This window comes from Mesoplodon mirus, assembly GCF_964341445.2.
Source record: "Mesoplodon mirus genome assembly, chromosome: 3".
Taxonomy (NCBI): Eukaryota; Metazoa; Chordata; class Mammalia; order Artiodactyla; family Ziphiidae; genus Mesoplodon; species Mesoplodon mirus.
In genome coordinates, this window is record NC_138978.1 from 118,749,412 (window position 1) to 118,998,296 (window position 248,885).

Consider the following 248,885-nt stretch of genomic DNA (forward strand, 5'->3'; position numbering starts at 1 on the left):
GCCTGGGGTAAGACCACAAGTGTATATCGCTAGACTCTCCACGTGGATGAAACTCCTTGGGATCCTCCTTTCTGATCTGGTTGGGATGCAAAATAACATATTCACCAGATTAATGGCTACATACTACCAACCAGAGGCTGTATTAAACTGCTCTATAAAGTTACCATTTGGGACACAACAATTGCAATTGGAGTTACTATTTGAATAATTTTACCATAGACCACTGCCATCTGCCATGATCTATCTGGTTTTTGTAGGAGCCAAACTGGTGGTATGAAAGGGGCCACCTCTCTTATGTCCTTTACATCTTTGAGGGTGGCACTAATCTCTTCCATTTACCCTAGGATATGGTATTGTTTTTATTTATTATCTTGGTGTGAGGTAGTCTTCAGCCCTCTAATTGGCCTTCATCACTTACTCCACAGGTCAAGAAACCAATATGAGTGTTCCGCAACTTCAAAGAATGTCCATTCCAATTATATGTTGGGGTATCAAGGAAGTGACCACCTGGTGGATCCTTGGTCTCAGTGAATATCCTGTGAACCAGACCTGAGCCCAGGACTCCATTTATTATCTGGACCCCATATGCTCCTACTCTAACAAGGGGTTGTGGTACAGCTTTGGGTTGTCAGCTGTCAATGTTAGTTCAGATCCTTTGTCCAAAAATCCTCAAAATGTCTGAGTATTCTCCCTTTTTTAATTTTTTTTATTTTTTTATTTTTTTTTTTGCGGTACGCGGGCCTCTCACCATTGTGGCCTCTCCCGTTGCGGAGCACAGGCTCCGGACGCGCAGGCTCAGCGGCCATGGCTCACGGGCCCAGCCGCTCCGCGGCACATGGGATCCTCCCAGACCGGGGCACGAACCCGTATCCCCTGCATCGGCAGGCGGACTCTCAACCACTGCGCCACCAGGGAGGCCCTTCTCCCTTTTTTCAATAATGGTCATCAATGTAAATGACTTCTTTAGGCATTTTTACTTTTCTTAGCGTGAGCTATCATTTTTCCCAAGCCTCCTAGAAGTGTATTCACCCCACATCCCAGGGATCTTGCCAGGATTTAAATCCTAAATCCCAGGAGAGTGTTCCCTTATCAATAACTTCTTCCACATCTAACTTTATGTTCCACTTCCTTTAATCCGGCACTCTCGGCATCCTGTTCTATGTATAACGCTACCAAACTCCCCTCGGTCTTTGAACCCCTGCATCAACCATTCATTGATGTGGATCCTATAGGAGGACACGTGACCTTGGCTGAAGCAGTTTCCTGCCACAGAAGTCACTGCCATGAGGGGAGCAGCTGAGTGCTATCAGCATCTGTTATTCCCAGCAGCTGGGGAGTGGGTGCATTAGCCCTGAAAAGGGGACCTGGGTGGAGCACTATAATATCCGCTAAAGCCAGTAAAGTAGTATTATTTCACAGAGATGTGCCCAGGACTGTGCTAGAGCCCCCAGGGTTATATAGCCCAGCTCTCAAGAACCTCAAAAACTATATCAGTATTTTAAAAATCTATACATTGTCTGTTTCCACCTACTAGAGCATCAGCTCTAGGAGGGCAGGAGCAATGTTTTGTTTACCACTGTTTCCCCAGGGTCTAGAGCTTGATTCATAGTTGAATGAATCTTAATTAGGGGCTTGAGATATGAAGAAGTAGGAAGTGGCTGTCTTAAGTAGAATAAGAGTGGCAAGCATCCAGAGAAGGGGAGGTGGAGCTCAGCGTGGGCATGAAGCCCTCATCTGGAGCCATGGCAAGAGACACAAAGACAGAGCATTCTCTGGTCAAGGTGAGGCTGCATCAAAGTACAAGATTCCTTATGTGGGTTTTATTCCTGCAGCCTGTGGTCTTCAGCCCAGTCTCTCTGGAGGCATATTGAATTTCCCAAGCATCCAAATGGTTTGGGGAAAGACTTCACATTCCACATGAGAGGCATTGTGGAATATCAGAGGGAGAGTCAGAAGACCTGCATTTTAATTCAAACTTAGCTATTAACTAGCTGTGTGGCCTGGGGAATTCTAAGGCTCTCTCAGTATCCTCATCCGCAGAGCAGGAGCGATAGTACAATACTACTTTCCACAGCTGTCTTGAGGACCAAGAGAACTAATGTACATGAAGCAGCCTACTCCTCCCAGTTTGTCAGCATAAGGGGAGGCTCCTCCTGGGAGAACTGGGGATGAGAGGCAGAGGAGACAGAGGCTGGGCAAACTCCAGGCTCTAGTTGTGCACAGAGTCTGCCCATAGACCTTCTCCCTCCCTAGCTTCCACTCATGCACAGACATTAGCTGCTGTTCAGTAACTGAGATCATCGGTTTTAAAGTCTCTTCCTTATCTTTGCCCCTGACAGGCAGAAGCTGTGTAGCAGCAGTGCACCTATGCAGACAGAGGGAGTGGTAACCAGAGATAAGGCGTCCCCACCATGACCTACACTCAGTCCCTGGCCCAAGTCAAGGACCGGCTTCAGATCCAGAGCCTCCTGGCCTGGCAGTGCCTGGCCAGAGTTTCTGGGTGTGTTTGTGCTCACAGTAGGGAGAGTAATTGGGGGAATGAAAGAGGGGAGGTGGGCAAAAGTTTCTGGCTCCTCCTAGCATCCTTATCTCTTCCTCCTGGTGTCCCGCTTCAACTCTCCATCATTTCTCTTTTTCCTCACTCTTGTCCCTTTTATTCCTCTCCTACTCCCTCATTTTTATGCCTGGCCCTTTCCATCTCTTATCCTCCTCCCCTTTCTTTACTCTTCCTCTGCTTCTCCCATTTTTTCCCCTTCCCTCTTTCTGATTTTTCTTGCTGATCTCTCAAGTCCATTCATCTCTCTTGGCCACTCCCCTCACCTTCCCAGTCTCTCTCTCCTGTTGGTCCACGAGGCCCCTTATTCTTGCTTCCCTCTTCCTCATCTTCCTTCTCTCTACCAGCTCCTCATACAGGGGACTTTGGCCCAGGCTGTCACCAGTGGAGGAACCAAAGGCAACTTCTTCACCATGTTTCTGGCTAGCTCTCTGGGTGTTAGGCTAGCCATCTACATCAGTGGTAATGTCTCAGGTGAGGAGGGTGAGGTCTGGTCATCAGACAAGGTAGGATGTGTACTTGACTGTGGTAATGGTGAAAAGGCAGATCCTTTGGTGACTCATAGACATTATCTCCTTGAGCTTGACCAGTGCCCTGGACTGAGATATGCTTTTGGCCCAGTCCAGTCCCTTCCCTTTCTGTATCTTGCCATCCCACTTCTTCACATTAATCCTCCACTCACATAGATGGAGATCTATGGCAAAGCATCAAGGTTAAGTGCTCCCCTCTTCTGTCCCCCACCTAAGCCCTTGGGGGTTCATCTTTGCTCAGGACCTCACCTGCTCGTCCCCCAGGCACACATTGCATCAAGTGCTGTAGTGGAAAGAGCAGACAGACCCAGGTTCAAACTTGGCTTCACTGTGTGACCTTGACAATTTGCTTAAACTCCTTGAGCCTCAACTTCCTAATCTATATGATGGGAAGAGTAACATTTGTCTTAAGAGTTGTGGGGAGGAGTAGCAGTGTTACCTGGTAACAGTGCCTGGCAGTGACACAATGGATATTGGTTTTCTTTTCTTGATCCTTGAAGGGGCCCACCTGAATCTAGCCTTCTCCCTGGTCATATGCCTCCTGGGATGCCTCCCCTGGGCCAAGTTTCCCATACTCCTTGGTGCAGTTGCTCTCTGCTTTCTGTGCCTCTGGAGCATAGGTGTATGCTCTCTATCATGGTAACAGAGAGAACATGGTTGGGGACACCTGTGTATGGGCAAGGGTGCCTTAGAGCAGTTTTGAATGAGCAAAGTTAGAAATCCTGGCTGTCCCCCTACCCTGCAGATGCCCTACAGAACTATACAGGTGGGAACCTGACAGTGACTGGTCCCAAGGAGACAGCCTCCATCTTTGTCACCTACCCTGGCCCCTATCTGTCCCTGAGCAATGGCTTCCTGGATCACGTAAGCATGAGGGGGTGATTTGGGAGAGCCACAACCTTTGCCCTTGTCCCCCGGGACCTTGGCCTATTGTTCAGGCTCTGGGTGGGATGTGGGTTTGCATTCGTGTTTGCACCTCACCTTCCCCAGCTGCCTGTGTTGGACAAAGTCAGATGATATGGGGTGGCAGCCTGGAGTGCTTGGGTGAGATAGGGAAGATGGAGCACCTGAAAGCTGATGGGAGCCCCTCTGCCTCTTTCCACTCCAATGTTCTGGGCACCTGGATGCTGATTGTGGAGATCTTAGCCATCCTGGACACACGGAACAAGGGAGTGCCTGCGGGTGTGGAGCCTGTGGTAGTAGGGTTGCTGATCCTGGCCATCAGGCTATCCATGGGTGCCAGCTGTGGGTTCCCAATCAACCCTGCCTGGGACCTCGACCCACGGCTTTTCACCTACGTGGCTGGCTGGGGCCCTGAAGTCTTCAGGTGAGAGACGGCCTCCCCTGGTGCTGTCCTTCCACTCATCCCTCTGCTAAAGCCTCTAACCCTTGGTCCCCAGATCTTCCTTTTAAATAGTTCTCTTGGCCTCTTAGGACAGTGAACCTCCTCTAAGCCCAAGTTCTCCCTTCCTCTTTTGTCCCCTGCCTCCCCCCCACCACTCTTTTCATTGAAACAATGACATTTAGAGGTTGTGTTCTTGGGCACATCACATTACCTGTTTGGACATTAGTAATCTCATCAACAAAACACAGATATTCAGATAATTCCCTAAGGCAAGAGGCTGGACCAAGCTCTCCTGGGGTCTCCTCTTTAAGTGCTATGCTCTGGTGCCAAGACACCTTCTTTCTGGTGTCTATCACCCCAGGAACTGCTTTAGGGAGTTCTCTTACTACTACCGCCAGTCCTTCAGAGGGAAGGCTAAGGGACTCACCCTGATATCGCCCTTCTGATCTTCTCTTGTAGCGCTGGCAATGGCTGGTGGTAGGCCCTCTAGGGAGGGCCACACTTAGCACAGCCACACACCAGCAGCTGGTGGCTCTGCACCATCCTGAGCACTCAGAGCCAGCTCAGGATCTAGAGTGTGCCCAACCTGAAGCCTCAGACTCGGAAAGTCCTGCCGCAACTCAGGTGCAGGAGAGTAAGCTGTGATTCTGACATGACAGTCCTCACCTCCCTCATGGACACTGAAGAGGGCCAGAGACCCATGCCTGGTGACAAGATGTTTTTTCTCTTTATTAATACACCAGGCCCTGGGCAGCTTCTCCGTTTACTCATCTAGGCATCGCTTCCTCCTAAACTGGGGAGGATGCCTGGACAGGGAGAATTGAGGAGGATCAGGTAAGGGACCTAGGTTTTTCATCCCCTCCTGCCCCAGGCAGGTTTTCGGACCCTGGACTTCCAGGAACGCAGTTCCCCAAAGTATCCGCCAGAGGGTGCGCACCCTGGAACCCGGATTGGGAAGGCTGCGGGAATCCGCAGGATCGTGGGGCTGACCATCCAGTGCGGGGCATAACCCAGGGAACTTCCTCCAAAGCTTGGTCCCCACTGCCTGACTCCTTGCTCTCGTAACCTCAGCGCCGCCCGCCTTTCCGCTCACTGGGGCGCCTCGCCGAGATTCAACACCCCGCAGATAGTAATTAGGGGTACAGGGAGCCGCCTCCACCAAGGGGGCGTGGTGGGGAAAAAAGGGAGGGCCGCCGGAGGAACACCGGCATGCAAGCGCCTAGAGACTGGGAGAGCAAGCGGGAGAAACTGAGGAACGACCCAATACCTAGACATTCCGGGCTGTGTCATTGAAGGAGAGGGTGAACAGTGAGATGAGCCAGGGCGAGGAGAGAAGGCGAAGGAACAGAGGGAATGAGTGTAGGGGTAAAGAAAGGTGGCGCGGCGGAAAATTCTCGTCGTTCACCGCTTCCCTAAGTCTCTCACACATTAGCAGATAAAGAGCGTTCTTCTGTTTCCTTTTTTTCAAAAAAAAAAAAAATCTCAGCGCTATCTCGCCTCCGGACTTTTTTTTTTTTTTTGACCGGGGATGGATCGGAGAGTGGGTGGGGCGGGGATCGTGGCCTCACACTGCGGAGGAGCATCAGAGGGGTTAAGACCCTCCCCCTGCCCCGCACAAAGATGGCGGCTCCCGCCTTCCCTCTCCCTCATCCCTCCCCAAAACCCCCTCCCGCCCCCCGCCCTCTCCCGCCACCTCCGTCACTTCCGCCCCGCCGTGGCCGAAACTGACACAAAGTAGCGGGCCGAGGCACTGGGGGGAGAGGGGGCTGCAGCTGGGGGGGCGGGAGCCCGCGGGGAGCTGAGCCGAGCGCCCCCCGCCCCAGCCCCCGGCATGGGCAGGACGTGGCCGCCGGGGCGGGCGCCGAGCGCTGAGCGCTGAGGTGAGGTTTGGCAAGGCGGGGGCAGCAGCCCAGGAGCGCGGGGCCGGGAGGGCAGGGGGAGATGCTGCTGCGGACGCGGACTCGGGACTGGAGGGGCCGGGGCGGGGGGTGTGGGCAGGGGAGGACAGGGGACAGGGAGTCGGAGCTGCGGTGAGACGGAGGAGGGGGAGTGGATGATTGGAGAGAAGATGGTGTTGGGTGCCTGAGGGTGAGGGAGATTCGGGAGGCCGTCCTCAGGACGGGAGGGTGGGGTGCTGAAGGGGCGAGTGGAGACCAGCAAAGGGGCGCGGGAGTGTGGAGGAGAAGCTTATGGAGCAGCGGAGAGGGGAGAACCGGCCAGAGTCGTGGGGGTGAGGGGAGTACCCGGGGTCCGAGGGTTTGGGTGCCTGGAGAAGGGAGTTTGGGGGTGGTAGGCGTTGTCTCTGTAGGGTGGAGGTCTCTGTGCGTGAGGAAGACCAAGGGTGCAAGGCGAGGTGCTAGCTCTGGGAGTCCAGAGCTGGGAGAGAGTCCTGGGTTCTGTCATTGGCCATGGAAAGTGGCCAGGCGTTGGTGGCAAGTGAGCTGGGGGTCTTGGATTCCATTCTCTTCTGTTTCCCTGACCTGCCCATAAATATCCCTGCCAGCTTCCTCTAAAAGAAGGGGTCAGGCTTCCTGGGTTTGGGCTGGAGGGGAGCAGGGGCCAGGCCTAGAGGAGGAGCCGTTTTCCTCCATTTGGAGCATTGCCTTCTTCCCAGAGCTGGCTATTTTTATCCCAAATGTGGCTGCAGAGGGGGCTGGGGCAGGGTGACGGGGCAGAGCCACGTAGCTAATGGGCCTGGGCTCAGAAAACCCAGGTTGTGTGAGACTGGGAAGGAGAAGTGAGAGAGGGTCCCTGTTCCCAGGTCTCCCTCCTCCCTTTCCTTCCCTATTATGGCACCCCAGAGGGGATGAAGTCTGGGGCCAGCCAGCTTTCAGTCTCCCCAGGGTCTTAGAGGTAAAACAACTTTCCTGGTAGGTGGCCAGACTCCTGACTCCTGAGAGCCTGTGCGGCTCCTTCATTAACTCTTTCTTTCATAGGAGTCAAACCCTGATCTTCAGGCTGATAGTGTTTCTTGATTGCCTCCCTCCCTGAGGGCGGGGCTGGCTATGGAACTTGTGATGCCCACCCTTGCATCCTCTCTTTTAACCTCTCTCTCCATGCCCCACCCTCCTATGACTCATACTCTAGACTGGGTGGAGACCCTGGCTGGGGGCCCTGTAGGAAGGCTTGGCATCTCGAAAACGTGGATGAGGTTTTTCTTCCTGAGCCAGGCACCCTTGGTTGCCAGGGTTGGGGAGGGTCAGAGAGGAAAAGGACTTCTGGCTCTAGGTATCGCCTGATTGGCATTCAGGAAGGGAGTCCGGCTTAGTGAACGAAGAATTGGTGTGGGTGACAGGGCCTTGGCCAGAGTGTGTAATTATAGAGGCTGGGCAGACAGACAATTAGTATCTCTTAGGGCTGACAGGCTGGCAGGGTGTTCCCAGGAGGCTGGAGACAGGGGAACCAAGGGGGAGGAAGGCTTTCCACCCAGACAAAGAAAGAGGAGGTGGACAAGAGGACCCAGGACCTGGCTGGCAGCTTCCTTTGAGCTAAGCTGGGATGAGGCTCTGTGACCCTGTCTTATAGGCCAGGGCTTTTACCTTTTTAGGTGAAAGGAAGGACATGGGGAGATAGAAAGAAGCAGAGGTCCATCTGACTGATGCTCCCTGAGCTTTCACCCAGTGCCAGACTGACTGGACTAGGCTTGGGGTGTGAGAGAGAGAGAGATAGGGATGACTCCCCAGCAGGGTTGAAAAGACCCCTTTGCTGGCCCAGAAGGGCGGTTGACCCAGACTGAGAGGAAGTGGTTTGGGGACTGTGTGCAGGAAGTGAAGGCCAAGCCTCTAAAGTGAGCTCCCCTGGAGGAGGTGATAATGGAAGCCCCAGTAATGGGGGGGGGGATGGGAAGATTATAAGCTTTTTGAGAAGGGTGGGGCCTGCCCACCCTGTTTCCTGATGCTCTGCCAGGTGTTTCCTGGCTCATGTTCCCTCAACCCCACCCTTTAGTGGAAATTCTGCTTTCCAGTAAACACAGGCACCCACTCACTGCCACCAGGAGGGCACATGGGGCATCCCTTGTCCCTGGGATGGGTACCTTGAGAGCTGTGCCCCTCCTGTCAATATCTGGCCTCTTCTCTTTGCCCCCTTCCTTTCCCAGCAGGTCTTGGTTTTTGTAAACGGTCAGTCCCCTCATGTTATCCAAGGCAGAGGCATTGGGGGAGGTGGTGGGGAAGTTCCCTCTTCCTTCTCAGGGATCTATCAAGGCAGTAAGAGCAGAGTGTTGCTGTGGAGTTAGTGGGGAAGGCTGGGGGAGGGGCAAGGCCAGAACTGGGGAAGAAAACCCTCAGGAGGAGTCTGAAAAGGGGAATGAAGGTTACCCTCAGTTTCCTGACCTCATGCATATGTCACCTTCCTGCAGGGTCTCCCATGGGATTGCTGGGACCTTGCTGGGTGAGATGGCACTGTGTGCAAAAAAGCGCCCCCCAGGTAAGACAGGCAGGAGGCGGGGTCGGGGAGAATCCCTGGGACCATCAAAAGTGGGTGTTATTATGGCTCAGGGAGCAAAGGAAGAGGGACGACAGGTAATGAGCCTGAAGGAGGGTAGATTGCAGCCCCTATCCATCCTGGGGGGAGTCTTAGGAAACCGAATTCTTCGCCTTGATTCCCTAAGCTGGGTTCTTCCCCAGGAGGGTGCTGAGTACCTGCCCCTCACCCCCAAACACATAGACTCTTAGGGCACCTGGAGCTCCTATTCTGTGGTCTGGGGAGCCCGGGGTGCTGTGTTCCCACCATCTCTTCTCCGTCCTCGCACTTCGTTTCCTCCCCTCATTTTCCCATCCAAGGCCAGGTCCTCCTTGTTTTCCCGAGGGCGGGGGTGGGGGTGGGAGGCGGTGGGATGAAAGCGGTTGCCCCGGACAACGCTGGCAGTCCCCTCACCCGCATTGGCCGGGCCGAGGGAGGCGGGACTCCGTGCTGGCTTTCGCCTACGCGGCGCGCTGGCAGGCGGCTACCCCTGCAGTCGGGGGAGCGGGCGGGGGCGGAGCCCAGGGAGTGCGAGTCGTGTCCGGGGCCACTCAGAGCGCGCTGGCGTCCGCGGAGGACATCGGGGGCGGCGGCGGCGCAGCAGAGCGCGCGGCGTCGCCGGGTGCGGGCGGCCGGGAGGATGGCCGGGGCTGCAGGTGGGGCGCGCGCCACACGGCCGGGGCTCCACTCTGAGCTGCCGCAGCTCCGGTGCCTCCCTGGGGGGCCGCCCCATCGGAGCCGCTGAGGCCGAGGACAGACCGACAGACAGCCCGCCCTTCCCCCGCTCAAACTGGGATCATGACGGTCCCCAAGGAGATGCCCGAGAAGTGGGCCCGGGCCGGGGCTCCCCCCTCCTGGAGCCGAAAGAAGCCCTCTTGGGGGACAGGTAACAGGAGGCAGCGACTGGCAGCTCTCCCGAGCCCGTAATTTACCCCCTCCCTCCCTCACATTCGCTTGTCCCCGGCCTCCCCCAGCCTTCCCAAGTCCTCTGCAGACCCAGAGATCCTGACTCCGAAGGGTTTGGTCCCTATCTCTCCTTTTGCATGGTCTTTGGTGACTGCACAGGCGACTCAGCCTGAGGGGTCCCCTCTGGGGAAGTTTTGGGAGTAAAGTGACCACGCAGGGAAGGAGCACTCTGGGTAGGCAGAGGATGCCGCGGTCTGAGGTTTTTGTTACTGCAGTGTGCTCTGCAGGGGGCTTGGGAGGGGGTGAGGGAAGGTGTCTGGAATGCTGCCTTTGGCTCCAGGACAGGTTTTCATTATGTTTACTGCCTAACCAGGGTACCCCCTTTTTCAGCCTATGGTCCTGACCACGGGAGATGGGCTGGAGAACCCTTCCTAGGACAGCCCCATATTCTGGGACCTGAACTTGGTGCCTGCAATCCCAGATCTGTGGGTATTCAGAATAGGTGTAGTTCATTTGTCACTCAGTGACAAATGTGTTGTTTAGGGGAAATATGTGCAGATGGCACAAGAAAGGTTACGGTTAGAGAGCAACTGCTTCAACTACATCCCATTCCTCCCTCTTTCATCTCTGTCTTAGTCTGCATGACCCATATCCCTGAGCAGCCCCCGCCCCCGCGACTTGAAGATGAGCTTTGAAATAAGATGATGTCATTGTGGGCCAGTCAGAAGCCGCTGCTGATGACATGTGACAAGCAGAGGCTTCTGTAGGGGGGACTGCACGTGGGGCTGGGATGCTGCCGCAGAGCAGTTCCAGGGCACAGTGACCCTCTGTCTTGCCACCCACCCCACCCACTAGGTTAGGAGGAGGGCAGTGGCTGGATCTGCAGGGGTTTCCAGGAAAAGGAAGCTTAGTATCTTCAGCTGCTGTTCCTCTGGAGATACCCAAGGCCGTTAATTCCTACAGCATTAATTAAGGGGATGGGGGAGAGAAACTGAGTGTCCCCAGTGGAAGACCTTGATGGTTGTTGGTGAGGAAAGGAGAAGGCATCTTGTCCTGAGAATGTAATACCTGCAGAGCCCAGTGGTCAGGCTGGTGGTGAGAGGTGGACTAGAGGGAAGAATTTAGTGGCACCTCAGGTGTGGTGCTAACTCCTTAAAAACTGTGTGCTGTGGAAGGAACCAAGGGCCCTCAGTGGAAAACCCATAGAGTGGGGTGGGCCTGACAAGGTGTTGGGCCAGGCCTCAGTTTGCTCCTGACTGCAGCATCATTCTGTTGCAGAAGAAGAAAGGAGGGCGCGGGCCAATGACCGAGAATACAATGAGAGATTCCAGTATGCGGTAAGTGGCTCTAGACCACCTGTGCTCTCCTCCTGAGTCAGAAAGGGGAAAGGTGCATCCCATCTGTCCTAGGCTGGGACAGAGGGCTGACTGCTGGGAGAGTGCTTGAGGGAGGGGAAGGCAGCCTCCTCGCCACTCTCCACCTGCTGTGTGCTGAATTTTTCATGGCCTTCATCTGTCAGTGAAGCAGGATACATTGACCCCGTGAGACTCTCTTCCCTCCTCCTCTTTCGCCCTCCCACACCTCTGGTCACTGGCTTTTGGGGACAGAGGTTTGGAAAGTGTAGACGGAGGAGGCAGCGTCAGTCTCATTCTGGGTTGGGGTTGGAGGCTGCCTCATTATCTTCTCTCCCACTGCCACAGAGTAACTGCATCAAGACCTCCAAGTACAATATTCTCACCTTCCTGCCTGTCAACCTCTTTGAGCAGTTCCAGGAAGTTGCCAATACCTACTTCCTGTTCCTTCTCATTCTGCAGGTAAGTGACCTGCGGTAAACCCTTTGCAACTCACAAAGCGAAATAAAGTCAAGGAAGAGAAAGGTCTAGGGGAAACAAGGACGGGGCCTCGGAGGCATGCCTTCTCTTTCCTTTTTTCAGTTGATCCCACAGATCTCCTCCCTCTCCTGGTTCACCACCATTGTGCCTTTGGTTCTTGTCCTCACAATCACAGCTGTTAAAGACGCCACTGATGACTATGTGAGTTGTCTTCATTCTTATACCTTTTTCCCACCCCCCACCCCACAACTCACCTTCCTCCACCCAGCACAATTCCTCGGTGACCTTGCCATCCCTTACCTGGTCCAGCTAGATCCATGATATCTTGGCCGAGAGTAGGGAGGGGGAGTCAGGGAGAGAGTAGACCTGTGAACAGGTGTAGACAAGGTGGTACCCAGCATGCTCTGCATTCCACTGACCATTTAAGTCCCTTGGAGCAGGAAAAGGTGTCTTACCTTTCTTTCCTCTCTTTAGTTCCGCCACAAGAGTGATAACCAGGTGAATAACCGTCAGTCTCAGGTGCTGATCAATGGAATGTGAGTGCCTGTTGGAGACTGAGGGCCTTGGGGAAGAAAGCGGTCCCCTGGGAACTTCTCTAGCTACTGACAGCCTCTTCTCTATCTTCTCATTGCCTCAGCCTCCAGCAAGAGCAGTGGATGAATGTCTGTGTTGGTGATATTATCAAGCTAGAAAATAACCAGTTTGTGGCGGTAAGGGACAAGGTGCCCCTCTAGGTCTACAGGGCTCTCCCTTTACTTTGGCAGAAAGGGATGAGTCTTTCCTGATTGACTGTTGCCTCTTAAACACACATGGGAGGAAACTTTCTTGAGTGGGAAGCTTCTGTGTCATATTAATATGCCTCCTTTCTAGCCATTCATGTGCTTGGGACTAAGCAAACCAAGAGTGCTTAGTGGAAGGAGGGATCATCAAAGAGTCCATTGGGGGTGGAGGATTGGGTCTTTGTCTTTCTCACTAGGTTTTCTTTCTAGGCGGATCTCCTCCTCCTTTCCAGCAGTGAGCCCCATGGGCTGTGTTACATAGAGACAGCAGAACTCGATGGGTAAGTCGCATGCTCAGTGTCATACAGCTCCTTCTGCCTCCTTTGGGGTAACAAGCTTGTTTTTGAAAGCGGTTCCCAGCCAGGTCTGGGCTCTGTACCTTTTGGAAAATTGATGGGTAAGAAAGCCTTTGGGTGTGTAAAAGAATTACCTACCTAGTAATGCCTGGTGGGGGGGTCCTCCATGGTCAGGTGCCCCCAGGTAGGATCTAGAGGAAGGGAAGGGAACCAGGCCTCAGGGACACTGTCCTTCCAGAGAGACCAACATGAAAGTACGGCAGGCGATTCCAGTCACCTCGGAATTGGGAGACATCAGTAAGCTTGCCAAGTTTGATGGTGAGTAATTTTGGAGAAGCAGCTTTCAGGTAGAGGAGGTGGGTGGGTTTGGGGGTTTAAATTGTGCTTTCTCTTTTTGGCTTCTTGTTCCTGTGATTATGCACCGCCCTGGACTTTTTTGGGTTTTTGGGGGGCAGGGGTGTCAGGAATGCCAGGTGGCTATCATTTACTTGTGAATTGATGGTCATTTCAAGAGATCTTCATGGCTGGTAGCTCCCTCCTTGCTGTACATGCTTATTCTTATTTCTTATTCGTCTCAGAATAATGATATATGCTCCTTCTAACAAGACAAACTATGTAGCATGTATAAGAAAAAGCCCTCCTTCCCTCCAATTCTAGTCTCCTTAGGTAGTCACGTTAACTGGCAGTTTAGTGTGTATTCATCCACATTTTTCTCTGTTTATACAGACACGTGAGCATAAATCAATGGGATCATACTGTACTAAAATCTCTGCAACCGCCTTTCTGTACTTACTAAATTCATCATAAGTATCTTATCACATCCCTATGTAAAGAAACTTATATCATTCTTTTTCATAACCATATAATGTTTCATAGAATTGATGTATTGTAATTTATTCAGCTCTCCCCTGACTATTCAGTTATTTCCAGTCTTTTGCTCTTCAAATAATGCTTCAATAAAATTGTTGTGAGCTATGCTATCATTTCTTTTTTTTTTAAATTTGGCTGTGTTGGGTCTTCGTTGCTGCACGCAGGCTTTCTCTAGTTGCAGTGAGGGGGAGCTACTCTTCGTTGTGGTGCACTAGCTTCTCATTGGGGTGGCTTCTCTTGTTGTGGAGCACAGGCGCATGGGCTTCAGTAGTTGTGGCACGTGGGCTCAGTAGTTGTGGCACGCAGGCTCAGTAGTTGTGGCGCATGGGCTTAGTTGCCCCACGGCATGTGGGATCTTCCCGGACCAGGGCTCGAACCCGTGTCCCCTGCATTGGCAGGCGTATTCTTAACCACTGCACCACCAGGGAAGCCCTATGCTATCATTTCTGTAGAATGAGTCCCCAGAGTGGGATTGCTGGGTCTGAAGATATGTATACTTTTAATAGGAGTTCATGCTGCTTCATTCCTTTCCCAGAAAGCTGCATCAGTTCACACTCTCACCAGCAGTGTGTGATGGGCTCACATCCTAACACCATCTCCCTGCAGCTTCTTTTTCTGTGTTGCTGCCTCGTGGTTAAGCTACAGACTGCACCTTGAACGGGGGCACTCTTGTCTTCTGTTCAGGTGAAGTGATCTGCGAACCTCCCAACAATAAGCTGGACAAATTCAGCGGAACCCTCTACTGGAAGGAGAACAAGTTCCCCCTGAGCAACCAGAACATGCTGCTGCGGGGCTGCGTGCTGCGAAACACCGAGTGGTGCTTCGGGCTGGTCATCTTTGCAGGTGAGCCTCCTAGGGCCCAAAGAAAGAAGGGTGAGAGTTGCTGCCTTCACCCTCCTGCAGGAATGTGGGAGGAGGCTGAGTGGGTCCTGGATCCAAGCTTCTCATCCAGCCAGTGTCTCTCTTCCACCCTGATGTCCTGTAGTCTGGGGACCGGGGCAGAAGCCCAGAGGCAGATTTGTTATTTGGCTTTCCCAGCCCTTTGCATTCCTTTCTAGGTCCTGACACTAAGCTGATGCAGAATAGCGGCAGGACAAAATTCAAGAGAACAAGTATTGATCGCCTAATGAATACACTGGTGCTCTGGGTAAGGCTTCCCACATATGGTTCCTGCTCCTGCCCTTCTGGTTCTGCCTGGGCGGGTCCCTTTACTTCCACCTCTCCTCTCTGGTCAGTAGTCAGCCTTCAGGTTTTAGCTTTAAAGCCACTGGCAGGTCAACCACTCAAAGACTGTTTATTTCAGGCTCTTTTTGGACTTGGAAGATGTTATTTAAAAAACCTTCGGAACGTGCATGAATCAACAACTTAAAGAAAGTTAAAACAAATCTTCCCTTCTCTGGATTCCAGTTGTGACTTAGTGTAGCATGTAACCTTCTGTTTGCTTTGCCAGGGACAAGGAGGCCTTCATGGGGATGGAGAGCGAATTAAAAGAAAAATTTCCATTTGGAGGATGGATAGCAGGGTCTTTTCCCCTGACTTCCAAGAGCAAAGGATCCCAAAGGAAAAGTTTCTGTTTTAGTTTTTGGCAATTCCTGAATCCTTCTCTTGTTTGGCTAGAAATTTGAGCTCCTTGTTGGGCTCTCCTCCCCTTCTTGTGCTCCCACTGCCTGCTGCCTGCCCCCCACACGCCAGCTTGCAAAAGCTGGGGTCAGCCTCTGGTGAGACAGTTTCCTCCCTGACCTTGAAGGGTTTGCAGAAACCCCAGTCTGAGAGGCTATCAGGCCAAGGCTTGCATCGCCCCCTGGTTGTCCTTGGGCATCAGGATGGTTCCTGCTTTGTTTCAAAGCATCCAGAGCGGAGGCAGCTTGGAAGATAGATGTCTGAAATCACGCAGTGGTCTCAATTTTTTTCTTTTAAACCACCAAAACTTTCTTATGATCCTTCTTCAAGGACTCCAAGCTTTATAAGTTTTTTGACTATTAAGAAGTCTACATTTCTGAAGACATAATTTGTGTCTTGGTTAAAAAACTTTTTTTGGCAATCTGTATAAGATAATGAACATTACAGAAACTTGGCATTTAAAAAAAATTATTTATTTATTTATTTATGGCTGTGCTGGGTCTTAGCTGTGGCATGTGGGACCTTTAGTTGCAACATGAGAACTCTTAGTTGTGGCATGTGGGATCTAGTTCCCCGACCAGGGATTGAACCCAGGCCCCCTGCGATGGGAGCGTGGAGTCTTAGCCACTGGACCACCACGGAAGTCCCGGCATTTTTGTTGGCTTGTAGAGACTTAGCTCCAGTAAATGGGTGATTTCTAATAAGCTTCTTTGCTATGTTGAAAGTAGCTCACCCCCACTCTTACCATCTTTGAGGTCTCCCAAATGTTCTAGGATGTCAGAGTGGGAGCTACACAACCATTTCAGCCCTCCCAGCATACAGCTGAGAAAACGTGAGAGAAAGTCCACGTGATGGTCAGTGACAGACTAGAATCTGTCACCAGTTCTGGGCGCTTCCCACTAGAGCATGCCACCATTTTAAAGATGCCTGAGGGGCTTCCCTGGTGGCGCAGTGTTTGAGCATCTGCCTGCCAATACAGGGGACACGGGTTAGAGCCCTGGTCCAGGAAGATCTCACATGCCACGGAGCAACTAACCCCGTGAGCCACAGCTACTGAGCCTGCGTGCTGCAACTACTGAAGCCCACATGCCTAGAGCCCATCCTCCGCAACGAGAAGCCACCGCAATGAGAAGCCTGTGCACCGCAATGAAGAGTAGCTCCCGCTCGCCACAAATAGAGAAAGCCCATGCGCAGCAACGAAGACCCAACGTGGCCAAAAATAAATATAAATAAATTTATATAAAAAAAAAAAGATGCCTGAGCTTTCGAGGGCTCAGGGTACTAGTGGTGACCTTCAGGGAGGCACTTGGTTTTGAGGGCTTCCTAAGTGGCAGCTTAGCCTCTGCTTCTCATTCCTCTGCAGATTTTTGGATTTCTGGTCTGCATGGGGGTGATCCTAGCCATTGGCAATGCCATCTGGGAGCACGAGGTCGGGACACGCTTCCAGGTCTACCTGCCCTGGGATGAGGCGGTGGACAGTGCCTTCTTCTCTGGCTTCCTCTCCTTCTGGTCCTACATCATCATCCTCAACACCGTCGTGCCCATATCGCTCTATGTCAGGTATGCGCTCTCTCTGCTCTGGGATCTCTCCAGGGAGCTCAGGTGGTCCCTTGGCAAACTTCTCTCTTCTGTGAAGATGAAATTCTCGAGAGGGAACTTGGGGTCCTCTCCTTCCTGTGCTGTGAGCATTTTATATTACCTGTATATCTTTCTGTACAAAGCAAACTTCACCACAGTTTCCTGGCACTTTGGATTGTATTAGAACAAAAACCATATTGATTTATTGAGCACATATTTATCGCATGCCGACTTTGTGCACAGAAGCATGCTAGGTGCTGTGGCACATACAAAGATGTATTAGGAATGGATTTCCTTCCCTCCAGGAGCTTCAGTCTAGTAGAGGGAGATAAATCTGAACATGTTATAAAACAAAATGGGAGCTAGTGCTGTAACACCTTCAGTGTGACCCTTATGTGTAAAGCAAGGGGACACAGTTGATGTGTAATACAGCCTCTGCCTTCAAAGCAGCAGAGTGGTAGGAGAGGAGAGATGCAAACAGTGTAAGACACCGAGCTACCATGCATCCCACTGAGATACCACAGAGGCACAAAGTGCCATGAGGGTTGGAAGAGCATTACTCCCCGCATAGTTAATCAGGGAGGACATCTTTGAAGAGGTTGCTGGTGAACTGAGCTTTGAATGGTGGCAGGGATGGGTGAAGGTGGAGCCTGGAGGAGAGGGCTGGAAACAAAGGCACAGAGATAGGGACCTTGGAATGGTTGGTCCTGGGACAGTTTGGCAGGATCATGGACTGTGAGTGGGGGGCTGTGAGACAGAGAGCTGGAAACGTAAGCTTGTTCCCTATTGTGGAGGGTCCTGAATCTTTGCCAATGGACTTTTACTTAGTAAACCATTAAAAGATTCTTTAAAAAAATCTAAAGAATGCTTTAGGAAGTGTTGGCTGGTAGTGGCGTACAGCATGAATAGGAGTAAGAGGACATCTAGGATGTTTGCAGGAAAGAGAATGTTAACGGGGAGAATGAACAGGAAGGGCGGGGGATTCAGGAGGAAGAAAGAATGGCAAGAAGAGAGGAGATCTCTGTGTATTTAGTGCCTTGCCCTTGAGATAAGAGAACCTGTGACTTTTAAATTTATCAAGTTGTATACTTTATTATTACTATTATTATCTTGGCTGCGTGGCTTGTGAGATCCTAGTTCCCTGACCAGGGATCAAACCCAGGCCCTCGGCAGTGAAAGCGCAGAGTCCTAACCACTGGACCGCCGGGGAACTCCCAACCTGTAACATTTTTGAGGAAATGCTTTACAGAGATGCTCAGATCTCTTCCCCTATGTTGTTTTTTGTTCACATAGATTCCCCAAATAGTCCTCAGATCTCTCCACTAGCCACTGAGTCCTAGTGCTGTTGACAGTGAGTAGGAGATAAGGAGTTTCTGTGCTGAGGGTGGACAGTGGGGCTTTTACCTGAGCATTAGGAGGAGACTCAGAAGGCTTGTGGTTTAGTCCTGCCTACTCAGTAGCCACATGACCTCAGGCAAATCCACAGTCCCTTAGGGCCTTGGTTTTCTCATGTAAAATGGGAAGAATAATACCAGTTTCATTCTTTTCATAGGGACATTTTGATATAAGATACAAGATTGGAAAATACATTTTAAAAATTAAATTACTGGGCTTCCCTGGTGGCGCAGTGGTTGAGAGTCCGCCTGCTGATGCAGGGGACACAGGTTCGTGCCCCGGTCTGGGAAGATCCCACATGCCGCGGAGCGGCTGGGCCCGTGAGCCGTGGCCGCTGAGCCTGCGCATCCGGAGCCTGTGCTCCGCAACAGGAGAGGCCACAACAATGAGAGGCCCGCGTACCGCAAAAAAAAAAAAAAAATTAAATTACTGTACGAATAATGGGTGGTAGCGTGTTCATCATTATCATCACAACTCTGATATTTCATTACTATTTAAAGGTTTTCTTGTTTCCAATCTGATTTTTTTTTTCCATCTTTGGACTTTGCTGTCTTTGTTTTGTATCCAAGTTCACTCGAAGCCTATGGTAGCTGCCTGAGAAAGTTTCTAAGTCTCATCAGGTTACAGTATGTGTTTGCGGGGAGGGTGGAGAGGGGACGCTTGATCAGCAGAGTGGGGCAAAGGCCATTAAGGCATTTCCAGCCAGCTCATTTTTTGTGTGGTAACTGGATCCTGACAGCAGCCTCAGTCAGGTTGGAAGCAGGGTTCCAGATTGCTTGGCTGTGCTGGACCTAAACATGGGGCCCTTTCTGAGATGCTGACAGCCCAGATCCCAAGGGTAATGCCTAGTAAAGAGGATGATGTGAACAGATCTTGGGATGCTGAGAGCCCTGTGCCGTTGTAAATTGGCATTATTCCTCAGACTCTTGAGGTCCTGCTTCCTTCTGGAGTCAGCATCTCAGTCTGCCCCGCCTTCTTCCCAAACACCCCAGGTCAGGTTGTGCAGCCCAGAGCCAGGCGGAAGGAGCGAGCTCACCTGTGTTCGGGCAGCAAGGCATGGGCTCCAGGGCCTCCTCGGTTTCCTCTCCCTGCAGGGACGTCTGTGTGCCTGTGGCACGCGCAGCACCCTCATTATTTCTTTTTCTCTTTTTTTTTTTCTCTTCCTTCCCTCTTGCACTTTCTCTTGTTTTCTCTGCATGGTTTCTGTATTATTAGTCCTGAGGTAAGAATTGGTCGAGTGCCTTGTCCACAGCCCCCTCTCCTCTGCCTGTGCCGTCTGTCCCGCCTGCCCAGGCCCTTGCACCTTTTTTGTCCGGAGAGCATCGGAGGGTCGGGGTCGGGGACCCCCACCTTTAGGCTCTCCTTGCCCTCCCCCACCCAGATGTCCTTGCCCAGGTATCTGCTCCGTTCTTGTTTCTCCCCAGGCAGAGGGCCTACAGCAAAGGCCCGTGGGGGTGGGGTCCCCCTCACCTTCCTGCCCCCAGCCTCACCTCCTGTACCCTGTGCAGCGTGGAGGTCATCCGCCTGGGCCACAGCTACTTCATCAACTGGGACAAGAAGATGTTCTGCATGAAGAAGCGGACGCCCGCGGAGGCCCGCACCACCACCCTGAACGAGGAGCTGGGCCAGGTGGAGTACATCTTCTCCGACAAGACAGGCACCCTCACCCAGAACATCATGGTCTTCAACAAGTGCTCCATCAACGGCCGCAGCTACGGTATGGCTGCGCCTCCAGGGACCGAGGGCTTGCGTCTCGCCTGAAGGATTGTGCTACTGGGGCTCCCACAATTGTCTTGATGTTTGGGTTTTACTTCTTTCCTACCTGGGTCTGTGGGACTTGAGAGGGTCTGCTCTGCGCCCCGGGTCAGGAGGTAGACACTGACAGTGCTTCCCCTCTCCTCTGCTGGTGCTCTCACCCCAATCCCAGCTCCAGGCAGTAGGGGAGCTCCTTGGCTGTTCGAAGTGAAGCCCAAGACACTGGCCCTTGGGCACCCTGGCCAGGTTGGACCTTGTCAGCCCTGCTGGAGTCTAGACTCTCCCTGTGTTGCTGTCCAGGGCCCTTGTGAGTCTCTGGAATGTGACCATGGCCTTTCCAGTGTGGCCCCGCTGCAGTGGCCTTGTGGCTGAGCTGCTGGGATGGCTTGGGCAGGGTGTGTGGGGTCTTTTATGCAGAGTGAGCCCCTCCTCTAACTGCTTTCTATACTAACCCAGGCCCCACGGCCAGTGTGTGAGGCTTTGTCTGTTGTGCAGGCCTAAAGAGCGAAAGGCACCCGAAGGGGCCTGGGAGCCCTGGGGACATGGGTGTGGAATTAGAGCTGCCCTGGGGGGAGAGCTGGAGCGTGGACGGGGATGGGGAGCAGTGGGTGTCATGGCTTTCAGTCCTGGGGTTCTGAGGATCCAGGGTGCCTGCGCCTCCTGTCTTTTGAGTCAGCCATGTGAATCTGGGTGACATTTACTCAGCGACTAGGGTTGCGGGTTCCAGATGCCTGTGGGGGTCCTGTGCTGGAGGCTTCTCCCCCTGCTCTGCGAGGTCTTGAGCTCTGACGGTGCTCCTCCTTCTGTCCTGGCTGTGTGTAGGTGACGTGTTCGATGTCCTGGGCCACAAAGCTGAATTGGGAGAGGTAAGGTCCAGACCCCATGGTGATTGTCTGTGCCAGTTAAACACAGGGTGCCTGGGCAGGGTTGGTGTGGTTAGGAGTGATGTGTTGTCTGGTCAGGAAATGGAAGCTGCTTGGAGGAAATGGTGTTCTAAGGAAGAGCTGGTAGCAGAAGTGGGAATCTTGAGGTCCACAGTGGACAGGATCTTGGTGGGGCAGCCTCGTGACCCACCCTTTCCTGATCACCCTCTTACCTGCTCCAGAGGCCTGAACCCGTCAACTTCTCCTTCAATCCTCTGGCTGACAAGAAGTTCTTATTTTGGGACCCTACCCTCTTGGAGGCTGTCAAGATGGGGGACCCACACACGCATGAGTTCTTCCGCCTCCTTTCCCTGTGTCACACCGTCATGTCAGAAGAAAAGAACGAAGGTGAGGGACTTTGCTGGAGGTCTAGTGGTTAAGCCTCCACGCTTCTAATGCAGGGGGCACGGGTTTGAGCCCTGGTCAGGGAACTAAGATCCCATGTGCCGCATAGCACGGCCTTAAAAAAAAAAAAAAGAAAAATGAAGGTGAGCCGAGGAGCTGGCTTGTGTTCTCCCCCACCTGACTTGTGCCTTTGGGCTCAGGCTGTGGTCTGCAGTGTGGCTGCCTGGGGCTTCCTGGGCGGGACACTTGGCTGAGAATGTGGCCACTGACACCACCTGTGTTCTTCCTCCCCATCCAGGGGAGCTGTACTACAAAGCCCAGTCGCCAGACGAGGGGGCTCTGGTCACTGCAGCCAGGAACTTTGGTTTCGTATTCCGCTCTCGTACACCCAAGACCATCACTGTCCACGAGATGGGCACAGCCATCACCTACCAGCTGCTGGCCATCCTGGACTTCAACAACATCCGCAAACGGATGTCAGTCATAGGTGAGGCCGGGACGGGGGCGCTGGGGGCATTCAGGGGCAGCATGCAGACCCAGGATGGGTGAGGTGTACTGGGTGACCCTTGATGTTTTAAGGTTGGGGGGCTTCACCTGCCTGAATTTTTCTGGGACGTTCTCCCCCCACCCCACCCGTAGTGCGGAATCCAGAGGGGAAGATCCGACTGTACTGCAAAGGGGCTGACACCATCTTGCTGGACAGACTCCACCACTCCACCCAAGAGCTCCTCAACACCACCACTGACCACCTGAATGTAGGCGCGAGGAAGGGGGCCCTGTGGTTCTACTCCTGGGGTGGTGGGAGGGGCTGTGGGCTGACTCTCTTGACTCCTTCTCCAGGAGTACGCGGGCGAAGGGCTGAGGACCCTGGTCCTGGCCTACAAGGATCTGGATGAAGAGTACTACGAGGAATGGGCCGAGAGACGGCTCCAGGCCAGCCTGGCCCAGGACAGCCGGGAGGACCGGCTGGCCAGCATCTACGAGGAGGTTGAGAGCGACATGATGGTATGGGATGCAGAACGGGTCAAGGGTGGGCAAGGAGGGGTCGTGCCTGGACTCTTGTCCCAGGGACCCTTGTGGTATTTTCAGCTGCTGGGCGCCACGGCCATCGAGGATAAGCTTCAGCAAGGGGTTCCAGAGACCATCGCCCTCCTGACGCTGGCCAACATCAAGATCTGGGTACTGACAGGGGACAAGCAAGGTGAGAACCAGCAGGGCCGAGGAGATTGCATCTGGACACAGCCCCGTGGGGTCCTTGCATGAGCCTAGGACGTCGGGCTGGCAAGTGCACTGACCTTGTCGGGGGCCTGTCCAGATCTCCTGCAATCTCTCTTGGTAGAGACGGCCGTGAACATTGGCTATTCCTGCAAGATGCTGACGGACGACATGACGGAGGTGTTCATCGTCACTGGCCACACGGTCCTGGAAGTGCGGGAGGAGCTCAGGTAAACAGGCCCGAGGCAGGTAGATGCTCTGCAGTGTACCTGGGGGTCAGGCAGAGGTTCCCCGATTGGGCTTGAATCCCTGCTCTATTCCTGGCAGACCATGGTCTCGTTTCCTCCTCCACAGGAAAGCCCGGGAGAAGATGATGGACTCGTCCCGCTCTGTAGGCAACGGCTTCACCTACCAGGAGAAGCTTTCTTCTTCCAAGCTCACTTCTGTCCTGGAAGCCGTGGCTGGGGAGTATGCCCTGGTCATCAACGGGCACAGCCTGGTTAGTGTCGCCATCCTTCGCTTGGGCAGTATCTTTTCAGAGAGCGACTCTTAGATCTTACCTTGTTCCCATTTCCCTGGACTTCAGGGGGGCTGCGGTCTTACAGGGACTTGGGAGGAGCTGACCCCCAGGTCTCTCCTGGAGAAGACTGGGGCTCTCTCAGCACTCTGTGTTCCAGGCCCATGCGTTAGAGGCAGACATGGAGCTGGAGTTTCTGGAGACAGCCTGTGCCTGCAAAGCTGTCATATGCTGCCGGGTGACCCCCTTGCAGAAGGCACAAGTGGTGGAACTGGTTAAGAAGTACAAGAAGGCTGTGACCCTTGCCATCGGGGATGGAGCCAACGACGTCAGCATGATCAAAAGTGAGTGGACTGCGTAGGTGTGGCGGCTGGGCGCTGGGGAAGGGAGAGGGGCCCAGGGAGGAATGATGGAGGAGGGGGCCAAGATGTGATGTGAGTCTGAAGGGTGTGGCTGTCTTCATCCTCTTGTCATCTCTTGTCTCTGCAGCGGCTCACATTGGTGTGGGCATCAGTGGGCAGGAAGGGATACAGGCTGTCCTGGCCTCCGATTACTCCTTCTCCCAGTTCAAGTTCCTGCAACGCCTCCTGCTGGTGCATGGGCGCTGGTCCTACCTGCGCATGTGCAAGTTCCTCTGCTATTTCTTTTACAAGAACTTCGCTTTCACCATGGTCCACTTCTGGTTTGGCTTCTTCTGCGGCTTCTCAGCCCAGGTAGTGAGCTCCCCCGTGCCCTGACTTGCCAATCCTTAAGCTCCTTAAGGACAGAGATTGTGTCTGTCCTGTTCATTGCTTGGTCCCCTTAGGGCCTAGCTGTTGTCTGATGCATGCATTTAAAAAAATGCTTGTTGAAGAAGTGGAGAGGGAGTTCGAGAAAATTCCTTAGGCCTCCACATATGCCACGTCGGCTGTCTTCCTCCGCCTGATTTGTAGTGAAGAAAGACTGCGTGTTCACTCCTCTCTCACTCCCTGTTCTCCTTCCAGACCGTCTATGACCAGTATTTCATCACCCTTTATAACATCGTGTACACCTCCCTCCCAGTCCTGGCTATGGGGGTCTTCGATCAGGTATGGGGGAGTTGGATGACCAGGCGGGCTGGGGAGAAAGACGTTGCTGCAAGGGAGCCACCTGGTAGTGGTAGGCTTGTGCCCACTGCCTGTGGTCCCTGGGAAAGCAGTTCTGTGAACTGGGCAGGGTGTGGCTGGTTCTCCCTCTCAGCCACACCTGACCTGTAACTCCCCTGGGTTGCTGAACAAAAGATCGATTGGGGGCAGCTGGCTTGAGGTCAGATATAGCTGTTGAAGAATCTAGGAAAAAAGAGGCAGGGGGACAGAGTCTGCCCTTGGCCTTCCTGAGTTAAAGTGGCAGCTTCTGAGGCGTCCTGTGCCACTGGCCCTCTGCACACAGGATGTCCCGGAGCAGCGGAGCATGGAGTACCCTAAGCTGTACGAGCCAGGTCAGCTGAACCTCCTCTTCAACAAGCGGGAATTTTTCATCTGCATCGCCCAGGGCATCTACACATCTGTGCTCATGTTCTTCATCCCCTATGGGGTGTTTGCTGAGGCCACCCGCGATGATGGCACCCAGCTGGCTGACTACCAGTCCTTTGCGGTCACTGTGGCCACTTCACTGGTCATCGTAGTCAGTGTGCAGGTAGGAGGCAGCCCGGGAACTGGCCTCCCCTCTGGAAGGGGTGGGGCTCCTGTCCTTGGGGTGCCCTGGGCACTGCAGTTCTGTTCCTGGGAGGGGGGACTGGGTTTTGGGGAGGGGTGCTCCTTCTGCCTGTAACAACTGCTTTTTGCAGATTGGGCTGGATACCGGCTACTGGACGGCCATCAACCACTTCTTCATCTGGGGCAGCCTGGCGGTTTACTTTGCTATCCTCTTTGCCATGCACAGCAATGGGCTCTTCGACATGTTTCCAAACCAGTTTCGGTTTGTGGGTGAGTGCCTGTGGCTTCCTCTTGAATCAGTGAGGAATCACAGTTGTTCTGGGACTAACGGGGTAGGTAGGCATTTATTCAACACTCTTTTATGTGCCAGGTATTCTGCAAGGTGCTGTTGGGATCTAGTTGTATCTGACCCAGGCCCTGCCCTCAGAGGGTCTCCATATCCATGAAAATGAAGAACAGCCCTGCCAGGCTACAAGGGAGGCGAAGGGGTGGCAGGCTTCATGGTCAGCAGAATGACTGTTTGTGGGGTGGTCAGGGATAGTCCCCCAGAAGAGGCTGCTAAGGGTGTAGTCAGGACTGGGGAGCCAGATTCCAAGCTGGAGGGCTGGAAGTGTGAAAAGGCTGTTTATTTCTAGGAAATAGAGAGTGCTCCAGCTAGGGTGGGACAAGAATACCCTTTGAGAAGCAGTGGAAGAGAGGCTAGAAAGGCAGGCCATTTGAGGAATCAGAATGCCAGGCTGTCAGGTGTGCATCTGACTTGCCAGGAGCCTCTCTCTTTTTTTTTTTTTTTTTTTTTTGAGGAGAGAGTGGGGAATGGCATCAAAGAATTACCTTAGAAAGATGAACGTGGCAGTGACAGCCAGTGAGGAAGCTGCTGTAGTGATCAAGTGCAAGGGTGTTCAGAACTGCCGCAGGGTGGCTCTGGTGGGTGGCCAAGAGGGACTGGTTGGGAGGCATGAGGTGAAAGACTCATTTGCGGGTCTTGGCATTTGCTTTAAATCTGTTCATTCATTAATCCAGTGGACATTCAGTCACCTGCTATCCTGGATGCCAGGGATGCAACCGTTAACAAAACAGGCAAAATCCTCGCCCTCCTGAATCTCATATTTCAATGAGAGAGACAAATTATTTACAAGTTAACAGTTATAATGTCTGAAATTAATAAGTCCTGTAAAAAACATCAAGCAAGGTAGGAAGGTACAAGGGTCATCAGCAAAGCCCTTTTGAGGAAGAGTCATTGGCACAGAGAAATCTGAATAAAGGGAAGGAGTGAGCCATGTGCCTCTCTGGACAGGAACAGCCCAGGAAGAGGAAACAGTGATATGGAAGCCTTAGGTGAGGGCTTGTGGGGAGGTCGTCAGCAGCAGAGGAGCTGGGGGAGTGAAGGAAATGAGGTTGGAAGGTAGGACTGGGGCAGGAGGGCAGAGATGAGAATCAGTCCAGATCATTTAAGCCTTTATAGGTCAAAGTAAGAACTTTGAATTTTAATCTAAATGTGATAGGAAGCCATCATCAGAGGGTTTTGAGCAGGGAAATGTCATAAACTGATTTATGTTTTTACAGGATCACTCTTACTGTTTTGTGGATAATAAAAGGTAGAGGGCAAAGGTAGAAACAGGGAGACCAGCTAGGAGGCTATAGCAGTAACCCAGGTGACAATGATGGTGGCTTGGAGTCGAGTGAAAAGTGGTGGAATCCCATAGATATTTTGGAAATGGAGCCAGCAGATTGGATGGGGGCCTGAGATGTTGGGGGTGGGAACCAGGTTGACTCCGGGGCTTTTACTTGGAGCAGCTTAGTGGGTGGTGGCATCTCCTGGGCTGGGGAAGACGTGGAGCAGATTGGGGTGGAGGAAACAGTAGTTCACTTTCAGCCGTGTGCAACCGAGATGCCTCTTAGATGTTCAACAGAGATGTCAGGTTAAGGCAATTAAAGAAGTAGGTCTGGGGACTTCCCTGGCAGTCCAGTGGTTAATATTTGGTGCTTGCATTGTAGGGGGTGTGGGTTCGATCCCTGGTCGGGGAACTAAGATCCTGCATGTCGTGCAGCCAAAAAAAAAAAAAAAAAAAAAGACAAAACAAAACAGGTCTGAAGTTGTTTTCAGTTTGGAGCTAGAGTCCAAGTTGGAGATAAGTATTTGGAGAGCAGAGAGAAAGAGAAGCCAGGGAGGACTTAGGTTTTGAGACTGGGGAAGTGGGGCTGCCAGAAAAAGAAATGGGGAGCTCAGTGGGGTGGTGCTGCCCTTGCACCTGCTTTGTGACTCCCAAGGCCCCTGACTCCTTTGTTCCCAGGTAATGCCCAGAACACCCTGGCCCAGCCCACCGTGTGGCTGACCATCGTGCTCACCACAGTCGTCTGCATCATGCCTGTGGTCGCCTTTCGGTTCCTCAGGCTGAACCTGAAGCCGGATCTCTCAGACACGGTGAGAGGCCAGCCTGTCTGCTTTGGGGGACGGAGCCCATGTGTCTGAAAGCCCTCGGGCTTAAATACACTTGTGGCTGCAGTTTCTGTTAAGTGCGTGGATGGTGGTCCTCTGCCCTTCCCGGGGACAGACAGCCTGTGCAGTCTTGGAGGCTCCCGTGCCTGCCCCATCCCAGGCGCTCTGGGGCCCTTCCCTGAGGCGGTGTCTGACGCTGCCACGCTGACGGAGGCTCCTTCCCTCATGCCTCCCCGCCAGGTCCGCTACACCCAGCTGGTGAGGAAGAAGCAGAAGGCCCAGCACCGCTGCATGAGGCGGGTGGGTCGCACGGGTTCCCGGCGCTCCGGCTACGCCTTCTCCCACCAGGAGGGCTTTGGGGAGCTCATCATGTCTGGCAAAAACATGCGGCTCAGCTCCCTGGCGCTCTCCGGCTTCACCACCCGCTCCAGCTCCAGCTGGATTGAGAGCCTGCGCAGGAAGAAGAGTGACAGCGCCAGCAGCCCCAGTGGAGGGGCTGACAAGCCCCTCAAAGGGTGACGGCTGGGACGGGGACGCCCCTTGCCGGTGATCAGCGCACGCAGGGCAGGCCGGCCACCAAGAGGACAGCATCTCGGAACTGCAGGTCCTCATTCCTTGCCCAGGTCCTCATCCCATCTCCCCTGGTAGACTCTGTCCTGCTGGTCCCACTAGGAGTGGCTGGGGCATCCCCAGCCCAGGGCCCTCCTAGCAGCTGGGAGGGTGGAGGGGGCCGGCCCCAAGGGCAGAGCAGGGGCTGACCAGCCCCAGTGGGGGATCAGATGTGGAACCAAAAACAGAAGAAAAAACTGTGAGAGATTGTGTCTGCCCCTGCCCTGCCTGGGAGCCCACAGGGAGACTGTAATCTCTGTATTTTTTTACTCCCACTCCCCAGAGGGGCCCCAGAGCCCCTGTTCCTGAATTACACAAGAATGTATTATGCCGGGAAGCCAGAGACCTGCTGGGGCCCTGGGCCCCTCACAGTGTGTGTGTCTCTCCTTGATGTGTGTTTGTGTCCAGTTTGGTTTTGTCTTTTTTATTTGGCAAGTGGAGGAGGCCTTTATATGACTTTTATGTTGTGATTGGTGTCTTAACTCTCCTGGGGAAGAGGCGGCCGGCTAGATGTGGAGCGGTTTGGGAGGGGCTGGTGCCCACGAGGGACAGAGAGGCTGACCAGGGAGGGAGGTGCCTGTCAGCCACAGGGTGCGGGGAGAGTATACAGGGGTCTGCTCCTGTCTCCTTCCTCACCCTGAGAGTGAAGTGCTACCCCTCCCCAACACACGCAACTCCTGGATTCTGTAAGTCCTGCTGGTATTGGGCTGGAGCCTAGGAAAGTGGCCCCGTCCTTCTCAGTGACCTAAAGCTGGGTGTGAATTGTAGTCCTAAGAACATTTTCTTTAATTTTAAATTTAGACCCAAGTTCACTGGCAGAGTCTGTTCTGACTTTCCTTCTCCCTTCTTGTTGGTGTTTTCCTGCGCCTGAGGCGGCCCCAAAGGGGAAGCTGAGCACCATGAGATGAGGCTAAAGGGAAGCCGACCTCTACTTCTCCCTCTGGTAAAAGAGGTCCCACCCCCTCCAGGCCCAGCACGCGGCAGGAGTTGGTGGGGTCCCTGTACTGAGTGGTGGGGAAAAGCAGAGGAGGTGGCTGCCCCGTGCCTGGCTTGGTCTGGACAGCAGAGCTTCGGCTTGCCTGTCCTTCCTCTCCATCATCTACACCTAGGAAGCTCTTCCCCAAAATACGTGTCTCCCAAGTTAGTTGCTACCAAATCAGTCTTGGGAAGAATTTTTTCCTTGTCTTTGGTAGTGGAGAGGGTTACTCAGGAATGGTGTGGAGCTGGGAGTGGGCTATGTGGAAGTCCCAAGGGAACTGGAGGTGGGCTGCATTGAGGCAGGGTGGGGTGGGCAGGGGATGGGGGTGGGGAAAGCTTGACAGGGAAATTCTTTAGGCCACACGGTTTACAAACCTAACATCATGTCTGTTTGTGTGTCTCTCAAGGTGAGAGTCTGATTTTTATACCAAAGAGGAAATGATTTTTTTTTCATATTTGGTTTGTCTATATTATATAAATATAAATATATATATATAAATATATATATATATACAGTTATATATATATTATTTTTTTGGTTCTCTCTCATTTTTTAGGGAGGGAGGAAAGTACCAAGTTGCAATGAGCTGTAATTAAGGAACATTCTGTATAATTTATGACACATTTCTATACTTGCAAAAATTATATCATTTTATGGATATAAGAGAAAAATGCCTTTTTATAAAATTCCAGTTTCTGAGAAGTGTGTAATTTGTCTCTTTTCTGATGTTTAACCAAGACTGGTGGTAAAAGTAAAGACAGATAGAAACTGTTTCTTAAATGGAACTGAGTGGGTAGATGTGGGCCGAAGTGGAGAAAACAGAATCTGACTGGTGGGGTAAAGCACCTCCTCTGTTTGCACACCTTCTGGGATGTGAGTTTCAGCTGGAAGTTGGGGCAGTGGGCGGGACTGAGGTGGATCACAGGGACTTTGTGTTCTGCTGATGGCTGGGTGCTTAGGACCTTGATTGTTTGCTTTTCCAAACACAAGCCAAACTCTCATTCCTAACACATACCCGATACGTGGGTATGTGTAGGGGAAAGGACTGGGTACATTTTTTTTTTTTTTTTTGCCGAACGCGGGCCTCTCACTGTTGTGGCCTCTCCCGTTGCGGAGCACAGGCTCCGGACCCGCAGGCTCAGTGGCCATGGCTCACGGGCCCAGCCGCTCCACGGCATGTGGGATCCTCCCGGACCGGGGCACGAACCCGTGTCCCCTGCATCGACAGGCGGACTCTCAACCACTGCTCCACCAGGAAAGCCCCCAGGTAAATATTTTGATTTTTTTTTTTTTTTTTTAACCACCACCCCATGACTTTTCCATTAGCACAGGCCTCATAGCCTCCCATCTTCCTGGCTTTTCACAGAAGTAAATATTAAAATATTAAGGAGCCTAAGTAGGGACTTCCCTGGTGGTCCACTGGTTGAGGTTCCACACTTCCAACTCAGGGATCCGTGGTCAGGGAACTAAGATCCTGAATGCCGTGCAGCTAAAAAAAAAAAAAAAAAAAAAAAGGTAGCCCAAGACTGCAGGAAGTGAAGGTTAGCAGATAAGGTGTGCTTCTGTCTTTCAGGGAGGAAGACCGGTGAGGAAGCCAGGCGAGCTCGTGTCCTAGGAGAGCTCAGGGCTAGTGCTGGACTCTGATGCCCGTCAACTCCCCCACCCCACCCTTTCGTCTTTTGACCTAGCCAGTCCTTTCTGTCATGGTGGCAGTCCTTCCTCTTCCTCCCTTTCTTCCTTCTCAAAAATAGAGATTTCTGGGAATTCCCTGGTGGTCCAGTGGTTAGGACTCCTCGGTCCCACTGCAGGGGGCCTGGGTTCAGTCCCTGGTCAGGGAACTAAGATCCTTCATGCCTCGCAGCATGGCCAAAATAAATAAGTAAATAAAAATAAATAAATAAAATACAAATATCAGTGGTGCTTAAGCTTGGAGGAAAGACATGGAGATACGATCAGTTTTCCTCTTGAGGAATAGTCCAGGGCAGGGATAGCCCACAGACCCCTGGGACACAAACTGGTACCTGCGTCCACACAGGAAGAACCTGTTCAGGTGCAAATCAGCCTTTTACCAGGCTCCTTCTGGGACCCTGAGCCTCAGGCAGCAAGTGGCATCTGGCCTCAATCCCCTCACCCCCAGGACAGAGAAACAGGCCTTAATCCCTTGAGGCTGGTTAGGCTCCCAACTTTCCTGTTCCTGCCACTTTTCACCCCGACCAAAGGGCTGCTGCCCCTCACCCTGTGACAGATCCTCAGGGTCCCCACTCCCCACCCCACCACTGCTGACCTACAAGAGAGGTTTCAGAGGACAGATGAAGTGCTATTCAAGCATGGAGAGAATGTTATCCCCCGCTTCTCAAATGAGCAGCTGAGGTCTCCCCATCACCCAGGATCCCATTATACATATCTGAGGGGCAGGGCCTGAGTTATTTTTACTCTCATTGCCTCTTCCAGATATCTTTTCTTCCATCTCTAGATAAGCATGAGTTGGAGTCTCCTGCCGCTCAGATAACCCATTTGTTCTTGATTTCCTACTTCCTTCCCTGCACTCACTGAGGACTTGGGCACCTGGCTTACTGTCTTCTGGTCCCTTCTCCTACCATTACCCTAGTGCCTTCTTGGAATGTGTGTCTGAGAAATCTGTGTGATGCCCTCACTTTGTTCTCCTTTGGCCTCCTCATTTCTGAGGGCATTCACCTCCTCTCCACAAAACAGCGCACTCCCATGGGCGCCCCACTGCCATTGGGAGTGTCACCTCTGAAAGGTCACAATCCAGCATTTGTCTGTATCCTTCAGCTCCTCTGCCTTTCACCTATACTCCCAGTACATACTACAAACTCCTCCTCTTCTGGTCGTGCAGCTCCTTTGTGTGGGCTCTTACTTGCTTCGCATCCCAGCCCATAGCCTGTGGTCTGGTATTAACCACTCTGCCCAGCAACAGTCCGATGCTGGGTCAACATGCCGTGTCCCATGGTGAGCTGTCCATGTGAAAGGAGGAAGCCACGTGACCACGTTGAGTAGAGAAGCTGGGAATTCACAGACTCCTGCCTCAGCAGGCCTGTCACACAGTGAGGCAATGCTGTGCATCTCTGCTCACTTTCATTCTGCTTCCCCTCAATGACAATTCCTAACTTTCTTCTCTTTCCTCAACTCCTTCCCACCATCTCCCACCCTACCCTGTGCAGATGGTTCTACCTCCTACTTCACAGAGGGAAATAACTTCTTCAGCTTTCCCCATCACCTACAAGTTTCACTCTGCAGAGGCAGGGCACGCAGCCCCCATCCTCTCACCTTCCATGATCCCCCATCCATTGTCCTCTTTATCTTACCTTCCCCTTCCTCGCTCATGGTTCTTCCCTTTACCAAATAAGGATGCTCAGCTTTTCCCGCACTTCCCCCCTCCTCAGCCCTGTAAACTACTTAGTGATCCGTGTCCATGTCCTCGTCCTCTTCCTGCACTCCCTACCATCCGGCTCCTCCTTGACCCACCCCTCAAATGCTCTCACCAAAATCGCCTTTGATTTCATGTGGCCAAGTCCCAGGTTTGATCTTACTTTCAATCTCTTAGTATTTGACTTTGTTGACTTATTTCCTTGAAACTCTGTCATCCATTGGCTTAAAAACAAAACAAGCAAACAAACAAAACCCCTCTTGGTTTCACTTCTGCCTCTCTGGCTGCTCCTTCTCAGTCTCCTTTCCTGGAGCTCCTTCCTCTGCTCTTCCCCACCCCCACCATGGCACCATTTTGGCTCCGAGCTCTTCTGGTCAGTGCAAGGTCCTTGAACGGCCCCATCCAAACCCATGGTTTACATAAGATTTGGGAGCGTCACCATGGTTCACCTCCAGATTGGACTTCTCCCTGCTCATCCCCAAGCTCTAGGGCCTGTATGCAACCACCCACTGGACTTTTCTCCTTGGATGCTCCACCAGCACCTCACACTCAACATGCCTCCAAATGGACATTATTCCCCCCAGCACCTGCTCCTCCTCCGGCATCCTCTGTTTCAGGGAATGACACGCTATCTTCCCAGTTACCAAAGCCAGACTCACAAGTCCTGGAGAAAACCCCATACATCTGCTCTGGTGCCACCATGTTCCATGTTGGATATTTCATCTTCCTTGATGTTTAGCATGAAATGAATTAAACTGCAATGTCCTGAGCCACTATTTCCCAGTGATTGTGACCAACCAAATTTCTGGCCCTAAGGGGGAGACATATAGGTTGAGATTCAAAACAAAGACATTTTTTCTGCCAGAAAAGCTGGATAACACTACATTCCTTGGTGCTGCAGGAGATAATGGGGAGAGACCAGAGGACTCAGGTCAGATAGGCAGGCGGCTGCAGCATCGCACCATTGCCACCCCCTCGAGCACAAAGGAGGGAGTCACTGATAAAGACCCAGGACTATGGACTGTGGTCTCTACTCAGGAGGGATCGGTTATTAGGAGATTCCCTGCACCAGCAGCTGGAGCTCTAGGGCTGAAGGGAGGAGCTGAATTCTCCCTCTTATCTCATTTCTCAGAACAAAGTTGGGAAGACTGCACCCAACTTTTTACATTGTATGGGGGAGAGTTTGGGTTTGGAGGGCTACCTCCTAAGGTCAGGGATGGGGGAGGCGATGGTTGCTCTGACTGTGTCCAGTGGAAGACACGGTGTCTGTTCCAGGCTTCAGTGCAGATGCTCCTCTGGGGCTTCATCCTCCTATCTCGAAGAACTGTGTCCTGATCCCAGTTGGAGACGCTGACCTCCTCTCTGACTCTCCCAAGACTTCTGGAAGCTTTCCAGTTCTCAGTGAGTTGCTGGGAGCTGTGCTGCAGAGGCAGCAGCTGAGCCAGCCAGGGAGGGTGTAGCCTTCATCTTGCTGAGTTGCAACAGGGAAGTCTTTCCCAAACATTTCCTAGGGCCTAGAATCCATCTAAAAAAAAAAAAAAAAAGTTATGGGGTGTTTTCCCTTAAGAAACCAGTGTTTCTGGACAAGAGCATGAGATTCCCCCTTGGCTAGGACAGCTTGAGGCTTGAGGTCTGTCTGGGCTGGAGTTTCCACAGAAATTTTCCATCTGCCCATGACTGCAGGATCCGGAGGCCCCAGCCACCCTGGGAAAGGTCAGTTCTCTGTCCCGCAGGGCCCAGCGGGGACTAGTGTGGGTCCAAGTACCAGGAAGAGGCGGAGGGGGTGCCCAGGTTTACTCAGGGCCTGCAGGAGGTGAGGAGGGGTTACGGGTGGAAGGAAAAGACCATGTCCTGCCCCACTCCCTCCGCAAGCCACTCTCTTGGCCCTGCTCGCCTCGTGGAGCCAGCCCAGTTGCCTCTCTTCCCTGATCACCCTTGGATGCAGCGCTTCTGCGGGAAACGCCTGGGTGGAGGGCTGCTGTGACAGGGCTCCAGGTTAGGAACCTGTTCCTAGCACAGGGAGAGATGCTGGAGGCATCTCACAGAGCGTGCCTCTGTTCCTCATAGCGGCCCTGGGCTCCCCTACCAGCACAACGGGAGGAAGGCCAGCGGTTGCCCCTGCAGGGAAAGTGGCTTCTCCAACGCCTGGTGACTTGCGGGGCCAGAGCGGAAAACGCGAGAGCTTGGATCTTGGGGTTGGGTCTTTACCGGAGAGGAAGGGACGACTCCTAGAAACTCAGCAAGTCTGATCTGTGGGAGTGTTAATCCAAATTTTAGAAACAGACTGACTGAAATAAACAGGTGTTTATTTGGGGCTTGTTAGGACTGCAGCCTGGGAGACACAAATTCAAGAAGCACTTGGGACTTCCCTGGTGGCGCAGTGGTTGAGAGTCCGCCTGCCGATGCAGGGGACATGGGTTCGTGCCCCGGTCCGGGAAGATCCCACATGCCGTGGAGCGGCTGGGCCCGTGAGCCATGGCCGCTGAGCCTGCGCATCCGGAGCCTGTGCTCTGCAACGGGAGAGGCCACAACAGTGAGAGGCCCGCGTACCGCAAAAAAAAAAAAAAAAAAAAAAAGAAGAAGCACTTGAATTGTGTTCTGCTGGACTACAAAGTGGGAGAGGTTTGTAAAGGCAGAAACTGCAAGGTTACAGTTAGTTACATGAGTTATCAAGAATTATAATCGAAGCTGGCAAGGACTAAGGGTGCTGGTTAAGGGCTTCCCTGGTGGCGCAGTGGTTGAGAATCTGCCTGCTGATGCAGGGGACATGGGTTTGTGCCCCAGTCCGGGAAGATCCCACATGGCACAGAGCGGCTGGGCCCATGAGCCATGGCCGCTGAGCCTGAGCATCCGGAGCCTACGCTCTGCAACGGGAGAGGCCACAGCAGTGAGAGGCCCGCGTACAGCAAAAAAAAAAAAAAAAAAAAAAAAGGGTGCTGGTTAAGTGAGGATTCGTTGGGGTCCAAGTGGTTGCATAGTTACAAGGGGAGACCATATGGTTGCAGGTGGCAGGTGTTGCTCTGAATATGTTGGTGGTGTCCCTCAGTCTGGTAGAATTCAAAGAAAGCGCAAGTTCTCAGTGGTGCAGAGTCGTGTCTGACACCAGATCCTCAATGGCCTCCTGACTCCATTTTTAAATGCCTGAACTGTGATTACTCTTGTTGACAAAAAAATGTTGCCTGCCATTTCAGTAATCAATGAATGTTGCCCACCATCAAGCCATGGGCCACTGCAGCCAGCCCCAGCGGTACACCCTGAAGGGAATTCAGGATGGAAAAAAAACAGGATGCTGGCCCTAGAGAGTTAAGATACATATCAAAGGAATAATTTCAGTGATCCCAGACTCTTGCACCTTTCCATACACAGAAAAGCACTAAAATCATTAACTTGAGACGTCTCTTTTTTTGTGATTAGCAGTAATCTTTTGACGTTTGACTACTGTTTTTTGTTTTGTTTTGTTTGTTTGTTTTGTGGTATGCAGGCCTCTCACTGTTGTGGCCTCTCCCAATGCGGAGCACAGGCTCCGGACATGCAGGCCCAGCGGCCATGGCTCACGGGCCCAGCCGCTCCGCGGCATGTGGGATCCTCCCGGACCGGGGCACGAACCCGTGTCCCCTGCATCGGCAGGCGGACTCTCAACCACTGCGCCACCAGGGAAGCCCCCACATAACTTTTTATATGTACTGGGAAACCGAAAAATTTTGTGTGACTTGCTTTATTGTGATGTTCACTGTATTGCAGTCTGTACTGAACCCACAATACCTCCGAGGTCTGCCTGTACTTATTAAATCACAATATCCCATTTCCCTCTCCCTCTATCCCCTGGCAACCACCATTCTACTCTCTGTTTCTATGAATTTCACTACTTTAGATACCTCATGTAAATGCAATTTTACAATATTTTTTTATGAAAAAAATTTTCATATTTTTTATGACTGACACTTCATTTAGCATAATGTCTTCAAGGTTCATTTGCATTGTGGCTTGTATCAGTATTTCCCTGTTTAAAGGCCAAATAATATTCCACTGTATGTCTATGCCACATTTTGTTTCTCTAGTTATCCATTGATGGACATTTGGGTTGTTTCCACCTCTTGTCTATTATAAGTAGTGCTACAATGAACATGGGTGTGCAAATATCTCTTCAATGTCCTGCTTTCAGTTCTTTTGGGTATATACCCAGAGGTGGGATTGATTTTCTTGAGAAACCTTCATATTGTTTCCCAGAGTGGCTGCACCATTTTACTTTCTCACCTACAGTGCACAAGGGTTCCAATTCTCCATATCCTCAACAAAACTTATTTTGTGAGGTTTGGGTTTTGTTTGTTTGTTTTTGGTAGCAGCCATCCAATGGGTGTGCAAATTTTCTTTATATACTTCAACTAAAATATCGTGTAACAGATTGGAGACAGAAGCTGACATGAGAATCAAGCTGTCTTTTTTTTTTTTTTTTTTTGTGGTATGCGGGCCTCTCACTGCTGTGGCCTCTCCCGTTGTGGAGCACAGGCTCCAGACGCGCAGGCTCAGCGGCCATGGCTCACGGGCCCAGCTGCTCCGCGGCACGTGGGATCTTCCCGGACCGGGGCACGAACCCATGTTCCCTGCATCGGCAGGCGGACTCTCAACCACTGCGCCACCAGGGAAGCCCTCAAGCTGTCTTTTATAAGACAGAATTAAAATAAAAGTAAAAAATGTAAAACAATGCCACTCTTATTTCTGTTTCTTTTTTTGAACAAACAAACAACAACAAAAAAAAACCTAAATAAAATATATGTTATTTGTAATGGTCTAATTTATTATTTCAGAATGAATTAAAGTATACATAGTTTTAAATTCCCAATTTTAATTTCTAATATGGTAAATATTGTTACATATTATCCACATAAAGAAAAGCTCTTTGAGGTCCTCAATTACTTTGTAAATTGTGGTAAAATAGATTAGCATAAAACTTGCTGTTGTAACCACTTAAAAACGTACAATTCAGTGGTGTTAAGTATGTTCATAATGTTGTTCAACCATTACCACTATTTAGTTCCAGAACCTATTCATCACCCCAAATGGAAACCTTGTGCCATTAAGCAGTCGCTCTTATTTCCCCACCCGCCACAGCCCTTGACAGCCACTAATCTGCTCTCTATTTTCGATGAACTTGCATATTCTGGGTATTTCATATAAATGGAAACATATAACATATAGCCTTTTGCGTCTCTGACTTCTTTCACGCAGCATTACGTTTTCAATTTTCATCCGTGTTGTAACATGTATTATTACTTGATTCCTTTTTTTGGCCAAATAATATGTCATTGTGTGAATATACCACATTTTGTTTATCCATTCATCTGTTGATAAACATTTGGGCTGTTTCCACCTTTTGGCTATTGTGAATAGGGCTGCTGTGAACCTTTGTGTGCAAGTTTTTTGTTTGAACACAAAGAATGGTGTTTTCCATTCTTTTGTGCATATACTAAGAGTGAAACTGCTGGTCATACTGGCAATTCAATGTTTAACTTATCAAGGAACTGCCAAACTATTTTCCATGGTGTCTGCACCATTTTACATTCAGCAGTGTATGAGTGTACAAGTTTCTCCACATTTTTTCCAATACTTATTTTCCCCTTTAAAATTCTTTCTTATTAGGGCCATTCATTTTGAGGGTATATATCATTGTGGTTTTGTTTTGTTTTGCTTTTTTAAATATTTATTTATTTGGCTGCATCGAGTCATATTTGCGGCACGCAGGATCTTCGTTGCGGCATGCAGGATCTTTGTTGCAGCATGCGGAATCTTTCCTTGCAGCTCATGGGCTTCTCTAGTTGTGTTGCGCAGGCTCATTAGTTACAGCGTGCAGGCTTAATTGCCTCACAGCATGTGGGATCTTAGTTCCCCAACCAGGGATTGAACCCGCATCCCCTGCATTGAAAGACAGATTCCTAACCACTGGACCACGAGGGAAGTCCCTCATTGTGATTTTGATTTGCATTTTCCTACTGACTAATGACGTTGAGCATCTTTTCATGTGCTTCTTGGCCATTTGTATAGCTCTTCTGGGGAACTATCTATTCAAGTCTTTGCCTTTTTTTTTTTTTTTTTTGCTTTGTTTTGTTTTTCGTTTTTGAGTTTTAAGAGTTCTTTATGTATTCTGGACCCTTATCACATATATGATTTACAAATATTTTCTCCCATTCTGTGGATTATTTTTTCACTCTCTTGATAGTATCCTTTGAAACATAAAAGCTTTTTTAAAATTATGTATTTTATTTTATTTTATTTTTTTAACATAAAAGCTTTTAATTCAGTTTTTTTTGTTAATTAATTTATTTTTGGCTGCATTGGGTCTTTGTTGCTGTGTGCAGGCTTTCTCTAGTTGTGGTGAGTGGGGGCTACTCTTCATTGTGGTGCGCGGGCTTCTCATTGCAGTGGCTTCTCTTGTTGTGGAGCACGGGCTCTAGGCATGTTGCCTTCAGTAGTTGTGGCTCACGGGCTCAGTATGTGTGGCTTGTGGGCTCTAGAGAGCAGGCTGTGTAGTTGTGGCACACGGGCTTAGTTGCTCTGCGGCATATGGGATCTCCTGGACCAGAGCTCGAACCCATGTCTCCTGCATTGGCAGGCAGATTCTTAACCACTGCGCCACCAGGGAAGCCCAAAACTTTTAATTTTGATGAAGTCCAGCTTATCTATTTTTTCTTTTGTTGCTTGAAGTTTTGGTAACATAATTTACAAACCAACACCAAATCCAAGGTCATGAATATTTACCCCTATGCTTTCTCCTAAGAGTTTAAAAAATTTTTTTTAATAGTTTTACCTCTTAAATTTAGGTCTGTGATCCATTTTGAGTTATCTTTGCTATGCAGTGTGAGATAAGAGTCCAACTTCATTCTTTTACGTGTGGATGTCCAGTTGTGTTCTTAATAATTTTTGAGAGTATAAAGGGATCTTTCAACCAAAAATTTAAAAAATTTCTGGTCTAAAGTATCCAACAAAAATAGTAAAAGAATGTATAACTAAGAATTGAACAGAAGGGAAAATTAATTCATCCAAAGAAGTCAGAGTGACAGGAAAATAAAAATAGAAAAGATGAAATAAATATAAAACAAATGATAAGATGGTAAGATTTAAATCCAAATATATTAGTAATTCAATTACTGTAAAGAACAAAATTCCCTAATTAAAAGACAAAGACTGTTGAATTGCATAAAAAAAAAAAAACTCAACTGTATGCTGCTTACAGGAGACACACGTTAATTATAAGGATACAGAAAGGTTAAAAGTAAAAAGAAGGGGCTTCCCTGGTGGTGCAGTGGTTGAGAGTCCGCCTGCCGATGCAGGGGACATGGGTTCGTGGCCCGGTCTGGGAGGATCCCACATGCCATGGAGCAGCTGGGCCTGTGAGCCATGGCCGCTGAGCCTGTGCGTCTGGAGCCTGTGCTCTGCAACGGGAGAGGCCACAACAGTGAGAGGCCCACGTACCACAAAAAAAAAAAAAAAAAAAAAGTAAAAGGAAGGAAGAGGTATATAATGCAAATGGTATCTAAAAGATAGCTGGCAGGCTACAGGTCTATCAAGCAAAGTAGATTTTAATATAAGAGGTATTACTAGAAATAAAGAGGAAAGTTTCAAAAGGATAAAAAGACCAGAAAGATATGATAATTCTAAATTATATGTACTTAATAACATAGCTTAAAAATATACAAAGCAAAAAAGGACAGAACTAAAAGGAGAAAAAGACATATCCACAATCATAGCAGGAGATTTTAACACATTTCTCTCAGTAATTGATAGAATAAGGAGATTAAAAACATAAATAAAGATATAAAAATGTGAAAAATACAATTAAGAAACTTGATTGAATGTGACATATACACTACTGCCACCCATGATTGCAAAATTTACATTGTTTTCAAGAGCACATGGAACACTGAACAAAATTTTTCCTGTTTTTGGCTGCGTTGGGTCTTTGTTGCTGCTTGCGGGCTTTCTCTAGTTGCGGCGAGTAGGGGCTACTCTTCGTTGCAGTCCGCGGGCTTCTCACTGCGGTGGGTTCTCTTGTTATGGAGCACAGGCTCTAGGCACTCAGGCTTCAGTAGTTGCAGCACGCAGTTTCAGTAGTTGTGGCTTGCAGGCTGTAATTGTGGTGCACGAGCTTTGTTGCTCCATGGCACGTGGGATCTTCCCAGACCAGGGATCGAACCGTGTCCCCTGCGTTGGCAGGCAGATTCTATTTTTTTAAATTAATTAATTTATTTTTGGCTGCGTTGGGTCTTCGTTGTTGCACTCGGGCTTTTTCTAGTTGCGGCGAGCAGGGGCTACTCTTCATTGTGGTGCGCGGGCTTCTCATTGTGGTGGCTTCTCTTGTTGCAGAGCACGGGCTCTAGGCGCACGGGCTTCAGTAGTTGCGGCACGCGGGCTTAGTTGCTTCACGGCATGTGGGATCTTCCTGGACCAGGACTCGAACTCGAGTCTCTTGCATTGGCAGGAGGATTCTTAACTACTGCACCACCAGAGAAGCCCGGCAAGCAGATTCTTAACCACTGTGCTACCAGGGAAGTTTCAACACTGAACAAAACAGACCATGTATCAGATCATAAAATAAGTCTCAACATATTTTAAAGGATTAACATGATACAGAAAAGTTCTCTTACCACAATGGACTTAATGTAGATAGTAACACTGTAGTAAAAAGATAAGTAGAAATCTACAAATGGCTGGAAATTAGGTAATACACTTCTTAGTAACCCATGAACAAAAAGAAGAAGTCACAACAATGAGAAAGTAGTTTGAACTGAATGACATTAAAACTATAACATACCAAAACTTAGGGAATGCAGCTATACCCAGTCTCAGAGAGAAAGTTATATCTTTAAGTGCATATATTAGAAAAGAGGAAAGGCTGAAAATCAATGATATAATAATCAATTTTCAAGATCAGGAAAAAAACCCCAGCACATTAAACCCAAAGAGAGTAGGAGGAAGGAAATAAATTTAAGAACAGAAATTAATGAAATAGAAAACAAACATATAATAGTATGAATCAACAAAGCAAGAGCTGTTTTTTTGAAAGAACTAATACAATTGATGACCTCCCTGGCAAGACTGATAAACTTTTTTTTAAAAAGGCACAAATTGGGACTTCCCTGGTGGCACAGTGAATAAGACTCTGTACTCCCAATGCAGGGGGCCTGGGGTCAGGGAACTACATCCCACATGCATGTATGTTGCAAGAAAGAGTTTGCATGCCACAACTAAGGAGCCGGCGAGCCGCAACTAAGGAGCCCACCTGCTGCAACTAAGACCCAGTGCAACAAAATTTTAAAAAATAAATTAATTAAAAAAAAAATAAAAGGCACACATTACCAATATCAATAATGAAAAGAGAGATATCACAATAAACATTAAAGAGGTAATAAGGGGGTAATTCCCTCTAGGTCCAGTGGTTAGGACTCTGTGCTTTCACTGCCGAGGGCCTGGGTTTGATCCCTGGTAGGGGAACTAGGATCCCACAAGCTGTGAGGCCAAAAAAAAAAAAAAAAAGATAATAAGAGGATACTGTGAACAATTCTACATAAATAAACATGAAATTTCCAATGAAATAGTCAAATTCCATGAAGAATACTTTTCAAAACAGAAACAAGTAGAAAATCTGAGTCTGAAGATTCTGTATGTGTTAAAGAATTTGTATCTAAAAATTAAAGATCTTTCAACAAAGAGAACTCCAGGTCCAGGTGGCTTCACTGGTGAATTCCAATAAACACCAAAGCAAAAAGTAAAAACATTCTTCTGATTCATTTTGTGAGATCACCATAACCTTGATAACAAAAACTGATAAGAACATTAATAAAAATATGTAGGCTAATCTTTCTTATGAATATAAATGCAAAAAATCCTAAATAATACATAGCAAATTGATTCTAACTATATATAAAAAACTTATTACATCACAAAAAATTTGGACTTATTCTAGGAAAGCAAGACTGGTGTAAGAGTTGAAAATTTATCAATGTAATTTCATATTAACAGAGTAAGTGAGAAAAACACATGGCTATCTCAATAGATACAGAAAAAGTGCCTGATAAAATTCTATACAATTCATAATAAAACCTCTTAGAAAACTAGACATAGAAGGAAACTTCCTTACTCTGATGAAGAGTATAGTAAAACCTACATCTTACGTCATGACTTGATAGTGAAATATTGAAAGCTTTCCTCCCGAGACTGAGAATGAGACAAAGTTATCCACTATCATCACTTCCAGTCAATATTGTTCTGAAGGCTCTAGTCAATGTAATAGGCAAGAAAAAGAAATAAAAATGGCAAGTATTGGAAAGAAAGAAAGAAAGAAAGAAAGAAAGAAAGAAAGAAAGAAAGAAAGAAAGAAAGAAAAGAAAGAAAGAAAGGAAGAAATCATTGCTGCAGATAACATGATTGTGTACATAGAAAACCCAAAAGATTCTATAGATAAATTATTACCATTAATAAATGAATTAGGAAGATTATGGATGCAAGGTCAAATAAAAATTGATTGCATTTCTATATACATCAACAATAACATGTTCTTTTAAATAAATAGTGCTGGAACAATTGAATGTATATGGAAAAAGTAAATATTGACCCTTACACCCATACACAAAAAAATTAATTCAAAATGAATCATAGGCCAAAGTATAAAAGGTAAGACAATAAAGCTTCTAGAAGAAAACAAAGAAGGCTATTTTTATGACCTTGAAGTAGAGAGAAAGTTAAGACATAAAACATACTAACTTAATACTTAAATACTAAAATATTAAGTAAAGCTAAATGTACGCCTACTCTGTGACTAGAAAATTCACTCCTAGGTGAGAGAAATATGGGCATATGTTATCAAAAGACACGTACAAGAATGTCCAGAGCAACATTATTCACAATAGCCAAAAAGTCAAAAGAGTCTAAGTGTCTAACAACAGAATGGATAAACAAATTGTACATTCATACAATGAGATACTACATGGCAATAGAAAGGATGAACTAGGGCTACACACAACAACACGGCTTAATCTCAGAGACATTATGTTGAGTAAAATAAGCCAGACACAAAGGATAACATTATATATGACTTCATTTATGCCCAAATCAAGAAGAAGCAGAACCAGCAATAGTCATTCTCACAATAGTGGTTACTCGTATGGTGCTGGGGTTGGGGAAGAACCTTCAGGGATGCTAGGAATATTCTATATCTTGGTCTGGGTGAAGTTTTCATGAATGTATACATATGCAAAAATTCATTGAACTATGCGCTTAAGGTCTACACTTAGTGTACCTCATGGCTATGTATAATATGTTTCAATTTGAAAAGTATTTTAAAAAAGAAAAATACCATTTATAATAAGCTTCCAAAACAAATATCTAGAAATAACCCTAATCAGTGAACCATCCATGTGATCACATCTGAAACCTCCCTAGTGCTCTGCTGCTCCAGACACTACCCCCACTTCCCCAAAGGTAACCTCTATCCTCACCCCCAGCACCATAGATCAGTTTTGCCAGTTTTTACACTTTATATAAATTGAATCAGGCAGCCTGATATTTTGTGTCTTTTACATTCATGAGATTCATCCATCACGTGCTGTACAAAAACAGTCAGTGGGCCTGATGTGGCCCAAAGGCTAGGGTTTGCTGACCCTGAGCTGGAGTATCAGAAAAGTCTAAATAGCCATGAATGGGCTTCACCTCAGCTGTCCTGCCATCCTTTGGGCGATGGTGGTGCCAGGGGACAATGCTCCAAGGATTGCTCTGGCGCTACCTTTTCCCAGGTCTCACATCTGCATTCAACATGATCCAGAGCAGGAGGGAGGAAGTGTCTCCTTTGCTATCCATCATGTCTGTCCTCAAACTGAACCCGGGGAGTGCTGTGCAGTGTGTGTGTGTGTGTGTGTGTGTGTGTGTGTGTGTGTGTAATGTGGGGTGTTCTAAGTGTGAGGCCCAGGGCAGGAGCCCCACTTACTGATGTCAAGTCAATGTTCTTGAATGCAAGAGCACTGTTTATTGAGGCTGTAGCCCAGACAGCAAGGAGAAAGAGGCCAGAGATGAGGCAAGACATAAAAGCAGAGGTGGCTTCTGGAGAACCCTTTCCTTGGCTGAGGCATTTCAGTCTGATACTGGGAATAAGCCATAGCCCATGAGGGGTGTAAAGTGGAGGAGAGCCTGCCCCACTCCAACTCAACTGGAGTGAGGCTTTTTGGGTCCTTCTCACACTGCCCTTTCCTATGGTTCAAAGATAACAATAGGACTAACTTCCAGTGTATTCATTTCTCATGTTATTCATTGAATTTAGAGTTCCTCCCCTCTAATCCCCTCCTCTCCATCACCTTGGGAAGGGTGGAGATCCAGGAAAGGGATGGGGTGTGGTGCCTGGAGGCTGAAGTGTACATCTTGATTGTTTAACTTGGGGACCCTGAGGGCAGAGGGCTGGAGGGTGGGGAGGGGAAAGGAAGGCACTGGAAAGTCCCGTGAGCCTGGCAGGTCACAGATCACAAAGCCCATCTAGAGGAGAGAGCCTGATTCTAAAAGCAAGGAGGAAACGATAGGCAGTTCCTCACTAGTTTGTAGCAGCAGAGCTGCAGGCATTTCTGTACATGGGTAGGTGTAGACCTCTTCTTCCAGATGGAGCAGTCGTCTCCCCGTGCTCAGAATCTACACTGCTGCTTTCTCCTCCTGCAGATCCCACAGCCTGTTCTGTTTTTAGCCACATTTTTGTGTGCAGCTCCAAACTCTGACAGCTTTATTTAAAACACCCTTATTTTACCCGCCCCCCCCCCCCCATTTGGTTTGTATTTTGGCTGGGTATAGAATTCTAGGTTGGAGATACTTTCCTATCACAATTTTGAAAGCACTGCTCCATTGCCTTCTTTCTTCTAGTGTTGCTATGGAGACCAAGCCATTCTGATTCCTGTTCCTATCAGTCTGGATTCAATCAGGAGACAGGAACACACAGTGATTTACACAGGGAAGTTTACTATAAAAAAGTATTAGGGCTTCCCTGGTGGCGCAGTGGTTGAGAGTCCACCTGCCGATGCAGGGGACATGGGTTCGTGCCCCGGTCTGGGAAGATCCCACATGCCGCGGAGCGGCTGGGCCCGTGAGCCATGGCCGCTGAGCCTGCGCGTCTGGAGCCTGTGCTCCGCAACGGGAGAGGCCACAGCAGTGAGAGGCCCACGTACCGCAAAAAAAAAAAAAAAAAAAAAAAAGTATTAAAGTGGGAATTCCCTGGTGATCCAGTGGTTAGGACTTGGTGTTTTCACTGCTGAGGGCACGGGTTCAATCCCTGATCTCACAAGCCATGCAGTGTGGCCAAAAAAAAAAAAAAAAAGTGTTAAAGTATGATAAAAGAATGATTATAAGATGTAAGAGAACTCTATGGTATCTGAGGGCTGAGGGAGATATCCAAGGAAGAATACATTTGGAAGGGATCTCTCCCTGAGGCAGGGGTTCAGACCTAACTGGAGAAAGTATAGTTGCAGCCCAGTGGATAGCAGAGAAGGGTGTTGGTTTGCTTGGCAGGCAGGAAGCAACCCTTCAGGGCATAGGTGAGCCACAGCTGGTAGTCCGGCATACAAAGAGGGTGGGAGCACTGGTGCAGTAGGCCTGCAGTGCACAGAGTCCATATGTGAAAGGTCACAGCATCGGGAGGACAGTGGGGCATGTGGCTGGGGCAGAGCAACCCAGGGTGTCCTTCCCTCCCACCTCTGACCAATGGTGCAGCTGCTGGACCCAGCAGGAAAAGCCCCTTCCTCTTGCAATGTCCCTCCAGCACCTTCTACCTAGAAAGCTTAATAGCGAGCAACAGCTTGCTCGCTGTGAGAGATGCTTAAAAGAATCCCCCACAACGCAGCCAAAAATAAATAAATAAATCGATTGATTAACTGGTAAAAAAAGAATCCCATCCATCATCACGGAGAAGGTATTAAAAGGCAGGTCTGGAGCTGAGAAACAGTACATTGGTTACTGGCACATTGATTCTTTGTGGTGATTATTTTTCCTCTCTTGCTGAAAGTTTGTAAAAGTCTTTCTTTGTCTTCAGTGTTTCCTTGGTGTGGGTCTAGTTTCATTCCTTGTTTTAGACACTCAGCTGGCTCTTTCAGTCCAAGAACTCATGTCTTTTAGTTCTGAGAAATCTTGAATTATTCAAATTATTTTTTCCTCTCTATTTTCTCTTTTCTCTCTTATTATTCAAATAGTGTACTTCTTGGACTGTTTTTCTCATTTTCTTATCTCTTCCTTTTATACTCTATTGCTTTGGGTTTTTTTGGCTATAGTTTCTGGAACATTTCTTTAACTTTATCTTTCAACTCTTCTACTGAGGTTTTTTTTTTTTTTTTTTTTTTTTGCGGTATGCGGGCCTCTCACTGTTGGGGCCTCTCCCATTGCAGAGCACAGGCTCTGGACGCCCAGGCTCAGCGGCCATGGCTCATGGGCCCAGCCGCTCCGTGGCATGTGGGATCTTCCCGGACCGGGGCATGAACCCGCGTCCCCTGCATCGGCAGGCGGACTCTCAAACCACTGCGCCACCAGGGAAGCCCCTTCTACTGAGTTTTTAATTTCTGCTGTCATGTTTTTAATTTTCAAAGAGCTCTTTTTTGATCCTTGAACAGTTTTTCCTCTTTTTAAATAGCATTTCATTTTTGTTTCATGGACATAATGTCTTTCAGTGTCTCTCTGCGAATATCAGTGATACTTTTTAAAAAGTCTTCTTCCTGCACAGACTCTGTTTCAACAAGTTGCTTTTCATTCTGTTTTTTTGTTTGTTGGTATCTTCTATGCTGAAGGTTTTTACTCAGGTGTCTGTTAATCCTAGACAGTCTGATTATTTCTGAGAAGCAAACTGTATCAGTCAGGTCCCAGCAGTAAACATAGTTTCACTCAAACTAGGATAATTTCAGGAGGGTTTATTTGCAAAATGGCTGTTTACAAAGGCAGAGTGGAGGAGCTGCATCTGTGGTGGAGAGACACATGGAGGCCAAGGTGACATCAGAGAGGAACAGAAGGGCAAACGGCCCAACCTCGCCTTCCTCCCTCCCTCCTGTTTACTTCCTGGCTTCCACGTTGGTCAAACCAACCAGAAGTTGGAGGGTGCGGGAGCCTGCTCATCTTCCATACCTGGGAGCATCCCCCAACAGAGGGCAGGGCGGGGGAGCAGATGGGAAATATCTGACACAGGAAACGAAATGCTGACCGGAAGCTCTGTAGGGGGGTATCTGAGTGGGACTGTTTGCTGAGAAAATTCCCAAATGTCTGAATCTTTAGGTCTTTCCTCTCAGGCTCCTCAGATTTCCCGGAGAAGAATCTAGTAGTCGCCTTCCAGGGGGGAACACTGGTCTGGCCCCCCGTATTCTGGTTGCTGAAAGAAGCAGAGGGCTGTGGGCCTCGGCATGTAGCATTCAGCATACACACAGCCAATCCTCTTCTTCTAGAAACCTCGCCTATGCTCTCAAATGTGCCTGGTGTCCCCCAGTTCAGAGGTCCTGTTTTGCCCTGTTTAGAGAATAAACCTGCAGATTTCTGTGGGAGTGAAAGGGAGACAGTTACCCCATAATAGAAGGTAGAAGAGGGAGATCGAGAGAGCTGCCTCTTAGATAGCTTTCAACCACCCCTCACTATTCACACACACACACACACACACACTCAGTTTCAGAGGCCTTTGGAACTGTCAGCTCATGAGTCTTTTGAGGATTTAGTGGAATAAATTGTCTTTCCCTGCTGGCAGTTTAGGATTTGGCTTTCTCAAGTTGGCTAAGTCAGTTACCACTGACACACGGGTGACTTTCTGGTTCCTGGCCTCTGTCTGGAAGTCTCAAGTCTTCTTTGGCTGAAACACAGTATATCTGGGGAGGGCTTATGGGAAGGGGGAAGAAAAGGCATCCTGGGGCCAGAGTGTGAAGTGTTTTGAGGCGATTGTACTTTTCTCTAGAGGCTGTGGGTTTGGGGATGGAGCTAACAACTTGGGTCTAGCTATGTGGGCCCTTTGGTTAGTTTATCTGGGTCCCAATTTTCTATTGGCTGACTCAGTAGGGTGTGTGGAAGGAAGCAATGAACTATAAAGTGCTATACCGTGATACATTATTTTTCAAATGCAGACAGAATTTTCCTGTCTTTATGTCTTCGCTAATACCGTTGCTTTTGCTTGGAATTTTCTCTGTCTTCTCCCTCACCTCTCCATCTCTATTTACAGACATGGTACATTTAAGTCCAGCTCAGTGTCAACTCCACTATGAAATTGATGTCCTCAAACTGAATAGGAACTCCCAAACTCCCAAACCTTTAATGATGGCCACTTTTTTCTCACCTCCATTCCTGTCTGTATTAGCCAGAGAAATGGAACCATTAGGATATATATCCTGTATAAGTGTCTGTATATGGATGGATGCATATATCCTGTGTGCGTGTGTGTTATCTCTCTGTATATCCTATATAAATCTCTTTTAATAAAGAGATTTATTATACAGGATTGGCTCATGTGATTTGAAGGCTAGCAAGTCTCAAGATCTGCAGGGTGAGCTGACAAGCTGGAGCCCCAGGAGAGCTGATGGTGTAGTAGTTCTGTCCAAATCTCACTTCCGCCTTTTGCTCTTCCAGACCTCCCAACACCTTTGTAACTAATTCCTTATATTTCATTCCATCAATTGAAAAACATGTGGAGGGAATTCCCTGGCGGTCCAGGGGTTAAGACTTCGCCTTCCAATACAGGGGGTGTGGTTTCAATCCTTGGTTGGGGACCTAAGATCCCACATGCCTCACGGCCAAAAAACCAAAACATAAACAGAAGCAATATTGTAACAAATTCAATAAAGACTTTTAAAATGGTCCACATCAAAAAATCTAAAAAAAAAATTGTGGAGTGGCTTTTGCTTTCTTGACCATACTCTGATTTATAAAAAGCCGACTTATGGATATTATGATATCCTTCCTGGAAGTATAGTAATTTTGAATTGTTCTTTCTCCTTTCCACATGTTTTATTATTTTTACTTTTTTGATATAAATTTATTTTATTTATTTATTTTTGGCTGTGATGGGTCTTCATTGCTGCATGTGGGCTTTCTCTAGTTGTGGTGAACGGGGGCTACTCTTCTTCGCGGTGCGCGGGCTTCTCATTGCGGTGGCTTTTGTTGCGGAGCATGGGCTCTAGGCACGCGGGCTTCAGTAGTTGCAGCAAGCGGGCTCAATAGTTGTGGCTCTCGGGGTCTAGAGCACAGGCTTAGTAGTTGTGGCACATGGACTTAGCTGCTCCGTGGCATGTCTGATCTTCCCATACCAGGGCTTGAACCCATGTCCCCTGCATTGGCAGGCGGGTTCTTAACCACTGTGCCACCAAGGAAACCCCTACATATTTTATTATTGAGGTTAAATGTACATAACATAAAATTTACCATTTTCACTATTTTTAAGTTCACAATTCAGTGACGTTAAGTATATTCACAGTGTTGTGTAAACATTACCACTATCTATTTCTACAAGTTTTTCATCATCCCAAACAGAAACCCTTTACCTTTGAAACAATAACTCGGGACTTCCCTGGTGGTCCAGTGGTTAAGAATCCGCTTTCCAATGCAGGAGACGGGGGTTCCATCCCTGGTCGGGGAACTAAGATCCCACATGCCCGGGGCAACTAAGCCCGTGCGTGCGCTCTGGAACCTGTGCACCACAACTAGAGAGAATCCCATGCGCCACAACGAAAGGTCCCTCACCACAACGAAGATCCCATATGCTACAACTAAGACCCGATGCAGCCAAATAAATAAATAAATATTAAAAAAAGAAAAAAGAACTGAAAGCAGGAACTAGAACATATATATATACACCAGATATATAATATACACCCATGTTCATTGATGTGTGATTCACAAAAGCTAAAAGGTAGAAACAACCCGTGTCTATCAGCTGATGAATGGACAAACAAAATGCTACAGCATAGATGAACCTTGACAACATTATGCTAAGTGAAAAAAGTCTTACAGGAAAAGATAAATATTATGATTCTACTTATGTGAAGTACCTAAAATATGCAAATTCATAGAGATAGAAAGTAGAATAGCGGTTACCAGGGTCTAGGGGGAGGGAGGAATGAAGAGTTATTGGTTTTTTTTTTATAAAATATTCATTTATTTATTGGATGTGTCGGATCTTAGTTGCAACACGCAGGATCTTTTGTTGTGGTGCGTGGGGTCATTAGTTGCGGTACACCCTTAGTTGCCCCAGGGCATGGGCGGATCTTAGTTGCCTGACCAGGGATCGAACCAGCGTCCCCTGAGTTGCAAGACCAATTCTTAACCACTGGACCACCAAGGAAGCCCCATCCCTTCTTTCAGTTCTTTTGGGTATATAATAGGGGAGTGGAATTGCTAGATCAGTTGGTAGTTCTATGTTTATTTTTTGAGGAACTGACAAGCTTTTCCACAGAGGCTGCATCATTTTATATTCCCACCAGCAATGCTCAACAATTCTAATTTCTCCACATCCTCACCCGCACTTGTTATTTTCTATTTTTTGATAATAGTCACTTTAATGGATGTGAAGTGGTATCTCATAGTGGGTTTTTTCTTTTTTAAATAAATTTATTTTAAAATTTATGGCTGCATTGGGTCTTCATTGCTGCATGCTGGCTTTCTCTAGTTGTGGCGAGCAGGGGCCACTTTTCCTTGAGGTGCACGGGCTTCTCATTGTGGTGGCTTCTCTTGTTGCAGAGCATGGGCTCTAGGCACACAGGCTTCAGTAGTTGTGGCACTCAGGCTCAGTAGTTGTGGCACACAGGCTCAGTAGTTGTGGTGCACAGGCTTAGTTGCTCCGCAGCATGTGGGATCTTCCCAGACCTCGAACCCGTGTCCCCTGTATTGGCAGGTGGATTCTCAACCACTGCGCCGCCAGGGAAGTCCCTCTCATAGCAGTTTTGATTTGGATTCCCCTTATGACCAATGATGTTGAACGTCTTTTCATGTGCTTGTTGGCCATTTGCATACCTTTTTTGGAGAATGTATATATAAGCCCTTTGCCCTTTTTTTTTTTTTTTTTTTTTGGCGGTACGCGGGACTCTCACTGTTGCGGCCTCTCCCATTGCGGAGCACAGGCTCCGGACGCGCAGGCTCAGCGGCCATGGCTCATGGGCCTAGCCGCTCCGCGGCATGTGGGATCTTCCCGGACCAGGGCACAAACCCGTGTCCCCTGCATCGGCAGGCGGACTCTCAACCACTGCAACACCAGGGGAGCCCCCCTTTGCCCAGTTTTGAATTGGATTATTTCATTTTGTTGTTGAGTTGTAGGAGTTTCTTTACATATTCTGAATATTAATCCCTTATCAAATACATGATTTGCAAATATTTTCTCCCATTCTGTGAGTTATCTTTTCATTCTTTTAATAGTGCCCTTTGATGCACAAAAGTTTGTAATTTTGATGAAGTCCAATTTATCTATTTTTTTGTTTTGTTGCCTTTTTTTTTTTTTTTTTGGCTGTGTTGGGTCTTTGTTGCTGCGCACGTGCTTTCTCTAGTAGCAGTGAGCGGGGGCTACTCTTGGTTGTGGTGTGCGGGCTTCTCATTGTGGTGGCTTCTCTTGTTGCAGAGCATGGGCTCTAGGCACGTGGGCTTCAGTAGTTGTGGCACATGGGCTCAGTAGTTGTGGTGCCGGGCTTAGTTGCTCTGTGGCATGTGGGATCTTCCTGGACCAGGGCTCGAACCCATGTCCCCTGCGTTGGCAGGTGGATTCTTAACCACTGCACCACCAGGGAAGTCCCTTGTTGGCTTATTTTTTAAATGTCCTATCCAAATACAATATCCTGAAGACTTTTCTGTATTTTGTTTGTTTGTTTTTTGGCTGCACTGTGCAGCATGCGGGATCTTAGTTCCCCAACCAGGGATCAAACCCGTGCCTCCTGCATTGGGAGCGTGGAGTCTTGAACGCTGGACTGCCAGGGAGTCTTTTCTGTATGTTTTCTTCATTTTGAGTTAATTTTTGTATATGGTGTTAGGTAAGAACCCGACTTCTTTTTTTTTTTTTTTTTTTTGGCCGCACCCGGAGGCTTGTGGGATCTTAGTTCCCCAACCAGGGATTGAACCCAGGCTAAGGCACTGAAAGCACTGAGTCCTAACCACTTGACTGCCAGGGAATTCCCCCTACTTTTTTCTTTTGCAGGTGGATATCAAATATTCCCAGCACCATTTTTTGAAAAGACTGTCCTTTCCCTGTTGAATGGTCTTGGCACCTTTGTCAGAAAATCAGTTGGCCATATCAATTACAGATTCCTCAATAGCACTGAAAAAAAAATCAATTAACCATATGTATAAAGATTTATCTGGGAGCTCTCTAGTCTATCTCATTGATCTGTATGTCTGTCCTTATGCCAGTACCACACTGTTTTGTTTTTTTTAATGAATTTATTTATTTATTTATTTATGGCCGCGCAAGTTCCTCACTGCTATGCGAGATCGTGGCGAGCGGGGGCTAGTCTTCGTTGCGGCGCGCAGGCTTCTCTTGTTGTGGAACACGGGCTCTAGGCGCGCTGGCTTCAGTAGTTGTGGCACACGGGCTCAATAGTTGTGGCACTAGGGCTTAGTTGCTCCTCGGTATGTGGGATCTTCCTGGACCAGGGCTTGAGCCCATGTCCCCTGCGTTGGCAGGTGGATTCTTAACCACTGCGCCACCAGGGAAGTCCCACCACACTGTTGTGATCACTGTAGCTTTGTAGTAAGTTCTGAAATAAAAAAGTGTAAGTCTTCCAATATTATTCTATTTTTTTCAAGACTGTTTTGAGTATTCAGGATCCTTTGAGATTTCATATAAATTTTGGAATGGGTTTTTCTATTTCTTCAAAAAGTGACATTGGAATTTTGATAAGAATTGCATCGAAACTGTAGATCGCTTTTGATAGTATCATCATCTTAACAGTGTTAAGTCTTCCAATCCATGAACACAGGATGTCTTTCCATTTATTTAGGTCTCTTTTAATTTCTTTCAGCAATGTTTTGTAGTTTTCAGTGTACAAGTCTTTTGCCTTGTTGGTTAAATTTCTTCCTAAATATTTTACTTTTGTTGATGCTATTGTAAATAAAATTGTTTTTTAAAATTTCCTTTTCTGATTATTCATTGCTAGTGTATAGAAATGCAACTGATTTGTGTCTGTTTAGTTTGTACCTTGCAACTTTGCTGAATTCATTTATTAGCTCTAACAAGTTTGTGTGTGTGTGTGTGTATGTGTGTGTGAGATCTTTAGAATTTTCCTAAAAAATAAGATCATGTAGTCTGTGAGCAGAGATAAGTTTACTTACTCCTTTCCAATTTGGATGTCTTTAATTTCTTTTCCTTGCCTAATTGCTCTGGCTAGCACTTATAGTACTATGTTGAAAAGAAGTGGCAAAAGTGAGCACCCTCATTTTGTTCCTGATCTTAGGGAAAAGCTTTCATTCTTTCACCATTGAGTATGATGTTAGCTGTGGGTTTTTCATATATGGCCTTCATTCCCTCTTCCACTTTGATTAAAACAAAGACTCCTTGAATAAGGTTGTGAACATTCTTTGGTTATTCATGCAATAAATATTTATTAAGTTTCTATTCTGTGCCAGGAAGTTGTTTTATGCACTGAGGATAGAGTGATGACCAGACAGACACAGTGCCTACGAGAAGGCAATAAGGGTTCTAAGCGGGACTTCCCTGGTGGCGCAGTGGTTAAGAATCCGCCTGCCAATGCAGGAGACATGGGTTTGAGCCCTGGTCCGGGAAGATCCCACATGCCACGGAGGAACTAAGCCCGTGCGCCACAACTACTGAGCCTGTACTCTGGAGCCCGCGAGCCACAACTACTGAGCCTGTACTCCACAACTACTGAAGCGCGCGTGCCTAGAGCCCGTGCTCCTCAACAAGAGAAGCCACTGCAATGAGAAGCGCGTGCACTGCATCAAAGAGTAGCCCCCGCTCGCCGCAACTAGAGAAAAGCCCGCGCGCAGCAAAAAAGACCCAATGCAGCCAAAAATAAATATAAAATAATAAATAAATTTAAAAAATAAGGGTTCTAGGCAAAAAAAGAGAGATATGATAGGTGTGGACTAGTGCAGTGAATATAGAGAGATGCAGATGGACTTGAGATCTGTTCTGGATCGCAGTGCTGTAACGAACTGGATGACAGAGAAAAGGAGAAGGAGGAGTTAAGGATGACTCTTAGGTTTCCGACATGGGCAGAGAGTTGGGCAAGTCCCCGAGGTAGAGAGCACAGGAGGGACATCAAGTCGTGAGAGGAAGAGGATGGCTCAGTGTTGGACACATTGAGTTTGAGCAGCACATGAGACCTCAAAGTGGAGATGTCAGGTATGCAGTTGTATGTGCTGATCACAAGTGCAAATGAAATATTTGGGCTGAAGATAAACATTTGCGAGTCAGTGCAAGTGGATGAAATAGACTAGCGAGAGAATGTTTGGGAAGAGAAGGTGGCCTAGGGAGTAATTTCAGCATCAGATTGAAGAGGAAGAGTTTATAAAAGAGACTGAGAGGAGTGGCCAGGAAGGTGGGAGGAAAGTGAGATAGTAAGGAAGCCAAATGAATGAATTAAGAAGGAAGGAATGGTAAAACTGTCCAAGGCTGCTCAAAGGTCACATATAGTAACCCTAGAGTATGTTTCTGTATTTCTTAATCTGGATGGCAGTACATGGATGTCTATTGTATGATTCTTTTTACCTTTATATGTAATTAATATAGTATTATATATAAGAGTAATCAATTATAGGTATAATTAATATGAACAATTATTAATATATTAGGTATTAGCTTAAGATAAGAAGGGCACAATCTGTCCTTCTTATCTTTGAATTTGTTGTAGTGCCAAGCTCCAAGTTTGACACATGGCTGACATCCAAAAAATATTTGTTAGAAACATAATGCTATTTCCTAGCAACATGCTGAGTTAATACTATGTGCCTGGCACTGTGCTAAGCAATTCACCTGTATTATCTCATGTAATCCTCATGTCCACCCTACGATTTTGGTCCTACTCTTGGTCCTATTTTACTGGTAAGGAAATCAAGACTGGGAAAGATTAAATAACAAATACAAAGATGTCAAACTGAGTCTGTCTGACTCAAAACCTTCAAAAATTTATTTCATTTTATTTATTTATTCTTTTAAACAGCCTTATTGAGATATAATACACATGACATATAATTCTCCTACTTAAAGTGTACAATTCAGGATTTCCCTGGTGGTCCAGCGGTTACGACTCCAAGCTCCCAATGCAGGGGGCCCGGGTTCGATCCCTGGTCTGGGAACTAGATCCCACAAGCATTCCACAACTAAGAATCTGCATGCCACAACTAAAAAGATCCCACATGCCGCAGTGAAGATCCCACACACGGCAACTAAGATCCCATGTGCCTCAGTTAAGACCCAGTGCAGCCAAATAAAATAAATCAGTAAATAAATATTTTAAAAAATGAAGTGTACAACTCAATGTTTTTTTAGTATATTCATAGATATGTGCAGCCATCACCACAGTCTATTTTAGAACATATTTATCACCTCAAAAAGAAACACAATAACCTTTAGCTATCACCCCTCTATTTCTTCATCCATCTCCTATGCTCCCAGCCCTAAGCAACCACTAATGTACTTTCTATTTCTATAGATTTCCCTATTCTGGACTTTCATATAAGTGGAATCTTATAATATGTGGATTTTTGTGACTGCCTTCTTTCATTAGCATTGTTTTCAAGGTTCATTCATGCTGTAGTATGTATCACTACTTTATTCCTTTTTATAGCTGAATTATATTCCATTGTACAGAGATACTGAATTTTGTTTATCCATTCATCCACTGATAGACATTTGGGTTCTTTCTGCCTTTTAGCAATTATAAATGATGTCTCTTTAATATTTGTGTACAAGCGTTTGTGTGGACAAATATTTTTATTTGTCTTGGGTATATACTCGGGAGTGGAATTGCTGGTTCTTATGGTAACTCTATGGTTAATCGTTTGAGGAACTTCCAGAATGTTTTCCAAAGTGACTGTATCATTTTACATTCCCACCAGAAGTATATGAGGGACTTTCCTGGCAGTCCAGTGGTTAAGACTCTGTGCTTCCACTGCAGGGGGCATGGTTTCGATCCCTGGTCTGGGGAACTAAGATCCCACATGTCGTGTGGCCAAAAAAAAAAACAAACCCCCAAACCAAAAAACAAACAATGCTGTTCTTCAATTAAAATTGAATCTTAAAAAAAAAATTGTATGAGGTTCTGATTTGCTCACATCCTTGTCAACACTTGTTATTATCTGACTTTTAAATTCTAGCTGACTGAAAAGCTTTTAATCTCTATGCTATATTGCTTGAAATTTAATAAAATTATGTTCAGCATGATCCAGAAAAGTGTATAATATATTTAGCAAAGAGACTCATGAAAACGGTCAGTATAAATAAGGTTTTTTCCTTGGAGGAAAATTTCAGTTAGCAGGAAAAAAAAAAAAGATATAAGTAACACCTTCCTTCTCCCATAAGTAACACCCATCTCCACGGGGTGGGCGAGGTTACCACACATGTAAATTATTATCATTATCAGGCTAACAGTTCCTGAGCACTTCCTGGGTGCCGGGACTGAGCTAAGTACATCGGATAGTTTTCTCAGTTAATCCTCACAATAGCCCTGTGCAGTAGAAACTCTTACTATTCCCATTTTACAGATAAGGAAAAATGAGATTGGAGAAATGGGGTTTAGAAATTATCCAAGATCCTCAGCTGGTCAATGGCAGAGCTGGATTTGAATTCGGGCAATTTGGCTCAGGAATCTGCTTACACATGTATGTCTGCACGTATGTATACAGCTACATATACAGGAATGATTGCTAAAGAGCCAGCTAATGGACATAAATGGAGTAAACGATCAGCAATGGGAAGGGTAATTATTACTCAACCCTTATTCTGTGAAAATCCGGAGTGTAATGCAGCTTCTGCTGGGAAGTGAAAGAACAAACAGCTCACATGTACTCGTGAAATCCAAGTTTAGGCTATCTTCCAGGAAAGGTAAAATGGCAGACAGAGGTAGAAACTGCAGAGGCCCCAGCCCTGAGAAAGAATACTGTTGACGGCAGAAGGAAACTGGTCTGGAATATTAAGTCTGCTGGTAAATTGTTCTCTATTCCAGAACACTGTTTAGCCCATGAAGCCAGAAGGGGTCTAAGAGAGTGTCTAATAACTAAATTCTATTGCAACCTGTTCACTTTATGGGTGATATAATGAACTATAATTAAAAAACATATTCAGATGGACTCTTCTGTCTTGAAAAAAATGTGCTTTGGGAGAATTTACTTTTACATTTTTGAAACAAACACTCATGTAGGACCTACCACATGTGGGGCATTGTTATAAACATTTTACATATGTAATGAACTTAATTCTCATAAAAATCCCATGAGGCTACTTTTATTTCCCCTATTTTACAGATAGAGACATTGAAACATAGCGATGTTAAGTAATTTGTCTAAGGACACACAGCTAATAAGCGGCAGAGCTGGAAATTGAACGCAGGCAATCTGGCTCCAGAGTCTGTGTACATAGAATTATATTGTATATTGCATTTTAAACCACACTCTGAAGGAGTTTCAAGTAAATCCTTTAATAACATGGGTCATCTCCCTTCCCCACCTACTTAATAGTGCATCTATTTTATATATCTGAATTTTCAAGCCCCTAGTTTGTTTAATTTTATAATTGTGATGCTTTTTTTAGAATGTGGTAAAATGTACATGATATAAAATTTGCCATTTTAACCATAATTAAGTCTGCAGTTCAGTGGCATTAAGTACATTCACATTATGTACAACCATCACCACCATCCATCTCCAGAACTCTTTTCATCTTGCAGAACTGAAACTCCATCCCCATTAAACAATAATGCCCATTTCTGTCTCCCCTCAACTCCTGGCAACCACCATTCTACTTTCTGTCTCTGTGAGTTTGACTACTCTCTGTTCTTCGTATAAGTGGAATCATACAGTTTTTGTCCTTTTGTGTCTGGCTTATTTTACTTAGCATAATGTCTTCAAGGTTCATTCATGTTGCAGCATGTGTCAGAACTGCCTCTCTTCTTAAGACTGAATAATATTTCATTGTATAGAGATACCATATTTTGTTTATCCATTCATCCAAAGATGGACACTTGGGTTGCTTCCACCTTTTGCTCTTATGAATGATGCTGCTGTGAACATGGGTATACAAATATCTGTTTGAGTCCCTGTTTTCAATTCTTTTGTATATATACCCAAAAATGACATTGCTAGATCATATTTCATTTTAATTGTGCTGCTTTTTAGCAGTTAAAAAGTTATAGTATCCTATAAACATTACAAAAAGTGGAGATTTTATAAACCCTTTTGGAGAATGGTGCTAAAAATCCCTTCTCAAAGATGTGAGACACACACACACACACACACACACAATGGATACAGTGGAATACTACTCAGCCATAAAAAAGCATGAAATTTTGTCATTTGCTACAACATGGATGGACCTAGATGATATTATGCTTAGTGAAATAAGTCAGACAAATACTGTATATTATCGCTTATAGGTGGAGCCTAAAAAATAAAACAAATGAATATAACAAAACAGAAACAGACTCACAGATATAGAGAACAAACTAGTGGTTACCAGTGGGGACAGGGGAGGGGGGGTAGGGGATTAAGAGGTACAAAATACTATGTATAAAATAAATAAACTACAGGGCTATTATTGTACAGCACAGGGAATACAGCCAATATTTTATAACTTTAAATGGAGTATAATATATAAAAATATTGAATCACTATGTTGTACACCTGCAACTAATGTAATATTGCAAATCAACTATACTTCAGTTAAAAAAAATCCCTTTTCTGAGGGCCAACTCAGCTGGTGATGTGATGAAAAAGGGAATGGAAAATGTATTAAGCTCTGCTGCAGGTGGTGAATGGAGGGAGCCTGGGTGTTTTGTGGAGCTGGGGTTCACCTCCACTGTGAAAGTGGAGAAGTCTTCCCAGGCAGGATGAGGGTGCCGGGCCCTGGCTGGGGCTTGATCTTTGGGGGTGCTGCTGGCCTAAGACACTGAGTTCTGCTGATTAGAGGGGTCCCCATATTATACCTCAGCTGGCCGCATGCTTTCAACCTCCTCCCAGATGAGGAGAAAGGGAGGGGAAAGTTTCAGGGAATAATGAGCACCTTCCAGCAATTATTGATTAGTCAGGGCAGGAGGCCAGGGGAGGGGTCTGCAGGTCAGCCCAATCCCACTCCCCCACCCTGCTGCACTTCTTAGGATCATCATTGCTCCTAAAAGTGAATAGAAAACAAAGGGTATTGTTTTAAACTCTCCCAGGTGAGAATAGCCCTAACACAGCAGCCCAAGCCTGGAGGGCATGGGGGCAGGGAGAGAATTAAAAAAAAAAAGAAGACTCCTTTGAGTCAGTGTATCTGGGATCTTGACCAGCGGTCACTGCCTGTTTCATCTTTGGCAAACCAGTCTCCCTCAGGAGGTCTGAGGGCGGAGGAGCAGATGATGAATAATACGTTTTGGATTCAAAACAATCTGTGTATTTATTCTATGGGGTCTCCAACAGACTTCTGTCTGTGGCAGACTTTAAGAGGCTTAATCTCGGGGCTTCCCTGGTGGCGCAGTGGTTGAGAGTCCACCTGCCGATGCAGGGGACACGGGTTCGTGCCCCGGTCTGGGAAGATCGCACATGCCGTGGAGCGGCTAGGCCCGTGAGCCATGGCCGCTGAGCCTGTGCGTCTGGAGCCTGTGCTCTGCAACGGGAGAGGCCACAACAGTGAGAGGCCCGCATACCGCAAAAAAAAAAAAAAGAAAGAAAAAAAAAAAAAAGAGGCTTAATCTCTTCAGGTCAAAGGTGAGAGAGGACTTGCTGGTTGGGAAGGAGTCTGATAAAAGGAGTACCACAAGGTCCTACTGTACAGCACAGGGAACTATACTCAATATTTTGTAATAACCTATAAGGGGAAAGAATCTGAAAAGAAAGTAGATATTTATATGTATAACTTAATCACTTTGCTGTACACCTGAAACTAACAGAACATTTTAAATCAACTGTACTTCAATTAAAAAAAAAAAAAAATGGCACCAGCTTCTCCCTCTAGGGGAGACCAGGGTAACTGCAGGGACACACACAGTGGAAGGAGAGGGTCTGCGAGGCCCAAGAAGGGGGTGTCCCAAATGCCAGGGACCCCCAGCCTACTCTCCCCTCCCAGCCTACCTATCCCTGAGTGCCTGCTGTGATGGGATCGACAGATGTCCTGAAGTGTCCTTGGTCCTGTGCGCACTGCGCCATCCTTCAGTGAGAGTTCTGGGTCAAGAGCCAGACTTCACTCCAGAGCTGCCAGGTACCAGCTGTGCAGTCTTGATCAAGTCATCTCACTTCTCTGAGCCTCAGTGTACTCTTCTGAAAACTGGGGACACTATCTCCTACTTCTCGGGGTTAAGAAATTCAAAGGAGATCAAGTTGTGAAAGCATTTTGTAAGCAGCACAGTTACCCAAGAGAGGTGCCCTGGTTAAAGTCCTAGCTGTCCCTTCTACTGCAGGATCACTGCAGTGAGTCTGACAATCGAGGTCCCCAGGGTGCTTCAGCCCTGTCTGGTCTTTTTTTTCTTTTTTAAGTAAGTTTATTTATTTATTTAGTTAGTTTTGGCTGTGTTGGGTCCTTGTTGCTGCGCGTGGGCTTTCTCTAGTTGTGGCGAGTAGGGGCTACTCTTCATTGCGATGCGCGGGCTTCTCATTGCGGTGGCTTCTCTTGTTGCCGTGCATGGGCTCTAGGCACGCAGGCTTCAGTAGTTGTGGCTTGCGGGCTCTAGAGCACAGGCTCAGTAGTTGTGGCGCACGGGCTTAGTTGCTTCACAGCATGTGGGATCTTCCCGGGCCAGGGCTCGAACCCGTGTCTCCTGCATTGGCAGGTGGATTCTTAACCACTGCGCCAGGGAAGTCCTTTGTCTGGTCTTTATTTCTGATTTCTGGTGACCAGATAGCCCCATCTGAATCACTCTGCAATTCACCCCAGAGCTCTTGCCAAGTCTATATCCCCTACAGGCCTGAGTCTTCTCCTCTTCCTGGGGGCAAAAAGCCTGGCCTGAGACACTGGTGACCCCCATGGGTGCTGGCATCAAGAACCAGGCCTGGGAGAGGGCAGGTCAGGCTGAACTGAACATGTATGTTTTCTTCTCTTCCTTATCAGTGTTTTTCATAACAAAGCCTGGAATGTTGGCCCATGAATTTTGAACCTTCACTTAGTGCAGAACTCAGGTGGGGCTTGAAGGAGTTCAGAGAGTTTGCTCAGACTGTACCCCAGGGGAGGCCACATCTCCCTGACAAAGGCCCTCCACATTCCAGGCCCTGCTCAGCCGTGTGAATACAAAGATGAGCTTTATGCTGTGGCAGGGAAGATGGGGTGTGAACAAAGTCAGGAGGGGGTTTTGAGGCAGCACAGAGACAGACCACCTAATCCAACCTCGTGGATGATAGGATTCCAGGGAAGCAGTCAAGCTTCCTGCAGACATCATGAGTCTTAAGGGTTAGTAGGGTGTAGGACAAAGGAGGGTGTCAACTGAAAAAAAAAAAGCACAACCTAAAAGTTGAGAGTTCTGTTTAATTTAGCAGACATTCTTAGGACTTCAAGACAGCATCTCAAATAAATCTGAGAGACTGCCCCGAAGAAGCAAGAAGGAAACCAGGATATACAGGAGTTTTTGCAACAAAAGACCAGGTAGTCGGAACATCAAAAGATTACTGTTAATAAAAGAAAACCAGACATCTCAAGTTAAGGAATTTAGTGTTTTTCTATGTATGGGAAGATGCAAGAGTCTGGGCTCACTGAAATCATTCCTTTGATATGCACCTCAGCTACCTGGGGCCAGGATCCTGTGCTTTCTCATCCTGAGTTTCCTCAGGAGGCACCATGGGGGTAGCAGGGTGATGGCTTGATGGCTGCAACATCCTTTGTTTACTAATATGGTAGGGAACACTTTAGTTCTCTAGGGGGATTTCTGGCAGAGGGAATAACTTGAACAAAGGTGTGGAGTTGAGAAGACATAAATCATGTTGTAGAAACAGAATTATATTCAAGCTTGGAGATGCAGAAAATGAGGCTGAGAAGATAAAGATAGGCCAGATATTTTCACATGAACCACAATGCCAGTAACTTGCATATTGTTGCTCTCGTCATACAAATCATGAAATAGAGGCTCTGAGAGGTTAAGTAGTTTGCCCTAGTCACACAGCCAGCAAATGGCAGAGCTGAGATGGGAACTCCATCTGTCTGACTCCAGAACACAGCCTCTGGCTGGTGGTTTGGAGAGGGCAGCCCACTTCGGTGCAGAAGAAGGGTGCGGTCTGAGACACCTGTTCTTGGGCTTGAACATCCTTCTTTCAGACTCTCCTCTCTGAGCAGAGGGCTTTCTGCAGCCTTCTGGTTTCAGTCCCCCTTTGATATTTTTCAGGTCTGTATCTGCCACAACTAGAGGGGAAGGGGGCAACCACAGTGGGAACCACCTTCCAGGTCGCCTGCAACCTCTTTTTAAATATCAGGAGAGAGGGCCAGTGGCCAAAAGATCTACCTTTCAACATGCCTTTCCCCCACCCCCCGTCTGGGGGTGTGGCCAGAGCAAGCCCACCCAAACGAGTCTCCGTCAGGAGGTGGGTCAGGGCATGTGCCTAGTTCTGCCAGGCACCGCTGATGGGTGGTTCCCACAGAGAAAGCCAGATGCACCGGGTCTGAGGGCTGCATTTCAGAAGCTCTGTTTCTTCAGACCAGGTCCTATCCACTGGGGGCTTCCGTCAGGCCACACCCACTCCTGCTGTCCCAGGAACCTGGATCCTGGTTAGGATCAGTCTGAAGCCCAAAGTGGAAACGCACATTCTAATTAGCAGTTGCTGGGCCAGAAACTTTTTAGCTGAGACCTTATTTCAGCACTTTGCGCTCCCTCCAAACTCGGCTCTGAGGCCACCCTGTCAGCTTCAGGCTCCTTGGGGAATCTTGGTGAGCCCTTTCAAGAGCTGGTTGTGGTTGCTTCTGAAAGCCAAGCACCAGTTTCTGTCTGTCTTATCAGGAGGGCGGACATGCACGTTTTGACATCGATTGAGCACCTGTGGTCTGGACCCTGTGTCATGTGTATAGAGCTTCACAACCACGGTATCTTCATAAACATCCCGACCACTACAGACTTTCTTATATCTGACAGATGAGGAAACAGAAACTCAAGGGATTTCAACAGTAGTCACAGACACAGTAGGTGGAGGTCTGGATGGGAACCCAGGTCTTTATCTGCTTCCAAAGTCCAAACCTTCTCCCTGCCCGTGCTGCAAGGAACAGACAGGCACGGAGAGAGAAGGTACCTTTACAGTAGTGAGTCCCCTGATGGCCCAAGCCTCATCCCAGATCCATTAAATCAGAATGTCTGGGGGTGGGACCCAGGCATCGACGGTTTTCAGGGCTCCCAGGTGATTCCAAGGGTCAGAAAGGGCTGCCAAGCACCGCTTTACTGTAACGGTAAAAGGCACATCGCCTCCTCCAGGGCTCTCCAGGTGCTCCTTTCACAGCGTAATCCTGGTCACGAAACCAAAAATCAAAACCGAGCCAGTGGTGTTTAATTCCCCTGCTCTGATAAACAGAAGTAGGGAGGAGGGCCCCCGGCTGAGCTCGCCCCCTCCGGGTTCGGGGATCCTGCCCTCGCGGCTCAGGTGCGGCGCTGCGGCAGGAAGCCACCCCTCCGCTCGGCCGGTGCGCGGGGCTGTTGCGCCATCCGCTTCGGCTTTCGTAACAGCACCCTGGGACGGCCGAGAGACAACTCCAGTGCGAGTTCCTCAAATGTTTTCTTGCGTTGCCAGGACCGTCCGCTGCTCTGAGTCATGTGTAAGTGGGAAGTCGCACTGACACGGAGCCTGGCCAGAGGGAGCCGAGCCGAGAGCGGCGCGGGGCTCGGGGACTCGCCTTGCGTGCAGATCGCGGGCCCCCAGGGGATGGGGGCTGCCCTCGGGGCTTAAGCCCGCCCGCCGCCCCGCCCCGCCCCGGCCGCCGGCTCCCGACCCGCGCGTCCGCCCGCCCGCCTGCCTCTCTGGGACCATGGGGCATTAGCCGAGGAGGAAGCATGCTGGCCGTCCGCTGCGCGCTGCTGACCGCCCTGCTTGCGACGCCCGGGACGGCGCTGGCCCCGGGGGGCTGCCCCGCTCTGGGTAAGGGCTTCGGACGCATCTGGAGGGCTGGAACAGCTGGCGGGTGAGGGAACCGCTGTGGGCGCCGCAGACGCGGGGCGGCGGAGGGAGGCCGGAGCCGTGACGGCTCCCCTTGTCCGGGGCTAGCTTGGGTTCCCGCGGCACGAGGTGAGGAACCGGGCTGACCCAGCTGTCCGGTGGCGGGCGCTCGCTCGCGCGCCCCCTGCTGCGTCCTGCACCTTTGGCCGGGCGCGCTTTCCCCGTGACTGCCCTGCGGCCGGGTAGCTCTCTGCGGTCTGCGTACAGGACTTGGTGTGTTCTCAGAAACCTGATTCTCTTGTCTCCATCCCAGTGCCCCCAGGAGTCCTTACACAACTGCGGCCTGGCTTACTTTAAAAGGAGATGCCCTCGCGGGGTGGAGTTCCTGCCCGGGGCGTCCTTTGTACCAGCGCCCCCTTTGCCCCTCAGCTTTGGGGAAGGCATCCCGCCTGGCTCTCCCCTCAGCCCCCCGGGTTTATGTGTGGATGACAGTGCCTTGACTGTGAAGGGAGTGACATCATGGGCGCTGAGTCACGGACCCTCCCGCTGTCCGCTGCCCGCACTCCCTTAGGCAGACGCCAGCTCTAGCAAGCCGTGTGCCTCAGCCCTGGGAATTTAAGCCAAGTGGGGAAGTTGGCCAGGGATTGGGACGTCTTGAGGCTGGCACGCACTGGACTCCACTTCCAGACGAGAGAAGGAGGGGTGAGGCAGAGGGCACGGGGCACTTGTTGCTCCTGTGGACTGTAATCTGCCTCTGGCCGCCAGTCCTTTCTCTGGGCTCTGGCAGCATGCCAGCTGCGCGTCTAGGCTCTCCTCTAGAGGAGCTGGGCAACTGCTTCTCCAGAGGTTTATTTTAGGGTCTGAGGGCTTCTTTGAGGACACAGCAGAAAACCAAGGGGGCAGCCGGCAGGCTTCTGGGAACAGATGGCTGGGGAGACGGTGGCTCTGGCTTTCACTGCGAGACCGCACTGTGCTCCTACCCTGGGTGGACACCCTCAGCCTGACCCCTCCCTGCTGGAGAGAGCCAGAGGCTGGTGTGCCTGCAGGTCCCTTTGCCTTCTGAACGGTTGTGTTCCTCGTGCTTGGAAGAGGAAAGTAAAGGGGTTCTTTTTCTCAGCACACATTTATAACCCCTGCCAGTAACAGCCATTGTTGATTGAGGCCTCCTAGGCTTTACACACGTTTTCTAATTCTCCACTGGATCTAAATAATACTTTGTTCCAAAGAGGAGGCTGAGGTTCAGAGAGGTTGGGATGGGAAGTTGTCAGGCCTAGTTGGTGGAGGCCCACCCCTCCATGGCCCTGTGCTCGGGGGTGGTAGATCCCCAAGACTCCCAAATGTAGAACTAGCCCAGCAGGCAGAGCTGGGGGTGTTTGGGGGCCAAGATGAGAGTCACCCCTGGCTGGCTGAGTGCTGGGCAGAAGAGGCCAAGGGAAGGGAAAGCCTGGGTTTGCCCACTGTTCTATCAGAGGGAGGCAAGGCAGGGCTGAGGCCTGGGTCGCCCAGGAGGGCGCAAGGCTTCCCTGCCTGCCTGTGTTGCTATTCACACCACACCCCAGGGCACCTGCCCCAGGGAGGTTACTGCTGTAGCTGCTGCTTTCTTTTGCTCCTAAGTGGCTGCAAGGTACTGCGAGGGCAGCCGGTTGCAGCCAGATCTCCATTTTCCTGGTGCTCAGGTGGGACGGGCCAAGTGGTCTCAAGTCGTGGACAGGCTGTGAAAGGCAGAACTGAGAGTTTGGGGAGGAAGTGAAAGCCCTCCCAGTTCAGAAGGAAAATGCAGAGAAGTAGAAAATACCCAGCTCACCTCCCACACCCACAGAGACTCAGCCCACAAACTTGAGAGCAAAAATAAAGACATTGTACAGGAAGCATGGAGCAAATGACTGTGAGATGCCTTGCTTTGGAGAAGTAAGGGGCCGAGAGGGGTAGCAGAGGCTGGAGTTAGTTTAGAGGGGAAATCCGCTGGCTCTCCGGGCTGTGGGCCCACTTTCCTTGGGATCAACTGCTGCCCACACTTCCGAGAGCTGGCAGGGCCACTCAGGTGAATCGCCGTCTAGGGGCCTGGATTAGTTGGGACGTAGGTGTCGGGTGTGGAAGGCCTGGACATCGGTGACTCAGGTTCCTTCCATGTTCTGCAACACAAGACGGTGCGCAAAACAAACACATACACCTTTAAATCTCTCAGAGTGCTGTCTCAGCCTCTGAATTTCCATTTAGGGCAACCTCTTGCAGCCCCCAATGTCTACCTGCATTCCTAGTCTCACCCTAAATCAGTATTTCTCAAAAGGGTAGTTCTGGGTCTGTTTGAATCAGAATTGGTGTGTGTGTGTGCAGGTGTGCCACGTGCACTGGGGGTGGGGGTTGGGTGCTTGACAAAAATGCTGATTCTTGGCCCCCACCCCAGATTTACTGAAGAGAAATATCTGGAAGTGAGGCTCAGGAAATGTCCTTTTCGACAAACACCCCTTGTGATTTGCAAGTTTGAGGATGACTGGCTAAATGGTGTGATTGAGGAACTGAAGGAAGGCCCTCCCCCATCGGGCTTCTAGTTGCCAGAAATCTCTCCCCACTTCGGCTCTGCCTCTTGTTTACTCATTGCAGCAAACATTTATTGAGTCCTGTGAAGCCCTGGGATCAGCCACCCTGAGTCTACCCTAAAAGGAGCTTGAAAATGGTCAAGGTTAAATCCCTAAGAGGGACTGAGAAACCCTTTGACCTGTCCCGCTGGGTACCAGCTACCCAAGGACAAGGTGTCGGAGGAGCGGGGGTGGACCAAGACCCTGAGACAACAGGCACGTGGACCCTCACTGCATATCTCATCTCTGACCCTCCGCGTCTCTCTGCGGACTGGGTTAACAAATCCTTCCCTTACAGGGTGTTTGTAAGGATGACACAAAGCCACCCCGGTGCTCACTGCTGTCATTTCCCCTCTGCTTCTCCTATCCCACCAGGCCTGCATGCCACTGGCCCACCCGTGAGCCAGAGCGTGCCCATCACCAAATCTGGGCTTTTCCAGGTCAGTCTTAAAGGTCTAGAGCTGTTCTCTCGAATATGGTAGCCATTTCCTAAGTATAGCTATTTGAATTTAAATTAATTAAAATGAAATCAAATTTAAAATGTAGTGCCTTAGCTGCACTAGTCACACTTGGCTGCCGTATTCGACAGCGCAGGTATAGAGCATTTCGCGATCATTGCAGAAAGGTCTACTGGACAGCGCTGGTCTCGAGTGCTAAACAGTTTCTTCCAGAGGTTTTCTGTTGCTTCTTCCTTTATCTCTCTCTGGACCTTCTCTCCACCTGAACACAGCTCATCCCACACAGGTAATGGTTAAGGTTTTGGAGCCAGACAGATCTCTGCCTGGCCCTGCCGTGGAGAAATAACGTGAGCTTGAGTGAGGGATTTTACTTCTCAGAGACACACTGTTCTCATCTGGAAAATAGAAATAATTCATATACTACCTTGCAGAGTTGTTACGACGATGAAATGCCCTAAGTAAGGTACTACAGAGTGTATAGTGAGGTCTCTAGCACAGAGCAAATGCTTAAATGCGTGTAGCTAATAACTTACTCATTTGAAAAAAATATTTTGAGCTCCTCCGATGTTCCAAGCACTATTCTAAGAGCTGAGGATACAGCAGTGAGCCGAATAGCCAAAACTCCCTGGCTCACTGGGGCTTCATTTTACTGGGGATGTAAATTATAGTATGATAGTGACTAGTGCTAAGGAGGAAAAATAAAGCAAGGGAGGGAGATAGGAACTGCATACATGTTGAAGAGGATGTAGAATTGATCTTTTCGAGGGGAGGCCAGAGAAGTTCTCACCAAGAAGATGATGCTTGCATGAAGGCCTGAAGAAATATAAAAATATTTAGGGGGCTTCCCTGGTGGCGCAGTGGTTGAGAGTCCGCCTGCCGATGCAGGGGACACGGGTTCGTGCCCTGGTCTGGGAGGATCCCACATGCTGCGGAGCGGCTGGGCCCGTGAGCCATGGCCGCTGAGCCCGCGCGTCCGGAGCCTGTGCTCCGCAACGGGAGAGACCACAACAGTGAGAGGCCCGGGTACCGCAAAAAAAAAAAAAAAAAAAGTAGGGATTCCTTATACTCCCATCTTGCGCAGGAAAATTCCTGCCTCCTCTTTAACAATCTGGTCCTACCTGAGGGCCTGTTGGGCTCTGGAGCAGAGGGCTCTGTGGGGACACACGGGTGCCCTCTGCCCTGGTGAAGCTTGGGTTTATCTCTGGGGAGACCAGGCCTCAGCCATGGGGCCCCTTAGACTCCAGCTGGACAGGGAAATGCTAAATGTCCTGTTGCTAACTGTCATTGAGGTACCAGTCTTTGGAAGAGGATCCTTGAGGGCCGGAGTGGCAAGAGGAAGATGGCAAAAAAGAGGCTTTTAACTCTTAGACTCTGTTTGGTGAAGCCCTGGGGAGTTTCTTTTGGGTCATCTGTGTGCTTTACTCTCTTCTGCACTTGAGATCCAAAAAGGTCCAAAGTCTCTGGCATAGTCAGGGGCTTTTCTGGCACGGTCCTGGGTCTGGCCTGACTTCTAGCTGCACCTCACTCCTACCTGCCCCCGCCAGCTCTGCCCTCTGGCTCTGCTCTTAGGAGTGTGCCCCCTGAGGCCCTGCATCCAGGCAGTCTCCCAGCACCTGTGCTCAGTTTCCCTCCACCTCCCAACTTCCTTCCCCGAAAAGCATCCTCTGGTTTTCTCTCTCTACGTATGTGATGGTTACAACAACCGTTACCATACTGAGTGACGACCGTATATACGGTACTGTCCTGGGCTCTTTGCATCTGTGACCTCATTTACTCTTCACAGCAGCCGTGTGTGAGAGGAGTCTGAGGGCACTGCATCGATGCGGTAGACTGTAGGACAGCAGGTCTTGTTGGGGGGAGATCAGGAGGTCAGTTCAGACACGTTGAAACTGAGCTTTCTATTGGACAAGGCGAGAAGATGCTGACGAGCTGGGTACGGGAGTCCAGAGTTTGGGAATGAGGACTGAGTTGAGGTATGAATTTGGGAGTCGACTGATGGCAGATATTACTTCAAGCCTTGAGAGTGGCTGAGATCACCGAGGGAGAAAGTGTAGATGGAGAAGAGACGAGGCCCCGGGCTGAGCCCTGGGACACTCCAACCTTCTCAGGCTGGAAAAGGAGGAGGAGACTGAGAAGGTGAGACCAATGAAGCAGGAGGAGAACCAGGAGAGTTGTTGTCCAGAAAATCCAGTGAGGACGGTGCGTCAAGACGCAGAAGCAGTCAGTGGTGTCAAACGCTGCTGAGAGGCAAGAGGACAACCTAACCAGTGGACTTAGCTACACGCAGGCCACTGGTGACTTTGACTTGATGTGAGGAGTTTCGGCGAAATGGTGAAGGTCTAAGGCTGACAGGAGTAGTTTGCAGAGAGAGCAGGAGGAGGGAAACTGGAGCCGGCTAGTAGAGGCTACTCTTTGGAGGATTTTATCCGTAAAGGGGAGAAAAGAAATGGAGTGTTCATTGGCTGGAGAAGTGGAGTCATGAAAAGAATTTTTTAAAAAAATGACTGAAATCTCAGCATGTTTGCTTGCTGATGGAAATGATCTAGTAGAGATCAAAAATTGACTGAGAGAGGGCTTCCCTGGTGGCGCAGTGGTTGAGAGTCCGCCTGCCGATGCAGGGGACATGGGTTCGTGCCCCGGTCTGGGAGGATCCCACATGCCGCGGAGCGGCTGGGCCCGTGAACCACGGCCGCCGAGCCTGCGCGTCCGGAGCCTGTGCTCCGCAACGGGAGAGGCCACAACAGTGAGAGGCCCGCGTACCGCAAAAAAAAAAAAAAAAAAAAAAAAAAAAAAAAAATTGACTGAGAGGTGAGAATCGCTGAAGCAGTGTCCTTGAGTAGGTGAAAGGAAACCGAGGCTCAGAGAGATTAAGTAACTTGCTCAAGATCGCACAGCAAGGAAGTGACAGACCTTGTTCTGAACCTTGCTCTTTCCACTCTATCACGTGTGTCACCCACAACTCCCACCCTTCTCAAAGCATGGTGACTTCAAGGATATCGTCTCTGTTCTCAGTGTCCTCAGACTCATCAACTCCATATGCACTGGTGTAGCAAAGACAGCCTCACTTTTGCCCCAGGAAGTGTCCTTCTTCAGTACTTCTCTTAAGAAGAATAGTTAAGGCCACAGTGTATGTTTAAGCCATGGCACTGTAACCCCCTCCTCCCCCATATCCATTCGTATCACTTTGGGTCAGGGGAATGTTTTGCAACCACATGTCACTGTAAATGATCTTTCTCTGTCTCTTAGCAAGGCAGCTGGGACAGCAGAGAGAGAAAACAGCTCAGGGGTCAGACAGTCCAGGCCTGTCTCTTGACTGCCCACTTAAAAAGCCAGCAGACCTTGGGCCAAGTCACTCCAAGCCCAGGCAGAGCAGCACGTCTTGAGGCTGAAACACACAAAAGCAGGTGCTTGATAGCTGCTATTGATCTGAAGACCCCATTTTGATGGGAGGAGAGGGGGAGGCTATAGCATGAAGACTTTCTCATAGAAAAGGGGAAAAGACCCACTAATGCAGTGGGAATAATAATTACAATTGTTCACATGTTTTGAGAGATTAGGTATGTCCTGAAAATAGTGCTAAGTTTTTAACATTAGTTGTTCTTTTTTTAATATATGTTTTTTTTTTTTTTTTTTTTTTTTTTTTTTTTTTTTTTTTTCTTTTTGCGGTATGCGGGCCTCTCACTGCCGTGGCCTCCCCCGTTGCGGAGCACAGGCTCCGGACGCGCAGGCCCAGCGGCCATGGCTCACGGGCCCAGCCGCTCCGCGGCATATGGGATCCTCCCAGACCGGGGCACGAACCCGCATCCCCTGCATCGGCAGGCGGACTCTCAACCACTGCGCCACCAGGGAGGCCCCAATATATGTTTAAATCTTTATTTATTTGGTTGCGCGGGGTCTTAGTTGCGGCACGCGGGATCTTCCTTGCCTCATGCAGGATCTTTAGTTGCAGCATGTGGGATCTAGTTCCCTGACCAGGGATCAAGCCCAGGCCTCCTGCATTGGGAGTGCGGAGTCTTAGCCACTGGACCACAAGGGAAGTCCCTACACAGTCTCCTTTTGATGGATGTTGGCTTTGGGCTTGTTTCCTGTCTTGCCATTACAGACAGTGCTTTGGGGAGTAACTTTGCATATCCATCATGTTGCCTGAGCGCAAGAACATCCACAGGATAAATTTCTTGAAGGTGAACCTGTGGGTCAAAGGCCATGTGCATTTGTACTTTTGAGTGAGAGTGGAAGTTGCACCAATTCATACTCCCCACAGCAATGAGAGAATGCCTGTGTCCCCACACCTCTGATGAAAATGTGTTATTAAACTGCTATTTACACAGAGATGGCATCTGTGTGGAATTAATTTGCATTTATCTTATCTGAGTGTGAATATACAGGTTTTCCCATGTTTAAGAGACATTTGTGTAACCTGTTTCTATGAAGTGCCTGTTCATATTCATTGCTCATTTTTAAAAACTGGGTTGTTGGTTTTTTTCCTCTTAATATATTAAAGAATTTAGTCCTCTATGATATGAGCTGTGAAGATTTTTCTCTAGTTTGTCATTTGTCTTTTGACTTTTTTGGGTGGGGGTTGGTTTTTGTGTATTAAAAAAAATTGTAGTTGGGTTTATCAGTTTCTTTTATGACTTGTACGTTTTGTATCATACTTAATAAGATCTTCCCTATGCCAAGATTGTCTTAAAAGATTCTTTTTGGGAGGGAGTAAAAAAAAGTTTTTTTTTCCGGTGTCTTTAAGAATTTTTTGTATTTAAATGTTTGATCCATTTTGAATTTATCATGGACTGAGGTATGGCTCTAACTTCTCTTCCCCCAGTTATCACCTGATGTCCTTTTTTATAGTTTATTGATTAATCCATCTTTCCACCACTGATTTTAAAACCCACCTTTAAAATCTACCAAATTACTGTATATACTTGGGTTTATACTGCTTGTCGGCAGATTGAGTAGTTAAAAAGCACAAATTCTGAGGCCTAACTGACTGGGTTTGAATCTAGGCTTACCCCTAATTAGCTATGTAACCAGCCTCCTCTTCTGTAAGATAAGCTGTTGGGAAGATCAAGTTAGGTCATCCATGTGCAAGCTTACAATAGCACCTCTATATAGCCAACACTCAAACTAAGCTATTTTTAAATAATTGTAGTAAGATACAAAAGCATAACATTTACCACCTTAGCCATTTTATTTTATTAAAATAAAATTTATTTATTTATTTATTTATTTATGGCTGCATTGGGTCTTCCTTGCTGCGTGCGGGCTTTCTCTAGTTGCGGAGAGTGGGGGGCTACTCTTTGTGGCGGTGTGTGGGCTTCTCACAGTGGTGGCTTCTCTTGTTTTGGAGCACGGGCTCTAGGTGCACAGACTTCAGTAGTTGTAGCACACGGGCTCAGCAGTTGTGGCTCACGAGCTCTGGAGCGCAGGCTCAGTAGTTCTGGCGCATGGGCTTAGTTGCCCCATCGCATGTGAGATCTTCCTGGACAGGGCTCGAACCTGTGTCCCCTGCATTGGCAGGCAGATTCTTAACCACTGCGCCACCAGGGAAGTCAGTCATTTTAGCCATTTTAAAGGGTACAGTTCAATAGTGCAGACAAAGCTATTTTTGGTTACTATTATTTCTGAACTTTCCAGTCTCCTCCATAGTTTTGTCTGTCTACTCACGTGTCAGTACCACACTGTTTTAATAACTATAGCTTTATAATATGCTTTAGAGTTTGGTAGGGCTAATCCTCCTCTCAGTTCTCTGCTTTTTCAGAATTTTCCTGGCTATCCTTGCTTGTTTACTTTTCTGTTTGTACTTTAGAATCAGCTTGCCTACTTCCAAGAAAAAAAAGTCCTGTTGGTGTTTTTATTAGGATCAAGTAAAATTTAGAGATAACTTAGGGAGCACTGACATAGTTATAATGCTGAGTCTCCCTAGCTCAAAACATGGTAGACCTGGCCTGGCTTATTTATGAGGGGAACAGGCTGGGGGCAGGAAAGCTGGAAACCAGGTTTCACAGTTTCACTGAGGGTAGATATGCCTGCTCTTCCATTCTGAGCTGCTTTCTTCATGGTGACATGAAGCTAGACCAGTGTGTGTGTGTGTCTGCTCATGGTACATGGGAGTAAGGAGAAGAATGTAGGCTTGAATTCAGGCAGGAGGACTTGGGGCTTTATAAAATGTGTATGGCAGTGTAACACACATACGGGAGAGTGCGCTCAGCATAAATTTAACAGCCCGATGAATTTTCACAAACTGAGCACAGCCGTGTAACCACCACACTCAGCTACATGACCAGTCCCAGCAGGCTCTCCTGTGTCCCTTCTAGTCACTCCCTACCACACCTCCACTTTGTGACTTCTCAAATCTTTAGCTTTGCTTCCTCATATCTAAAGGGGTGGAGGAGTGGAAGCTGGAGCAGGTGGTGGGGGTGGATATGGTTTGGGATGGGGAAGGGGGAATAGATATCAGGTGTGTGCTGCACCCTGCCCCCCCTTTGCTTCCACAAAAACATGAAAGACCCTGATGTGGGTCAGGCTCCTGGTTAGACTCCAAGGCCAAGTTCAGAGACAGGAAGACAGGACCCTCTGTGCTGTGCTCCTGGGAAGGCAGTGGGCTGTGGGGCAAGCATGACCCAGAGTCCCAAGGCCCAGGGTTCCAGTCCTGGCTACACCACACACTGGCTGTGTGACTTCTGGGCCCTGGTTCTCCTCATCTATAAAAATGGGCAGGTTGGCTGAATCATCTTTAAGGGCCTTTATAGCCCTAGAAGAGCAACTCTTAGATCAGCACCCACTCTGTGGCTGTAGCCCCAACCTAGCCCCTTTCTGGATCCAAGTCCCATCTGTGTCCACCTGTGGCCATGTGCCCTTCTTCCCGGCCTGCTTAGTCTTGCCTTTACTCTTTTTATTTCTCAATTTGCTTCTTGGGGTTTGGTGGGGGTGGGGGAATTGAATTGTTTGCCCTTCTTTGATATCTTTTCCTCTAATTAGTTTATAATCTCTGAGAGGTGACCCAGGCCAGACCTGCTGGGCCCAGGGCCAGCTGATTATCTGTGATGCTGCCAGGAGAGGATTGAATGTTTTTCTTGTGAGGAGTTGGTCACACGCGCTGGTCTCTGAGTCAGCAGCCAGCGTTACCTTTTTATGGTCCAAAGGAGCCTCCCAGACCCTCTGTCCAAGCAGTAAGTATACAGTCCCTGGTGCGGATGGAGGGGAAGGCCGTGCCAAGATAAATACTGACTCCACCAAATACAAGACAAATACGAGCAGGTACAGAAGTACAAACACATTAGACGGAGAGGAGGGCAGGAGTCAGCAACCTGAGGAGCAGGCTGTGGAAGAGGTGGGGCTGGGAGCTGAGTTAGACAAGGTGGCAGGGGCCACAGAGGCCCAGCCCTAAATGGCAGGGGAGGGCGTTCTGGGGATTTTAGGGAAGTGAGTGGATGATCTGGTGAGTGCGTGAGATTGGGAGTCCGACCGGGGAGGGGGGCGCTTTTAAACTATAACTCCTCACAGGAGTGTTGCTGCTGTAGGGTAGAAGGAGAAAGATCAAGGGTACTTGGCCCCTCGTTTCCTGGGAGAGCCCCTGAGGGGCTAGTTGGTGTGGCAGGGCTGCGTGGGAAAAGGCTCGCTCCCCCTTCACACAGACCCCTCAACCCCAGGACTCCCGTCCCTGAGCCTCTGTGATGCGTAGAAAGGCCTGAGGAGAGCAGGGAGGAGGAGGGGAAATTGGGAGAGATGGGGAGACTCAGGGTGGTGGGCAGCCCAGAGAAGCGGGGCTGGGCTGGAACACGGAGATGCGCCTGGACCCCCGGAGAGAGGGGGGCTTTGGCCAGACTCCCCCGGAGCCAATGCAGACTCCCTCCCTCACTAGCTGTGTGAATTCGGGCCAGTTCCTTAACTTCTCTGAACTTCCACGGAAATGGGGACCAGCCTCCCCCCCAGCAGGGTTGTTGTAGGAGCGGAGGGCTCTTAGGTAAAGCGCCTGACACCTACTAAACGCTGTACGTGGTGCTGAGTGTTACATTTCTTAGTTTATTATTACTCGGGAAGTCAGGACATTGGGTTCAGTCCTTAGATAGGGATGCAGGGAGAGAGGGGACAAAGCACACTGGGGACTTGTTCCAGGCCCCATGGGGTCAAATTCTGCATGTGTTTCCCTCTGAACATGAGGTGCCCACATTCTTCTTCTCCTGGAGACTTCTCAGCAGCTCCCTCCTTCCAGATCAGGGTCTTTACCGCTGACAGGGCCCCTGCGGTTCCTCTGTGACCCCTTCTGAGATCCTGCATCTCTGCAACCCCAGACGCTGGAGGCCGTCCTGTGCTGCTAGCTGGCCCAGCTGCCAGCCCGGACGACTGTCCCTGCTCAGAAACCGGGGCGGTGGGATTAGCAGGCGTGAGCTAAACCCGTGTTGCGGTGGCACTGGGCAGCTGCTTCACCGCTTACATAAACGGGTCCAGGAAGCTGAACTTGTTTTTGCTGGCAAGAGCAACAACAAGCTGCAAGAGAGTTGAGAAATATGTGTCTCCGTGTGCGTGTTTTTCTCTGGTTATTGACATTTGCAAGTTTACTTGAAGAAGGAAAAAAGTAGAAAAACAAGAAAGCTGTCTGGATTTCTGGCACCCAGCCTTAGGTCTGGAAGGGGGAAGAGTCTCACTTCCCAGGGCGGTACTGCAAAGTTCCCAGGCTTGAGAGGTGTCGCCCATGGTGGGGGGCCCAGCGGCCCAGGTAGTGGGATTGCGTGAGCGTTGGTCCGGGAGGTGTGGATTTGGTTGCCAGAGGTTACTAGGACCTAAACTCTCTCCCCCTTGAGGAGTGAGAGGCGAGGGAGATTATGGGAATTTCCCTCTCCTGGGGCTCTCTAGGGATAAGGAGACGCGTCTGTCTGAGGGCACTGGGATGCCCCGGGCATCATCCTTCTCCAAAAGTCATTGACTATTAGAATAATAAGTTCATAGATTAATTGTATTTTCAAGCTGGGCTGTTGTCTGAGATAAACAGACACAGACATGCTTCCTGCCCTCTGTGAGCTAGTGATTCAGAGTGATAAGATGCTAGACGACAGGAACAGGGGCAGCAGGGAGCTTCAGATTGTAGTCTGAACGCTCACCTCCTAGAGAAGGTGAGTGGGGCTCGGTCAGGGAATGTGACGTGCCCAAGGCTCATTGCAAGTCAGTGGCAAGACCAGGAATAGAACTCGGGTCTTCTTTTTTTTTTTTTGCGGTACGCAGGCCTCTCACTGTTGTGCCCTCTCCCGTTGCGGAGCACAGGCTCCGGACGCGCAGGCTCAATGGCCATGGCTCACGGGCCCAGCCGCTCCGCGGCATGTGGGATCTTCCCGGACCGGGACATGAACCCGTGTCCCCTGCATCGGCAGGCGGACTCTCAACCACTGCGCCACCAGGGAAGCCCCAGAACTCGGGTCTTCTGATAACACAGGGCTGCTTCCCCTCTGTCAGGCTGCCTGCCACTCTTAGAGATGTGTTTTATGTTAAAGGACAAATCAAGACAAGAGTGTATCATCTTGGTGTCAGTCCAACCCCACCCAGTTAGTTGTCAGTGACTAAACGAGACCAGACCAGATACTGAGTTCATGGACAGTTGAGGAGGAGACTTGGGGGAGGTTTGTTTTCAGGAGGGGATACTTTTCTGCTCTCAGTCCCAAGTGAGGTGCTTTGGTCCCTCTGCACAATCCCTTTTCGTAGGCAGCCGGGATGTAGGGTGCTGCCACCCTGCATCTGACATTGACCTTGGTACGAACGAAGGAGGCTCAACAGTCCTTCGCTGCCTCCTCCTCTCTGCTGCCTCTGGGATGCTTTGTGATGCACTTGGAGGCCAGGAAGGGGTGGGGGGCGGGGGGGGGCAGGCACTGGTGATTGGAGGATTAACAGAAGGAGGAAGCGTTGTTGGCTCCTGTCCTGGACGCTGGGGTTGGAGGTGGGTGGGCACTGAGCCTGCACATACCTCTGCCTGCAGAGTCAGGTTTCTGATCCCCTTGGAGGACAGCAGATACCTGCCCTCCCCGGGCCCTCACTTCTCAATGCCTTTCCATGCTGTTCCCTCTTTATACAATGCCGTTCCCTGTAGCTCCACTTATCAAACTCCTACTCATGTCTCAGGGCTCGACCCAGGTATCTCTTCCGCTGAATCCCTCCCTTTTTGAGTCTTCCACCCCTCCTCTTGGCTCCCTCCATATGTCAAGGACATTTATCACAGGGCGGCCTGTGTTATAGGTAGTTTTAAGTTTTCCATGGGGTTTGGTGGAGAGGAGTGTCAGTGTGTAGTAGGTGTTCACCGCTAACTGTCAGTTCTCTCTCCAGGATTAAGATTTCTGGCCTTGCACTTGATGGTGCACAAAAGAATTCTTGAATCTTAGGGAGGGGACAGGCATGGGCTTGCAATGCTGGCCTCAGATGGCTGAGCAATTAATTGCTCAAGGGCAGATGCTAAACTGCATGCTGTGCTGGATGTCAGAGTGTGCAGGGCCAACCCCTCCCTCCCCACCTGGTCTCCGCACCTCCCAGAGTGGGAGTGTGAGAATGGCCGGGGCACATCTCTGGGGAGCAGGATGCTCTCAGGAGCTCCCTCCTCGCCTGTTCCCCACTGTATCTCTTCCCTTTGGCTCTTCCCCATCAGGGAGGCCTTCAGGAGGGCCCTGGCAGACTCCAGGGAGCAGACAAACAGGGCAGATAGGGAGGGACGGTGACCTTGTGTCCACCAGGGGAGGAGGCCAGCATGGCTGAAGGCTAAGTGTGTAGCGTGCGGCGAAAGTGACAAAACAGAGCTGCAAGGGTTGGAGGGCAGAGCTGCAAGCGTGGGGGTGAACGCTCTTTGACCTGGAAGGTGCCGTCAGAAGCAGCTTGTCCTGAAAAATCCACTCTCACCCCACCCCTTTCCTGGTGTCCACTGCATTCTGCCCCACCTCCTCCCTCCCTAGGCGTGATAACTTGGACAGATCCAGGCTATGTAGCTTCTTTGTCTTAAATATATATATATACATATGTATGTGTGTCTGTGTGTGTTCATTATAAGAGTAATACAAACAACTTGTAGAAAATTGAAAAAAAATACAGAAAGATGAACGGAAGAGAAGGAAATTGCCTCTAGTCCCATCATTTGGAGAGGTGGGTGGAAGTACCAGGAGGGCATTCTGTGAACATCACTCCTTCCTTTTCAAAGAGTTGCTCGGGCGGGGGTTCCCTGGTGGCCTAGTGGTTAGGATGCCCGGCTTTCACTGTCTTGGCCCTGGTTGGGGAACTGAGATCCCGCAAGCCGCAAGGTGCAGCCAAAAAAAAAAAAAGAGATGCCCAGGGCCTCCTACGCAGCCCCACGGGCGTCACAGGGCTGACTCAGAGATTTGGGTCAGGAGGCAGAAGTCTGGGTGGCTGGGTAGGGGCAGCATTGCCCACTCTGACTGTAGCAAGGGTATTTTCTTGTGGTCTTTCCTCTCTGAGTGTTTGATTGTGATCATCCTGCATAGAATGCGTAGTTAACACAGCATTGTTCACAGGTTCTAGAAGAAATGTATTTTGAAGAAGTGCAGGGACAGGCAATACTTGCCAATGGGTGTTTTATAATTAATCATTCCCCATTAAAAAAAATAGTGACTCAGTTTTAAAGATTCAGAAAACTATTACTCAAGTTCTTTGGCAGAGGAAGTGGCCATTATGTTGCTCCTGAAGCTCTGCTTTAGTAGAAGGGAAAAAAAGTCTTTTTATTTGTGATTTCTCTGAGCGGCCCAAATACTCTGGCCATTGTTAGTGAATTCAGGAACAGAACAGCCCCTGCTATTGTTCAAGCTGGTCACTAGCCATGGCAAGAGCTTCCATCTGAACTGGGGGTAAGGGAAGTGACCAGAGAAACATATTTCCTGGAACTGGCAAAGGCAGAAGCAGAAAAGAGAGTCCCTTCTGGCTCCAGGCTTATAGTTTCTTTCCTCAGCATCTCCTGGCTGTGACAAGCTGGCTCTTCTGGTCTCTAGTGTAGGGCTTGCCCACTGCACCACACGAGGGGCACCACGTAGACCGCTGTGTCCTGTGTGACAGGGGCTCCTGGGAGTGTGCACTGTGGAGGCCCTGACCTTGTGGGTACCTCTTAGGCACCCTACATTAAACATTAATTAAGCATCTACTGAGTTCTCTGAGGAGTGCTAGTAGGAGTTCACAGCCTCATAGTCATGACTGGGGAGGGGGACCTATATATAGTTAAGGATGGTGCCATGTGGAAAGTGCCAAGGAAAGGATGAGCCTGCCATGGTCCTTGACCCCTACTTGGACTTTTGGTGCCTTGTGAATTCCAACTTCTGCTCCTCAGCTTATGGAGGGATGTTGTAAGCACTGCACAGCGGGGCCACCCACCAGAAGACTGTCCTACTCTGACAGCGTCTCCATCTTTTTTTTTTTGGCCTCGCCATGCGGCTTGTGGGATCTTAGTTCACCAACCAGGGATCGAACCCGTGCTCCCTGCACTGGAATCTTGGAGTCCTAACTACTGGACCACCAGGGAATTCCCGACGGTGTCTCCATCTTTGTTCCTACAGTGTTGGTAATTTGTGCATGAACTTGACATCCATGTTAGGTTTTGTACTTACAGCTGCTTTATTAGGTGGAAAATGGAAAAGTGAAAGTATCGATGTACTGATTCAAAGTGTTGGTGTGTCTTCTAGACCGAACCTGATTCAGGCACAGATGTAATTCAGTATGTGGACTGGGCATGGCAAGCCATAGCCACTGTCAGGTGCACATAAGACTTAAAAGGTTTGGACTGTGTGTCAATTATGAAGGAAAAGGACATGTGTGACATGCACACACACCAGGACCAGCAATTCTGCTCAGGGAAATTCTTGGGCAAATGCACCAAGAGCCACCTTTGAGAAAGTTAATAGCACACTCTTTGATATAGGAAAACACTGGAAACGACCCAAAACCTCCCTCAGCAGGAGAATGATATCATTGTCCAATGGAATATTACACAGCAGTGAAAATGAATAACTATAGCTACATGAATCATGGAAACAATGAATGACAAAAACATGTCACAGAAGACTATAATCTATTTACATAATTCTCAAATATCACACAAAATTAAGAAAAATTTAGGGATCCATGAGTAGCCAAACCGAACCCATTTACAACAGAAACTAACACAGTATTGTGAAGCAATTATACTCCAATAAAGATCTATTAAAAAAAAAAAGTGAGGGAGCGATAAGTCCAAAAGGTAACACTGTATAAGCAGGGAGGCTGGGGGATGCAGAACACAGAGGGAGCTTCAGAGACAATGATTGTGCTAGTGGTTTGGTTGGTAGGAGTTCGGGGGTGTTTCATGCTTCATAGCTTTCATGTACATTACATATATTAATTTGCATGTGTTCAATATCATATAGTACATTTAAAAATGATACTTGAAATGCTGGAAATATATTACTGAAGATTATATATGAAAGGTGTCCTGTAGTTAGGGCTTTTCATACCTCTTTTAAGCCCTCTGGGCGTGGAGGTACCCTCAGTGGACTTGGTCTCCTAGGGACTGGGATTTTGCTGATGTTCAGGGGCGCCCTGTGTCCTCTGTCCCAGTTCTGCAGCCGTGAATGCGTCTTACATGTCTTGTCCTTGAGGGCAGGGTCTCTCTGCCACCTAACTCTGTCCTCTTCACTGGTGCCTGGCTCTGGGGACCTCCTCAATTTGGCCCATAGTGGGGGAAAGTGAGGCAGAGGGGTCTAAGGAACCTGGCCACACTCGCTTCGCTGCATGGTGAGATTCAGCCATTTTTCTCACCCAAAGTCGAAGCCTCTGATAGCGAAGAGAAAGAAACCTCAGGTGACTGGCTGCTACGCTGCCCTTGCACCTGCCCCTTACCTGCCAACCTCAGGGCAGAGGTTGCCAGGGTGGAGGGCTCTGACTCCAAGTGATAAGGTGAGAAGGAAGATTGAAGGGAGTCTGTGTAGCCAGACAGAAGCTGTCGCTGTCCCTTTGATGCTCATGTCCCTGGTCTCTGGACTGTGGCAGGTGGTTGGTCTGGACAACCAGCCCCGCTGGCTTTGAGTGGTATCCTCCTGGGAGTCACTGAGCCTTATTCTCTCCTCTTCAACAGCTACCTTGGTGGGAGGAGGGACAGTCAGTTAAGCGTGAGATTAAAAAATCCTCCCAAGCAAAAAGGCTTTGCAGGTCGGGGGGACACTAGTGCTGGTCCTCCCAGCCCAGGAGCACAGGTTGGAGGTGAGGTCAGGTGCCCAGGCTGTTGCTGGGCCTTTCGGAAATCTTTGACCAGACTTATTGCTGCTATTTGCTAATAAATGGCTACACATTTGGTTAGAAGGACCAAGTGTGCTTAACATGAAAACCTGCTGTTTTCCCTGGCTTCAGTTTCCTCAGCGGGCTAGACTAATTTAAATCTTAGATTCTGGGCTTCCCTGGTGGCACAGTGGTTAAGAATCTGTCTGCCAGTGCAGGCGACACGGGTTCAAGCCCTGGCCAGGGAAGATCCCACATGCTGCGGGGCAACTAATTGAGCCTGCGCTCTAGAGCCCGCGAGCCACAACTACTGAAGCCCGTACACCTAGAGCTCGTGCCCTGCAACAAGAGAAGCCACCGCAATGAGGAGCCTGCGCAATGCAATGAAGAGTTAGCTCCCGTTTGCCGCAACTAGAGAAAGCCCGGGTGCAGCAACAAAGACCCAATGCAGCCAAAAATAAATAAATAAATTAATTTATTAAAAAAAAATCTTAGATTCTATGAATCTATTTAACCTATACTAAAAAAAAGTTTACTTGTATCTTTAATATCCTTTCCTCGAGTAGCATATTTTTCCGGGATGGGGACTGCATTTGTTCTCTTTTACTTTCCAATTTGGTCCCTAGAATAAACATAGCATTACCCTAAGTGGTTTAATAGATAGGTGTAGGGTTCTGGAGGGAGCACTGAACAGAGTTGGAAGACCTGGTTTGCCTCTCAGCTGTGCAGCTAAGTTATTGGTGATCTTGGGCAAGTCCCCTGATTCCTCTGTGCCTCAGTTATTACCTGTAAAATGGAGACCCTGGGATTCTGAGACTTCCTGTGTACTCATACATCTTGTGAGTCCCACTGGGTACCTGGCATTCATTCCTGTGTGTATACATTCATTTATACATTCATTAAGTGCTCAGTAGGCCACCGCCATGTGCCAGGCAATGATCTAGGCACTGAAATACGACAGAGAACAAAACAGGGTGCCTATTCTTGTGGCACTTGGAGTCCTGAAGTGAAGATGGATACGAAACTGGTAATTATACGGCAGTGTGTGATGGGTGACGTGGTGGGGGAGGTAGAATGGGGGCCTAATGCAGCTGAGGAGATAGGGAGCGCCTCTGAGGAAGGGACATTTAGGCTGAGACCTGCAACAGGAGGAAGTTGTGTGGGGATGGGGTGGGGGGACTGTGTCTCTTCTAAGGCTGAGCAGGGAGAGATGAGGCCTCAGAGGTCAGCAGGGGGCAGGTGGTGGAAAGCCCTGTGGGCCAGGCCTCTAAACTTGGACTTTATGCTGTGGACAGCGGTAGGCCCTTGAAGGGGTTTCTAATCAAAGGAGTGGGGTGACCAGAGAGCCGCTTTGGAAGGCTCCCTGGGCAGCTGGGTGGAGAGGGCCAAGACTGGGGCTGGGAGGCCACAGGGAGGCCATTGCCATAACCCAGGAAGAGGTGATGTGATGGTGGCCTGGGCCAATGGATGGACTTGAGAGATGTTTAGCACTAGAGCCTTTTGTGGCTTCCCGAATCTGATGAAGTCCCTTTGTCAGGTTGCTGTGGGCTTACCCAGTGTCTTCTCCCCCTGCAGAGGTGGCAAGCGATGTGCTGACCAGCCTGCCAGGGGCCAGCGTTACCCTGACCTGCCCAGGTGGGGAAGCGGGGGACAACGCCACCGTTCACTGGGTGCTCAGGAATCAGGTCACAGGTTCACGCCAAGGCAGATGGGCTGGAGTGGGAAGGAGGCTGCTTCTGAGGTCTGTGCTGCTCAGCGACTCTGGAAACTATTCGTGCTACGAGGATGGCCGCCCAGCTGGAAGTGTGCGTTTGCTGGTGGATGGTGAGTTTTGTCCTCAGAGCTCCCAGAGACGGCTCCCAGCACTCTGCGCATTCCAGAGAGAGATTCCCTGCTTGACCCTTTAAATTCCTGTTATTTCCCTGGCCCAAGCATTTCGGGGAAAGGCCCAGTGACGTTTGCCAGCGAGATTGGTAGAGCTTCCAGCTGGGTGGGGGCATCTGGCTGATGGAGACACCGTCCAGCTGGCCTTGCTGTGTGGTTAGGGCTTGGGGGTCGAGGGCAAGGGGCCTGGGTTCGCAGTGTTCCAGGGGGAGGCAGCAGTATTATGGTGACTATTTTATCATCATTTAATTTTATAGTAGGAAACTGGAGAGAGGTTGGGACTTGCCCAAGGCCACACCACCAGGGCTGTGGGACTCCAAAGCCCCGACTTTTGGTGCCAGTCTTGCTCCCCTTTAGGCAAGTTGGCCCCCAGGCACCTCCCCTCACTTGCCCCACCTCCTAGCCTGACATGAGGACTTTGGCATCCTTTGATTTCCCGAGCACGGTTAGATCTGCGCGTGGCTGTTTGGCTGTGGTACAGGCTGGTGCCAGGGTCGGGGGAGGGCGCTGAGTCAAGGGCTCCCCGGGACGGGCGGTGAGGTGTGCTGCCTCCTCAGCCTTTGTGCTCTCCTTCCAGTTCCCCCCGAGGAACCCCAGCTATCCTGCTTCCGGAGGAGCCCCCTCAGCAAAGTGGGGTGTGAGTGGAGTCCTCGGAGTCCCCCGTCCCCGACCACCAAGGCTGTGTTATTGGTGAGGAAGTTGTAAGTATCTTGGGCTGGGCTGTGTGTCTGTCTTCTCCATCCTTCCTGACTGAGGCCCTGGGAGTGGTGGCGGCTCTCTGAGGAGCCCAATGGGACTGGCTGGCCAGTGATTCCAAAATGTTATTGGAAAGTAAGTAAGTACTTTGGACCGAGGAGAAGGGAATGAGGGAGGGAGCTGAGACTTCACAGCCAGTGCTCACCCTGTGCTGGTCACTGTGGTACAATATTTGTCCTACTAACCCACACAATAGCGGGGGTGGGTGGGGGTGGGTGGGTGTTGTTTTTCTTGTTAACAGATGGAGAAACTGTGGACCACAGAGACTGGTTAACTTGTTTAAGGTCATCTAGCTAGTAAGTAGCTCTGCTGGGAATCAAACCCCAGCCTATCTGATTTCATTTGAAATACAAAGGTTTTGGCGTTGCTCTTAAGAAGATGCAGATGTCCTGGGAGGGGAAGGGCAGCTCGTGATCAGTGTCCTGATTGTGAGCTTATCAGGCTTTTCCCATTTTAATGGCAGATGAGAGGAAGTGGTGATAGAGTGGGGAGAGGGAGCTGGGGGCAGTGGGGCAGGAAGTCACCCCTGCCTGGGGGTCCCTGTGGCACAAAGTGAGGGGACCTGGGATGAGTTCAGGCACAGATGGAAGGTGGAAAGTTACATCTCTGCAGTTTTCTCTGTCTCCATCCCAGAGCCAAGGTCCCCGTAGTCCAGATGTTTGTTTACCACTGAGTTTGAGTTGGCAATCATCAGAGTATCAGAAAATCCGAGCAGTGACGGACGTCATCTGGGTGTTTTGGTTTCCACTTGTGTCTGTCTCCAGAGAGTCACCTGGTGGTGATATTTATGTTTTGGTCTCTGCACAGGGACATGTATAGGTGGCCCATCTGCACATGATACAGCTGCTATTAGGACTGATGGTTCACACTCCAAGTAGAGGAAGGTCAGAAATCTCCACAGCCCGAAGCTGAGTTGGGATATAATTGCGTGACACCAGGAAGGCGTTCCTCCATAAATGGGATGTTCTGTACAGTGGCCGGCAGCTGCCCAGCCCGCCCCCGGGAAAGCTTTATTCAATTGACACTTGGACTAGAGTAGTTTGTGTGTTGACAGTAAGAATGAGAGAGGACAGGGCATTTAAGCTCACAGCCTCCTCCTGCCAGCAGCTTCGGGCATGTCCATCCTCCTCCTGGGCTGTCTACCCTGAACTGAGGAAGGGGGAATGGGGAGCCACTGTGAGAGCCTTGGGGCCTCCAGAACTCGCTCAGGCCCATCCTGGGACTGCGGGGGTGAAACAGGCCCCTGGAAAGAGGTTTTGTATGTTCTGCTCTTTTGCTCGTGTGTGAGCCCGCAGTCACACCCTCGCCCCACTGCGCTTGCTCACTTGCTCTCTCCGTAAGTGTTTGGCGAGTTCGGCGTCTGCCGTGGGCTGGGTGCTGTACTAGGCTGAGGGAGAGGCACAAGGCAAACAGGACTGGGCCCCAGCCCTCAAGCCCCACGGGGGTACCCACCTGTAAGCAGACGGCCCCACCTTCTCAGTGTTAGGTGGGATGGGTGCCTGAGTGACGTTGTAGGGAGGGAGGGAGGGAGGCCCTAACTCAGACCGGGAAGGTGGGGGCAGGCTTCCCAGAAGGAAAGTCTGTGCTCGGCCTGCGGTTCAAACTCAAATCAGGGGTTGATGGGTGATTCGTCACTGAGGCGGCAGGCTGAGTGGCTGCCCTGGACTCACATGCCCACACATGTCACAAGTGGGTGAAGTCTCAGGCTTCCAGGCCAGGTGGGACAGTGTCTGACTCACCTCTAATATCTTCATCACCCAGGATTCCTTTCTGGGCTCACGGTCGGAAATACTGCCACCTCTTTGCAAACCCTTCCAGTGCTTCGAGGTTCTGGGATGGCATTCTACTGGCTGTCCTAGTCCTCTGAGGGCAGGTCTTTTCTGTTAGTGCCTTGAGGCCAGGGTGGGGCCTCTTGATTCCTCTCTGCATCCCCTGCAGTGCCAAGAGCCCAGGACCTGGCAGGGAGCCCGAATGCACCACCTCTCTGATGCCACAGTGATTGAGTGCGCCCTCTAGTTCAGCCCCTTAGACTGCCATGCCAGATGCTAAGCTAGATGTTTTAACACTCATTTTTCAATTAATCCTAAGAAACCCCTGTGAGTTGGGTACTGTTAATATTCTCATTTTCGAATGAGAAAACAGAGGCTTGGAGAGGTTGGATAATTTACTCAAAATCCCCAGTGCTACTCAGTGTGAAGTGTAGATTAAAACCCCCCTGGGGACGGGACTTCCCTGGTGGCACAGTGGTTGAGAGTCCTCCTGCCGATGCAGGTGACGCGGGTTCGTGCCCCAGTCTGGGAAGATCCCACATGCCGCGGAGCGGCTGGGCCTGTGAGCCATGGCCGCTGAGCCTGCACGTCTGGAGCCTGTGCTCCGCAACAGGAGAGGCCACAACAGTGAGAGGCCCGCGTACTGCAAAAAAAAAAAAAAAAAAAAAGAATCTGCCTGCCAATGCGGGGGACACGGGTTCGAGCCCTGGCCCGGGAAGATCCCATATGCTGTGGAGCGGCTAGGCCCCTGCACCACAAATGCTGAGCAACCCCCACTCGCCATAACTAGGGGAAGCCCGCACACAGCAACGAGGACCCAATGCAGCCAAAGATAAATAAATAAAAATAAATTTATTTAAAAAAAAAACAAAAAAAACCCCGGGGTCAGACCGCAGAGCCTGAGCTCCTAACCCCTGCCCTTTCTTCTCTCCTGTCCTGAGTAAGTGCAGCAACTGATAGCGAGCCCCGCCCTTGTTTTGTGTCTGCAGTCCGGTGAAAGACTTCCAGGAGCCTTGCCAGTACTCCCCGGAGTTGCAGCAGTTCTCCTGCCAGTTGGCAGTCCCAGAGGGAGACAACTCTTTGTACGTCGTGTCCCTGTGTGTCTCCAACAGTGCCGGGAGCCAATCCAGCAGACCCCAAACATTTGAGGGTTATGGAATCCGTAAGTAAGCTCTTCAGGCTTCATCTCCCCTCCAACTGTTTCCTTTTTTTTGATTTAATGCTCCTCATGGACTTCTTGGAGGGGCCAGTGAGGGGTTTGGTGAGCTGGTGCCTTTTGGGCTTTACTTTTTTCTAATAAATTTATTTATTTATTTATTTATTTATTTATTTATGGCTGTGTTGGCTCTTTGTTGCTGCACATGGGCTTTCTCTAGTTGTGGGGTGAGCAGGGGGTACTCTTCGTTGCGGTGCGCGGGCTTCTCATTGCGGTGGCTTCTCTAGTTGCGGAGCACAGGCTCTAGGCGCGCGGGCTTCAGTAGTTGTGGCACGTGGGCTCAGTAGTCGTGGCTCGCGGGCTCCAGAGCTCAGGCTCAGTAGTTGTGGCACACGGGCTTAGTTGCTCCACGGCATGTGGGATCCTCCTAGACCAGGGCTCGAACCCGTGTCCCCTGCATTGACAGGCGGATTCTTAACCTCTGCGCCACCGGAGAAGCCCTTGGGATACTTGCCAGAGGTCTGATTGTGGCAGGCGAGCGCCCTGTCAGGGTGTGCCTGGGGAAGTGGTCTGGGGCTGGAGGTGGGGTCCTGCCTGCTGGGGACTTGCAGTCTTCATGGGTCTATCCTTGGCACCAAACTTGCTGCCGCATAGGAGCTGTGCTCCCTTTTCCCACAGTGCAGCCTGACCCACCCGTCAATGTCACGGTCACCGCCGTGGACAGAAACCCCCGTTGGCTCAGCGTCACCTGGCAAGACCCCCCTTCCTGGAACTCATATTTCTACAGGTTACAGTTTGAGCTCCGATACCGGGCTGAACGATCAAAGACATTCACAATGTGGATGGTAAATTTTTCTTTTACTTCTGGACACAAAAGAGCCCCTAGATTCAGTGGTAGTAGAAAGGGTACTAGAAAGAAAAAAATGAGTTCTGGGTCCTGGTCAGCCACTCACTACCTGCATGGCCTTGAGTAAGTCTCTGAACCCTTCTGAGCCTTGGCTGCCTCATTTATAAAATGGGAATAATAATGCCAGGCCAATCTCCTCTTTGCAGGGCAGTTTGTGAGATCGAGTGTGAGCTGGGAAGAGAGATGGGCTGCCTGCAAGTCAAGGATGTGGCTTGCAGGATTCTGTGTTACATGGGGGCAGGGGCTGTGACTTACAGTTTCTGCACCGGTTGGCCCAGACGGCAACCCCACCTGGCTCTGAGCCTCCAGGGTGGTGTGAGCCTTTGGAGCATCTCTGCCCAGCTGAGTCATCCACTGGACCTGAGAGAGGGAGCAGCTGAAGGGCTGGGGTTGTCCCAGGACTCCCATGTCCCTGTGGAGCTGCTTAACCTGGTGCCACCCAGGCCCCACCCCAGAGTCACCTGTGCCTCTCGCCCTCAGGTCAAGGAGCTCCAGTATCACTGCATCATCCACGACGCCTGGAGTGGCATGAAGCATGTGGTGCAGCTTCGGGCCCAGGAGGAGTTTGGGCATGGCTTATGGAGTGAGTGGAGCCAGGAGGTCACGGGCGTCCCTTGGACAGGTATGTGATAAATGCGGAAGGGATGTTTCAGCTTTGTTACTTTATTAATTATCTGTTGTTATGTAACAAGTCACCCCCAAACTCATGGTAAAATAGCAACCATTTATCTGCTCAAGACGTTGAAAATCAGTCAGCTGGGCAGCTCTTGTGCTGGTTTTGCCTGAATCATGAATGCAGCTGCATCAGGTTTGCACTGTCCAAGATGGCCTCACTGCCACATCTGACGGTTGACTCTGGCTGGTGGCTGGAGCTCTCGGTTCTCCCTGAGGTCTGTCGTCTGCCAGCAGGCCAGCCCAGACTCAAGGGGGGAAAGTTCCTCCACAACTTGATGGGAGGAGCCACAAAGAATTTGTAGCTATATTTAACCTACCACAGTTAACTAATGCTTTTTACTTGAAAAAAAAAATATGTTAAAGGTAGTAATAATCATCTGTAATTACTGCAATCACTGAAAAGTTCCAAAAAAAAAAAAGAATAATTATCACCAGTATTCATACCACCTAGAGAAAACCAGTGAGAACATTTTACTATACGTCTTTCCTATTCTAAGTATATTTACATGTGTGTATATTTATATATAAACTTTTGTGAGCATTCCCATGTAATTAAATATTTTTGAGAAATGTATTGTTTAGCAACTGTGTGACTAATGTTTTTTTTTTTAACCCATGGGAATTTTTTTAACTTAATTTTTATCAAATTAATACATTCTCATGGCAAAGAAGCAAAGAAGGGCTTATAATAATGTGTCCCTTGCCCCACCCCTTCCCATTTCCAGTCCTGCTTTCTAGAGGAAGCAGCTCACTTTCTGTTTCTAGTTCTGCTGGTGGCCTCCTTCACTCTGAATAACAAACTAATATGGCTTTTTTTTTTCTGAGAAAATAATTTGAGACATCATCTTTTGACTCCTTCCTATGAATAATTAGGATGTAATAGACCTATACCCAGTGCAGGAATCTCCCAGAGAGTGGTTACCCAGCCTCTGCTTGAATGCTTCCAGAGATGGAGAGCTTACTATCCCTTGTAGCAGCCCATCCCATTGTTCCCAGTGTTCTTATTTTAGAATACTTCCAGGCTTGCTTCAGCGTCAGATCTTTTTAGTCCAGCAGCATAGTTGGACCAAATTAGTTGTTCTTAAATACCAGACAATTAAAAAAATAATAAAATACCCATTTATTGAGTGTGTATGGAAAAAAAAGCAAAAGATAGAATGATATAAATTGTCCAGGCCCATCCCTACCCCTGCCACTTTCTTCTACCTCTGGCTTCAGGGAGAATTTTTTTTTTTTTTTTTTTTTTGGCAGCGTTGGGTCTTTGTTGCTGCGTGCAGGCTTTCTCTAGTTGCGGTGAGGGGGGCTACTCTTCATTGTGGTGAGCAGGCTTCTCATTGTGGTGGCTTCTCTTGTTGTGGAGCACGGGCTCTAGGCAAGTGGGCTTCAATAGTTGCAGCGCATGGGCTCAGTAGTTGTGGCTCGCGGGCTCTAGAGAACAGGCTCAGCAGTGGTGGTGCCCGGGCTTAGTTGCTCCGTGGCATATGGGATCTTCCCGGACCAGGGCTCCAACCTGTGTCCCCTGCATTGGCAGGCAGATTCTTTACCGCTGCGCCACCAGGGAAGTCCCTTCAGGGAGACTTTCATATGTAGGCTGGCATTCTTCCCCCAGAATGGATGCTGTAATGTGATGGCCTTTTCTCTACCCTGGCTTTGCAGTGTGTGATCCTTGTCTTTCCTGTCCTGGGAGAGCCAGAGGAGTGGGCTTAGGGCTTAGGGTGTCTTGTTAATTGGATGTAGGCAATGTCAAGTGCAGGCTCAGATCTTTTCTTGTGCTGTCCCCCTCTCCTGTCCATCAAGAGCAGGAGGCAACCTTCTATTGAATCCTCTCCTCAAAAGTTCATTTCCTGCTAAGATGTGGACAGGAAGGGAGGCCTAACTACTATATCTTACTTAGAAAGACCATTTAAATAAATCAGAACATCCTTCAGGCTAGATTGTGTTGCCCTGTCCATGATTGTCTTTGGTTTGTATACACTTTGAGCGAAAACACGCTCATTATCTGAAGGCCAAACATTAACATGGCCTTAGGAGCCTTTGCAAGGGGAGCAAATCATTTATCACATTGTGCAGAGGAAATGTTCTGGATACAGGCCGACACCTGTTTTCTTTTTATCCCAACCACTTAATTTAGATGGTTACAAACAGCTTTAGGAAATCCTGTTTTGTTAGAAAGTTCTTTCTTGTTTTTTTAAAATTTTAAATTGTGGTAAATTATACATAACTTATAATTTACCACTTTAGCCATTTTAAAGCTTATGGTTCGGTGGCATTAAATTCATTCACATTGTTGTGCAATCATCACCACCATCCATCTCCAGAGCTCTTTCCGTCTTGCAAAACTGAAACTCTATACCCATTAAATAGTAACTTCCCATTCACCCCTACCTCCAGCCCCTGGTGACCACCATTTTACTCTCTGTCTCTATGAGTTTGACTACTCTAAGTACTCTAAATACCTCATATAAGTGGAATCATACAGTATTTGTCTTTTTGTGACTGATTTATTTTACTTAGGATAACATCCTCAAGATTCATCCATGTTATAACCTGTGTCAGAATTTCCTCCCCTTTTAAAGCTGAATAATATTCCATTGTACGTATATACCATATTTTGTTTATCTATTCATCCATAGATGGACACTTGGGTTGCTTCCACTTTTTTTGACTATTGTGAATAAAGCTGCTATGAACATGGGTGTATAAATATCTGTTTGGGTCTCTGCTTTCAATTCTTTTGAGTATATACCCAGAAGTGTAGTTGCTACATCATATGGTAATGCTATTTTTAATTTTTTGAAGAACCACCATACTGGTTTCTACAGTGGCTGCACCTTTTTACATTCCTACATTCCTATCAGCAATGTGCAGGGTTCCAATTTCTTCATAGCCTAGCCAATACTTAGTATTTTCTTCCTTCTTTCCTTCCTCCCTCCCTCCCTCTCTCTTTCTTCTTTCTTTCTCTCTCTCTCTTCTTCTTCCTTCCTTCCTTTCTTTCTTTCTTCCTCCTCTTTCTTTTTCTTTCTCTCCCTCCCTCCCTTCCTTCCTCCTTCCCTCTTTCTGTCTGTCTTTCTTTCTTTCTTTCTTTCTTTCCTTCTCTTTCTTTCTTCTCTTTCCTTCCTCCCTCCCTTCCTCCCTCCCTCCTTACCTTCCTTCCTTCCTTCTCTTTCTCTCCCTCCCTCCCTTCCTCTCTTTCTTTCTTTCTTTCAAATAGCCATCCTTATGGGTGTGGTATTGTGGTTTTGATTTGCATTTCCATAATAAATAGTGATGTTGACCATCTTTTCATGTGCTTACTGGCTCTTTGTATATCTTTTTATGAGAACTGTCTATTCAAGTAGAAAGTTCTTTCTCATGTGAATCTAAATCTGACCTCAGTGGGCCTTGGTCTCCAGAGTAACCCCTGATAAGTCTGCTAGTCTGCTCTCTCTGAATTCTTCTGGAATTCCCAGGGGACTCCTATCTGCTTGGGCTTCTGTTCCCAGGCTGTTGTATGGGATGGCTTGTGGATTCCTTACCTGTCTGGTCACCTTCCCTTAAAGCTGGTCTCGTTTGTGGATGTTCTTCTTTAAATTGTTGACGTTCTCCTGACAGTGGAAGATGGCGTAGCAGAGACATGTCTCTGACTTTTCAGCCTCAGGTCCTGTGCTTCTGTGACTTGCTACAGTGACTGTGTAAGCTCAGACAGAACTCTTGGCCTCTGTTCACATAAGCAGCTGAAGAGTTTGAGCTCCCCGTTCTGTACATGTGTGGTTTTTTTTTGTGGGGGGGCGTTTCTTCAAAACCCCAGTGGTGAATGTCCAAGAGAGATACCAGCTTCTCCCCTCTCCACTGAGGGCAGAGCAAGAGGAACTTGGTTGATTCTGATGCAAGAGGGATTTAGGCTGGAAATTAGGGAGCACTTCTGGAAAATGAGAGGGAGGTTAGGTGTGTTTTACTGACGGTAGAGTTATTTGACTGTTTGGGACATGTCAGTGCACTAGATACTGCATCGATGGGCTTTCCAACCCCAAGGACCTGCCTCTAGCCCTCAAAGCTCACACAGATAGGATGCCCCTGCCTAGGTGTGGGGGTTATGACACAGAGGTCAAGGGAACTACATTGCACCTGGGAATCATGTTGTATGACCTTAGTAAAGTTAGTTTACCTCTCAAAGCCTCAGTCTTGTCATCTGTAAAATGGAGATGACATGACCTGTCTTGTCCCCTTTGGGAATTTTTATGAATTTAGTGAGAAAACATTCTTTAGAAATAATAACCTGTACTGCAAATGTAGAAAGATTAGCAATTTGCAGTGCCATGTTGATTGGTTCTTGGTATAAAGAGAATGGGGCTATGGGAATCCTAGAATTGCCCTAGGATACAATCCTGGACCCACTGAATTAGAATGTGGAGGGGAATGTGGAATGGTATTTTCGAAAGCTTTCCCAGTGATTATAGAATGTGCTGTGGGGCTGGGGGAGCATCCCATTGTACTTGATAAGGCTGTGGAGCAGACAATACTTGGGGCAGTTTAGAAAGAGCAGGAAAAGCTTCATGGAGGAGGTGACATTTGAGTTATGTCCTGGAGGATGTGTAGGAGTTTCCCAGGTAGAGAATGGGGCTTATAGGCAGTGGGAACAGCAGGTGCAAAGGCACGGACTGTGAACAAGGGCAGGGCCTTTTGGTGGGGCTGGAGCACAGATGTGTGGGTGGGAGGTCCCAGTGGGGCCGGTGGAGGCAGGCTACTCCTGCGGGAAGGCCTGCGGAGAGTGGGGGTGGAGGGGGGCTGGTAGAGGCCTGGGGGAGGGGATTGAGGAGCCTGGACTTCAGTGAGTGCTGCCCCCTTGAGGCCAAGGCCTGGCCGCACACAGTCTGTGGCCACAGCAAGTTTCCCTGTGTGAACGCGGGGTGCAGAGTCACCCAGTCTGGGGCCCCTGCTCCAGCCAGCAAGGCCAGGTGACTGCTGACAGCACCTGCTGCCGGGACTCATCGAGTCCCTGCATGTCAGGGCTGATGTCACCCTGATGTCAGGGCAGGAAGAAGAGGTTACACATTGACAGGCGGCTGGTCAGCCACTCTTTCCAGAGTGGAGTTCTCCCAGATTTGTCCTTTCCGGTAGCACCGGCAGGACTGGCATCTAGCAAGTCTGTGGACCCTTTGCACAGCGAGCTTGGGGCAAAGTGCTAGGGAAAAGCCCATTAGGCATAAGAGGGTTATTTCTTGCTCCCTTTAACTCCCTCTCACACCCTGCTCACTGACACCTGGAAAATAATTAGAGCCACTTGTGACAGGTAGTGAGTGACGTGGACCCATTCTTTGGAGTCACACTGTTGAGGAGGTGCCAGAGGTTTGCATCCGCAAGGCCTTTGGGGCGCCCAGAGGCCAGGTCTGCGGACTCTCCAGGCAGGTGGGTCTCCCTGGCCCGATCCCTGAAGCCACGTACTGTCACCTCAACCCCTCTGGTCCCATTTTGGGGGCATTCACTGTGTTCCTCTCCTTGGCACCCCCGAGGGAGAAATTGTGCAGGTTAAAGGGCACTTGGGGACATGTTTCTGAAGAGACTGTGCCCCGTTCAACCATCAGTGTGCATCCCCTGCCTCCACTCTCGTGCTGTTTGCCACGGCGTCTCCATGTGCCCCTTCCACGGGGTGGCCTCTCCACGTCCACTCTGTGCATTGTCCTCACTGGGCGTCAGGCGGACTGGGCTCTGGTTGCTGGCCCTACCCCTTCACAGTGCGACATTAGGGAAGTGCCTAACGGAGCCCAGGTGTGCTTAGTTGTCAAATGGGAATAATAGGCCCGCCTCAAAACCCCGAAAACCAAAAAACCCTCCTCACAGGGTTGTGAGGATTACATGAGATGGAGAGCCGTTTGCACCCAGCCCTGCACGTGGTAAGTGTATACCAAATGCCAGCAATTCACATGTGTCTCAGACCACACCTGTCCCTTGAGCTCTGGATTGTTCTCTCCACTCTGCCCAGAGCTGGGCCCACACCCTCCCTCATAAACCTCCCTGTGTTCCTTGTCCAGAGAAGAACACCACCACCCAGCCCACTCCCTGAGCCAGGACATCCCCAGGACATCAGGCTAGACACCCCCCCTTCCTTGGCTCAGGTTCTTGTCCCATCTCGAAAGAATTCTTTTTTATAAATAAATAAATAAATAAATAAATAAATAAATAAGTTTATTTATTTTTGGCTGCTTTGGGTCTTCGTTGCTGTGCGCAGGCTTTCTCTAGTTGTGGCGAGTGGGGGCTACTCTTTGTTGCGGTGCATGAGCTTTTCATTGAGGTGGCTTCTCTTGCTGCAGAGCACACGCCCTAGGCGCGTGGGCTTCAGTAGTTGTGGCATGCAGGCTCAGTAGATGTGGCACATGGACTTAGTTGCTCTGCGGCATGTGGGGTCTTCCCGGACCAGGGCTCGAACCCGTGTCCTTTGCATTGGCAGGCGGATTCTTAACCACTGCGCCACCAGGGAATCCCTCGACAGAATTCTTATAACGACCCCTGAAACTGATCTCTGTCTCTGGTGTGCGAGCACCAGGTGTCCTCCACGCCACTGCTACAGGCATCTGTCTAGATCACAAGCCTGCATGTTGCTCCCACACCCTCCCTGATAGCTCAGAGCTTCCTGGGATTTCTGTAAAATTTCAAAAAGAATTTTGGGGACCAAATAAGGTCACCAACTTTTAATTTTGCAAAGTAAGGACATAAAGTTAAATGGTTAAATAAAAATTTGCTATTGCCATTGACCATCACCATTATTTCATAAAAGAGAGGATGAAACAAGGGCTTAAGCTCAGAAGGAAGACACTTTGGCAACCTTACACCATGCAAATATCCACGCTGCCTTGTCTGTCTTTTTCTCCTTTGGCCTTAGACAAATAGACTTCTCCACAGACCATTCTGGGTGGTGTTGGGGCCCAGCTGGAGATTACTTCTTTCTCCTCAGGAGACTGTCAGCTCCTTGGTGAGGTTTTTTTGTTTTGTTTTGTTTTTGTTTTTTTTTCATGAATGGAGGAGCCGTGATTAACTTTCTGGTTGGTGGTTTACAGGTTGTGAGGGGAGGTGTGAAGCTCAGAGTGGAAGGGGCTGCTCAGCTTGTGGGTCCCTGTGTCCCCGCCCCCAAACCCTCTCTGGGAATGTCTGGCTTTGTGGTTTCTCCCTCTTCCCTTGTTTCCTCATCTCCCTGCCACTCTCTGGCTTCCTTTTTCTTTCCTTTTCCTCTTCTTATTCTCAGTCCACTCCTATTTTCCTCTCTATGTACTCCAACCCTGGAGCCCAGTGGCCCATATCTTAACTGGTCATAATATACAATTTAAAAAGATTGTGTTAGTGGGACTTCCCTGGTGGCACAGTGGTTAAGAATCCGCCTGTCAATGCAGGGGAACACGGGTTCAAGCCCTGGTCCGGGAAGATCCCACATGCCGCGGAGCAACTAAGCCCGTGAGCCACAACTACTGAGCCTGCACTCTAGAGCCCACGAGCTACAACGACTGAAGCCCCCAGTGCCTAGAGCCCGTGCTCTGCAGCAAGAGAAGCCACCGCAACAACAAGCAGCTCCTGCTCTCCGCTACTAGAGAAAGCCCACACACAGCAACGAAGACCCAATGCAGCCAAAAATATAAATAAATAAATAAATTTATTAAAAAATAATAAATAAAATAAAATAAAATGTTATCGCTATACCCAAGGTCATCTAGGTTTAAAAAATTATTGTGTTAGAAAATGTTTTATATTCTCTGCTCTGAATTTTGAGAGTTGGGTCAGTTTTTAAACAGATATTATTGTGTGCCTCGTGAGTGCTAGGTCCTTTCAGCCTGTGATCCCAGGTGATCTGTGCAGGAGGAAGTTATCCCCTTGCTTAGAAGTGAAGAAACAAGGCCTAAAAGAGGTTGAGTGTCTTGACCAAGGTTACACATCTGTATGAAGACCCCTTCCATCTTTTATATTGGATTTCTCTATTCCAAAACCCAAGCAATTAAACCCAAATCCATTCTCAAATTAACAGAAATAAGTCTCTTGTTTTAAAAACTTGTGTGGAAAAAACTCACAGGTGGTCTTTATCAGTCTCACTTATTAGAGTATGGTCATTCATTCACTCACTTTGTTATGAATATAAAAGTACACCTTACAATATGGAAATATTAATACAAGGGACACACTCAGTGTTGATGTTAATGTACTGAATAGTCTTTTTTTTCCAAGTGATTTTTTCCATAATTAAAAATTTCCTAACTACACAGTTTTTCAGCAAGATGCCAGGCCTGTGTTAAGAAGTGAGTTTACAAAGATGAGTAAGATACAGTCCCTGAATTTGAGAAATGTTCAATCTAGAGGTGATTTTTTTTTTAATAAAGGGGAAAAAAGAGTATTCTTGGAGTCAGAAAGTCTTAACACTTATTTCTTACAAAACTTCAGGCAAGCTATTTAACCTCCCTGTGTCTCATTCTCTCCATATGTAAAGTGGGGATAAAAATGGTACCAATCTCAGAGTATTGTTGTGAGGATTAAATGAGTTAATTCATGTAAGGTAGGTAGAATGGTGCCTGGCACATAGTAAGTGCTCAATAAATATTAGGCATTGTTATTGTTGCTGTTTTGTCTAGTTACCACCACCACTATCCTTACCCCTGTAACTTCCTGGCACATGGGGGGCACATGGGGGCACAAGGGGACCAGTGAATGATGGTTCCTTCCCCTCTTTCACCCAACATGCTAGCTGAAGGGAGGCATTGGGAAATATAAAATACTTTAGGAGAAATATGAAATATTCTGTCCAAACAGAAAAAAAAATGTGCTCACAGATGTTGCTAATGCTTTATAACCTTCCTGAGCCTCCATGTCTTTGTAAACCTGAGATAATAGTACCTGCCTCGTATATTGCTGTGAGGCTTCAGCATCACATAGGCTAAGAATCACTTGGAACTGGAGTAGGGCGAGCTTCCACAAAGGTCGGTTCTAGAAATACTAGTAATATTCTATTAGTATGCAGTTAATATTATTAACCTAACTTATTTCCTCCGACCCTGAGCCCCAGTTTTTTCATCTGTAAAATGGAAATGATTATTAGTAATAATGATGCAAAAGTTGCTCCATCTCAGGGGACAAATGATCTGAATCAGGGGTCCCCATCATCATCTAGGGAGCTTTTTTAAAAAAAAATTATTTATTTATTTATTTATTATTATTTTTTGCGGTACGCGGGCCTCTCACTGCTGTGGCCTCTCCCGTTGCGGAGCACAGGCTCTGGACGCGCAGCCTCCGGATGCACAGGCTCAGCGGCCATGGATCACGGGCCCAGCCGCTCCGCGGCATGTGGGATCTTCCCGGACCGGGGCACGAACCTGTGTCCCCTGCATCAGCAGGCGGACTCCCAACCACTGCGCCACCAGGGAAGCCCCAAATTTATTTATTTTTAAATTTTTATTCTTTTTGGCTGTGTTGAGTCTTCGTTGCTGTGTACAGGCTTTCTCAAGTTGTGGTGAATGGGGGCTACTCTTCGTTGTGGTGCGTGGGCTTCTCAATGCAGTGGCTTCTCTTGTTGCGGGGCATGGGCTCTAGGTGTGCGGGCTTCAGTAGTTGCAGCGTGTGGGCTCCGTAGTTGTGGCTTGCGAGCTTAGTTGCTCTGTGACATGTGGGTTCTTCCCAGACCAGGGACCGAACCCATGTCTCCTGCATTGGCAGGTGGATTCTTAACCACTGTGCCACCCGTGAAGTCCCTAGGGAGCTTTTTAAAAAGTCTTGTTATGTAAGACAATCTTACTATGCATTAGAAAAATTTTGTCCATTCTGGTGACATTCCTGGGTTACTTGAGATAAAATTCCTACTTTATCCCTGGCAATCTGAGCCACCAAAGGTTAAACATCCTTTTCTGGACCACATACCATGTTGGGGGGTCAGAGCTGAGGGTTGAAAGTATACTGGTCTCCCTTTCTTCCTGAAACATCTCTCTGGGTTTGGGGAACCTTTTCAAAACCCTGATGTCTGAATCGCATCCTGGAGATCCTGAGACCATAGGTCAAGGATGGGACCTAAAAAGCCACCAATGATGCTGAACATGTCTGGGTTTGGGAACCACTGCACTGAATGACCATCCATGGTCAGCCATATTTCCTATGTAGCGTTGCCCCTGTCTCCTGGTTTTAGCTTTCATTCTAGTATCCCTGCACCCTCCTTTAATCCTTCAATCACCCCCTGCTATGAGTCTAACTGTTCTCTGCTAGGCTGGTCTGGGAGGAACACACAGGAATAAGAGACTGTGTTCCTCCCATTTATCCTAGGTTCATTTGGGGCTAACTTGATGTATGACCTTGGACAAGTTGCTTTCCCTCTCTGGGCCTCTGTTTCCTCTCTGTACAATGGGGAGGGTGAACATGCTCTTGTGTCCCTTCCAGTGCTGCCAGTGTGTGGTTTTTCTCCCCTCCTGGGAAGGCACACTCCCTCTGGAAATTCTGTCCTGAGCAGAAGTAGGGTCACCCTCTCCTCCAACCCCTTGCTAGCCCTTCTACTCCTGGCTCAGGGAGGCTCGACATCTTTGTGTAAACCAGTTCTGTGGTATTTTTAATTTCTTGATGGAAAAATGATGAACTGAAAAAAAAATATTTTAAACTCCAGAGCATTCCACACATTGCCTGTCAGGGTTCAGCGCCTGGTCCCTCGGGCCCACGTTTGCCACTGAGCCTGGCCTTGTGTCAGCACTCTCGCTTTGATACTTGGCCTTCTGCAGCCTTGCGGGTTTCTGCAGAAACATGGTTCCCATGGAGGGAGAGGGGCCTGGGAGGGTGCCCAGTCCACCTCCCTTCTCAAGCAAAGTGTATTAAGCCCACCCAGACAGGTGAGAATCTGTTGTTTATATTTATTTTTCTTTTAAGTATGTATTTATTTGCCTGTGCCGGGTCTTAGTTGCTTCATGCGGGATCTAGTTCCCTGACCAGGGATCGAACCGGGGACTCCTGCATTGGGAGTGTGGAGTCTTAACCGCTGGACCACCAGGGAAGTCCCTAGAATCTGATGTTTAAATAAATATTTTTTATTGCAAAAGTGTGCATAAAGGCAATTAAAATGTTAGTGGTGTTTATATCTAGTTATGTGTATCCTTCCAACTTTTTTTTTCTGTGTGAATATATATTGCAATATATCATATAACATATAATGAAAAATGATATAAATGTGTTTCTTTAGAAGCTCTGGATCAAACTCTGTGGCCTTTTACTTGTCTTGCATTTTTCATAAAACAGCATATTCTTAGCTGTTTTCTAAAATATTTTTAAAGGCTATTACAATATGTGGCTATATCATAATTTATATAGCTAGTCCTCTAGGGTTGGATATTTGTTTGTTTCCAGCATAAAATTCATTGTGATGAATTTTATTCCATCAGATAGGACTTTCAGCATCCATGAATCATTAATAATGACTCTTCTATCCACAGAATCCAAGAGTTCTCCAGCTGAGACTGAGCTGCCCCCCTCCACACAGGTGAGCTCATGTTCTTGTCAAAGGGTCACGGCAGCAGCACCTAGTGTTAAGGGTTGTGGGCTGGCATCAGGCAGAAATTGGTTTAAATCCCAGCTCTGCCACTTACTAGAAACATGGCCATGGGCAACTTGCCTGTCCTTTTCACACCTCTGTAAAGCAGGGTAAGAGCAGTTCTCGTCCCGGGGATGTGGGCCATGGAAAGTGTGGAGCGGTGCCGGCCTAGCTCACTGAGTTGCTTTGTGTCTGGTGCCTGTTGTTTCATCTCTGAACCTCTGGGCACCACTAACAGCTTAGCTTGTGACTCAGATTCAGTTTTTCTGAGCTCTTCCCCTATGGACTCCTGGTGTCATAATTTTCTGGAAAGAGGATTACTTCTGAAGCTGCTCAACAAATCCTTGAGTAATCCAATTTCCCATCCAACTACAACTCTTCTCCTGGTCCTTAATTCCCTAAATGCTAAGCTGGGAGGCTCAGCCACTCCTGGAGCTGGACAGCACAGGGAAGGAGCCTGGGGTCCTGCACCTTGGCTATATTGGATGCAGGACTGTCCAGGCACCAGTGGAAGCAGCTCCAGGGTGAAGCCCACGCCTGTGGGGCTGGAGCATGGAGGGAACTGACACTGAGAACTTGCCACGCCGTGCTAGTCTCTGAGCCTGGCGTTTGCTAACTCATTTCATCCTTAGGATAACCAGGATTTGGGTGTCAGGATGGTTGTGCCTACAAGGGTGGAAAAGTGATGTCCATGTGGGTTAAGAAACTGGCCCAAGGTTACATAGCTAGTAAGTGGTGGATCCAAATTTCTAGCCTGTGCTTTTCCTAGTAAGTGGTGGTATCCACGCCCTGGGACCGAACCCGTAATACAACTGCTGCTTCAGGGTATCTATTGATTCTCCTCTGTGGAAGGTGCTGTGCCCTTAAGCTCCTGGTAGAGAGGCAGATGGGAAGAAATGCCCACCTTGAGTAGGCAAGCTGTTAGATACAAATAATAGTGCAAAAGTTGAGATTGACAGGTCAGACATGGAGAGGTCCATGAGATAGAGAAAGGAATGCCTTGGGTGGATCAGGCAGGGGGTTAAGGAGGAGGTGGCACCTGAGCTGGGTCCTGAATGATGGAGAAATCTGCAGAAACAGGCTTATAGTCAGGAATGTCTCTTTTAGGCACCTACTACTAATGAAGATAATGAAAATATTTTCTCCAAAGATTCTGCAAATGCAACAAGCCTCCCAGGTAAGGACTGGATATTTTTGTATTTCTGTGGCCTACAGGATGCAAAAGAACTTGTCTCTGCAGAAAGTCCTTTTCTTTTTGGAAATATGGGCAGAGGACCAGTCTGCTTAATGAAAAGGATCAATAGCAGAAATATTCTTTTTGTTTACTTTATACCTCCAAGTTTGATATTGTTAGCTATGATATAGTGAAGAAACCATCAGAAGGGTGGGATAAATCAGTAAAATACTTCACAATTGGCCCAGAATACAAGTGAATGTGCTACCAACAAAATTATTGGAGTCTGAAATGGAATACACTTTGAGGAATGGAATAAATCTTTGCTTTGGAAACCCTTGGTTTCAATGGTTCTGATTCCCTATACCTGTGAGACCAGGAAAACTTAGTAACATTCTCATCAAGAAAGATCCCAGCCAAAAAAAGAAAGAAAAAAGAAAGATCCCAGGTCCTGTGTTTTTTTTTACTATATGTATGGGACTCATGGGGTCCAGACTCTGGAGGCTCAGTAGCTGAGTAGATCCATCTGATGGCTCTTGGGCTTTCTGAGGAAGGCCTTGGCCTCTGTACCTTTACCTGGGCAGATTCCTGCTGCACCTGATGCTGGATGCCCATGCTCTGTCATCCCAGTTGCAAAGCCCTACCTAGTGCAGTGCACCTGGGGGGACCTACTAAACACCTGGGGCTAAGCTCTGCCTGCACAGCTGGGGTCTCAGAGGGAATTGAACCCATCCCTGCTCTGCAGGAGTCTACCATCCAGGGGGCAGGCTCTGGTAAAGAGGAAAGTAGTAACTAACAGAGAGCAGAGTGTGAGACTGGCCAAAAGAGAGCCAGAGATAAAGCAAAGTGGGATCTAGAGACTTGAGAGAACATGTCCATTGGGGGAATCAGAGAAAGTTCATGGAGGAGGTGCCATTTGAAATGAGCCTTAAATGATATGGGTGGAATGGCAGGAGGTTGGGGCAGCAGTTCAGGGGCTGGCTGTGGAGGAAGGACCTTGGAGTCTTCTCCAACTACTCTCACTGATGATCTATCTCATTCAGCCCCATGTCTTTAAAGACCGTCTATGGGCTCATGACTCCCAAACTTATAGCCCCATCTCTGACCTTTCCACTAAGATCCAGACTCGTATATCCAACTGCCTAGGTGACATGTCCACCTGGATACCTACTAAAAATCTCAAACTGAATGTGTCTAAAAGAGAATGCTTGATGCCTCCCCTCTTCTTCAGCCCAAATCTGTTCTTGTCCTTCTTCCTCATCTCAGGAACTGACACCACATCTTCTGGGTTGCTGGGGCCAGGGAATTAGACATGCTTCCTCTTCTATCCCTCATCCCATGTCCAGTCCCTCAGCAGGTCCTGCCAGTTGTATCTTGAGGCATGTCCAGGAGCTGACCACTTCTCATCTCCTCCACTGCCAACACCCGGTCCAGCCACTGCTGTCTTTCCTCCTGTAGGACTTTAGGAGCTGCCTGCTGGTCTGCTGGCTTTTAGTCTTAATCCCCAATAGACTCTTTTCCAGCCACCAGCCAGAATGATTCTTTTTTTTTTTAATTTATTTATTTTATTTATTATTTATTTTTGGCTGCGTTGGGTCTTCATTGCTGCGCGTGGGCTTTCTCTAGTTGCGGTGAGTGCGGCCTACTCTTCGTTGTGGTGCGTGGGCTTCAGTAGTTGTGGCTCGCAGGCTTCAGAGCACAGGCTCAGTAGTTGTGGCGCACGGGCTTAGCTGCTCTGCGGCATGTGGGATCTTCCCGGACCAGAGCTCGAACCCATGTCCCCTGCATTGGCAGGTGGATTCTTAACCACTGCGCCACCAGGGGAGTCCCCAGAATGATTCTTAAAACACAAATCCAAGCTCTCCTTGAGTCAACACCATCTTCTCTCCTGGAGTAAAAGCCAAAGACCTAAGAAAGGCCCTAGTCTCCATGGGTTCAGGCCCCCAATCTTAGACCTCGCCTCCTCCTTTCTCCCTCTCACCCACTCTGCCCTCCTCACTCTTCCACACATGCTCTACCTCATGGCCTTCGCGTCTGCTGCTTGCTCTGCCTTGGATGCTCTTCCCCCGACCTCCACTCGGCTAGCCCCTTCATCCAGGCCTCTGCTCAAATGCCCCCTCCTCAGGGAGGCCTTTCCCCACCACCCAATCTGACAGAACCCCCTACTGTCACTCTTCCTTTCCTGTGCTTTGTTTTCCATCATTGCCCTTGTCACTGCTGACATCATATTACATACGTATTTGTCTGTCTCCCTTGATTAGAATGTAAGATCCAGGAAGCCAGGAGCCTTTCTGTCATCCAATTCTCTGTATCCCCAAGGCTTAGAACAAAGCCTGGCACACAATAGACACTCAATAAATATTTGTTGAATTAATGAAGGAACAGATACAAAAGGTGATGAAATATTAGTAAACGAGTCAGCCAAGCATACATGAAATGGCTGTCTCTGCCAAGAGATGTAGGACATACTAGGAGAGACCCGTCCTTGTGGTCAGTGCCCACTACCAGTTGGGGCTCAAGGCAAAGCCTGCATCCACTGGGCACTCGAAGTGATGACTGGTAGGTGACATCTTCATCAGCACTGGGTACTGTATGGGGCGGAAGGGCCTGAATCCCAAGTCCATGAGAATGCAAGTATCTGCATTTCCAGCAGGAGAGAATGATGCTAGACAGATGTACTCTCTGTCTAGTCCAGGGTCTCTCTCTGGCAGCCATGGGAAGGAGCTTTCTGTGGGAGGACGTGGCTGCTTGTGAAGCTAGTTTTTTTTTTTTTTTTTTTTTTTTGGCGGTACGTGGGCCTCTCACTGCTGTGGCCTCTCCCGTTGAGGATCACAGGCTCTGGACGCGCAGGCTCAGCGGCCATGGCTCATGGGCCCAGCTGCTCCGCGGCATGTGGGATCTTCCCAGACTGGGGCATGAACCCGCGTCCCCTGCATCGGCAGGCGGACTCTCAACCACTGCGCCACCAGGGAAACCCGTGAAACTAGTTTGTTCTTTTATTCATTCAATGAAATATTAGTGAGCCTGCTTTGTTCAAGGCACCGCGCGAGCCGTTGGGAGCAGTTGGGAAAAAGACACATGTGGTCCCCGCTTTCAGGGAGCTCAGACTGGAGGGGGTGGAGTAACCAGGAAGGGCACGTAGCCAGCTTGGAGCAGGGTCACTTCTCAAAGGAAATGACATCACCTCATGTGAGACTCAAAGGTCCATGAGGGACTGGACAGCAAAGAGGTGCAGTGAAGGTGGACGAGCGTTCTGGGGCAGAAGAGGACATGTGGGAAGAGCTCTGGGAGGAGAGGGAACATGGCATGAGGAAGATGGAATGAAGTTCATATGGTTGGAGCTTGAGTACCAAGTGGGGAGACAGGCAAGAGGTGACACCCCACTGGGGAAAACTGCACCTGAACACTTGATTTAAAGCATCTGAGTCTCTGTGGCATTGTCCTCGGTGGCGCTGCCGTCAGTGAGGTCCCCCAAGCCTCTGTTTCTGGCACTCCCTCTGTGCCTTGTGGGGCAGGCTGAATGCCACTAGAAAAGCCACTTTGAAAGTGAGTGGGAGTCTGTGGCTGGCCACAGGCGCTCAGACGCTCTGAGCTTGAGGTGTATCTCTTGCCAACTGGTGGAATACTGGGGTCTGTCAGGTTGTGCTGGGGGTGACTCCTGTAGAGGTGGCTTTGGCCAGAAAACTGGCAAGCTCGTCAAGTGGCCTGTTGGTTAACGCAGAGCTGTTTCCTCCTACAGGGGTGAGGTTCTTTTGAGGTTTTGACAGCACCTGCTGAGTGGTTTTTTTCCCTTCTTTCCTTTGCTCCTCTCTTCCTCCTCCTCCTCTTCTTTCTCTTCCTTTTTTTTTTTTTTTTTTCCTAGTGCAAAATTCTACTTCGGTACCACTGCCCACCTTCCTGGTGGCTGGAGGAAGCCTGGCCTTCGGGACGCTCCTCTGTATTGGCATCGTCCTGAGGTGAGATGGGCCCGGGGGGTGGTCCTGTGGTGTTCTCATGTTTCTGATCTAGCTTTGCCAGGGCTAGGATGCTGACAATGGGTTGGAGAGCCATGAATGGATTCAAGGTATATATATATATATATTTCTTTTGCAGTACGTGGGCCTCTCACTTTTGTGGCCTCTCCCGTTGCGGAGCACAGGCTCCGGATGCGCAGGCTCAGCGGCCATGGCTCACGGGCCCAGCCGCTCCACGGCATGTGGGATCCTCCCGGACCGGGGCATGAACCCGTGTCCCCTGCATCAACAGGTGGACTCTCAACCACTGCGCCACCAGGGAAGCCCCAAGGTATATTTTAGAGGTAGAATTGACAAGATTTGATGACAGCTCAGAAGAGAAGAATGGAAGAGAGGGAGGAGTCAAGTCTGACCCTCAAATTTCTGGCTTAAGCAATTGGGCAGATGGTGGGTGTCATCCATGAAGAATGGAAAACACTGGAGGTAGAACAACTGAGTGAAAAGTGACGATTACATGTTGGTGCCACTGGGGCAACCCCAAGTGAACAAGTTTTGGAGGTAATTCAGATCATTGGCAGCAGGCAGATGATAGTTGGGGCCATGGGAGAGGATGGGGCCAACAACGTAACCTGTGGAATACAATTGAAAAATTGTGTAGAGGAGGCGATGCGAAAGGGGCTGAGAAGGAGTGGCCTGACAGGGAGGAGAAGAATCAGGAAAACCTGGCTGTGAACACCAGAGGGAGAAGTGTGTGTTAGACACTGAAGAAACCCCTTAGGCTCTGGGATTGCAGTACGAATATGACCCTCCCTTTCCTTCAAGAGCCACGTACTAAAATCAGTAAAATACCACGAGAGGAGCACCACACCAGGGGTATGTGCACAGGTAACTCTGAAGTGCCTAGCTAGACATTCTTGGGAATATTCCATGTCTCCAAATAAGCAGACCTAGTGGATCACCTTTAAATGCCCTGTCCTAGTGCCTTCGTCTGGTCGTGATGAGGAAACACCACAGGTGAGGGCTCGGTTGGCGCCCTGGTCACTGTAATGCCCATGCCCATTTCATCCGAGTCTCTCTCTCCATTTGGTCGTTGGTTTTGTCATTCGTTCCCAAGCTTGCAGAGAGATCACATAACAGTGCTCCCAATGAATGGGCAATAAAGAAAACTTGCTATGTTCATGATTTTACTGCAGGAACTGGTAATTTTGCATATGCTGAAGCCCTAAAGGAAATCAGGCTGGGCTCTGACTTTGGATGGTGGTTAATTACAATAATATAAGTAGAGGAGAAACTTCACTGTGTTTTTCCTGTCTCTTCCCTTGTGTGTAACTTTCAAGGACTCTACCTCGTGGTTGTGAGAGGTGGTCTTCGAGGGTGCTTGGGAAGGAGGGGTAAGACCTTGGCAGAGAGCTTTTCCACATGTTACAGCTCATTGGATTCTCACAGTGACCCTGAAATAGCTTGCCCACCGAGGTGGTCTGGGTTGGAAGATGAGCAAGATGACAACTCAAGCTGTGTTCGGGTTGTTTTGCTTTGATTTTCCAATGAAGTAGTGAGCAAGCTGTCTAAAGGGTGTGCAGAAGGTAAGGTTCCTTAAGAGTGGAGGTAACTCCTTGGAGGAACCAAGAACTCACTGCCTTTTATACCTTTGGGTCAGAGAGGGGCCATGGCAACTTTCCGAGGTCTTCCTACTGCCTTCTAAGGGATCCCTTGCCTCACCTCAGACACATACTTCTGTGTTCTCTTTCTATTTCTATATCATTAGGGCTTCAAAAGGCCTTTCTTATAACCTACCACAGACCCTATAGAGTAAATATTGTGATTTCTACTTGACAGATGAGGAAATGAAAGCTCAAAGAGGTGGAGTGATTACAGCTAGTAAGGGTAAGGCCAAGATTCAAACCCAAAGCTTGTGCTTTTTGGATAGGGCCTTACGGGTCATTTAGTCAAACTCTTTAATTTTACAAATGAGAAAACAGCCCTGAAAGGTAAGATGACTTGCCCAAGGACACACAACTTATTCATAGCAGAGACAGGCCTAGAACTTGTGTCCTGAGAGTCCCTGCCCACTGCAGCAGCCTGCTGTCAGCTAAGAGGTGGGCCCAGTTGGTCCTATCAGTCCAGTGTTGGCCAGTGGCCCCACTAACAAGCAGCGCCATCTTGGTGTGCTGTTAACCCCTAAGAGAGAAGCGTTAGGCTGGGAATTGGCCACAGCGCTCATCACCGACTTAGCTTGCTAATGTGCTGATGGTGCTTGTACACTGGCTGGTTGCTACACAACCAGAGTCCCCGAAGGCACAGTGCCTTGTGCAGAGAACATATCAGTAATTTATTTCCTAGCCTGGTGAGTTTCCATTTTCTCTCATATAAGGCAAATTTATTTGGAAAGAGGCCAGTTATTTCAAGTAATGAAAAACTCCGCTACTCCCAAAGTCCCCTGTGTCAAGACAAGAGTATAAATGTAGAGATGATGTGGGAGCCTGGGGTGCCAAAATGGTTGGGCCACTGTACAGTTGGGGTGGCCAGATTACAGTGGACAGAATGAGAGGCAGGTGGAGGAAGTAAAGCCCGCCCACCTGTGACACCATCTTTTTATTTTTAGTACATTTATTTTGTGTCTCAAGCAAAGCATAGTATTTTTCTAAATATTTTTCCAGCAACATCAGTGACAATTTTTAAAAATTTAAATGTGCTGTTGAAAAAGGTGTGCCATCTTCTTAAGTGGATGTTATAACTTACAGGGGCCAATTCTCCCCACCCTACTCCCTGAGCCCCACTGCTTCTCTCTCTGTATTTTATGCTATCAGGCACTGAGAAAATTGGATTCTCATAGCAGAGAGTTGCTTCTCTGCACATTTATCGAGAATGGCTAACACTATTAGGTGAGGACTCCCTATATGTACGCCTATGATTTAAATCATTTTGTATTGAATGTATTGTCTCATTTCAATTTTTTTTTTTTTTTTTTTGGCGGCACTGCGGGGCAATGCGGGATCTCAGTTCTGTGCCCCCTGCAGTGGAAGTGCAGAGTCTTAACCACTGGACCACCAGGGAAGTCCCTCATTTCAATATTTTAAAATCACACTTTCCCACTTCTATGGTTAAGGGATATTATAAGTGTTTTTTTTTGTTTTTTTTGTTTTTTTTTTTGCGGTACGCAGGCCTCTCACTGTTGTGGCCTCTCCCGTTGCGGAGCACAGCCTCCGGACGCGCAGGCTCAGCGGCCATGGCTCACGGGCCCAGCCGCTCCGTGGCATGTGGGATCTTCCCGGACCAGGGCACGAATCCGTGTCCCCTGCATCGGTAGGTGGACTCTCAACCACTGCACCACCAGGGAAGCCCTATAAGTGTTTTAAAAAAATTTCTTTTAGCTGCAGAACCTTTTCTTTAAGCAAAACATTACGAAGCCCAAGTATGTAAAATAGGTAAAAGGTGGCGGCTGAGGTGCAAATGAAGTCTGACAGCTCAGCTCTTTCTTCCTTCTACCCACCCTGCACCCTCTCCAGCCCCCAGGCCCTGCTAAGACCCCTGCTCAGGGCGGGGCAGTGCCAAGTGTGGATATACCCCAGGCCCTGGGGTTTCAAAGGCCCCTTTGAGCTTAGTGGTTTGCCGAAAAATCTCATTCACCTCAAAATTTTTCAAAAGAAGGAAGGCTCATCTTTCTCAGTTACCCATCCAATTGCTTTGGAAAAAACCTGAGGACAGAGACTGCTTTCCATGTTGGTTAGGTAACATCAATAGAGACATTAAAAAAATTGTGATACATGATTGCTAAAAATTGGTAATTTGCTAAACACTGACAAATAGGAAGAAGGGAGAAAAATGACACATTATGCAAAGACAGCTACTGTTAATTTTTAAAATGTAAATGTGATCGAAGTCTAACAAACATATAAGAAAGTGCAGATATCATAAGTGTACAGTGCCATGAATTTCCACAAAGTGAAGATACCCATGCAATTGACACCCAGCTCATGAACACTTTATATTTAGATGAATTTCCTCTGAGTCTTTTTCCTCTGCATAGTTTCTTGTTTGTTTTTATGTAGCCATGATTTTTCTGTCTCTACAGCTCTGAATCCTGCCTTTTAAATTTAGTATCAGTTATATAACATAAGCACTTCTTCCCATTATTACAAATTCTTCGTAAACCTCACTTTCATCACTCCTCCATTAGGTGGCTATAATACCCAAGATCACTTAACCAACTTCCTATTATTGGGCATTTGGGTTGTTGTTTTGCTTTTGTAAATAACACTGTGTTGAACATCTTTGTGCATAAAGCTTTTTCCGTAGCTATGCTCTTTCCTGAGGGTATATTCCCAGAAGTGGAATTCTTGGGTCAGAGGATCTGAATATTTTGAAATCCAGAGCATAATGACTCTATCCTCAGTTCTCTCATGAGGGAGGAGGATTCCACCCAGGGAACCAGCGTAGCTCCAGTAAGCACCCCTGCTGTGTTCCCTTCCTGTGCAGTGCCTGAATGGCGAAGCCTAAGTCACATTCTGCAGATTGTTTATTCCATTTGGATGACAGGCTAAGAGCCAATGTCAGATTTGGAGCCAACTATCAATTATTTATCATAACAAGGACAGGAGTAGCCTGTCGATATAAAAAGAAACCTAAGGAAAATCCCCAAACCTTGTTTTTGACATTGGTTTCCCCTCTTCCCTCCCAGCCCTTCCTGGAGTAGCTGACATTTAGTAGAATTGAGGGAGACCACCTTGCTCCCACTTTGAGGTCAGTGGGCAGTAAGTTAGTAGGCGACAAAGTGGGAAGCAGGAGGGGGAGATGAGCTGCCCCACCCGACAGAAGGTCCCCTTCAGGGAGGAGACCTGACTGTACCTTTGAAGATTGCTATCACCATCTCATCTTTCTCTGGGCTGTCAAGTGACTTTTCTCAGTTACTGAGCCCTGGCTTTGGGCCCAGAATGGAGCAGGGTGAACGAAGCTATGATCAGAGAGATGTTTATCTCCTTCCTGTTTAACATTGACTTTCCTGTCAGATGAGTCACTTGTGCCCAAGTGGTGCCCACGGCCGAGTCTGAGAACGTGCCAGCATGGTGTGAGGGGACCCAGAGGTGTAAGGAGAATTGGGGACGCTGGGAATATTAGAAGCAAGAGGAGCAGGAGGGCTGCTGAGGGAGCAGTACAGCCTTTTCCCTGCTGTTAAAGGCAGCTGCAAATTCTCCACCTCTGGCCAGTGTTAATTTGACTGAGGGGCCCCTCTGGGTAGCCTCTGGAGCAGGACAAACTAAATTCTCGGTGCTGTAAAGGGACACTCAAAGCCACACTCTCAAAGCCTCAGTTTCCCCATTGGTAAACTGGACCCACAACACATACCTATTCTCTTGGGGTATTTTATTTATTTATTTATTTATTTATTTTTGTCTGCGTTGGGTCTTCGTTGCTGTGCGCGGGCTTTCTCTAGTTGCAGCAAGCGGGGACTACTCTTCGTTGTGGTGCGCAGACTTCTCATTGCGGTGGCTTCTCTTGTTGCAGAGCACGGGCTCTAGGCGTGTGGACTTCAGTAGCTGTGGCACGTGGGCTCAGTAGTTGTGGCTTGTGGGCTGTAGAGTGCAGGCTCAGTAGTTGTGGCACACAGGCATAGTTGCTCCACGGTATGTGGGATCTACCTGGAGCAGGGCTTGAACCCGTGTCCCCTGCATTGGCAAGCGGATTCTTAACCACTGCGCCACCAGGGAAGCCCTCTTGGGATATTTTTGATGACTCTTCAGAGGATTGTGTAACTCCTGGTAACAATAAACAGCCAATGAATAAATAGTTATCACTTCTTGGAGCTGAAACCCAGGAGTGCCAGGCCACCAGGGCAGCCAGCTGTTGGTGTTTTTCTCGCGGGTTTATCACAGAGGGAACTCAACATTTGCATGGTTTGTCTTTGTGTGTCTGTGTGAAGGTTCAAGAAGACGGGGAAGCTGCAGGCTCTGAAAGAAGGCAAGACAAGCGTGCACCCACCGTATTCTTTGGGACAGCTGGTCCCTGAGAGGCCCAAGCCCACCCCAGTGCTCGTGCCCCTCATCTCCCCGCCGGTGTCCCCCAGCAGCCTTGGGTCTGACAACACCTCGAGGACTAGCCGACCAGATGCCAGTGGCCCTCAGAGCCCTTATGATGTCAGCAACAGAGACTACTTCTTCCCCAGATAGCTGGCTGGCCGGGCGGCACCTGGCAGCCTGGGGTGTCAGGCCCCCTGGACTGTGTGGATGCTGAAGCACAAACTGACTTAGCAAAAGACGCTCCGCACTGCCATGCCAGCTCATCTCGGGTGCTCGGGGCCTCTGGCTTCACCTCTACAGAAGGGCCTCGCAGAAAGTTCTGTGCTGGGTGAAAAAAAGGTTTGCTGCGTCTGTTCAGAAGGAAGAGATGGTTGAGTTTTTGAACCACTCTTCCTCCAATGCCCTGCTTACAGGGCTTAGAGTGAACTCAGGCCCCCGTGAAGAGAGGGCTGTCAAGACTCTACCGGACACTCAGGTGGGCAGAGCTGGGTGGCTGCACAGGCCTCAGACTCCCCTCTGGGCTTGGTGTGGACAAGTTGCTGGCCTCCCGCGCACCCCGACCCACCTCCAGGAGCTGCACCCTCAGGCGGGTGGGATGAATGTCCAGCCAAAGACTCCCCGAGTCACTTATCTCTTGGCCCACCACACAGTTTCATCTTCTAGCTTCTTGAAGCCCAAGTGCCTTCGCAATTCAGTTTTTCTAGGCCTGAGATTGGCTTTTCTTAAACCACTGTGGCTGGGGGAAAGTCTTACCTGCTTTTCTTCACTGAACAGCTGAGAGGGGGGTGATAGTATCTCAGGGCCTGATGGTTTGAAATGGAATTATAATTAGTTCCTCATTAGCATTTTTATAAATGTGAATGATAGTCCTGGGCACTTGCTGAATCCAGAAGCAACTGCACTGGCTCGATTTCCCTTTTTGGATCCCAGGACTTCAGGAAAGAAGCTGCGGGGAAGGAGGGGAGTGGTGGGGACAGGGTCTCCATGCTTGTCTGTCATAGCATTGCTGAGGGGGACAGTGGCCTCTGCAAACCACCATTCTCCATTCTCCCCCTCCCCTGGCCCTCCAAAATGAGAACTCGCATTAGGGAGAGCTTCTGCCAGTGGTGAAATCAAAGCTGCCTTATTCCAGCTTTGTTTATTTTGGTTTCAGCTGAGCCTGAGTAACCAGGGAAGGTAATATTTATGCGAAAAGACAAAAGAACCTGGCAAGAATGGATTTTAATTTGGTTTTTAAAAGCTGCTGACTATTTTATCTTCAGAGGGTGGAAGATCCAGTATTAGCTGAGCGTCAGTATAGAAATAATGGGGGAAAAACACAATAGCTTTGTTTAGCACAAAACTGAGTCAAGTGAAAAAGGAGGAGAAAAGGAGATTTTGCCCTATTAGAGAAGAGACTCTGGTTTCATTCTAAATTTTGTTTTTGCCTTAAAAAGTGAAAAGAAAAAAAAAAAAAAGTCTGCCTCTTCTCTAATTTAGCGGAAAAGCAGCTTGTTACTACTCCCCCAGGCGGCTGAGAAGGAAATGGTGTCCAGCTCCGTGTCACAGTGCTGGGAAGCAAGCCTCCCACGATTACCCAGCAGGTCAGCTGAAAATCCCCACCCCTGAAAGCCACGAGCCCTTGGGTATCAGAGGAGGTTCATTAAAACAAACAAACAAACCCTAAACTTGGTGCCTTCCTCTCTTTAGTTAGTTCCTTGAATGTGATTCAGTTCAGCTAGTTTGAAGCACCGAGTAAATGTCTAGCCGTGAGACTGCACTAACCACTTCAGTTCACTTTTCTGTCTGGGCTTTGAAAATTCAGTGATGTTAGTGGTTACCCAAACAAGCACCCTCAAGTATTCTGGGATGTCCCAGAATGAAGCTGTGATTAAAATCAGTCGTGTAACCACCACTAAAAATTTACCAGACCACAAAACGTTTCTAGTAGTCTCCCCTTTTAGAAAAATAACCACCAGCACCAGATAGGTGGGGAAAGGATGGAAATGACCATGTTTTATTTACCATTTGCCAGGTTCAAACTGTTATGATGTTGGACTACGCAGTGATTTTCATTGCTGGCTTTGGCTGTAAATTTCAGACCCTGTTTCTGCTTTTGGCAGCTAATCTTAACTTGACAAAAGTGAGGCAGGTGGTTTTGTTTTGTTTTGTTTTTCTCTAAATTTTCCTTGACTGAGAACAGCAAAAATGCTGTTAAAGGGAAATATAAAAAATGAGAGTCTGCATGAGATAGGGTGATTCTGTGCCCACGGTTCTTTAACTCTTGACAAAGTTTTACCCACGTGTAATATTACCAGAGCCAGGCAGAGCGGTGCTAGTGGAAGATGTGAAATCCAGATAGCTCATGATTGCTGAGAGCTAGGCAGCTTTGATCTCCAAATTGTTATTGCTTTCATTATTATTGGAACGGAACTGCATTTTTTTTAATTGAAGAGGGTTTTTTTCCCTTTATTTTTTTATAAGCTAGTATAGATGAAGGAAAAATATTTGTCTTCTCTGGGTTGTAGGCCTTGCTCAGTGTACACAGGTATACACCCTAAGCTTTCTCTGTCCTTGAATCTGTGGTCAGTGAATGTGTGTTTCAATCCACAGGTCATTCTTACCTGTGTTTCTGCAGCACATGTGCTGCCTTTTAGCCTCAACAGTGATGCTACTCACCTAATACCTGTAGCAATCTGCTACACAGCCAGATGTGAAATGTTAGCACAGCGACAATTTTTGTTAAAGACGGGCAACTTATCCTGCTGGGTGGGAAAAGTTGAAAATATGCTAGATCAAGGTCTCAGTTAAAGTGGTCATTAATTTTTGTAGCATTAATGAAAAAAAAAAAGGTCGAGGAGGTAGCATTGAATGTGTCTACAAAGCCCTTGGTGACTCTGAGAGCTCTTTGCCCCGATGGAGCCTTGCCCTTGCAGTTTGTTGGCCAGGCTCTTGGCTCACCCCGAGTGTCCGCCATTTCCCAGCTGCCCCCAAGGGAAGGAAACACCATTACAAGGGGTGGAATCTGATGCTGGAATGGATTGGGAGCCCACCTGGTGGTGAACAGAGCTGAGCAGGGCAGGCTGGGAGTGGTGGTCATGGTTTGTGGGTTTCCTGCAGAATGTTCAGGAATGTCTTGCCTGGCTGCTTTAGTGCTGCGCTATGTCGCTTCATCAAAGGCACTTAAGATTGACCCAGTTGGGGAGGAGTTGGTGAGAAATTTATCTTAATTTGGAGAAGCAGGGGCAACTGGTGGTCCTTGGGAGCATGAGCCTGGATTCCAGCCTTCTATGCAGCAGTTGGCAGTGGGGCTGTTGCTGAAAGGGAGCCCAGCTGGCTCAGCTTCTGTGCCAGACACTCCTGAGCATCCCCGAAAGGTCCTTCCAGCATCGTGTCCTTGGTGTAGCCTGGCCCCAGTGCCAGTGAGTTTCTATGGCAACCTTAATGATTATTAAGGAACATTGTCAGTTGTATGAACATATGCTCAAATGCTGATATACTTCAGAAGGAAAGGATTGGAATAGCATGTAGCAAGGCTGTTAATTAATAGAGAAACCATATTTGGATGGAGATCACACATCCGTTAAATAGAATACCTCAACTTTACATTGTTTTTTTCTGGAGAGAAATAATAGTTTTAAGTTTTTGTTTTTATTTTTTTACTTAATTACCTGAAAGCAAATACCAAAGGCTGATGATGTCTGTATATGGGGCAAAGGGTCAGTATGATGTTTTTCAATGTTTTCTCTTTTTACCAGCTACTTTGCATTTAAAGTGAAAATTGTAAATGTTTGAAATAAATAAGTTCCAAAAATTATGCTTGAGGGGTAATTATGCTTTGGCACCTGCGTCATTTCAAGGAAAGACTTGAATGATTATGGGGGAAAGGGGTAAGGAAAGATGGGTTTAAAATTAAGGAGGACCATTTTGGGGTGAGCTTCTCCTTAATGCAGGATTAAATTACCTCTGGGAAAAAAATCAGGTAAGTTTAAGAAGTAAGTAGCAATCTCTCAAAGACTTTAATGATGAAAGTATTTCCCCAAATGAGCCCTGGGGTTTCTGGAAGGGGCGTAGTTGCTTCTGCCATGTTTACACCATTATCAGGTGATGGACCTGTGGGGAAGGAAAAGGAAGGGCCATTATTCATCAGAAGACTGTTTATTGGACAGGAGGGTGTTAACGGAATCACAAAGGCAACCTTGTACTTCTTGATCATCAGATAGGCTGCATCTGTCCCCTATTGAAAAGGGTCCTCAATAAGAAAAACTTGGGACACAGCCATCCCATATCTTCCAAACAGAGGAAAGTCATCGTGTGGATGCTCTGTGGATAAGAGTTGCTGTGTAAACAGTTCAGGGCTGGGGAGGAGGAAACTGCATGGAAACCTGGAAATTGTGTAACTCAGACCAAAAGCTGAAGTGTGAGGCCCTGCTGTGTGACCCCACCCCACCCCCGGCCGCCTGGGCAATCAGAGGAAAGCCTCACGACCACACCTACAGGGCCCATCGACTCCCTGAGGATGCCACTGTCTCATTTGAGGTTGGTCCCTGTCTTGCAGAAAGCGACACAGGAAACAGATGTCCCTATGGTGGCTTGGCTGTGTGGGCCCCACGGAGGGTGCAGGAGTGGGTGTAAGGGGCAGGAAATGGGAGAGGCTGCCTCCCTCTTCTCCACGGTGTCACTGTTAGGATGACATGCTTATGATGCTCTTTCCAGAAGAATTTGGGGGAGCAGATGGTGAATCTTGTAGAGGATGGCAAGGAACACTCAATTCCTGGAACAGCCTCTAAGGAAAGCATTTTCCTTATTTATTAATGCATAAGGAGACCAAACCTTTCTCCATGTCTGTGAGAAGCACAGGCCAGAGGCAGGGAACTGTGTGCCTTCCTGCAGTAGCAGAAGTGTGCCGTTGAAGGGCCTTAAACTGGTCCATGCAGTGTTCAAGGGCTGGGCTGGGGGCACAGCAGCCCCTCCAGCAGAGTGGTGACCAGGTGGGCTGCCTGAGTGGCCTGTCGCTTCAACAATCCTGAGCATGAGAGTGAGCCCTGCACTATCCTTCAAATACTGCCAACCCCTCCTTTCTCTGTGAAAGTTCTGTCTTCTTGCTGATGTGTGTTACTTAAAAACAACAGAACAACCTCAGCCACATCTTATTTCATACCAGCAGTTTTCCGTGACCATCCAAAACATGAATACAATGAAGTTTTTCAGTAAAATCCGGAAAGACTCATACTATGGGAGTAAGCAATATTCAGTTAGGATATTTCTTCTAAGGTAACTTCAAATTGCTTAGTAAAGCTGCCCAATGTCCACAAAGAAAATAGCTTACTATTTTCTTTCTTTTTTTTTTTTTTGGCGGTACGCAGGCCTCTCACTGCTGTGGCCTCTCCCGTTGCGGAGCACAGCCTCCGGACGCGCAGGCTCAGCGGCCATGGCTCACGGGCCCAGCCGCTCCGTGGCACGTGGGATCTTCCCGGACCGGGGCACGAACCCATGTCCCCTGCATTGGCAGGCGGACCCTCAACCACTGCGCCACCAGGGAAGCCCTTCTTTTTTAAAAAATTTATTTTATTGAAGTATAGTTGATTTACAACATTGTGTTAATTTCTACTGTGCAGCAAAGTGATTCAGTTATACATATATACATTCTTTTTCATATTATTTTCCATTATGGGTTATCACAGGGCATTGAATACAGCTCCCTGTGCTATACAGTAGGACCTTGTTGTTTACCCATTCTATATAGTTTGCATCTGGGAATTCCCTGGTGGTCCAGTGGTTAGGACTTGGTGCTTTCACTGCCGTGGGCCCAGGTTCAATCCCTGGTTGGGGAACTAAGATCCAACAAGCCATGCTGCATGGCCAAAAAAAAAAAAAAAAAAAGTTTGCATCTGCTTATCCCAAACTCCCAATCCTTCCCTCCCCCACCCCTACCCCCTTGGCAAGCACAAGTCCATTTTAATATTTCATTATGATTTTTTAAAGAATAAAATTTATTGGGAGGACAGTGAATTCTACTTTGGTTTTTAAATGCCTGTGCTGCACAGTGAGGGTTTTGCATTGATGAATGGTATAAGTGGGACATTCTGGAGTCGGTGCCCAACCATAGATGAAGAGAGGAAGGAAAGGTGGAGGAGGCCGGCGTGGGCACACCCACTTGTGTGGGCAGCATGTTTGCCCTGCAGAGCGCAGGTATACACGGGTGTACACTGGAGTCACCACAACCAAGCAGGGATTCCAGATCAGTCTGATGTGGACTGAGATGCTTCTGAGGAAGGTGGTGGTGATGGACCCCGAGGGTGACTGTGGACCATGATTGTATAAGGTGGGTGTTCTGGGGCCTCGGACTTCAGGCCTTGGTGAAATTCAGTGGATCATGTCCATGGATGGGTCCAGGGATTAGAAGAAGCCCAGGCTCCACCCCCAGGCCCTCTGCATCACAAAAGTGGGTGTCTGTTTACATGAGTGTAAGGTCCTGGGTTTCTCCTGCTGTGCAGCCGGCTCTGAGGGTCTCTGTGCTGGAGACCACAGGGCAGGAGGTGAGATTCTATAGCAAGATGTTACTGTGGGTACTAATTGGGTAACAAAATCTGTGGACAGCAAAGAGCTACACCACTGGCCCTACTGGTTACCTGGAAGGCCGCCGTCCCCTTTTGTTCAAGATGGTCTATTAAAATTAGCTAATAGGGCTTCCCTGGTGGCGCAGTGGTTGAGAATCTGCCTGCTAATGCAGGGGACACGGGTTCGAGCCCTGGTCTGGGAGGATCCCACATGCCGCGGAGCAACTAGGCCCGTGAGCCACAACTACTGAGCCTGCGCGTCTGGAGCCTGTGCTCCGCAACAAGAGAGGCCGCGATAGTGACAGGCCCGCGCACTGCGCTGAAGAGTGGCCCCCGCTTGCCACAACTAGAGAAAGCCCTCGCACAGAAACGAAGACCCAACACAGCCCAAAATAAATAAATTAATCAATAAACTCCTATCCCCAACGTCTTAAAAAAAATTAGCTAATAATAACGACAACCGTTTATGGACCCTCCACCATGTGCTTGACAAACAGGATATTCTTTCTCATAATGGCACTGCAAGGAAAGTGTTTTCACCTGTTTACAAGTGAGGTCACAGAGGCTCGTATTGGTGAAGATAGTGATCTAAGACACCTGAGCTAAGAGGCTGACCTAGACCCCAAACTTATGTCTGCCTGACTCCAAGGCCGGTGCTCTTCGTCCTCGCTGTGTGGCCCCTCAGCCCCTGGTGACAATGAAGATGGGCCTATCTTTCCAACCCCTTTTCCAGGCCAGGTGCCCTTACCCTGTGCTGGGTGGGGCCTGGTCCTCTCACCCCTGAGAGGAGATGGACCTGGATTCCTCATTTGGTTTATCACACCCGTCAGTGTGGAAGCTGAGACCCTGGGAGTCTGAGCCACACGCTGGTGGCCTCAGCGTGTCCCTGAGGCCACCAGACCCGGGCGCTGCTCACATAATAGGCAGCCACAGAGAAGATGGGCCACAAAGGGGAGGGGCAGCAAGCAGCTCCTTACACCTAATTGTCCTTGATCAGAAACCAAACCAAACCACTTCCCCTCCTCTGTATCAGCCCTGTATCTATTCCTCTGAACTCTGTGTTCTGTTGCTTCCTTGGTGTAAACTTTAATGAACTTCCTTGAAATCTCCTAACTGTGCTTTTTTTTTTTTTTTTTTCTTTTGCGGTACGCGGGCCTCTCACTGTTGTGGCCTCGCCCGTCGCGGAGCACAGGCTCCGGACGCGCAAGCTCAGCGGCCATGGCTCACGGGCCCATCCGCTCCGCGGCATGTGGGATCCTCCCGGACCGGGGCACAAACCCGTGTCCCCTGCATCGGCAGGCGGACTCTCAACCACTGCGCCACCAGGGAAGCCTTAACTGTGCTTTTTTTATGGCGTGGGAATCTTTTTCTGTCCACTCTGCCTCTGAAAGGGTGAATGATCACCACACTAAGATGTGGTTCTCTCTGGGCCATGAGATCCATTCAACCACCATGCCGCCTGCTGCAGGGATATAAGAGGAATCAATCCCTCCCCCAAGTGTCAGTCCACCCACTGAGCCACACAATTAAGGTGCAAACGCTCTCTCTGGGAGCAAGTGACTAATCTGGTCTAGGGAGTCAGGGAAGGAAGGGATAGGGAGAGTGAAGATGGAGGTGGAGGGCTCCGGGTGGAGGGGGCGGCCCAGGGAGGCTGCTGGTGCAGGGCCTGGGGCTGGGGGGCCTGGGGCTGGGGGGAAGGCCTGCCTTGGACATGCTCTGCGGTGAGCAATCTTTTGATATTCTAAGAGCATTAGGGAGCTGCTTGAAGACCGGATTTGCACCTACTTTTTTCTTTTATGCATATTAAAAATTTTTTCATGAGCCTGTATGTTTTTACAACTAGAGTAAGCTTTTCACTGACTAACTTTTGGGATAGTTCAGCCAGGTTGTACTGCTTATGAAAAATTATTTATTAAAAAGTGCAAGATGGGACTTCCCTGGCAGCAAGGAATCTGGTTAAGAATTCGCTTGCCGGGGCTTCCCTGGTAGCTCAGTGGTTAAGAATCTGCCTGCCAATGCAGGGGACACGGGTTCGAGCCCTGGTCCGGGAAGATCCCACATGCCACAGAGCAACTAAGCCTGTACGCCACAACTACTGAGCCCACGTGCCACAACTACTGAGCCTGCGCTCTAGAGCCTGCGAGCGCAACTACTGAGCCCACATGCCACAGCTACTGAAGCCTGCGTGCCTAGAGCCCGTGCTCCGCATTGAGAGAAGCCACCGCAGTGAGAAGCCCACACACCACAATGAAGAGTAGCCCCCGCTCACCACAACTAGAGAAAGCCCACATGCAGCAATGAAGACCCAATGTAGTCAAAAATAAATTAATTAAATAAATAAAATTTTAAAAATGCTTTAAAAAGTACTATATTGCTAAAAAGTGCTAACCAGTGTCTGAGCCTTCAGTGAGTTGTACATAATCTTTGCTGGTGGAGGGTCTTGGCTCATTGATGGTGCTGACTGATCAGGTGGTGGCTACTGAAGGTCGGGATGGTGGTGGCAATTTCTTAAAATAAGACAACAATGAAGTTTGCTGCATGGATTGACTCTTCCTATCATGAATGATTTCTCTGTAGCCTGCAATGCTGTTTGATAGCATTTTACCCACAATAGACCTTCTTTCAAAACTGGAGTCAATCCTCTCAAACCCTGCTGTTGGTTTATCAACTAAGTTTATGTAACAGTCCAAATCCTCTGTTGTCATTTCAACAACTGTCACAGTTTCTTCATCAGGAGTAGAAGAAACATCTACATCTCTGCTCATCCATAAGAAGCATCTCCTCATCCATTAAAGTTTTATCATGAGATTATAGCAATTCAGTCATATAGTCAGGCTCCACTTCCAATTCTAGTTCTCTTGCTGTTTCCACCACACGTGCAGTTACTTCCTCCACTGAAGTCTTGAGCCCTTCCAAGTCATCCGTGAGGGTTCCAATCAACTTCTCCCAAACACCTGTTAATGTTGATATTTTGATCTCTTCCCATGAATCACAAATGTTCTTAATGGCAAGCAGAGTGGCAAATCCTTTCCAGAAGGTTTTCAATTTCCTTTGCCGAGATCCATCAGAGGAATCACTATCTAGAACAGCTAGAGCCTTATGAAATGTATTTCTTAAAGACTAAGACTTGAATGTGGAAATTACTCCTTGATCCATGGGCTGCAGAGTGGATGTTGTGCTAGCAGTCATGAAAACAACATTAATCTCGTTGTACATCTCCATCAGAGCTCTTGGGTGACCAGGTGCATGAGCAGTAATTGTCAATTAGCAGTAATATTTTGAAAGGAATCTTTTCTCCTGAGCAGTAGGTCTCAACAGTGGGCTTTGTCAACAGATGTGCTGTCGTCCAGGCTTTGTTGGGCCATTGATAGAGCACAGGCACAGCTGATTTAGCATAATTCTTAAGGGCCCTAGGGTTTTTGGAATGGTAAATGAGCATCAGTTTCAAGTCACCAGGTGCATTAGCCCCTAACAAGAGTCAGCCTGTCCTTTGAAGCTCTGAAGCCAGGCATTGACTTCTCCTCTCTAGCTATGGAAGTCCTAGATGGCATCTTCTTCCAATAGAAGGCTGTTTTGTCTACACTGAAAATCTGTTTAGTGTAGCCACCTTCATTAATGATCTTTGCTGGATCTTCTGGATAACTTGCTATAGCTTCTACTTCAGCACTTGCTGCTTCACCTTGTACTTTGATGTTATGGAGATGGCTTCTTTCCTTAAACTTCATGAACCAACCTCTGCTAGCTTCAAACTTTTATTTTGTAGCTTCTTCACATCTCTCAGCCTTCACAGAACTGAAGAGAGTTAGGGCCTTGCTCTGGATTAGACTTTGGTTTATGGGAATGTTGTGGCTGGTTTGACCTTCTAGCCTGACCACTCAAACTTTCTCCATGTCAGCAATAAGGCTGTTCTGCTTTCTTATCATTCTTGTGTTCACTGGAGTAGCACTTTTAATTTCCTTCAAGAACGTTTCCTTTGCATTCACAACTTGGCTAAAACTTTTTGGTGCAAGAGGCCTAGATTTCAGCCTGTCTCGGCTTTAGGCGTGCCTTCCTCACTAAGCTTAATCATTTCTAGCTTTTGACTTAAAGTGAGAGACTCTTCCTTTCACTTGAACACTTAGAGGTCATCGTAGGGTTACCAATAGGCCTAATTTCAATATTGCTGTGTCTCAGGGAACTGGGATGCCCGAGCAGGGGATGGGGGAAATGGCTAGCCAGTGGAGCAGTTAGTACACACACATTTATTGATTAAGCCCATCATCTTATATGGGCATGGTTCATGGTGCCCCAGAACAATTACAAGAGTAACATCAAACATTACTGATCACAGATCACCATCACAAATATAATAATGAACAAGTTTGAAATACTATGAGAATTACCAAAATGTGACACAGAGACAGGAGGTGAGAGGATGTTGTTGGAAAAATGACACCAATAGACTTGCTTGATGCAAGGTTGCCATAAACCTTCAACTTGTAAAAATCGCAGTATCTGTGAAGTGCATTAAAGTGCAATAATACGAGGTATGCCTGTCTAGGCACACCAATTAAGAGCCACTCCAGAATTAGACCTGGGCTGCAATCTGGGCTACCACTTACTATGTGACTGACCCAGTGTCTTTACCTGAAAAATGAGGCTACCTGGTTCACTGAGTTGTGGAGGATTAAAGCAAGATAATGTAGCATGAAAAGCATTTGTTTAGGAGCACACCCGGTGTGTAGCCAAGAGTCTATTCTCATTACTTACATCTTGGCCTTTCACAGGGTCAAAACCCAACACTCAGCAAACCCTGGGCTCTTGTAAATGTGTTCAACCTGAATTCTGAAAACAATTACTCAGTTGCTCTGGTGATGTTGGGGAGGTGAATATTTCTCAATGCAAACTTCCTTTTCGGTTAACACAGATGGGAAAAAACAATAAGCACTTGTACCACTGGGTGGCAGTTTATATAAATGTTCAATGGAAATTAAGACTTTGATAGTGAAAGACTCAACACTATAGCCTTCTTCTAGAAACTCAAATGAATTTATTTGTGCGTTTCTAAACAGTTGCTTCCAGTGGTGGTTCTCAGCCCTGGCTGGGTATCAAAATCACCTGGTAGGGGTTTAAAAAACTTAGATTCATCACAGATTGCAGCATCACATCCCATGGATGGACTGGGGGCAACTGTATAAATAGCAAACAAAGGTAAAAACAAAAGCAAAGCCACAACTCTGATGCCTAGTCAGGGACAAGGACAAATGTAAAAACCACCTACTCAGGAAGAAGACAGCCGAGGAAACGGAAGAGGAGAGCTTCAGTGTGGTCCTGTTTTATTTGGGAAGGAAAACATAACAGGAGGGCTCTAAAGGTGAACTCAGAAAAAAAAATTAAGGTCACGTCTGCTGGTTATGTTCAGTTGTGGTTTGTTTACACATTTCATCAACGGTGATTGCAAATGAAACTTCTGACCCTCTCTGCTATAGCAGAAAAGTGTTTTTTATGAAGGGAGGTGATTCTCAAAACTAATTGACTCAAGCAGAAACACTGGTTTTCCTGGAATAATGTTTATTTAAAGTTACATTTCAGAGTAAACCAATCTTCAGGAGGGCATGCAGCTTATATTGGCTACTGCAATACATCCAGAAATTTTTATAAAATCTTTCTGATATAAATTACTAAAGCACTACCGATAGGCACCTGTATTACATACAATCTTCAGATATTTTCAAAAGTTAAAACTATGTATTAGTTGATACTTAAAATGTTAAGGCCCCCTGACAAAATAACTGAATGGGTATGAACGTGACAAAATGAGATGCCTGTCTCAGTGATCTGTTGCCAGCATATTCATTAAAATTTCAGATTCTAAATGACATGATCCAGCCATAGTCCAGAGGCCTCGTGACGATGGTTGTATTAGGTTGCAAATCACCCTTTCCGCAGGAAAGGGCAGATTTCAAGATGGCAACTGCTGTGTCATCATTTTCTTGCTAAGGATTGTATCAGAAATCCTTCAGAAAACCCTGCCCTAAACGCGCTTTGTTTTCCCCTGCAGTTTTCTTTCTCTCCATTAGATGGCAGTAACACACCACCGTTTTCTTTCTATAGGGTCAGAAATTAAGGAGAATAAATTAAGGTTCACTGCAGGCCAAGTTTCTCTAAGTCCAAGTTAATGGGGGTACAAAAATTGGAGACAACAATAAAGAAGAGTGATTCTAAAGAGATCATAAGGCCAAAATAGTGCTGGTTACAGAAAATAAGAAAGAGACAACGAATGAATGAGATGTGTGAGAAAGGTATCAAATAAATTCTGCTAAATATTAAAAGGATGGGGAGAGAAGGGAAATGAGGTATCTCCCTAGACTGAAGGAAAAATGAGCCATTAACCTTTGACTAAAAAAGGACATTTTAATAGAATAGAAAGGCTACTCTCATTTAAAAAGCAACTTGAAGAATGTCTCAAATGCTCAGTTGTTCTTCTGAATTAAGTATTAAGATTTATTCACTAACAGTGGACATTAACAGACTAATGACACAGTCAAATGACCCAATTAATAAATTAGGATTATTTTCCTACCTATCTCAAAATCTTCTGGCTGTCCCTATGGATTATCTACCCACCTCCCCGTCCTCTGGCAGAGGCCAATAAATGAGTAACAATTCGGCAAAGCATGGAGACTTTGAACAGATAAGAATAAAGGCTCTTTTTATATATGATTCTTAAGAAAGTACTTTGGATAACTAAAAAGGACACTTCCATCCTCAGAACAGGCATATCAGCATTTACCTTTCTGTACATATATTACCATTTCTCCATTATTTTATTCCTACTTATTTAAATACACCAACTCCAGTGGTTGAAATCCATCCTGATAGAAACAGCTATGGTAGCAAAATAAATAGAAATGTCCCTTTACCCTCTGTTCTTATAGGCCTGAAATGAGCCAATAAAATAAACTCATAACCTGGAACAGAGCATTTTTTTAAAAGGAGGTGTGATAAAGGGGAAGGAACAGTTGTAGGAAGCTCCATGGATGCTAAAATTCAAGGCAAATGAGAACAAATTTGCTAGAAGACATTATTCTCTCCAGAAAGAATCAGAAAATATTCTGGGAGACTGAATGAATTCAAAAGAATTACGACTACAGGAAAATACTTGTATCAAGACAAAATGACAAAAAGCACAAGCATTCAGAGCTCAGAGAGGAGACATGTCAAGAGGGCTTCAGATCAGCTGGCCCTGGAGGCTTAACAAGGAAGCCATTAGGGAAACCCTGCTGGGCCTAATTGTTTTTAGAACATATGGTACTTTGTGCCACCACCCAGCTGTGAATTCCCTGGCTTTTGTCAGCTTGTGTCACAACCTTAAGAAGAAAATAGTAGCTTACCCCCCTTCTACGAATTTACTATATTTCTTCTTATTATAACCTCCTGTACAATTGTGAAGGAACTGGACTATATATAAACTCCACATCTCCACTTTTAATTATATAAAGAAAACAGCATGACTGTCACAGAAAAACAATATAGAGAAAGCACAATACTGAGCCTATGATAGAAGCTCAATAAATACTTAATGTATCAGGTCTGCTTTCAAAATGTTATTTCATTATTACATTCATCACAGTTGCTGGGTACGGGCCAAATATCATTTAGTGCACAAAGAAAAACTTTACAAAGCTTTCAGCATTTATTAAAATTAGGGTAACTGCCGTATTTCCTTTGTAGAATAAGTTTAAGTAAAAAATAAGGTTTCATTTCTAGAATGTTGAACTGAAAATAAGTTTAACAGAATGAATTATTTGTAAATGGAAGATAATAAATATTTGTTTAATGGAATCAGAACTACGAATGCTAAAAATTAAAAAAAAAATCTCGTACTAAAGATATAGTACGTAAACCAATACATTAAAAAATTCTATCAGTACTTAAAACACAGAACATTCTTGATTAATAAAATCTTTGACATCCAGTGAGGAAAAGTTCCTTTCGAATTTTTAAAAACAAAGATCACATGACTCTCTGCTACAATCTTAACTGAATAAAGAAGCGAATATTTACTAATCTCTAAATCATAATAGTAAAATGATAACTAATAACTAGAAGGATATGTTTTCCTAAACATTAACCGAATCAACATTTCTTTTGTGTATTTAACATTAGTTACAAAAGTTAACTTTTCATGGATGACAAGTCAGCACATTTGCATCTGGACCAGTTTCAAGAACCAAATTACAAACCCCAGAATACAGAAACATCTGCTCAGTTGTAAGTATAGCGCCACTCACTGTAGCCTTCTCACAGCCATTCCCACGGTTTTTGTTTTCACAGTAAGTACATTGGCGATACAAGTTCACAATAAATCATAATGGTACTATGAATATTATTTTAATATCTTTAAGCAGTAGTAGATAGAGAAAATGCCAGTCTTTTAAAATATGTTTATACGGTGCCAACCGGTCTGCTTTGTACAGCATGAGAGAAACTTTGCAGGTTTTAGAGACCCAGTTCACACAATCATATTCTAGAATTTATATATATATATATATATATATATATCTGTTGCACGACTTGTGGGATCTTAGTTCCCCAACCAGGGATTGAACCCCGGGCCCTGGGCAGTGAGACTGTGGAGCCACTGGACCGCCAGGGAACTCCCTATATATATATATATTTTTTTAAGTTACTCTAAAATACAAAGCGAATCCAATTTTAGGGATAAAAATTAAAAATGGCTCCAATAACTAAAATGAACAAAAGTGAAACAAAAGACATCAGAAGTTCTGTATAATTATTCAATAAGAAAACAGTTGTTGAGCTTTGTAAATTTTCAGATTCGTTAAAAATCAGAAATAAAATCTTCGTTGTATATTTTATTCTGTAATTCAGAATAATGGTAATGCTGCCAATACTTAATTATATTGGTGATTCTTAAATCAGAGGCATCTTCCTTCTTATTTATGCTTATATTACTGATTTGCTGAAAAAGTCCACAGAAATTGAGAGAACACAAACTTTCTTAACAATCCTTTTGCCAGACCCTACAGTTGTGAATTTTTATGGACTCCGGAGCTGAACTAGGACCCTCAAGAGAGAAATATAGCTTTCTCCGAAGTGCCCACTATTTACTTATTTTCCACTGATCATGCTTTTCCTCCAAGGAGGGGTCCTGTATTACATGCTCTTTGGGCCCACATGATCATTTTTTGTTGTCTTATGTAAAAGCCAAGTGCATTTTTGTGGGTTTGTTTGGAGACCAGGTATTCCACGGAAGAACTAGCACATTTTTGGAGAATCTTAGTATTTCTGGGCTCCTGACTTACCTTTCCTGAGGGTCACGCCCCACACAGAGCACCCTACTCCAGGACTGGAGGCAACTGGTAAATTATGGTTTCTCATTGTAGACTACTTAGCAAGGAGAAAAGGGACAGGTCAGTAACCAAGTGTCATGGAATGGATTCAAGGCCGAAGACTTTTTGACTCCTACATGAAGCGTCCCGCTTCCTCCAAAATATTATGGTGCAGTCCAGCCTTGTCCCCTGAGATACTGGTTGGGTGCTGATGCCCTCCTAGGTGTGAGAGGCCCCGCTGGGGCTTTTGGTGGCTGAACCTTAGTGCAGCTTGCTGTGCACAGGGTAGAGCAAGGTCATATGTTCTGCCCCCTTGAAAGGCAGCTTCTCATTGGAATAATAGTGTACCACTTCCGGGATGCTGTCAAAGACAGCACTCGTCTGATTCAGGGTATACTTGTTGTCTTTGGTCTGAGCCACTATGATGTGGACACATCCTTGACTAGTCCTGGAACAAAACCAAAATTGAGGAGAAGACATGAATGAGTGAGCAGAGGGATCCCTCCCCACTGAAAACAATCTCAGCCAGATTCACAGGCGAACAGGTTCCCATCCATTCCTGGAATTGTGATATACAAACAGAAATGCATTCAGCACTCCAGTGAAGCTCTCAGAAGCTTCACAGCCCTCAGCTAAATGTGTATCATCCTTGGGTTGTTTATCCTTAATACACACAAGTCATCAGGCACTAGACCAAAAAGAAAAAAAAATGTCCAGTCCCTCCTGGCCCCCAAATTGCCAAACTAGTGCTTAAACCCAAGTATGAGACCACGAAGGTGAGGTTTAAACTCACCCTCTTTGTCATGGCTAAAAGGACATGTGTAAGGTTTCCTCCCCAAAGAACACATTAAGAATAATAATAATAATAAAACTGTTTCCTTCCTCCCCCCACGGCCAACCCAATCTGGAAAGACTGTTCCTGGTTGTGTATAATGACAGTTGGCACCGAAGGCTCAAAGATCTAATCCACGAGCACCAGTCTCAGGAACACAGCAAAGCTATTCCTGGTATTGTGTATCTGGTGGCCTATCCCGTTTTCTGAGCCATGCTGCTCCCCCCGACAACCTCTTATCCCCTCCAGTCTGATTGTTTCAGCTGCAGGGGCTCAGCTTCCTCAGGAAGGAAATGCTGTTAGGGCTCTTGACAATGATCCTCCAATATAGCACCACTGAACTCACAAGAGCAAAGAGAATTTCCATGACACCAGCTCCACCAGGCCTATCAGGCCAAAATGAATGTTCTGTGTACAACTGGGCAGGGGAGTCATTGCAAGGCAGTGTTTCCTTTTTCATCAAAAGAAACTAGTACCAAAGTTGCAGCTGGCATTTTGACAATCAAGGGATCTGATTTATTCAAGTCCCAAACACTAGGGAATAAAAGAACCACTGAACTATCCTGTTAGAAATTATTTTTTTATCAAGAATTATTTCTCTGCTGAGAGGACCTACTTTAGATCACGTAATGTAAGGCAGAAAGTGATCAATGTACAACGGTAATAAAATAGGACTCTCTTTATCATACGAGATATTGCGACATTTACCCAATACCAATTCGGTATTCTTTTTTTGTTTTTGGCCATGCCATGCGGCTTGCAGGAACTTAGTTCCCCAACCAGGGATTGAACCTGGGGCCACACGTCAGTGAAAGTGCTGAGTCCTAACCACTGGACCGCCAGGGAATTCCCCCAATTTTGCATTCTAATCAGAGCATGTCATGCTCTGTTGTCCAAGCAAATGCATCTTATTTTATGACAGTACATACCCCTGTGAACCACCTTCAAAGTACAGCTTTTTTGCCTGGTCATCTACCCATGATAGGAAAGTCTGTACCCCTCTCCTGCATCCAGACAGGGAGGCTTCGATACTCACTTTAGTGCAATGGAGTACCTACTGGTCCCTGACTCGCTGTTTCGAACCAGGTACCCAGCTTCTTTGCAGGGTTGTAGTCGACTCTCAGCCTCAGCACGGGTGATGGCACCATGATACCAACTGAAAAATGGGGCAGGGGGAGAAACCACGAGCATCAAGATACCAGTCCAGAAAGGGCGTCGTTCCATAAAGCATTATTTGAAATGAGCTTCTAGTGAAAACTCAACAGCCGGACTAGATCCTGCTTCCCATTCAAAATAGACAAAATGAGATTTGGGTAATACTGGATCACAAAACCTATCAATCACCTAAGAGGGAGTTAACAGGGCTAGTGTCATTTTAAAAGTTTTCACTCTATGCAGAGGAATGGAATTTGAGATCAGGTTCTGGGGATACAGTGCATTTTCTACTCTGCACAAATGCACTGGGCTTTGAAAATGGGTTTTCACTAATAAGTCCCACACAGACAAGTATTCAGCACCAAAAAGAATCATGTAAAATGGGCCAGTGTGCCCCGACCAAGTTCCCGGCCATTGTGTGTTACACGTATCTGTGGAGGAGACTCACGGCTGCTTCTCCAGTGGCAGGGCTGGGTCCACTCTTTCCCCCTCACTGTGGTCAGAGAGGGTTGGCTTCAAGATCTTCTGGGTCCAACTCTTCTGTCGGTGATGTTGCCTCACTGTCTCCTCCTTGACGGAAGGTCGCTCAGAGCCTTCAAACTGAACTGGAAGAAAGGCTCCATTTAACATCAGAGGCCACTGAGGTGACCCATGTAAACTTCAAAGAAAAGACCTTGTCTGCCTCATCTTAGGAAAGAAGCTTTTCCCCCTCTTTAATTTGAGCTAAAATACATTGCAAGGGACTTCCCTGGTGATACAGTGGTTAAGAATCCACCTGCCAATGCAGGGGACACGGGTTCGAGCCCTGGTCCAGGAAGATCCCACATGCCGTGGAGCAACTAAGCCCATGCGCCACAACTACTGAGCCTGCGCTCTAGAGCCTGCGAGCCACAACTACTGAGCCCTCGTGCCACAACTACTGGAGTCCACACGCCTAGAGCCCGTGCTCCGCAACAAGAGAAGTCAGTGCAATGAGAAACCCGCGCACTGCCATGAAGAGTAGCCCCAGCTCACCGCAACTAGAGGAAGCCCGCACGCAGCAACGAAGACCCAACGCAACCAAAAATAAATAAATAAAATAAATAAATTAAAAAAAATACTGCAAAAGGCCCTGGGATAGCTGAGCTCCTGCTGTCTTTGATATCTGATCATACTGTTAGCATCCACATGCAGCCACTTTTTCTGCAAGATATTTATTAATGTAGAACAGTTTTAGAATATAAGAAGAAACCACTTTAGTATATTTCAGCATGTTCTTTTTTTTTTTAAAGATTTTTTCGATGTGGACCATTTTTAAAGTCTTTATTGAATTTGTTACAATATTGCTTCTGTTTTATGTTTTGTTTTTTCTTGGCCACGAGGCATGTAGGAGCTTAGCTCCCCGACCAGGGATCGAACCCATACCCCCTGCATTGGAAGGGAAGTCTTAACCTCTGGACCACCAGGGAAGTCCCTTCAGCATGCATTGATAAAAAACTCTTCATTTTGGTATATTTAGAATAAAAGACTAAACAAGAGTTACAGGTAATCACTCCCTGAAAGAGTACATATCATTCTATGACACCAAATAAAGTTTTCACTATGAAATAATAAAGAGAAAAATCAACTCAGAAATAGAAAGAAACTACTAATAGTGCCTTAAAGATGCTATGACATCTAGGTTGCATAGAGGATAAAGAGATAAAATGAGCAGCACCTAGCACTGTAGCAGGTGCCCAGTAGAGATTTGTGGAAAACAATTTTAAAATAAAACAAAAACTGATTTGGGGGTGGGGGAGGGAAGGATTGGGAGTTTGGGATTAGCAGATACAAACTATTATATATAGGATAAACAACAAGGTCTTACTGTATAGCACAGGGAACTATATTCAATATCCTGTGATAAGCCATAATGGAAAGAATATGAAAAAGAATATATATATGTATAACTGAATCACTTTGCTGTACAGCAGAAATTAACACAACACTGTAAATCAACTATACTTCAATAAAATTATATAAAAAAAATTAAAGCACACAAACAGAAAACCTGACTCAAATGTTTGCTATCAAACAAATTACCTTTTCTATTCACCCTTTACATTGACTATACTTTTTGTTTGTTTGGCTGTGTGGCTTGCAGGATCTTACTTAGTTCCCTGACTAGGGATCGAACCCGCGCCCCCTGCAGTGGAAACACAGCATCTTAACCACGGGACCGCCAGGGAATTCCCTACACTGACTATACTTTTAATCAAAAACATAGCTTTACTGTTAGAGGGAAAAGATATCCCTAACTTTTAAAATCAAAGGCAAAAGAAGTTCGGTGGCCAGCTAGGTAGAAAAACTATGTCCTGGGAGAAGCAGGAGGGAGAATTACCTTTAATAACTATTGACAATCTACTTATCAACTTCCTCTTAAGTTATTTTAAAAAGTTCATACTTGAAGAAATGATTCCTTTAGGAGGATTTTCGACAGGAAAAAAAAAAGCTAGCTTCCTCCAGCTTTCCAACCACCTCTCCTGTAATCCATTTGATCCACTACTGGCATCTTATAAACAGGGATTTTAACAGGTTTGAAGAGTAGCACGAAGTAAGAGTTAGAAAAAGCTGCTCTCAATTTGATAGCGTTGGTGGTAATTAGATAAGGTTTTTCAATAGTGACTTAAGGCATTTCCAAAACAGTCGCATACTGCCAAGATAAAGGAAAATAAAGATACCCAGAAGGATACAGGATACATGCAACATTAAGGGCTCGTCTTCAGTCCTGGTCTTCCAACCATAGCCAAATTCTCGTTTCCTCATATCATCAGATTTCTTGGGGAAAGAGACTTGCAGTTGAGGAACATAAAGAAAAGCGCCTTGGCTGCAAAGCCCCGGCTGCGGCTGGCGGGGTTTTCCATCAGGGAAGCAGAAAGCAGGAGGGAGAGGGGGGGCGCGGACCCAGCCCTCACCCGACAGCGCCCGCACGATCTGCTCCTTCTTCCACTCCCAGGGCTGCTCGTACTCGGCGGCGGGCCTCTCGTCGTCCTGGGGCAGCCGCGCCTTCCGCTCCGGCCCCTCGGCGCGCGGGCCGCCTTCGGCCGCCGGCTCGTAGGGCGTGTCGTACAGCTGCGGCGGCTTCCCCAGCAGCTCCTTGGAGCTCCGTCTCTTGGCCAGTGCCTCGGGCTTCGTGCCGTTCTCCCCTGGCTCACAGGGGCTGTCGAGCAGCTGAAGAGCCTTCACCAGGGGGTCTTTGGAACCTCGTCGTCTGATTTCTGAAAAACACACACCGTTCACAATACTTTTGAAGAAAAGGTGTCATGGAAGCCCGGTGATGAACCCAATTACCGCTGCACCCCCAACCGACAGGTCTGTCTGGTTGAAAGTGGCCTAGAACGCCTGGATTGTTCCTTACTGGGCTGATGGCTGCCCAGCTGGGGGAAGGGCCCTAGAACTTCTTCCCGCCAGTTGCCTGAGCCAGATAATAGGATCAAGCCAGATAATAGGATCAAGTCCAACGATTAGGGGATCACAACCGAAGACAGGCCTGCCTCTGGGGCCGCGCGCGTGCAGTTTGGAGAAGTGGCCTCAAGGCAACCTGCTCCACAACTCCCGGTCCCCCTGTCCCCTCTTTTTTTTTTTTTTTTTTGCGGTACGCGGGCCTCTCCCGTTGCGGAGCACAGGCTCCAGACGCGCAGGCTCAGCGGCCATGGCTCACGGGCCCAGCCGCTCCGCGTCGTGTGGGATCTTCCCGGACCGGGGCACGAACCCGCATCCCCTGCATTGGCAGGCGGACTCTCAACCACTGCGCCACCAGGGAAGCCCCCCCCCCCCCCCCGTCTCCTCTTGAGTGTGGTTCACCTTCAAAGTGTTTACATCTTGTTAGGAAGCTGTGATCAAAGTATGTTAATAAAAATTGAGTGTTTACTATATTCAAGCACTGGGCCACATACACTGAGGTAAGATATTTATGTGCGTTAGACAGAGCTCTTGACTTCTAGGCGGTTTCGACGTAGTGACACATTCACAAATAATACTTAACAGGCTAACAATGACAGAATAAATAAAAGTAAAAGAGGAGTTGGGGGAAAAACAACAAAAATAATATCTCAAAAGCTAACATTTAGCCATAGTGTACTATGCATTATGCATTTTTCTAAGTGCATGGTAATTTTCACAACCGCCCTATGAGATGGGTTCTATTAGTTCCCCATATTATAGAAGAGAAAACTGAAGCACAAAGAGTTTAAGGAAATTGCCCAAACCAGCAAGTGCAAAGCCTGGATTCAAAAGCAGGAAGTTGGGCTCTAGAAGCCATACTCTTAGCCACCACACTTGGACTGACTCCAAGTGGAAGAGAAATGGAAGATGCATTGACTTTGATAGAGAAGGTCATTTCCAGTGGAGGAAGCTGCATGAGTGAAGATATGGAGGTGGGAACCAGAAAGGGCTTGTTCCCATCAGGGGGAATCGAGAGAGAAGTTCAAAGGACAGAGGGCAGGAGAGAAGAGGGGTAGCGGGAGAAGAATCTGGAAGAGTAGACAGGACAGGCACCAAAGTGCAGAAGTTTTAAAAGCCAGAATTAAAAAGTTTATATTGTGGAGAACCATTGCTAGTTTTTAAACAGGTAATAATAATTATATTTGTGATTTGCTGGAAGATAACTCCAACACAGTGTACAGGATAGAATAAAGGTATGGTCTGAACGGAGGCACAGAAATGGATGCAAAAAACCGGATGCAAATCACCCAACCACCAGCTAACCAGCCAGCCAGCCACAGTGGGAAGGAAGCAGCAGCATCTGGGGACTGACCAGCTTGGGGCCCAGAGGCCTTGGCAGGTAGAGTCAGAGATGACTAGTCTCTGACAACCAGAGCTGGTGATATAGGCCAACAGAAGCATCATGCTCTGGTTCCTCTAAATGCCCATGAGGAAGCCTTCAATCTGTCCACCCAGTCACAGTGAAGGAGGACTTTTCTAACACAAACATCTCACCTCATCACTTAACACCCAATAAGTTCTCAAATGTCCACTTACAAAGTGCAAACTACTCAGCATGGCGTGGGACACCTTCTGTGGTCACATCACTGCCTCCCTCTCCAATTTCTTCTCTCAATACCACCCTATCCCTGAGCCCCTTAAAATCCAATTCTTTGTTCCAGCCAAACGGAACTTCTGAAGTTCCCTGTACACTGCACTGTCTTATACCCACCAGTGTTCTGGTGATCTGCCAATCCTTTGGAGTCTAGCCTAGCACCTCTTCCTCTTTCCTGCCTACCTTCTCCTCCAATGCCCCATGTCCCCCAGGTGCCACCGCTTTGCCAACCCACTCTCACCTTGCATCTCTCTCAGTGTATGGATTTATTTGTTGATGTGTCTGTATTTCCAATTTGGTGGAGACTGCCAGGCCAGGGACCCCCATGTCTTGTTTGACTTTGTAGGAAACAGTTGTGCTAAATAATGGTTGGATGGATGGATGGGAGGGGAGAGGGAGGGGAAGGAGCTCTAGAACTTCTCCAGGCAGGTGACAATATGGATCTGGAGCTCGGCAGAGAGATGAAGGTCAGAGGTACATGTCAAGGAGTTACTCACAAATGGATCATTGTTGGTATTGTGAGAATGAAAGCCATCACCAGAGAAAAGGAAGCTGATTGAAAAGGAAAGAGGATCAAAGGCAAAATCTGGGGCTTCTTCAGTTAAGGGTGGATGGAAGAAGAGGTGCCACCAAAGAAGACTGAGAAGGAATGGTCAGGTAAGGATGAAGAGGATCAGGAGACTTACAGTGCCATAGAAATGAAGGAAAGTGAGCCTTTCTACAGGTAACTGAAAATGGGCATGGTGACTCTCTATAGAGAAGAATCACTGACTCCATAAGACTTCTATAACAAGGAAAGGGTACATTCTAGGGAAAAGTTATTAAAATCAGGACACTAAATTCAAAGGGGCAGAATTTATTTGTAGGGTGAGGTTCCAATTCTGCAGCTGGCTCCAATCCTATAAAACTGCAGTTCTAGTGCATTAGAATCACCTGGGGGAGCTTTAACAAATACTCATGGCTGGGTCCCATCACCACAGGTCCTGACTGAACTGAGCTGGGGTACAGCCTGGGAGTCAGAGTGGCAAAAGCTCCCCCAGGTGATTCTAATAAGAAGCTAAGCCTGAGAAGCACTCCCACAACACCTGGGTCCCCACAGTCCCCATCCCAGTTCCTCCTGCCCGCCAGAGCTAATCTTATCATTGCTAGCCCCAGCGCAAGGAAAAGGGTTCTCCTACTATCAAAAACTTCCACATCCGAATGTGAGAGTTAGAAGGACTATTCCCCATCCCCAGGCCAGGAAGGTGCCTGGGGTTATTTGAGGTCTCCTGCATCTCTGGTCCAAGCCTCCTGACTTTCAATCGACAGCCTTTTTTCTTCATTGCTTATTCTAGATGGAGTTATGGAAAACAAGAAACAAAAAACTCATTCTGCTCTTGGTTCAATTAAGATAAGCCTGGAATTTATGAAAAAGAACTTTTCTACAGAACTAGGAAAGAGGAAAGAGAAAACACAAAGGAGTTCAAAGGACGAATTTAGAATTTTAAAGTTTCTGATCAAAACCTAAGTTTACCCTCAGACTGGCATAGGCTGGGGAAACCTTTCCTAAGGTCCTTGCTTCAATTCTGTCCCAGTCGAACAAAATAGAAAAAGGCTTGACTCCAACCTTAAGATAGGAGTCCTGCTCACAGGAAATTTCAACGAGTTTGTGTTAAAATGATGTACTGTGATTAGAATCTTGAGTTCTTATTACACATGTATTTGGGTTTTTACTTTTGAGACGAGGCACTTGTATTCCTTCTATTTAATTTTATTAATTTTTTTTTGGCTGCACTGCGTGGCATATGGGATCTTCGCTCCCCAACCAGGGATTGAACCCGTGCCCCCTGCAGTGGAAGTGCAGATTCTTAACCACTGGACCACCAGGGAAGTCCCAAATATATGATTGTTTCTTTTCTTTTTTTTTTTGGCCACACCACGTGTCTTGTGGGATTTTAGGTTCCCAGACCAGGGATCGAACCCAGGCCCTCCGCAGTGAGAGCACGGAGCCCTAACCACTGGACCGCCAGGGAATTCAGTATTCCTTCTATTTTAGATAGTCACTGCACACTTAGAGCTCTGGGAAAAACACTGGAAAGTATACAGCTGAGAATGTTCCTTCCCAGGATGATCCTGGGATTGGGCAAAATCTGCAGAGTATGATCATCTTTTTAAACAATGTTTAATTACGGGGAAAAATAGGGCTTGAGCGCAGGGCCTATCTGCCCCTTCAAGGGGAGTAACCTTCCAGTCCCTTCCAGCACCTGGCTGCCCCCAACCTGAGGTGCCATAGAAACAGAAACAATTGCGGGGGCTGCAAGCCGACCCTTCCTGCAGGGAGAATAGCCCCTGACGTGCAGAGCTGGCTCCGAGAGGAAACGAGCCTGAGAAGGAGGAAATGGCTAGAGGAAGCTACGCCCTGGCTCTGCCGATAGAGGCCATTTACCACGGCAGACAACAGAATACAGCCAACGGGCTGCAGATAAACACCCATCTCACCAAGGGCTGAACTGAGGCCTGACCTGCACCAGTTCATATCTGCAACTGGTTGCCGTGAAACATAATATTGGCCAAAAATTTTCCCTTCTCAATTCCCAACTCTCACTGTACATAAGTATGCCATTTATATTTAAAAACATCAGCAGAAGACTAAGACTTTCTTTTGCTAAATTAATTCTAGTTAGCAATTAATATTCCCCTACACTTGTTCAGAATTCTCTTTGAAAATGGAATTCTCTCTCCAGAGTGTCTAAATAATTGTGATATTTTTCACATATGCATGTACTAGGCATGTTACACCTGCAGCTCAGTGGAGCCTCATTATAATGAAGCAAGAGATGTGTTAGCCCATTTTCACAGGTGAAAAAACTGAGGCTGTGTAGCAGTCAGCAGGGGAGCCATTCACTACTGGCTCCAGAGCCAATGCCTTCTCTATCATATCTTACTTTATGCCTCAAAGATTTCATGTAGAATGCTAGATACAATTTCTGTAATGTACATTTTCACTTAATCCATTCCATGTATTCAAAACATCAAACTTAGAGTCTCATAAGGCTCTATGTTTCTCTTAGAATCAGCAATAGGGATCTTTTACTGATGCTTAAAATTTTGATTTAAAATTAATATTTTCCTGTCGAATAAATCTAAATATCTGAACAAAAGCAGATATAATTCAGAAGTCCTGAAACTTAAGTTTAACAAGCAAAATATAGACAAAGTAAATATATCAAAAAGTCTTCTATTTATATTTTTTCCATAATGGATAATTTTTTAAATGGAGACTGAAAAAATGAGGTTCTCCTTTAGATTTGACTATCTACACCAACCAATAAAACCATTTGGAGGCAAAAATAAAAATTTAAAAACAATCTGTGACTGGAGCTCGGTAACTAAAACCAAAGGGTGTTGGATGACCTGGTATCCCCACTCTCCAGCTGCATAACTTGGGCAAGTTATTGAATCTTTCTGAACCTTGGTTTCCTCATCTGTAAAACACAGCCTTCTCTGTAAAACAGAGCCTTCTAACACCCACTACACAGGGTGGTAGGATTTAGTGGGGTAATCTGGCAACTTGGCACCTAATAGACGCTCGACTTGTGTGATATCAGCTGCAGAAGGAGTTATCATGCTGAATGCTGGCTCATCTTAGGGAACTTCTAAAGACCCTCCCAATGCTAATGTTTTAATTTGGTGGCAAAAACTTTTCATACTAAATTAAGTAGAATGTTTCTGCTAATTATTTAGCTAAAATGTTCCTGCAAATCTAACAGAACAACAACAGGTTTAAACTAATATTGCTTTGTACTGATTGTCATATCTTTATTAACAATCCTTTGGAGAAATCTAAGTGAGCATTTATTCATAAATTTATAAATCCTTAGCTTTTAAAAGTTAAGAGCAAAGTTTTGGGCAGTGGGGAATCCAGGGAGCCTGGGTCCCACAGTTACTTGGCCATAAGAAAGTAATAAATGTCTCAATTTCTGTTCCTTCCTCTGTTCCCTGAGGCAGACGGTGATTCTTATTCTCTTCTTCATGGCTAAGTGCTAAGTGACATATTTTCTGCTCTGTTAGGTCTGTTTGCCCCTTGGGTTGTGAGGTCCATAAGGACATGGGTCCTGTGCATCTTGTTGCCTGGATGCCCAGAGCCCAGCACAGGGCTGGGTGCATGGTAAAGAAATGCCTAGGAAATATTTGGTGGTCGTTACAAAATACCATCATGAACAGTGTTCTATACATCCAAGATATTGCTGAAATTAGGCATGTTACTTCCACTTCACAGGTATTAAAAAGGCAGTACTGGGAATTCCCTGGTGGTCCAGTGGTTAGGATGCCATGCTCTCACTGCCGAGGGCCCGGGTTCAATCCCTGGTCGGGGAACTAAGATCCCACAAGCTGCACGGCATGGCCAAAAAACAAAACAAAACAACACACCCAAAAAGGCAGTACAGAAGTTGGGTGCTCCACAGTTAAATCATATTCATCAGAACCCTCTCTATCTCCTGCTGAAATAAACAAAATCCCTAACATTTCTCAAGAAATGTGAGACATTTCTGAGCTTGGACTTGACAAACAAGCCCACAGGGAGCAAACTGAACAGAAAAAAGTAAAAGGTTTAAAAAAAAAAAAAACAAACCACCCAGCAGCAAATCTTTTATTCCCAGCTTCCGATAAACCCACTTCCTGTTATTCTGTCCAGCTGTGTAACCTATGCGTAGAATAAGAGGTATATTCTCTTATACCTTTGTGATATATATTTTATATATATATAAAGCACATAAATATATATCACAAAGCACAAAGAAGGTGCTTTGTGATATATATTTTAAATGAAGGACTTTTTAAGTTCACCAATATAATATTTTTTAAAAGAGCAAAGGAAAAAAAGCTAGTAATTCTTAAATGTTAGTAATTTAAATTTTTAATAAATTTGAATTTATCCTCCAATTGAATACATTAGTTTTGTATTACTAAGTAAATTTATTCAGATAAACTGTTTAAAACAGAGCCTGGAACTTAATAAATGTTCAAATATTAAATGCTAGCTACTACTATTATTACATTTATTTTGTATTGGACACTTTGACTTTTATTTTTTTAATTTTTAAATTTTATTTATTTATTTTTTGGGGAAAAGCAACAAGTTACATACCAACTTTTGACTTTTAAATACAACTTTCCTTGTGAGTCTGAGTGGAAAGGTGCCTTGCTTATATGTAAAGTTTAAACTTTTTCATACATCATTTCACATGTCCTGAGGCGGCTTGGTGTAGAAGGCAGACCACCCAGTCTGGAGTGGGAAGAGCTGGGTTCCAATTCCTGCTCTGTCTCTTGAAGAGTCTTATGAACATAGGAGAGTCAGAATCTCTTTGATCTTATTTTCTACCCTGTAACAAGGGGGTAGTATGAGGGTCCCCTAGTTTCAGGGCTTTGTGGTGATTATATGGGGGGAGAAAAAGACATTCACTTTTAAAAAGCAAAGCACTTTCCCTATTATCAGTGTGGCTCCACAAAAACAAAAAACCAAAAACCTGAGATAATATAAACTACTTACTCCAATTAAAGAGAAAGAGAGGAATAAAAACCAAAGGACAAAGAAAGGTGAATCAAAACAAAACATTAATTTTTTGTTTTTTTAGAAAATCTTTTCCCTCAGCTTTATGTAAAAGAAAATCTTTCCTCCTATTCCTTTCAAGCCTCTGATATTTTTTAAAATTCTGACTAAGTTCATTTTCACTTCCTTTCATTCACAGATTTCATTAGAGGTCACAGTCCAGTGACCTTCAGGGTCACAGCCTGGTCAGGGTACACCCTTCCCAAATGTGCTGCCTTATCTCTGTAAGCAGAGAGCAGGAAACAGAGCAGTGCTTTCCTGCTGCAGCTCAGTCTCACTCTGAAGCCTGTCTTGACCCTTCCAGGGTGCTGCAGTTACCCTCATGCTCAACTCTTCTGAGACTATGCTTATGGAGCCTGAGCTTGACAGCTTTTGTATCTGTTTTTAAACAGAAGAGACAAAGTCTTTAATGTGTGACCAATTATTCCTTTCCCAGGCATGAAACCCACGATGTTCAAACAAGGCTCCCTTGAGTCAGCACTTAGAAACTGCATTTTTTCATTACAGATTAAAGAATGTTTTAAGGAAGATTAGGTGAATAGATAACTTACTCTAAAATTGCACAAATAAATCTAAATAATTAGTTTTTAAAGTACTGTTTACACCAACTTAAGAGAATTATGAATAAAAGGGAAAAGTGTGACAAAAAATGACAGAGTGATTGCTCAACTCACAAGTTGGAATTATTCCAACTTGAAAAGTTACAAGAGTGGTCAACTTTGGTTTTAGGAGGTTTGCCTTGAGTGGCTTGGTTCATGCCAGTGATTAATACTCATTCCTTAGTAATTAAATTTTTTTCCTCCAATATCATAAAGCTTGTTGAGAAATCAATCTTCTACTATAAAACAGAGGATCACATCATGTCTGCAACTTTTAACAACTTAAAGTACTTTAAGTATGTGTTAGTCCCTTGGTACAGATTTATGACTCCCATTATGGATGTCAAAGCTTTGAAAGTGGCCAAAAAGTGTATTTAAATAATCTTAAAACTGAAGATCACATTCTGAGCAGATCTGCAAATTCACAAGTGTCTTTTGCATAGAATTAGAAAAACTTTAAAGACTCCCACAAATTCTAAAACTGAAGGACACAAAACCATTAGGGATGTTAACCAGATATTTTGACTTTAGTTTTGAGTCTAATTTCTGTTTCTTCCACTCAGCAGGATCTGGTATAGTCCCTTCGCCCCTCTTCCCAAAATACACACTGGTGATTATTTTTTACTACGTTCCGAGTGAGTGTGAGATTTCAGTCTGTATAAAGCAGCTCCTGGTTACAAACCTGTTATCATTTGCTGTGCATCATAGGGTTCCATGTATCCATCATTCTCCCCTACTCTCTCTGCATCCCTTTGGCCTTTCGTCCGTTTAGCATCATAAGGGTCAGCATAGTCTTCTAAAATGATGACCTGTAAAAGAACCAGACAGGGGAGTTGCTAAGGACTGTCATATACCAGAGTGACAATGGTATCAAAAAGACTGCTAAAAAACCTGCAGACCCAAAAAGAGGTCAAAATTTCCAACCAGTTCTGAAGAGCTTTTGCACTTGATTACACTATTATCCACCCAGTTGGACAAACATCTGGTTTATTTTGGTAGTATAATTGATTGGCAACAATCCATCTAAACTCTCCTGCTTATCCCCAAGGCTTTTTTCACCTCCCTCTCTCTCCCCAAGCAATAACGCATTTGCTGGTTAAAGTGTAGCAGGGGTGGATGGCAGAAGGCGGAAGATGTCTATGGCTTTAGAGCACAAATAAATGAACTGGTCTACTACATTTTCCACGATTTTCATTTTTTTAATGCCAACCAGTTGAGCAATAGAGCCATGGTTAAGTCAGCCCATCACCCACTGACACTGAACATCCACCAGCACTGGCTAGGCACTGAGAGGGAATAAAATAAGACCAAGACTTACTTTTTGTCCTCAAGGAATTTGTAACAGCTCTAAAGAGGCAGGCTTCATAATAAGAAGCCTAAGAAATAGGTCAGAGCTAAAGAGTATTGTGGGAGTTCTAGGTTCAATAATTTATAGGCAGACTGATTCTCACAGACTACGATCAGATAGAGTTTTGATCCGTATTTGCTACAGAAAGCATCCATCCTTCCAAAAATAGAAGAGTGCCTGGGAAGGCGGTGTGAGTGCAATAGTTCTGTTCTGCAGCAGCTGGGTGACAGTGTGGGAGCTTAGGGAGCCTGAGCTTGACAGGTGCTTCTCAGGGAGGAGGAGTTTTATGGGGAAAAAAGATATATTCATTTTTAAAGCACAGCACTTTCCCTATTATCAACGTGGCTCCACAAATAAACAGCTAGGATAGTATAGATAAACTACTTATTCCAGTTAAAGAGAAAGAGAGGAATAAAAACCAAAGGTGAATCAAAATTAAGGGAGGAAGCCCCAGGCCTTGGTACAATCTCTGATTACATTCTCCAAAGAGTTCATGGAGAAGCACCACTGGAGCTGGCAGAAGAATCCAGATAAACAGGGAGGAGTGAGGCGGAGGGGACAGCCTGGATGAGAGTCCTCTTCCTGGGAGGAGATGGCCTAAGAAACTTTAGACATCTAGAAGCGATGACCAATAACCAGGCAATCACTGCAGAGGACTGTGATTACCATTCACTCCCTCACTCCATTCTTCTTGCCTGAACATGTGTACTGCATCCCCAAGGTACAGCAAGGAACACGAAGCATGATACTCAGTGCTTGGCTGCAAGGTGCTTATGATCTAGTTAAACACATGGAGAGACCACCGACTAATGTCTGGATGAGCTGATCATCTTTCCACGGCTCTCCTGGCAGTGTCTGGCAGGGAGGTAGGCATGCTGTAAATACTTGTGGACAGAATAAGTGGAGGAATGAATAGAAGTGCCAGTGCAGACACACGTGGTATGTGCTACCACTCCTGACTCCATCCGGGTGGGCCACATGTTTGAAGCCTGGGCAAGAGAAAATTAAAGTTCTCATGACAGGGAAGTGATCGCCTGGGCTGGAGGCTGAAAGCTGGGTGTAAGCTCTTCTCTCTCTCCTTCACACAGAACAGCAGATTTAAAAACAAACGAACAGGGACTCCCCTGGTGGTCCAGGGGTAAAGAATCCATCTTACAATACAGGGGACGGGGTTTCGATCACTGGTCGGGGAACTAAGATCCCACCTGCAGGGCTACTGAGCTCTCGTGCCTCAAACTACAGAGCCCACGTGCTCTAGAGCCTGCGCACCACAACTGGAGAAGAGAAAACCTGCACACCACAACTAGAGAGAAGCCTGAGCACTGCAACTAAGACCCGACGCAGCCAAAATAAAAAATAAATAATAAGAAACAAACAAAACCCCAACTCATCTCTGTAAGAATGAGCGGGTCTCTTCACCTGTTCACAGTCCTTTCCTTAACTGTCTCACATTGGACAGCACCCAGAAAACCTCCAGTGTGTAAGAAGCAGGAAACACCTTCTGTCCTGATCTGTAATTTCCCTTCAGGGCATTTCCTTGTCCTATTCTGTAGCCTCCGCAGTCCTTAGAGCCCTGTGCCCCTTATCCTATATGGCTCCTGCACAGCAAATGTTCATGGGATGAATGAAAGGGCTGTAATCTTGTGGTACTAGTGAAGGGCTTAGAAACCCTTTACTGGGCTGAAGTGCAAAGAACGATAGCGCTTCCAAACTAGCAGAGAAGGGGGGCAGTTGAAATCAGTACTTAAACAGTTTAGAGGTTACCATTCCTTATGCTCAAGAAGGATAAAATTTACACACAAATCTAGCTTTGCAATTCCCCTGGATTTCTAGATGAAAATAAACCACATCTACAAGGGGATCACACTTAACAAAGCACCCAACTGTCTCATTCAATTATTCTTCTAAACTGATAACAAAATTAAATGGAAAGTACATTTCTGCTAAGTTCCCCAATGCTAGAATGAGAATTCTTCAAGATTAAAAAAAAATCTAATTATTTTAAATGGTCACTTAGGAGTCAAATGTTAGAGGGGGTAGATACATCCTCACCTTCTCTGAGGTATAAAGACCCCTAGAGTTTAGCGGGTTCACGATGCTCCCTTCCCACTGTTCCGCTTCAGTAGGGGAGAGGTGGTCCAAGGGAGGTTGTATTCTTACCGTGTCTTGCTGCTTAATAATCTTGCCCTTGTCCAGTTCGGGTCCCAGGGAGGAAGGGGAAGAGGACGCGGAGGAAGAGCTGCTGTTGCTACTACTGCTGCTACTACTGCTGCTGGGGTAGTTGCTCTTCCCATTCTTCTCCTGAGTGTCCACCTTGATGAGCCTGTTGATGTAGGTGCTGCAGCCTGAGCTCTTGGCCGCGCCCCGGTGGGGCTCCTCCTCGGTGGCCCGGGAGTTCTTGCGGCCCTTGCCCGCGGCGGCCTGAATCAGACCCTGCAGGCTGTCTCGGGATAGCCGGCTATCCTTGGGGGGGCCGACCCCGGCCCGGCTGCCCCCCAGCTCGGCCGCCGAGTTCTTTCGGCCCTTGCCCGGGGCGGGCCCCGCGCCGCCCGCCTCCGAGTTCTTGCGCAATTTGCCCCCTCCCCCGCCGCCTGGCTTGGCCCGCTCCGACACTGTCTTCAGGTTCAGGGGGAACTCCTTGAACCACTTGGCCGCCATGAGGGGGGCCCGGCCGGCGCGGCTCAGGAGCGTCGTGGCCGCGGAGCAGGCGAGCGAGGAGGCCCAGCTTAGACACGGAGAAGCGCCAGGGGCCGTGGGCCACTGCATTCCCCGGGGCTGGGGCGCTAGAGGCCGCGGCGAGGCCCCGCGACGGCTGCTCCGCTCGTCCCGGGCCGGCCGTCGCCTACACCCCGCAGGGTGGGGCCCCTACGGCCCGGGGCGGGGGGCTTGGGGCGCCGAGCGGGCGGGCGCGAGCCGCCGCTCCGGACACGGACGGCGACAGGCACGACGCACCGGGGCCCCGCCCGAGCTCGTCTTCAGCGCCTGCACGGCCGTGGGCTCCGCGGGTCTCCGGGGGCGGCGGGCGCCGGGGGCTTCCCCTGCGTTTTCCTCCCGAAGTGGGAGAGGCCGAGCCCACGGAAGCCCCGGGACAGCCCTGCCCACACTCCCGGGGACCAGGGGAGACGAAGCGGAGGCGGCGGGAGTGTCCCCGGCGCCGCGACGGACAGTGGGCCGCCAGCGGGCAGCCCGCCCTCTCCGCGCGCCCCTCCCCTCCGAGGCTGGCGCCTCCCCGCCCGCCACCTCCCGCCCAGATCCGGGGGCGCCGGGGTCAGTGCCTCTGCAGAGGCGGGTCCGGGGTGGATGTTCGGGGGAAGGTAGCAGCAGCTCTACGTGCTGACCGGTTGCGCCCGCGTGGTTAGGGCCCCCCACTTTTTGGGCAAGCAGCTCCCCATCTGCACTGAGCTGGTCTCGGCCGGGCGCTGCCTTCAAACGCAGCCCAAGTGCGCCACGTGCACTTCTCCGACCCAGGATGGGAGCCCCTCCACTCCTAAAAGAGCTAGGCGCGCGCCACTGTCACTCGCTCCACTCTCTCTGCAAGCATATTTTGGGGGGGTGTGTGGGGGGGGAGGGTGTCTATTAAAAGCGGGAACAGGGCCCGCGGGCGCTTGCTCGCGAGCCGGTGCAGTTACCGTCCCAACGAGCACTGCCCGCGCGGCACAGCGAGCACATAGGTCTTCCCGCCCGGCCGGGCTGCAGCCGCCTGGGGATTGGGTGCTGAGGGGCGGCCCCGCCCCGTGCCCCGCAGGCGTCGGAGGAGTAGGAGCGCGCAGGAAGAAGGAGCTAAGGCTCAGCGTCTGGGCTGCAGGCTGGATGTACTTGGCAGGGGGGAGGTAACGGCTTTTTGGTTCCCGGCCCCGGGCTGCCGGGCGGGCGGTGGCGGGGACCTGGGCGTTGGGAAGCGTTTGTGGAAACTGCACCTCTCATTTCCCCTCCAGGGTTGCGGGGCGCGTGTTACCCCTCGGAGCTTGTCGCTTGTTCTCGCCAGGTGCGTCTGGAGAACTAATTTTTAGTGGGGTTGGTGGGTGGGAGTGGATAGCAGACTGAATTTAAAAACTTTAAATTTAAAAACCTTTTAGCTTAAAAAACTAAACGTGCTGTTGAGGCTAACGCAGTACGTTCTAAATCCAATACAAGCCATGGGGACTGAATGATCCTGGCCACTCATTGGCTTCATTTGTGTGGGCGTTGGTTTGTGAGGTGGAGTGGCAAAAGAAATGCTTGCTTATTCCAGCCATTCTTGAAAATGTGCCTTACCTTAAAAAAAAAAGCTATTGAGATAATTTGCACACCATAAAATTCACCTGTTTTAGGTGTACAATTAAAAGGTATTTAGTATATTTACAATGCAGCCATCACCACAATCTAATTTTAGAACATTTCCCTGTTTAGAGCATTTGGGGCGCCAAAAGGAAACCTTGTTAGCAGTCACTCCTCATTCCCCGCCCCCCCCGCCCCGACCTAGGCGGCCACCAATCTACTTTCTGTCTCTACAGATTTGTCTAGTCTGGACTTTTCATATAAGTGGAATCATACAATATGTGGCCCTTTGTGTCGGGTTTCTTACTGTAGCATCATGTTTTTGAGATTCATCCATGTTGTGGCATTTACCAACATTTTAGTCCATTTATATTGCCAGATAATATTCCATTCTTTGGGTATACATTTTATTTATCTGTTCATCTGTCAATTGATGATCATTTGAGTTGTTTCTTTTTTTTAAAATTTGTTTTTGGCAGCGTTGGGTCTTCGTTGCTGCGTGTGGGCTTCCTTTAATTTCTTTCTTTAGTTGTGACCGGGGCCACTCTTCCTTGCGGTGTGCGGGCTTCTCATTGCGGAGGCTTCTCTTGCTGCGGAGCACGGGCTTTAGGTGTGTGAGCTTCAGTAGTTGCAGCACGCAGGCTCAGTAGTTGTGGCACAAGGACTTAGCTGCTCCGTGGCAGGCATGTGGGATCTTCCCCGACCAGGGATCGAACCCGTGTCCCCTGCATTGGCAGGCAGATTCTTTTTTTATTTTTTTATTTTTTTTTTTTTGTTTTTCGGTATGCGGGCCTCTCACTGCTGTGGCCTCTCCCGTTGCGGAGCACAGGCTCCGGACGCGCAGGCCCAGCGGCCATGGCTCACGGGCCCAGCCGCTCCGCGGCACATGGGATCCCCCCAGACCGGGGCACGAACCCGTATCCCCTGCATCGGCAGGCGGACTCTCAACCACTGCGCCACCAGGGAGGCCCGGCAGGCAGATTCTTTAACCATTATGCCACCAGGGAAGTCCCTGAGTTGTTTTTTTTTTTTTTTTTGGATATTGTGTACAATGCTGCTGTGAATATTTGTGAACAAGTTTTTGGTGGACATCAATTTTAATTTATCTTGAGTAGATACCCAGGAGTGGAATTGCTGGGTCATATGGAATTCTCTTTAACTTTTTGAGAAACTGCCAAACTGTGTGCTAAACGGCACCACTTTACATTCCCACCAGCAATATGAGGGTTCCCATTTCTCCACATCTCAACACTTATTGTCTGTCTTTTAAATTATAGCCCTCCTAGTGGATGTGGTGTATCATTGTGGCTTTGATTTGCATTTCCTTAATGGCTAAATATGGTGAGAGTCTTTTTCATGTGCTTATTGGACATTTGTTTATCTTTGGAGAAATGTCTATCAGATGATTTGTCCACTTTTAATTGGTTTATTTGCATTATTATTATTTTGGCTATGCCTGACTGCATGCAGGATGGTTTCTCTGACCAGGGATCAAACCCAGGCTTCTGTAGTGAAAGCGCCGAATCCTAACCACTAGACCACCAGGGAACTCCCTATTTGCCTTATTATTGAGTTGTAAGAGTTCTTTATATACTCTTTGTCTTTTTTTAAATATAAATTTATTTATTTTTGGCTGTGTTGGGTCTGCATGCGGGCTTTCTCTAGTTGCAGCAAGCAGGGGCTACTCTTCGTCATGGTGCACAGTCTTCTCATTGCTGCGGCTTCTCTTGTTGTGGAGCACGGGCTCTAGGCACCAGGGCTTCAGTAGTTGTGGCTCACAGGCTCTAGAGTGCAGGCTAAGTAGTTGTGGCGCACGGGCTTAGTTGCTCCGTGGCATGTGAAATCTTCCTGGACCAGGGCTTGAACCTGTGTCCCGCATTGGCAGGCGGATTCTTAACCACTGCGTCACCAGGGAAGTCCTGCTCTTCGTCTTTTTAAAAACACAAATAAGACACTTTTCCAGACCAGGCAATAGAGTGGAAGCTCATGACTTTTGGGTCATATAGTTTGAATTAAAAAAACAGGCTTCTCTATTTATGAGCATAAATTAAGTGATCTTTGACAGACTACCAGATTATGGTTTCTGAGCCTCCAGGACTTCATCTGTACAGTGGGGTAATAATGGCAAGTTCTGAGAGTTTCCATGAGGATTAAATGAGACAATGTACATTAGCTGTTTAGTTAGCATAGCACCTGGCAGGCCCTTAAAGGCATCTTTGAAAGATTTATGCTGGGCCCTTGCTTGGGAGGTGTTGGTGCCCTCCCTGTTTCAGAAGCCCATAGACTTTTCCAGGGTTACCAGGAAATTGGGAGGAACAGCCATAACCTGATTCTGCCCATAAACCTCTCTATTTTTATTCATCAATACTTAAGCCTTTTAATTATCTTAACCACTGTTAGTTCTGTTTAAATTTAGTTGCAACTAAAGCGGTTTCCTCCTACAGCTGGGAACAATTTAGAGGACAGCGTTACTACTTTCTTTTAAAATGTAACGTTTTAATTTTTGTTTCGCCCAAAGTAAAGGAAAAAAAAATCCCTTTAATATGACTTTGACAGTCTTCTTATCTGCAGGAAAAGAACCGAGGGCTAATCAGTCATGCCTCTGCAATGAAGCCTCCATAAAAACCCAAAAGTATGGGTTCTGAGAGCTTCCGGGTTGGTGAACACAGTAGAGATTTGGGGACAGTGACGCACCTAGAGAGCATGGAAGCTCTGTCCCCTTTCCCTGTACCTTGCCCCATGCGTCTCTTCCATCTGGTTGTTCCTGAGTTATATACTTTTAAATAAATGGCAATCTAGTAGGGAAAATGTTTCTCTGAGATGTGAGCCACTCTAGCAAAGTGATGGGACCCAAGGAGGGGTCGTGGGAACCTCCAGTCTATAGGTGGTCAGTCAGAAGCACAGGTGACAACCTGGGCTTGCAGGTGACTGGCGTCTGAAGCGGGGCAGTCCTATGGGACTGAGCCCTTAACCTGTGGAATCTGATGCTATCTCCTGGGTAGACAGTGTCAGAATTGAGTTGCATTGTAGGACACCCAGCTGGTGTCTGGAGCAGTGCTTGGTGGTGTGGTAAAACTGCTCCCCCCTACATAGGAATTGGTGACCAGAACCTTTAATAGGTTCTGGGGATTAAGATATGGACCACTTTGCTGGGGGCATGATTCTGCCTGCCACAGTACCTATTCAGTAATGTGATGGTGAATGATCCTGGCATTCCTCTAACTGTGGCTGGTTGGCTTTGCAGGAGATCCTGTTGGAAAGAAACTGCAGCATGTAAGTTGTTTCCTTTTGCTGATAAACAAGCCTCCTTCCACCCCACAGCCTTCTCTTCCTTCTGCTCCTGCCTCCCAATGCCCAGAGCTTAGGAGTCAACCCCAGCATTTCTTGCCTGTTGATTCTGACCCTAAATGTGCTTTAACAATTAGCGATTAAAAAGGTCCAGTGGAGGGCTTCGTGCTTGGAACCCGAGTCTGGAAGGAGGAAGGGAAACCGTCTGTCAGGAAGGGGGTATGGAGGCTTCTGCCGGGCCCTGCTTGTTATGTCCAGACTCCTTCTGTTGGAGTTTGGCCTTGGGAGGTGCAACGCTAAGACCTGTGTTTGACAGGTCCTGGAGCAGCAGTGACTTCCGACCCTCTGCTGAAGTATTTGGGAAGAATGGAGTGTTGGAGGAACAGAAATCTCCAAGTGAGTTAGCTTGGGGGTTTGATTGGTGCTGGGACGCTCGGTCTATAACCTGGATCCTAATTAATCTACTCAGTTTCTCTTCACATGAAACCTGAGATCCTGCCCTTGCTCCAGTCACCACGTTTCCTTTCACATGAGGGATGCATCCCTCTGCGACACACCGTGCAGACCCTCAGGCGCTGTTGCACTGGCTGCTCCTAACCCCATACTTCTCTTTAATCCTTATCTCCTCCCATTTCACCCTCCACCCTCTCCAAAGTGATCTCTCTGCAACCTAGCTGTGTTGATGTCACCTCTCTGATTTAACCCTTCACTTCCTTCTCACAGCCAGTGGACTCCGCTGAGACTGCTGTGGGCAGCAGTCAGCGACTTCAGCAGTTGGCCTGGCCTGCCTTTCTTCCCTCTGCTCTTGCCACTCACCCACCTGCAGCGTGCGTCTAGCTATTCCTGACTCCAGGCAGCCTCCCAGACGCGCCACTGGGCCTTTTTGCATCTCCATGCCCTTGCGTGTTCTCTACCCTCTGCCTAGATTCCCTTCTGTCTCCCTCCTGCATTAACCCCCACTTCCTTCCCTCCTTCAGCTGAATGTTAACTTTGAAATACTACCCCCTTTGGTCCTGAAACTACATAATACCCCATTGAAAGCGCTGGATTCCTGGTGTGCTGATGACTCGCTGTCCTCCCAACCCCCAGAGGGTACGCTCCTGCCTTGAAGGCAGTGATATCCAAGGCCAACACTTAACACTGGACCACTCCCATAACACTGATAAGTGTTTGCTGACCGATTGAGTGCTGTATAACCCTTCATTGGTGGGGGGGGGATGTTTGTAGGGGACTGTGTGTGTATGTTTTAACATTGAGGAAAGTGTGTCATCACTTATCACAGTTCTAACTCCTCTGAATCCTCTAGCCTTACACCTGCCTTTTTTTGGCTATTTTTCTTCTTAGGATTCAAGAAAAGAGAGACAGAGGTGTACGTTAGCAATCTCCCACTGGATATCTCTGAGGTATGCTTCACTCTCTGTGAACGGTTGCTTCTTATCTTCTCCCCCATATGACTTAAACCTGCCAGTAACAGTTTTACCAGTTTTAAAAGGTATTTTAGAGCTACGAATGTGCAAGTAGTCGCTGATTGGTGACTATGCTGACCAGCTCACAGCCAATTCACGGTTTGCCTTGGACTTCCCACTTTTAGTGTGGAGCATCCTGCATCCAACCCTCTGTGTAAACCTGGATGGGTGGTCACCCTCCTTATCACTTTGAATGGAGGGGCCATGGTGAGGCAGCTTCCCTTTAGGAAGGGGGCCTTGTGAGGGTTCAATTGCCGATCCTTTGGTCATAGGGAGCAGTGGGGTCTCAGCCAAGAAACTACACTCATTTCACTTTGAAATGAACCAGTTCAGTCAGTTGGCTGTGTACTTAGAGAGTAGAATATAAACAACCATATTTGACCCCCGGAATCTTCCTGTCTATTTGGGGAGGCGAGACCACCAAACCTGAAATAATTATAGAACAACATAAGTACTTAAAATTTGTAATAAGTGCATTTGAAGTACAGATGAAGAGAGAATGGAAGTGTAATCTACTGATTTGAAGCATCCCCTGACTTTTTTTTTTTTTTGCGGTACGCAGGCCTCTCACTGTTGTGGCCTCTCCCGTTGCGGAGCACAGGCTCTGGACGCGCAGGCTCAGTGGCCATGGTTCACAGGCCTAGCCGCTCTGCGGCATGTGGGATCTTCCCGGACCGGGGCTCAAACCCGTGTCCCCTGCATCGGCAGGCGGACTCTCAACCACTGTGCCACCAGGGAAACCCCATCCCCTGCCTTTTAAATTTTTTTGGAGCATTTAAAAATTTGCGAGTAACGCAGAATAATGTGCCTGAGGCTCACTCAGCACGCTAAAAGATAACCTGGTCCTTTCGCTCAAGCTCAGTCTTAGATGAAGGATGAGAGAAACTAACTTTTGTGGAGCCCCTGCTGCATGTCAGACATTTTTCAAAAATGTCCTGGTCTCGTGCCCCCTTGCCAATTAGCTAAACTCAATCTTCTCTGCCCAAATTGTGCCTTATTCCTTTTACACCAGTTACTATATTTTAATTATCAGAGATGCTCTGGGAAATAGGCTAAATGCTTCATTAGTGTGGTTTTATTAAATTCTTATAATAACTCTGGGTGGTGGGTGGTATTTCCATCTTGGAGATGAGGCAGCTAAGGCTCTAAGAGGTCCCCCCTACCCAAGTACACAGACCTAGTGAGTGGTCGGCCAAGAGTTGAGTCCATGTCCAGTTGCCCCCAAGTACCAAACCACATAATCCATAAGACGTGTAAATAACTCACCATAAAAAGAGATGAACCTATTATGTTTTTATCTGACAAAGAGAGAAGAACATGGTATTGGAGCCCAGAGAATGAAGTAATTCATTTTGACCCAGTGAATTAAACCAAGAGCCAAAGGGGTGGGTTGGGGGATTCTTGGCATCTGAGAGAAGAGAGTACTGGGGCTGATTTCCCTTCCCCTTGTTGGCAGGCTGCTACAACCCATTATTTGACAGTGAGATGAGGGCAGGAGCCCTGCAGGCAGTTCTGCAGTGGTCTTGGGGAGGCGAGGCACTGAGAGACTCTGCCACCTCTCTCCAGGAGACTCTGTTTCGCAGCCAAGCACCTGGGGCTTACTTGGCTATGCTGACCCACACCATGGTATAGGGGGCCTTTGATCCTTGCCCCCTTCACAGGAAAGCAGCAGCCTTCCCCACGGTGCTTTCTTCCAACTTAACAAACGCAGACCAGTGTCATAGGAGAGGAGAGACATGAGCTAAAGAAGTAGGTCTTTAAAAAGAAGTTTCTTATTTTAACATTAATGCCGGACTTCCCTGGTGGTGCAGTGGTTAAGAATCCGCCTGCCAATGCAGGGGACACGGGTTCGAGCCCTGGTCTGGGAAGATCCCACATGCCGCGGAGCAACTAAGCCCATGCACCACAACTACTGAGCCTGCGCTCTGGAGCCCACGAGCCACAACTGCTGAAGGTCGCGCGCCTAGAGCCTGTGCTCCACAAGAGAAGCCACCGCAATGAGAAGCCCCCGCTCGCCGCAGCTAGAGAAAGCCCGCTCAGCAACGAAGATCCAATGCAGCCCAAAATCAATCAATTAATTAATTTATTAAAAAAAATAACAGAAAAACATTAATGCCTCATCAAGAACCGTGAAGTAAGTGTCTGCGACTTTACCCTGCTTGCAAACCAACAGATTAGCCTGCAGCAGTTTCATGGCTGTTGGTAGAAGATCAAAGTCTTGGATCAGAGATGGAAGATGATTTATTATTCATAGCAATAACAGTAGCCAGGATTTTTTACTTTATTAACATTTCTTTTTTTATTGAGATATAAATCACGTACCATAAAATTCATTATTTTAAAGCATAAAATTCAGTGGTTTTTAGTATATTCACAAGGTTGTGCAGCCATCACCACTAATTCCAGAATATTTTCATCACCCCCAAGTAAATTTCATACCCATTAGCAGTCCCTCCTCCTCTCTTCCTCCAGCCCCTGGCAACCACTAATTTACTTTCTGTCTCTATGGATTTGCCTATCCTGGCTGTTTCATGTAAATGAAGTCATACAATGTGTGGCATTTTGTGTGTTCTTTCACTTAGTATAATGTTTTCAGGGTTCACATGTTTTATAGTATGTCTCAGTACTTCATTCCTTTTTATGGCTAAAATATTTATATGGATATACCACAATTTGTTTATCCATTCATCACTGGACATTTGGGTTGTTGCCACTTTTTGGTTTTTATGAATAATGCTCTGCACATTGGTGTACACGTTATTTGTAAACATATGTTCCAGTTGTCTTTGGTATATACCTAGGAGTGAAATTATTGGGTCACATGATAACTCTGTGCCAAACTGTTTTCCAAAAGAGCTGTAACATTTCACATCCATACCAGCAATGTATGGGGATTCCGGTTTCTCCACTTCCTTGCCCAAATCTGTTATTGTCTTTTTTTCTTTTCTTTTTTTTTTTTTTGCTGTATGCGGGCCTCTCACTGTTGTGGCCTCCCCCGTTGCGGAGCACAGGCTCCGGATGCGCAGGCCCAGCAGCCATGGCTCACGGGCCCAACCGCTCCGCGGCATATGGGATCCTCCCAGACCGGGGCACGAACCCGTATCCCCTGCATCGGCAGGCGGACTCTCAACCACTGCGCCACCAGGGAGGCCCTATTGTCTTTTTTAAAAAAAATAAATTTATTTTAAATAAATTTATTTTATTTATTTAATTTTGGCTGCATTGGGTCTTCGTTGGCTGCGCATGGGCTTTCTCTAGTTTCAGCGAGTGGGGCTACTCTTTGTTGCAGTGCGCGGGCTTCTCATTGCCGTGGCCTCTGTTGTTGCAGAGCACGGGTTCTAGGCGCACGGGCTTCAGTAGTTGTGGCAGGCGGGCTCAGTAGTTGTGGTGCATGGGCTTAGTTGCTCCGCGGCATGTGGGATCTTCCCAGACCAGGGATTGGACCCGTGTCCCCCTGCACTGGCAGCGGATTCTTAACCACTGCGCCACCAGGGAAGGCCCTGTCTTTTTTTTTTTTTTTTTTTTTTTGCGGTACGCAGGCCTCTCACTGTTGCGGCCTCTTCCGTTGCGAAGCACAGGCTCCGGACGCGCAGGCTCAGCGGCCATGGCTCACGGGCCTAGCCGCTCCACAGCATGTGGGATCTTCCCGGACCGGGGCACAAACCCGTGTACCCTGTATTGGCAGGCGGACTCTCAACCACTGCGCCACCAGGGAATCCCGTCCCTGTCTTTTTGATAATAGCCATCTAGTGGATGTGAAGTGGTATCTCACTGTGGCTTTGATTTGCGTTTTCTTAATAATTAATGAGCATCTTTTCATGTGCTTTTTGGCCATTTGTATATCTTCTTTGGAGAAATATCTATTCAGATCCTTTGCCCATTTTAAAATCAGTTTGTCTTTTTATTATTGAGTTCAAAGGGTTCTTTATACATTCTGGATACAGGTCTCTTATCAGATATATGATTTGGAAATATTTTCTCCCATCAGTTGTATTTTTAGTTTCTCTATAGTGTCCTTTGAAACACAGAAGTTTAATTTTGATGCATTCCAATTTTCTGTTTTTTTCTTTGGTTGCTTGTGCTTTAGGTGCTATATCTAAGAATCCATTGCCTAGTCCAAGATCACAAGGATGTACACTTATGCATTCTTCTAAGAGTTTTATAGTTTTAGCTCTCATATTTAGGTCTATGATCCTTTTTTAAAAATTTTATTTTTGGCTGCATTGGGTCTTTGTTTCTTTGTGCAGGCTTTCTCTAGTTGTGGCGAGTGGGGGCTGCTCTTCATTGTGGAGCACAGGCTCTAGGTGCACAGGCTTCAGTACTCGTGGCATGTGGGCTCAGTAGTTGTGGCTTGTGAGCTCTAGAGTGCAGGCTCAGTAGTTGTAGTGCATGGGCTTAGTTGCTGCATGGCATGTGGGAGCTTCTTGGACCAGGGCTCAAACCCGTGTCCCCTGCATTGGCAGGAGGATTCTTAACCACTGTGCCACCAGGGAAGTCCTGTGATCCTTTTTGAATTCATTCTTCTGTGTGGTTTGAGGTAGGGGTCAGATTCATTCTTATGCATGTAGATATCCAGTTGTCCTAGCATCATTTGCTAAAAAAATTATTTTTCCCCAATGAATTATTTTGGCACCCTTGTTGAAAATCAATTGACCATAAATGTAGCAGTTTATTTCTGGAGTCTCATTCTATTCCATTGATCTGTATGTCTTTCCTTATGCCAGTACTGCACTTGCTTACTGTATCTTTGTAGTAAGTTTTGAAATTGATCACACACTTACTCTTGAACCCATTGGTTTGCTTTCTGCCCTCACCAGTTTTCTCAAACTGGTCTTGCTGAGTATATGAGTAACCTTCATGATGCCAAATGGATTTAAAATCTTCAAATGCCTCTGTTTCCATAATTATGATAGGTTGGATAACCTGAAAACCCTCTCACAAGAAAATACTTGGAAATAGAAGCTAAAATATAGGAAATACCACTTTTAAATACATATCTGACTCCTAAGAAAGTAAGGAAAATTAAGAGGGCCCCAAATAAGCAGTAACTGAAAACCAGGAGAGTCTGGCCATTGCCCTAGGATCTGTGCCTACCTCAAAACCTAAAGAGTAGATTGGATTATAACAGCCATGTCAGGACAGGAGATGACACGCTGGGCCTATGTGAGGAGGGGAATGGTAACTGACATCCCCGCAAAAGCAGGATTGTTGAAGGGCTGGACCCTTAGTGAAAGTGTGAACCACAGAAACTTTGCTCATTGGCCCAGGGTGGTATTGAGGAAGTTAATCTGTCTTGGCCTGGATCTGGGGCTGGTAGGGCTAAGCAGTCTCCCCAAGAATATGTAACAGTAGGCCTGATTTCATGTGACTTGGGGTTTAAATTCATATTACTTACAAGGTCTGGGAATCTTCAAGCTAAAATTTAACCTTTGATAAAGTTAAAAACCCAATTCACAGAAAAACATTTAGACTGTGAATGGAAGGAAACCTCCAAAATCTGATGAAGAGTATCTACAAAAAATACACAGAAAACATGATCACTTGGGAAACAGAAGTATTTTAAAATCAAGAACAAGACATGAGTGCCTCTATCACTTCTGTTTAACATTTTATGCGATTTCTTAGCTAGAGCAAGTGAGAAAATAAAAAAAATAAGAGGTGTAAGAATTGGAAAGGAAAAAACAAAGCTGTCATTATTTGCAGACGATTGCCTAAGTTGAAGCTTAAAAGACTCTTGGACATGTTAGAATTATTGAGAGTTACGTTGGTTGAATATAAGCTAAATATACAAAAGTCAATTGTATTTCTATACAAGAGGAACAAAAAATACAAAGAGCTAGAATATAATAAAAGTTGCGCAAGACATATACACAGAAAATTATTGAGACTTTACTGAAGGTCATTAAAGAAGACCTAAATAAAGAGATGGATAAGAAGAATCAGTTTTATGATCCTTAAATTGATATATAGATTCAATGCCATTGTGATCAAAATACCCAAAGGTTTTCCAAAGAACTTGACAAGGTGATTCTAAAATTTACATGGATCAGAACAGTCCCATGAATAACTGCACCCTTCTGAAGAAGAATAAAGGGGACAGAGAGGAGAGCAAATTTTCCACTGTAATAATGATGACCTTGATGTGGGTGCATTGCTAATAGTTAACATATGGAACAGAGTAGAAAGTCCAGAAATAGACCTACACATATATGAAGTGTGTAACCAGGTGGTATTGTAGATCAGTTGGGAAAGAAGGGACTATTCAGTAAACTGGTTCTGAGACATTTCATTATCCATACAGGAAAAATGAAAATGGGCCTTAACCTTATAACATACATGGAATGGATTCTAGATGGATTAAGGACTTAACAATGTACGGCAAATATAATACTTAGGGACACAACTTTGATAGCTTTCCCTCTGAGATCGGGAAAAAGATATGGACACCAGCTATTGCTGTTACTGTCAACATTGTACAGGTGGTCTTGGTCAGTGCAATAGGCAAGGAAAAAGAATAAGAATTGGAAAGGCAGAAATAAGTGTCATTAGTGCAGGTGATATGATTGTGGTAGTAGAAAATCATGACCAGTTATCTGTATTCCCAGCTTGTACCTTGCCCATGAACTCTGAACTTGTATATTCAATTGCCTAGTCCTTACCTCTACTTGGGCAACTAATACGCGTTTCAGACTTAATGTGTCCAGCCTGCTCCTCCCACAGTCTTCCCCATCTCAGTACATGGCCCCAAACCTGGGAAATATTCTCGTTTCATACCTCATATGTTTTTCACACTTCACATTCAGTCTGTCAGCGGGTATAAGAATACACCTAGGGCTTCCCTGGTGGCGCAGTGGTTGGGAGTCCGCCTGCCGGTGCAGGGGGCACGGGTTCGTGCCCCGGTCCGGGAGGATCCCGCGTGCCGCGGAGCGGCTGGGCCCGTGGGCCGTGGCCGCTGGGCCTGCGCGTCCGGAGACTGTGCTCAGCAACGGGAGAGGCCCGCGTACCACAAAAAAAAAAAAAAAAAAAAAAAAAAAAAAAGAATACACCTAGAATCAAACAATCTTGCATCAGAAGGGAGGAAGAGAATGGAATATCTCTTTAAATTTGCCAAAATTAACAATGGAAGGATAAAAAGGGAATAAAGACGGTGACCTCTGGGGAGGGAAGGAAAAAAGGGGTAGAAGGGAGATGGTGGCACTATTTCTGAACTTACCTTGTATTTTTAAAAACATTTTTATTTTTTGCACTCAAGATAGTTTTATTCATTGAATATTAAATCAGTATTAAAATCTCACCTCTTTTTAAAGGCATTAATAAAAATAAGACTTTAAATTTTCTGCAAATAAAAAGTCAGTGCAAAAAAATTCCCAGGGCTGCAAAGCCCTGCTCTGTTGTCTACTAAAGGGATTTCTAAACTGAGGCTGATTTCAATCTCAGGATTCTCCCTGGGGGCCCCAAAGGGAAACAATCAATCAGGAAGGGCTCAGACTTTTCTCCCCATGCAGACATCTTCTCCTGGGACACCCTCTTCTCTGTCCCTACCCACGACGCAAAACCTTGTATTATTGTTTTGACTTTAAAATATGTAAATGTGCCAGAGAAAAGAATTATTCCAAGTGACCTCAGAATATGGTATTTTGACTGTAGATCCTCAGTAGGATATACTACAAGCATAAAAAGAACTGCAAAGAAATCTTAAACTTTACTCAATAATTTTGTTGTCTGTAGTAATCCTGGTATTGTTATTCGAACCTGTTACATATTTAAAATAGGATACAATAAGTATTTAATGTTAGGAATAAAGATTTTCAGCATAAGAGAAAAGACATAAAAATAAAAGAAATTAAATAAAAACGATCTGTAGCTCTTATATATGAGTTAGAATCCATGATTACAATGATTATTTTCCCTTTCAAAGATACATATCTTCTAACTCTGTTCATTGAAAGACCTTGGTACTCTAACAACCCAGTGGCATTAAGCTCCTACCTGCTAGATATCTCACTTTAAATACCATTCCCCACTGAAAGGAACTAAGCCTTCTTAGGGAAATGCCTCATTCCAGTCTGGAGCTGTTATGCCAGAAAGCTAGAAAGCTCTCAAAGGCTATTAGGGTTTGGTTGAAGGGATGGGAGAGGTTGTGATTAGAGGTGAGATAACTTGTTTCTTGGAGCTATGTGCTGGAATGTTTGCAGATGTAGTGATGCGGTGTTTGAGATTTGTTTCACAACAGCCTAGTGGTAGGGAGAGGTGTAGATGAAATCATGTAAATGTCCATGACTTAAGAATTTTTTTTTTCAGGCAAGCCTTTATTGGGGTTTGTGCTATAGCACAAAGGAGTGAAAACAAGGAACAGGTGCCCTTGCTCGCTCCTTTTTTTTTTTTTTTGAGTTGAGAATTAGTAAGTCTAAGTGATAGGTATATAGGGATTTGTTATACTATTTTCTATGTGTTTGAAAGTTTCCAAATAAAAATAAAAAAGCATAAGAACAAGGGAAAAGGGGGTCCTACAGGCCAAAGATGGGACAATTTGTGTTTCAAAAATACTAATGACTACCTCTGATTAAAGCTTACTGTGATAAAAAGCAATAATTTGTAGTAATATCTAAAGAAGTAATACCTAAAGATAGTAAAGCTCGCTGGACACATTGAAGATCGCAAGACAATAGTTCATTAATATAAAACTTGATAATTAAAGGGAAAGAATAAGTGTTTATCTTGCTTTTCCAACACCAGTGCCATTTTCTCACCCTAGTGGATGAGAAAAAGTTCTTTACAGAGCAACTTTAGCTCATAAATGCCAAAGAAACGATAGAAAATCATCATTCTGCAAGCCATAATAAAATACCTGTTTCAGACAGTAGTTATCAGAGCATGGTAAATGCATTAGGTAAAATATTTTTTTTTAATAAATTTATTTATTTATTTTTGGCTGTGTTGGGTCTTTGTTGCTGTGCGCAGGCTTTCTCTAGTTGCGGCGAGCGGGGACCACTCTTCATTACAGTGAGTGGGCTTCTCATTGCGGTGGCTTCTCCTGTTGCGGAGCAGGGCTCCAGGTGCACGGGCTTCAGTAGTTGTGGCTTGAGGGCTCCAGAGCTCAGGCTCAGCAGTTGTGGCGCACGGGCTTAGCTGCTCCGTGGCATGTGGGATCTTCCCAGACCAGGGATCGAACCCATGTCCCCTGCATTGGCAAGCAGACTCTCAACCACTGTACCACCAGGGAAGCCCAGTTAGGTAAAATATTGATGGGCAGTTTTAATCAGGCTGTTACTATCTGAATTTGTTGATTAATTTAGCATCACTAAAAGTAAAACAACCAGATACAAGCCTCCTAAAGTGATATAATATTATTGAAGAGTATCACACCATTTATAAAGTATTCTAGCCAAAAATGTAAATAATAGCATGAAAGGAGCCATAGACAATAAGTAAATGAATGTGCATGGCTGCATTCCAGTAAAACTTTACTTACAAAAAGGGTGGTAGGTTGGATTTGGCCCAAGGCTGTGGTTTCCTGACATCTGCTATTGAAGGTACAAAAATATGGGAGTTTTCTCCTTTATTTTATTATGTATATATCTATGTATTTTTGGCTGTGCCCCACGGCTTGTGGGATCTTAGTTTCCCAACCAGGGATTGAACCTGCGCCCTTGGCAGTGAAAGCACGGAGTCCTAACCACTGGACTGCCAGGGAATTCCATCTTTTATTTTAATTATGGTAAAATTTGACAAGAAGAAAGGTATGGTTTTGCATGATATCACGAAATGAATGTAGGATTTGAAGTTAGAAGCCTTGGTTTCAAATCCTGACTCTAAATTGGCTGTGTAATTTTAGGGCAGTCACTTAACCTTTCTGATCCTTATTTTATGCTTCTGAGAATGAGGACAATAATAATGTACACTTCACAGGGTGGTTTTAAAGATCAAGTGGAATAAAGTATGTGAAAGTGCTTTATAAACTGAAAATGCTAAGCACATATTGCTTGTTCTCACAAATTGCTTGTTGCTCAGCATCTTATAGATTCGTGTGTAATAAACATTAAATATTTAAAAGTAAAAGCAAATTAGAAAATTTGAATTTAAATGTAATATAAATATGAAGACTGAGAGAAATGAGCTATATATTATGCATTTCTCTTTTCCGAAGCCAACAAAGTGACTTTAGATTGGTAAAAGCTGCTTTTAACAGAAGATGGTATAAATATATTTTTCCAAAGTAGAATTTTCTAGGGAAACGTTGGTTTTCATCACAGGTGTGGGATTTATAGTGGTAACGTGCTGGTTGGGGAGCTGAGGAAGGAGGAAGTAGAGAAGTGCAGGTAGGTGTTGGCAGGGAGACCTGAGGGGAAGCCTTTGCAGCGGGCAGCAGGAGTACATCCGTGACCTGCAAGAAAGCGTTTTCAGTAGAGCAGGAACATGGCCAAACTGCAGGCAGCCGGGAGGGAGTGGGCGGGGAGGAAACGGAGGCATTAAGCGGACACGGCTCTCTCTACACCTTTGGCAGAAAAGTGAAAAAATAGGGTGTCGCTCAAAAGGTCATCAGGGTTGGGTAGATGCTGTCTCAGAAAAGGGAGGGCAGCCCAGGGGAAGGAGTGGGACCAGGGTCCACGGGGAAGGGACGCAGCCTGAGGGCAGGCAGGAGGGAGAGTTGAGAGTGGGATGGAGAAATGTCCAGGGAGGGGAGGTGGCCATATACCCGGCCAGTGGAGGCCAGGCTGCAGTGAGGAAAGTGGGGAGGGGAGCCTTGCAGAGAAGGGCGTGGTGGATATGAGAGCTCCCCCACGGGCTGACCAGCGATGGTGTGTCCTCCCTCAGTGCACTGCCCACTCCGGGCTTTACTTTTACCCTCAGACTTCACTCCGCCCCATCTGTTAGAGATCACGCCTTTACAAACTATAAGCTCCTTGAGTGCAAGGCTTATGTCAAATTCAAATCAGTATCTCCTGTAACACTCAGCATAACGCTGTGTATAACCCATGTTTGCTGAATGTCTGTTGGACCTGTGAGGAAAGAAATGAAGGGAAATTGCCACGAATACAGGACTGAGTCAGCAGGGGCAGTTGGCCTTGCATGGTTGGTTTGGTTAAAGCAAGCCTCCCCACCTAGGTAGCGATGAAAGGGAGATAGCCTAGATTCCTAATAAATTAAAAGTCACTTCCTCCTGGGAGCTCACCGTCTCCAAATTTGGGTTAGATACTCATACTGTGTGCTCCTGGAGGCATGTGTACTTTCTCATTATGGCATTTTGCACCCTCTGGTGAAATGGTCTGATTGACTTGTCTGTACCCCACACGTCTGTTGAGCTTCAATTGAAGGCAGGGCTCATATCTTTCTTGTCTCTGTATTTGCATCACTGAGCACAAAGCCTGGCACGCTCAGCACATCATAGGTTCTCATTAAGTATGTGTTCAATTGATTACAGATTAGTTGGTTGGGGATCTGAAACATTGAGAACTGATTGTAAGTATTGTCTCTGGGTCTCTTTCTCTTTTAAACCCTGCCATTGTAGGAGGAAATTCGGTGCCTTCTAAAGGACTTCAACCCTCTCCGTGTCCACAAAATCCAGAACGGCTGCAAATGGTAATGACTGTTCTTCCTTTGTTTTCTTTGGGAAGCAACTCCTTTCCTCTTTGTCCATTTTGCTGATGCACTGATGTTACAGACTAGCTCAACAACTCCCAAAGCCACACCCACTGTGACTTGGCAGAGTGACATTTGGGAAACCCCCTTTCCACATTCAACCCTCTGACTTGGCAGCTAATGCTGCCTTATGCATACAACCTTGGTTTAGAAGTCCAGAGACCTGGGTTTGCTTTTGGTCATGTCCTTGCTCTGTTTTCTGACTTGAGGCAAGTTACTGTACCTCCCTCAGCCTTGGTTGCCCCTGAAATCTGGACCTACTCATATTTTCCCTTTCTTATTTTCCAGGCAGTAAAAGGGCTTTGAAATTTTGTGGGGAGCGGTGTGAAGGAAACCCAGAGCCGTACCATATGTTATATGGTGATAGGGTCAGCATGTGTCTCCTGATCCCCAGGACACCCAGGACAGGCTGTCCCACTGCCCATCCCAGCCCAAGTCTGGATGTCATTGTGACCTTCTTGTGTGTTAGGGTCAGCCCAGCTCCTCTCCTGTCCCCACAGAGGGGAGAGGAGACTCTTCCTAAGCTTGGGCTTGGTGCCCTCCTGTGGCTCTGTTCTGAGCCGGGCTCAGAGCTGCCCTCTCCTTCCTTTGCAGCTTCGCATTTGTAGATGTGGGCTCCATGCAGAAAGTGGCACTTGCGATCCAGGAGCTGAATGGGAAGCTCTTCCACGAACAAAAACTGTACGTGAATTCCCACAGAAGGTCTCCCAAGAGGACCCTTGATGTGACTGAGTGGACCCAGGAACTGCTGGTAGGTGTCTGGCCTCTCTGCACTCTGGTTTGCTCTGTGCTCGCTCTTCAGAGCTTGGCCGACTTTGCTTTCTGTCCTTTCCTCCTCCTTCCATCCCAGTCGTACTGTGGACAAAGCAGGGTCTGGGATGAAATTCGGGAACTTTTATGACCTTTAACCGTTGGAAGCAAGGTTAGTATAGAAAACTTGGAATTTTGAAATGAAAGGAAGGCTGTATTCTTAGCAAGGACAAAAAAAGGGTTATTAGGCAATTCAGTCAGGGCTTTTTCAACGTGGGTTATTGAAATTGAGGCTTTTACTTGTTTAACGTAGCAGACATTAATTGAGTATCTATTGTTTGCACAGCCTTGTTCTGGCTGCTGGTGTGAGGGTAAGTAAGACAAAAGTGAATAAAATCTGGTCCTTCCTGGCAGGAAGACAAATGTGAGATATTGGAAGGGGAGAGTTAATGGTGGGTTAGCGCCTGGTGGGGGCTGCCTTTGTGGACAGAGATGAGAAGGCCCATAACTAAGCCCTGGGAGCTTCCTTCCGGTGAGGTGGGCCCGTTCTCAGTAGGTAAAGGTGAACCAGGAGCAAAGGATCCCACTTCAGAGCCTGAATTGTTAGCGATTGACTTGTTCTGATTTCCTCATCTATACAGCCGACAGTGACTTAAACAAGTTAGCTATTTGTTTTTCTTTCCTGTAGAAGAATTGAGGAGGTAAGGAGTCCAAGGTTGGTATGGGCACTCCATGGTGTTATCAGAGTTCCAGGCAGGAAGAAGGGGAGAGGCAGAAGGTCGAGAGGCTGTATCCTCATAAAAGCCGCGTTCTCAGAAGCCTGACCACAATTCTCCTGTTGTGTTGGAGAGAACTACAACTGGTGACCTTCAGTGCAAAGGAGGCTGGAAAATATAACTTTTAAAATAGGTACATTGTTGCTAAACTTGGGGATCTGTCAGCAAGGGAAGGGAGAATGCCTGTTGGCAGGCAGTTAGCAAGGTCAGCCATTGCTACAGAAGTTGGAGATAGGAATTGAGAGGTGGATAGGAATCACCACAGTAAGATTGTCAGAGGTGGCTCCCCTTGCTAGTCCAAACCATTTTTTCCCCATTCTCCTTAAACTCTAGCTCTTGGAAGGGCAGGCTGTCAGATTATACTATGTACTGACCTTCTTGGTTGCAGTCATCTGCCATTCTCGCTGTCATGCCCCCCTGATAACTTCAGCTTCTGACTCACTGTCTTTCTCTCTTACTGACACTCACATTGTGTCCCTGTGGATGATCTAAGAGTCTGGCCCCTTATTTCTAGACCATTTATCTTTAATGATCTTTTCTTCCATTCAGTCACAGTTTCCCATTCTCTGAGTTATATCTCAGACCTTGTCATTGCTCATAACTGAACATCTCCAAAATATCCATTTCGAGCATCCCACTCTGCCCCTGTCCCCTTCTTTGCAGCTCTCTTACTTTGGAGGAGCAGTTCTTAAACTTAAACAGCATCAGAATCACTGATGAGCTTGGTAAACAGCTTGCTGAGCCTCACCTGCAGAGATACTGATTGAGTGCATCTGGGGCAGGGCCTGAGAATTTTCACAGGTGCCAGGTGGTGCTGGTGCTACTGGTCCTGGGACCACAGTTTGAGTAGCAAGGCTCTAAAGCCCCCAGTCTAATGATTAGACACACTGGGACCCAAAATCCACTGCCTCACCATTTCTTCACTATTCAACACTCTTTGCTCCATCACATCCCTTCTTAGCTTAGATTCCGTAGTTATAACTACCTTAGTTCAAACGACCTGAATTCCCTTACCTTACTAGGTCATATCTTGCAAAACCCCTCTCTCAGTTGAACCCAGCCCTCAACCTCTTCTGAAGCTGCCCTGTGAGCCGCTAAAGATATTCACACCACCTTGCCAACTGCTCTCAGTATAGGTATGGCCACAGCTTTCCCACTCTTTCCAACTGATCTGTCTTGGAAATCTCTAATCATTTCTGCTGTTATGTCCAATCTGCTATTAAGCCCAGCTAATGCATTTTTCATTTTAGATAGTGTAGTTTTCAACTGCCATTTGGTTCTTTTTTCCCCATTTCTCAGCTGAACTCTTCCATCTTTTCATCCATTTTGTTTATCTTTTCTTCCATGTTCTTTAACATACTTACTGTAGTTATAAAATCATTTTCTGCCAATTCCAACAGCTGGGTCATTAGTGGCTCTGCTTCTATTGACATTTACCTCCTTTCTTAAGGGTCAAGACTTCTTACAAATATGGTAATTTTTGATTGTATGTTGGATATTATGGATGTTGTTTTGTAGACACTTTATATTATCTTCTCTAAATAGTATTGATTTTTTTTTCCTAGCAAAAATGAAATCACTAGCTGGCCTTCTGATCTTATTAAAGTTGGTTTTCTTTGTTCGAATTAGTATACTTCAGTCTGAGCCGTAGTTTTTGGGCAAAATCCTTTTCCTAAGGCTTGACCTTCTAGGGTGAGGGTCTCAGGGTGCTTACCAAGGTCTCTGCACTCTGGCCGGATCGGAACTCTGTTGTCTCCCCAGCACTGTGAGATCTTTGATTCCTGTATTCATCTCTTAGCTCCCTGTCCTCTACCTTCTACAGCAGCTCTTCTCTCGAAGGCCTCCCAGAATTTGTCCTGCACACAGGCAGCCTAGGATTCAGCCAAGGACCTGGGGTCAGCCTCTAGATCTCTGGGGCTTTTCTCTGACTCCTTTCTCTCTGGTACCCTGTCTCACAAATTCCTGGCACCAAAACTCTTATCTGGGTTTCTTCTGCCCAGGAAGACTGCCACTGACTGCCCAAGCTCTGCTTGCCTTTGCTGTGGTTTGGGAAAATGCCCAGAGTAAATGTGGGCTCACCGCCTGAGCTTTCCTTTTCTCAGGCAAACTGCTGTCTGCTATCCACTATCATTAGCCTGTGCCAGAAACGGTTAATTCATATAGTTCGTCCAGTTTTAGGGTTATTTGGGACGGGCGAGTACTGTCATGCCAGAACCAGGTACTAGAAAAGAGTGTTAAGAGGCTCGCCTTCTTCCTTTTGGGATGGCTATCATTCCTCAGGAACATTCCTAGTGCTTTTACATTAGAAATGAGTAACCAAAAGATGAACACTAATCTCCATACATTTGGAAATCTAAAAACATATTCCTAAGTAAACAACACATGGGTCAAAGAAGAAATCATAAGAGAAATTTAAAAGTACTTAGGGGACTTCCCTGGCCATCCAGTGGTTAAGACTCCATACCATACTTGCATTGCAGGGGACACGGGTTCAGTCCCTGGTTGGGGAACTAAGATCCTGCATGCTGCATTGCACAGCCAAAAACAAAAAAAAGTACTTAGAACTGAACGATAAGGAAAATTTTTCTCATCAAAAGTTGTGGGATAGGGCTTCCCTACTTAACTACTGGTGGCACAGTAGTTAAGAATCCGCCTGTCAGTGCAGGGGACACGGGTTCGAGCCCTGGTCCAGGAAGATCCCACATGTCTCGGAGCAACTAAGCCCGTGCACCACAACTACTGAGCTGAGGCTGCAGTCTAGAGCCCGTGAGCCACAACTACTGAGCCCACATGCGGCAACTACCGAAGCCTGTGTGCGTAGAGCCCATGCTCTGCAACAGGAGAAGCCCCCACAATGAGGAGCCCGTGCACCGCAACGAGGGTAGCCCCCACTTGGCGCAACTAGAGAAAGCCGGCGCTCAGTGACAAAGACCCAACGCAGCCAAAAATAAAATAAATAAATTTATATTTAAAAAAAAGTTGTGGGATACAGTGAAAGCAATACTTATATGGAACTGTATAATATTGAATGCTTAAATGAGCTAAGAAGACAGGATGAAAATAAATGAGCTTAGAGTTGATTGAAGAAGTATATAAAAAGTAAAAATAAACCCAAATAAGGAACAGACAAATTTTTTTTTTTTTTTTTTTTTTTTTGCGGTACACAGGCCTCTCACTGTTGTAGTCTCCCGTTGTGGAGCACAGGCTCCGGATGCGCAGGCTCAGCGGCCATGGCTCACGGTCCCAGCCGCTCCGTGGCATGTGGGATCTTCCCAGACCAGGGCACAAACCCGTGTCCCCTGCATCGGCAGGCGGACTCTCAACCACTGTGCCACCAGGGAAGCCCAGACAAAATTTTTAAAACAAAGTTTTTTAAAATTTAAAATTTTGTAAACAAAGCTACAATTATATGTTAGTTACATCTCAGTAAAGCTGGGGGGAAAACAAGAAGCATAAAAAACAAAGCTACAATAGAAGGGATCAGTAAAGTCAAAATTTCATTCTTTAAAGAGATTAATGAAACAGAAAAACCTTTGGAATGATTAATCAAGAAAAAAGAAGAAAAGGGCATAGGTAAACATTAGTAATAAAAATCATAACTATAGATGTAGCAGATATTAAAATATAAGCTAATACAGTAATAAACTTGAAAACTTAGAAGAAATGGACACATTTCTTAAAGTATATCATTTTCAAAACTAATAAAAGAAACTGCTAGTCCTATATCTGTAAAGCAGTTGAATCAAAGTTTAGAATCTTCTTATAAAGAAAACACCAAGCCCAGATGGTTTTATAGGCAAATTTTACTGAATTTTCAAGGAACAAAAATTCCAATATTATATAAATTCTTCTAAAGAATAAGTGAGATACTTGCTAGTTCATTCTATGAGGCCAATATAACCCTGATATCAAATCAGACAGGAGAGCATAAGAGAGAAAAATTGCAGGCTGGTTTCACTCACATGAATACACATGCAATGTTTCTAAACAAAATATTGGCAAAATGAAGTCAATATTGGCTAATGAAGATAGTACTATACATCATGGCAGTTGGATTTTTTTCTAGAAATGCAGAAGTAGCTTAATATTAGATAAATGATAAATCAGGAGTTCCCTGGTGGCCTAGTGGTTAGGATTCTGGGCTTTCTCTGCCAAAGCCTGGGTTCAGTCCCTGGTCAGGGAACAGAGATCCCACAAGCCATATGGCGCAGCCAAAAAAAAGGAAGAAAGAAAAAAGAAAGAAAAACGATAAATCTTTCACTACATTAACAGATTAAAGAGTGAACACTATATGATCATCTTATATAGACACAGCAAAAGCATTTGATAAAATTCACTACTAATTTATGATTTAAAAAATAAAGTTTCTTAGCAGCTAGAAATAGAAGGTTATTCTTAACCTGATAAAGGCTATCTCCCAAAACTCTACAGAAAATAATATTTTAATAGAAAAACATTATAAGCATTCTCTTTAAAAATAGGAACAAGACAAGGATATACTGGAAGTCTAGTTTTATCTAGTGAGGAAGGGAAAATAAGTTAAAGGCATAAATATTGGAACAGGGTAAATAATATTTACAGATGATGTTTCTTTACATAGAAAAACTTAAATAATATGTAATTTATTAGAAATAACATTTTAACAAGGTAGCTGGATATATATTGGGTATATAAAAATCAATTCTATTTATATTTCCATGAATAAACAACAAAATAACTTTTAAAATATACCATTTATAAGAGCAGTTTTAAAAATTAAGGTACCTAGGAATAAATCCAGTGAAAGGTGCTCATGGCCTATCTGGGGGAAATAATTTAGCTTTATTGAAAGTCTTTAAGGAATTCTAAAATAGGAAAAGTTTCATGTTCATGGATAGGAAGACAATAAGAGTTATTTAAGAGTCATTCTTCCAAAATTAATCTTTTGATTCTGTATAATTTCAATAAAAATTCCCACAGGCTGATTCTAAAATTTATATGGAAGTCCAAAAGCCTATGAATATTTAAGACATTTCTTCCTGAAAATAAAGATGGGAGGCCTTGCCCTACAAGAAGACGTTGTACTATTGGCCTAGGGTTGGACAGTTTGACCAATAAAATACAATAGAGAGCCCCCAAAGGAGGCTTATGCAAATGCAGAAACTACTGACTATTCTGGTAGAGTTGTACATCTCTGGTGAAAGGATGGACACTTTAGTTATTGAATCTGGACAATTGCTTATTCATGTAGAAAAATATGAAATTATATCCCTGCCTTACCTCATGCACAAAAATAAACTCTAGGGCTTCCATGGTGGCGCATGGTTAAGAATCCGCCTGCCAATACAGGGAACACAGGTTTGGGCCCTGGTCCAGGAAGATCCCACATGCCGCGGAGCAAATAAGCCCGTGTGCCACAAATACTGAGCCTGCTCTCTAGAGCCCGCAAGCCACAACTACTGAAGCCCATGCACTTAGAGCCAGTGCTCTGCAACAAGAGAAGCCACCACAATGAGAAACCCACACACTGCAATGAAGAGTAGCCCCCACTCACTGCAACTAGAGAAAAGCCCGTGCGCAGCAACAAAGACCCAACGCAGCCAAAAAAACAAAAAACAAAACCCCCCCCCAAAAAACTCTAGATGGACTAGAGACTTAATGTGAAAGACAAAACTTTAAAACTTTTAGGCAAAAATGTACAAGAATATCTTTAGGACCTCAGAGTAGAATAAGACTTGTTAAGGCATAAAGAGTTAACTGGAGACTTCCGGGGAAGTCACGGAAGAGTAAGACGCGGAGATCACCTTCCTCCCCACAGATACACCAGAAATACAGCTACACGTGGAACAACTCCTATAGAACACCTACTGAACGCTGGCAGAAGACCTCAGACCCCCCAAAAGGCAAGAAACTCCCCACGTACCTGGGTAGGGCAAAAGAAAAAAGAATAAACAGAGACAAAAGGATAGGGACGGGACCTGCACCAGTAGGAGGGAGCCGTGAAGGAGGAAAAGTTTCCACACACTAGGAAGCCCCTTCGCGGGTGGAGACTGCGGGTGGCGGAGGGGGAAAGTTTCCGAGTCGCAGAGGAGAGCACAGCAACAGGGGTGCGGAGGGCAAAGCGGAGAGATTTCCGCACATTCCACACAGAGGATTGGTGCCCACCGGCACTCATCAGCTCGAGACGCTTGTCTGCTTGCCCGCCGGGGCGGGCGGGGCTGGGAGCTGAGGCTCGGGCTTCCGTCAGAGTGCAGGGAGAGGACTGGGGTTGGCAGCGTGAACACAGCCTGAAGGGGCTAATGCGCCACAGCTAGCCGGGAGAGAGTCCGGGAAAAAGTCTGGACCTAACGAAGAGGCAGGAGACTTTTTCTTCCCTCTTTGTTTCCTGGTGCGTGAGGAGAGGGGATTAAGAGCGCTGCTTAAAGGAGCTCCAGAGACGGGCACAAGCCGCGGCTGAAAGCGCGGACCCCAGAGACGGGCGTGGGACGCTGGGGCTGCTGCTGCCGCCGCCAAGAGGCCTGTGTGCGAGCGCAGGTCACTGTCCACGCCCCCCTTCCGGGGAGCCTATGCAGCCCGTCACTGCTGGGGTCCCGGGGTCCCGGGGTCCAGGGATGGCTTCCCCGGGAGAGCGCAGGGCGCGCCTCGGGCTGGTGCAACGTCATGCCTGCCTCTGCTGCCGCAGGCTCGCCCCGCGCTCCGTGCCCCTCCCTCCCCCGCAGACTGGGTGAGCCAGAGTCCCCAAAGCGGCTGCTTCTTTAACCCTGTCCTGTCTGAGCGAAGAACAGACGCCCTCTGGCGACCTACACGCAGAGGCCGGGCCAAATCCAAAGCTGAGACCCGGGAGCTGTGAGAACAAAGAAGAGAAAGGGAAATCTCTCCCAGCAGCCTCAGAAGCAGCGGATTAAAGCTCCACAATCAACTTGATGTACCCTGCATCTGTGGAATACATGAATAGACAACGAATCATCCCAAATTGAGGAGTCGTGTGGATGAAAGGTTCTTGGTGCTGCAGGCAGGAGTCAGCTCTGTGCCTCTGAGGTGGAGAACCAACTTCAGGACACTGGTCCGCAAGAGACCTCCCAGCTCCACATAATATCAAACAGCGAAAATCTTCCAGAGATCTCCATCTCAACACCAGCACCCAGCTTCACTCAACGACCAGCAAGCTACAGTGCTGGACACCCTATGCCAAACAACTAGCAAGACAGGAACACAATGCCACCCATTAGCAGAGAGGCTGCCTAAAATCATAAAAAGTCCACAGACACCCCAAAACACACCACCAGACGTGGACCTGCCCACCAGAAAGACAAGATCCAGCCTCATCCACCAGAACACAGGCACTAGTCCCCTCCACCAGGAAGCCTACACGACCCACTGAACCAACCTTAGCCACTGGGGGGGACAGACACCAAAAACAACGGGAACTACGAACCTGCAGCCTGCAAAAAGGAGACCCCAAACACAGTAAGATAAGCAAAATGAGAAGACAGAAAAACACACAGCAGGAGAAGGAGTAAGATAAAAACCTACCAGACCTAACAAATGAAGAGGAAATAGGCAGTCTACCTGAAAAAGAATTCAGAAAAATGATAGTAAAGATGATCTAAAATCTAGGAAATAGAATAGACAAAATGCAAGAAACAGTTAACAAGGACATAGAAGAACTAAAGATGAATCAAGCAATGATTAGAAACACAATAAATGAAATTAAAAATACTCTAGATGGGATCAATAGCAGAATAACTGAGGCAGAAGAATGGATAAGTGACGTGGAAGATAAAATAGTGGAAATAACTACTGCAGAGCAGAAGAAAGAAAAAAGAATGAAAAGAACTGAGGACAGTCTCAGAGACCTCTGGGACAACATTAAACGCACCAACATTCGAATTGTAGGGGTTCCAGAAGAAGAAGAGAAAAAGAAAGGGACTGAGAAAATATTTGAAGAGATTATAGTTGAAAACTTCCCTAATATGGGAAAGGAAATAGTTAATCAAGTCCAGGAGGCACAGAGAGTCCCATACAGGATAAATCCAAGGAGAGATATGCCAAGACACATATTAATCAAACTGTCAAAAATTAAATACAAAGAAAACATATTAAAAGAAGCAAGGGAAAAACAACAAATAACACACAAGGGAATCCCCATAAGGTTAACAGCTGATCTTTCAGCAGAAACTCTGCAAGCCAGAAGGGACTGGCAGGACATATTTAAAGTGATGAAGGAGAAAAACCTGCAACCAAGATTACTCTACCCAGCAAGGATCTCATTCAGATTTGATGGAGAAATTAAAACGTTTACAGACAAGCAAAAGCTGAGAGAGTTCAGCACCACCAAACCAGCTTTACAACAAATGCTAAAGGAACTTCTCTAGGCAAGAAACACAACAGAAGGAAAAGACCTACAATAACGAACCCAAAACAATTAAGAAAATGGGAATAGGAACCTACATATCAATAATTACCTTAAATGTAAATGGACTAAATGCTCCCACCAAAAGACACAGATTAGCTGAATGGATACAAAAACAAGACCCATATATATGCTGCTACAAGAGACCCACTTCAGACCTAGAGACACATACAGACTGAAAGTAAGGGGATGGAAAAAGATATTCCATGCAAATGGAAATCAAAAGAAAGCTGGAGTAGCAATTCTCATATCAGACAAAATAGACTTTAAAATAAAGACTATTAGAAGAGACAAAGAAGGACACTACATAATGACCAAGGGATCGATCCAAGAAGAAGATATAACAATTGTAAATATTTATGCACCAAACATAGGAGCACCTCAATACATGAGACAAATACTAACAGCCATAAAAGGGGAAATTGACAGTAACACATTCATAGTAGGGGACTTTAACACCCCACTTTCACCAATGGACAGATCATCCAAAATGAAAATAAATAAGGAAACACAAGCTTTAAATGATACATTAAAAAAGATGGACTTAATTGATATTTATAGGACATTCCATCCAAAAACAACAGAATACACATTTTTCTCAAGTGCTCATGGAACATTCTCCAGGATAGATCATATATTGGGCCACAAATCAAGCCTTGGTAAATTTAAGAAAGTTGAAATTGTATCAGGTATCTTTTCCGACCACAACGCTATGAGACTAGATATCAATTACAGGAAAAGGTCTGTAAAAAATACAAACACATGGAGGCTAAACAATACACTACTTAATAACAAAGTTATCACTGAAGAAATCAAAGAGGAAATAAAAAAATACCTAGAAACAAATGACAATGGAGACACGACGACCCAAAACCTATGGGACGCAGCAAAAGCAGTTCTATGGGGGAAGTTTATAGCAATACAATCCCACCTTAAGAAACAGGAAACATTTCGAGTAAACAACCTGACCCTGCACCTAAAGCAATTAGAGAAAGAAGAACAAAAAACCCCCAAAGTTAGCAGAAGGAAAGAAATCATAAAGATCAGATCAGAAATAAATGAAAAAGAAATGAAGGAAACTATAGCAAAGATCAATAAAACTAAAAGCTGGTTCTTTGAGAAGATAAACAAAATTGATAAACCATTAGCCAGACTCATCAAGAAAAAGAGGGAGAAGACTCAAATCAATAGAATTTGAAATGAAAAAGGAGAAGTAACAACTGACACTGCAGAAATACAAAAGATCATGAGAGATTACTACAAGCAACTCTATGCCAATAAAATGGACAACCTGGAAGAAAGGGACAACTTCTTAGAAATGCACAACCCGCCAAGACTGAATCAGGAAGAAATAGAAAATATGAACAGACCAATCACAGGCACTGAAATTGAAACTGTGATTTAAAATCTTCCAACAAACAAAAGCCCAGGACCAGATGGCTTCACAGGCGAATTCTATCAAACGTTTAGAGAAGATCTAACACCTATCCTTCTCAAACTCTTCCAAACAATATCAGAGGAAGGAACACTCCCAAACTCATTCTACGAGGCCACCATCACCTTGATACCAAAACCAGACAAGGATGTCACAAAGAAAGAAAACTACAGGCCAATATCACTGATGAACATAGATGCAAAAATCCTCAACAAAATAGTAGCAAACAGAATCCAACAGCACATTAAAAGGATCGTACACGGGCTTTCCTGGTGGCACAGTGGTTGAGAGTCCGCCTGCCGATTCAGGGGACACGGGTTCGTTCCTCGGTCCGGGAGGATCCCACATGCTGCAGTGTGGCTGGGCCCGTGAGCCATGGCCGCTGAGGCTGCGCGTCCGGAGACTGCTCTTCACAGCGGGAGAGGCCACAACAGTGAGAGGCCCATGTACCACAAAAAAAAAAAAAAAAAAAAAAAAAAGATCCTCTCTTGCTTTGGGCTTCCCTGGTGGCGCAGTGGTTGAGTCTGCCTGCCGATGCAGGGGACATGGGTTCGTGCCTCGGTCAGGGAAGATCCCACATGCCACGGAGCGGCTGTGCCCATGAGCCATGACAGCTGAGCCTGCGCGTCTGGAGCCTGTGCTCCACAGCGGGAGAGGCCACAGCAGTGAGAGGCCCGCGTACCGCAAAAATAAATAAATAAATAAAGGATCATACACCATGATCAAGTGGGGTTTATTCCAGGAATGCAAGGATTCTTCAATATATGCAAATCAATCAACGTGATACACCATATTAACAAACTGAAGGAGAAAAACCACATGATCATCTCAATAGATGCAGAGAAAGCTTTCGACAAAATTCAACACCCATTTATGATAAAAACCCTGCAGAAAATAGGCATAGAGGGAACTTTCCTCAACATAATAAAGGCCATATATGACAAACCCACAGCCAACATCGTCCTCAATGGTGAAAAACTGAAAACATTTCCACTAAGATCAGGAACAAGACAAGGTTGTCCACTCTCACCACTCTTATTCAACCTAGTTTTGGAAGTTTTAGCCACAGCAATCAGAGAAGAAAAGGAAATAAAAGGAATCCAAATCAGAAAAGAAGAAGTAAAGCTGTCACTGTTTGCAGATAACATGATACTATACATAGAGAATCCTAAAGATGCTACCAGAAAACTACTAGAGCTAATCAATGAATTTGGTAAAGTAGTAGGATACAAAATTAATGCACAGAAATCTCTGGCATTCCTATATACTAATGATGAAAAATCTGAAAGTGAAATCAAGAAAACACTCCCATTTACCATTGCAACAAAAAGAATAAAATATCTAGGAATAAACCTATCTTAGGAGACAAAAGACCTGTATGCAGAAAATTATAAGACACTGATGAAAGAAATTAAAGATGATACAGATAGATGGAGAGATATACCACGTTCTTGGATTGGAAGAATCAACATTGTGAAAATGACTCCACTACCCAAAGCAATCTACAGATTCAATGGAATCCCTATCAAACTACCACTGGCATTTTTCACAGAACTAGAACAAAAAATTTCACAATTTGTATGGAAACACAAAAGACCCCGAATAGCCAAAGCAATCTTGGGAACAAAAAATGGAGCTGGAGGAATCAGGCTTCCTGACTTCAGACTATACTACAAAGCTACAGTAATCAAGACAGTATGGTACTGGCACAAAAAGAGAAATATAGATCAATGGAACAGGATAGAAAGCCCAGAGGTAAACCCACGCACATATGGTCACCTTATCTTTGATAAAGGAGGCAGGAATGTACAGTGGAGAAAGGACAGCCTCTTCAATAAGTGGTGCTGGGAAAACTGGACAGGGACATGTAAAAGTATGAGATTAGATCATTCCCTAACACCATACACAAAAATAAGGTCAAAATGGATTAAAGACCTAAATGTAAGGCCAGAAACTATCAAACTCTTAGAGGAAAACATAGGCAGAACACTCTATGACATAAATCACAGCAAGATCCTTTTTGACCCACCTCCTAGAGAAATGGAAATAAAGACAAAAATAAACACATGGGACCTAATGAAACTTAAAAGCTTTTGCTCAGCAAAGGAAACCATAATCAAGACCAAAAGACAACCCTCAGAATGGGAGAAAATATTTGCAAATGAAGCAACTGACAAAGGATTAATCTCCAAAATTTATAAGCAGCTCATGCAGCTCAATAACAAAAAAACAAACAACCCAATCCAAAAATGGGCAGAAGACCTAAATAGACATTTCTCCACAGAAGATATACAGACTGCCAGCAAACACATGAAAGAATGCTCAACATCTTTAATCATTAGAGAAATGCAAATCAAAACTACAATGAGATATCATCTCACACCAGTCAGAATGGCCATCATCAAGAAATCTAGAAACAGTAAATGCTGGAGAGGGTGTGGAAAAAAGGGAACACTCTTGCACTGCTGGTGGGAATGTGAATTGGTACAGCCACTATGGAGAACAGTATGGAGGTTCCTTAAAAAACTACAAATAGAACTACCATATGACCGAGCAATCCCACTACTGGCCATATACCCTGAGAAAACCATAATTCAAAAAGAGTCATGTACCAAAATGTTCATAGCAGCCCTATTTACAATAGCCTGGAGATGGAAACAACCTAAGTGTCCATCATCAGATGAATGGATAAAGAAGATGTGGCACATTTATACAATGGAATATTACTCAGCCGTAAAAAGAAATGAAATTGAGCTATTTGTAATGAGGTGGATAGACCTAGAGTCTGTCATACAGAGTGAAGTAAGTCAGAAAGAGAAAGACAAATACCGTATGCTAACACATATATATGGAATTTAAGAAGAAAAAAAATGTCATGAAAAACCTAGGGGTAAGACAGGAATAAAGGCACAGACCTACTAGAGAATGGACTTGAGGATATGGGGAGGGGGAAGGGTAAGCTGTGACAAAGCAAAAGAGAGGCATGGACATATACACACTACCAAACGTGAGGTAGATAGCTAGTGGGAAGCAGCCGCATAGCACAGGGAGATCAGCTCAGTGCTTTGTGACCACCTGGAGGGGTGGGATAGGGAGGGTGGGAGGGAGACGCAAGAGGGAGGGGATATGGGAACATATGTATATGTATAACTGATTCATTTTGTTATAAAACAGAAACGAACACACCATTGTTAAGCAATTATACTCCAATAAAGATGTAAAAAAAAAAAAAGAGTTAACTGGAAAAAAAAAGATAGGTGGATGAATTAAAATTATGAATTTATCTTCTTTGAAAGATAATATAAAGGAAGATAAATTCAAGCCCAAAACTGGGAGAAGATATTTGCAATAATATAACTAACCAGGAAAGGGGTCAGCAAACTTTGGCTAGTGGCCCTCTGCATGCTTTTATGTTGCTGGCACAATAAGAACTTTTTTTTTCTTTCAATTAAACTTTTCTTTTTGAGATAATTGTAGATTCACATGCAGTTACTTGTAAAAAACAATACAGAGATCCCCTGTACCCTTTGTCCAGTTCCCCCCAATGGTAACATCTTACAGAATTTCACAACCAGGGTATTAACGTTGATACAGTTAAGATACAGAGCGTTTCCATCACCACCACAAGTATTCTTCCTGTTCCTTTTTTATAGCCACACCCATTTCCCTCCCATCCCCATCCCCACCTTAGCCCCTGGAGCAATTAATCTGTTCTCTATTTCTTTAATTTCAAGAATGTTATATGAATGGAATAATATAGTATATAACCTCTTGGGATTGGCTTTTTTCAATCAACATAATTTTTGGAGATTCATCGAGGTGTTGTTGCATATACTAATAGTTTATTCCTTTTTTTTTTTTAAAGATGTTGGGGGTAGGAGTTTATTAATTTATTTATTTACTTTTGCTGTGTTGGGTTTTCGTTTCTGTGCGAGGGCTTTCTCTAGTTGTGGCAAGCGGGGGCCACTCTTCATCGCGGTGCGCAGGCCTCTCACTGTCACGGCCTCTCTTGTTGCGGAGCACAGGCTCCAGACGCACAGGCTCAGTAGTTATGGCTCACAGGCCTAGTTGCTCCGCAGCATGTGGGATCCTCCCAGACCAGGGCTCGAACCCGTGTCCCCTGCATTAGCAGGCAGATTCTCAACCACTGCGCCACCAGGGAAGCCATAGTTTATTCCTTTTTAATGCTGAGTAGTATTCCATGGTATGGATGTACTACAGTTTGCTTAACCATTTACCTATTGAAGGATATCTACATTGTTTCTGGTTTTTGACTGTTACAAATAAAGTTGCTGTAAATATTCATGTATGGAGTTTGTGTGTTTCTCTGGGATAAATGCCGAAAATTAAAACTGCTGAGTGGTATGGTCATTCCATGTTTACTTTTTTAAGAAACAGCCAAACTGTTTTCAGAGTGGCTGTACCATTTTACATTCCTGCTAGGAGTGTATGAGGGGTTCTCTGCATCCCCTCCAGGATTTGGTTTTGTCACTTTTTTTGGCCACACCCCTCGGCATGTGGGATCTTAGTTCCCTGACCAGAGATTGAACTGTGCCCCGTGCATTGGAGGCGTGGGATCTTAACCACTGGATCACCAGAGAAGTCCCCTGGTATTGTCACTTCTTAATTTTAACCACTCTGATAGGTATATAGTGATATCTTATTATGGTTTTAATTTGCATTTCCCTAATGTTGAACACATTTTCATGTGCTTATTTACTATTTGTATATCCTCTTTGGTGAAATATCTCTTTCTTTCTTTTGCCTATTTTCTAATTGGATTTTTTTTTTGCCATTGAGTTTTGAGAGTTCTTTATGTATTCTAGATACCAGTCCTTTGTTGGATACATGGTTTGCAAATGTTTTCTCCTACTCTGTAGCTTGTCTTTTTCATTTTCTTAACAGGGTTTTTTTCAGAGCAGAAGTTTTAAATTTCAGTGAAGTCCAGTTTATCAATTTTTCCTTTTATGAATGATGCTTTTGTTGTCAGGTCTAAGAACTTTTTGGCCAGTCCTAGGTCTCAAAGAATTTACCCTGTTTTTAAAAAAGTTATAGGGCTTCCCTGGTGGCGCAGTGGTTGAGAATCTGCCTGCTAATGCGGGGGACACGGGTTCGAGCCCTGGTCTGGGAGGATCCCACATGCCGCGGAGCAACTAGGCCCGTGAGCCACAATTACTGAGCCTGTGCGTCTGGAGCCTGTGCTCCGCAGCGAGAGAGGCCACAATAGTGAGAGGCCCGCGCACCGCGATGAAGAGTGGCCCCCGCTTGCCACAGCTGGAGAAAGCCCTCGCACAGAAACAAAGACCCAACACAGCCATAAATAAATAAATAAATTAAAATAAATAAATAAATAAAAATAAAGTATTGAGTGTAAAAAAAAAAAAAAGTTATATAGCTTTACATTTTAAAGCCCATGTTCCATTTTGAGTTAATTTTTATATAAGCTTTGAAACTTAGGTTGAGTTTTATTATTTTCCTATAGATGGTCAGTTTCTCCAGCACCATTTCCTCCATTAAATTGCTTTTGCAGTTTTATCAAAAATCAGTTGGACAGGGCTTCCCTGGTGACGCAGTGGTTGAGAGTTGGCCTGCCGATGCAGGGGACATGGGTTCGTGCCCTGGTCCGGGAAGATTCCACATGTTGCGGAGTGGCTGGGCCCGTGATCCATGGCCACTGAGCCTGTGCGTCTGGTGCCTGTGCTCCGCAGCAGGAGAGGCCACAACAGTGAGAAAGAGGACTGTGTACCGCAAAAAAAAAAAAAAATCAGTTGGACATATTTGTGTGGGTTCATTTCTGGGTCCTCAGTTTTGTTTCACTGATTACATGTCTATGCCTCCTACTATCTCAGTTACTGTAGCTGTAAAAAGTATTGAAATTGGGTAGACTGATTCCTCCAACTTTATTGTTTTTCAGTATTGTTTTAGCTGTTCTATTTCTTTTGCCTTTGTATATAGATTTTAGAATAGTTTTATCTATACGTACCAAAATTTTGACTGGAATTTTGCTAGCAATTGCATTAGACCTATATGTCAGTTTAAGGAGAATTAATATCTTTATTATATGTTGGGTCTTCCAGTCCATGAACACAGTATAAATTTCCATTGATTTAGACCTTCTTTGATTTCTTTAATCAACATTGTATAGTTTTCAGCATACAGGTCCTAATATATTTTATCAGATTTATACTTAAGTATTTCATTTTATTTGAGTGATTATAAATCGCACTGTAGTTTTGGTTTGTGTCTCCTTGTTCATTGGTAGTATATAGAAATACAATTGATTTTTGTATATTTATCTTGTATCCTGTTACTTTGCTGAACTTACTAGTGATAGGAATTTGGTTTTTTTCTTTTCTTTTTTGTAGATTTCTTGGGATTTTCTGTGTAGACAATAATGTCATTTGTAAATAGGGCCAGTTTTATTTTTTCCTTTCTTATCTATACGTCTTCTGTTTCTTTTTCTTAGTACTGGCTAGGTTTCCAGCACTATGTTGAATTAGAGTAGTGAGTGTGGACATCCTTGCCTTATTCTTTTAGTGTAGAAAGCATTCAGGCTTTCACAATAAAGTATGATATTATCATAGGTTTTTGGATGGATGTTCTTTATTAAGTTGAGGAAGTTCTCCTCTGTTCCTGTTTTTCTGAGAGGTTTTTCTTTTTTATCATGAATCATTGTATTAGTTTCTTAGGATTGCTATCACAAAGTACCATAAACTGGGCTGCTTAGAACAACAGAAATTGATCATCTCACAGCTCTGGAGGCTAGAAGTCCAAAATTAAGGCGTCAGCAAGGCAAAGTTCCCTCTGAAGCCTGTGGGGGAATTATTCCTTGCCTCTTCCTAGCTTCCAGTGGTTTGCCAACAATCTTTGGTATTCTTTGGCTTATAGGTGTGTCAGTCCAATCTTCTGTCTTCACATAACATTCTCCTTGTGTGTCTTCATATTGTCTTCCCTCTGTGTCTGGCTCTGTGTCCAAATTTCCTCTTTTTATAAGGACACACTCATATTGGATTAGGACCCACCCTAGTGACTGTTTTACCTTGCTTACCTCTATAAAGACCCTATTTCCAAATAAGGTCGCATTCTGAGGTACTGGGGGTTAGGCATTCAACATACATTTTTTGAAGGGGGGAAATAATTCAACTTATAACAGATATTGAATTTTGTCAAATACTTTTTTCTGTATTGAATGATATGATCATGTGATTTTTTTTTTCTTTAGCCTGTTAATATAGATTACCTTGATTGATTTTTCAAATATTGAACCAACCTTGCATTCTTGGAATAAACCCCACTTGGTCATGGTGTATAATTATTTTTATATATTGCTGAATTCTATTTACTAATACTTTGTTAAGGATTTTTGCATCTATTTTCATGAGAGATATTGATCTATAGGTTTTTTGTTTTTTGTGGTACTACCTTTGGTTTTAGTATCATGATAATACTATGCCTATAAAATGAATTGGGAAGTGTTCCCTCCTTTTGGAAAAGACTATATAGAACTGTGTTAATTTTTCTTAAATGTTTGGTAGAATTCTCCAGTGAAACCATCTGGGCTTGGAGATTTTCTTTCTTGCTTGCTTGCTTGCTTTCCTTTCTTTTCTTTCTTGCTCTCTTCCTCTCTTTCTCTCTCCCTTTCTTTCTCTCTTTCCTTCTTTCCTTCCTTCCTTCCTTCCTTCCTTCCTTCCTTCCTTCCTTCCTTCCTTCCTTCCTTCCTTCCTTCCTTTCTTTCTTTCTTTCTTTCTTTCTTTCTTTCTTTCTTTCTTTCTTTCTTTCTTTCTTTCTTTCTTTCTTTCTTTCTTTCTTTCCTGTGCTGCATGGCTTGTGGGATCTCAGGTCCCCAACCAGGGATCGAACCTGGGCCGCCGACCATGTCAGCGCCGAGTCCTAACCACTGACCTGACCACCAGGGAATTCCCGAGATTTTTTAAAATTAAGAGTTCAATTTCTTTAACACTAAGGGGGCTCTTCAAATCATCTATTTCAGATTGGGTGTGTTTTGATAGTTTATAGTTTTTGAGGAAGTGGTACATTTTGTCTGAGCTGTCAAACTTCTTGTTTGAAATTTATGTTTGTATTTATGTGTAGAGTTGTTCTTGGTATTTCTTGTTATCTTTTTGATATCTGTGAGGTCTGTAGTGATAGCCCCTTTTGTTCCTGATACTGGCAATTCGTGTCTTCCCTTTTTCTTTTCATTCTTGCTGGATGTTTATTAATTTTGTTGATCCTTTCAAAGAACCAGCTCTTTGTTTTATTGATTTTCTCTATTTTTTTTCAATTTCATTGATTTCTGCTCTTAGTTGCTTTCTTTGTTCTGTTTTCTTTGGCTTTTAGCTTTTCTTCTTTTTATTCCCCCCTTAGGATCAAAGCTGAGATCATTCATTTGTAACTCTTTTATTTCCTAATATAGGCTTTTAGTGCTATAAATTTCTCTTTAACTGTACTTGCATTCCACAGATTTTGATATTTTTCAGTTTCATTTTTGTTATGTTTTTTTTTTTAAACCCCACATTTATTTATTTATTTATTTTTTTGGCTGTCTTGGGTCTTCGTTTCTGTGCAAGGGCTTTCTCTAGTTGTGGCAAGCGGGGGCCACTCTTCATTGCGGTGTGTGGGCCTCTCACTATCGCGGCCTCTCTTGTTGCGGAGCACAAGCTCCAGACGCGCAGGCTCAGCAGTTGTGGCTCACGGGCCTAGTTGCTCCGCGGCATGTGGGATCCTCCCAGACCAGGGCTCGAACCCGTGTCCCCTGCATTAGCAGGCAGACTCTCAACCACTGCGCCACCAGGGAAGCCCTGTTATGTTTTTATTGAGTTCAAAATATTTTCTAATTTTCCTTTTGATTTCTTCATTGTGTGGAGTTTTCTTGAAGTGTGTTATTTGGTTTCCAAATATTTGAATGTTTCCACATATTTTCAGTTATTGATTTCTAATTTAATTCTTTTGTGGTTAGTGAGCATACTTCTTATGATTTGAATCCTTTTACACTTATTGAGACTTATTTCATGGCCCAGGACATAGTCTGTCTTGGTATATGTTGTATGGGCACTTGTAAAGATGTGTATCCTGCTGTTATTGGGTGGAGTATCCTGTACACGTTGACTGGATCCTGTTGGTTGATGGTATTGTTAAGTTCTATATCCTTGCTGATTTTCTGACTAGTTGTTCTGTCAGTTGTTAAAAGGGGTGTTGAAGTCTCCAATTATAATTGTGGATTTGTGTAGTTCTCCTTTCAATTCTATTAGTTTTTGCATTTTATATTTTGCAGCTCTATTGTTTGGTGCATATATATTTAGGATTACTATGTATTCTTGGTGGAATGATGCTTCTATAATTATATAATATCCCTTTCTGTGATTTTTCTCTTAGTGATTTTTCTTTACTCTGAGGTTTATTTTATCTGATAGTAATATAACTGTCCTTTGATTATGTTTGCATGCCGTTTATCTTTGTACTTTAAACCCAACTATATCATTATATTTGAAACGAGCTTTTTGTGGACAGCATGTAGTTGGGTCACATTTTCTTTTTTTTTGCGGCACACGGGCCTCTCACTGTTGTGGCCTCTCCCGCTGCGGAGCACAGGCTCCGGATGCGCAGGCTCAGCGGCCATGGCTCACGGGCCCAGCCGCTCTGCAGCATGTGGGATCTTCCCGGACCGGAGCACGAACCCGTGTCCCCTGCATTGGCAGGCGGACTCTCAACCACTGCACCACCAGGGAAGCCCTGGGTCACATTTTTTAATCTACACTGCCAATCTGTGTCTTTAAATTGGTATGTTTAGACCATTTACATTTGAAATAATTATTGATATGATACAGCTCAAGTCCGCCATTTTATTTTTTCGTTTTTTATTTTGTTTTTTCTGTTTTCCTAAAGTTTACTTGAATATGTTTTTTAGAATTAAATTTTGATTTATCTGTAGTGGGTTTTTTAAAAATTTAATTTTATTTTTTATATAGCAGGTTCTTATTAGTTATCTATTTTATACATATTAGTGTGTATATGTCAATCCCAATCTCCCAATTCATCCCACCACCACCACCACCACCACCCCTGCCACTTCCCCCCTTTGGTGTCCATACGTTTGTTCTCTACATCTGTGTCTCTATTTCTCTCCTGCAAACTGGTTCATCTGTACCATTTTTCTAGGTTCCCATATATGTGTTAATATACGATATTTGTTTTTCTCTTTCTGACTTACTTCACTATATATGACAGTCTCTAGATCCATCCACACCTCTGTAAATGACCCAATTTCATTCCTTTTTATGGCTGAGTAATATTCCATTGTATATATGTACTACATCTTCTTTATCCATTCGTCTGTTGATGGGCATTTAGGTTGCTTCCATGACCTGGCTATTGTAAATAGTGCTGCAATGAACATTGGGGTGCATGTGTCTTTTTGAATTATGGTTTTCTCTGAGTATATGTCCAGTAGTGGGATTGCTGGGTCATATGGTAATTCTATTTTTAGTTTTTTAAGGAACCTAAATACTGTTCTCCATAGTGGCTGTATCAATTTACATTGCCACCAACAGTGCAAGAGGGTTCCCTTTTCTTCACACCCTGTCCAGCATTTGTTGTTTGTAGATTTTGTGATGATGCCCATTCAAACTGGTGTGAGGTGATACTTCATCATAGTTTTGATTTGCATTTCTCTAATAATTAGTGATGTTGAGCAGCTTTTCATGTGCTTCTTAGCCATCTGTATGTCTTCTTTGGAAAAATGTCTGTTTAGGTCTTCTGCCCATTGTTTGACTGGGTTGTTTGTTTTTTTAATATTGAGCTGCATGAGCTGTTTATACATTTTGGAGATTAATCCTTTGTCCGTTGATTCATTTGCAAATACTTTCTCCCATTCTGAGGGTTGTCTTTTTGTCTTGTTTCCTTTGCTTTGCAAAAGCTTTTAAGTTTCATTAGGTCCCATTTGTTTATTTTTGTTTTTATTTCCATTACTCTAGGGGGTGGATCAAAAAAGATCTTGCTGTGATTTATGTCAAAGAGTGTTCTTCCTATGTTTTCCTCTAAGAGTTTTATAGTGTCTGGTCTTACATTTAGGTCTCTAATCCATTTTGAGTTTATTTTTGTGTATGGTGTTAGGAAGTGTTCTAATTTCATTCTTTTACATGCAGCTGTCCAGTTTTCCCAGCAGCACTTACTGAAGAGACTGTCTTTTGTCCATTGTGTATCCTTGCCTCCTTTGTCATAGACTAGTTGACCATAGGTGCATGGGCTTATCTCTGGGCTTTCTATCTTGTTCCACTGATCTATATTTCTGTTTTTGTGCCAGTACCATATTGTCTTGATTACAGTAGCTTTCTAGTATAGTCTGAAGTCAGGGAGCCTGATTCCTCCAGCTCCATTTTTTTCCCTCAAGACTGCTTTGGCTATTCGGGGTCTTTGTGTCTCCATACAAATTTTAAGATTTTTTGTTCTAGTTCTGTAAAAAAAAAAAAAATGCCACTGGTAATTTGATAGGCATTGCATTGAATCTGTAGATTGCTTTGGGTAGTATAGTCATTTTCACAATATTGATTCTTCCCATCCAAGAACACGGTATATCTCTCCATCTATTTGTATCATCTTTAATTTCTTTCATCAGTGTCTTATAATTTTCTGCATACAGGTCTTTTGTCTCCTTAGGTAGGTTTATCCCTAGATATTTTATTCTTTTTGTTGCAGTGGTGAATGGGATTGTTTCCTTAATTTATCTTTCTGATATTTCATCGTTAGTGCATAGGAATGCAAGAGATTTCTGTGAATTAATTTTGTATCCTGCAGCTTTACCAGATTCATTGATTAGCTCTAGTAGTGTTCTTTTCTTTTTTTTTTTCAAATATTTATTTATTTATTTTTGGCTGCGTCTGGTCTTTATTGCTGCGTGTGGGCTTTCTCTAGTTGCGGCGAGCGGGAGCTACTCTTTGTTGCGGTGCGCAGACTTCTCATTGTGATGGCTTCTCTTGTCGCAGAAAGCGGGCTCTAGGGCACACAGGCTTCAGTAGTTGTGGCGCACGGGCTTAGTTGCTTCTCGGCATGTGGGATCTTCCCGGACCAGGGCTCGAACCCGTGTCTCCTGCATTGGCAGGCGGATTCTTAACCACTGCGCCACCAGGGAAGCCCAGCTCTAGTAGTTTTCTGGTGGCATCTTTAGGATTCTCTATGTACAGTGTCATGTCATTTGCAAACAGTGATAGTTTTACTGCTTTTCCAGTTTGTATTTTTCTATTTCTTTTTCTTCTCTGATTGCCGTGGCTAGGACTTCCAAAACTATGTTGAATAATAGTAGCGAGAGTGGCCTTCCTTGTCTTGTTCCTGATCTTAGAGGAAATGCTTTCATTTTTTCACCATTGAGAATGATGTTTGCTGTGGCTTTGCCATATATGGCCTTTATTATGTTGAGGTAGGTTCCCTCTATGTCCACTTTCTGGAGAGTTTTTATCATAATGGGTGTTGACTTTTGTCAGAAGCTTTTTCTGCATCTATTGAGATGATCATATGGTTTTTATTCTTCAGTTTGTTAATATGGTGTATCACATTGATTGAATTGTGTATATTGAAGAATCCTTGCATCCTTGGGATAAATCCCACTTGATCATGGTGTATGATCCTTCTAATGTGTTGTTGGATTCTGTTTGCTAGTATTTTGTTGAGGATTTTTGCATCTGTATTCATCAGTGATATTGGTCTGTAATTTTCTTTTTTTGTAGTATATCTGTCTGGTTTTGGTATCAGGGTGATGGTGGCCTCATAGAATGAGTTTGGGAGTGTTCCTTCCTCTGCAGTTTTTTGGAAGAGTTTGAGAAGGATGGGTGTTAGCTCTTCTCTAAATGTTTGATAGAATTCACTTGTGAAGCCATCTGGTCCTGGACTTTTGTTTGTTGGAAGATTTTTAATCACAGTTTCAATTTCATTACTTGTGATTGGTCTGTTCCTATTTTCTATTTCTTCCTGGTTCGGTCTTGGAAGGTTATACCTTTCTAAGAATTTGTCCATTTCTTCCAGATTGTCCATTTTATTGGCATAGAGTTGCTTGTAGTAGTCTCTTATGATGCTTTGTATTTCTGCAGTGTCCGTTGTAACTTCTCCTTTTTCATTTCTAATTTTAATTGATTTGAATCCTCTCCCTCTTTTTCTCGATGAGTCTGGCTAAAGGTTTATCTGTTTTGTTTATCTTCTCAAAGGACCAGCTTTTATAGTTTTATTGATCTTTGCTGTTGTTTTCTTTATTTCTATTTTATTTATTTCTGCTCTGATCTTTATGATTTCTTTCTTTCTACTAACTTTGGGTTTGTGTTTTTTTTCAATTGAAATATTAAAAAAAGTTTTTTTTACTGAAGTATAGTTGATTTACAATGTTTTGTTAATTTCTACTGTGCAGCAAAATGAGTCAGTTATACATATATGTACATTCTTTTTCATATTCTTTTCCATTTTGGTTTATCACAGGATATTGAATATAGTTCCCTGTTCTATACAGTAGGACCTTGTTATTTATCCATTCTATATAGAATAGTTTGCATCTGCTAATCCCAAACTCCCAAGCCATTAACTTTGGGTTTTGTTTTTTCTTCTTTCTCTAGCTCCTTTAGGTGTCAGCTTAGATTGTTTATTTGAGATTTTTCTTGTTTCTTGAAGTAGGCTTGTATTGCTATAAACTTCCCTCTTAGAACTGCTTTTGCTGCATCCCATAGGTTTTGGATCATTGTGTTTTCGTTGTAATTTGTCTCTAGTTATTTTTTGATTTCCTCTTTGATTTCTTCAGTGATCTCTTGGTTAGTTTTAGTAACGTACTGTTTAGCCTCCATGTGTTTGTGTTTTTTACGTTTTTTCCCCTGTAATTGATTTCTAATCTCTTAGCGTTGTGGTCGGAAAAGATGCTTGATATGATTTCAGTTTTCTTAAATTTACTGAGGCTTGATTTGTGACCCGAGTTGTGATCAGTCCTGGAGAATGTTCCATGTGCACTTGAGAAGAAAGTGTAATCTGCTAATTTTGGATGGAATGTCCTATAAATATCAATTAAATCTATCTGGTCTATTATGTCATTTAAAGCTTGTGTTTCCGTATTAATTTTCTGTCTGGATGATTTGTCCACTGGTGTAAGTGAGGTGTTAAAGTCCCCCACTATTACTGTGTTACTGTCGATTTCCTCTTTTATAGCTGTTAGCATTTGCCTTAACGTATTAAGGTGCTCCTGTGTTGGGTGCATATATATTTATAATTGTTATATCTTCTTCTCGGATTGATCCCTTGATCATTACATAGTGTCCTTCCTTGTCTCTTGTAACATTCTTTATTTTAAAGTCTATTTTATCTGCTATGAGTATTGCTACTCCAGCTTTCTTTTGATTTCCATTTGCATGGAATATTTTTTTCCATCCCCTCACTTTCAGTCTGTGTGTGTCCCTAGGTCTGAAGTGGGTCTCTTGAAGACAGCATATATATGGGTCTTGTTTTTGTATCCATTCAGTGAGCCTGTGTCTTTTGGTTGGAGCATTTAATCCATTCACTTTTAAGGTAATTATCGATATGTATGTTCCTATTCCCCTTTTCTTAATTGTTATGGGTTTGTTTTTGTGGGTCCTTTTCTTCTCTTGTGTTTCCCACTTAGAGAAGTTTCTTTAGCATTTGTTGTAGAGCTGGTTTGGTGGTACTGAATTCTCTTAACTTTTGCTTGTCTGTAAAGCTTTTGATTTCTCTGTCGAATCTGAATGAGATCCTTGCCAGGTAGAGTAATCTTGGTTGTACGTTCTCCCTTTCATCACTTTAAGTATATGGTGCCACTCCCTTTTGGCTTGTAGAGTTTCTGCTGAGCAATCAGCTGTTAACCTTATGGTTTTCCCCTGTATGTTATTTGTCGTTTTTCCCTTGTTGCTTTCAATAATTTTTTTTGTCTTTAATTTTTGTCAATTTGATTACTATGTGTCTTGGCATGTTTCTCCTTGGGTTTATCCTGCCTGGGACTCTCTGTGCTTCCTGGACTTGGGTGCCTATTTTCTTTCCCATGTTAGGGAAGTTTTCAACTATAATCTCTTCAAATATTTTCTCGGGTCCTTTCTCTCTCTCTTCTCCTTCTGGGACCCCTGTAACGCGAATGTTGTTGCATTTAATGTTGTCCCAGAGGTCTCTTAGGCTGTCTTTATTTCTTTTCATTCTTTTTTCTTTAGTGTGTTCCGTGGCAGTGAATTCCACAATTCTGTCTTCCAGGTCACTTATCCATTCTTCTGCCTCAGTTATTCTGCTATTGATTCCTTCTAGTGTACTTTTCATTTCAGTTATTTTATTGTTCATCCCTTTTGTTTGTTCTTTAATTCTTCTAGGTCTTTGTTAAACATTTCTTGCATCTTCTCGATCTTTGCCTCCATTCTTTCCTGAGGTCCTGGATCATCTTCACTATCATTATTCTGAATTCTTTTACTGAAAGGTTGCCTATCTCCACTTCATTTAGTTGTTTTTCTGGGGTTTTATCTTGTTCCTTCATCTGGTATAAAGTCCTCTGCCTTTTCATTTTGTCTGTCTTTTTGTGAATGTAGTTTTCCTTCCACAGGCTGCAGAATTGTAGTTCTTCTTGCTTCTGCTGTAGTGTTTTTTAAGTGTATCTCTTTGTATACCTTTTTAAGTGGTTGCTCTAGATGTTATATATACATAGCATAGTCTATGCCTGTTGACTTTACTGGTTTGAGTTAAGTATAGAAACCCTACTTCTCTTTACCCTCCCCTGCTTATAATATAATTTTCTTAAATATGTCCTCTGTGTTCATTTAGAACCATATTGGACAGTTACAATTTTTATTTTAACTGTCAAACATAATTTAGAAAACTCATGAGAAGAAAACCTATTGTACTTACCCATATTTTTTCTTACCATGTTCTTTCTTACTTTCTGATGTTTCAAGGTTCCAGTAAAGTCAGCCACCTCTGAAGCTACCGGTTTTCACAGCTTTGCCTATTGTGGTAGAACTATCAGCCAAAGGACCAGGGAGTGGGAGAAGCTCCAGACTGACGCACCTTAGTCTCATATTCTTATCCAAGCGCCTGTAGTTTTCTGTTGTTGTTGTTTTTTAACAGATACCCTGTTTGTTGCATGCTTCTGTTCAATTTCCAGAATACTGAAATGGTTGTTTTTGACAATTTTGTCAAATTTTATAATAGCTTTTGGGGGAGAGGATTTATCAATCGAAATATTTTGTAGTATTGTTTTAGAGAAGAGTAAAGGCAAAATGAGAGGATCAGTGGTGCAACATATACATGCAGGAAGAGTTCAGGTCAACATGGGAGAGAAAATATCAAATGATATAACAAAGTCTCCCAGGAGTGAAGGATATGTTTTTAGTTTGAAAGCAACCATTGAGTACCCAGGATAATGACTGGGAAAATAAAAACCTACACCAAGACACATTATAGAAATATTTTAGAGTATTGGATAAAGCTTCAGAAAGAGAATCCACATTGAAGGGTATAGGATTGGAATGTGTCATTGAATTTTGTAGGAAGATAATGTCTAACCCCAAATCTGTTCTTAATTAAATTACTCTAGAATGAAGGTAGAACAAGGACTTGTTCACAAATGTAGGGTCTCAAAAAATGTACGCCCCATGTAGCTGTTCTCAGAAAGCTATGGAGGGATATGCTCCAATACAATGAAGCAATAAGGCAAAAAATGAGGGAAACTGGGAGCAGGAGGTCCAACCCGGGAGGGGGACCTGAGACTTCCCAGATGATGACAAAGGGGTAGAACACTTGTTATACAGCACTCAGTCCAGTCAGAGCAGGATGATGTGAGGCTCCATGGTGACATTTGTATGAAGAAAAGTATAAAATCGACTGGAGAGGTGTTATAAAGAGCCATTGGAGGGTGTGGGAAAACTTAGCCAGAGATTTAAGGAAGTCCAAGTAAATGGAGGGGAAAAAAGGAGCAGTTAATTCCTGGAGAAGTTTGTATAAGCATAAAAGTAATCATAATACATACTTTTTTTAATATTAAATTTAAAAAAATTATTTATTTATTTTAATTAATTATTTTGGCTGTGCCAGGTCTCAGTTTATGGCACGTGTGATCTTTGTTGTGGCATGCAAACTCTTAGTTGCAGCATGCATGTGGGATCTAGTTCCCTGACCAGGGATTGAGTCCAGGCCCCCTGCATTAGGAGCACGGAGTCCTACTCACTGGACCACCAGGGAAGTCCCATTAATATTAAAGTTTAAAAAAACATTTCATAGGATGTAACTTGATTCAGCAGCAATTGGTATTTATATAGTCACATAATAATGAGAACACTGGACAGTTTGAGCAGGGAGTGACATAACCAGATTTCACAAATGTACACTAAAAAATCAACTATTGAAGTATTACATAAAATGAACCCCTTTTAGGCGTACAGTTTGATGAAATTTGACAAGTGTATGCAGCCATGTAACCACCATCACAAATATAGACCATTTCAGTCACCCAAAATGTTCTCTTGTGCCCTTTCCTAGCTTTGTGCCCTGCAGGCAGTGACTGACCTGCTTTCTATCACTTTAAATGAGATTTATCCTTTTTAGAGTTTGGTGTAAATGGAATCATGCCATATGTGCTTCTTTGTGTCTCGCTTCTTTCACTCAGCAGAATGTTATTGAGATTCATCCATGCGGTCGCACCATCAGCAATTCTTTTGTTATTGCTAAGTGGTATTCTCTTGTATGGATGTGCCACCATTAGTTCATCTATTCACCGAGATTTAGGTTTTAAAGGGACCCTGTAGAATAGACTCCAAGGGCCAGAGTGGAAGCAGAAGACCTGTCTCAGGTGGTCCAGGTAAGAGATGCAAGTGTCTGTTACTCCAGCCCCAGTGCCATTCCCCAAACACACCAAGCACATCCCCACCTTAGGGCTTCAGGTGTTCCCAGCCGGAAGGCTCGTCTCCCAGGTGGCTGTGGGTTTGCCTTCTCACTTCATTTAGACGTCTGTTCAGCCATCACTCCCTCCCCAACCCCTGCCCACTTGTCCCCTCTCCTTGACTTGCGTTTCTTCTTTGCCCTTATGGTCATTGACCTTATACCTCTTTGTATACTTCTTGTCTGCTGCCCCCACCAAGAGTGTGAGCTTCATGGTGGCCATGTCTAGAATGTACGCATTTTATAAATATGTGTGGAGTGACTCAGTGTGGCTCCCTAAGAACAAGGTCTGTGTCTGTCCTCTGTGAAGTACAAGGTGTGGTACTGGGTGGCAGTCGAGGGTTAAAGCTGTAAGTGTTAAATTTCCATGTGGATGTGCCTTTCAGGTGACTCCAGGTGCAGTTCCCCAGGTAGAGACAGGGCCTTAAAAGTGATGGCCAGGGTGACCACAGTGGGCCAGGGGTGTGGCAGTGAGCAGTCTCAGGGAGGCCACCACTTTTCTGAGTGTCATGTGAGGCCTGTGCCCCCCACCCCCAAGTACTGGTTGGAGAGCTTCTCCCTGGTGTGCAGGGGAACCAGATGGGACCCTCCCCCAACCCCGCCCCCAAAAGCCTTCTGGCCACTGACCTTTGTGTGCCCTGTGTTTTCTCCCCCACTGGTGGGACTCACCAGCATGATTCTGGACCAGGCCACCTCTTGGAACGCTTGACCAGCTGGTAGTAATGTCCCAGAACAAAGTAAAGAGACCATTAACAGCTGTTGATTGATTGGGCATAGAGTAACTGCTTATAGCAACAATAGAACTTAATTAAAATCTGCTGGTTTGGCAGCTACTGAGGTGCTGCCTTGATCTCTGTAGCTTCCAGGTGGCCACTTCTGTGCTGCAGACATCCTGAAATTTGAGGTTTGTTTTTGGATGATGTGTCTGCTGTGGTGGTTGAATGATAATTGTATAGATTTTCCTCTGAAACTTAATTTCACAAACTGGCAAAACAGGCTTGTTATATTTATCTCTTAAATCATTAGGGAATAATAATTAGACCCCAAATGGTTTTAAATGTTTCTGTATTAATAATTTTTAGCCTGAAACCACTGCTGATAATTGGTTCTTGGGATTGGTATTTGGAACTGTCTTAGGAGATTCTAAATAAAAAGGCACCTTCTGTGCTTGGCTAGAGGACAGTTTTTAACACTGTCACTTTGCTTTGTTGTAGGTGAACAGCAGGGGCAGAATGGTTTAGCGTGGAGATTTGATTTGGGCCCCATCGGTCGACAGTGGTAGTTCACTCACGGAGGGCTCACTCTGCGAGCTGTGTTCTGATCGCTTTGCTGTGTGAACCTGTTTAAATACAGCAGTAGGTCCTGCTACTCTCCCATCCTGCAGATGGGGACACCAAATAACCAGGCCAAAGTTAAGGAGCCAGTCAGTTCTGGAACCAGGATTGGAGCCCAGTCTGACTCCAGAACCTGCACTCTTAACCTCTCTTATACTGCTTCCATTTATTAAGCACCTATTTCATGTCGTGTCCTGAACAGATACTGGCCCAACTAAATCCTCACATCAGGTGTGATTCATGGTATTGAAGAGGAAGCCAAGGCTTAGATTAAGAATTTGCCCCAGTTCATTTCTCCTCTCTCCCTCCTTCCTTCTCTTTTTCTTCTCTCTGTCACTTTCTTTCACATATATTTACTAAGAGCTTAATATGTATCAGACACTGTTCTGGGCCCTGGGGTTACCTCAGCAATGAAGGTAATTGTCAAAAGACAGATGTGATTCACATTCTCATAGTGTTTAAATTCCAGTGGAAAGACACATATAGTGAACCAATAAATAAGTGAATAAATAAGAAAATGCCCCCCCCCCCCCGCAAAAAGAAAGAGAGAGAGAGAAAAAAAGAAAATGTCAGATGGTATTACCAACCAGGGTTCTTGGCATCCTTAATCAATAGAAATTGATAATGGGCCAGACAAGAAGTTCACACAAGGCGTTATTGGGGTCCCTCCTGCAGCAGCGGGGGAGTGAAAACAAGCAACAGGTTCCCTTGCCAGTTCCCCGAGGCAGGGAGAGCTGGTTCCGTATACGGGGTGAGGGGAGGGGTGTGTCCAGCGCTCGGGCCAGAGGGGCGCTTAGGAGGTCTGCTCACCCCTTTGGTGATGGTGTATGCAGGGGGCTTGCGCAGTACCCTGCTTTTGCTCCCGGCTCTTCAGAAGTGGCAGTTGGGTTTTGGGTTTTCCGTCTTTTTTGTATCTTTACCCTGACTGCACATGCACGCAGTTATTTTTAGTTCCTTATAGTTTCCTTGTATTTCGTTGCTTGAGGAGATGTGTGCCCAGGTACAAGCACGGCAGCAAAGGGTCCCAGGGCCCAGCCTGTCTCAATAGTAAGTACCAGACAGAGAACTGAAATAAGGTGATGTGATAGAGAGGAGAGGGGTCACTTAGATGATTCTTAGGGAGTCCTCTTTGTGAGGAAGTGACCTCTCAGCTGAGCTCTGGATGACAAGTCAGCCTACCATGGGTAAGACCAGGGAAAGAACATTCCAGACAGAGGGGCCACCTACGAATGCCTCAGAGTGTGACATGGGGGCAAAAGGGGTAAGCGGGCAGAGAAGAGGTAAGTGGGAAGGAGGGTAGATCATGGCGGCATTGGTGAGCCCACCTGGAGACTTGGAGTTTTATTTGTAAGCACAATGGGAAGGTGTTGGAAGGTTTTAATCAGGTGAGTGATGTGATGTGATTTTGGTTTGTAAGAGGTTGTGTTGTCTTCTGGGTGGGGACTGGATTGCAGGAGGCTGTGTGGCAGCGTTTTTGGACACGGTTGTTACGGTCCTGGTAAGAGATGGTGATGGCTAGTATTGGGGTGGTAGAGATGGAGAGAGAGGAGTATGTGGGTTTGGGTGTGTTTTGGAGGAAGAGGTGGCTTGACTTGCTGATGAATTTGATGCAGAGCTAAATAGAGAGATGAATTTGGCCTGAGCCGCTAGGTAGATAATTATGCAGCTTACTAAAATTGAGAAAGCCGAGGTGAAGCAGCTTGCGGGGGGTCCGTTTTAGACATGCTGAGTTTGTGTACCTCTTGGTTGGCCTGTCAAGGAGGCGTCTCCATGTTGGAGTTGAATTCCACAGAGTCTTTGGGGCTGGAGATCGGGGTTTGGGAGTCTGTGGTCTGTTGTTGATACCTAAAACCGTGGAGCTGGAGATGACCTTGGAGAGAAGGTAGATGGAGGAGAGGACCACGTCCTGCGTTGTGCCAGCATGTATTGGTTGAGCTGAAAAGGGCCAGCTAGGGAAAGAGAGGGAAAACCAGATGTGTGCAGTGTCAAGGAAGCCCAGAGAAGAAATGTTTCCTAGAAGAGGGGATGGGTGGGATGCTGCCAGTAATTTCAGAACGGAGGACATGGAGGATTTGGCAACACAAAGACCATGGCTGAGCCCGTGCAGAGTCATTTCAGGGAGGCCTGACTGGAGGGAGACAGGACTCTATAGACACCCCTTTCAGTGAAGGGAGCAGAGAAAGGTGGTCGCCAGAGGGGCTGGGGGGCGAGGCAGGGTCTTTGCAAACATGGATAATGGAGCATGTTTGTTTCCTGGTGGGAGGTGTCCACCAGGAGAGAGATGGCAGTAGAGGAGAAGGGGCGTGGCTGCAGGGGTGTTGCCCTCCAGAAGGCAAGACAGTGCCAGCCCCAGAGCCAGACCCTTCTGAGAAGGTAACGGAGGGAGGGCAGGGAGGGCGGGGCTGGGGGGCGGTGGTTTGGGTGGTGAGAGGATGAGAGGGGCCTCCCATCCATTTGCTTCCAGTTTTCTCCTGATGAAGAGGCAGGTTCATAGGGTGGGCGGAGGGTGGGGAGTATGGAGGGTTTGAAGAGAGGAGGGGGTGAGGTGTTGTCCATTGGAGGAAAGGAAAGGAAACTCACTAGGGGCTTACCATGGGATTGTGGCATGTCCATTTGAGAACAGTGGCCGCATGTGTTCTCATGTAGCAGTCAGCAGGGAGTGGGGTAAGCAGCGAAGCGGCAGGGCGGGCAGATCCGTGGGTGTAACCAGGGCGGGGGATTTTCCAGGTGTGGACGGTGGAGCAAGGGAAGCCAGCGTGGGTTGAGGGCTGCAGGATTGTAGTCTTTCTGTCTCCACCCAGCCCTGCTGCCAGAGTAACCATTTCCACCTGTTTCTCCCCTAAGAAGTGCCCGCAGGGGCCTCCCGGGCTAAGCAGTGCTGGGCTTCTGCGCCTGTAGGTACCGACGAGCACCCCCGGCAGCACCTCCCTCCCTCCTCCCTTCCTGTTCCGCGAACCTCTTGTCTTTGGTTGACTCAGGACCCCCCCGAGAGAAAGGAGAAAGTGGAGGGAGCCCCAAAAGTCAGCTGAAGCCTGTGTCTGCACAGGGGCTGTTGCTGCACTGTCTCCAGATCTGCTTGGAGAGACTCAACCTGTAAACCAGTGAAACGAATACTACTATGCCTGAGTGATACCTTTTCTTTTTCTCCCTAGGGTTTGGAGAAGGCCTCTGGTCAAGGATTTGCTAGAACCACTGGTGAGATCCTGAGCTGCCATCTGTTCCCAGGACATGTCTTTGCAGCTCCTGATTCACTTCTCCCAGCCTCCCTTCCAGCTTTGTCCCATGCTGACCCCTCAGTGTAGGAAATATCCCTTTTTATTCCTCTAGAATGCTTTCTTTTAATTAATTTATTTATTAATTTTTATATTTGGGGGGGCTGCATTGGGTCTTCATAGCCGCACGAGGGCTTTCTCTAGTTGCGGTGTGCAGGCTTCTCGTTGCGGTGGCTTCTCTTGCTGCGGAGCACAGGCTCTACGCGCATGGGCTTCAATAGTTGTGGCTCGCGGGCTCTAGAGCACAGGCTCAGTAGTTGTGGCGCACGGGCTTAGTTGCTCCGCGGCATGTGGGATCTTCCTGGACCGGGGCTCGAACCTGTGTCCCCTGCATTGGCAGGCGGACTCTCAACCACTGCGCCACCAGGGAAGCCCGGGATGCTTTCTTGATTAAAGAATGTCATCCAGCAAACCCTCCCCACCCAGCTGAGGATGTGGAGGCTGAGACCTAGAAGGATGTAGCTTCACTTCCCATCTCATCCTGCCCTGAGGGTGGGGCCAGGGCCTTCTGGGGGGCAGGTGGGGTACGGTCCTCTGAGACAGCCCTGGTGCCTCCAGAACACAACCTTCTGCTTTCCAGCTTGTACACAGCTCACTCCTAAAGCTTCTGTTGACCCCTGTAAGACAGAGAAACCGAGGACAAGCATCTTTGCAGTTCCCATGGAAATGAGGTGAGCGGAGGTGTAGAGAGGCCGCTGGCAAAGGACAACCGTAAACGTCTGCTCAGTCCCTAGAGGGTGGCAGCAGGGATGGTACTGGGGCGGGGGATAAAGTTTTCAGGAACTCCTGCGTCAGACCCAGGCTCTAAGGCTGTGACCCACAGTGACTTACACAGTCTGTCTCCATTTCTGTATGGTGATGGCCTGTGACTCTCCCCTACCCTGGACGCCATGAGATCGGCATGTCCACCACATCTTCTGCTTTAACGGCAGACACCATTCTTAATGTCAGGGATGCCAGACTATTCTGTTTGACTTGAAATGCTATAGGATGTATGTTTTTTGTTTCGTTTTTCTAAAGTGGCAGGTCTGCCTTTCTAACCACGTGTGACTTAGGTGATAGAGTTAGTGGAGTGGTGGGATGAGGTGTGGCATGTGCTTAAACACAGGGAGGGGTGGTTTGGGCGTTGCAGACGTGTCCTGCATTGTGGACAGTCCAAACTTGCATCACTTGCGGTTCATGAATCACTCAGCCAGGCCCAAGGTCAGCCCAGTGAGGGCTTTTGCCCATCTCTCTCTGTGGAGTTCCCTGGTGTGTTTTTATTTCCCTCTGCCTCTCCCCTTCCCCAAACTCTCCTACCCCTGTGTCCCCTGGTGTGGTGCTTCCTTTGCTCTGCATTATGATTACTTGGGCACTTGTCTTGTTCCCACCCTGGGGGGGGTGTACAGCCCTCTTCTCAGGGTGACTCCTGCCCAGCATCCTCCAGGACAGGTGTTGGTGAATCACTCCTGTGTTCACTCCCTTCCCTTTGTTCCCTGTTCTTCCTGCAGAGGGTCCTTCTTGGTGCTGCTCTTGAGGGAATGCTTCAGAGACCTGGGCTGGCTGGCCACCATCCACAGCATCGGCGGGGACGTGGGGCTGTTGGTGACTAGTATTGTCCCTCAGACCCCCTTCTTCTGGGCCATGCATGTCACGGAGGTACAGGCTTGTTGGTGGTCCTCTTGGGCTTCGGTGCCACCTCATGGGGCCCTGCTGGGGTAAGCGTGGTGATGGGGGCCCATCAGCGGTGGACATCCAGAGTGGCCGCACTCTGATCCCTGGTTGAGCCTCATTCTCTCTCCCATGTCATACCTTCAGTTCCCTTGGGGTGGATCAGCGGTGCTAATGTAACAGGTGACACCTGCAGAGACAGACGTGCAATGTGGGGTAGGCAGCGAGGCCCATGGCGTTTGTACCGTCCACAGACGCTGCACCAGGACATGCAGGCGCTGTTCAGAGCCCTGGCCGAGGCGGAGGAGCAGCAGCCCTACCTGCACGACTCGGCTGTGCGGCGCGGGACCCGCTGTCTGGCCGAGTACCAACTGGGTGATTACGGATGGGCCTGGAACAGGTGTGTGCCAGGCAGGGCTGGAGGTTTGCTTCTCCATTCTCTGGACTCTTGTTTCTTTGCTGCTGCTTCCTCTCTCAAGATATCTCTCCTCTGATCACCTCTCCGTGCAAGGTGGGGAACAGCGTAGGAAACTCCCATTCCTCTTAGCCCAGACCTTCAAGCCCTCTCCGTGGGGGCTGCTGTGCGTGCCACCAGGTGAGACAAGCCTCCTCTCCCTCCCTCTGGCCAGGTGCTGGGTGCTGGACCGAGTGGACTCCTGGGCTGTTGTCATGTTCATCGATTTTGGCCAGTCGACCACCATCCCGGTGCAGTCCCTGCGCAGCCTGGATGATGACGACTTCTGGACCATCCCCCCGCTGGCTCAGCCATTCATGCTGGAGAAAGGTAGGGTGCCCTCCACCCTCCTGAGCACTCGGAGACAGGAGATGCTGCGCGCGCCTCTGGGACCTCAGCGGGAATGGCATCCGGGGCAGCCGAGGCCTTCAGGATGCCTGCCCTTCAGCCTCTATTCTTTTGATCTCACCCCGGTTTTCTGGCATCTGCCCCTTGCAAAGCTGCTTCTTGAGAACTGTTTTTCACACCTGGTCTCTCTGAGCAACAAGATCTGGAAAGGAACCTCAGGTGCTGCCCGAAGGCTGAGTTCTCTGGGTGGAGTGAGGGGAGGGCAAGTCTCCCAGTCTCGCTTCTGCCAGAGTGGCTCAGCTTCCATCTGTTTCATGTACATTGAGTTTTGCTTAAGATTTCTTTAGAGAAGCATTCTGCGTAGAAGAAAACTGGAATTTGAAGACCAACCATGGGGGTTAGAGCATTTGGACTCAGTATCTCCCCCGATGTGCTGTTTGTTACTTTATTTTTTTCTTTTCCTTTTTAAATTGAAGTATAGTTGATTTACAATATTGTGTTAGTTTCAGGTCTACAGCAAAATGATTCAGTTATACATATATACATATTTTTCAGATTCTTTTCCATTTGAGGTTATTACAAGATATTGACTATAGTTCCCTGCGCTATATAGTAAATCTTTATTGTTTATCTATTTTACGTATAATGGTGTGTATCTATTAATCCCATACTCCTAATTTATCCCTCCCCTCCCCACTTCCCCATTGGTAACCATAATTTTGTTTTCTATGTCTGTGAGTGTGTTTCTATTTTGTAAATATGTTCACTTGTAGTATTTTTAAGATTCCATATATAAGTGATATATAATATTTGTCTTTCTCTGTCTGACTTACTTCACTTAGTATGATAATCTCTAGGTCCATCCATGTTGCTGCAAATGGCTTTATTTCATTCTTTTTTGTGGCTTCTTTATGCATTCATCTGTTGATGGATGTTTGGGTTGCTTCCATGTCTTGGCTTTTGTAAATAGTGGTGCAATGAACATTGGGGTGCATGTATCTTTTTGAATCAGAGTTTTTGTCTTTTCCGGATATATGCCCAGTAGTGAGATTGCAGGATCATATGGTAGTTCTATTTTTAGTTTTTTAAGGAACCTCCATACTGTTTTCCATAGTGGCTGTACCAATTTACATTCCCACCAACAGTGTAGGAGGGTTTCCTTTTTTCCACACCCTCTCCAGCATTTATTATTTGTAAACTTGGTGAAATGGCCATTCTGACTGGTGTGAGGTGATATCTCATTGTGGTTTTGATTTGTATTTCTCTAATAATTATCGATGTTGAGCATCTTTTCATGTGCCTGTTGGCCATCTGTATGTCTTCTTTTTTTTTTTTAATTTATTTTTTTGGCCGCGTTGGGTCTTTGTTGCTGTGCATGGGCTTTGTCTAGTTGCGGCGAGCAGGGGCTACTCTTCGTTGTGGTGTGCTGGCTTCTCATTGCGGTGGCTTCTCTTGTTGCGGAGCACGGGCTCTATGCACACTGGCTTCAGTAGTTGTGGTGCACCGGCTCAGTAGTTGTGGCTCACGGGCTCTAGTGGACAGGCTCATTAGTTGTGGTGCATGGGCTTAGTTGCTCCGCGGCATGTGGGATCTTCCCAGACCGGGGACTGACCTCGTGTGCCCTGCACTGGCAGGCAGATTCTTAACCACTGCGCCACCAGGGAAGTCCTGTATGTCTCCTTTGGAGAAATGTCTATTTAGGTCTTCTGCCCATTTTTGATTGGGTTTTTGTTTTTTTGATATTGAGCTGTATGAGCTGTTTGTATATTTTGGAAATTAACCCCTTGTTGGTCGCATCATTTGTAAATATTTTCTGCCAGTCCATCGGTTGTCTTTTCGTTTTGTTTATGGTTTCCTTTGCTGTGCAGAAGCTTTTAAATTTTCATTAGGTTCCATTTGTTTATTTTTGCTTTTATTTTTCTTGCCTTGGGAGACTGATCTAAGAAAATATTGCTACGATTTATGTCGGAATGTTTTTTGCCTGTGTTCTCTTCTAGGAGTTTGATGGTGTCATGCCTTATGTTTAAGTCTTTAAACCATTTTGCGTTTATTTTTGTATATGGTGTGAGGTGGTTGTTACTGTAGATCCAGGCACCTGTGGAGCCTCAGTTTCTAAACCCTTGAAACGGAGAGGCCCCTTCTTTGCTCTGCCCCTTCTCGAGACTGGGGCTTAGGTGAGATGTGAAAGAGTGAAAGAATGCTTTGTGGGCTGAGGAGGAGAAGTGGATGTGAAGAAACACACATACACACAAAATAAGATGGAAAAGCACCTCCCCAAAGTGCAGGGCCAAGCCTCCCTGCTAGGCTGATGGGCACCGCCCAGAGGTCACCTTGGGTCATTGCATGAAGAGGGTCCCTGCTGCTCGGCCTGGTTAATAATGCCAGCAGACAGGGCCTGGGAGCTTCTGGTGGGCTGAACTTGACTGCTTGGGTGTTGGAGGGTGGCCCAGAGTAAGGAGCCCCTGCCCCAAAGAGCAGCTCCCAGCCTGTCGGAGGGGCCAGAGTGTGCAGCCCAGATATAGGGGTTCTCAGCTCTTGTGTGGACTTCGAGATGACCCCGAGGCCAGGTGGGCAGGTGTACAATTTTTCTTCCTTTATGGATGAGGAAAATAAGCCTCAGGAAAATGAAAGGGACTTCTTCACGTTTCACAGCAAGAAAATGGCATAGCTGGGGGTGGAACTGAGGTCTGACCCTTGACATGAGCCAGTTTCATGCATACAAACAGTCCCGGAGTTTGGCGGGGTGGCGGGAGCTGAGTAAGGGCAGATGTCCTGGAGAAAGGTGAGTGTCTGACCAGCGCCCTGCCCTGCCTTGTCCCAGCAGGTAGGAGTGTGCACTCGTCATGGTAAAAAGGCTCTCTGCCTTTTAACCTCCATCTCTCCAGCCAAAACTCTCAGAGCAGAGTTGAGTGAACAGTTTTCTGTCTCCAGAATTTCCATTAGGGAATGTAAACTCCCAGACCCCTGTAATTAGTTTAACAACAGTAATGCCTTCTTTTACTTGCTCTTACTCTGCACCCCCCTCCTCCCTCTGCAGTACTATTATCCCACGATATCCTGGCAGCAGGGAGTGAGCACTAACTAGCAGAGACTTGTCTGCAGGACCTGGTCTGCAGCCAGAACACTTTCCTGCAGCCCCGGCTTCTCACTTCCCTCCCTTGCTCCTTCTGCCTGACCAAGTGCCACCAAGGTTTTGTTGTTGTTTTTTGTTTTACAGATATTTTGAGTTCATGTCAGGTTATCCATCGCATCCTCAAAGGGAAAATCACTGGTGCTTTGAACTTGGGGGTAACTGCTGTATATCTACTGTTCCCCTCCCCTCCCCTCCCCTCCCCACCCCAGCGTCTCAGCTGCAGGCCCTGGCCTTGGCCTGGATGCTGCGGGTTTACCTGTTATTCCCTTAGAGGAAACAAACTGAAGTTGTCCAGGGGTTGTTGGGTGGACCACCTGGGGGCAGTCCTTCCTTCCCAATCAGATTTTCTCTTTCTCTTCCAGTCGCACATCCTGAAGTTTGAAGAGTTTAAATAACATGGCTACAATCGGCATGTTTCTTCTCTTGTCTACATTCAGCCTGCTCTACCCTTTCGCTCTTGAGGCCTTGGGGGTGAAAAAGGCCACAGCGGTGCCCAGGATTAATTGGATTCCCCTTTGCCTTTCCCCCAGCTCACTTCTCAATCTGTCATGTGCTTTCCGTCCCCCAGCTCAGTGTGAACATTTGAACCAAACATGGGAAGCTTCCATGAGGTTGAAAGTCTGATGTAGCCAGTGTATTCTTTCCTGTGTTTCTTCTTTGTACCCTCAGAGCATGATATAAGTTGACCTGACAGATTCTGGAGAATGGAGGGGCCCACTGATTAATTTTCCTGGCATTCTGTTGTAGAATCAGGTAGGGAGCATTTAAACATTGATGCATCACCTTGGTGAATAAATGTTGGCATGCTTCACGTTTGGGGTGATTGAGTCCTCTGTCTAGCCACCCCTCCCCGGTGCTGCCCTCTAAAACCAAAGCAGCGAGACTGGGAAGCTGCCGTGTGCCGGCCGTGCGGACACTGCCTGGGATATAGATGCACACTTGCATAGGGTATAAGTTTTGTTTCCTTTCTCTTTGCCTTCTTAGTGGACAGAACATTGGTTCAGGGTGATGTGGCCTTGATTTTATTTATTTATTTTTTTAATGCTGTGTAACTTCATTAGCAGCCTAATGTAAGGTTATGAAAGGGACTGTTAGGTTTGACAAGAAAAGTGGAAGACTTTCTTAGAGTTGGTGTTTATATAGCTATAGCGCACAGGAGCTGGTGCTTCCCTTTACATCAGGTGAATGTGGATCCCATTATTTCTTTAAATAATTTGATTAGAGCCAAACTATTTAAATAATTTTATTTGTTTCATCCTTTGGTAGATGAGAAAAATACATTACAAAATACATTATACTGAGGACAGATCACAGTACACATTACTAAAAACACAATCTACTTTCCAGCCAGGGCTGGTGATAAGTTCAGAAGAACGCCTCGGAGGCCTTGAAACCAGATTTCAGCTTCATGAAATGAGTTTCCCCCTTGGGTCCCCTCTTTATCTCCACCTCAGAATAAATTAGCACCCTGTATCAGGTGGGTGTGGTGGGGTAGGAGCAGCATTGAGTGGGACTGGTGAACTCTCCGTCCACCTGAAGCAGCAAAACATTAAAATCCCAGTGTTAAAATTGCTGTGTCAAACAAAGCATTACAGAACTCTGGCATCTTACAGGTTCCCAGATGGCTGTCCTAAGTCTGGTCTTTCTAAGATGAGTGTCTTCACTTAGCCATCCCTGGCCTCTGGCGTTTGTCACCACCCAGTCTGTAGGCAGAGTAGGTCCAAAGAGGCTGCCTCTGCCTCTAAGCAAGCTCACTGACCAGGAGAGGCAGGCAGCGCATACCACATGCAAACAGTATGCCTGTACTTTTAAATAGCAGGAACAGATATGGCACCTACGGTTCAGCTCAGCAGACTCCCCTCCCCAGCAGTTCTCAGAGCCTGAGGTAAGGACGCAGGTACACAGACCAACCCCCTTAAAGCTGACCCTTTCCAGTAGGACCCACCTTATGAGTGCCTTAAAAGAATCCAGTCTCCAAGCCACACAGCTCCTCTTTGATAAGACCAGATGAAGCAAGAGACGGGAGGGGGGAACAAGGGAGCTACCAACCATCACCCTTCAGTGCCACTTGCTGGGAGGGAGGGGAACCAGTGAACACTGGAGTGTTAGCTACACAGCATGTTGCTGAGACCAGAAAGGTCACATACATGCTTGAGACTGTGCCCCCATCCCTACTCAATTCATTTGAAAGTAGTTCTGTGAAGCAGCTTCTTAGGCCTCCTTTATATTTTTTTCTTAGAAATTTGAAAACATGTGACTAGAATAGTAGTCCTAAGAATTAAGGTCGTCATTTCAGCCTACTACTTTGTGGTTCAGCAGGCCAGGCTCTGCATTCCCAGGGGTACAAGTGCTGGTCACTCCAGAGGCCTTCAGGGGCGAGCCAGGTGCGTGCTTCAGCTCCACCTTTCTCTGGCTTTAGCAGCGAAGCGCAGCCCCTCATAGCTACCAAAGCCTCGGAGGACCTGGTGTCCCTCCCCCACTGCTCAAGTAGTTCAGGAGTGGGGGTGGGGTGGGACGTGGGGATAAAAATAAAGATGAGTCAAGACCAGCATCTTCAAATTAACAAACTGTAATTGTTTTCCCAAAGATACATTTTTTTTTTCATACACATCCATCATACACTGTAACCAAAAAAAGCAGTGTACATGAAATAAGAGAAAATAAATTAAAAATCCATAGCATAGGTAAGGAGGCTCTAGTCTGGAGCACAGCTGAGTTTCCAGCAATATAAGGAGGCTCGAAAGTTTCTTTTATAAGAATGCCTGCTAGCAAGGGTTCCAGCCAGGTGGTTGGTTGGTCTGTAAGTCAGTCTTGAGTACTTGAAACAGTTCTGTGTTTGTTTGTTTTTTTCCTTAGCGTTTAGAATAGCCATCATTGTCCTGCAATAGGCAGAGCTATCACGTCCAGGAAAAATGAGGGGGGGAAACCACAGAGGCAGCGTGAGATCCAAATACAGCATTCAAAGGTAATTGGTCCAGTGGTGCCTGGGGAAGGAAGAAGGGGATGGCACTCCCGGGTTAGCCATCTTCCTTCGGGGGTGTGTACCAGCCTGCAAAGAAACCGAAGAAAACAGTGAGGTGGAGGCGGATGTCCACCCTCCCGGCCCCCGTCACTGAAGACATCTCCAGGGTCAAAGGTGAAAAGTCTAGAAAGGGCTCCCCAGTGCGGGGAGAAGGTGTACGGGAAGGTAAGAAACTGCCTACCTGGAGATAATAAGGAAAGGGAGAATGACGCGCCCAACCTGAGATGGCAGCAGAGTGAGATGAGCGTTCTCACAGGGAGGTGGGCAAGAGGGGCGGCGCTATGGACCGCCGGTGCTTTACTGGAGAAGAGGTGGCAGACGTTAGCCTCCACCTCACTGACTTCTTTGGAGAACAGGGGCAGGTGCTGTGTTAATGGGTGGTAAACGCTCGGAAACCAAAAGGGGTTCTTGCTGTTTGGCTGGAAGTGGAAACCTCAGGCTGGGCAAAAGTCCAGATCTTGAGTTGTGGTGCCAGCCTCACCGTTTTTTTCGTGGATCTGCACCAAGGACTTGTAGGACTGCTGTGCTCTTGTCAGGCTGTATTGAGACTGGGGAGAGGAAGCCACTCAATCAGGCCACCAAGCAAGGCCACCTGTGGCCTTGTTGCCACCCAGGAGTCCCAGCTCCCAGCGCCATGCTCTGCTGACACACTAAATACCTTCCACCTGGGAGGTCCCCTCAGGGCACAATCCCCTAGCTTTCCCTTTCCAGACCTGCACCCTCCCCAAAGTCCTAGGCTGCCCCTCAGACCAAGGCCCTGCCCCTGTTCCCACTGCGGGCATCCTAGGCCCACTCATCCGATGCTGCCAGCCCACAGATTTTATCCTCTCAGTCCCTAAAAGAAGGCCACCTTGGCCTCCTAGTGGCCTAACGCGTGTAGGGCTCCAGCCGGTCCCACCAGGCCCAGGTCCAGGCTCCTTACTTTGTTGGCTCCAAACTGCACTCGTGCTTTTCCCTTCACCAGTGTGGCACTGATCTGCATGATCACTGACTCTATTGAGTAGGCACTGCTCCAGCCCTAAGTAACAACAGGGACAAAGCAAACAAGCCAGGAGAGTTTCCAGAGAAACCTTACGCTTGTTCTCCAGAGAGCAGCTGCACCTATAGAAGGGCCCCTGCCCTTCACTCCCAGAATGGCCATCACCTGTTTGCCCAGGTCAGTGGGTACAGGCCCTGCGAGGCAGAATGAAAGGGCCACGTTGTGCCCATCGCCCAACGCGGGGGGGTGGGGGAGGGTGGTTAAAGCTCAGCCTAGCCCTGCCCAGGCCAGCCAGGCCAAGAATGAGAGACAGGCTCACCTGCTTGGTGAGAAGTTCCATGCAGATGGCACCTCCGCCCAGAACATACCTGTAGAAGAAAGGTTAGTCAGCTGTGACTGGCAAAAGCTCCCCACCCTTCCTCACCCTCTGCCCTTACTGAGCTACTCACCCTCCGGACAGGACTGGAGACACAACCCTGACAAACGGCGGGTCAAAGGGAAAGTTATCCTGAGAGAGACAGAGGCAACGATCAGGGAGGGGAGGCCAGTGCCCTCTGCAGCACTGTAAGGTGGAGAAGGAAGCCTAGGCCAGGGACGGACTTCAAAGGAAGACCTTACTTTAAAAGAAAAGTTTAGTAGGATGAAGTCAGCTCCTTCTTTCTCTTTGAGGATCTGGAGATCGTTGTGCAAAGCGCTGTCCTGGTCAACTCTAGGAAGCAACGAGTTCAGGCTCAGCTCCAGGTCCAGCTCAGGAGCCTCGAGGCTCCCACCAACCCTGGGCGAGCAGCAGAGGGCCAAGCCACTGCCCACGCCCGCTCCCTGGGACGGCCCCGGAGACTCCCACCACAGTGGCTCCACTCACTATTCCACTTCTTTTCCAATCCCACAGTTCCCACTCACTTGAGGAGTTTGACATTCCAATCATACAGACTGTCATTCACGAGTTCGACTGCATAGTTTCCTGGAAGGAGGGAAGAAGATGGGTGTCATTAGATGATGGTCCAAGTGGCGAGTGGTCCCCGATGCAGATCCCTCTCCCATGCTGAGAGAAAAAAAGGTCAAAGGCTCCAGGTTCACCCCAGATAGACATGCATCCAATCTAAGCCACTGGAGTGGGGGGTGTTCTGTCCTTGGCCTGAAAACTTCATAAGCATCCGTGCATCTGCTGCCACCATCATGTCCTTCTTTATGAGAAGCTCGTGTTCAGAACCCTCTCTGAGGCAAACTCACCGCCTTTGAAACTCTGTGATCGGTATATATCCCTGAGCTCCTTCATCAGCCGGTCAGTAGCCTGCACCGAGCCAGACACCGCACCCTACAAGGGAGGGATGGAGGACAGAACATCTCATGGTCATGTGCTTAGAAACACCATACTATACCTCAGGGGCAGTCTGGCAGCCAGGATTTAGGCAAGGATGAGGCACACCCATAACCCACCCGAAAGTGGATTCTGTTCCCCAGACTGATACTCGATGCCTACCACCTCCCAGCCAGCACCAGCCGACCCCTTGGCCCAGCTTCTCCCTAGAGGGCACGTACATTTAAGTAATCTTGCCTCTGGTTCTTTTTAATTTTCTCTAGTATGGCCAAGTTTTCTTTTCCGATGCCGTCATCTTCAGATTTCTTACCCTCAGCTGGCTCTTCTTCTTTCATTTCATAGTGATCTAGGTCTTCTGTGTCCTGGGGGAGGTGTGGGGTGGGAGTGGGATAGAAGAGGAGAGAAACCAACACACGTTGTGGAGAGGGGCCATCGCCTTCCCAGTCCCACTGGACCTAGAGCTGCAGGTCAAGGAACAGTAGTCTATCTGGCAGGCTAATGAGTAAAATACCCTTTCCACTGCTGGAAGACTCCCAGTCCCATTCCCTCCACAATCTAAAGGCTGTGGCAAATCTCTCCTCCTATTCAATTCTCAAGCTGCAGAGCCGCGTAAGGGCCTAGGGAAAGCGAGCAGGCTCAGCCCTCTTGTTCCCCAGACCTACCCTGCTCCAACCATCCCTAAAGCTCTCCCTTGGCAGCAGAAACTCTTCCTTAATTCCTAGAATGACTTTGGCCTGACGCTGTGACTCAAAGCTCATGTTTCATCAGGTGACTTTTGTACCCAGGAGTTCCCAGGACTCCAGGTCTAAAGGAGAAAGCTGGATCAGAAATCTCCTGCCTTCCCAAGTGCTGGGCCTGATGAGGTATGCAGAGGTACCCAGTGCCAAGATGGAAATAAGGAAGGAGGTCCAGAAAGGCAGATGGTAGAGGTCAAGAACAGAATTAGTCCCTATTTGCCCTGCTCTAAGTGAGGAAGTAGTTCACTGTACATGGGGGAGGAGCCTATAGCCAGGATTCAGCCCCTCTCAGTCAGACTTGGGAGGGCTGTCCGCTGTCTGAGAGGAGAATGTTTCAGGTATCCCCAGCCCTTTGTGAGGCTTAAGACCCTGACAGAGTTACAGAAGTTGCAGAACCTGGGATGTTAATTCAGTGCAGAGAAACAAAGTGATCAGTGATCTCACTCTAGCAAGATACGTTAATACTAACCTCCTAATTACTACATTAGTTGTTGATATCTACTGAATGTTTAATTATAGGTCAGATACCATACTAGATGCTATACACACTAGCTCATTTAATTCGTATAACCACCATGCCGTTATTCTATCACTACCCCCATTTTACAGATGAGGAAGCTGAGGTCTAGGTGAGGTTAGTTATGATGCCCAAAGTCACACACCTCTTAATAGAGCTAAGATGTGAATCAAATTCTGACTCTGAAGTTCAAGTTCTTAACCATTATGTTATATTCTGCAAAAGTATGTTTTTAGAGAATATATCAGATAAATTATTTAGCATTTATCATGTACTGAATGGAGCATTTTACATGCAATCCCTTATTTAATCTTAAAGACAACCCTATGTAGTAGTTGTTATAATCACATTTTATAAATAAGGAAAACTGCAGCTTAGTGAGAGTAGGTAAAATTCCCCAATCAAGAGAGTTAGGAGATACAAGATGCCAGCTCAGGTCTGACTACAAAGCCATCTGCGATTAACTTCTTGACTATTCAGTATAAACAGATTTGCACTTAACTGTCTTCAGCGGTTGGATATGGGTGCCCTGTCTCCTCCTCTACTACACTGCTGTTCCTCCAGGTCAGTAAATCTGTCTTTATTTCCTTTGGTATTTTTCTCTCCCCAGGTCTAGACTGGAGCTCTGTACACAGTGGAGACTCAATGCTGCTGACGGAAAGAGCTTCCTACCAGTGCCGCCTTGGGTGGAAGCCTACCTCAGGCATCTCTTCATCTTCATCTTCCGAAGATACATCTTCCTGTGTACACTGCAGTGGGGAGGGAAAAGAGGGAGGTCAGACCCTGGTGGTTTCCTAGAATGCAGCCTCTGACCTACTCCCCTGAGCCTCTGGGTCTGGAAGCTGTGTGCCTGGCCATAATGCTACCAGCCTCTCCATCAGCCAGAACTGAGTGGAAGCAACAGCCTAGGGAATGACTTCACTACCAGCCCATTATTCCTCTACCACCATATGCCAAAGAATAAAAGAGAAGCACAATGGCTGTTTCCGTCACCTAACTCACAAATCCCAGTTTTATCTCCTCAAGAACCCCTCCTTTACTAAATCATGTCTAGACTGATACTGCATTCTTGGGTCTTAACAAGGGACCTCGGTCCCCAATGGCTACCTACTGCTAATGGTACAAATCCCCCCCTCATCCCCCCATGAGGGATGATCCCGCCCAGAAGAGTGAGTCTTGATCAGAGGGGCGAAGCTACTAGTGCCCCATTTAGCTAGATTCCCACCTGGAGAAGAGGCCAAGAACCATGATACGTGTACGTGTTTGGAGTAGGGCTGGAGAGAAACTACTGCAGGTTCACCTGAAGTAACATGCATTTTCTGAGTGCTGTCTGTGGGGCAACTCTGCATAACAGGGTCCAAAGCCCCTCCATCGCTCACCTGCTCTGCTGGCAGGGGCTGATCCAGCATCTCCACATCTGGATGCTGAGGGAGGTTATAGAGTTTACACAGGTCGGAGATGATCCTCTTCAGATGCTGCAATAGCTGGGGGTAGGGGACCATAGTGACATCAAACACTCCTTCCCCACTCCAATCTGGACAGGTACATAGGTGAGCTCTTGTCTCAGCCCCCAAACCGGTAACTAGTTCTCTAAAACTCAGACCATACGGCCATGGGGAGGAGCTTAGGGGACGAACCCTGGGACTGGTGCAAGGCTCTCCCTCTGGTTTCAGGAAGCAACTCCCCTAAGACGTCTGCCTCAAATGTACAGGCTACTGCACCACCCATTTTCCAGAGACATCTTTCACAGGATGTTTTCATGGCATGGGTGTCACAGGAGGAAAATGCACTCCCACCTCAACACCCTGGCCCCCTCACCAAAGTATTCCCTTTCTTTATGTCCACCAGCCTCTCCAAGACAGCAGCCAAGTTAGGGTCATCGGACTCCACTGACCAGATGGGGGGCACAGCAGGGTATGACTCCTAAGGGGAAAAGAGCAGGGAGAGCAGTCAAGATGGGAGACTGGGGAAAGCTAGATTTTGCCTGCCTTCCATGCACCAAGACTTCTAGCCCCTTTGCTCTCCACCATCCCCCCCGCCCCTCTCCCCCCAAACACACACATACAAGCCCAGCGCAGCAGGTCATTATCTAGCCAAGCAGCTTCCCAACAAATCCCAGACCAGGAGAAAAAGTCCCTGGGAGGACCCTTTCCAAGAAGCCCGGTCCCTTTCTTTATTTTCTCAAGAGTAAACATCAGAGAAAGCAGCAGAGCCAAACCCTGCTAACAGTGAGGGAGACTTCCTATCTCCTGTGCTGCCCCTACAAGTTCCAGACCTGAAGTTTTCCCACACCCAACACAGAGGCCCCTGACCCTCCTTAACCAGTTGAGGAAGGGATCACCTCATCACAATCACAATGACAGAAAAAAAGCAAAGACCACAGATTACTTTCATTTTAGCTGGGGAAGGAGGGATTAGAAACTAGATTATGTCTCCAGAACCTAAACGTAAAAGGGTAACAGGAAGAATCTTCCCACCTCACTCCCAACAGAACCCCTCAAAGGCCACTTCTCCCCACCTCTCCCTTGGGAAACTGCCACCCTCTCAGTCCAGGCGTAGGCTGTAGGGCTCCACATGGCAGGCTGGGAGAAAGAAACCTACGCTACTAACATTCCCAGCATTCCTGAGCCACCGGTGCCAAATGCAGCCTGACCAGACTCCCCCTCTGCCCAAACCAAGGGGGCCAGTTCAGGCCAAGTCTTCTTTATAGGGGCCACAGAGAGTCTGACTGAGAATCTTCTAACTAACCTCCTTCCAGGGACAAAGACAGTAGATGGCCTCTGGCAACTGGGAGGGCAGCTAGAAGGGGGCAAACCTACCCTTAAGGAATTGGAAGCATAATTCAGGTACAAAATCGACACCTGAAGTTTCCACATATGCCGAGGAAACCTTATCCTCTTCTACCAGGGGTCTTAACTCTGCCATGGCTCTAATCCTCAATGCTGGAGGAAAACAAATTATCAAAGATGCTCAAGTCTTCAGCTCATGGAACCACACCGAGTCCTTCAATCTCAACTTTTTAGTACGAAAAAAGATGGGAGAGGAAAATGGAACACACGAGTTTTGGGGGCGTGGGGGACCATCCAACCCAAGCTGAGGCTTGCCTCACCAAACCTTGACCTGGTTTGATGGAAGAAAGGGATAGAAAACAAGGACCATGTAAATTGAATTCAGGCCCCAAAGTGCCACACAATTCACAAGTCTGTCTTTCCCCAGACTACTCCCATTTGCAGTGTGCCTGCCTGGATAAGTACTGTCTCCTGGCTTGCTATCCAGTGCTCCCAGCAGGGCGAGAACACTATCACACCAGGGGGTATCGATCACTGTAGGTGCTATACCATGCGGTATCAGGCATTCCCAGATTATCAGAGGCCAACCCTCTTCACAGGATGTTTGAGGGTAGCCTAGGCAGGAGAGGTAAGGTGTCTCCTAGTCCTGCACGCCTAGGATGGAATGATGTTCGCTGGGAGAAAAGGAACTGTTACCGCCCAGAATAAATGGGACAGCCCTTGCACATCACCATCATTAGCAGGAAAGGCAACAACCCAGGGCAACTGGAGCTATCCATAGAGAACAGGAGGGGAGTGGCAGCTACCAGCTGGGGCAAAAGGAGGAGAGTTAGAGGTTACACCAGAATAAAAGGGAATCCAAAGGAGAGGAAGAAGAGGAGTCACGAAACTGCAAACCATCACTTGGTAAAATTCAGAGAGCAAACAGGAGTTGAATGAGAGATGCCTGGGCAGGGATCTCACAGGTGGCAACGTCCTAAATCAAAGGTACTACTGAGAAGGGGGCATCACTGAAACCTGCAGAGGTCCAAGCCAGGTCCTTCCAGCTAAGGTCAATGCAGAGACATGGAACCTTAAGATGACAGTGGTGGGGACAGGGGCATTCCCAGGGGTCAAGGTAAAGTCGTGAAGTAGCCAAAATGAGCCAAAATCATGAATCTTGGGATGTGGGTGGGTTAGTGAAAAGGGGTAGTCGAGGCGCCATATGTCGGGGTGTCCCTGACCATGAAGAGCAGAGATTCTGGGTGCACAGCAGAAACAAATGTAACCTGGAGAAAAGGAGCCGAGCCCAGAGAGGGGATTCGGCCTCCCAGGTCTTTCGAGAGCAAAAAGCTGTGTGGGGTGATCCTGAGTCCCAGACAAGAGCCCCCCAGAGACGCGCACGCGAGGGTATCCTCACCGTGATGTTGCAGTGGATGCGGACGGGATCCCCAGGCACCGACCCCCGTGGGGGGAGATGCGGTCCGGGCGCGGCCCCCGCCCCGGCCCCTCCGGCCCCAGCCAGCAGGAACTCGCAGCTCAGCTCGTCCAGGCAGGCGCTGGCAATGCGGAAGCGCTCGTGGCCGCGGTGGAAGATGGACTCGAGCAGCTTCAGCTCCCGCCTCAGGCAGGGCCCCGGCCCCGGGCCCCCCCCCGGGCCGCCCCCGGCCCCCGGCGCCGCCCCCTGGCCCCCCAGCTGCTGCCCCGGCCCCGGCTGCTGCTGCCCCTGCGGCTGCGGCTGCTGCATCCTCCGCTCCGCTCCGCTCCGGGGCCGGCGGGCCGGGAGCCTCCGGCCTCCGCTCCGGGCTCCGCCGCCGCCGCCGCCGCCGCCGCCGCGGTCCGCACTTCCTGATCCCCCCTTCGCCAAGATGGCGCCGCCGCCACCTCCGGGACAGGGCCCCCCCCCCCGCTCTCCGGCCCCCCCAGCCGCCGGAAGCCGCGCACCCCTCCTCCTCCTCCTCGGCGGCCCCGCCTCCGTCCCCCTCACGTGACCTCGCTGCTCTGACCTCCCTCACGTGACACCTCTCTCCTTCCCGCCCCCTTGTTCTCCCCTGCCACCCAAAACATGTGACCGGGGGCTTCGGGCTCGCAGCTTTCAGCGCCTCAGTGCGTGTTTACGTACGGCGTACGTGCGTGCGAGCCACGGCTCTCGCCGCCTCTCCCCTCTCACGTGACCCGGCGCCGCGTGCTCCCAGGGGCTACCTGCGCGGGACCCTGTTTCCTGCTTTGGGCCCCTCTTCCCCTGCCCTGAGTCGCTGTGAAGGTGCCGGGCGCTTGGTGGGCAGAAAAGAAAGTGGGAGAGCTGCGGACGCCGCTGTACCGTATTTATCCTGCGCTCACACGCCTGTCCTCGGCGCAGGGTCCCTGATGCTTTGCCCCCTTGGGGACACACTGAAATGATGGGCGTGTGATTGGGGAAGGAGCCAGGGACCCGGTTACAGGAGGCTTGGGTTATCGGACGTTCCGTGACCTTGGATTAACCACCTTCCCTCAGTTTCCTCATCTGTACGATGACTTTGATGAGGATAATAATGCTTGCTTTGCCTGCTCCCAAGAATTGGATGCGAGGAGATCCCGAAGGGATCGGTGGTCAATTAATGTACGACGGGTAGACGATAGCTCACTCTTCGCGCTTATCAGATTCCTTGGGTCTGGACGAAGGGGGTGGGGAGGGACGACATGGGCTTCCTCTGCCGGATCTTGAAAGGAGAGCAGCACTAGTCTAAACCATTGGTTAATGGTTGCCTGGTTAGGCAATAAGATGAAAGGAGACCACAATCCCAGTCTCAAGTCTCACCGGCTAACACCTTGTCGCAGTGGTACTGGCATTGCCGGGAGTAGGTGGCAGTGCCTCCGGGGCCTCGCTAGGTGGCACTATCACAAAGGACAAAACTGGCTGAGGTTCCTCTGCCAAGGGCTGGTGTTAGCCCGTGGTAGGGCCTGATGGATTCTACCGAGCCAACTCGGCGCTTGAGAAGCTGGCCGGATTGCCACCTTCTCCTTTCACTTGGACTGAAATGAGTTAGCCTTTGTTGGAAGCTGACTGTGCACCTCGGTTCTTTGTGCTGGGCTATTCATTTATATTGTCAGTGGCGGTTGATAAAGGCCTTTTGCTAAGCCGGGCTCGGTATTCAAAGATGATTGAGATGTGCTCCTGGTCCTCCTGGGGCTCTTTATCTCCTTTGGGAAGGCTGAACAGTTAGCTACATGTCACCTCTGTGTCTCAATGTGCAAGTTGGGGGCATAAAAGGCTGTGGTAAGAATTCCCGTTAATTGAACTATATTCAGTGTCTTGTAATAACCTATAATAGAAAATAATCTGAAAAAGATAATGATATATATCTGAATCACTTTGCTGTATACCCAAAACTAACACAGTATTGTAAATCAATTAACATCAATTAAAAAAGAAAAGAATTCCCGTTTACTGAGCACTTCCTGAGTCAGGGTATCCTGCAAATATTTCTAACCCACCCCCCGCCCCCACCCCACCTCCCAGCCAGCAACACTGCAAGGGAAGCATTTTTATCCCTGTTTTACAAGAGGGGAAGAGGAGTGACTGCCCAAGGATTTACAGCTAGTAAGGAGAGTTCCTGGGCATGTCTCCAAAGTCCATGCCTTACCCATCTCTGCCTTCCTCTGATGCTTTTTCCAGAAGTTTTCACATGTCCACTGACTCTAGCCCTTACCCAAGAAAACCACAAATGCAGCCATTTGGATGATCCTGAATTCCATATTTTATAAAGAGTTTTAATTACAAGAAAACAACATGATGAAACAGTCTCACAATGTTGCACAGACTCTAAGGCCCCCAGGGAGGAAACTGAAGTCGTGGTCACTGGGATGAGCTCAGTCGCTTCCTCTGCTGGTGTGTTCAGCATTTCAGCTCTCTGGCTGGGAGAGTCCTCTGGCATCTAGAAGCCTAGTGGGGAGTCATACCTGGTGTTCTGCTGAGATGTGTAGGGCAGGCACATTAGAAATGGAAAGGAAGTTATGGATATATTAATTTAATGAACACTTGTGTGCTAGGGGAACAGGAGTGAATAAAACAAAAAAATCCCTGCCCTCGGAGCTTACATTCTGTTGGGGGAAACAGACATGATAAAGGTGGAGTTGACAAAGCAAACTCATTAGAGAAGAACAAATATGTACTGAGCATTTGTGACACGTGATGCACTGGGAATGCAGCACTGAGCGAGACAGACCCAGTCTTCACCTTTTCCATGTATTCAGGCTGGGAGGAAAGTCAGATACTTCATGAGTTGTTTGTTACACATCCATCCACTTAATTGCAGTTATGGTAAGTGCCTCAAAGAACAAGACTAGAGATCTGGGAAGGCCTCCCTGAACAAGTGATATGCTAAATTCTGAAGGTAAGTAGAATTACCTAAGGGAGGAGAGACTGGACACTGTCTGAGGCAGAAGGGGTGGCATGTGCAGAGGTACTGAGGTAGGACTGTGGCAAGCTGGAGGAACGGAAAGTAGGCCTGTGTCTAGGGTGAGGAAGAGAGTGATGCAGTTAAGCTAGGCAGGGGTTAAGTCTTGGCAGATATTCAAACCCATGTTTAGGAACTTGGGCTTTATTTTAAGATGCAGGAAGATCAAAAAGTCCCTAGAATTTTGAGAGGCTCTGGATGCCTGGGTAACTAATGGTGGTAGTGCTAACAGAGGGTAAGACTTCTCAAAGGAGAGCTAAACCTTGTGGGAAAGGTGGAGAGTTATAAACACATTGAGTGTGTGGAGGGAGGGCGACGTGGACAATCTCCCAGACATGCAGTGGGGTGTGGGTTCTGAGTTTGGGAGAGGCAGAGCCACAGGTGTTAACGAGAGAGTCAGCTACAGCTCTCCTTTGAATTAGACCCTAAAGGGGGCAGCACAGCGAGTGGAAAGAGCATAGACTGGGGAGTCAGACAGAACTGGGTTTAGATTTGAGCTTCTCTGCTTTGGTAGCTCTGTGACCCTGGGCAAGTTATTTAATTTCTGTGAAACGCAGTTTCCTTATCTGTAAAATGGGTATGACACTCTGACTTGCAGCGTGGGTCACTGTGCCCGTGTAGATGAAATGGGATGTGTAAGACGACCAACACATCTTACGATGCTGGGCACGTAGTACATTGCTCAGCAAATGCTAAACCCTGCAACTGCTATGATTACTGTTATGCCACAAAGTCAAGAGGTGCTCACCATTCAGTAGACATTTATGGAGCTTTGTCATGTGTCAGACACTGGTCGAGGTATGAATATACAGCAGTAGACAAACAGTATCCCAGCTCCCACGGCACTTACATTCTAAGTGCAAGGAGTTATGAATAAAATAACCAGAGGAATATCAGACTGGTAAGTAGAGGCAAGGGATTAAAGTAGGGTCATGTGTGAGAGAATGACTGGGGGTTACTTTAAGTCCAGTAGTCAGGGGAGTTCTCCCTAGGGAGGTGGGGTTTGAGCTGAGATCTGAGGAAGAGAAGGCAGGCCTGGGAGGAACTGGCAAAGAGCATTGCATCAGGGAGAGTCAACCTCCAAGACCCTGAGTGAGAACAAAGGTGGTGTGCTCTAGAAGCGGAAGCTCATGAGATACCGGCTGAGAGCATGGGCTTTGAACCCCAGCTCTGCCAGCTGCTAGTGGTGTGACCCTGGGTAAGTTCCCTAGCCTGTCATGCTTCACTTTGAGCATCCCTAACATGGAAACCACCCTACTTCATAAGGTTGTGGGGAGGATTACGTGAGATAACACATGAAAAGTGCTCAGTCCAGTGCACACAGTAAGAGCTCATTTTTTAAAAAATAGAGGATCAGGGCTTCCCTGGTGGCACAGTGGTTGAGAGTCGGCCTGCCGACGCAGGGGCGTCGGATTCATGCCCCGGTCCGGGAAGATCCCACATGCCGCGGAGCGGCTGGGCCCGTGAGCCATGGCCGCTGAGCCTGCGCGTCCGGAGCCCGTGCTCCGCAGCGGGAGAGGCCACAACAGCGAGAGGCCCGCGTACCGCAAAAAAAACAAACAAAAAAAATAGAGGATCAGCATAGCTTGAGTCTCATAAAAGAAAAGAAAGAGGGGTAGGAGATGAGGCCAGTGAAGAATAGAGACCACAGTAAGTTGTTGGGTTTTATTCAAAGTACAGCAGGAAACCATTGAAAGATTTTAAGCAGGGAGTGGCATGATCTGATTTCAAATATTAAAAGGTCACTCTGGGGAATTCCCTGATGGCCCAGTGATTGGGACTTGGTGCTTTCACTGCCGTGGGCCCAGGTTCGATCCCTGGCGGGGGAACTAAGATCCCACAAGGTAAAAACAAACAAACAAACAAAAATCACTCTGGCTGCTCTATGGAAAATGAATTACAGAGATTTTTTTTCTTCTCCAAAAGGTCATGTCTTATCAGAGTGAACAGATGCACTTGTTTTGGGCAGAGTGTGCAGCCTTCTCCTTTAAGTTGCTCCCAGAAGCACAGCATTCTGTCACTGACTCAACAAACGCGTCCTGAGCACTTGCTCTTTGCCAGGAACTGTAATAAACACTGGGAGTGCAGAGACAAGTAAGCTCAGTCCCTGTGGGGAGAGCCTGGCTTGATTCCTGGCTCCTCACATGACAGCTGCTACTCATGTTATCATTTTTGTTGTATTTCTTACCCCTGCTCTTAGGAGCAGGTGGTAATGGATGAAGTGGAGCCAGATGTAATCAACTGTAATACAATGTGACAAATGCAATAACAGGGATGAAGGAGGGTAAGGGCCTTGAAGGGTGCTAGTAGTCAGGATTAACTCCCAAGAAAGAATGTGAAAGTAGAAGTTACTTAGATGGAAATGGGGGGATGTTTTTAAAGATGTTTTTAAAGAACTGGCCCTAAAGTTGAAGGAGGTTGGGCAGAAATGCCTAAGACAAAGGAGGAATGACTTAGGAGAAGAGGGGAAGAGGACAAGGAAGGGGCTCAGCACAGGCAAGATCGTAGAGGTGTTGGTCATGGGTGCTTTAGCCTGGGGCCCCAGGGTAACCCTAATAGTATCAATCCTTCTGGAGGTCAGTTTAGCAATAAATGATTAAATAATCAAAAAACTAAAAAAAACCTTTGACTCAGCAATTTCACTTGGAAACTATTAAAGGTATGTGCAAACATTTACCTAAAATGGAATACTATGCAGCTGTTAAAAATAGTTATCAAAGAATAATTATTGGTATAGAGAGATGTTTCAGAAACAGTAAATGAAAAAGGAAGGTTACAGAGCTATTTTACAGTCTGCTCCTTTTTAAAAAGTAAATGAAAATACATATATTTGTACACCAAAAACATGAACAAGAATGTTCATAGTGGTATTATTTTTAATAGTCCAGAAGAGAAAACAACCCAAATTTCTATCTGGTGGAATGGATAAACAATGGTATATTTACACAGTGGAATAGTCTACAGCAGTGAAGATGAATGAACTACAACTACATTCAACAATGCCCTTGATTCTTACTAACATAATGTTGGGGAAAAAAAGAAAGCCCACAAAAGATTACGATTCCATTTAGATAAAATTCAGCAGGCAAAGTTGATCTATGCTATTAGAAGTCAGAATAGTGTTTACTTTTTTTTTGGTCATTTTTTTAAATTGTGGGAAAATACCCATAACATAAAATGTATCATTTCAACCATTTTAAAGTGTGCAATTCCGTGGCATGCAATACATTCACAAAGTTGGGTAACCATTACCTCTGTCTAGTTCCAGAACTTAAAGCAGTACCTCTTAGGCAGTCATTCCCCATTCCTCCCTCCCCACAATGACGTTATTTTCCAAGAGGAGGGAATAATGCCTGGAGGGAACAGAGTGGGGGGCTTCTGGATATTGGTAACGTTGTCTTTTTTTTTTAAATCTAGGTGGGAGTTACACGGCTGTGTTCATGTTGTGAAAATTTATCTAGCTGTACATTTATAATTTACATAATTTTTGCATGTATATTATATCTAAGTACACACAGATAAATGTGGAGATATACTGTATATATATAAAATGCTAACAGCGATTTTTTTGCTAGGAGGTAAGATTATGAATCTAGTTTGTGTTTTGCTAACTTGTGTTTTCCAATTGCTCTTTATGGATATGTATTACTCTGGTAGTAAGTTTTTAAATTTAAAATATCTTAAAGGAAAATAACATTGTAATGCCTTTCAAGAGAAAATGTTCCTTACCATCAAAGGCACTGGGAGTGTCCTGCCAAAACCTTGCCTGGTCACTATTTTGCCTGAGGGCTGATACTCCTTTATGTATCCATCACCCTGCATGGTTCTGGACCTGTCCTCTCTCCCTGGTGGATATGGAAGGGGTGTGTGTGGGAGACATGAGGGAGTGAGGAATGGTGTTCCAGTTCTCCTCGGCCACTGAGTGGTTGTGCTCAGAGGACTCACTCCCTGCCAGGCTGGAATTAAACTTGAAATAAAAGCTGGGGAATTTGAAAAGAAAAGGTAGAGGTCAAGGTGAACAGGCTGCCCTGACTGACCTGAGAGGAGCATCAGGGAGTGACCAAGGGCTTCAAGCAAGCAAATGACTTTCCAGTCTATCAATACAGAGACAAGCAACCACTCCAGAGAGAGATTTTCATAAGAGAAGACTTTCACAGCCTTCTTCAATCACCCAGCTTCCACCAAAAGATGAAAGTACCATCTACATGTAAAGCTCCCTGTCTCTCTCTTTCAGGAGTTTGAATGCCTTTTTAGCCACCTTTGTCTTATTGGCTTTCTCATCTTTCCAATCTCAATTTTCATCTCCATCCCCTCCAGGCACTCAGGCACTATGAACCTCTTTGTCCTCTGTGCTTCCAAAGCACCTTGTTTATACTCTACTAGAGCAGCCACTGCATGGTGTAACAAGTCTTTGCCACCAAATTGTGATCTCCTTAATTGCTGGGACTAGGTCTTTTTGATCACTGCTTCAACACCCATACAGTAGATACCCAACAAACGTTGATCTGAATTACTGAAGGGGGTGTCTTCTTCCCATCTTTGACCCTTTTCCCAAGTGGAGTGACTATACACATTCCTTCCCTTTTCCTTAAGGCTTTTATTCTCTACATCTTTTGTTGGTTCCAAGATTTCTTGAATTCTTAAGAGATGATTACATGTTTACACACACACATGCCCTGGAGCTTGTGGTGCAGCTTTATGGCCACTTCCATGTGCATTATGGGGCCTGTAGTCATCCCACGTCCTCTCCAGCCCTTTGCTGATACTTGTCTTGCTTTTCCGCCTCAATTCCAGGAACTAAGTACATGTAAGTAAATTGCTTTTGGCTGAGCTTTTAGAGAGGAATTTTCCTCTACATGTTAAAAGATTACAGTCCTATACCAGCCCTTTTCCTTATTTGTTGAGCCCTCACAATACACCAGACACTGTGCTGGTTCATGATCTAGCAGGATAGACAGCCACCACCTTAGATTGATTTATTTACTCATTGATCATCCTCTGGAAACATGTTGCAGGGCACCTGACCTAATCTTTGGTCAGGCATAGCTTCCTTGAGGAACTGACGTTTCTGCCACGTGTACAAAGTAAAGTAGAAAGTGGTTGAGGGGAAATGCATGATAAAAGAATCAAGGAAACTACATGTTTAAAAGGCCCTGAAGTGCGGAGGTTGGGAGGATCTTAAAGACATTGCCAAGAGGAGTGTGGGGCTGGGGGTAGTGGTCCAGAGGAGATTGAAGAAGTGGGCAGAGATGGAATAAGACAGTGCCTTGATGTATGATAAGGCTGCTTTAGTCAGGAATCTTTTGGTTGAAAATGACAAAAATCCCCCTAAGAAAAAAGGGAAACATTTATTGGCTCAGAAGTTAAAAGTTCAGGGCTTTCAAGATCAAAGATGTCATTGAGTTTTGACACCTCTCTCTGTCTCTGTCTCATCTTTGCTTTCCTTTGTGTTAGCTTCATTCTTGGGCTGGCCTCTGTGAAATCATCCTCTGATCCCCCCTTGTCACACAGAAGCCAAAGACTGGAGAGGAAGGGAATGTGGGTGAGAAAGACTAATTGATAAGGGCCATTTACCCTTCCACTCTTTTTTTTTTTTTTTTTTTTTTTTTTCTTTTTGCGGTACGCGGGCCTCTCATTGTTGTGGCCTCTCCCGTTGCGGAGCACAGGCTCCGGATGCGCAGGCCCAGCGGCCATGGCTCACGGGCCCAGCCGCTCCGCGGCATATGGGATCCTCCCAGACCGGGGCACGAACCCGTATCCCCTGCATCGGCAGGCGGACTCTCAACCACTGCGCCACCAGGGAGGCCCTACCCTTCCACTCTTGAAGGTCACCTTCTCTTCAGGAGATGTCCACATGTCCCCACCTTAGATTCCCTGGGGGAGGGCAGGAAGCTTGGCCTTCTACGTTGGTAGAGAAGGAAACAGGTGAGGGGATCCTGTTTCCAGACTCGAAAACTGTTTGCATTCTTAAAATAGCAAACCTACAGCCCCCTGTCTCTTTCTCTAAGGGCCTAAAATGCATTTTTTGGGCTGCATCCTCAGCCTTCCCTGGAAGCAGGATCATTTGGGCTTGGTAAGAGAAAAGAAAGAAAGTGGGAACTCCAGAAACTCCTTCCGACTCCCACCCCCTCATTCTGGCCCTCGGTCCCCGGTGCTTAGTGGGTCCTGACCTGTTTGTCTTACTCGCGCTTTCTTCCGGAGCCTTTTCAGACTCCTCCAGGGTCCTGTCCCAACTCAGGGGCTTCAGAACTCCTCCACTGTCCGGTGAGCCGCCCTTCTTCCGCCTCACGTACACCCTAACTAAGCAGGACCAGCAGAAGAATACCCAACCCAGGGACCCCTTTTATTCTGAGCTCTGGCGCTTCCGCCTCCGGGGCGGAGACTCCTCCCCCTCACCGTCCCAATTGTATTCCCTGGAAGAGCAGCCGGAAAAGCCTCCTCCTGCTCAAACCGGGATAAACGAGACGCTGGTTCCTTCTCGCAACCAGCTCTCTGAGCCCTGGGAAACGCCGTGGCGGTCGGCACTGCAGCATCAAAGGCTGCGAGCACAACCTGGGCTCAGCTCCAGCTGGGCGCGGGCGGTGCGGGAGCGGCTTCAGCACCACGGACAGCGCCCCGCCCGCGGCCCTCCGGCCTGCGGCGCGCTTCGGCAGCTTTAGGCGAGCCGGCGAGCTATGCCAGAGGCATGGCCTGGCGCTCGGGCCCCATGGCGCTGCTCCTCAGCTTTGGCCTCCTCGGGCTGTGCTCAGGTAAGGACAAGTCGCCGCGCTCTGTCTCACTCAGTCTCGAAGGTGTACGGGAGGGATCCCTAAGGCGGGGAGTCTGTTAGGGGTTAGGGGAGAGACCCCCGCACTGCAGGGAGTACCTGGGAGACTGAACTGGGAGGAGGACATACCCGAAGTGATGCTGGGAAGAGAGGGCAACCTGGGCAGGGGTGGTGGAGAGGGTGTGGGCACAGAGAGGAAGGAGGGAGGGGATCCCCAGGCTATCTGGAGTGGAAGGAAGGGGAGAGTCTGATTGCAGCTGAGATGCCATTTGACTTCTTGTGAAACATTATCTCAAGACAATCTACCTGGTTCAGCACCCTCCCTTGGCTCTGCATCATTTTCTGTCCCTCATATTGGACTCCTGATTTTGCTCACTCCAAAGGGGCAAGGCAGGAGGGGGAAAGAAGCAACTTCTCAACTCTCTTGTAGGGGGGACAGGAGACTCGGAAGGGAAGAAGCTCTGCCAGGCAGAGGGCCAGGGAGGAATCTCTGAGGGGGTGGGGTGCATTCGTGCAGGGTTGCAGAAGGAGATAGAGTGTGTGGTGGGGCAGGTACAAAGGGAATATACAACGAAATGAGCTTTCCATACCTGCCTGCAATCTCATGAGAGGTGGGCTCCCGTAGGTGCGCAACTTGGGACTAAATATATGCCCTGACCCAGAGCTCAGGCAGCCCACCTCTTCTACTCCAACCCAGGACCTATGGGGGGAGGGGGTCACGGCCAGTCACATGTAGAGGCACACAGCGTTACTTGCACACATAGATGGGCATGGACTGAGGAGAAAGGCTGTATGGTGGGGCATGAATAACTGTTCCCCTTTCACCACCCTCCAGAACCTTCCTTGAATGGTAGGTATCTTCTAGGGGAAGCCATGGAGACAGAAATGTCAATTCTTTTGAAACCATCCTCTGAGACCTTGCAGGAAGAGCAGGGTCTCCACTAATCCTTGCAGAATGGGTTCTTAGTGGGGGACTGTGGGGGGCTGTCTGGGCTCCTTGGTCAGTGATCTCAGAGAGGGACTTCTCTATGAGGGGCCTCCATGGGGTAACCTAAGCATTTTGCTATATCCTTAAGGATGGGGCTGTGGGAAGCTACAGCCTCCTGTTTGGGCCTATGTTGTACCTCTTGCCTAGGGAGAGTGGGATCCTGGGTGGGACCTCCTTGCCTATGTACTTACCTCTTGCCCTCTACCCATACTACCCAGGAGTCTGTGGTACAGACACAGAGGAGCGGCTGGTGGAGCATCTCCTGGATCCGTCCCGCTACAATAAGCTTATCCGCCCAGCCACCAATGGCTCTGAGCTGGTGACGGTACAGCTCATGGTATCACTGGCCCAGCTCATCAGTGTGGTGAGTGAAGGTCCCAAACTCTCTGCCCAGCTACTGAAGTCAGCATAGACAGAATGTGTTTGTGCTTATTCTTCTGGAGTTCCCAAGGCTTGGGGAGGCGGGGGAAGGAGCCTGGGTGGTGTAGTGGGACCACAGGCTTGAGGGGTGGGGGTGGGGCACTTCTCAGCAGCTTCTCTTCTTCCCTGCAGCATGAGCGGGAGCAGATCATGACCACCAATGTCTGGCTGACCCAGGTTAGCACTCTTCCTGTCCACACCCCTGGGCTTCTCTTTCCTCTTTTTTTTTGGGGGGGGAGGGGCATGTGCTTTTCCCTCTTTTAATGTCCTCAAGAGAAGCAGAAATTTATAGACTTTGGAGTCCTAAATAACTGTATTTGAATTTTGGTTCTTCTACTCACAGCTCTGTAACTTTGAATCTGTTAAACTCTGCAAGATCCATTTTCTCATTTGTAAAACGTAAATTCTAATATCTTGGCTTGGCTATGCAAATTAAATGAGAAGACACTTTTGCTGGGCAGAGAAGTCACTGTGGGGATGCAATGACTTTTCAAAACTTCCTCAAGCCAGATAGGCCTCCTCTTATCCCTGTCCTTGACCTTGAGCCCCTCCCAGGGCGGAGGTTGGTGCTGCCTCCCTCTCTCCCTTTCCCAGGAGTGGGAGGATTATCGCCTCACCTGGAAGCCTGAGGAATTTGACAACATGAAGAAAGTTCGGCTCCCTTCCAAACACATCTGGCTCCCAGATGTGGTCCTATACAACAAGTAGGTGACCCTGGAGGGATGGGAAGGCTGGAGGAGACCATGGGAGTACTCAGGTCTTGGGGAAAGTAAATTAGCTCATGCTGGGGGACAGAGGGACTTTTCATTGGCAAAGATAAGTCACTACCCAGACAGACAGACCCAGACAGACAGACCCAAACCAGTGAGGTATAATGTGGACAGCCAAGGTAACTTGGGCCATGGCCAGCTCCCTCTCAGCCAATTAGGACTCCCAGTGTTTGGAGCTGCAGTGGCATAAAAACGAGGATTGACAGACCCCAGTGCCTAAACTGATTCAAGAATAGGCTCTCCAGGAGGATTGGGGAGGGTCAAAGAACTTGGAGGTCCCAGTTTCTCCTCCAGGTTCCAGCCCCACTCCTGAAATAATCCCTCTTATCTCGAAGACCCAAAGCCACAAGTCCATAGCCACTAGGGACCATCTCCTCCTCCCATCTGCCCCTGTCCCTCTCCATTGGTTGGGGCTCCTCATTCTGGCCTCCCTGGCTCCCCTAACTTCTCCACCTTCATGTGGAGCAACCATCTTACAGAATGCATGACAAGTAGCAGATGTGCCCCCCTCTTCATCACTCTCTTCTGTCTCTGAGGCCTTCTGACCAGGACACCTCTTCTCCTCACCAACCCACCCAGATCCCCTTCTTGCTCAATTCCTGCTTCTCCTCCCTAGACCCCTGGATGGCTACCCTCTTCCCATATATCCCTTAGGCTTTCCTCTCTTCCCACTCAGGGCTGGGTTGATGGGTGGGGTGGAGGAATGCTTAGGCAAGGGCTGACTGTGCTCATCCCTTGGCAGTGCTGACGGCATGTACGAGGTGTCCTTCTATTCCAATGCCGTGGTCTCCTATGATGGCAGCATCTTCTGGCTGCCGCCTGCCATCTACAAGAGCGCATGCAAGATCGAAGTAAAGCACTTCCCATTTGACCAGCAGAACTGCACCATGAAGTTCCGCTCGTGGACCTACGACCGCACCGAGATCGACCTGGTACTCAAGAGTGACGTGGCCAGCCTGGACGACTTCACGCCCAGTGGCGAGTGGGACATCATCGCGCTGCCGGGCCGGCGCAACGAGAACCCGGACGACTCCACTTACGTGGACATCACGTACGACTTCATCATCCGTCGCAAGCCACTCTTCTACACCATCAATCTCATCATCCCCTGCGTGCTCATCACCTCACTAGCCATCCTCGTCTTCTACCTGCCCTCCGACTGTGGAGAGAAGATGACGCTGTGCATCTCCGTGCTTCTGGCGCTCACCGTCTTCCTGCTGCTCATCTCCAAGATCGTGCCGCCCACCTCCCTTGACGTGCCGCTTGTAGGCAAGTACCTCATGTTCACCATGGTGCTCGTCACCTTCTCCATCGTCACCAGCGTGTGCGTGCTCAACGTACACCACCGCTCACCCACCACGCACACCATGGCTCCCTGGGTCAAGGTCATCTTCCTGGAGAAGCTGCCCACGCTGCTCTTCATGCAGCAGCCGCGCCACCGCTGCGCCCGCCAACGCCTGCGCCTGCGGCGGCGCCAGCGCGGGCGCGAGGGAGCCGGTGCCGTCTTCTTACGCGAAGCCCTGGGGGCAGACTCCTGCACGTGCTTCGTCAACCGCGCGTCTGTGCAGGGCTTGGCTGGGGCCTTCGGCTCGGAGCCGGCGCCGGCAGCCGGCCCCGGACGCTCCGGGGGGCCGTGTGGCTGCGGCCTCCAGGAGGCGGTGGACGGCGTGCACTTCATCGCGGACCACATGCGGAGTGAGGACGACGACCAGAGCGTGAGTGAGGCGCGGGGACTCGGGCGTGGGATGCGGGCTGCAGGGCCCTCGGTGCCTGCGCAGACAGACACCGAGGAGCTAACGGGAGTGCAGGATGCGGGCAGTGAGAGTCCGGCCGGGGCCTGTGGGCCTGGGCGCTGGCGTGGCCTCTTCTCTGACTTCCGGGAGGTGGCGCCGCCTAAGTTGCGGTTGGTACAGGATGACCTTGCGGCTTCCTGAGGACTAGTATCCAGAGCGAAATGCCTCAGCTGGGGCATCGTGAGTGTCGTTAGTGTTGGGAGGGTGGCCAGGAAGTGGAAGAGGCCCTTCTGGGTTTGCAGCTGGCCCGTGGCTCTGACCCCAGACCCCCCTCTCTGCCGCTTGTACTCCCAAGCCCATGTTATTAACCTGCAGCTCTTAGCACAAATGGAGATGAGTCCTTTGTGTGCCCCGCGTCGGGGGGCAAAACTGAGGGCAGTAGAAAGTGTGTATGGGAGGGGTGGCGGTGGTTAAGAGGTTCCACCAGCTGCTGGGAAGAGCACAGAGTCCCAAATCAATATCCTTTTCCTGCTCTTCTGGGTCCTCAGGGGATGCCCTTGTGAAATATTTACAGAGGTGGGGGCAGGTGGAGGCGAGGGTTTTTAAGACCCACCCTGAGCTTTCTGCACACTGGTATCTTTCTGCAGTGACTCCCAGAAGGGGAGCACTGAGCCAGGGGATGGGGGGGAAGATGATGGGTTGACTTCCCCCCACTTTGGGCTGTGGCTGGCCCCATCCGGCATCAGTCTTTGGGTACCTGGCTGGTTCCAGGCTGTGGCTCAGCTGTTGCTCTGGTGACTGGCCATGTTTCCACTGGATTGCAGCCATTCCAGCTTGGGGGATGAGGAAGGGTGGGCTCCTGCACTACCGGTTTTTTTTTTGTGGGGGGATGCTTCAGAGCCTGCTGTTTCTGTTCCCTGGGAGGGCAGGAGCTGAGGCTTGAGCTAAGGAGCAAGTTATGGTCCTGAAGGAAGAAGAGAGGGACCAAGTCATGAGGAAATGGGGTGGGAGCCTCAGAGGTGGCTGAGGCCAAGTGGGAGATGCCGGTGGTGCAGGGGGTTGACCAGCTGCGTCACTGCCTCCGCCTCCCCCACTGCAGTCCACTCATGTAATGTGCATTTACTGAGTTAGGTGATGAGGATGCAATGACCTACTTGGATGCTTCACAGGCATCTCAAACTTAACATGTCCCAAACTGAGTGTTTAATCTACATCCCCACCACCAACTTGCTCCTCCTCCAATCTCCCCATCTTTTAGTAAATGACATCACCATCCACCCAATGGTTTAGACCAAAAACCTGGAGTCATCCTTGACTCCTCTCTTTCTTACGTCCCCCACCATCCAAATCATCAGAAGTCCTGTCCTGTGGAACCAACCTCCAAAGAGATTTTCAGCTTCCTTCTTTATTCACCATCTCCATGCTGCCTCCCTGGCTGTAGGCCTCTATCAGCTCTTGCCTGGACCAGGGCAGAGACTCCTAATGGTCTCCCTGATTCAGTTCTTGTGCTTCTCCATCCAAACACACAGTGTCTCCCGTGCACTTTGTGCCATCTCTCCCCTGCTCAGGTCACTGGCTTATGGGCTCAACTGTTCTAAGCCAGCTAAGCTCTTTCCTGACTCAGGACCTTTGCACAGATTGGTCCCTCTGTTTGGAATGCCCTTCTTTTTTTTATTACTATTATTATTACTGTTATTAATTTTTGCACTACTGTTTGAGAGTAAGTTGTGGACATAGTGATCCTTTATCCCCAATACCTCAGCTTTTCTCTCCTGAGAACAGAGATATTGTCTTGCATAACCCAGGCTCAGTGATGCAATTCAGGAAATTTAGCATCAATACAATACCTTTATCTGATATAAAGTCCATACTAACATTTTTTCAGTTGTCTCCGTAATGTCCTTTGTAGCATCTCCCCCACCTCAATCCAGGATCTTGAATTCCACTTAGTTGTTCTGTCTCTTTAGTTTCCTTCAATCTGGAAGGGTTCCTCAGCTTTGTCTTTCATGGCATAAACATTTTTGAAGGGTACAGGCCAATCGAAGGTCCCTTGGTTTGGGTTTCTCTGATGGTTTCTGATTGTCTCAGCTGGCTCCTCCTCACTTATCAGATCTTAGCTTAAGGTGTCACCTCCTCAAAGAGGCTTCCCCAGATCACACCCTGAATTATATCTCCCCCTCCATTTCTTCGTCCTTTGTTTCCATATAAGCACCCACCAATGTGTAATTATTTTTGCTAATTTTGTGTCCATCTCCCTCAGTAAACTGTAAACTGCAGGATGTGTTTGTCTTGCTCTCAGTCACATCCCCAGTGCCTAGCATGGTGCCAGGTACATAGGAGGCACAAGTGTGACATGAATGAATCATTATTCAGCTGCTGACTAAAGGAAGGTGCACAGTGCCTCTTCCCATCCCCCCCGCTGGCTGGGCTACAGAGGAACATGTGTACAAAGGTCCAGACTCAGGCCGGAGTGGAGCAGCTCTAAGTGGAGGCCAGGCCTCCTGCAGTCCCTGTGACTGGCTCCCAAACCCACAGAGGTTATTTTCTTCTGGACGGGTTTGTTTACACCTGAGATCTAGTCCTCACCCTCTGGGGCTGTTGGATGGGGCTCCCCAGGCAGTCATATAAGGAGTGAGGCCTGCAGAGGCAGCCATTCATTCACTAATTCAACACCCGTTTACCAGGAACCCTGTGTTTGAGATGCTGGGATTACAAAGATGAATCAGATCGGGTCCCTCTAGTTTAGGAGCTCATAGCTTAAGTGGCGGGAGGCGGGCAGGGAGGAAGGAGGGGACAGGCATACAAATTGAAATGACAATACAGTGCAGTAAAAATACCGTGATAGAGACGTGTACACAGTGCTGAGGGAACCCAGAGGAAACAGTGGTTCATTCTCATCAGGGGGATCAGGGAAGCCTTCATAGAAGAGGTGACATTTGATTTAGGCTTTGAAGGATGTGTAGGAGTTCACAGGTAGAGATAGGGAGGACTGGAATTCTAGACCAAAAGGAAACCCAAAGGCACAGGGACCTGAGAAGACAGACTGGAGTTTGGTAAGGCTGGGTCAGAGGGTGGAAGATAGGTGGCTGGCTCATATTTGTCATGGGTGGGTCTTGATTTTAGACTTGGGAGTTTGGGTGGCTGCTGAAGGCAGTGGGGCCACTGGAGGCTTTTAAGCAGGCAAGACTGGGGCCATGCTTTGGAAAGGTCACTCTGGGGTCGTGGAGTGAGAGGAGTGATGTGTGGTGGAAGCTGCTTCTACCTGATCCACTCCCCTCCTGTATCATGTGATTGATACCGGGGTCTCCTTCCTCTCCTCTGTCCAGGTGAGTGAGGACTGGAAGTATGTCGCCATGGTGATCGACCGTCTGTTCCTTTGGATCTTTGTCTTCGTCTGTGTCTTTGGCACCATCGGCATGTTCCTGCAGCCTCTCTTCCAGAACTACACCACTGCCACCTTCCTCCACGCAGACCACTCGGCTCCCAGCTCCAAGTGAGGCCCTCCCCAGCTCCATGCTCCTTCACCCCTCTGTTGTACAGTACTTTTGGGTCGAGGAGGGATGAGTGAGCTACCAGAAAGAGGGGCGCTGCCCCCACAGACCCCTCTTTTCACTTCACCTGGAGCTCGCCCCCCCGCCATCACCAACCTGGAGGCTGGACCAGCTGCGTCGTGTTCTGGCTGCTCTCCTCCTCTTGTACCAACCCAGGCAATAGTGCTGCTGGTTGAGCATGAAGGCTGAGAAGTGGAGGATGGAGTGGTTGGAGGCTTCCACCCTGAGGAAAGTGTGATGGGGAAGGGGCCAAGAAGGGGACAGAATCAACGGCTGCCTCCAAGTCATGGGAAAAGGGAGGAGCACGGGGGCGAGACAGGGGCTCCGACTCTGTGCTGGGCTGGCCTGACACAATGGCAGCTCAGAAGGGAAGAGCAAGGGGAGAGAGGCCTGGGTGTGACCTGATGTCTGTCCCTGCTTAACTGGACAGCAGCTAGCTGGGTGGGCCTCACGGCAGCCAGGGGTTCCTGCCCAGAGGTTAGCCTGGAGCTGAGGTCAGAGTCCTGAGCGAGGCTTCCAGCTCAGTCCCACAGCCCCTTGCTTCTAAGGGCCCCAGAGTTCAGCCCCAGGTCCCCTTCTCCCAGTGAAGATTCTCCCTAGACTTCCTTTCTTGCTCAGGCCAGGGTGTGGGGGGCAAGGCTGGGTATTAGGGCAGCCTTGGAGTTCTGAATCCTTGGGTGACCTGCTTGGAACTTAAGGGCCAAATTCTTGAACTGTGTGAGTTCAAATTCACAGGCTGTTGCTTGGCTGCAATTTGAACCGACTGGTCATTGGAATGAGTAAACTAAGGGCATTAGCTTTAAGCAGACCCAGCCCTCTTGCCCGCAGCAGAGCAGGCCGGGCAGGAGAGGGCTGCCTGTGGAGGCCAGCCCAGCAGGGTGTGAGTGGCCAGAACTCTGCCATATCAGCATGGTTCCTGCCCCCTACTTCTGTTCCTGGCTCCATCCTTCCTGCTCTGGCTCCTCCTCTTGCCCCGCCCAAGCAAACCTGAGCAGGGTTGAAGCAGAACTTCGGAAGGACAGGTCTGCTACTGCCGGTCTGCACAGCGGAGTGTACACAGAGCCCAGCCTTCGGCTTCCTGTCCTGTGGGTCCCTGGAGGGTGTATCCTGACGCTGCTCCCAGGGGCCAGCTGGAGGCCACCTTGCCTGTTAGCCCAGGAAACAGACCTCTTCAGGGATCACCTGCCCTGGCCCCCACCACGTGACTGGCTCTGATCTGTGGTCCCAGCCTGGGCTCAGTGCTGGGCCATCGGGGTCACAGAGGGGTCCGTCTGCCAAGCGCACCTGAGGGGACTGCCCGACACACCGTGCTATTCTCTGGAGCCTGGCTGGACGCCTGCTTCTGCAGGCACCTCGGAGGTGGGGAGACAGCACAGGCACAGAGCGCTGGACAGGGAGCAGAGTCTGAATTCTGGTCCCTGCTCTGCCACTACTCTCAGCCATCCTGAGCAAGTCTGGCTAGGCCTTAGCTTCCTCATCTATAAATCGGGGATAGTAAGGCCCTCTTCATGGGGTTGTTGTGAGGCAGGAGTGATGTTTGTGAAAAAGCCCAGGGCTGTACCTGGCGTAGAGTAGATGCTTCGTGAATGTCAAGTCTGAGAGGTGGTCAGAGTCGACAGGTATGGGCTTACCTGCCTTGTCATGTCACTCTTCCTTCCAGACCCACCCATACCCTGGAGAAGACAGCCCCCGGAAACAGGGATGGGGTCTGGGGGAGCTGGAGAGGAGCAACACAGGGAATGCTGGGGTGAGCCCAACAGGTGGGCTGCCCTCTGGAGCCTCTTCAGCAAAGGTTCGTTCCATCCCCGGGCTAAGCTCAGGCTCCGGCCTCCCTTCTGGATCGGCTCCTCCTGACACAGGTGTGTGCCCAGGCCCCCGGGTGACCTAGTCCCGTACTGGCTGTGGAAGAACGCCACTGGGACATGAAGCCAGCAGCTGTGAGAGATGTGCCTCAGCACATTTCCCCACCTGCCAGAATGGGCTGGCAGACATCTCTTCTGGGGGGTGAGTGTCTCGGCACCATGGAGACTCCCTTCTTCTAGAACAACAAATGGAGAGTTGCCTGTATTATGGTTGGACCCACCTCGGACTCATAGCCCTGAGGAAACATCCCGGAACCTGAAACAGCTAATGAAAAGGAACCCTCCCTCTGAAGGGTAGGTGCTGGCCTGAGGCCCTCCTGCCCAGCTCTCCCGGGTTCCTTGCCAGGGTCTAGGCTGCTAGGGAGGCCCCATCAGCTGTTGCTGTGGCTGAACATGCTTTCAGTACTTCCTGCAATTGGCTGTTGTCCAAGTAAGTCACCAGACAGTGCCAGAGGGGCTGCTGGAGAGCAGAGGTTGTTTGCTGGCTGACCTTGTACAAGCACTTAACCCTGAATTTGCTCATCCTCATCTGTGACATGGGGATGACAGCTGGCTGAGGGCTACAGCAAGGATGGGAGGGCCTGATCGAAGGGGTTAACTGGGCAGGGTCCCTGGGGCAGTACCATTCCCTCCATCTCTGGGTGCAGCCCCTAGGGGACCACGCCAGTGGGGAGGAGGGGAGGACGGGTGGAGGAAAGAGGGCTCAGGCAAGGTGTTACCACGTGTCAGTACAGACTGAATCCTCAAGGGCGTTGGGAAGCTTTGGAGAACCAGGTCTCTTCTACTCTTGGGTCCTCCATCCTCTTCTCTTGGTGTTGTCCGGGAAGCCTCTTGGCCCCTTCCATGGGGTGGGGCAGGGCACCTCTGGAGAGAATGGGGTACCCAACTGAGCTCCAGGCCATGACTGAAGGCCCCAGATCTGAAGAGGGAGGGAGAGATACTGGATTGGCACCCAAGCAAGGTGGGCTTGGGAGAGGCAGTGAGGAAACAGTTGGGATCATCTCCATCAGAGATGAGAAGGCCACAGGCCATCTGAGAACCACTTTTTGTTTGAAAAAGAGGGTATGAGAGACTGCTTTTGACGGCTGGAACTGCGGCAGGAGGAAGGCAGTCTCCTGGCAGTGAGGTGTCTAATACTGGAACAGCTGGTACCAAGTTATTGCAGATTTAAAAGCAAATAAGACACGGGCAGCCCCCAGCTGGCATTTCTGTGGAGGAAGGCTATCTGTGCAGAAAGGGCAAGGCCATTTCCCTCTAAGCAAACAGGGAGGATGTGGGGCTTTGACTCCTGTTCTGCTTCTCCCAATCCCAGTATTAGCTGCTGTGCACAGTGGCCTGCTCTGGGCCAGTTGCTTCGGATACACTGTCTTTACCCCTCACTGTCCTGCAGGGAAGGGGCCCCTGTTGACAGAAGAAAAATGAGGCACAGAGAGACCAAGAGATAGCTGGTGAGTAGTGCTGGACCTGAAACCCAACACTGATCCCAGAGTCCACGCTCTCTGTGGCCTTTGAGGCAGGGAGGAGGAGAGCTCCTTGGGAGGGAAGTGAGGGGCATTCAGCGTCTTCTCTGAATTCTCTCCCCACTCAGTTCCAGCCGTCACCCTCTGCTTGTAGGCAGAGTCGGGCTGGTGTCACAGCATCCCTCACAAGCCAACTGGTGCTGGCCAGTCGCCCACCCAGACTAGACAGAGAATAAGCAGCCACCCTTCAGTATTCATCCCAACAGGTCTCAGAGGTCAGTGTGACAGTCACATGGTTCCTAAGGGACTGTCGGTCTAGGAATCATTAGAACACCTCACTCACCCACCGGCAGTGCCCCCATCTCTCCCACACTGGCCTCGGCTGCCCCCGTCTGTGCTCCTGGAATATTTGCACTGACCTAGCCCACTCCAGGCCAGACTCATTAGGAACTCAAGATTCTCATAAAGAAAGTTGTTTCCAAAGGTGTCTTATCTCTCTGTTACATCTGGGGGGCGGAGGTGGGGACGGGGGTGGGGGGTGGGGAAATCCTCTCGGGCCAGGGTTGGTGAATAAGGGAAGAAGGGAGAATACTGGGGAAACTGGACTCATGACAGGTTAAACACATCGCACGAATCTAGAGAAAAGATCAGTGGTAACATCAATGATTGTGATTTGTGGCCTGATAAGTCCATTCATCAGATGGAAAAGATAGGGCCAAATGGCTGTGCCTAGAGTAGACAGAGCCCAGAAATAGCTCCTGGGAAGGCCCTTTGTAAAGAAGGGGCCCTGGAGGACAGGGCAGACGTGAGGCCCGGTCTCCTGGAGGGATGGCCGGAGACTCCACGTACAGCCCCTGCACTCTGGGAAGTCAGGGCTGTGTGTGTGGAAGGCACTCCTGCTCCTGAAACATGAGTTTGACCAGGGCCCACATCCTGGAAGCAATATTAAATGGTGAGCCCCTGAGATGAAATGTAGGGTGAACAGCAACTGAAATGCTGAGCTGAAGAAAACCCCTCTTGTGCTCCCGTGGGGTAGCCTTGCTTCCCAGCCCACCCAGAGCTGGGTGGCGGGGGGACAGTCTTAATGTCATGCACTCACTGTAAGTATGGAAGAAACGGTCCATTTTCTACAAAGCCTGGATACTACATTTCCCTCCAGGTGGGACCAGATGCCTGAGAACAGGACAGAGATGCTCAAGGCTCCAGGTACCTCACGGTAGGCGGAGACACTGTCCTTCACTGTCTGTCAAAACTGTCCAGCTCACCATGTATTGTATTTCAACAGACTGTGACCGACACCCATGCAGAGTTCTGGCCCTTATTTAATGTGCCCCCCAAACGTGTCGCTGGCCCTCCTGGCCTCAGTTGTTCCATCTGTATTCTGGATGAAGAGGGAGGTTTCACTGCGACTTAGGAAGCCTCACTGTCAAATATTTCGTGTTCTCTGGTATGGTATTTTTACAAGGTCAAGGAGGAGTCTTGTAGAAATCCTGGACTAAATTGAAATCTGGAAAGTGGTGCATTCTCTTTGAAATCAAGACGAAGAAATATTCTGGATGCCATCTACGAAGTAAAAAGCAAATGGCCTGTCTCCTAAGACTGCAGCCAAGCCAGTTCTGGTCCAGGCTGCAACTTGCACCTCGCTGCAGGCAAAACAGCTGGGAGTGGAAGGCTGTAGAAACCCCTCAAGGAGAGCTGGAGTTGCGAATGTGATTTGTGGTGTGGTCTCAAGGGACGCTTTCCTACTCTGGGCCTTGAAATCTTGCGCAGCAAGTCTCTGGGGACAAGATATTTGATGGTGGGATGTGATGGGGTAGGGGGCGCTGTGGACCTGAGGAAGTAATTAAAGGTGGTCTGATGTACTCCAACACACCAGACACAAGCTCACCTCCCAGGCAGGCCCTTTGAAAGGGCTCCTCTCTGCTGGCTGAGGGAGACCCTCTCGTCAGGTTCTGTGTCAGATGCAGCTGGTGCTGTTGCCAGAAATCCCAGGACCACGGCTCCCTCTGTCCCCACTTTCTCACCCCCCAAGAAACCAAGACTTGAGGTTTTCTAACAATTCAGATTCTTCTTTTTTTTTTTATTTACGAGGAATGTATATTGTTAGTCACTTTTACCAAGGGACACATAAAAGTGGAATCATAAAACTGACTGCACCCATCGTGGCACCCAAGTCTACACTTGGGCTCTTCCCCACTCTGCTCTTGGCGTTACTACCAAGACCCCATAAACCAGCAAAATCCCTTCAACATGAGTAAAGGAAATAGCTTGAAGCAGCGACAGTTTTTACAAGTGATTATTCAAAGAATGCACAATAACCACAGTTCAGACAAATCAACTACAAAGATTAAAAAAAAGAGAAAAAGCCGGGGAGAAGGTCTTGCTTACTAAAAACAAAGATTGGACGAAAAAGTGAAGAGAACACTCTAGGTGGGAGTTCTGCCTCTGTCCCACGTGACTCAGAGGGGCAGGGGTGGGCACGGCTGCGCAGGGCCTGACACAGGCTTGTTTCCAGCAGATGCATGGGTACAGGGAAGCCTTGCTCTCTCCCTACAACAGAAACTGAATACTGTAAGTTCGCTAGACAAGATCTTGGGGCAAGCAGGGGCTCTGACCTTTTGAGAGCGCCTGTGCTCCCGGTTAAAGAAGAGGCAGCTGAGTCTGAGCTCTGCAGGAGATTCCAATGCCCAAGACGGTCCACAGGGGCCGAGCATGCCGAGGAATCCGTAGGTGATACCCTCTAGCCTGAAGAACTAGGGAGATGAGCTGCCTCCTGGGACAGCACTGATTTTGTGTGCCATCAGGAGACTCACAGGACTGGGGGGCAGTCCCCTTCCACCCCAGAAGATAGGCACTGTTTCCCTCCTAGTTCCTTGGGACACTTTGGTGTTCCGCAAAGATATCCTTAGTGATTTAAAGACTTACGTTTTCTCACTTTGGTCAAAAGTACAGAGAGAACGGTAGCCACAAGAATAAATGTGTGGATGCGGATGTATCCACTGCTGAAGAGGTGGGACAGACGGGGTTAACTAGTCAGTAGCTTGCGGGGTGTGGGGGAGGATGGAAAATCGTCTGAGGGCACTGGCTCGGCATGTTCACAGATAATGATAGAGGAATCATCCAGAGGAAAGAGGCAGGCTCAGGCCTGGAGGTGGCAGGGCCTCTGTACTTTTCTTGAGCATGTCTGGCTGGCTTAGGGCCAGAGCCAGACTCCACAGAGAGTCGAAGGCTCTGACAAGAGTCCACAGTACCTTGAGGTGTAGACCAAGGGTCCCATCTCACAGAGTTTTAGGACAACCTGCCCTTTCACCTAGAACTACTGTTGAATGTCAACCCTAAAAGATTCCCTAGCAGGCTGGAAGACCTCAGGTCTGTGACCCGCCCACAAACAACCTTCTGAAGCTATCAGGCAAAACAAAAGCACTTGGTTTATCAATGGAAAATGACATCTGACTTTTAAATCTGTGCAATTACAGGTTATCTGTAGCTGTTAGGAATCAACATTTACATCATTCTTTTAAAACTCCCAATTTACCCATGACTTAGTCACCTTCCCTTAGTGTCACTGTCATAAGAAACATGCTGGCTGGAACAGTGATCTGACCCAACATGATTTTTTGCCCTTATTCCTGCTAGGTCCTGATTATCTGAGCAGAGATGATTTACCCTCTAGGATTTATCCTGGGTTTTTTCCTACCAGTTGGTTGGGGTCTATGGCGCTACTTCCCCCATTGGTAGGACAAATTCCTAGCAACGCTTTAGGAGGGACAGCTGGGAGCTTGGCAACATCCCAAGATACATCTGCTTCCCCAGGAAGTGGTCTGTGTCACTCCTGCAGGGCAGACTTCCCCTATTGCTCGGGCAATTCCTTTAGCCCCGTCTGGCTGTTCCCAGCCTTCCCTGCCACCTGGGGAAGGGATGCACTTCCCAAGCAGCAGCCTTCCCTGCCTCTTGGCCCCTCCCAAGCCGGCTAAAGTGCACAATCCGAAGATCACTGAGCATTATCTGCAGATTCTGATCACGCTTGGCACTGGTAACAAGCTGACTGCCGTTTTAAACTCCTGCCCTTATAAATGTTTCACCAAATTCTTTAAGTTCACCCCTCTACCCTCTTGGAGGAAAAGGTAAAACTTAACGATCATGAAGAAGGAATCTCAGAAGGGGAGGAGGGGAAGCAGAGGGGCCTCAGAATCCACAAATGAAAAATCATCAGTCCCTGGCATGATTCACACTGTTGACTGGAACCTAATCAAGACCACAAGAGGTCAGTGTAGCAAATACAAAGAGAACGGAAACAGGAAAAAACGAAGGAAGAGGAAGTGGGCGCAAAGAAGGAACAACCCCTTCTCTCTGCCCTTAGGTCTCTACCCCTCTGCTTGGGAAAAGAGAAGGGGGATGGCTAGACCTGGCCTAGTAATCCCAAAGAAAGCAGGAAAAACAGGAACCCAAAGTTCTCAGTGTTACCAATTGTGGTTCCATTTAAAAACAAAAACAAAACAAAAAGGAAACCAAAAACCAAAAACCCTTGACCAACGTGATGAGGAATGCTACGACCTCTCTCTCTCACCCCAGTGTGAAACACCCTGACCCATCAGTCACCGGATGACACTACACTGGGCAGAGGTAAAAATTCTTTTCCTCCTGGGGTTTGCTTATCCAGTTGCCATAGCCCATGTCCTTCAGGCTTTTTTTGAAGTAGTTCTTGGCTATCTCGTAGTCACGGGCAGCTTTCTTGGCTTCACCATAGGAGAGTCTAAGTAGATCCCTGCGGTACCGGAAGGAGCAGAGCTTCTTGAATAGAAGGAAAATGTTCTTTTTGGAGACCCGGGATAATTCATTCCGTGGCCTGGAGAAACGAAAGCACTCACTGTTCACCTGGGACGTAATAGGTGGAGACACTGGTGGGGAGGTGGGGCATGGGTGCGTGTGACAGCTTTTAAGCTCCGGTGTTTGGCAACACGACACTCCCTTGGGGCTCAGGCCAGGACGCCTGGCTCTGCTTTTGCTGTGCTCTCCCAGCTCCTTACCCATCCACGGTGCCTCTGGTCCCATCTAGGATCTCTAGGTCATAGCCGTCAGCCAAACACCAGTTGACGCTTGTCTCCTTGGTCTTCCCGGATTGCCTCTTGGAATCGTATACACTGACTCGGCCAACCTAGGAATTCCAGGAGCAATGGGAGAAAGATGGAAACCTTTCAGGAAAAAGCTTCTGAAGCAGGGACTCAAGACTCACAGGAAAGAGGGAGTTGTGGGGTCATGATCTTTCCCCCTTATCTAGGATTCTGTTTGGCTAAGACTCAGATGTACTAACTCGACCTCAATTCAGATGAATTCCAGACTAAAAGAAGGAAAGCCCTTGGCATTCAAGAGGAGGAAAGGGTAAGTTCTGGGGAAACGAACTAATGCTCCCTTTGCCCACACTGTATGTTTTTGCTCTGCTGATAGGATTACTTGAAAAGGAGAAAACGTCAAGGGAAAAATGGATGGGGTTATAGCACCTTGGGGTGGTTGACAATGAAGGGATGTCGGAGTCCATCCTCAAACGCACTCCCATCTCTTGTCACACGACAGCAAATGGCACGGGTCAGATGCCCTTGGCTGAAAAGGTAACCTGGGTACAAAAAAGAAACGCACACACCTGTGTTTGCACCAAATGCTGTGAAGTGGCAGAGGCATGTGGGGAGTGTGAGGGTACAGACAGAGTTGTCAAGACAGAGAATCAACTCCCTACTTAGGAAGCACCTTCTAACTGTGGCTGCCCAGGATATATAGGGATCATCAAACATTTAAGCACAATACATAAGGTTCCAGGTAAGGCCAAGGGCTGAGGAGAGCAAGGAAGCTCAGACACTGCAGTTTTAAGCTGCTGTGTTTCTTTAACTCATCTTGAAAAGACTTGGCTGGCATGTCGTTACCTAGGCTCACTGCCTAAACCAATCTTCCCATCACAGCAGACCAGACACTCAGAATTCATCACTAACCACTGCATCGAGCACACTTTGAAAAGGGGAGACATCATGTTAGCACCTGGCAATGAAACATGCGGTTTGCTGGGATTTGGGCACCAAAATAACAGTCCAGTTTCAGCTCTCAAGACAGGTCCTTACCCAGTGTGACGGATTTGAGATACACAGGCTGCAGGAAGTGGGTCAACAGCGCCCCCTGCAGGCCGAGCACGTTCCAACGCAGGATCTTGTCACTACAGGACATGGTTCGGAGTCTCTCCCCCAGCCGAATGCCGTCCCACGTGGGCACAATGTCACTGGACTCCACTGGGATTGTGCCTTCTCCTGGATGAGAGACTTGGGTCAGACCCGCAGGGGCCCTTGGACCGAGCCCCTCCCTGGCGTGGTGTTTCTCCTTCTTAGACTTGGGCCAGAGGCTACTGACTCATTCGTTCTTCATATATTTTATAGCACCTACTATGTGCTGGGCACTAGGCTTGGTGCTGGGAAACAATGGTGAGCAAAACCAAATAAGATCCTTACCTTCCTAGAACGTTTATGGGGGTGAGGGGACAGAAAGGGAATGGAGCAGACACTAAACACGTAAGTCAACACACATAAGAATTCTAGATGGTTCTGAGGGAGCTATGATGGAGGACAGCCAGGGGAACCTCCTGGGATAGGACTGTCAGGCGGGCTGAGACACGAAGGAGAAGGAACAGCTGAGAAAGAGTGTTTCAGACACAGAGAAGAGCAAAAGCAAAGGCCCTGACGCAGCAGGGGGTTTAGTTGTTGAGAGCTGACAAAGAGCCAATGTGGCTGAAGCACAGGTGAATGGCACGTTTTGCTTTTATGTGAAGTGTGGTGGGAAACCACTATAGGATGGTGGGCTTTTTGTTTTTAGTGATCTTTACTGAGATATAATTCACCCATTTAAAGCATATACTTCAATAATTTTTAGTATATTCACGGAGTTGCGCAACCATCACCACAATCAATTTTAGAACATGTCATCACCCCCAAAAGAAACCTCCTATCCATTAGAAGTCAGTACTTCATTCCTTCTTATGGACAAATAATATCCCATTGTATGGATAGAACTCATTTTGTTTATCCATTCATCAGTTGATGGACCCTGGGGTTGTCTCCACTTTTGGGCTATTACAAACAATGTTCCTATGAACGTTCCTGTATTAGTTTTTGTGTGGATATATGTTTTCATTTCTCTTGGGGATGTTTCTAGGAGTGAATTGCTGGGTCATATGGTAGCTCTGTGTTCACACTTTAGTTTTTTTGTTTTTTTTTTGCGGTACGCGGGCCTCTCACTGCTGTGGCCTCTCCCGCTGCAGAGCACAGGCTCCGGACGCGCAGGCTCAGCGGCCATGGCTCACAGGCCCAGCCGCTCCGCGGCATGTGGGATCCTCCCGGACTGGGGCACGAACCCGCGTCCCCTGCATCGGCAGGCGGACTTTCAACCACTGTGCCACCAGGGAAGCCCTATACTTTAGGGTTTTGAGCAGCGAAGTAACATGATCTATGTTTGAGGGTCACTCTGATAACTGTAGAAGGATGGCGTGAAGGGAATAGGAGTGGATGTGAGGAGACAGTAGGAGACATTAGAGGACAATGGAGGAGGGGGAGCTGGCAGACATGGTGGAGAATCAGCAGCCAATTAGTCAGGAGGGGAGCCGGGCACTTGGCGTCCTCCTGTCAACATCTCAGGCTTGGTTCTGCATCATTTTCTTTCCATTTTCTCCAACCTTCCCTGAGGTGATCCCATCCATTTCAATGGCTATAAAGATCAACCACAGGAGGATGACTCCCAAACTTTTATTTCCAGCCATTTCTCTCCTCTGAGCTTTAAGTGGGTACTTCTGCTTCCTATTTCATTTGGAGATCTCCCCAGCTACCTAATTCAAAATGGAATCTTGATCTTCCTACACATCTTCTCTGACCTACATCTTGCCTCTCCCTGGAAACAAGACCCTGGTACCTCAGCAACTAATGGCAAAAACTTGGCAGCTGTGCTCTGGCTCTGTGACGGGCTTGGGGCTTCGCAGAGCCTTTTGGTGGGAGAGGGAGGACGTGTCACTCACCGTTCTCTACCTTGGTGCGGAGCTTGCCTTGTTTGGGATTCTCAAAAACAGGATAGTGGCGGGAGTCTGTGCTCTCCACAGCACGGTCGCTGCAGGACTTGTCAAAGAGGGCACCATCGCCACATGGGGCCGTGCTGCAATACAGGGGCATCTGTTAAAACCCACCTGTGCAGATATATCTCTCCAGTTTCCTGGTGCTCAAGAACAGCTCGATGTGCGAGAAAGTAGGCTTCTGAAGCCTACTACGGGCTGCTGGAGTGGGTAGAAGCACATGTGAGTCACTCCACACTGGGGCGTGGACCTCAAACACAGAGCCAAGCATGGCCCATCGAACAAGCTCTGATTTACAGACCAGGAGAGCATTCACCCAGCTCTGGAAGCCCGGCAGGGCTGGCTCTGGTGGCAACAGAGACTGTACAGACCTGATATAGAGATGGAACGACACGGTCTTTTTTATTTGGAGCTTTTCTCCTCCCTTAGCAGGCTCAAATATACTATCCTTCGCAGTCTGGGGGTTGTACTTCATTAACTCGCTGTAGAGAAACCTATAAGAAGAAAGTGTGGTTAAGAAGACTGATTCTGGGAACAGCAGTTGCTTCTATAATCTGATCCCAAGCAAGGACAAGCCTTAACTGTGCAGACCTTTCAGGGTTTCTCAGGTTGAAAGAGTTGGTAGGAAATTCTCCATGGGAGACCTCGGCATTTCTTAAAGCTAAGTTAGCCTTTCAGGTCAGTTCCATTTCTGCCAAGAGCTTCTCGCTCTGGCAGCTGCAGGGATTCTAGGGCAGAATAAACTGATTCAAGGACTATAGGAGGCTGTTGCTTCTCTCCCTTCATAAATTAAAGAAAAGGTGAACTGGAGGGGAAAGCTGGCAGGGCAATGGGTTTGTTTGTAGGTCCTCAAATGGAGATGGAAGGCTTCCTCATCCCTACAGCACTGAAGATCAAGAGGTCATTGTGTGCTTTTAAAAAAGGGCTTGAAGCAGAGTTAGCAGAAAAAGAGCTCTTAAACAGCAGGCTGAGTAGGGGCATGCAGCCGGGTCACAGAAGGGATTGATTCCGTAAGACAGGTTCAAATGGACAGGTGAGGCAAAGGCTGACACTGCAGGGTCGAGGACCTGCCCGTCAGGTGGGTGTCAGAGCCACCACGCCCTGCGATCTCACTCACCTGATGAAGCCTCTCCGGGAGATGATCTCTGCGTGGCAGTCATTGACGGTTTCTCCCTTTAGGCTTAGAGAATCTCCTTTCACACAGCGATTCCCTGGGAAGGCAGTTAAAGCAAATGTGAAATTTCCAAAGGAAAACGATGATGAATAGGGTAGAGGCTGTTTGTTCTTAAAGCTTGAAGGCAGAAACAACCTAGTTTATCAGATCCTGACTCCTGTATTCTTTTCACTAGGAAATGAGAATTCATTCCCTGCTCTGAAATAACTGTAGCTAAAATGAAATACAAGAAGAGTCTCCTCTCTGCCTTAAATTCACCCACACAGGACCCCAGGAGAGAATGAGGAGGTGCTTCCAGTCACTGCGGGGGGTGGAGAGTTGGGACACATTTCAGAGCCCACTTACCTGTCCCCAAGCTGACCACGACACCCAGGTCTTCAGAGTCTTTCTTCATGATGATGGCAGCCAGGATCTTGCGGCCAAGCAAGGAGGGCTGGAAACTGTTGGTGAGAGCATTGAAGCACCGGTGGCTCAGCATGGCTATCTGGTCGTGGAAGGTGCTGCCTGTGAGAGGAAGCTGTGGGGACAGGAGGCCATGTCAGGGCCACCGAGCCTCGTCTGTGTCCACCATGTTTCAGAGTGGGCAGGGAGGCCGAGTTCTCCTGGACTGGTGGGTCATCTTTCCCCCTCTCACGTCTAGTGTCCCAGTTCTAGGTTCTACTGAGGCTAATATTAAAGCCTAGGATAGTTCACATGATAGCAAGTTAAGAGCTGACTCCACCCAGACAGGAGTTAGCAGGACCCCCAAAAATGAGAGCACCAAAAGTAGACGTCTTAACTGTCTTTGGCTGTGCTTCTGGGGACCTTGAGAGGAGGAGCATAGTTCTTCTGAGACTGGCCCCTGTCACTGGGGTTACCTCTGTGAAACCCATGCGCTCTGCCTTCTCGTCCTCCCCAATCAAGACGCGGAGGGCCGCATCTGCTGCTTCCTGCTTGCCTTGCTTCTTGCTGTGTGCGCAGACGGCTGGGAACCAGCGACCCCCAACTTTTGCTTGGTAAACGAACCTTGGGGATGAGAAGCAGGGAATAAAGACAAGCACCTTACCCTGACAGCTGCTCCAGAAAAGGGCTGGTTTCGCTCAAGATGCGGCCAGTCTTGCCAACACGTGGCCCCATCACTCTTGACAGCTCTGTTCCTAAGGCAGCATTTCCCAGACTTTGGATATTCATGAATCACAGTGTGATTTCGGCTAGATCCAGATATCACTTGGAGTATTACTTACTTAATATTTTTCTCTAAGTTGACTCTTTTTAAATGTAAACACGTTTTAAAAGGACACTTCATATCACTACTGTAAATGGAAAATGAGTATCACTTGCCATAAACTGAAGGTAGCTGTAAAACTATGATAAAAATCATGTTTTAAATTCTGACAAGACACTATTGCTTGTAAAGGCTCTAGGCCTGTCTTTTATCATAGTTTAGCAAGTAATAGGGAGGGTTTAAAGAAATACTAACACCACATGTGGACTTTCTTCTTAACTAAAGCAAAAATGAGAAGGGAATAACTTTCTCCCTGCTTGCATCACTTTTTTAATGCTCTGATTTTTTAAGTACCTGACTCCATTTCTTCATTCATTTCCTGATTAGCTCAAGAGGACTTAACCTGGAGAAGTCAGAGTCAAGGTCAGCCTTAGCTCAGGGAACCACACCTTGATAAGGAGTTATTTTTCGGTTCCTGGAGGCCTTGCGATGGCTAAGGGGAGTGGAGTGTACCCTGGGCACCGGTGGAGCAGGGAGGCAGGCAGTGCTGCTGAGGGGCCCTGCAGTTCCCCTCCCTTCCTGGCTGGGGATTTCCACAAACACATCAGAACATGATGGAGCAAAACAGCCTGGGCAGCTACCAGACCAGGTTTCAAGAATACTAGCTTTTAACCAGATCCTAATCGGCTTTGGGGAACCCAGCTTTGGATAATCCAACTGCATACAACAAAGGTTTCAGTATCAAGATTTATCAATCAGCTCAGGCAGTGAAAGGAATCAATCTTTATGTTCAGCCATACTGAGCTTCTCATTATTCCTTGCTTATCCTAAGTAGCTGAATGCCTTTGCCTCTTTCCTTGATGATGCTGACTGGTTTGTGCAGGCCAGTGGGTTAACGTTCAGTGAAGTAAAAGGACAGTGGCATGAAAAGATGTTGAAGAGAGGGGATGGGGGCCAAACCATGTAGGATCTTGACCTGAGGGATCCAGGAGAATTTCATGAGTGTTCTATGTGTTTGAAAAGAGTATGAACTCTTATGCACAAAGATATACACATACATCCATATATACATACACATACATACAAATATATATACGTATATATATAAAATAAAGTTTGTTAATTGTGCAATTAGAATCCATTAGAGCTGCACGGTCCAGTGTGATAGCCACTGGCCACACAAGGCTATTAACTTTAATTAAAATTCAATACAACTAATAATTCAGTTCCTCAGTCACACAGAGCATTTCAAGTGCTCAGTAACCACATATGGCAAGTGGCTAGCCTTTTTAGTGGAATGCTGGGGACAAGAGCCCAACTGGAATGAATTAAGGAAGTGAAGACAATGAAGACATTGACTACAAACAATTCTTTTGAGAGGTTTGGCTGTGAGGGGAGCAGAGAGATGAGGTGGTACCTGGAGGGAGATGTGGGGTTAATGGAAGGTTTTTAGAAGATGGGCACGGGCATGTTTGTAGGCTGATGAGAATGATCCAACAGAGGGAGCAACTGATGATGAGAGAGGGAGATAACTGAAGGAGAGGACGAGAGGGAAGGGGTCCAGGGCACAGGGATGGGAGGAAAGATGCTTCCTGCCTAGTGGTACAGACGTAATGTGCAGACGAAGTAGGAAGGTGGATTTGGTGATGGGGAGGTAAGGTGTTTGTCATTTGGTTATTGCTAATTTCTCAATTAAGTGTGAAGTAAGGTCATCAGAGTGAGAGAGAGGGGTTTTGTGGAAATTTGAAGAAAGAGGCAGAGGTCTGAAATGATTTTCTTAAGAGTAGAAGGGAAAATGTAGTACACAAATACAGTAGGATAAATGCTGGGGACTTCCCTGGGGCTCCAGTGGTTAAGACTCTGAGCTCCCAATGCAGGGGTCACAAGTTTGATCCCTGGTTGGGGAACTAAGATCCCACATGCCGCATGGCACGGCCAAAAAAAAAAAAAAAGCCAGGAAGAGGACAAAAGTGGGGGTGGGGGGCAAGTGATACTCCCTTACTTAAAACCCTTCAATGGCTCTCCATTGCTTCTGTGGCTGGAGCATAACATGGCCCACAAGGTCGACCCTCCAGTCTCATCTAGCATCAGGCCTCCACTGTGCTCTCTGCTCCACCCATACTGGCCTTCCTGCAGCTCTTTACCAGCTCTGTGGACTTGGGGGTACTATCTCCTTTGCCTAGAACCCTCCCTCTCTCTTGATCATCCCTAAGATCTCAGCTTAGGCTTCACTTCTCAGGGAAGCCCTCTCCCCTCTCCTGACTGAGTCAAGTCATGCTATGTAGATTCTCACCGCATCATGCAACTCAAACTCCTTATAATACATGTCAAGTATGAGATCTTACATTTCTTTACATGATTACTGACTGATGTCTGACTCCTGTTCTAACAAATACAATGTCCTCTGTAAATATCTGTTGAATGAATAAAGTAGGGAGACCAGGAGACTACTGCCTGGTTTAGGTGAGAGAAGACAGTGGCTTACCTGAGAGTGCTGACACTGGAGGTGGGACACTGGGACAGAAATTGTAGGTTCAATAAGCAGAACTTAAGGATGGTTTGGCTGAAGGGGGTGAAGGGGATAGGGAGATGGTCCCCAGGTTTTTGGCATTTTACTTAATGTGGAGCCTACATATTCCCTATTAGGAATGCGCCTGGGTCACTTATCTTTTTAGTTGATGTTGCAAATAGGGTATTCTCTACTACGTTTTCTAACTGCTTATTACTGTATACAGACAAGTTCTTGACTCTTATACATCACTTTGTAGTCCCCTGCTCTCCTAAATTCTCCTTTGTCTCTAACATTTCTTCAGTTTTCTCATGAATATTCCAGGTATACTATCATATCATCTGCAAATAATGATAACTTTACCTCCCCTTTCCTCTCTTTACACTTACTTCTTTCTCTAAACCGACTGCATTAGCTGGTAATTCCAGAATATTAAATGACAATGACAGTGGCAGCCACATCTTCCTACTGACTTTAATGGGAACAGTAATAAGTAAGCTGCTGACTTTGGACTTCAGACTTGTATTTTTATCATGTGAAGGATGTATTCAATAATTTCTATTTTCTTAACAGCTTGGTTTCTTAATCTGAATGGATGCTGAATTTTACTACACACCTTTTTGGAATCTCTGGAGATGATCATGTGGTGTTTCTCCTTTGACCTATTAATGTGGTAAATAATAATAATAATAATAATAATAATAAATATCTTAATGTAGACTAGTCTTTGCACTACATTGAGATACTATTTTTCGCATTTTAGAATGCTCAAGGTGTAGAGGAAGAGATTCTTTATACATCGTTGGTGGAAGCAGAAACTGGTATAATTTCACTGGAGGAAAGTTTGGCAAACTTTACCAAAATTTTAAATGCACATATACATGTTATTCATTGCAGCCTTTTTTATAATACCAAAAGTTTGGAAACAATCCAAGTATTCATCAGTAGGGACTGGTTAAATAAATCATGATAAACGCCGTACACTGGAACACTGTAGTTTGTAGTTATATAGAAAGAATATAAAGTTACATGAAAAATTTTCTAAGATAATACTTTTATGCGTAAAAAGCAAGCTAGAAATCAATGCATATATGTATTTCTGTGTAACAAAAGGGGGGAATATAACTGCTTGTATTTATATAAAGATACTCTGGAAGGATGTATAATAATGTAAAGTTACTACATTGTGTGTGTGTGTGTGTGTGTGTGTGTGTGTGTGTGTGTGTGTGTGTGTGTGTGTGTGTGTGTGTGTGTGTGTGTGTGTGTGTGTGTGTGTGTGTGTGTGTGTGTGTAGGTAAGAGCTGGGTCAAAGTGAGAATGAGCTTTTTATATTTGAATAATATTTTTTATTTTGCATAATCTATTACCTATTAAAAAAAAACCCTTAAAAACCAATGTACACAACTCATGGCCCAGAAATTCCACTCCTGAAAATTTATACTACAGACAAGTTTGTACATGTAAGCAAAGACATACAGTACAAGGATATTCACTGCAGGAGTGATTCTAAGAGTAAGACCAAAACCAACCTGAATGTCACTGGAAGTTAGTTAAATAAATTACGCACGGTGGGGCTTCAAACAGAAATAACATTTTCCTTCTTAAACTAGGTAGTCAGTAGTTGGGTGTCCATTTTAAGAAGACCTTTTACATCTCTTATTTGATAAAGCAATTTAAAAATTGTAAGTATCTATTCAATGAAGCATTATGTGGTAGATATATACATGCTTATTTGTAATGACCTCTAAGACACACTGGTAAGTAAAGGAGTCAAGGGGTAGAACAGAAGATTATGATAATATACTTACTTTAAAAAACAAAGAGAGGGCCTCCCTGGTGGCGCAGTGGTTAAGAATCCGCCTGCCAATGCAGGGGACACGGGTTCAAGCCCTGGTCCAGGAAGATCCCACATGCCACGGAGCAACTAAGCCCATGCACCACAACTAGAGAGCCTGTGCTCTAGAGCCTACGAGCCACAACTACTGAGCCCATGTGCCATAACTACTGAAGCCTGTGTGCCTAGAGCCTGTGCTCCGCAACAAGAGAAGCCACGACAATGAGAAGCCCACGCACCACAACGAAGAGTAGCCCCCGCTCACCACAACTAGAGAAAGCCCATGCGCAGCAACGAAGACCCAACACAGCCAAAAATAAATAAATAAATTTATAAAATAAATAAATAAATAAAATAAAAAACAAAGAGAAAGGAAAACATGCTAATATGTGCATGGAAATTTCTAGAAGGACTCAAGAAACTGGTAATAGTGTATGAATCTGGTGAGGGAAACTAGAAGTCTGAGATAGAAATGAGACTTTTTGTTGCACATTTTTTCAATCAGATTGAATGCTTTTCTATGTACATATAAAAATTAAAATAAGTTTAAAAAAATTAAAAAGGCTCATGCTCACTGGAAGAGTGGCTGTCTTCTCAAGATGGCTGATCTAGTGTCTTTTCGGAGGCCCTGGGGACCAGGCTCCCTCAACATGCCCCTCCTGTCATTCACAGCTAATGCACATCCTTTCTTTCCCTGGGTTATAAGCTGTCCCCACTCTGTGACACACGGCTGTAGCCAGGACAGGAACACTCACTTGGGCTCATGAGGAGGTCCGGACTGGTCGACCAACTTGAACTCAGCAGCAAAGCCATGGGAGCGGGCATACTCCAACAGGCCGCCCACGGGGTTGGTGTTCAGGTATCTGACGAGCTCGCTAATCCTCCTGACCTTGTTGGGCACCACCGATTCCAAGTTATCAAATGATTCCGTGTTC

The 248,885-nt window shown here is 47.2% G+C and overlaps 8 protein-coding genes across 10 annotated transcripts in view; 5 read left to right on the forward strand and 3 right to left on the reverse strand.

The window, feature by feature from the left end:
• Positions 1-2,411: 2,411 nt before the first annotated feature.
• Positions 2,412-5,438, forward strand: AQP10 (aquaporin 10; the record flags this gene model as incomplete). Its single annotated transcript, XM_082612193.1, is given in 11 exon segments — positions 2,412-2,489; positions 2,491-2,517; positions 2,902-3,028; positions 3,585-3,654; positions 3,656-3,701; positions 3,705-3,723; positions 3,830-3,948; positions 4,194-4,411; positions 4,889-4,905; positions 4,908-5,063; positions 5,305-5,438. Coding segments are annotated over 11 exon segments (1,011 nt in total).
• Positions 5,439-6,115: 677 nt separating this feature from the next.
• On the forward strand, positions 6,116-29,321 carry ATP8B2 (ATPase phospholipid transporting 8B2). Of its 2 annotated transcripts, XM_082615737.1 has the most exons (29): positions 6,116-6,309; positions 8,787-8,854; positions 9,594-9,776; positions 11,075-11,133; positions 11,497-11,610; positions 11,731-11,829; positions 12,103-12,164; positions 12,266-12,338; positions 12,618-12,688; positions 12,942-13,021; positions 14,258-14,416; positions 14,632-14,720; positions 16,557-16,753; positions 19,675-19,883; positions 20,744-20,787; positions 21,027-21,192; positions 21,488-21,676; positions 21,829-21,944; positions 22,030-22,194; positions 22,279-22,390; positions 22,529-22,634; positions 22,759-22,903; positions 23,082-23,265; positions 23,411-23,634; positions 23,905-23,988; positions 24,329-24,574; positions 24,726-24,864; positions 26,886-27,016; positions 27,272-29,321. In XM_082615737.1, the coding sequence occupies exons 2-29, from the start codon at positions 8,824-8,826 to the stop codon at positions 27,548-27,550; spliced, it is 3,756 nt and encodes a 1,251-aa protein (XP_082471863.1). In that variant the 5' UTR covers positions 6,116-6,309; positions 8,787-8,823; the 3' UTR covers positions 27,551-29,321. The 2 variants fall into 2 exon arrangements, with proteins under 2 accessions (XP_082471863.1, XP_082471864.1); XM_082615738.1 differs by lacking the exon at positions 9,594-9,776 and having other exon boundaries at positions 6,117-6,309.
• A 161-nt stretch (positions 29,322-29,482) lies between these two features.
• IL6R (interleukin 6 receptor) lies at positions 29,483-115,071 on the forward strand. Of its 2 annotated transcripts, none has more exons than XM_082615960.1 (10): positions 29,483-29,886; positions 83,054-83,302; positions 83,940-84,063; positions 86,877-87,049; positions 87,722-87,888; positions 88,431-88,572; positions 100,037-100,083; positions 101,242-101,311; positions 105,171-105,264; positions 111,179-115,071. In XM_082615960.1, exons 1-10 carry the CDS (start codon positions 29,796-29,798, stop codon positions 111,423-111,425), a joined length of 1,404 nt encoding a protein of 467 aa, XP_082472086.1. In that variant the 5' UTR covers positions 29,483-29,795; the 3' UTR covers positions 111,426-115,071. The 2 variants fall into 2 exon arrangements, with proteins under 2 accessions (XP_082472086.1, XP_082472085.1); XM_082615959.1 differs by lacking the exon at positions 29,483-29,886 and adding an exon at positions 63,808-64,206.
• An 8,276-nt stretch (positions 115,072-123,347) lies between these two features.
• Positions 123,348-144,708, reverse strand: SHE (Src homology 2 domain containing E). The gene is made up of 6 exons (XM_082615961.1): positions 143,890-144,708; positions 141,064-141,190; positions 132,070-132,372; positions 129,585-129,741; positions 129,018-129,137; positions 123,348-127,597 (listed from the first exon to the last, which is right to left on the reverse strand). The coding sequence occupies exons 1-6, from the start codon at positions 144,493-144,495 to the stop codon at positions 127,411-127,413; spliced, it is 1,500 nt and encodes a 499-aa protein (XP_082472087.1). The 5' UTR covers positions 144,496-144,708; the 3' UTR covers positions 123,348-127,410.
• A 960-nt stretch (positions 144,709-145,668) lies between these two features.
• Positions 145,669-202,486, forward strand: TDRD10 (tudor domain containing 10). The gene is made up of 13 exons (XM_082615962.1): positions 145,669-145,714; positions 149,231-149,259; positions 149,591-149,670; positions 150,619-150,677; positions 162,250-162,320; positions 162,975-163,131; positions 196,106-196,148; positions 196,806-196,896; positions 197,716-197,863; positions 198,130-198,275; positions 198,505-198,659; positions 201,895-201,965; positions 202,173-202,486. Coding segments are annotated over exons 2-13 (1,056 nt in total). The 5' UTR covers positions 145,669-145,714; positions 149,231-149,257; the 3' UTR covers positions 202,206-202,486.
• A 1,877-nt stretch (positions 202,487-204,363) lies between these two features.
• On the reverse strand, positions 204,364-213,018 carry UBE2Q1 (ubiquitin conjugating enzyme E2 Q1). The gene is made up of 13 exons (XM_082614653.1): positions 212,572-213,018; positions 210,202-210,306; positions 209,763-209,867; positions 209,082-209,132; positions 207,351-207,491; positions 207,042-207,126; positions 206,712-206,772; positions 206,430-206,520; positions 206,261-206,319; positions 206,131-206,179; positions 205,755-205,850; positions 205,314-205,380; positions 204,364-204,859 (listed from the first exon to the last, which is right to left on the reverse strand). Exons 1-13 carry the CDS (start codon positions 212,896-212,898, stop codon positions 204,828-204,830), a joined length of 1,269 nt encoding a protein of 422 aa, XP_082470779.1. The 5' UTR covers positions 212,899-213,018; the 3' UTR covers positions 204,364-204,827.
• A 9,254-nt stretch (positions 213,019-222,272) lies between these two features.
• On the forward strand, positions 222,273-229,761 carry CHRNB2 (cholinergic receptor nicotinic beta 2 subunit; the record flags this gene model as incomplete). Its single annotated transcript, XM_082614777.1, has 6 exons — positions 222,273-222,336; positions 223,560-223,705; positions 223,894-223,938; positions 224,356-224,465; positions 225,274-226,246; positions 229,591-229,761. 6 exons carry the CDS (start codon positions 222,273-222,275, stop codon positions 229,759-229,761), a joined length of 1,509 nt encoding a protein of 502 aa, XP_082470903.1.
• A 5,424-nt stretch (positions 229,762-235,185) lies between these two features.
• ADAR (adenosine deaminase RNA specific) overlaps positions 235,186-248,885 on the reverse strand; it is a gene marked incomplete at its 5' end in the record, with an annotated part of 40,562 nt that continues 26,862 nt past the window's right edge. Inside the window, 10 exon segments of the mRNA XM_082612194.1 lie at positions 235,186-237,983; positions 238,165-238,292; positions 238,636-238,748; positions 239,245-239,427; positions 241,179-241,312; positions 241,601-241,723; positions 242,347-242,440; positions 242,749-242,920; positions 243,261-243,408; positions 248,706-248,883. Coding sequence (XP_082468320.1) covers positions 237,746-237,983; positions 238,165-238,292; positions 238,636-238,748; positions 239,245-239,427; positions 241,179-241,312; positions 241,601-241,723; positions 242,347-242,440; positions 242,749-242,920; positions 243,261-243,408; positions 248,706-248,883 — 1,511 coding nt within the window. The 3' untranslated portion in view covers positions 235,186-237,745.

Coding starts and splice junctions, on each gene's coding strand:
- TDRD10 (XM_082615962.1), top strand. Junction 196,897..197,715: donor GCAGTTCCCATGGAAATGAG/GTGAGCGGAGGT, acceptor TTCTTCCTGCAG/AGGGTCCTTCTTGGTGCTGC. Junction 197,864..198,129: donor GGGCCATGCATGTCACGGAG/GTACAGGCTTGT, acceptor TACCGTCCACAG/ACGCTGCACCAGGACATGCA.
- ATP8B2 (XM_082615737.1), top strand. CDS start 8,824: ATGGCACTGTGTGCAAAAAAGCGCCCCCCAG. Junction 12,339..12,617: donor AAAATAACCAGTTTGTGGCG/GTAAGGGACAAG, acceptor TTTTCTTTCTAG/GCGGATCTCCTCCTCCTTTC. Junction 22,195..22,278: donor AGGTTGAGAGCGACATGATG/GTATGGGATGCA, acceptor TGGTATTTTCAG/CTGCTGGGCGCCACGGCCAT.
- IL6R (XM_082615960.1), top strand. CDS start 29,796: ATGTGGGATCCTCCCGGACCGGGGCACGAACCCGTGTCCCCTGCATCG. Junction 29,887..83,053: donor TCCACCAGGAAAGCCCCCAG/GTAAATATTTTG, acceptor CTCCCCCTGCAG/AGGTGGCAAGCGATGTGCTG. Junction 88,573..100,036: donor CACGGGCGTCCCTTGGACAG/GTATGTGATAAA, acceptor TTCTATCCACAG/AATCCAAGAGTTCTCCAGCT.
- UBE2Q1 (XM_082614653.1), bottom strand. CDS start 212,898: ATGCAGCAGCCGCAGCCGCAGGGGCAGCAGCAGCCGGGGCCGGGGCAG. Junction 210,307..212,571: donor GCATCCACTGCAACATCACG/GTGAGGATACCC, acceptor TTTTCCCCTTAG/GAGTCATACCCTGCTGTGCC. Junction 209,868..210,201: donor TAAAGAAAGGGAATACTTTG/GTGAGGGGGCCA, acceptor CCCTACCCCCAG/CTATTGCAGCATCTGAAGAG.
- SHE (XM_082615961.1), bottom strand. CDS start 144,495: ATGCAGTGGCCCACGGCCCCTGGCGCTTCTCCGTGTCTAAGCTGGGCC. Junction 141,191..143,889: donor TTATTAAGCAGCAAGACACG/GTAAGAATACAA, acceptor GTTCTTTTACAG/GTCATCATTTTAGAAGACTA. Junction 132,373..141,063: donor TGCACAGCAAATGATAACAG/GTTTGTAACCAG, acceptor TGTGTTTTTCAG/AAATCAGACGACGAGGTTCC.